Source organism: Anser anser (genome assembly GCF_964211835.1).
Source record: "Anser anser genome assembly, chromosome: Z".
Lineage (NCBI taxonomy): Eukaryota > Metazoa > Chordata > Aves > Anseriformes > Anatidae > Anser > Anser anser.
In genome coordinates, this window is record NC_139723.1 from 33,593,945 (window position 1) to 33,882,302 (window position 288,358).

The 288,358-nt window shown below is 41.5% G+C and overlaps 5 protein-coding genes and 1 long non-coding RNA gene across 22 annotated transcripts; 3 read left to right on the forward strand and 3 right to left on the reverse strand.

Moving 5' to 3' along the window:
- Nucleotides 1–15,637: 15,637 nt before the first annotated feature.
- Nucleotides 15,638–36,679, reverse strand: RNF170 (ring finger protein 170). Of its 11 annotated transcripts, none has more exons than XM_083817616.1 (9): nucleotides 36,566–36,636; nucleotides 35,592–35,648; nucleotides 30,068–30,138; nucleotides 28,052–28,133; nucleotides 23,447–23,522; nucleotides 22,216–22,324; nucleotides 21,121–21,194; nucleotides 18,701–18,805; nucleotides 15,638–17,028 (listed from the first exon to the last, which is right to left on the reverse strand). In XM_083817616.1, exons 6-9 carry the CDS (start codon nucleotides 22,283–22,285, stop codon nucleotides 16,759–16,761), a joined length of 519 nt encoding a protein of 172 aa, XP_083673742.1. In that variant the 5' UTR covers nucleotides 22,286–22,324; nucleotides 23,447–23,522; nucleotides 28,052–28,133; nucleotides 30,068–30,138; nucleotides 35,592–35,648; nucleotides 36,566–36,636; the 3' UTR covers nucleotides 15,638–16,758. The 11 variants fall into 11 exon arrangements, with proteins under 11 accessions (XP_083673742.1, XP_083673743.1, XP_083673741.1 ...); XM_083817617.1 differs by having other exon boundaries at nucleotides 22,216–22,327; XM_083817615.1 differs by having other exon boundaries at nucleotides 27,990–28,133.
- Nucleotides 36,680–36,781: 102 nt separating this feature from the next.
- HOOK3 (hook microtubule tethering protein 3) lies at nucleotides 36,782–124,078 on the forward strand. 2 transcript variants are annotated; one of them, XM_083817600.1, is made up of 23 exons: nucleotides 36,782–36,934; nucleotides 51,528–51,613; nucleotides 60,903–60,975; nucleotides 69,582–69,632; nucleotides 73,289–73,421; nucleotides 75,576–75,643; nucleotides 82,612–82,674; nucleotides 83,747–83,830; nucleotides 85,086–85,249; nucleotides 85,853–85,993; nucleotides 89,184–89,385; nucleotides 92,791–92,901; nucleotides 95,768–95,855; nucleotides 96,441–96,510; nucleotides 98,241–98,381; nucleotides 100,371–100,458; nucleotides 105,101–105,135; nucleotides 105,970–106,052; nucleotides 108,081–108,181; nucleotides 111,021–111,125; nucleotides 111,237–111,308; nucleotides 112,576–112,712; nucleotides 121,364–124,078. In XM_083817600.1, exons 1-23 carry the CDS (start codon nucleotides 36,878–36,880, stop codon nucleotides 121,377–121,379), a joined length of 2,169 nt encoding a protein of 722 aa, XP_083673726.1. In that variant the 5' UTR covers nucleotides 36,782–36,877; the 3' UTR covers nucleotides 121,380–124,078. The 2 variants fall into 2 exon arrangements, with proteins under 2 accessions (XP_083673726.1, XP_083673727.1); XM_083817601.1 differs by having other exon boundaries at nucleotides 112,576–124,078.
- Nucleotides 124,079–127,096: 3,018 nt separating this feature from the next.
- LOC310889713 (E3 ubiquitin-protein ligase KCMF1) lies at nucleotides 127,097–181,734 on the reverse strand. Of its 4 annotated transcripts, none has more exons than XM_083817602.1 (7): nucleotides 180,815–181,292; nucleotides 156,327–156,494; nucleotides 141,097–141,236; nucleotides 138,546–138,647; nucleotides 134,979–135,153; nucleotides 131,813–132,095; nucleotides 127,097–129,269 (listed from the first exon to the last, which is right to left on the reverse strand). In XM_083817602.1, exons 1-7 carry the CDS (start codon nucleotides 180,828–180,830, stop codon nucleotides 129,008–129,010), a joined length of 1,146 nt encoding a protein of 381 aa, XP_083673728.1. In that variant the 5' UTR covers nucleotides 180,831–181,292; the 3' UTR covers nucleotides 127,097–129,007. The 4 variants fall into 4 exon arrangements, with proteins under 4 accessions (XP_083673728.1, XP_083673729.1, XP_083673731.1 ...); XM_083817603.1 differs by lacking the exon at nucleotides 180,815–181,292 and adding an exon at nucleotides 180,194–180,350; XM_083817605.1 differs by lacking the exon at nucleotides 180,815–181,292 and adding an exon at nucleotides 169,101–169,229.
- On the forward strand, nucleotides 181,531–192,066 carry LOC310889716. Of its 2 annotated transcripts, XR_014576725.1 has the most exons (4): nucleotides 181,531–181,669; nucleotides 181,760–183,277; nucleotides 184,568–184,751; nucleotides 185,257–192,066. It is a non-coding gene; the product is annotated as an uncharacterized lncRNA (long non-coding RNA). The 2 variants fall into 2 exon arrangements; XR_014576724.1 differs by having other exon boundaries at nucleotides 181,760–184,751.
- Nucleotides 192,067–193,961: 1,895 nt separating this feature from the next.
- Nucleotides 193,962–204,764, reverse strand: FNTA (farnesyltransferase, CAAX box, subunit alpha). The gene is made up of 9 exons (XM_083817606.1): nucleotides 204,581–204,764; nucleotides 204,176–204,261; nucleotides 203,450–203,564; nucleotides 202,510–202,614; nucleotides 199,047–199,173; nucleotides 198,483–198,631; nucleotides 196,808–196,870; nucleotides 196,107–196,278; nucleotides 193,962–194,620 (listed from the first exon to the last, which is right to left on the reverse strand). Exons 1-9 carry the CDS (start codon nucleotides 204,709–204,711, stop codon nucleotides 194,492–194,494), a joined length of 1,077 nt encoding a protein of 358 aa, XP_083673732.1. The 5' UTR covers nucleotides 204,712–204,764; the 3' UTR covers nucleotides 193,962–194,491.
- A 4,870-nt stretch (nucleotides 204,765–209,634) lies between these two features.
- Nucleotides 209,635–221,687, forward strand: FUT10 (fucosyltransferase 10). 2 transcript variants are annotated; one of them, XM_083818120.1, is made up of 5 exons: nucleotides 209,635–210,220; nucleotides 212,014–212,226; nucleotides 214,711–214,993; nucleotides 218,769–219,604; nucleotides 221,441–221,687. In XM_083818120.1, the coding sequence occupies exons 2-5, from the start codon at nucleotides 212,146–212,148 to the stop codon at nucleotides 221,663–221,665; spliced, it is 1,425 nt and encodes a 474-aa protein (XP_083674246.1). In that variant the 5' UTR covers nucleotides 209,635–210,220; nucleotides 212,014–212,145; the 3' UTR covers nucleotides 221,666–221,687. The 2 variants fall into 2 exon arrangements, with proteins under 2 accessions (XP_083674246.1, XP_083674247.1); XM_083818121.1 differs by having other exon boundaries at nucleotides 212,017–212,226.
- Nucleotides 221,688–288,358: the final 66,671 nt, after the last annotated feature.

Sequence of the window (288,358 nt, forward strand, 5' to 3'; positions counted from 1 at the left end):
TCTAAATGGGAACCACGCCTCCTTTGGAGTTATTTAATGTGTTTTAATCTTCATGTTGTGCATGGCTGCAGACTGTATTTCACACGTGCTAGCCAGACCACTCTGTACAGATTTCCACTCCACTTCAGTACAGATTTCTTCCTCACTTCAATACAGATTTCTTCCTGAGAGAGTCCGTAGTACTCTTGTGATATACTTGATGCTTTCCAAATTAAGTACTTGAGTGCTTTGAAAGATGCTTCAGGGTATTGTTTCTAATTCTGGATGTCAATTTGAGCTACAGAGCCCACTTACATAAAGATATGTTTTTAAGTGTAGTATAGGAACCAAGCTACTTGTTCGCTCTAAGTGCTCAGTTTGGGCCTTGGGTGTCTCACAGAGGTGCCCTCAGAATCAGAAGAGCTCAGCGAGGAGAGAGCTTCGTCTGGTTGCACTCTGTTATCTGACAGGCATGGAGTAAAAGCTGGGTGCTTTGCATTACTTGCATGCTAACCTGCAGCATCATGTTAAACTTTATTATGCCTCTGATGGCCCTTTTCCCTTCACCTTCTGTCACCAGAGGCCTTGCAAGAGTGGAGCAGAGGTGGCTCTTGCAAGGCTTCCAAAAGCAATGTCCCATGGTAGTAACTCAACCCGCTACCAGATTTAGTGCCACTGCCTGTGTCCTAGACCAAGCGTCTTCTTCAGTCAGAGCTACTCAGGTTCTGATGTACGCCCTTCAGGTGGATCTGGCAATTGCATCAGTTGCCAGAAATCAAATGGCAGGTGACGCACAAAAGCTGGGGACCTCTCTCATTGGTCCTGGTGTGGGCTGATTGCTCCCTGCTTCACCTTCAGATGTGTGAGATACCCGCTCCTCGGCTGAATTACGATCATTTTCCAAAGTTTCCCCTTCTTTGGTGTGACGTAGTGAAGTGCAAGATATGACACACAAGTTGTGTTGGGTTTCCCCCCACCAACAGTAAATGAGATCAGGAAGTGCAAATGGCAAACCCTCAGCACATTTGGGCAGATATCTCATCATCCGAGCCACCCTGACACGTCTGAAATTCCTGCTTCCCTCACTTTTGCTCTCAGATGTCAGCTCAGTGTGGCCCTGGGAGGGTTTTGGCAAAGGGAGGTGTTTGGGTGGTTTCTTCCTGCCCCCCCCCCCCCCCAACATCGACCTGCAAGTCAGGCAGGCATGAGGGCCAGATTCCTGAGGGTACAGGTTACAGGGGCCAGCTGCAGCTCTTGGGGTGCCTCTCGTGTCCTGTGGTTTGGCTGTGGGGGCTAATGCACACACTCTTCCAACGGTTCAGTTTCGGAAGGTATCCAAAAGCTGGGGTCAGCTGTCCCCAGAGCTGCGCTGCGGTGCCAAGCGACTCCTCCTCCACTCCAGCCTGGCGTCTCCTCTGCGAAACCATCGGCACTCTCGCTCTGAAGGAGCTGCACTGCACAGCCTGAGCTGCGCCAGCCTGGGAGCAAACCTCCAGCCTTTGCTTTTCCTCGGCTTACTGGTTGTTCTTTTGTACCGAGCAAGTCATTTCCCTCTGGTGCCCAGCAGAGCAGTCTGTCTGCTAGTAAATTTCCAGTATCTGCAGTAAACACCTGACACGAGTCCACCTGATGCTCTGCAAGCCTTGAGGCTTTACACACAAACAGAAACTCTTTGCCTCCCTCTCCACCCTTTCTCCATGCCACATCTCCCCTTGGGGCACCTGTGTTTCTCTTACCCCAGTGCTTCTCCTGCCACCCCTCAGCCCTGCAGCACCCTGAGCACACCTGCAAGGATGGGAGCGCTCACCTCCACATTTTTCATAGAGTCGTAGAATGGTTTGCATTGGAAAGAACCTTAAAGACTAATTCTGGCCCCTGCCATGGGCGGGGACACCTGTCATTAGACCAGGTTGCGCAAAACCCCATCCAGCCTGGCCTTGAACAATTCCGACTTTCACCTGTCATTTTGCAACAAAAAGAGGAAAATTTCCATTCAGTGAGTTAGTAAATGGATTGACAGCTGCATTTGCAAAGGAGAGACATAGCGCATCATGCCAGCACTGTGAGCATGCAGGGTCAGTGCTGCCTTGCTGCCCCATGCTGGGTAAGACCTGGGTACATCCACAGCAAGAACGTTGCCCTAGAAGCTGGGAGGGCTTTGCAGGTTTGGCTTTCAGCTCCAAGTTGCTCCTAGATAGAATTTCAGGCAAGGGTTATGCTCAGCATGATTCAAATAGGGAAAAAATTAAGGAAGATCCTGGAGAGAGAATTACACAAAACAGAGAGCAATATAAATGCTTAAGGGTTAAAAAATAAAATAAATAAAATAAAATAAAATAAAATAAAATAAAATAAAATAAAATAAAATAAAATAAAATAAAATAAAATAAATAAAATAAAATAAAATAAAATAATAAAATCAGCGTTAGGAAACTTGTAACTATTCCCTGAAACATACATTAGAAAATTGGCAACCTCCAGACAAATAATAATGCATAACAAAGGTGCCAGATTACCTCTACTGCCTTTCCCTGTGCCCTTGCTCTCCAGTTTACAGTTGGAGATTAAACACAAGTTGCTGTGGCGAGGAGGTCTTCCAGTTTGTTTGCCTCCTCACTGAAGGTTTTTGGGGAGAGCAGGGTCTCTCCATGTGCTGGCCAGCTGGGCTGATCTCAGGACATTGAGAGCTCTCCCTCTTTACCTTCACCTTCTCTCCGTCACAGTGCAGTTATTTGTAGTGTCGGGTCAGCAAAATAGTTCCTCGTTTCCAGACGGTCTGAGAGCATGCCCTGTGGGTTAGGTCACTTGAACACCTTTAACCCCAGCATCCCCTGAGGATCACCGCGTGCTGTCAAATGTCACTGAGGCCCCACTGATCGCTCATTCTAGGGGTGTCAAGGGACACTCTCACCTGTGGGTCATGGGCTAGGAGGAGCCAGGTGAGCTCCCCGGTGGTGAGGCTCCTGTGGATGACTCGCGGGGAGAACTTCCCCAGCGCTTGCCCTTTGCTCCTTTCAGTTTCTTCGGAGGAGGCACAGGGGCGGCTGTGACTCATTGCTGCTTTCGGGAAGTGGCAGGGGCTCACGGCTGTGCTGCTCATCGTCAGCGTCCTCCCCGGTAAGGCTGCACTGGCTGCAAGACTCCAGGTGGGCTTGGCAGGCTGGGCATCTCCAGGCTGTCTCTTCTTCCTCCTCGCTTGCCAGCAAGGCACACGTGAGGTTGGGATATGGAAGCCTGTGCCCCCGCAATGTCATGAATGTTCGAGCACCTCAGGGTATATGGATGGGGCAAGCGCGATGTTGAAGGCACTGAATAAAGAACCTGGGCAAACAGGAGTGAGGTAGCGTCTGGGACCGCAGAGCAAATATTTGCCTGCAAAGCACTTTGGCAGATAACTGAGAGGCAGCCAGCATGGGGCGGAGAAGTCCGGAGGAGACAAGGCACTGCTTGTTTGCTCAGCAGTGCAGAGGATGGGAATGCATAGCCCGGGTGACCCAGGCCTCTCAGGCTGTTGCAGAAGGTGAAAGACAGGAGTCGGGAGGGCACATGTGCCCAAATGCCCTCCCAGCACAGTTTGGGGGTGAAAATCTACTAATGTGCAGCAACACACCTGGCAGGGGGCTTACAGGCCACTCTGGAGGCGAGGAGGGGCAGGATCATGCACCCCAGCACCTCAATGGCTGAAGAAACACTTGTCCGTGTCCCTGAAGGACGTTTCACCCACCACTTCCCAATGTCGCCTCCGTGCAGCAGCTGCTGGAGGTAGGAAGGGACCCAAGACCTGCCCTGCTCCATGCCCTTCTCCCCACAGAGAGGACCTGCTCCTGCCAGCCAAGCCGCAGGAGTCCCCAGGACAGGTGGGTTCCCCCTGCAGACCTCCACCAGACACCAGGCACACCGCTGCAAGTGATGCCTGCTGCCCCCGGGACGTGGTGGGCCTGGTCTCCAGCCATACCCTGCCCTTGGTCGCAGGCCCTGTGTATAAATATCTCTGGCAGATAGCAGCAGTCACTTCAGAAGAGAATGAGGTGGGATAAAAGATCTTCCTCCTGCACCCCCTCCCAGCTGCTGTCAATGACCATTAGGAACTTCTGGAGGGAGAGATCGCTCTGGCACCTTACCTCCTCATTTAATATTTCTCACATAAATGCCACAGATTTGTTTAGAAGCTTTTGGAAACTGCACAAACTCCTGACTTCTTCAACAAGAGGTTAATTGTGCACCACGCGGAACAGTCTGTCCTTGGGCTGACTTTAAGGCCTATCCACGGCCAACATCATGAGGCACCCTCAGGCCTTGTGCTGCGGGGGCGGGGAGTGGTGTTTCCCTGCGCACATTTCCCGTTCTAGTCCTGGTTTCACAGAATCACAGAATCATTAAGGTTGGAAAAGACCTCCAAGATCACCTGGTCCAACCACCCCCCTACCACCAAAGTCACCCACTAACCCATGTCCCTAAGCACCACGTCCAACCTTTCCTTGAACACCCCCAGGGACGGTGACTCCACCACCTCCCTGGGCAACCCGTCCCAGTACCTAACTAAATGATGAAGTTTCTTAGACCTCTGCTATTTCTCCTCTGCTCTGCAGGTTAAGAGCCCTACTGTCTTTGCTGTGTCCTCATACACAGCTCTTCCAGTCATCCTGCTCCTCAGGGTCCTTCCTGGTTCCCCTACAGCCATTTGCAGGTGGGGAGACCAGAGCTACACGGAGGGCTCATGGTGCAGACGAACCAGGGACTTATATTAACAGCTCTGTTTTTTGTTCTTTATTTCATTCCTTGTACTTCTTGACCTTTGATTTCCTCTCCTGACCCCTCCTGAGAACACCAAGCCATTCTTGGCACCTCCCAGGTCTCTTCATGAGTGGTGACAGCTGGCATGGGATCAGTCATTATGCCACCACAGCAAGGGTTGCTTGAGCCCTGTGCACACTATTTTGCATTCACCAAAGCTGGGTTTCATCTCCCACTTGATTGCCCAGTTACTTTGACTTTGAGAGAGACTTGTGCTGTCATCAAGTAAAAAGATAGCTTGCTAGGAACCTGGCTGCCAAGTAAACCTTGGAAGTGTAAGCAAGGGAGCAAGGCCCATGAGTTTTTGGAGTCTGAAACAAGAGGGTAAAAACCTTACCCCATCCCCACCATTGCCACTTGTCAAAAAAGCAGAGAGGAAGGATTGACATGCAGAGATCTACCCCATCCAATCTTGCCTGAGTTGTTTTCGTTTTGAGGCAGCCTTTGGAGCAGGTTATGCCTTTGGAAAGCCAAAGGCTGCTCCAAACCCTGGATTGCAGTTCAGCACCCGATGCTGTTTCTGGGGAATGCTGACTTTCCCCACGGCAGATGGAGCACTCATGTGACACTCTGTACACTATGTATCATCTATTTACATCTTTTTTTACATTAGCAACAGATGGCTTGGCATAATTATTTTTTTTTAAATTAAGGGTAAAATACATCTAAAACTTAACACATTTTCTGGAGCCTATGTTTTTTACTTTTACAGCACCAATGCTAAGGTCTTCATCAAAAGGACTTCCCTTACCCTTCCATTAACTTCCTTGAAGAAGTGTCACACTAAAGATGAAGACAGAGGGCACAACAGTAAGTAAGCAGAAACTCTCTCAGTTGTGCAAGGGAGACAGGAAAAGGCAGCACCAAAGCAAGAAAGATGAAAGTGAGAAGAAACAGACTTAAGGGCAGTAATAAGAGAGCAGGGGAAGAAGAGAAGCAATAGTGCTGACAAACACTATCCTCAAAAGCTGATCTGACTCAGGTCCTTCAAAAGCATGAGACTACTTTATAAATACAAAACTTACCAGAGCATGAGTTCAACAGTTGGATTTTCTCTTCTTCCTCTTTTGGCATACAGGGCTGTAGGCACTGGTTCCTTGCTATCAAATTTTCACTGGAAAAATGAGGTTTGAAGAGGGGGAGGAGGGTTAATGTAAACCAGGACTTCCACACGCTCACATGACTCCCAAAGTTGGGGGTGTAAGTGAGCTGCTAGCTTGGTTTGACCTAGCAGTGCTGATGGTGTCAGAAGAAAAGAGGAGCTATACATGATAGACCAAGAGCAGCCAAGGTACTGAAATATCTTTATCAGGCTACATTTGCCTTGAAATCTAAAGGCCTTTGAACAGTTAGGGAGGAAAAAATTCGCCAAAGTTGCCATGTGGAAGCATCATCCTTTCGCATGAAGTCAAGCCTTGCACATGGACAATATGAAAAGCTGCTGCCATCTGTTGGGAGGTGACTGGGGCATGGTGGGAGAGGTCTGCCAGAGCAGGACCTGAGAATCCTGTTGGGACACAAAGGATTTAACTTCCATCCTCACTGCTAAGGACCACATCCGAGGAAAGGAGCTCTCCATGGGGTATCATACCTGCCCACAATCTCAGCAGGGCTGTAGTACTATGACTAGGCAAGGATCTGGTATGCCTGGTGTCGATGGGCTAATAGGAATGAGTACAGAGCAGTTTGGGATGGAAGGTCTTTTTGATTGTATGAAACATGTCTCAAGGGAAGGGCCATGCAGGGAACACCAGGATCTGCAGACAGAGTTCAGGGCAAAGGCTGCAGGACCTTTCAGTGACCAATAGGCCAATAGTGCACTGCATTTATGAATAGGTCTGTCCCAGTTTGGGCACGTACATCTTCTGGCTGTTATACCACTCTTCTGCTAGATTATTTTGACCCATGAACCTTCAATGCAGTAAATCAGATGATGCGCCTACTGTTTCTTGCTTGATGTTTCTTAGCAAGCAAACATGGTATGGTGGGTTGATGCAAAGCTAGTTTACATTTTTATGCTAGTTTTACTCCTCTGTAAATCCTACTCAGTAATGACTAATCCCCAAGTTGATTCCCCTTTCCCATTCGGATTATTTTATTTTCACTAGATTTTGATACTTAATACAGTTTAACCATTTAGAGCCTACCTGTTAAGATTTATCAAATGCTATAAGACTGGCTCTAGGGTAGGACCCCATTATTGCTTGTATGTAGTAGTGAATACCAGGATTGTGATAAAACCAAAGGCAATGGAAATAATAAGACACCAACCCTCTAGAAAAAGCAGAAATACTTGAAGGAAAATGCACAGAAAAAGCAGATTGCAAAAGAAACTGTGGCAAATGCCTACGAGAAGTTGAGCAAGTAACCGAGGCCAGGGAAGCCCACCCATCCTGGGTTTATTCATGAATCTTCCCATAGTGGCAGGGGCAGCTTGGGCCCTGCAGCCTCTGCTTAGCAGCTCTCATTTTTTCCAGGAACAGTGCTACCCAGGATTCATCGCACTGCACTGAAGCCAGGAGGATGCCAGCAAGGCAAAAAGCTATGCTACTTTGTGAAGAGTTGTGCAACTAATTCCTGCTGGGCTTAGGTCAGTCTGCAGAAGCTCAAAAATGGCAGTAAGTCCCCTGGGTACTGTGGGGTACACTCACCAACGCTGGGACATGTTGCCCCGGCTGCGTCTGTACCCTGGCTTTGCTTTTTGGCTGTCTCACAGTCCGCATGGGATCACCACAGGCCCCTGCTAGGATCTGATCTCACCACCCTTTGCAAGGAAGCATACCTGAGTCAGGGCTGTTCTTTCGGGCATTTTCTGGTGGGTTGGTGCTCCCCTGCCTCCCTTTCTCCTCCAAAGGGTAAGGATCTGCCCACTTCCTTCTCCCTTTCCTTGGCAACGAAACCTCTGTAGTGCAATCTCCTGGCTCGTGAGGAAGTGTTTCAGCTATTCCCGATGTCCTTCTGCCCTCAGATCTACCACAGCATCTGCAATGACCCCAGCAAGTCGATGAGGGGCTCAGCAGGGTACAGCAGCCCAGACCAGAGCACAAGGTAGAACAGAAGGTCTGCGCTTTGGGGCCTGTGTGGCTACTTCTGCTGGTGAGCTAACATCTAGGCTTACTGCAATCAATCACCTCATTCTCCTGAGCAAGATGAAATAAATCAATAGCAAAGATCTGAATCCAGGAAAGGGTTTGCCTAGCAGGAGAGAAGGGGAAGTTCATGGGATTTCCAGAGAAGCAGCTTTGGTGACACCATGTTGACAGTCCTTGTGGTTTTAATCATGTGACTTATATGCTGATTTTATTTATTTATTTATTCTGGAGCTCTTGTAGTTGTAACATGATTACTGAGTTCTCCTTCTTTCCTTTTCTTATAGAGAAATTTCTGTATTTATTTATTTATTTGTTGGAGGGAGCTGTGAAAAAAATGATGAGAACAAAAACCCCAGGGGCTCAAACTACCCGTATGCAGATAAAGGGTAACACCACAGAGATTATTTTCAAAGCAATGTCTTGCTTTTCTTCAATAAAAGAAAGTTGCACCCAGCAGCCTCAGAGACAGAGAAAACCGATCTTTCCAGACACGACCAAAACTTTTTGCAATAGCTCCTCAGTGTGTGGGCTCTACTTCAGCCTCCCAGGTGCAAACAGAGCCCGGCTAACAGCAGGTCCACTTCAGTGCCGTGCTTCTGGTCTTTTCTTTGGTTTCAGTCATCAGACAAAGGGCATTGCTGAGAAATCTAAACCAAAACTCTGCTGGGCTTCAGGTCCTTCATCCTTCATGGGGAAAGGCAGCAGATGAAGGGTGCCCAGGTCCGTGAGCAGGGAGGAGACAGAAGGATGGGGCTGCCCAGAACTGTCTTCTCCAAGCTGCTGCATTTGACCTTTTAACGACACACATTTCTCACCTTCCTTGCTGATGCATCACATGTTGAGGGGTAGGCAGGAAGGTACGTCTGGGGATAAGGCGCTGAGTATTGTGAGATAGGAGCAAGTGATTCATCAAAATTTGCTTTGTGATATTTACTGTGCACCACAGTAAGAAAGTGGGAGGGGAGAGGTACAAAAATGTGCAAAAGAAGAGAGAAATGACCCTAAAGCAAATTCCGGTTGTTTTGTTGGATTCTGAAGACTTTAGAGGGGATGAAAACATTAGCTTGACCTAAATCAGCTCACTCATGAGGCATATTTTAATAGCTGGTTGGAGTCAGCTTGCATTAGACAGAATCCCATGAACTTCTGTGATGAGCCCAGGCACGAAGGCAACAGCAGCAGCAGATAACACAGCCCCTGGCACCCAGGGACCGAGATGGTGGAGAAGGCAAGGAAGACCGAAGTGTGACCCTGTGCTTTAGAGAGCAGGAACACATCCCGGGGGAGGATGGGAAAAGCATCTCTTTCAAAAAGGTGATTTAATCATAGGTGCTTACACTGCATACAATGTGGTACAGGTTGTTTTCAGGTTCTGCTAGCTCCCTGTTTTGATATTAGAAGAAGTAAGTTTCCAGAGTGAAGGCAGAAATAGGGGGTACAGGGAAAAATATTCTTGACTGTGAAGTACAACATATGCTAGTGTGAAGCTGAACAGCTTTCCATGTAACATATTCTAGCCAACTCATTCGTAGCACCTGATATACCCATGGCTCCTCATTAGTTACCTGCCAACAATGAGCAATTGACTTAATATTATCAATTGTGTTCCTTTCCCCTCTCCTTCCCTCCCACCAATTAAGCATCTGTTAGTCATGAGAACTAATCCTCTTCTTGGAAAATACGGGACAAACAATGAGTTTTTTGTAATAAAATTGAATATTATTGTAAGTAGTCATTAAGGTGTCCTGAAATAAGGTGGAGCCACATTGTTACCTCAGGGATTTTAAGCACTGCAATTTTGCAAAGCTCCTAGGTAAAGGTATGCTGGTCAGGCCTGCTGGCTGTTGTGTACAGATGAGGTTTCTTAGAAACCCAAGACAGACTTGGTCGGATCAGGACTTCTCTTGTCCCATGTCTATTAAGGCCCAGAGCCAGCTGCCTTGAAAAAAAAAGCCTTTTTTTCATTCATCTACTTCTTCCTGAGGCAGGGCTAGCTGTACAGATGCCAGTCTCATCCAATGTGAATCTGTCTTTAGAAGCCTCACAGCAGACTTCCCACCATTGTCCCAGACAATATCCTCTGCTGGTTCACTGAAGCAAGTTTGGTTTTTTTTCTAACCTAAGCCTCATTTGGTACAATTCAAGCTCACTGCCACTTCCTCTAGTCATGCCAGATGTATAGAATAGCATTTCCTTTTAACATATTTAAAGACAGTTCCCTGGTCGTCCTCAGTCTACCTTACAGACAAAATAACAGTCTCTTCAATCTGTCTTCACTGTTGCATTTTCTAGACTTTTTGTAATTAATGTCCTTTTTACCTAGTCTTACATAATGAAAGAATTACAAGATATTTACTTGTCACCATAGAGGGCTATAAAGTAAAAATAACAGTAGATCACAAAACTACTTTTTTTTTTTTTTGAGGCTCTTTTCCTCTTCACCCCAACCTTTGCCATCTCACTGTCCTTTGATTTCATCCACCCAACAGTGAGGCCCTGACGCTTGTCATAAGAGTTGCAGTGGAAGTTCCCAAGGCAAAGTCTGAGATTAGCTAGACATGAAGAAAACCTAACTGTGATTGATAGACTCTTTGTGTGGATGCTGAAGAGACAGACATCTTACGTAGCACATAAGCATGCTAGATCTCAAAGAAACAGGGATGGGAGTGTGACTTTGTGCTCTGTCCCCTCGGAGCGAATGCCCACGTGGCTTCTGGGGCTGGTGACTAACAGGCACTTGTCTGTTTGGCTGGTGAAAACCAAGTAGCAGAAAACCTACAGAAAGGCAGAAAGCAGTTTTCTGTAGCAGAAAACCTGCCTACAACTGTAACTGTATTATAGGCCTTCGACAAAAGGCTCTAAAAGAGCCATCTACCGTGACAGCCTCGTCTGGGGAACACGCGTCTTCAGCCGAGTCTCCCACAAGCAATCATAAATGCAACAGACAAAAGGACAAGTGTGTACCATCACAATTTCAAGGTTATTTAATAGCTTTTTACCAGATACATAATTAAATGTGTTTCCATAAACATAGAACCGTGTACCAAAACAAGCTAAAAAGTCTACCACAGAGTGTACCCTCAGCAAGTTTGCAGATGACACAAAACTGGGGGGGAGTGCCAGATACACCAGAGGGCTGTGCTGCCATCCGGAGGAACCTCAAGGGGCTTGAAAAGTGGGATGGCAGGAACCTCGTGAAGTTCAACAAGAAGTGCGAAGTCCTGCACTTGGAGAAGAACAACTCCAGGGAACAGTGTATGAGGTGATCCTTCCCCTTCTCTTCTGCACCACTTAAGTCACACCTGGAGCGCTGTGCCCAGTTCTGGGCTCCCCAGTACAAGAGAGACGTGGGCACACTGGCGAGAGTCCAACACAGGGGCACAAAGGTGGTGAAGGGACCAGAACACCTCTCCTCTGAGGAAAGGCTGAGAGAGATGGGACTGTTCAGCTGGAAGAGAAGGCTCAGGGGGATCTCTCTGTCTGTAATGCCTGGAGGGAGAGTGCAGAGCCAGGCTTTTTTTCAGTGGTACTCAGTGCCAGGACAAAAGCAACAGGAACAGACTTGAACACAGGAGGTTCCCTCTGAACATCAGGAAGCACTTCTGTGCTGCGTGGGCGACTGAGCACTGGCACAGGTTGCCCGAAGGGGTAGTGGAGTTTCCCTCCTTTGAGATCTTCAAAACCCAGCTGGACATGGTTCTGGGTAACCTGCTCTGGGTGTCCCTGCTTGAGCAGGGGGTTGGACCAGATGGTCTCCTGTATTGGGTTTATGTGGCAAGGTTTTGGTAGCAGAGGGCTGAAGGGGGTGGTTTCTGCGAAAAGAATCCAGCAGCTGCCCCATGTTAGATAAGGGCCAGTTTCAGCCAGCTCCGAAAGGGACATGCTGCTGGCCAAAGCCAAGCCAAAAAGTGAGGTTGTTTGTGCCTCTGGGAGAGTACATTTAAGAAAGGGGAAAAAAAAAAAAAAAAAAGAAAAAAAAAAAACCTGCTGTGCAACAGCAGCTGGTAGAGCGAGGAGTGAGCAGCAGCCCTGCAGCTCCCCAGGTGAGTGCAGCAGGAGGGCAGGAGGTGCTCCAGGCAGGCAGCAGCAGTTCCCCTGCGGCCTGTGCAGGGAGAGGCCCCTGGTGGAGCAGGCTGTCCCCCTGCAGCCCATGGGTCCCACATGGAGCAGATCTCCACGCTGCAGCCCCCCCGTGGAGGAGCCCCGTGGAGGAGCCCCCGGTGGAGCAGGTGGATGTGGCCTGGAGGAGGCTGCGGCCCATGGAGAGCCCCCGCAGGAGCAGGCCCCGGGCCGGAGCTGCAGCCCGTGGACAGGAGCCCACGCAGGATCAAGGGGTCTGGGGGGAGCTGCCACCCACCCGTGGGGGACCCGTGCTGGAGCAGTTTGCTCCTGGGGGATGGATGGACCCCGTGGTACGGAGCCGTGTGGGAGCTGTTCTTGAAGAGCTGCTGCCTGCGGGCAGCCCCCACAGGCTCAGTTCGGGAAGGACGGCATCCCGTGGGAGGGACCCCACGGGGAGCAGGGGCAGAGAGTGACCGAGAGGGAGCGGCAGAGACAAAGCGTCAGGGACTGACCGCAGCCACCGTTTCCCATTCCCCTGTGCTGCTTGGGGGCAGGAGGTGGAAGAGGGTGGATGGGGGGAAGGTGTTTTTGGTTTGCTTTTCCTTTGTTTCTCACTGCTCTAGCTTGTTAGTAATAGTCAATAAATTGTACTAATCTCCCTACTCTGAGTCTGTTTTGCCTGTCATGGTAATCGGTGAGCAATCTCCCTATCTTTATCTCAACCCTTGAGCCCTCTGCATTGTATTTTCGTCCCCTTTCCCTTTGAGGGGGAGTGTTTCGTTGTGGTGGAGCCCAGCTGCCCACCTGAGTAAAACCACCGCACCTCCGGAAGTCCCTTCCACCCTCAACTGTTCTTTGATTCTGCAAGTCTTGTAGGTAATTTCTTAGCAGAACAGATCTCATCTTCCCAATAGCCAGGGGCCATTCGTGACATGAATCGTGAAAAGCACAGGACTGCAGCACATGCTGTTCACATTCAATTTTTGTTTGTCCCACATTGGCCTTCACCATTCCCTTAAACCTATGGAGATTATTTTCTATTTTCTTCAGTTTAGCTTACCATCTAGATTCTATCTGCCCACTTTATGCTTCTGTTTGCCTGGAGCATTGACGTACGAATGTGCTTAATAATCGTCTGTACTGGTTTGGCATCCCGAAAGCTCAGTGCCTATGGATCTGAAGGCACTAGTTGGACTGTTCAGGGAAAAGACATTTAATGTACCAATATAATTTTGGGACTAAAATCTGAGATTGTAATTCTCATAATGGAAATTAAATAAAGATGAAAAGCACTGAGTTACTGCCTGTGGACAGGATGCGCAGACATAAGAATCACTCAGCATTGGAGCAGAGCTACCACTAACTTTAGACTGGTGGAGGGGGAAAAAGAAGAATAAAAAAGTTCCCATCCAGAAAGCCAACAAAGTAAATCAAAAGAATCTCTCACTTTAATAGCAATTTATTATCATTAAAAGTAACAACAAGTAGGTTTAAATCCTTTTGTTTTAAAAATCTAGTGTAACACACAGGTCACTGTTACAGTTCTATGAAATCTATGGCAAAATTGCATCCCCAAATTACACCATTTTGCCTCATCTTCATAGGCATCCATGGTGTGTGTCACAAACAACATAGAAACAGACTGCTTTATACAGCGCTTGTGATAAGGATTATCATTAGGCCTCAAGATGCTACAAGTTATTCTGTAAAAACACTATGAAGTATAACTTTACTTTTCCTCTTTGTTAATATTGCTGAAACTATCAAATATTTCACAGGTTTTGGTGAAGCCATAAGAATCTTTTAAGAACTGTCTTTCCCCCTCCCCACCCCCTCCCCCAGTATTGCTTCTTTTCTTCTAAAGGCTTCCTCTTCCCCTCCTTTAGTGATACGGCTGCCCCATTCCACGCAGCAAAACCGCAGCAATGTTGGCAGTTGCTCCCCAGACAGCATTTCTTTCGCATTCTGAAGCTAGTGCTCAGGTCTAGCACTTACCTTGAACATTGCTAACAGAATAACTTGGCAGTATGTCGTTAAGGAATACTAAATACTCACGTATTTATCTCCAGCTTCGTGGGAGCTCTGCAGCTTCAGTTAAGCTCAGGATATTAGCATTACTCAAGATAGCTAACTTAGAGCTAATTCAGATTTGCCTGAAGGAGCAGCAGCCAGACACTGCTGGGCAGCTGCACCTGCACATTACAGCTGCTCAAAAGAAAAGCCTGAACAACTCATAATACTGTTCATCAGTCCCTTGAAGGAGCAAAAAGAAAGCCAAAAAAGTCTCCACATGCAAGCACACATGTTGGTGAAAAGGCAGGATGGTCTTTATTCTGTCAAGCATTTTCTGTGCTTAATTAAAGCTTACAGTCTTACTCAATATTCAGAAGTAAGCTGAGGCCTCTGAGTGAAATCCTGCTGGCTAGCAGCAGAAACGTGGTGAACAGGACACAGGTAAACTTTACGTAGTTACTCAAATGTGGCTTGTACATGATTTCGGAGACAAAGGAAGATCTGTTCTTTGGGAACAGACTCCTTGGAAGGGCTTTTCTGCGTTAACTTCTTCACAGTATCATGTGGAATTTGGGAGCTCAATGAAAAATCACTAGGCAGTTTCTATACCAACTTGATCTAGAGAGTCGTGGGAAAAAGTATAACCACAATCACAGGATAAACGCATGTAGGAGGTACCAGATCACCAGATTCTATGAACAGAGTCCAGTTATCCTACAACAGCAGTACACACTGTTCTCTAAGCAGACCCACAAGCTAAACTCTAGGAGAAAAAGGAGGTGTTACATTTACTTGATTATAAATACTTTTTTGGAGTTTGCTCTCAGCTGGATCTCTTGGAAAAACAAACAAACAAACCATGCTTAAAGCAAAACTGCAAAATTCTGTTTATTCTAAATTACTATCTTGCTTTGTAAATATGTCTAACAGCTTATGAATATCCCATACTTACTCAATAATACCTTAAAGACTTAACTGAGGTAGCCACCACACCATCACCGTACATTAACAATACCAAAACAGAGAGTTAAGCTCAGCTAATATGCTCAAGAATGGCTGGTTTGCTAAAAACAACAGGATTTGCTAATCAAAACATCATGTTCTGTTCTGCTCTTCTCCCCGTCACCCTTGTTTCACTTCCTGTTTCTCTCCTTGCCCATCTTTAACACACATAGCAACAAGGAAAAATTTAGCCTCCCAGTTCATTTGGAAAACATCACTGGACTTTCAATAGCAAATTTCCAAATGAAGAATCGGTCAATCTACCTGTAAATGAATGTAATTTAAAACACTGAGGGACAGTCTCCAGCACCAACCATGGAATGACACATCAGGTGCCAGTTATATCATCTTCCTGAACATGCCTAGGTACTAGAAGCTGTGGAAAGATGCCGACATGGGCAAAACACAGAAGTGGTGGAAAGGTCCCTTTCATTTTAAGTCTCATCCAATACAATGTAAACATGCAAAGAATCACCTGTCTAATCGCTGTCTTTCAAGTACTCAGGAAGTTAAAGTAAAATGGCAATTACCTTTCCTCAAACTAAGAAGTACATAGATATGGAATATTCTTGAGCTTTCTAGTGGCATTCCCTTACATAAAATGAAAGTACTTCCAAATGAATTCTGTAGTTATGATAGCCTATATTGAAATTCATCAGAAAAAGAATCAACTTTAAGGATAATTAATACTCTGGTAGGTTTGAAAACATTTCCAGATTTTTATTTTTTTTTTGGTGGTCCCTATTCACAGATCTTTTTCAAGTTAATTCAGAATACTCTCTGCCCACATCCAAGTCAACCAGCCAATCAAACAAGAAATCCTCAAGTGCAAATCAAACACCCCCATATCTAAGTTGTTTAATATTAGTGTTGCAAATATACAATCAGGTAAAGTTCTGTAAACATCCAGTTCTGAGTTCTTTTATTTGATCACTGCCTAAAATCTGAGGGTTCTTTCTATTGGCCAGATTCTTGAATGCAGTTACAGGGATGCAAACGTCCAATACAGATATACTGCATTGACCTAAAGCGGCACAAAAACGCCACTTTCAAGGTACATAACCCACCAAATAAACAAGCTGAAGATAAAAAACATGCTCCCATTGAAACACAGAGCACTAGCCAGTTTGGTGTGCATAATACTGGTTTCTCCATGTAGATCATCTGGTGTGTGCATATTACGAAATATAAAAATAAAATTGTACGAATTGCATGCAACCGTACATAGTGCAGCTTAAGCAATACTGAGGTGTTCTCCTTGTTTTTGTGAAGCAAGTGGACAGCAGCAAACTGCAGGTTGATACCTGTAATGCGGTCCTTGGGTTTCTTCTTCCACAGAGATACAACAAGCTACTTTGATTTTAAAAAACTCTAGCCCACAGCAGTGAGACATTAAACAATTTAGTCATGGTAACTGTCCTCCAAAGAGCTTCTGAAATTTCTTTATACATGTCTAAGTACCCAAATGTATTTTTTCTTGGAAGTTCTTTACCAGAGCTCCCTTTTCACAAATCACACCCCAAAAGAGGTGTTTTCTGCTTTGATTACATACAATTGTTCATTAGATATAAGCAGATGAAGGTAGCTTATTACATTATAAAACTAACCTCATCATTATGAAGCTTTTGTAATACACAAAGATTCCAGTTAAGCATCACCACATACTAATTGTTCATACTTGTATAAGATGATCAACTAGAAGCCATGAAATTGCAGTTACTGAAGCTGTGCACAGGCACCTTACTACTCCATACTTATAGTTCTCTTTTTAAAACCTTCCACAAACACCTGTGCATCTCGGAGATTTTCACCCATTTCATCTATTCAGCCGCTGTGTTACCACTTCTCGGTACATGATGGAGATGTATATCAGCAGGAGAAAAATGACAAAGAAATCATCCAAGAACCCCAGGATTCCAAAGAGGGCTTCAGGAAGAAAATCCAGAGGTGATGCCAGGTAGAGCAAAGCTCCAAGCAAGCAGAGGAATATTCTGATGCGAAACATCCAGAAGAGGCCCCCAACAGAAAACATCTCCCTGAACGCATGCCGCAGTAAAGTGGGCAGATCCATAATTCTTTCCATAATCTATCAAGAAACAAACCAAAGATTAATATTTTGCTTCAGCTACAGGTCCACGCTAAATGGGTCTTTTTTTCAGTATGAAGTTTCTATTACTACATTACAGCTTTGGTATCTCTTCATTTATAAGAATGAAAATAAAAAACAGTAAGATAAAACTCTCTGGATTTAATTTTACTAGGTAAGAAGTTAGTTTTAGAATATATATGTTTACAAGCAACAGTCAAACTGTATAACTCTATACAGTAAAATGTACATTTGCCTTACCACAAAATACATCATTATCTATTAAGAAGGGAAAGGAGTGACTATTAGAGGAAAACAAAATATGGAGAAATTATGAAACAGCAAACAGGGTAATTGGAATGATATATTGATCAGAAGGAAAGACAACTAGGGATTCTTGGAAATAAAAGAAACAATAGCTAAATTAGAATACATGGAATTTCTTCAGAAACACAACACCCTCTCCTATGGCATACAACCAGTGATTCTTATAAATCACCAAGGATCAAACTTTAAAGTAAACTAAAGAACCTTTAAATGAATCCATCCCTGGCTCCTTCCTTTTTTTCTTTTCTTTTTTTTTTGAGTATGATTCTGTCATCTTAAGTGAGAGACTGCTCAGTAGAAGATATTCAAGTGTTTGTTGTGAGGCTTGGGGAGGGATGACCTTTGAATTTTACTTTATTTTTTTAGGTACTGATTCCATTTCTACTGTACACAGAGCCATGACATTAAAAGGACTTATCACCAAGGCTGAAAAAATCCCCTATAAAAGAATGTTGTACGTGGTTAAGGCAAAATACTGTGTATAAATCAAAAACAAATTATCTAATTCAGGTTAGGACTTTAGTGCAGACTTCTGGGATGACCTTGGACAGTTACTGAGGACCAGACGCAGAGCCCAGAAAGGTCCACTGGAGCCTAAAATGTACTTTCAATCTATTCTGGATAAAAACCATTCCTGTTTTGTGCTTTAGAACATGAAAAACAACAAAAATCCCTTCTGACAATTTTTTTCTTTTTGGACTGTAAATTTTCTTAGTAATGTTTTGTTACTATATCTAAATCCAATGAACAGGTGAAGACGAACAGTGTATCAGAGTTACTGGTATTCGTGTGCATGCATTTCACTTTCCAAATCAGGCCGTGCACACAGAATAAAGGGGTACAAGGTTGATTTTCTAAAGTTCATAGAACTTCAACCATCTCTTAGTTATTCATCAAAAAATCCTGTGTTCTTCACTCAGAGGGCAGAATAAAGACTGTAATATACTCTAGCAGGAAAAAATACCAAAACAGCATACAGCTTGAAATCTGAAGAAGAAAGGCAGTAGAACTTCAGATTTTTCTATTCGATTTAAACAGATAAATCAAGTGAGTATTCTTTCCTACAACTCACTTGTTTCATTAAGTATTAAGAAAAGGGAACTCAAGATTATTAGCAGTTCTCACTCACAACAAAAATAGTAGTTTCAATATAGCAACTACAAATATATGTTAAGCTTGTGGGCTTGTCTTAACCACAGAAGCACGAGTTTCCTAAGGAAAACCTGCATAGTCCCTATACATCACGAATAGAAAATTCACATTCCATGGGAAAAAGAAGTCACCAAAAATGCTGTTAATCTCCCCTGAAATCACTGATGTCCACCCAAATTTACCGCAAACTTACAGATCTGGGTTGTCCTGAGAATCTCCGATTGTAATCATTAACATCTTGCAATACTTGGGCTGCATCCTGCTGATCTTCACCGAAGAGTGGTAAAAACAATGTTACCTAGGCACAGCAGAGATTTTAGAACATGTGCAATTAAACACAGATATTGTCAATTACAAATGAGACAACAGTGACGTTCAGTTAACTATACAGGACAAACTTTGTTTTAGTTCAATACTTAGTAGCAGAATAAAATGAAAAATATTAATATTTAATACACGGATACTGCTTCTAAGTTTCAACAAATTTATTGCTTAAAACTATTTAAAGAATATCAATGCATTTTTTTTTAAAGTTTGCGAAAAGCAAGCAACAACAAACAACCCTCCTTCTAAGAGTAGCTTGCCACAAATTTTTCTCAACACCCAAATCTTTCATGTTTTAGAAGTGATTTGGATAATAAAGTTAGTTTCACAAATTAATCTAGTTTTGTTTCTTAAACTCAAAATCAAGTAAAGCATGCACTGAGGCCATTCTCTGCCACCTTTAGAAGGACGCTGCATTTCAGCAAACAAGCAACAAAATTCATGCTTCATGTTACAGACAGTTATAAGAAGACCAAAGAGAGTAACAGAAGACAGTGGAAAAAGATAATAGCCTTCAGCTCTCTGGTAAGTACAGAGAATTCGCTTATGTTCTTGGGTTAATTATCACGCAAACATAAACATATGTGAAGTCATATTCAAATATATTTTATTTTTCTGCATAAGAGTTTCTGGAAACCTAAGCCTTGCATTTGGAAGTATGTTTAGGTATAAAATGCGTATTATCAGAGCAAGCAGAAAAAGTCTTTATTTCAATTATAACTACTTTTGGAAGTTTCCTCTGTACCTGCCCAGTAAATATACATCTTCTAAGCTTCCAAAACCAGTGTATAGCTCCAATGGCTGTTACTACCCAACCCCATTTTGAATCAAAAAGAAAAAAAAAAAAAAAAAAACAGAAAAAGCAACGTTCAGAAGGAATGTCCCCTCCTTTCTCCCAAGCACAAAACCATTACTCTGTAAGTTGTATGTTGAGCAATATTTATTTCTGAGCTAATACTAGATTTAAAATGAAGCATTTATTACATTTTGTGTCTAGATGTAGAAGCTTAAAAAACAAAGCTTCTTTAAGCTTTCTCATATTAACTCATCCGTATCTGTGGAATGCTTCAGGAGACTGGACTTTGAAAAGCTTTTCAGAGCATAAGGCAAGGGAGGATCCTGTAGGAGTTTTTACAGCAGTCACACTTGGCAAATAACAGCACAAGCAGATGTATATTCAACTTCTAGCCCTGCCACAAACCTTCTGCGTGACTCATGTCGTTCATGTATATACACTTCCATTCCCTGTTCAAGTGAGACCTCACTTTTCTTACCTCACAGGGGGTGAGAATGAATGCATAATCATGCAAGCAGTTCCACCCAATGTACTTATTACTCAGAGAAAGATAGAAGACCATCTATCTCCAGAGAAACATTGAAAAGCACTTAAAAGTATCTTATTTTCCTTTTTTCCATCTTTCTCACCCTTATTGTCTCTCTCTCTCTCTCCCCTCACTTGGTGTTGTCTAAACCCATTAATTCTCCCTCTAGCCATACATATTTTTCTTTCCTTCATCTCTCTTATGGTCACTTGACATGCTGATACACAGAATCAAAACAGGATATAATGTATGGGCAAGGGGGTGAAGCATGTTAGTAGCTTCCAATGAATTATATAACTCTGTAATTTTACTACTGTTAAAACACAGATGTACTTTTGCTAAAACAGACTGTGAGGCTCAGATTGAATGTTAATGAATTGCAAGGACATACTTCAAAATAACAATGTAAGTAAATTGTGTAGGAAGGAAGTAATATGCTTGCTCTATAAAGCTCAAATTAATAAAAACCAAAAATAGGAACAGAATAAGAAATTGACATGGATAGTTTTTGTTTTGGTTTGTTTTTCTGGCAAGGAGAACAGATGTACTTCTTAGAAACCAGTCATATTTTGACTACTGGCAGTCTTCCAGAACAGCCAGGTCTTTCAGATACAAGTTCTAGTTAAGAAGTTGTGTAACATCACAACTAGGAAGCAGAGAAGAACCATAGTTAAGGTCTCATGATTTTCTGTTTTCATATACTCCTTTACAGAAAAATGGCTGAGTTACCAGTGCTGTTCACTTAAATTTGAGTTGCAGGAACAGTCTTTATTTTTTTGATTTATCTGACAAAGCAAAATGTTTAAGAAACAATGTCCACCACCTATGTCTCACATATCCATATTCTTTCAGCTTCTCAGATTCCCTCTTCTGTCACTCTTAATACAGCAGTTCACATGTAATGCTTTTTTTGGTGAACTGTACAAGACGGCCAAACCATCGGGTCCGCAATTACTTGAATTATTACCGTTTGTCTGCAGATTGGACAACGGATTGCACCAAGCCACGATCCATACCTCCAGTATGCAATAATGCAGGAACCTGACAAAAATAAGTTACAGTTGTTGACATTTCTGAGCTGAAACTATTATTGTATGAAATGACAAGCTAAGCACCAAGCAAAACAACGAAGATGTGTATTTTTGTATACAGCACTCACTGAAGATACCAAGGACCATATTCAGCATGATTAATGAGAAAAATCCTGAACAGGTTCACATGCATTATTAATTTTAAGAAATTATTTCCTGAAATGACAGAAAACTTCTTAATCATTAACTGAAGAAACAAATAATAAAAAAAATTTCCAGTTTAAAATTCAGAAGTGACAAAAATATCAAGAGATGTAAAATTCATCCTGAAAACCTGGCTTTATCATCAGAGTTTTAATGGGTGAATCAATGTATGAAAATCTGGGTCCCCTTACTGTTTTCCACATTTATAACTTTTGTCTTTTAAATGACCAGGCATGGTAAGCATGATACATTCTGTAACAGTAGACAACCGCAGTGAAAGAATCCTACTGGGAAAGTGAAGGAGGGGAAGCAAAATGCTACATAGAACACTGATATATATTTATAAATTTCAACAGCTGGGCCTCAAAGAAAAGAAAATATTTTAATCATTGTAAGCTAGTAGCAACTCTTTAGGACTTGTAAGAAAAACAAACAAACACAAAAAACCACCTCTGTAATAATGAAAACACCAAGCAGATATTTTTTGTTCTTTCTAAACCAGCTTTTTTAATGGTACATTTCGAAGTGTACTTCAGCCTCTTCTGTTTTTCACTATCAGGAAGTAAATGATACTCTCTGTTCATAATATATTTAAATTAAATGCATTTCAAGCCTGATACCATAGAAAAAAATCCAGCACATTCTGAGAATGACTATTTATTAATATGCATTTTTTCAACACGTTATATAAAAAATTATTTCTAATGGACTTGCAGATAAGCAGTTAAAATCTAGCAAAGCTTTGCATTAGGGTAACAGTACCATTGCCAGAAGTTTGTATTTCTGTTCTGGTTTTATCAATGGGGTTTGGGGTTTTTCTTTCTTACCACAGAAGAGATGTCCACAGTTTGTTTCTATAGGAAATGTAGCTTGTTGCAAACAGACTGGACAAGACATATCTGTATAGAAGCGATGTCTGTCACCAGCAGAGGCATCCTGCTGGGACAAAAGAGAAATGGAAAATGTTAGAGATCCTATTTCTTATGAGAGAAGTCTGCTGAACTTCAAGTACATAAATAAATATATATGTTACCAGAAGTCAAATACTCAAATGCAAAACTATGTGAAATAAAATAAATTTCAATTCAAAAACAAAACATACTTAAATGCAAAAGCTGTTTCACCAAGAAACCTTTTTTTTTTTTTCTGGTGACGAACACATTATTTTCCCCTCATATAAGTATGTGCTTCCATCCAATTAAAGACCACAAAAGAAGAACCTCCCCAATCCTTCACATTAAGTAGACCCCTTAGATTAGACACACTGAAGCATGAATAACAACTTAAATTCTAGACTTTTACTTTATTATTCTAAATAGCTCTGGTACCTGAACTGTATTGCTTACCAACTGCACTATCTAGGGTTCCCAAGGCCAAACAGGGACATCAGTTTGTTTATTTCACTGTGGTGAAATGTGTTTTCCTCCCCATTTTGCCATATTTTTCCTCCTCATAAATAAGCATTCTGGTCAAAAATCTGTCATTATTTCAAGTACTACTATCATTAAAGACTCTTCTGAACAGTCTCCAAAAAGTATGGGTTCTCTCATTTGAGGGCTGGGAATCAAAAATTACTGCTAACATGGCCTAGGCATTAGATTCTCTCCTACATGTCAGAATTGGGTGCAATTCCTGTTGCCCAGCTCCAGCTGTTGTGCCATTGTTCTGCTACACAGTTTATCAGTTTAAACATCTAACCCCTGTCCTGTGGCAGCAAGCTGTTCTCCAGATTCCTTTTCCTTAACACTAAGTTTCCAGGAACACTGCAGGAAGCACACAACACAATCTAACATACTCCACCTTGTGGCAAAAGCTGGTTTGAAAAAAGAACCAGTCAAATCTTCAATTGTAGACTTGATTTATCCATTAAAAAAAAAAAAAAAACCAACCAAACAAAAAAACCTACATAACCTCATTCCTAGATAAATTTTAAGGATGCCTCTGAACAGTAAGTAAGGTCCTGAAACTTTCAACACTAGCTTCTTCCAGACCTTCAGAAGAGAGGTCTACGCTACCCCAAACCAGATAGGTGAACGATTTCAACACTTAGTAAAGTACCTGTTCAGTTTGAAGCTGCTGTCGAAGAGCTCTTACTAGCTCTTGATTTTCTGGGTGTATGTTCTGATGTTCGTTTCTGTGAGAGGAAATATAAGCAATAAGAAAAAACTGAACACTGTGAACCAACACTAAAAAATAATTGATTGGAAAACAATGAAACTTGAAAAAAGGGGGAAAAAACATTCTTTCCTGCTATAAGGGATTTTAAAGGAAGTACACAAATAATTAAGGAAACAGTACATTTAGTGTAGATCCTAAAATTACTCTGGCCACTTAAAGCTCTACAGCAGCAAAGTTTTTCAAATAGAGGCTCCATAATCAATCACTAAACCATATTAAAACTCAATTTTGTCATGAAAAAAAAAAATCAAGCCATTAACCTGCAAAAAAGCCAAGCTGCTTTAAAGATATTATATTCATCACTTAGAAAAAGTTTTATTTTTTCTCTCCATTCCAGTTTTTATGTTGTTGCTTTACTTATTTTTTTTCCCCACTCACTACAGAAGCTATCATCGAGTTGAAAAATCCTCACTATTTCAGATTTATCTGCTATATGAAAGATTAATCCACAAGATTTACATAAGAAGGGGTAGGCAAACTCTTAGCTTTAGAATGTTGACTTTATGTAACTATCAGCAGCTTGGATATAAAAAGAAATCACTGCAGACTCTACTGGCAAGAAAACTACAGGTTAGAAACACCAAGATAAAAAGGATTCAAAGGGAAGGGACTCACTGAAGAAAGGAGGCTGGATATATTAAGAATTCAAAAACACAATGGGAACAGGATTGGAATTAGAAATTATGCTGACAACATTAAGAGATGTTGAGTTACAATAAATATGAGTCAACAACATGTTCAGAACTGCAAATTTCTGTGTTTTATTTATTCATATGGATTTAACTGGTGATAAATTCTGCTCAGCACTGTTGAAGTCTCAGCTGGATTGTGTCTTCCATTTTGAGCTAAATGCATAAAAACATGTAGAGAAATTGGAGGAATTCAGAAGAGAATTATAAGAACTACTGCCCACATAGTTCAAGCGTTAGAAAAAGACTGAAGAAATGGGAGCTTGTTTAGAAGACTGCTTATGGAGAGAAGAGGGGACAGGATAAGTCTTTTAATCTATAAATATGAGCAATTATTTTCCATAGTTATCCAAGGTTGGTGGAAAAACATTTGTAACTACTAAATGTACAAGGCCAGAAAACTTTACCTCAGGGTAAAGTGACTTATCTTTGACTAAAAGTTAAATTGAAGAACAGGTTACTCTGATTCTAGGGATGATCTAGGCAGGCTGATCCTGTGTCAGAATTAAATGGCTGAATTTTTAAGACCTTTTCGGGCTGCAGATCTATTTATGTAACTTCCTCAGTGGCTCCAGGCACATCTGCAATATTTTCCTTCATTTGATGTGAGCAATCACAATACTGCATACTGCTATCTTTAATGTTTTGCCTTCTTCATTCTTTTTTCAATGAGGAACAGACGAAACCCATATTTTCATGCTAGTAACAACCTGATTATCTGCAAAAGGTATATTTATTTAGCAGTTAAGTGGCTGACATACGAAGCTTATATGATGAGAAGCTTACATTAAAAACTTTCTTGTTCTCCCTGGTTCTCCACAAATCACATCTTGTGGAAGTTGTCTGTTGTGCAAGTTATATGTTTAACAGTATTTTCCTGTTTAGACTCTACAAATTAGCATGCTTTGCACCTTCAGTTTGCCAGAACTTTGATATATATTGAAATTCAATGCAAATCACACACAAGTGGAAGGTGTGAATTATAAGCCAGTTTATCCTGAGTCCTTTATAAACAACTAATTGCAAATTTCTTACCAGATTGTTATCTAAAAAAAGTAGACAAAGTTACCAGGGCAATACTGGCATATCATCCTTATGCAAATATTACACATACGTGACTTTAGTCTGGTACCACACGCTGTGCTCAACATATGAGAGTGTTTGTAGAGGTACAGTGTCTGTCACCAATGCATAAGATGGTTCAGAAGCAGAATACTACACAACGTCCAGGAAGAGACGGGCATAGTTCAAGACATATCCCATTCAGAGCTTCTGTTGTGCAGTTAGTGTGAGAAAGTAAGTTGGAATAAACGAGAAACAGTATGGTGCTTTGTCAATTAAAGGCTTTTTTTTTTTTTCTGGCCAAACTCAAGCCAGAAAAAAAATAAGTTTAGTAAGCACTTTTCCTCATTTCTGAAGTGTTAGCACTCCATAACTTGAGGAAAGAAATGCCATGAGGTGGCAAGATTTTGCTACGCCTCATGAAGGACCACACCAAACTATCATTACCAGGAGAGGAAGGCTGCCTACTCATTCAGTATGTGCTCTCATGTAGGCAAAGTGAAGGCTAGCACCTATGCAGACTGATTTATCACTGCACAATGATTGCCATTGTTCTTTTTCCACGGACTAAAATCTGACTTCTGCTGACAATACTGACAGTTTTATAAACAAACCTTAAGTTGGAATAGAAAAAAATAGACCAAAAAAAATCAAAAACTACAGATTCATAAACATGGGTTTGCTAATTCCTGTAGGACATGCTGGGAGTCTCTGATACAAAACACTGGAGGGTCAGACTCTCTTTAACATGTTTCATAAAATAAATGTTCACAATCTCATTTGCAAAGTGGTAATCTACTTATTTTTGAAAGATGATGGAAAAAAATTGACTGCATTTTATCAAAATGTACAACTCAGAGACATTAAACAAAGTATCTTAAAGAAATACTGAACTGGTATCTCACTGAACTAAACACCTGCAACTTGATACATATGTTAGTTATTGTTAATAGATTTCAACACCAAAAGTTCAGAGACCTTCAGCTCATGCCCTGATATGATGCCTCATTGCATTTTCCCTGCTACAAAGAAGTAGAGCAACCGTATCCTTCAGCAGTTCTTTTCATATTCCATTTTTCTCCCCTCCATATTTATCTGCGTTTTCTCCCCTGCCTCTAGTTCAGTGCTAAATAAGTATTACTGTTATTTTGTACTGTACAGATTTTCCATCGTACTGTACAGATATTGATGGTGACAATACAAAAGAGGTATGGGGAAAATGCTGCTTAACACAGACAATTTTCAAAGGTTCCAGAAGGCACAGTGGGTATCTAAGAAGATGCTGGTAAGACCTTCAGTAGTCAGTCGTACTGTGTGGAAATAAGCTCGTTTCTAGACTTCTAAACTATTAAAACTTTGTGTTCAAGTTTGTTTGCCATTCCAAATAAACTGTCAAGGTGTGTAACAGGATCCACAGATCTTGTTACAGCTCATTCCACTGCACAGGTAAGATCTAACTAGCCATTTTCTCCTCCCTCAAGTAACTCTTCATCATCAATGTATCATCTCCCTGAATGCCCATCCTGAGTAAGCTCCCACTGCTCTTGCTCACTCCTGACCGTCCTTGCTTTACTCACTTTTTTTTTTTTATGTTAACCTACTTTCCATTATGAAGTTCAAAAACAAAATGTTTAGTATTTAACTAAATGCTTCAAATTCAAGTCACATGTGCTATAAAAAGTCAACATAAGCACAAGAGGACAGAGAAAAGGCAGCTGAGGGAAGAGAGGAATCCTGAAGTCATCAGAATAACTGAAACAGGCTTGGCAAGAAAAGCACTTTGATGTGCATTCAATCCTCTGAGGTTTCCGTGCTATCTCCTGGTCATGAACAGTAGCACTGCCTTGTACTTCAACCAGGCTTTTCCAGTCCTGGTATCTTTCATGGCCTGCTCTCAAACACACCTTGCCCCACTAATACTTCTCACAAGGACACGTTCTCCTCGGTGAGCTTCATAATGCTGATGCATCATTAAAATTTAGTTATCTCAGATATTAAAACCGCTTCTGTATTCAGAAGTCCACAGAAGTGTTAAAAAAAGACATACAACAACAACAAAAAAACAAAGTAACAACAAAAAAGCCAATGTGAAGCTCAGATTTATTCTCCCAAAAACACACAGGCTAAGGTATTTGTTAGGTTGCAAGGAAAAACATTGGAACTACAAATAAGCTTTTATTAATTGACCTTTAAAATTCTTTATGGAAATGGAAAGCATGGAAAAGCATATTAAAGTCCATTGTTTTTCAAATACACACATTCATAAATAAATCAGTCTGTTCTTTTCTTTTTTTTTTTTCCTTTGAGACTTCAACTAGCATGTACATTGGAGGATTCCATTTAATCTTATTTGTGGAGTCATTATTGATAAATCTCTGCTCAGCAACCAAGTATGACACAACAGCCATACAGACTGTGAACTCAGTCATTTTCAGTCTTAGGAAATGATGAACGTATGAAAATTTTACTTCACTTTTGAGCAACGCATCATTTAACTCTAACTGTGAATTAAATTACGAACTCAGACAGGCAGTTAGCTAAATAGAGTAAGTGATCAAACAATCATTTCCTTAACGTCACAAAGTAAGTTTTGTATATGCAACAGTCGGTTGAGAAAGTTAGAATTTGACAAACTCAAGTACGTTGATTAATTCCCATCAACATATTCTCACCTTAAAAGCGTATATACCAGAGCAGCAATGAAAGTGAAACTGAGCACAACTGCCACCAGTACCTGGTCACTTATTCCTTCTATGACTGAATCATTATCTAGCTTCAAACTCTGAACTTCTGCCTGGTGACTGGCCATCACAGCTCTAAAATGTAAAAAGAAATATATATGTATACATGTATAGAGAGAGACATACACACACTTACAGACATACATTTTTAAACAGTTACAAATAATACGTATACGTATCTTTTCATATGAACAATAAATTCTTGAAGCAAAAGATTACTCATTGCTGGGAGAAAAATGGTAAACGAAGAGGAAACAGATGCACTTTACCAAACGGCTTGCTGCAGAGGACTACAAAACATTTGTCTTGCACAGTAGCAATAACTGCATTGTGATATAAGGTCTTCTTTTTTAAAAAAACAACAAAATCAGTCACATACTTTACCTGAAAAACTTTATCAGATATCTTGCTTAGGGACAGGATACCCTGCTGCATTTGCAATATTCTAAGGATAGTCCATTTATAAAAAGCATGACTCAACATTATCAAGATTTTTTGTTATTATATAACACATCATTGCTGCTAGGCTAAAACAATGTACATTTTAGAAACCTAATTTATTCCCCTTACCTACATGAATAAAGAAAGAGTAATATTTGCATCACAGGTAGTTTTAGAGTGTTAAATGGCCATTTGTATGCACAAAAACTATCTGATGAATTTCGTATTTTATCTGCTTTTTCTATGGTTTCAGCTGGAAATATGGGAAAAGCTTGAAAGAAAAATAGTACTTTCAGGCTTCCCTATTTAAACTTATTTGTTTTATACTCATTTCACATATACAAAAATCAGAATGACTTGCCAGCACTAATGTTCATTAATCTGCAGCTGAAGGCAAGGAAAATAAAATAGTCTGCAACATGCTGCTGAATCACTCCTGTTGCAATCAGGAAGTGAAATGAACTACAGCTGTGAATATTACAAAACCAGGAAAGTGAAACTAAGTCTAGGAAAAGGCTAAAAAAAATGCCATATTAAAGATGTGTCCATACACACTGGAACTATTTTTCATACAGATTTGACATTTTTGGGCCCCTCGCTACAGGAAGGACATGGATGTGCTCGAGCGAGTCCAGAGAAGGGCGACCAAGCTTGTGAGGGGTCTGGAGAACAAGTCTTACGAGGAGCGGCTGAGGGAGCTGGGCTTGTTCAGCCTGGAGAAGAGGAGGCTCAGGGGCGACCTCATCGCTCTCTACAGTTACCTGAAAGGAGGCTGTAGAGAGGTGGGGGTTGGTCTATTCTCCCACGTGCCTAGTGACAGGACGAGGGGGAATGGGCTAAAGTTGCGACAGGGGAGTTTTAGGTTGGATGTTAGGAAGTACTTCTTTACCGAAAGGGTTATTAAGCATTGGAACGGGCTGCCCAGGGAGGTGGTGGAGTCACCATCCCTGGAGGTCTTTAAAAGACGTTTAGATGTAGAGCTTAGGGATATGGTTTAGTGGAGTACTTAGTGTTAGGTCGGAGGTTGGACTCGATGATCTTGAGGTCTCTTCCAACCTAGAGAAATCTGTGAATCTGTGAATCTGTGACATAAAAGCTCAGCAGCATTTTACAAGGTCAGGGAAGACTGGTGTCATTTACTTTACTTCCTACTCCAGTGTGGGTGCTTTAAGCCTGCGAACTTTCATCAGTGTCTCTTCCTAGTTCACAGCTTGTACGTGACTTTTGAATTTGAACCCTGCAGTCTAGCAAACATCACTACAAAAGACATTGTCTGGTCCTGAATTAATTGCAAAAATGAAAGGGAACACAAGCCATGGGGATTTTAGAACCTAGCTGTAATGCACTACCCTGGCAAGATTTCAACACACCAGTCTACTGCTAACAGAAAAATGTCATCTTTTCCATAAGATGACTACTCTCACTCTCCAGATCTGTTCTTGTAGGAGTTGTAGAGCTTTTTCCAAGCTTTGTTACATTTGTGGGAGCCACCTCTGCAGCAGCAAGGCAAGAGAAGCTAGTATATTCTAACATTACTATAAAAGGGGTAAGTGGGTATAATTAAGTACCATAATAGCAGAGAAAACATGGAGCATGAAGGGTAGATTCCTTTCATTGTTCTTATGTTTTTGGACTTCCACTGCGAAAAAACAAAATGAAATAATGAAGCATATATGAAGTTGAACATAAACTAAGTTACCTAACCTGCATCTCAACATGAACTGAGACTATTATTCCTGTAACCATAGTCATAATTTTTGCTAATGACAGCTTTTCACCCGCAGCTGTGTCATAATCTAACTACTGAAATGTTGATTAATATTTAGAAAGAATAAGTTTTCCTAAAGGTAGAACACCTATGACTCATCAAGAACCATGTTTGAAATAGGTCAATATTGACCCAGATTTCATACATACTAATGAATAAAAGGCTGTATCTTTGTGGAAAGGTCTTACACAGGATCATTACCCTACACACAAGGAGCTACAGCATTTCTCTGTGTAGCTAGTTACACAATTAGATTGCTATAGCTAAAGCTGTGCGGCTAAGGTATTGTGAAAGTCTTCTGATCATCAATTCCTTGGCGCTGAGGGTCTGGATTTCTAGGCGTACTGTCATGCCTCAGCTCAACATGCCCAAACTGAACACTTGATTTCTTTTAAATATTCACTCCTGAAGAAGCATCTCTCTCTTACAATACATCATTCTGGGACGCCCATTTTCCACAGCTGTGTCTCAGGCAGAGTGCTGTTATTTTCATGTTTTCTCTCCTTAAGTACCATCATCACTGCACTAACCTTTACTGTCACACTGTCATTTCTGGGTTGACCACTCCATATACTTACAGACGTAAATGGCAAGGAACTGGTATGTGATGATTTCTCCACAGTCCTACAACAGCTCTGTCAGAACAGACCAACACACTAGTAACACCTACATTTTGTTAAGCATTAATCATTTTTTCAGAAATATATATTGTGTTTGAGAGACATACAGATGCTCTGATTGCCCAGCACCTTTAGAAGGTGTTTCTCTCTCTGACACCTGAAAGGCTTCCTGTATCAGTGCTTGCTTGGTGTACTCTGAATCCAACACACGAATTGTCAGTATCACACAAAATGAAAGGAATTTTCCTGAACAGCCTCCAAGGCTTCCACTCTAGAGCTCCCTCTCCTTCTCTTCACGCTCCTTGCAACAACATCCTTAATTCTTATCTGTTTATCGTTACACTGACTACATCTTCATTTCTGCTCATGTACTTTTACTGAAATACCCAACTGTGGTGCCAAGGTTAGCAGGAGAAAATGAATATGGAACAGAGATTCTCACTTTCTCTTCCTCACCACACACAATCCCAATTATTTTTCTCTGCTTCAGATGTTCACTTACCACATATGACTTTCCCAATGCCCATTTTAACACCAACTTACTGCCCAACAGGAATTCCTGCACAGTTTTGCTTTTCTACATAAAAGGCCGCTCCTCAAAATACTTTGTCTTCACTAATGTATCACTACTGTCAAGATATATAGGGGGAAGTGGAACCTCTGCCTCCTAAGTCTCTCTCCCTGCCGCTTCTATTACTAAATTCTAGAGAAGATGGGCTATTAATGTTTAGGACTCATGTTCATGTTTTAACTTTAACATGTTTTACTTTCTGCCTCTGGACAGCAAATGAGTGCTGTGCACATTCCCCTCATTACCTCTAGCACTTCTTCTGAATCAAACCATTGCACAAGAGGGCTGGCACAAATTGTGTAGACTAAGAAATATAAAGAAAAGCTTTTCAGTTCAAAAGATCAATACAGGCTTTCTCTGATGAGTCATTTAAGCCTCAGTAGACACAGCAACGATCTCCTCCTACTTTATCTCTGTGTGAGCATGTAAAAAAATGAACAACAATGGCTCCAAGGAGAACACTGCTGAAATATACAATGTGGAAACTGTCTGGTTGAAGGAGGAAGGAATTTTCTGATCTCAAGCCTGTTTACAACATTTTCCAACAAAATGCACAGAACTGCAAGCTTGCAGTTCACGTTTCTTCAAGTGCAACCACAACAGCCCATGAACACATCTGTAGTGGTTTGTATGCATAACAGACTAGCCAAGGCCTCACATAGCTTCTAAAGAATCTTGCCTTCCAGTGAGTGAGTAGGTCTAGCAGCAGTGGTCTTTCAGTCAGCACAATTAATAAGCAAGCTATAGGAGACTTAGTCTTAAATGATATAATGAAGTTATCTTTTGTGACAACCAGTGCTGATGAGGACTAAGGACTGAAGTTCACAGGGAAGACTTCTACAAGAAAAAACTCTACCTATCTCTCCCAAAATAATATGCACTAGTAAGTTGATGCCATATAATAGCAACTTGATGTAATTTGCATTGAATTATTTTCTTCAACCCGTTTACTTTGATCCATTACATTTGTCTGGTTGTGCAAAAATAACTGTATTTCCTCAGCCTGTTCAGATCAGTCTTCGAGACCACAGGCTCTTCAGGCATTAAATAAAGTTGTTCATTCTTCTCTATATATGTATACTACTTTTTTTTTCGTTTTAATAATTACATAGGTTTGAAAATTTTCATGCTGTGTCTCTGTTCTTTTATACAATAAATTAGTTCTTGTCTATTCTAGCTTTTTATGAAAACTGTCACGTTAATAGAATGACTTCAGTTAAAACAGGCAGTAATAAGAAATAAATTAAATTTTAAGAATTGACTTTTGCTTACACTTGGAATTATTTTCCTCTTTTTAACCACTTAGCAGTGAGGTAGCTTTTGTACAAGAGAGCATAACCCCACCTTGTCTTCCAATTAAAGGAAGAAAAACAAACATCTAACATCTAAAATCATCTAACAATTTCAATCCCATTAAAATTGGATGGTATACAATCAATTTCAGAATGACAAAAGTACAGGTTGCAAAGTTTAAAAATCCAACAAAAACACTTGGCCTTTTTCCTACATTCAATGTAACAACAGTAACAAAACAAACAACAAAATTTCCAGTTTAACTTTAAACTAGTGGCACTTATTTGAAGTAAAATAGTAGGACTGCCTAGTAAGGAAAGAAAGACAAGTAGTTATTCCTCTCTTCCACTTGGCTTAGCTAAATTACAACTGGACTTTGCAGCACAGTGCTTAGATGGGGATCAGATTTATCTGCATCAGGATTCTTTATGGTTACAGGATGTAAACAACCTGAAATAGACTCATCTGACCACAGAATGCTTCAAAGTAGAACGGAATGAAACTTTGTAAAATCATGCTGTTTTGTTTGCAAAACAACATTTCAGACTACCCACCTGCACATAAAATCACCTTGCTTGTCCTGTGTTTTGATGACTGATTACAGACAGAAAGCAATACTAATTTACAAACATTTCATATAAGAACCTGCAGGGCTTGAAAGGTACATTTCCTCCCACCTGATGGTTATGTATGAACAATACATGCAATTTTATGCAAAAGAAGCAAAATCATGAAGAGCAACATTGCAATTACGGTGGTAGCTTTTATTCCTGGAAACACATACAGATAATACTGAAATGTGGGGGCACAAAGACCCATAATAATGTGGATGCATTACCTCTTTTTTTTTTAAGATTTGAAAAATATTTTGAAGGCTTTCGTGTACTATATACAGCACAGTTAGAGCAATACCTACACTATGGTCTGCAAACAAATGAAAAACATGTTCTCTTATGTTGGCCACAATACATTACGTACTTTTTGTGAGCTAACCAAAATCAGAATATCCCCATAGATTTTCTACAGGAATTGTATTTTCCAAGTTCAACACGGAAGTACTACATGCTCATATACTCCCCATAAGACAGAGGACCCACTACCAAAGGAATATGCTATCTTAGAGAACTAAGAGGCTCTCTTCATCTTGGAGAAGTAAACAATGAGATAACACACAAGCAATACTGCTGTGAAATGCTGATTAGTAATCACGAGCAACGTTGACTTTGAGAGCAGGGTACAATTTGCTCACCATCTGAAAAATATGTTGGGTAACAACATGCCCCTTCAGGGATGGGCTGGGAGTGAACTGAGTAAGAACAACCATTCTACTTCATTTCTATTTCTGCTACTTTATTCTTGTTGCAGTACTGACAACCACCCTCGCTGCTTGAAAAAAAAATTATAAAATGAAGACGTCGGTGGTGCCCACCACCATTGGAACCTACAATACCGCTTGCCTGTTGTCTTTTAGTAGTAGAACCATTATTCCCTTTTTCCTTGCAAATGCTTCTTGTTTTAGAGAGAATAAGTGTTCTCCAGGATATGCTAATTCCTAACTAGTAAAATACTACTGAGAAACACAGGCTTATAAAATGGAACTCTTGGAAAGTACAGGTTATTCCTGTGATTCTGATTTTTGTTAAGTCTCCAGAATTTTATTCCATGGTAAAAGGAACTAAAACCAAATAAATTGATTTCATTTGTATCACCAGGTTTCCAATAAGTGACCTGCTTTAAATAACAAAATCAATGTTTAATAGTTTGAAAGTAGTAAAATGGAGCATATTTATCCTGTAAAACCCTCCCCCATGCGTATCAGCTTATATTGAAATCTTTAAGGCATGAATTTAGCTCTTTTGGTTTCACTGAAGAGAAAAACAGACACAAGGTCCCCCAAATAAAGACAAATTAACAATTGCTAAGTAACAATTGAGACCTTTCTTGTCAGAAGTTATCCAAATACTTCCAACTTCATGGTAGTAGTAGCTCCTGGACATTGTCTGTAGTTGAGAATAGGACTTTGCTAATGGATTTGATCCACCAAGCTGGATCCTACAGTTATTTTCACTCTCTTTCACGCAGGATTGAAGGGCATGCCTACATTGCATTCAGGAAGCGTAATGACAGCAAGTGTTACGGATGTCCAACGAACATCAGTGAACATACAAATAGTATTGAAAGTACTTTAAAGTTAGTATACTGAAGCCGGACTTTGAAATAGCAGTGGACATATGAAATGTTTTAAAAGAGAAATTTGGTAATGACGGTGGGTGTACTCAGAAAAAGTCGTTTTGATGACGCAGGATTTATTAGCTTTCCATTTTTGTGAACGCACACTTACTAGTAAAAAGCACAGAATAATCTCTAGTACTAAGTATTTCCGTAAGTTTCAAAAATCAGGAGGAGACAAACCAAAAGGCACAATTAGTGAGGCAAATAAAAAATAAAAGTGACGTACAAATTGACAAGATATATTCTGAGAAGGTTAAAACAAACTCGGGAATATTAGAGTAGAACTTCATGCAGTCTGTTAATACAGCACTATTATGAGTTAGTGGCTACTTTGGAGTCATGAATCTGCTTAGCTGGTACAGCAAACTTATAGCCCAACTCAACCGTATTGTGTTCAATTATGCTTTCGTCGTCGACCACCAGTACTTACAGGGTTATGCTGAATACATTTGTGTGCGAACGTAGTCATTGCAAAAGAGAAAGAAAAAAGCTTAAACAGTCTTGGTAGATTTAGTATAAAGCCAAAATAGTGGACAGAGTAATTTTAGTAGGGGAATAACACACATTTCTTCATTATATGTTAAGAACTGCCCAACCAAGGCACTTGCCTGATAAAGCAGGTCTCTGCAAGGTCAGAGGTCAGCAGCGCCTGTGGCACATCTTCCCTAAACAACAACAACAAAAAGTAGATATTTTGCTTTTCCTGCTGGAATCCCACCTTGCAAGTTAAAGATGCAAACTCCAGATGCAAATTCCGTACAGGAATCTACTCCCAACAGAGCCTCCAAACATTTTCCTATGAGCCTGAAACCGTGAAGCATTCCTATTTGGAGTATCTGGATGACGCACGATCTGTGTCAAACAGCCCCAAACCATGTCTGGAACTGCTGCATAAGGCTAAAAGAGACGGAAAGGTATGGAGCTCTAAGAAACACAGAGGGTAGAATGGGGTTGACATGAAGATGGGAATTTGAGGAAAGGCCTGTCAGTGCCTTCAGTTGGACAACTAACTTCTCTGGGCAGACAGGAAGAGAAACGAAGTAACGTTGCTTAATTATAATAGTTTACTGGAATATGGTAGTGTTTCAGCTAAGGCTGGAAAGGCTTTTTTTTTTTTTTTTCTTAATTTAAATAGTTTGAAAGTGCCCAAGAATTGTTCATGGTGGAAAGCAGTGCTTCTGTACGCAACCTCACATCCCCAACAGCACGACAGAAAGCATGACCCTGCCTGCTTGCGTCAGCGCCACACAAAACTGAAGTTGCATGTCGCGACAGCTGACGAACCGGGGCGGGGCACCGGCACACCACGGGGGATCACAGCCGTGAAACACTGCTCGCCCCCCGCTCCAACGAGAGGAAAAAACCCCGAGAATAAACCCCGAGGGGAATAAAAACCCGTCACGCGGATGCTGCTGCGGGCCGTGCCGAGCCGCGGGCCCGCTACCGAGCGCTGGGCCGTGCCCCTCAGCCCGGCCCGCCGCCACCAAGCCCCCTCTCCCGGCGTCTCTCCCTCCCTTTCCCCCCCCTCGGGGACCGGCGCCCTCCGCCCCCACCGTCCCGCCCCGTCCCCTCACGGCGCTACCTCAACTCCCGCCGCTCGCCAACGGCCGTCAACGGCCGCCAACGGCTGCCCCGCCCCGCCCCGCCCCCTCGCGTCGCGTCTGGGCCCGGGTCCGTGTGGGCTCGGGGCGGCGCAGGGCGCATGCGCGGGCGGGCAGCTCTCCCCCCTCCCCCCCCCCCCCCCCCTTCCTCCCGTCAGGCGGCTCTGACGTGTCTGCGCCGCGGCGCGGCCTGGCCCGGCCCGGGACAGGAGCGGACAGGGCGGGGCGGGAGGGCTGAGGGAGGGAGGGGGCCGCCGCCGCCGTCGTTGAAACCGACCGGGCCGCGCCCCGCCATGTTCAACGTGGAGAGCCTGGAGCGGGCGGAGCTGGGCGAGAGCCTCCTCACCTGGGTGAGTGCCCCCGCAACGCCGCCGCGCAGCACCGAGCCCCGGCGGAGCCGCCCGGGTGCTGCCTCCCCCCCACCCTCCCCACCCCTGCCTCCTCCGCTGCCGTCCCCGCCGGGGCGCTGCAGGGAACAAAGGGCCCAGCGCGGCCTCCTGCCCCGCAGCCCTGCCTCACCCCCACAGCCCCCCCCCCCGGGAACCGTGGGTGCCCGGGATTCGCCCCGGTGTGGTGCGGGCGCAGCGGGTGGCGGCTCGGAGCCATTGTGCGGGGCTCCTCCTTCCCCTTCCGCCGGCAGAGCCGCCGGGTGAAATGCCCGCGGCGTGAAGCCGGGCTGCTGAAACGTGTCCGCCTCCTCCCGAGGCTTTTAAATCGTGCGAGGTCGCGGCTGGGCAAAGCTGCGGCGGTGAAGTTACCGAGAAGCGGCAGGGTACGCTCCTCTCCGAAATCCCAAGGGAGAGGAGCAAGGGAGATATACGGTGGTTAGAGGTGAGCAGGTGGCCCAGAAAGTACAGCAGCCTGAGGTCGTGGGCAACAGTACAAATATATACATATTTATATACATATATATGTACACACACAGATCCCAGGCCGCCCCGCTGCGTTACGCGGGTCGGAAGAAATAACTAACTCCTTCTCTGTTTCCTTCCTTCACGTCCCTGCCAGCCTTTGTGTTTCCACCGTGGCTGGCCCCCTCATCCTGCTGCAGGCTTCCCATGCTTTGCTCTCTCAGGCGCTGGGAACGAAAAGTCCTCTTAGTGGTAGAATTTACGAGGAAGTGGCTGTCTGTGAGTCCTGGCAAAGGAGGGCTCAGAGCAAGGAGAAAGAGGTTGGCATACCGGGGGCGATGGAGGAAGGTCCGTCGATGTGTGCTGCTAGTTTATCTGTGTTTTTGTTTTAGCCATTCTAGATACACTCCACTGGTGCGCTCTGGCAGTAAAGCAGCCATGCTCCTGGGAGAAGCGTAAGCTTAAATGCGTGCCTAGCAAATGGTCACGTTCCCAACGCCTTCTGAACTCCCCAGATTCCCGAGTCGCCAACAGACCAGATCTTTCCTTTGAGCATGAGGCTACTGTGCCAGAAACACGTGAGCTGCTGCAGAATTTTCAGTCAAAGAGAATGAATTTTCTCTTGTAGGGTATTGGTCAGTGGTGATTTGAACTGTTGATCCTACCCGTTATCCAGTCGAAGACTAGACAAAATAATTAGACTTCAGAATGTTTTTGAAGCGTAGCATCTCTTTAGAAATCCGTGTCAAGTCTGAGAAGATTTTAAAACAAAAAATATTCCGATTTGCAGTTACGTAAGTGTGCCGTTCAAATTTCATCTTTAGGTGTTAATATTTCGGTGGAATTACTTCTAAAATCTCGTAATGCTAAGGTATTGGCTAGCTGGCAAGGGAGAGCACAAAATGCAGAGACACAAGGCAGCGGCTGCTTCCCTCCTCCCCAAAAGAATTCTTTGTACAACCAAATATGGTACCAAACAGCGGCTCGTGTGTGTTTTGAAAGCCTGTCTTGTCAACTTCTGCACGTGTTCAGATCTGGTGGGAGCTGGATTATTTACTTTGGTAGAAAGTAAAGTAAGAGCCACCAGCTCTTGTCCGTGGAGACCAGGAGGACAAGTATATTGATACAAAGTCTGTTCCACATTAGTAAAAGTTAATATTGATTTTTTTCTTGCATTATGGTAAAAAACAGTGAAAACAGCTAGCAATTTCTTTTTCCATGCTATATTTGATAATGCCACTTAACAAATCAATTGTCTCAATTACAAAACTTCATTGTTACCCTTGAAAATAATTTGCACTTCCTTTAAAATCTAAGCCATTGAAAACAAAATTACCTTGGGACAGAAAACTGCCCTGAAAATGTAGACATTTCTCTCTAAGCTTTCCATTTTTACCACAACAGTGGTAAAAATAAAGGTCTTGTGGGGTTGACCATCTATAGGAGTTATTACTCAGCCATATGGCCATATGACATATTTGGGCAGTAGTTAGCGTTTATTGTCTTTGGCCCTGAAACTGCATCTATCCAGTGAAGTCTGTGGTAATGGTCCATGCAGATCCCTTTACATTTCCACCCTTTCTACCCCATTAAATACTGGGATGTTCAAGAAACTAACTGCTGGCTTTTTGGTGAACAGAAACATTAGTAAATACTTCTTAAAAAGCATTGGAATTAGTAAGCGCATTTCTTAAAGGAGCGTATGGGATTGTGTTATTTTTTGCAATTTCAGGATTTTCGTATGAATGTGACATTTTAATTGGCTCTGTTTTAAAAAAAAAACCATATATATATATATAGTTTCACTTTCTTCCAAGACAGGCAAAACTTGCAAAAAGGAAGAAAAACCGACGAAATGTTTAGCCCTCAGTGAAACTAGCTGTATAAACAATGACTTTTTTGCCTGGCCTTTCTCCCAAGTCCCATAATGATGCTTGGGAAACCACTCATTTAGATGGGAAAATAGATCTGTCTTAATTACCATTTACGCGTACCTCAGATGGCCGGTCTTTTCCATTGTGCCAGGGAAGTCGTCTGTTCTTAAGAACTGGTTTAACCTCCCAGATTGCTTGCTTCACATTCACACAGAAGTACTTGAACTGGTTTGTCTGTGTTTTAAGTAGAGCAGATAAGGCTTTCCACAGGTCTGAGAACCTGTTCAGCTTAAACTGGATGTTTGCTGGCACGGACACAGGTGAGATGAAACTGCTCCTCCCGCTGCCAACCTATGATTTTAAAGACTGGGGATGTCCTTCACGTCTTTCACCTTGTGTGGCTGAGATTCCTGTTGTGGTTTCTTTAAGCTAGACCAAACTGCTTACCTGTAAATATGTTCTGGTTTATTCTTTAATATTTCACTCCCACCCCCTTTTTGTGTTGCAGTCTAGCTTGGCATGTAATTTTCAGACTTCTAGCTCTTTGAGAGCTTTGCCAAGTGTGTTCCTGAATCGCTTTTGTTCAGAATTTTAAGCCAGGAGAGTTTTTGCTTCCTTCCATTTCAGCAGGTGACCATGATGATCCTTCAATGCAGCCAGGGTAGCAGCAACTAGGGTGAAGCCGAGTGAAGGACTGGGACCCAACTACTGGTGTCTCAAAGTTGGTATTTATACTTCAGCAGTTTTTGCAGCCTGCTGTAATTGCAGAACTGTTACCCTACCAAAAATCTCCCAGAAGCCTCTTCTGAGACTATTCTAGGCGCTGTGGTGTAGTTATCCAGGCAGTGCTGCAGCCAAAGCAGTCTAGAAAAATGTGGCTGTGAGGTAAAGCTGCAGTGATTTTTAAAATTGCTTCAGCGTATCTAATACAGATTCACACCACCTTTTCTAGTCAAAACTTGTGACAGGTCCATGTGAGAACACCTGGATTGTTTTGCGTTCTTTGTGGTCCTGGGAGTGCTTTTCACTCCGATGCATCACTGAGTCATGTCTTAAAACACAAAGAGCTGTCAGACATGCATGTGGCAGTTGCACTGTAACATGCCTGTAGCTGAAATCAGTGTGATGGGTACAGGCTTTTTGCTGCGGAATCTGGTAAGTTTTCTTAAACGCAGAACTGAGGTCCGATACTGAAAAGATTACTTAGCATTGGTATATAAACAGCACGACTCCCCAGAGAGGTCGTTGTTGGGTGGTTACAGGTAGCAGGTTGCTGTAAAGGTATCGTGAACTTTCTTTCCTTCATGATGGTAAGTAACTATTATTTTGCCATACGCTGCCTCCACCAAGCTGCCAGCTTGCCTGCTTTCTTTCTCTTCTCAAGGCCAAATAGATATGCTATCTATGTGCTGGTAGACATGTTAAAGCCTTATAAGTGTGAGTTTTGTAAATACTGTACAAGGCCACTGTTTTCGTTTCCTGCATTTTAAAAACACATCTGGCCCCTTATGTGGTATCACTTCTTTGACCTTTCTCCTTTTTGGCTGAACTATCTTCGCAGTACAGTGTATCTCTGTCTTCTGCCTGTTGCCTTTTCCCCAGCTGGAAGGATTTGCCTGTGCTGGTTGGAAATCTAGACACCATGTAAACAAGTGCAGAAACAGAGATTTTGATTCTTCAGGAAGGCTGCTGGTAAACGCTGTTTAGGCCTTCTTTTCAGAGAGGATCAAAGCTGCCAGAATTTGCTAGTGAAACTCTGTTTTCCCTTCCTGTTCAATTATCCCTTTTTTATACTATGATGTCCTTGATCCTTGTGCATCCATGCTTTTAAGTACTCATCTGATTTCTTATGGATACAAAGATCGTTGGAAACAAGTTCAGCCTGTTTAAACTCTCTTTCAACCCTTGGTGATTGACCACAAAGCTGTAGGGTTTAATTTTCTTCTGATGATATCATTGCATCAGCATCTCTTACCTGCTGAAGAAAAACCATCATAGTTCAGGGGCGGTTGGTTATTCTGGTGGTGACAGCAGATCAGAAAATAGTTGGTTTTGAAGATGTTACTGTTCGGGCAGAGGAAGAAAACATTGAGCTTGCCTTGTCAGCATTTGTGGAACACAGGCTGATCGCAGCCCCTCTATCTGCTGCAGTAGACCAGTAGGTTGGGCTGCCTTTCTTTCTTTTGATGACCTCTCACTAAGATGTCAAAGAGTTTGTTGTTGCACTCTTTTAGGTGTGGTTGTCTGAGGGGCCAGTGTTCTGAGCATATCGTTTACTGTGTTTGAAGGAGCTGGGGTATCTAGCACTGTTGCTGGGTGATAGGGATTTTTTGACCTGTCATCGAGAGGTCAAGGAGGGGCAGAACAACTTCCCTTAGAGACTGCGAACAACTGATACAAGGCTGATAATGCGTGAATATCGTAATTAAAGATGATAAAACACATTCTCTATGTTATTTTTTTCGTCTCAGTCTCAGATGTGTCAACAACAGGAAGACAGGGTAAACGCAGAATTTGGTAACTGCAGACATTATTCTTCATGTGTGCGTTTTTATCAGTGTTAGGTTCTGGTTCTTCATGGCCTTGTCACAAATTCTGCCTTTTTTTTCAATTCACTCCTTTCTGAAGAGCCATTGTATAGTGGTGGCACATTCATAACAATCAGTGGTTCTCTGGAAGTAAAAAAAAAAAGTTAAAAAAAAAAAAGGGTAAAAAAAAAAACCAAAACGAAAAAAAACAGCATTTTGATGTGATTCAGCATGTGCTCAGTTTCAGTTCTGCCCCCTCACTTTTCCAGGGGGATTGTGAGATGCTGCCAGGAGAAGAAGCAGGTTTTTCTGCAGAGAACCGTGAACCTTAATCAGTACAAAGGAAACAACTGCTAGCTTGTTAATCTTGAAGTGGGAGGTGAGGAGAGGAGCTTGTTTCCATCTTTTTGAAATAGTTAAACAGTCAATCGGTGAATATTTAAATTGGGAATTTGGCACAATTGTCATTGTCTTTATTCTGAGACTGTTTTAAGGCATTTGAACTGGAATATGAATATTCTGATGCTGTGTTCTTCCTGGACCGTCAAAAGTCTTTGCTGTGATGTGTTCGATGTTGGTAGAGCAATTGCAGACAGAAATTGTGGAGCAGGGGAGAGAGAAGAAAAAGGACCCAAGACTCAATTGCACTTATTGCTGTCTGTGTTTTTGAGTGAGCTGAGGTACTGTGACAGTTCAGAGAGACTTAACCAGCTTTGGTTTTCCTCCAGCTTCAGAGAGACTTAAACAACTTTGGTTTTCTTCCAACTTCAAAGTTCAGGGTTGCTTGAGCAATTTAATTTGCAAGTCCAATTCACGAATTAAAAACAACCAAAAAAAAGTTTGGCCATACAACAGCTTACGCTAGTGCAAGGTTAAGGCAAGAATGCGTGGCTGGAAGTGAGGGGAAGAGGATAGTAGTGTCCTTTTTGTGGCTTTTGTTGCCAACAGCCTGGTGGGTCCTGCCGCACAGGGAAGGGGATTAACTCCTTTCCAACCTGCTGGTGATGGTTTTCTGCCATGCAGAGCATGCACGTGCTGTTCTCCTGGCTGCCTCGCTTTGCCATATGTGACTTATGCATTCCCGTGAGTTCCCTGGTGCTTCTCGTTCATGCCAATGAACACAAGATAACATGGAAAGGAAGAAGAGGGCTTTGATGGGGAGAGAAGCTCTCTAAGTTCGGAGGAGCTAGCGTTACACTCCTGCAAGTGGCAGGCAAAAGCTTTTGAATGGACACAGAGCTGGAGTTTGAATGAGCTAGCTTGGGCTGTAAAGCAATGGCAGCTCTTCAGTGGAGGCGTGCAGGAAATGGTTCTGGGGTGCTGCGTGTAGTGGAGCAAGTATTGCACAAGTGGATGCAGTATAAAGCTGATGATAATGTGCTTCAGCCCTGAAATTGGTAGGGCTTTTCCACATCATTTAGCTGCAAGATTATTTGCAGTGCTTTGTGTCCTGTAGAAGTCCTGTTGACTGTTCAGAGCTACATCTCTCGGGATGGCTAAGTTTAGACACCTCAGCTAGATACTAGCTGTGCATCCATACCATGCATGAGAGGCATTAGAAGATCTGGGAAAATAATTTAATTGATTCCAGAGCTGCAAAGTATTAAATAGGCCTTTCTTCTGTTCTGGGGTTGCATAAGACAATCCTTTGAATGACCTTATTTGCCACGGTGTCAAGGTATCCATAGTTTCATTTCAGGGTAGAAACGAGTACCAATATGTTTACGTTTAACTGCAACAGATTATGGTTGTTTTATGAATTTTAGTGCCCCTTTGGTGCTCAAGGGAAAACAAACAAACAAGCAATGGGACTTCCACACTGCAAAGTGTTTTAGCTGATTTTATTGTATGGACAACACCGAAGGATGGCAGCTTGTTCCACAGTGACTCTGGTCTTTCTTGAGGGATCATGGAACTGGCGCAACCTCTGACAGTACTTGTTCTGCATACCTAAACAATCTCCATGAAGTCCAGGAAAAAGTTTGCTGAAATAAAAATCCTAGAAATGGAAGAGGCTTGAACTGTAAGATATGCCAATTTTAGTGGTGTGCTATACATCTGTGTTACCAGCTGTAGAATCTGTTAAGTCTGAAATGTTAGCTTTATGAAAACTTACAGCAATCTCTTTCCGAATCCCATCTTTTAGGTGCTAAGTCACTCTTGTGATCCTGTGAAGACTGTGTGTTTCCACACTGATCAGAAAGCCTGTGCAGATGATATTTCAGTCCAGCTTGGTACTGTTGAATTCATCCTCTGTGCCTTTGGAGGAGAGCTCTTTATTCCACTTGTCAACAGAGACAGCACTTCTCATTTAAATTATAGCTGCAAGAAGGTGGAGTTGTAGGCTTTAAATAGGTATTCTTCTTTCCCTGTATCTTGCAAAGGGAAAGCTGTCATCTATGTTCATCTTTTTTTTTTAAATAATACTAGAAATGTGTATAAATCTGGACTACTGGTATGCTAAGTTCTTTTGTCTAACCATTGTCCAAGAAGCTAAAGGACTTTGCCTTGCTGCTTGTGCTTTATCTTAGTAGGGGTCAATTTGAGCATTTTCGCCTGATGTTATTCAGGTCTCTAGTAGTCTAGCAGTCTTCATTTAGAAAACAGGAATTTTCTCTTTTGTTCACAGAGCATTCTGCTTTTAGAGAACAGTTTCATTTTCCTTCTTTCACTAAACTTAACACACCACTGTTCTATGGCTTGCATCATCATACAGGCTTCTGTAAATCAGAGTGCTAACGACAGAAGATATTCTGTGCTTCCTGTGTTTGCTTGTTAATGCTGTATCACTTATCAACTAAAGGTGGTACAGATGTGAGTCTTTACACTGGCAGAAGAAACTGGTGGCTGGACTCCTATAAACCTTGCCATTTGTGTTTTTCCATGAGAAGGTGTTTCTAGTCTTAAGAGGCACTTTTTTTTTTGAGTTTATAAGGTTCATTGGTGCTTGGTGGAGTGTGAATGTGTGTATCCTATAAATCTGTGTGTTACGGTCATGTTCTGGCAGTTCCGCACTTACTGATAGCTTGTATTTTGAGGAAAATAGTAAAAAGCATAAATGGGTAAATATTACTTTTAAATAAAATATGATTAAGTTGGTGAAAGCTCAAAAAAATGTTGATTTAGTGTACAACGTTAGGCCTTTGTGTTAGGTCTTATATTTTAGTTTTATCATCACAAATGCTCTCTAGTATTCTTTTTTATCTGCTAGCATATCTGGCTTTCAGCTGAAAACAGGGATATGTTCCTTTTCTCCCTGGGAGTTCATAGATTAGTTTTTCTTCTCGTGCATGTTTCTGAAATGGTTAAACCAAACATCATTCAGACTTGAGTTTCTGTTCATTGTGTCTTAATAATGTGTCAGACTTGAACATTTGAGTTCACAGTATTTTAATGTCAGTGTCAATATAGTGCAGTAAGAACTGTTTTGTGATATCATGGCTCTCCCATCTCACAGTGCTTTAATAAGTTAGCTTTAGCCACCAGGGTATCTCACCTACTTTCTGCACTGTTTCCCCCTGCCCCCCAAAAAAACAGTTTCTGTGTAAAATGTAAGCTGTGAAGGGAGTATTTTGAGTGAGTTCTTTCAAAGCTTTGATATCTGACTTGCTCAAGTATTAGGCATCCAAAACCGTACATATAAAATAAGTGAATTAATAAAAATAATATCCATCTCCCTGGAAGAATCATCATTTTGGCCAGTGTACTCGGTTTACCTGACAAGGTTTTGCTAGCAGGGGGCTGCAGGGGTGGCTTCTGTGAGCAGAGCCCAGCAGCTGCCCCGTGTCAGCTCCAAAAGGGACCTGCTGCTGGCCAGAGCTGAGCCAGGGTGAGACGCTGGTTGGGCCTTTGTGAGAGCAGATTTAAGGAAGGGGAAAAAATGCTGTGCAACAGCAGCTTGGAGAGAGGACTGTGAAAGTGTGGGAGAAGCAGCCCTGCAGCCCCCCAGGTGAGTGCAGCAGGAGGGCACGAGGTGCTCCAGGCAGGCAGCAGCAGTTCCCCTGCGGCCTGTGCAGGGAGAGGCCCCTGGTGGAGCAGGCTGTCCCCCTGCAGCCCATGGGTCCCACACGGAGCAGATCTCCACGCTGCAGCCCCCCCGTGGAGGAGCCCCCGGTGGAGCAGGTGGATGTGGCCTGGAGGAGGCTGCAGCCCATGGAGAGCCCCCGCAGGAGCAGGCCCCGGGCCAGAGCTGCAGCCCGTGGAGGGGAGCCCATGCAGGAGCAGGGGGTCTGGGGGGAGCTGCCGCCCACCCGTGGGGGACCCGTGCTGGAGCAGTTTGCTCCTGGGGGATGGATGGACCCCGTGGTACGGAGCCATGTGGGAGCTGTTCTTGAAGAGCTGCTGCCTGCGGGCAGCCCCCGCAGGCTCAGTTCGGGAAGGACGGCATCCCGTGGGAGGGACCCCACGGGGAGCAGGGGCAGGGAGTGACCGTGAGGGAGCGGCGGAGACAAAGTGTCAGGGACTGACCGCAGCCCCCATTTCCCAGGGAAGGAGGTGGAGGAGGGTGGGATGGAGGGAAGGTGTTTTTTGGTTTGCTTTTAGTTCTCACTGTTCTAATCTGCTAGTGATAGGCAATAAATTATATTAACCTCCCCATGCTGAGTCTGATTTTCCTCTGGTAGTGATTAGTGAAGAATCTCCCTGTCTTTATCTCAAGCCATGAGCTTCTTTTCATCATGGTTTCTCCCCCTGTTCATCTGAGGTAGGGAAGTCAGAGAGCTGTGTCGTGGAGCTTGCCATCAGTGTGAAATCACAACAGCCAGTACTGTAAAGACCTTGTCATTTCATTGTTTAGCTATTTGAGTGCCTAACGTAAAGTTGGTTTGCAATTAAATCTTTGAGATTTTAGTAAGGAGAGTCCAACAACCTCATAATCACTAAAAACATCCCAAGATCTAAATCTGTGAATAAAACTGCTGCTTGTCTGAGAGCCTTGTCTGCTTTATGCAGTCTGCTGCTATCTTGGAAAGCAAGAAAAGATAGTAGTGTATGGCAGAAGATAGCAGTGCTGCCAAATGGCTGGAGAAAAATGGACGAATGAAAGAAACCTTGCTGAAGTGCTTCTGAAGCACTGTATCAAGTTACAGGATAGGAATCCAGTTCCCATTCTGACAGGTATGGGTCAGTACAAGAATTTGGAATTTGAGGAACAGCTTCCTGTATCAGGTAGTTAGCTTACCATCCCGAGAAGTATTAATGGTCTGTTTTTCTCCAGGCATTGAGGCTGAGTGAAATGTGTTTTAGTGGGGTACTTGCAGATCTCACTGACAGTACTAGGTGAATGTGTGAGGAGAGAAATATCCAGCCCTCTTACAAGTACTCTTGGTACTGGCTTGTAGGGATTTGCATCCATGCCACTGAGATGGGTTCTTGTCTTCCTCTTGCTCATTTAAGTCACTTTTTCCATCTTAACTGTGCTTTGTTTCATTTGTGGTGACAGAGCACTGATGTATGCTCTATAGGGCAGCTAGTTGTAATCTTGCACAGGTAGTTCCAAAAACGTAGTTTTTAGTGGATAAATGATTCTAAAGCAGTGTTGGAGAGTACTCTGCTCTGAAAAATAACTATCTGGAAGCTGGGGATTACCTTTTGTTGCCTTTATATATAAGGTAACCAGCGTTTCTATGAGCTAAGAACCTCTGATACAGATTTCAGGTATTATTACAAAAGAATACATGACAGATTTATTGTGCAGCTGTACCAGCAATAAAAAAACAAGCTATGGACAGACTGTGCAAAGAACAGGTCTTTCATTAACTCTAGCCTTGAGAAGTGAAGGGTGGTAGAGAGCTTTTTTGTCTTTCTATTTGGTTTGTTTTTCTGGTGTTCATCTTCTTCCGGCTTCATGAGGTGCTGGATATCCCATCACAAATTTTATTCTGGTCTTCAGCTAGGGTGTTTGAGAATAGAGTGTTTGTTCAGTTCTCTGACCTTCGTATAAGATTATTTTTTCATGAAACATGTTTCTCCCTCCTATCCCTAGTAGCTAACAAATCCTCACTAGCTGTGTGTGTAATGTGGAACTGTAATTCAGATCGTCCAATGTCCTGAGTTCCTGCAGCAATTACTCCCCAGTTACAGACCCCTTTGCATTGAAACATTCACCTGCTACTCTTTTTCAGTTTTGTATAAAAATTGACAGCACATGCTCATGGCCTAGTGAATTGGTGCCCTGGATTAATATTTTAACAAATGAAATAAAACAACTACCATGTAACAAGAGAAAAGGGTTATGGAAAATGTGAAGGCCTTGCTGGGGCAGCAGCTGTGATACAAGTGGTGGTTTTTTGTTTGGTTGGTTTTGTTCATTTGGTTTTTGGAGGTTGTTGTTGTTTTTTTCCCCTCAGTGTTTTCCCCCATCTGTCTTGCCAGTTAGTTCATCTAGTTTGTCAAGGTTCCTCATAGTGGTACAAGATTTGGGGGGGGGGGGGGGGGGGGAAGGATCGTAATAGGGAGTGGGAATGAATTTACAGCTTTGGGGAATAGGAAATAAGGGCAGTATTGCAAACACTTGAGAAGAAGGAACAGTTCCAGCAGGGTGAGAGAGAAGCCTTCCAGGGGAAGCACGTTACAATGCACAGGAAGGGCAGTGCGTCAACAGCCATTGCTGAATAGCTCTTCAGAGGCACACAAAAAATTACTTGCTACTCTCTCTCTCTGCAGTTGGACTCCGCTTCAGCATTGCCGCATTCTTGTCATTCTTCTCCCTTCTGGAAAATGGATTCTGCTGTTTCTTAAGAGATCCTTAGCTTTTTGTAGAACGATCTGAGAATGGACTAGGAGTTTAAATTTGACACAAGTGTTTAAAATTTGTGTAGTTTTGGAGGGAAGAAATTGTTCCTTTCATGTATCTGAAGGATATGAAAAAGTCACATGGCTTTTTAGAGCCAAATAAAGGTTTTGTAGTATGGAATGCAAGCAAAGACATTTCTTACAAAATTAAAATGTATGTGAAGAACTAAGTTGGGAAATTATTTTAAAATTTTCTTTCTGTTCTGTGTCATCTAATAAAAAGCATTATTGTCCTCAGTTCCAGTCATGCATGTGTGAGTGTGAAATCAAGAGTTCAGACTGGTAGCCTGAGCCGTTCTGCTCCTTGCTGACAGTTTTGACCTTTTTTTACTTATAAAGTATGATGATAAAAATTAGTTACAAAACTGCAGAGATTATGCACCTTGTTGTTCTGTGTCTTAGAAATAGGCTTGGCAACCTCCCTTCTTGGCTCAGTGTAGTACTGTCTCTTAACTACACTCCTTATTTAGTCAAGGAGATATTTCATATGTCAAGATGCAAAATAAATTTCAAGAAACTGAATTCGTTTGCAGTACATGTGAAGACCACCTTAATGTCAGTATTTCTTTATTTGAAAATAGCATTTTACTTTGTTTTTGAAAAAACAGAGTAAAGTTCTTAGGTTAATTTTTCATTTGGCTATTGTTCAGCAGACTAAGTGATTGAAATTATGGTAATTTAAAGGAATAGTATAGAAAACTTGAAGTAAGTTTTCATGTTTATGCTTGAAATTTTTACCCTTATAGCATCTTGAACTTCTTCAAGCATAAGCATCCACACTGTCATTACAACCTCTTTCACTGGAGAGAAAGTATTGTTTCCTGTTTTAAAGTATTTGTGGATTTGGCACAGAATTGGCTCTGTATTCCTTTGACAGTATTGACATAATTCAGAGACTATAGGTAAGTTGAAGTTTCTGGCAAAAGAGCAATTTGATTTTACATCCTGTTCTGTGGTGTTTTTCATGTTTTTATTTTGTTGTTGTTGTTTTTGTTTTCCAGCCCACCCACCATGATTTTTGCCTCGTGTCTAGTTAATCTATTAGGGCTTCTAGATTCTCTGGAGGGCAAGTGACAAAATGTTTCCTTAGTGAACCTCAAACCAAGCTACACATAAATTGACTTGATCTGGTTACTTTGTCTGTTCTGGATGCCACACAGTAGATTTTGTTCTTGTACTCTTGGATCGTGTGCATCATTCATGACTTCATAGGTAGCTGCTTTGCCTGGTCACTGAACATGTTTCAAGAGTTCACTGGTTTTGGCCATTCATGGACATCATTGCTGCTTTTTCCTAATGAAATGCTAGGGTTTTTTCCTTCCTGAGTAAAGGGAAGAAAGGAACACACGCTGAGGGGCTCCTTCTCCAAATTAATTTTAAATGGCAATGTTGCTGAAGTGCTTATTTGATGTTATGAGAATCTGGATATTGTGCTTTTGATTTTTGAGAGCTTTCTCCACAAAAAAAAAAAAGGTCATACACAATTTCTTATAAGGTGAATTGCAGTGTATAGTAAGATATGTATTCAGAGGGCATTTATTGGGAAATGGCTTGTACCAACATTAATATTTCAAGTACCACTGAAGTGGGAATGTTGTACAATGTGTTCACAAAAAATGGTTGGTATATCTAATGTTTATGTAGCCTGAAGTTGCAAGCTGTCTTGTAGGCTTTCTGATCTCTGACACATGCAAGTAGTGCTTCCTACTAAGAAGCCCAAGCTTCCCTGGAAGGAGAATAACAGCAGAGAGCACTAAGCAGATATTCTCCAAATGTCATGTCATCAAAACTACCTCCAGAAAACTCATCTGCATCCCTAAAAATTATTGTTCGTTTAAAGTAAGTGATCAGGTAACTTAGACCAGTTGAAAAGACTGTGCTGAAGCAGTGTCTTTTCCACATCATTGGAGAAAGAGAGAAAAGAGCTTTCCCTGGCATTTTTGTACATTTTCTGCTGCTGTGGTGGGGGGGAGGGTTGCAGATAGCTTGTAGGCTGTATGCATGTAAATGGAGCAGAAGAATAGAAACCATACAGAAATTAAGTGTATCGATGAGTGGGTTTTTTTGTTAAGAGATTGCTCTTGCTCCTGCATAATTCCTTACTTCTAGAATAATACACAGCATCCTTACAAAATTAGATTTGTCTCAGTAAGTGTGTTCAGTGCACAGTCTGTAGGGGCTATTTGTTATAAACTAGCTCATCTTTAGGCATAAGTAATTCTGTCATCAAACAGCTCAGTCATAATGGCCTTGCCATTCCCCTTTTATGCATCTGAATAACAGCACTTCTGTATCATTGCTTCCATCTGAAGATCAGAGGCTTCTCATGATATGGACTATAATGCCTGTCACTGTGTTAATTAAATGCACTGAAATAATTAGAATGCTAGTACTCTATGGACCTGCCAGGGCTTAGCAGCATTGTGCTTTGCTCCTTTATCTGAATATTTGGGAGCAGTTAAGTTTGGAGTATGTGTGTCTCTCTGAATTTGGTCTTGTGGTTGTGGAGAACCTGTGAGAATTTTGTGTAATTGGTGTTACTTTTAAAATATGAGTTTCTTACATATGTTCGTTGGGAGGAAGTACTTGAATATATGCTCCAGAAGTACTTAAAGGGGAGAAAGTCCAAGTAAAATGCTGTGGGAAAAATGCCTTTTGGGGAATGTCCTGTTGTCAAGCGAAGTTTACAGCATTTGTGCTTACAAAAACAAAGATGATAAGCCATGTCAGTAGTTCATTTCTTTAATTGTGATTAAACCTAAAGTTTCATACTTCTTAATATATACACCAAATGTGTTGAGTTTACTCTGTTTGCTCTTTGGTAGCTTTTTTTTTTTTAGTTTTAAAAATTTCTTGACATTGAAGTGAAAGAACGTAACTTTTTTTGTTCTCCCTCAGATCCAGACATTTAATGTCGAGGCACCATGCCAGACTGTGGAAGATTTAACGAGTGGGGTTGTGATGGCCCAGGTTCTTCAAAAAATGTAAGAAATAATTTATCTAATTATTTAAATACACACAGATTTATTTTCTGTATAAATTTGACTGATATTAATGTATTTTAGTTCAAACGTGGCTGGTATTTCATTAGGAGCTGTCTATTCCTTTGTTTAGATAGTAATTTAACCTGGAACATGACTAATACGCTTCTTCTCCAAAGTTTTCAAATAACTATCTTAAGGGCAAAAGAAAATATATTAAGTTTTCTTTTAGGAAGGTATTTATTCAATTCTAATCTTACTGGAAAGTAAATTGGGTTAAAAATAAGCTTGCAAGTTCAAAATACTTTTTTGGGGGGGTAAAAGTTGGAACCAGTGCAAGGTAACGTATCGACTATGATCATTGCTTGAAAAGCAGTGTACTGGTAATGTTAGAGTCAGTTTCAAGCAATAAAACTGGTGGTAAACTGAATAAAACTGTCGATTTGGTTGTTTGCAAAGATACTGCATTCTTGAGAGTAAGTGGAAAAAATAATAGTTGTTGCACTAGATAATGGTTTTGTTTTCTTGAACTGTAAGGGTCACAGGATAAAACGCATTAGTTCAGCATCTCACTGTAATGTAGGATGTGTTGGGGGAGTACAGGTAAGCATCTAAAGCGTAGCAGTCTATATCCAGATTTACTTACTTTCACAGAAACACAACTTCTTATTGTTCATCAGAAGCTTTAGCAGCACTTACCAAAGACAATAGTGCAAATTGAGTATGTCAGTCCTACAGACTTTTTGTTCATTTGTTTTTTAAAAAGATACGCTTTATTTCCTTCAAATGTTAAGATGCTATGGTGGTTTCAGTCTAATGGACAACTGAACTCCACCACAACCATTCTCTCACTCCCCCATCCTCAAAGAGAGAGGGTGGGAGAAAATATGGTGGAGAAAAAAGGGCTCATGAGTTAAGGATAATTTAATTATGGAGAAAAGAAAAAAAAAAAAAGCGAAGGCTTTGTGGGAGCAAAAAGAGAAAACAATTATTCTCTACTTCCAGTCAGCAAGTGAGGTTTGGCTATGTCTTGGGAAACAGGGTCTCAATCTGCGTAGCGGTTGTTCAGGAGGACAGACATTGTCATAATGAGAGCCTCCCTTGGGTTACATCAAAGAGTCTGGAACAGGCAAAGTTGGAAGTCATCTCTGCAGTGCCTAGACCGACCCTGCTTCTCAATGCAGAATCTGCTAGAGGAGGCTGCCCAGGACTGTGTCCAGTTAGGGTTTTGAATGTGTTGAAGGATGGAGACTCCAGAGGTTCGCTGTGCAACCTGTGTAAGTATTCGGTTGTCCTCACAGTGAGAATGGTAGCAATAGCAACAAAATGAAATAAAAATTCCTTACTTTTAGATAGAAGTTACTGTGTTTCACTGCCTCTTGTCTGTTCGCTGATGCCACTGAGAGGGTTCAGGTTCCTTCTTCTTTAAATACGTCAAGTATTTATATACAGGATTGATAAGATTCCATTGACCGTTTTCTTCTTGAGGCTAAACAGATCCAGCTCACTCAGCCTCACCTCCTATGACAGATGCTTCAGTCCTTTAATCATCTTAATTGCTCTTTGCTGAGCTTCCTTCTATGTCTCTGTCTCTCTTACTGGTGAGCCCAGAAACAGTGCTTCGGATGTGGCCTCACGTTGTGGTTTAGCCTGGCAGGCAGCTAAACGCCACAGAGCTGTTTGCTCACCCCTCCACCCTCACCCAGTGTGAATGGGGGAGAGAATTGAAACGTGCAAGAACTTATGGGTTGACATAAGGACAGTTTATTAAGAAAAAGAACAAAAAAGGAGAGAAGGAAAAGGTGGGAAAGGAAAAGCAATAACAACAAAAAGAAGAAACAAATGCACAACGTAGTTGCTTGCCACTGGCTGACCAATGTCCTAGCTAGTCACCAAGCAAAGGCAGATCCTTGGGCCAAATCCCCCCACTTGTTCAGCATGACACCACATGGTGTGGGACATCGCTTTGCCCATTCTGGGCCAGCTGTCCTGGCTGTGTCCCCTCCCAGCTCCTGGTGCACCCCCAGCCTCCTTGCAGGCCAGCACCAGGAGCTGAGCAGTCTTTGGCTTTGTGTAAGCACTGCTCTGCAATAACTAGAACACTGCTGTTATCAAAGTAATTTTCATCCTAAATCCCAAACAGAGCACCATACCAACTAGTAGGGAGAAAATTAATTCTATCCCAGCTGAAACCAAGATGTCTCACCAGAGCTGACTAGCACTTCCCTTAACCTGCTGGCAGTGCTCCTCCTACTGCTGCTTAGGATGCCATTTGGTCTTTTTTGCCACAAGTGCACACTGCTGTTATGTGTTCAGGTCGGTTTCTTCCAAGCTCCCTTTCTGCAAAGCTGTTTTCCATCCAGTTGGCCTCCAGCAAATACTAGTGCATGGGGTTGGTTGTTCCTCCCCAGGTGCAGGACTTCACGTTCAGTTTTGCTGAACTGCATAAGGTTCCTGTCTGCCCATTTCTCCAGTTTGTCAAGTTCCCTCTGAACAGCAGCACAACTCCCCAGGTCTGTCAAATGCTCCTTCCAGTCTTGTGTTATCTGAAAACTTGCACGCTGTTCTGTCATCTAGGTCACTATTAAAGAAGTTAAACAGGGCTGACCCTTGGGTGTGCTGCTAGTGGACTGGCCTCCATCAGGGGTTCATGCTCATTCGAGGCTGGCAGTTCAGCCACTTTTCAGCCCACCTTATTTCCCACTTACCCATCCCATGCTTCATTAGCTTGTCTATGATCTAAGTATCCTGATCAGGTGGCCTGTAACAAGCATGTATAGCAACATCACCTGTGGTGGTCTGCCTGGTCATGTTAACCCATAACCTTTCAGCTGGCTCATCGTCCATCCCAAAGCAGAGCACATGCATTCCTGCTGCTCTGTCGCATTAAAGGCATCTCCCCCTCATTGCCTTCCAAACCTGTTCTTCCTAAAGAGCCTGAATCTATCCATGGCAGCAGTCTGGTCGTGTGAGCTATCCTACTGTGTCCCCATGATGCCAATGAGACTGTGGCCTTATAATTTTCCTGTTTCTTCCTATTTGTTTTCAGTGCTGCATGTATTAGGCACTTCACATTGACATGCAGTCATGCTGATTCCCAAGAACGAGTTTGAGAGCTTTCACTGTAATTATTTTCTGTAGACACTTTATTATTCATGTGATTGGAGTGACCCCACCTCAGCCCTGTTTTGTTGACCACGAGGTCTCTCCTGTTCATGTTGCCCTGCAGCCTTTGCTTGCCACCAGATGTTCGATCATCCTTTACCTCCTACATTGTTTCTTGTTTAAAACTGTTACCAGTTGCTAGCCCATCAGCAAAGATGCTTCTTCCCAGCACAGACAGGTGGATCCCATCTCTTCCAAGCAGTTCTTGATCCCTCAGAGAGGGTTCCATGGTCACAGAAACCAAAACCCTGCTGCCAACACCAGTTACACAACTGGTTGTAGGCCTGCAGAATCTGTCGACTTCTGAAGCTCTTCCCTTTAACTGGCATGACAGAGAGAAAGAACACTGCTTGGGTCTTGACCATTGCTTCCAGAGCCGTGTAGTCACGCTTGGTATGCTCCAGGTCTTCCTCGCTGTAGAGTTGGTGCCCAGGTGGAAGAGTAGAAGGAGTAACAGTCTGAGGGCAGGATGAGAATGGGCAGGTTTTTATGCCCTGGATTCAGGCCCACAGCAAGCAGCGCAACCTTCATTAGATGACAGGTCAGTCAGGAGATGGGGAGGGCCTCTATCTATTGCAGCAGGGGATTGCACCTGCTAATTAATGCTTATCACATCCCTCTGCTGCTGCTTTGTGGGCCATGTGTACTGGACACTCTCAAGTAGTTAATTGTCAAAAGACAAATTTACTGCCTAGACTGGAGAGACAAAATTTCTTAAACTATGTTATCCTTATTCCATTGGGAAGAGTAAACTCGTGTTTCTGTGCAGCATGATCCTTGAAATTCAGGTGTTTTTCAGCATAGCTGCTCCCCACCTTCCCCCACCTTTAGGGTTCTCCTGTAATGTGTGTACATAAAGGGGAGAGGAGAGAATTTTGGCAAGTTTTATAGGAAATGTCCTGATGCACCCAAAAATCAGTGTGTGAAAAGTGACTGAAATACTGGATTAATGCACCCGTTGAGAATTCCTCCCTAAAGTTCTCAGGGAATGAAGAAGATGCAGTTGGTGAAAAACACAAACTGAATGAGGCAGAGCATTGACAAAAACTGAGGGATGTTGTTCTTGTCCAGTCATATGGATATACTTCCATCGGAGAGTAAGGATAGCTTTTCATCTAAAAAATCTAAAAAAAAATTCTAAAGTTTGAGGGTCTAAACTCACTGTTCTATTTTTCAACCTCTACCTTCACGGAAAGTTTCCATTGGTACTTGTGAGGGCAGGCAGTAGTGGAAACATGACAAAGTCACTAGTTTATGATGAGGAAGAGTTTCAGGGAATAATAATAAAAAAACTACCCATACCTTGTGTCATCTGTTCAGAAGAAGCCAGCAGTTCCTTCCATTTTGAAGTATGTTTTTCTTAATGTTTTTATGCTAAAGGTAGTGTCCCATGTTTGTAAGTAGGGACCATTGAGCAGAAATGCCAACTTACATGGCAGATTTTTTTTTGTAATAAAACTTCTGGAAGACACTGTGAGAAGAAAAGGATACAGAAAGACAATTACACCTTCAAAAGCTTTTCAGGAATGTAGTGTGTGATAACATATGGCAGACATTTGAATTATGTAAGCAAGCACAAGCATTTTACTTACAGATTCAGGTGTTAATAAACAGGTTGTGATTTAAAAAAACACAACAAACACTGAAAGACATCATTCTTTTTATCATAAAGCCCTTATTGTTGAATTTCAGGTTAAAGTGTCATTGAATGGAGTTCTCCAGTGCTAATAATTTTCTTCTAAGAAATACATTCAGCCTATGTTTTAGCCTATATTTATTGTATTATTCCTTAATATTTACTGTTCATTTGAGTTCAGATAGGAAAGTTGCTGTTCCCTCTGATTAAAATTGTACAGTAAGATAAGTAAAGATTGGAAGCAGAAGCGGGTGTTCAAGTTGTCTGAGTAGGCTGTCTGGCTAAAATCATGTTGCTTATGCTGTTCCAAGCAGATAGAAGTGCCATAGCTAGCTTCCAGATTGCATCATCTTTTTCTGTGTGGATTTTTGCATTTACCACTAATATTGTTCATCTGTTTCTTACTGTCCACTGGTATCCCCATAAAAGCATATTACTCTGTTTTATACTATAGTTTTAAATTTTTCTTTCATCTCTCTCTGGAGACTGTTTAGTACCCGGTGTTCCTCTTCTTTTAGTTCTTTCTTTTTTCAGTCATTTGGGCCTTGGTAGATATGGAAGATGGTATTTGTTTTCATTTGTCATCTGAGCATTTTGCCCCCCTTAATGAATTATTCATTTATAATATTATACATTGCAGCATGCTGTGTATGTTTTGACACATGCAGAAAGCAAAAGCCATGCTTTTATGTGTCCCTAGTGGAGAGATCTCTTTGTAAACAGACATCTCTTAAAGCAGCTTACTGTACCACTGTTAAAATGAGTAATAATCATGTGTTATACTCCATGTTCAGTGGGTTGGTTTTCTTTTCTTCAGAAGAATATTTCTGTCTCTTGGCATCTATGATTTGGAGAGATGATTGCTTAAATAAAGGAAAATTTGCATACAAAATAAGATGGATGTGGTATAAATGAGAACTGCTGAAAGCAACATCACATGAAGTGATACACCATTGACAACAGGATAAGTGTCTTGTGCTCTGAAGAAAAGTTCCAATTACCTGCAGTGCTATTCAGAGACTAGGCAGCAATCAACTGATATACAGATGCTTTTATAACCTTGAAAGTTACCAAGTGCAAGAGATTCCCCAACTTTGAATATAGGCTGAGGAACTTCATCACTTCAGAATGCTGAGTTCAAGCAAGCCATCTCAAAGTATTGATTATGCTCCAGTCAGTTTTCTGCTGACCTTGTTTCGTGCAGTACTTCTTCAAAATGAAGTGGAAGGTTCTGTAACCACAGCTGTTCAGTTCTCAACCACACATTTTCATATTTGCTTGGGTGATGCTTTTTCAAGCATTACTCCAAGAGATGACAGCATCTTTCGTAGTGACGTGGACAAAGGGAGTTCAAGAGCTCTGAGAATGTGGTTGAGTCATGATTCCCAAAGGTTTAGTAGAGGGAAACTTGTTTGCAGCAAGGGCTGTGAATGAACTAGTGCAGCTTTTGGAGGAGGGTCTGGAAGCTCTTTTAAAATGTATTTCTAGAAATTCTGGTGGAAAGCTTCTGGTTTGAGATGATTCATTCCATTGGTTCAATACGGAGAGAAACTGTTGCAGTTAATATAAATTCTGAACCTTAATAGGGCTTTTGAGAACAGGAATTAAATTAATCCAGTGCTCTAGGAATGATTCTGAGGTGACTTTTACATGAGGAAAGGGTGGTCATTCTAGATTTGCTTGGTGTTGATGCCCACCTTGTTGCTTTTCTGCTTATATTACTGACAAAATATTCTTTGCAGTATTCTACTAGTTATTGTGTAAACACACTGAGATGCCCTAAAGAGAACTGTTGGTATTATTCTGATCACTGCTGTGTGTTAATGGTGTAGAGTGGCTTGCTTACCGGGTGCTGAACCCTGGATACTTCTGTGAGATTTGTATACTTAAAAAGAAAAAAAACTGTGAAATCTGTGGAAAAAGGCCGCCATACTTAGTTTAGGTTTAATTCTCAGCAATCTTCTTTGTCTGATGATCTGTATAAAGGTGCAGATAGCCCAGGACTTCTATCAAGAAAGTGAGGGGCATTTTCTTTTCCATGTGTTACAGTAATTGCAGTAGTACCTGAGAAAAGCTTTTTATGTGCTATCAAAGTACAAGCATCCAGAGTGGAATTATTTGGAGCTAAACCTGAAATCTGTTTCTTCTTCAGTTGATGCCCTTATTATTGAAATGGGGTATGCAGCATTAGCCTGCCAGTTGGTCCAGAGTTCTGCCTGTGGACAGTTCCTCATGCTTAGTTATTTACAATCAAAATAGTAAATCGGGAGTTGTTACATTGATGGCACTGCAGCCTTGAAGTAGCTGAAGATGTTCATGACCAACTGCAATCTTTAAAATAAGATATGGTCCTTAAGAAAGTCCCCATGGTCTTTTTTGCTGGGGAGGCACAGATAACTAGTTATACCTGCTTTCTCACTGAGCTGGGTAGACACTTGGTGAGCAAGTCTGTGAGACACCAGCCTTGGTGACGTGAGTCTGTGAGCAAGGCTCGCTTGTGTTTGGCAGAGTGCCCATCCAGAATATACCAGGCTGCTTTGTGAACTCCAGACTTCAAACAGAAGCAGTTCAAGTGGGTCTCCTTGTTTTCAGCTAACAGGTGTTTTTTTTCCACTGTTCTCCGGATGATTTTGTTCAGATTGGTTGGAAGTTAGGCATAAGTAAGACCTTTTGCAAGGAGAGACAGTATTTAATGTAAAAACTGAATGCGAACTTTTTTTTCATCTGTAGTTGATCTTGTATGTACTGGAATCAATTTCTTGCTCAGATTTACCTGCCTCTGAGAGCAGAAGCTATTTGACAGCTATTTAAAAAAAAGTCCATTTCAAAACCAGTTAAAACTGTGGATAATATGTTGCTTTTTCTGTTTCATGCTTCAAGATTTTGTCATCTGTGCTAGAACTGCACTGTTTTTGAATGGGAGCAATTTGGAGTCATCAGCTTAACTAGTAATTAAAGCTGTTCTTCCAGCTATATGTTTGCGGATGCCATGTCAGAGGAAAAGAAATATGCCATAATCTTCACCAGTGTCTGTAACAGAATGTGTAAAAATAACAGTTAAAATGTTTCAGTAGAGAAATGTTGGTGTTTATGATCCTTCTCCCCTCCTGTGTATTGTATCATGGGCTGCTTGCAGGCATTGGAACATTGTGGAGAAGATATTGTGGGGAAAATGGAATACAGGAGGGATAATGCATCAGGAAAAAATGTGGGTACAAAGAATATGCCCTACTATAATTGCTGATACAGTTGCTGGCTTGCAACATATATGACTGCAGAGATGTCACTTTAATCTCCAGACATATTCATAATTTTTTTGAGCTTTTCCCATAAGATTTCATACAATCTTACCTTTTTTTTATTATATTTCAAAAAGGAAGGGTTCAGTTCACAACTCTATCTTCAAAGGATACAGCAGTAAATCTAATAGTACTTGGCAGTGAATGCAGCAGTATACTTCTAGAAATTAGAGTACTTCCTGTGAAACTCTAACCGGGCCTACCATGTTGACTCAAAAGCCTTATGTTTATAAAAAGTTTTTCTTCCCTGACAGTATGGGCCTTTCCTTATATTGTGTTGTCATTCTCCTTAAAACCAACTAGTTATAGTGCATTCTCTCTCTAGTTCTGAGAATAACGTTGTTGAAATTCTGTATGGTAGAGGAGAGATTTTACCTGAGTGTACAGTAGAAAATGTTAGTCTTTAGGTGATAAAGGAACTGAGGGCAAGAGAGTCTTAGGAGTTGTGTTTAACCAACAACCAAAGGAAGGTGCTTGTGAGAAAAAGGAAGAGAGGGAAGAAGTTTAGAGAAATAAAGGTATACTCTACAAAAAGTTGGTGTTTTTATTCTGTCGTTATCTTGATTGCCTTGTCGATAGTGCAGAAGATACAAAAAAATGTTAAGGAAGGGTGTTCGCAAAAAGATTTGTCAAAGATTACTGTGAAAAAATATTTGCAAAACCTGATAGTGTTTGGTAGATTGTTTTCTCAGTAGAAAACACTTAGCTGCACTTACGCTTTTTGATCATTCTCATTATATAGAGAGAATATATATTTTTTCAGTCTCAAGCTTCTCATTTAGCAGGGGAATGTTTGTAATCAGTGTATAGCAGTATGATTCCATAACATGTGAAAAAGTAATAAATTTTTGTAACACTTTCAAGTTATGCAAACATACTGCTCCAGCAACAGCTGATAAATTACAGGAAGAATTTATAGAGAGGGGAAAACTGACAAAATACATTCCAGCAGCTTCTTCATAATTATTAGCTACTCATGGCACACAAATGAAGCTGTGCTGTGAACAGGGTGCAAGGACTTAAAGAAGTGGGTACTAATGGGATTCTGAACTACTGTGTACTGGCCGTATATAGAACAAAGATGTAGTCATTTAAGCAGCCTCAGCTTGAGATAGGGTCTTAATCACACTAAAGTATCTTCTTAGTTTCTGGAATCAGTTTTTAACAAATACTCTTTTTTTTTCTCTTTCAGAGATCCAGCTTACTTTGATGAAAACTGGCTAAACAGGATCAAAACAGAAGTAGGAGATAATTGGAGACTAAAGGTATTTGACTTATCTGCTTCTCTGCAGATCTGTAGTTCTGTCCTTAATACAATATTGTGTTTAAATATTAGCGTATTTCTAGATTAAGACCTTGCTTTATAGTACAGTAAGTTAAATTTAAGACAGTTTTTAATTACACTTGCTTATTTTTTGTTATTATAGTCCTGCATAGTTTAGCGAAGAAAACACATTTTGAGTTTTAAATGGGTTTCAACAATTTAAAAGAAAAATATTAAAATAAACATCATGCTTAAACTACCATCTGAAAAACAAAGAAATGTGAATGAAACATCTTTTGTTTTTAATGCAAAGTGTGAAAGTATGCTTCCATATAGAGGAAAAAAAGCTCCAACAAACAATTGTGTAATAATAGCAGACTAATAGACAATTTATTTAAATAAAAATGGTAAAATGTTATTTCATTTTACTTTGCCAGCTCTGCACAGCTAGTGAGTTTTAGGAGAGGAAGTGATGCTTTTTCTGTGTTGTTTGTACTCAGCATGTTTTTTAACCACAGCGTATTTGCTGGGTCATTTATGTCACTTGGTATTCTAGTACTTTCTCTGCAGATCTTAAAGGCAACAGGATTTACGCTGGTACAGCCATGGAGCATTTTGGTGTATAAAACCTGAAGAACACAATTTCATATGCAGATACTAGTGTAGTTTCCGACCAGAGAATGATATATGTACCTTTCTGAATTGCTGTTTCCAGCCTGGTTTCTTCCTGATGATTTTCATTAGATAATATTGCATAAACACATTTTGTTCTGGCTCCCAAAAGCTTTTCTAAACATCTGTGAAAGGGCTACAACTGTGGGAAAAACTCAATGTTGCTGACTGGAGCGGGGGGAGACACGGTTAAGTGCTACCTGAGGAAAGGACGGAGGGTGTTGTTGTTGCCTATGTTGTTAGCAGATCTGTCAGCACGTTTTCTGCTGCCTGGCCAGTATGTACGAGTCTGGACTGTCTAGAACAGCTTGTCTAATAGCCTTACCAGCAAAATGTGGGAACATTGTTGAGAATATATTGATAGGCTGGTAAAGAAAAGACATGGCTCCTAAAAATAAAAAATAAAAATCTGCTGGTAGTAGAGCAGTTAATTTAAATTATTTTTTTTCAAAGAAGCTTATGAAATTGCAAATGAACAGCTAGATGCAAGGTTTCATTTTTCCCTAAAACAATACTGTGGCTTTTTTTCCTAAGGAATATTGAAGTCTTGGTTGTTAAACTAGGAGAACAACAGTCTGACAACTGTTTGTTATAATAGTATTTCAATCGATTAAAAATGGAGCAGCAACTTCTGTAAATCTTACAGAGCTTGAGGAAGAATTATTTTTTTCCTTTCTCTCCTGCCAGTGTGGCAAAGTCTAAGGCTTAACAGGTGTGAATAAAACAGAAAGACTGAGCAATCTAGTAACTTCATTATGTGATTGAAGTCTGGAAAAACATCAGCTCAAATTTCAATTTCTTGCTGATGTCGTTCCTTTTTACTTTTCATGCTTCCGTGTAAATAAGAACTGAAGACTGATATTTTTTTCTTGTTTAAAACAAATGCATGTTACAGCTTTTTGTATATGTTCTTGTATGCCCCTTCCTTTAAAAGTCACAAATGTGGTATTTCTACTCCCATTCTTTAACCGTGAAAGTAATCTTCTACTATGCCAGCCGTTCTTCTTCTTTTTGTGTAAATAAACACCATTACTAGTTTAGTTGTTCAACTGTTCATCCATCAATCAGTTATTCATAGTCTTGCTCATAGGAGCATTTTCAATCCGTGCACTTACGTTGGTTTGTCACTAGATTATAAATGTAGGCAACATAGTCATGTGTGTCTCCTCAATATGATTTCCCTTAATATTTTAAAAACCACCATGAGAAACTATAATTAGGTTAGTTCAGTACTTCACAAGTCATGATAATGAGCTGAAGAACGTTCTTGTTGCTAAACATGGTTGCTCCTTGCCTCCAATATTGTGTGGTATAATAGTCACCACTTGTGCAAGCTCTCAGTATTATGAAGCGCATAAAGGAACAAGTCTAGTAGGGGAAGTAGGTTTAAAACAAAGAAAACATAATGTGCCTGTAATTCTTTGTGAAGCAGTGGTTAGGAGAGCTGTATCAGGCCCTCCTAACCACTGTTGAGAGAGATACTCAGAAAATGATGCACTGCATCATTGGATGCTGTCCTCTGTGGTATATAAACAAGAATATATGGTTGAGCTTTCATTAATTTTCTTGTTTAGCAGTTCATGAAACTTAGTTTACTTTTGATAACTGCAGGAATGCTGTCCTGTTAAAAATATTTTTCCCATTGCTTTACCAGTTCAAAACAAAAGTAAAAATTCACAGGGGGGGTGTTATACTCTTGGTTTTGGGGCAGGTTGTCTGACATTAGAGATTGAGCAATGAACAGGATAGAGAAAAGGAAATGTTAGAGCTCTAGGGACTTGCAGAGTAGGAAGTGGTCAACTAGCATTCTGTTTATTAAAACAGACCAGATCTGTTTGCCTACTGTGTTTAATACAGAAACATTTTGTTACTTATTTGGGGTTAAAATTTCTGGGGCACAGCATATATCAGCATGCTTCACAGTCTATTTTTTCTGTTGTGCAACAAAACCCACTATTTCTCACTCCTGGCCTAACAGCAATTATATGTTGTGGTTTAAGAAAAATACATAAAAGCACAGACTTCTATTTCCTGATATAAAAATGAACACTTTAAAATGGTTGGGGTTTAAACTGTGTACGCACTAGTGCTTCATGCTGAAGAAGATGACATTTTGAAGACAAAACAGCCTTCACTGAAACTGGAAAATGGTGTGGAAAATAAGTTTATAGCCAAAATTTTGCAGGAATGAAATTCCCTAATCAAGAAACAAGAATAGTTCCATATTGAGTAGTCCAGTAATATCAGTACCGAAAGTTTAAGCAGTTAATCACTTGCTACACACATCATTTATTTTATCCATGTTTGTAGTAGCAAGCTGTGTTTGTTCCATTCCTGAATAGCACATTTAAACAGCATGTGCCACTAGATTTTCTCCAACAAGTACAGTTTGAGTGCTTTCTGTTTGATGGAATATTGCAAAGTGGAATAATCAGTGAAATCAGAGTACAGGCTATTTAGTGTTGTAATCCAAGTGAACAAACCTTCTTTGTGAGGATTAATTTTGACTCCAGCAGTAGTGCAGTTATGCTCACACTGATTTATTCCAGTGCAGGCTGGGTTGACTTGTATAGTAATGGAACCTAGTTTTCTGTGTATGGTATCATCCTTCTGCTACTTTTATATTCTCTGTAGAGAAGGGAACACTTATTCATGAAAAGCCATTTAGAGTTTGAGGGTTTGGTTGTTAATTTTTTTTTTCCTGATAAAGATAGAAGCCTATCTTGTGAATGTTCTTCTACAAGCAAGAAGTGGAGATCAGGCATTCTTAATAGTCAGCATGTATTTCTGTCAAAAAAAGATACTTAGCAGCTGATACATTTAATTCTTTTTTGTATATACTTAGTTCCTAAGTCAGCAATGTCTCTGAATATAAGTTTAATGTGGGAATACTGTTTGTTCACAGCCACCTTTTAATGATTTTTTTTTCCATTTAAGTCAAGGATGTGTCTCTGTCTGTTTTTCCTGGTATTTCTTTTTGCAGAAGACAAGTTGGAGGGGGATAACTCCAAAGCTAATAGTACAGCCTCTCTCTAGGCCCCATTTATAATAGTGAAGAGACAGAATGCAGTTCAGAGCAGAAACCTAATGTAATGGGAACTACGCATACACACAGTCTCTCTTTTTTTTCCAATTTATGTACTCTTCTTGGCTGCACTTAGTCATATACCTGAAGCTGAATGATTAAGAGTTCTCTCATCACTGCAAGCCTGCCCTAGCAACACTTCCAGAGGTTATAAGGTTGTTAATTATAACCTGTAGGAAGAGAAATAGGTCTATGCATAATTACCCAGGGAAGATACTGTAGAATAACATTTCAACATTGGGGTTCCCATTTAGACACCTGAGTACCTGAAATGTACAAGGATAAATTAATTTACACAGGGTATTCTGTACAAGCAGGATTTCAGTCACGCATGTGATAAAAGGATAAATGGAAGAATGAGAACTGTCTGTTTGACAGCCATTTGACTGGTTGTCAAAATGTTAAATGAACAAGTGGTTATATAACCCTTGGTCCCTTTTTGTCAATCATCACAAGCTGAAGAGCATTTCTGCTGTCCATTACATTAGGCTTTCCTTTTGTTGCTCAGGTATATTCCTAAAGAGAGAAATGTAGACAAACTGTTCATACAGACCCTCAATATAGAATTGGTGTTTGAGCTGCAATTAAATAAAAATAGAGATTTCATATGACGGGTGAGGAAAAAAATTTAGAGCAGCCCCAGCCTCCCCAGCATTAAGGTTTACTGTGCCAGATCGTGTGTTGACTTCAATAAATCGTATCTCCTTTCATTCTAGTCCGTTTATCAGGTTAATGCTGTAGAGTACGGGTCAGTCTAATCAAATAGCAAGTGCTAAATATGTAGAATCTTAGAATCATTATAGAAATATAGAGTCATTATATCAATATAGAAAAGACTTCTGGTAATATCAATATAGAAAAGACTTTTAATATCATCTAGACGAACATTTAACCTTGTACTGTCAAGTCCACCACAAAACCATGCTGCGAAGTTCTACATCTATATGTTTCCTGAAGACCTCCAGGGATGGTCACTCAACCACACCCTGGGCAGCCCATTCCAATGCCACACAGCCCTTTCAGTGAAGAAATTTCTCCTAATATCCAACCTCAACCTCCCCTGGTGCAACTTGAGGCCGTTTCTCCCCATCTTATCACTTGGTGCTTGGGAGAGGAGCCTGATCCCAACCTCGCTACAACCTCCTTTAAGGTAATTGTAGAGAGCAATAAGGTCTCCCCGAGCCTTCTTTTCTCCAAGTGAAACAACCCCAGCTCCCTCAGCCACTCCTCGTAAGACTTGTTCTCTGGACCCTTCACCAGCTTTGTAGCCCTTCTCTGGAGACACTCCAGGGCCTCGATGTCCTTCTTGTAGTGAGGGGCCCGAAACTGAACACAGTACTCGAGGTGCGGCCTCACCAGAGCTGAGTACAGGGGGACAATCACCTCCCTGGTCCTGCTGACCACACTTTTCCTGATACAAGCAAGAATGCACTTGGCCTTGGCCACCTGAGTACACTGCTGGCTCATGTTCAGCCATCTATTGACCAATAACCCCAGGTCCCTGTCTGCCAGGCAGCTTTCCAGCCACTCTTCCCCCAGCCTGTAGCACTGCTTGGGGTTGTTGTGCCCCAGGTGCAGAACCCAGCACTTGGCCTTATTGGACCTCATGCAATTGGCCTCAGCCCATCAGTCCAGCCTATCCAGATCCCTCTGCAGAGCCTTCCTATCCTAGAGCATATCAACACTCATGTCTAACTTGGTGCAAACTTACCGAGGGTGCACTCAATCCCCTCATCCAGATCATTGATAAAGATATTAAAGAGAACTGGCCCTAATAGTGAGCCCTGGGGGACTCCACTAGTGACTGGCCTCCAACTGGATTTAACTCCATTCACCATGACTCTGAAGGGGAATGATGGATGGAAAAGGTACTGAAAATGAATTGAGATGATGTTGAAAATTAATAGAGATTCATCTAGAAACAATCAATTGTGAGTTGTAAGGGCTTTAGCAGTGCAATAGAGTATAGTTGTTACTATTTTTTCAGTAGGTTTCATGTCTTTTCCAAGTGGGTATGGATGTGCAGAACGGATTATGAAAGGGGTTGGGAGGGTAGTATATGTGCTATGTATAGAAAAGGAAGAGGTCAAGTTGCTGATGCAACCAAATAGGGATCCCATGTGCTGATCTCCAAAGGATTATGGAGCACTCTATAGTCATGATCCATATTGGAAATTATATCTGTTGTGTTCTGCCATTGCACGACTTAATGGTCTTTGTTAACTGTTTGTAGTTATTTTTTTCCATGTGCTTAAGAAAAAGACAAAAACATCCGATAAACCATCACCTGCTGTGTTTTAGAATTCTATATGTAATCAGTTGTCTTTAACAATTTCCTGTGCTTTTCTCTGTTACATCTGTTGTTCGTTTTCATTCATCTCTGTTTGAAGTCTTCCTTGTAAGAATTTATGCTATGACCTGGGAAATGCTAATGGATCCTCTGAGCTGAATCTGAAAACAGACAACGTTTGTGGTAGTTTCCCAGGATGATTCTCTGCCACTGGCAGTAGAACCATCTAAGTGTATTCACTGCACACTAGTGAAAGAGAACTCCCCTAGTAATACTGAAGGTTGTTGTTAAGTTTAAGCCAGTCTATAAAGATGCTGCTTTGGCTTTATAATTGTCTGATTGTGCTCTCAGTACAAAGATGGTGCAGTTAATTCCTGAAGGCAAGTTATCCCAACACTGCTGATTGGCAGTGGTTGACAAAAAAAAAAATTGGACCTCAAAGACAAGATTATTTCAGTTTATTCGCTGTTATCTTTTTCTGAAGATGCTGTCCTATATGGTGTTTTTCTTGACAGATTCTGATCAATGCTGATATTGTTCCAGCATCTCAGCTCTAAGTTCTATGAAAGTTATATGGAGGAAGATAACTCTTTGTTTTTAAGGGATTTTAATTCAAAAAATGCTCACAAGAAAAGGGGAAAACAAGTATTTTCTAGCCTAGTACATCCTATTTTGTTTCTCATTTCTGGGATTGTGTTCAAGTTCAAGGTTCCTCACAATGTTCTCATCGGTAAACTGGACTTAAATTCTACAGCATGGCCCTTGGGTTTCTGTGAAACTTTCTGCAGCAGACGCAGGTAAATTACAGACTGGAAGATTTTAATGAATCAAGTAAGAAAATTATATTCCAATCAGTGCAGTATTTGTTATGGTGATTTGATATAAAAATCAAATGATTTATATTTCTTTAAAATCTTAAATCCGTTGCAGACTTTGGTTATGATCGTTCATAGCCCTTGAAAGATGGTGGTGATTGCTTTGGGGCAGACAGCTAGAATGTTATTGTAGATTTTAGAGATGTATTAAGTGGTGTAGCCAGTTCCTTTGTAGAGTTTCCTCCAGAAAAGGAACTGTATTTTTCTTTCCTCACTTCATTTTGTCTGTTGGCTGTTGGAGTGTTGAGTCTGTCGTTGGGCTTCAATCATGCCTCCAAACTGTTTTCTGCAGTGTTTTCTTAGGTCTTTTGGAAGGTAGATAGATTCTGTCTGCTGCCAGAAGTTCCTTATTGGATATTTTCAGAATAATAAAAAGTATATACGTAATTGGAAGTTTTAAGGCAGCTGGGATTTGAGAGTTTTGTTTTGATTTGTTTTTTTCCCTCTCTCCATTATAGTGTCATGGTTTGCAACTGTGGCTACTATTGTCAGCAACATCAGTTCACAAATCCTAGTCTGAATCCTAATTCTTACACTACCTGTGTCTAAGATAAGATGAATAGAATTGGGAAGTGATTACTTAGTTCTCTAACCATCCTCTCATTTCTGCTCAGTCTTTATAGAACCCGCTTATAGACTTGCTGTCATAGGGGACAAGTGCACTGCTTCTGTTATCTAAATTTCTTGCACATATACATTGTTGGGAATCTATACCATTTGGTGGGAATCCATCGCAGTTATTTTCAAAAAAGATATCTTTTTTTCTAAGCATCACCTATAAGATCCACTGGCCTTTTTTTTTTTTCTTTTTCACAGTTTCTTAGAGACTTGTCCTAAGTCGTGGCTTCTGTGGTGGTTTGTTTTTTTTTTGTTTGTTTTTTTGCCAGAAGGGGAGCTGAAGAACTGTGACATAGACTCTATACAGCAGGAGACGTGTAACTGATGTCATTGATTATGCAGGAGGAACAAAAACTATCTTTGTATGGCATTGAAGAAATGTGAATTTTGCCTTGACACTATAAGACAAGCATTTGATTGTGAAAAACTGGGTTAGGGGGTATCAAACAAAAATGAAAGAACCAGGAGGATTAATTAGTGAGAATGTTAATAAGTTAGCCTTACGTAGGCTTGGTATAAAAGATGATACCAAGCAGTAGCTGGTTTCAGTTTGGAACAAAAGGTTTGCTTCTACAAACAGTAGATCACTAGCATATTTTATGACAAGAAGGAAGAAAAAGAATGTTTCAACTTACAGATAAAAATATATATATATATGTATATATGTGAAAATATATATATATATGTATATGTATATATGTGTGTGTGTTTGTGTGCGTGTGTGTGTGTATATATATATATACATAACCAAGTATTCCAAAGAAGCTTGGTGCTTTAGAGTCTGATCTAGAGGCCATCTGAGAACATGTGTTGATCTTCATAAACTTAAATGGGTTATGTGAATTCATAAAGATTTGTGACCAGGTCTAGCAGTCTGATCACAATGGACTATTGCATAATTTCCATAATTCTACTTCAAACTGTTTAAACAGAAATTCTCATCATGCGAATTGATGTGATTGTATGATTCTTTTATGTGATTCTTCTGTGATTGCCTACTTTATGATCGTGTTTCTGCAATTTATTCTTTGCATTTATTTTATTTCCTTCCTCTTCTTGTCAAATAGGTAAGCAACCTGAAGAAAATTTTAAAAGGGATACTGGATTACAACCATGAGGTAAGAATATTTTAAAGTAATCTACATTTATGTTCTTTTTGTAAATATTTTAGTTAACCTATTTAATGTAAATTATGTTCTACTGATTCATTGACTTCGGACTTTTTCTTCAAAAATGTTTGACTCAGGGTGTTTCATGACCTGTTCTCAGTCTTTAGCCTGCTCTAAAACTTCTTACCTGCATTACCAAACACTCTAAGCTTTTAGAGGAATATGACCTGCAAATCCTGTCATACAAACTGTAGATATCTTTGTTGACTATGTTCTGATGATGGCCTTAAACAGTACCTCTGTTCAATATTTCTCTTCTGCTCCAGCTAAAAACTACATCTTTTTTTCCCCCTTTTCTTTGAAGAGAGAAAGAGAATTTCTATCATCTCCTTACATTACTGTTTTTAATCAATTGCTTTAATCCTGGGATAATAGAGTCTGCACATGTTCTCTGTTATGAAACTCGGAAATTAACCACTCTGGAGAAGAAACAAAACAGTATTTTTCAGTGGTGAATTTTCTGTTGAAATTTGCTTTTAGCTTCAGTGATGTTTTGAAGCAAATTGACCAGTACAGACTGCAGCACAAAATCCATAACTTGTACATTCTGGACATTGCTTGTCCCTCAAAAAAAAACAAAAAACAAAACAAAAAAACCCCACAGTATTAGCTTCTTGGAAGTACTTCTGTGAGGAAGGTATTTGTTAATAAATGTAAGTATTTAAAAAGAAACAGATTTTCAGAACGAAAATGTTATACTCAGAAGTTCAGATTCAGTAAATGGCCAGCTGTCCGAGCTGAAATTAATTTTGAAAATTGATGGTGTGGTGGGTTGACATTGGTTGGCCACCAGGCTGCTCGCTCACTCTGTCTTCTCAGCAGGACAGGGGGAGAAAATACAATCAAAAAAATATCGTAGATTGAGATAAGGAAAGAGAGATCATTCACCAATTATAATCACAATCAAAACAGGCTCCATTTAGCTAAGATTAATCTAATTTATTACCAATAATAACAGAGTAGAGCAGTGAGAATTAAACTAAACAACCTCCTTACACCTCCCCTCTTCATGGGCTCAACTTCAGTCTCAGCTCGTCTACCTTCTTCCCCAAGTGGCACAGGGGCATAGGGAGCGGATGGAGGTTGTGGTCAGTCCATGAGGATTTGTTTCTGCTGCTCCTTACTCCTCCTTCCTCTGCTTCAGCCTGGGACTGGTCCTTCCTGCAGCATGTAGTCTCACAAGCTGCTCCAGCACATGCTTCCCATGAGCTGCAATTCTTCAAGAAGTGCTACAGCACAGGCCCATACGGTCCTTCAGAAAGAAAGCTGGTTCATAGCAGCCCGTTTTAGAAATAAATAAATAAATTGTTATAGAAAATTAATATCACTATGGCAAAAGTGATGCCAGCTTCATTTTGGATAGTTGGAATTTATGATGATTAAGTTTCTAGTGTGAAAACTTTACTGCTTCGATAAGCCAGCAGGTTTTGACCTGATTTAAGCTGATTAAGTACGCAAATTTATAAGTTTAACTCTATTTGGTTTGGTTTCTTTTTTTTTTCTGCTGATGCAATGCTTGTAGTGATATTGGGGATTATCTGGATTCTGCTACGAATCCTGGTTATGTTTTTCTTGAGCCTGATTTCCCCCTCCTAGCAGTCATCTTCTTTGCAATATAGATGTGAATATAGAAGAATTTTACCTAGTTAGCTGAAAATCTTTGAAATATCAATATGCTAATTTTTATGATTTTAAAAATTTTAAATATTCATACCACATCCAGTAGGACAGTCTTTCAATAGCTATCATACATTGCTGTCTTTATCAGTTACAGTAAGGAAGAACAAGAAGCTAAAGGTACCTATTTATAGCTTGCATGCTTTCTGATGCCCCAGTAATTTTGCTGCAGAACTCTGCTGCTTTAGAATAGAAGCTTCTATTCTTTTTGTAAAAGAATTTTTACAGTATTTTTAAAGTATTTTTGTATTTATTTGGAAAAAAAAGGAAAAATGCCTATTTTCATCTCATGATATTTATTCCAGAATTAATTTTTATATTTATTTTGTTGTTTTTCTTATTGCGTTATAATTGTATCTCATGGTTATTGCAAAATCTTCCTCTGTTTTCACCTTTACTTTGCTTGGTTCCTTTATAGTGTCCGCTGATACGCCTCTTCTCTTCAGCTTTTTCTCAACAGAAATTATATTGTCCTTAACTATAAAGCAGTTATGTTATTATTAATGTTAATCTGGCACTGCATTTGAAAGAAATTCCAGAAATACAGGTCCATACGTAAACACGTTATCAGACTTGTATCAAAGAATATTGTGTTTTACTGTGTTATCACAGTCCATATACAACGGTAATATTTTCTGTTGTGCTTAATGCATTCATAGAATTATTTTCTCACTAGAAAGACCTAAAGGAAGTCTTTTCATATAAGATTATATCAAGAGTTCTTTACAGTATACAAAGGTTTTAGTTGTGTTGGTTCTCATTCTTTGAGAAGGTTGTTAATAATAAACAACCATATACACAAAGAAACACAGACCCCCAAAAATACAAAATAAGAACAAACTCAACCACAACTCCCTAGCCCTGGGAAACTTTTTAATGGCTTGATTTCTGTGTGTTCTTCATATATATATCTGTTGAATGTTTTTCATAAATACCTTTACTTGCTTTTCTGTTTTTCTCGAGTATTAAATCAAAAGGAGCATTCGGCAAACAAATGACTGATTCCCTCAGTAGTCATTGTTTCTTTATTGCACCCTGCTTAAGAAATGACAGTTTCTTTTTATCTGCAATTAATGTGTCAGAGATGTGTTTAATTCCACATTTCATATTCATATTTTCAGCCCCCTGAAAGTTCTTGGAGAACAATCTAAGGGAATTGTTTAATTCCTTCTACTGACAATCATTAATGTAAATCCTTCTTAATTATAAATCAGATTACATTAATTATAAGTCACATGTTTTCTTTTTTCTGTTTTTCAGTATTTTTTTTTATTTCTGTGTGTGGGCTGTTTAATTATATATTGTACTACTACCTTAAATTCTTTTCCATTAAGCTATTTTTTTTAGCTCTGGGAATTGCTAAATATGCTTGAATTTTCTGGAAGTGCGAGGTCAAGTGATCAAGTGTTTTACAGTCTTACGTTTGTCATCCATCAATGCTAGACACATGTTTTGTAAAAGTGAAATATCTTAATTTCTACCTTTACAGTGGTATGAAATATGAGACTTGTACATAGTATTTTATGCTAGCTAAAATGTTTTTAGGTATTAGACTTTTTTAATGGAAAGCTTTGTTTAAAAAAAAAAAGTTATCCATATGCTGTTGATCATCTTTTGAGCCTGCCTTTGTTACCTTTCTTATCTGGAAAAATATCATACTAAGTTTGAAATGACTAGCTTCTTGTTAATTGGGACAGGTTTGTGTTTCACCAAATATTAGTTGTACCAAAGAATATGGGTGACTTACTACTCGGAGGTCTGTATATAAAATGGTGTTAGGCATTTTTGTTTGTTTTAAAGTTGGAATGAAAACTGTACTAAGGCGAAAAGTGAACACTTGTTGATTTCAGATCATGTTTGTCTGCTGAAATTTGTGGATCTGTGTATGTGTAGTGATACAGACATGTATGTACTGGCTTTTTATGCAGATTTTGGGGCAACAGATTAATGACTTCACGCTTCCTGATGTTAACCTGATTGGAGAGCATGCTGATGCGGCGGAACTTGGAAGAATGCTCCAGCTTATTTTGGGATGTGCTGTCAATTGTGAACAGAAGCAAGGTATTTAATTTTGAAAGAATGTTTGCTTCAAGACATTGAATGAAAATCCAGCTTATTGTGTAATCACTTAGGGGAAAATGATATTTCTCAGGTTGCCATTAGAGACAAGTAAGTATCGTTTTTATAAGTAATAACGTTATTTTGTCCTACAGATAAGAACTACTGTTTTGTTATGAGTTTCAGTAGTTTTGCACTCTCAAACTGTGGAATTGGTTTTGCTATCAACATATGTAGTTTCAATTTTTGTTTGCTGAGCTAAAAAGGAATTCCAAAAAGGAAAATTCTGGAGCCCTTGCTCTCACCATTTATGAGGTAGCTCTGGGTAGTTAGGGATCCAAAAATATGATTGGTTTTAGGAATGCATTCCGATCACCTTCTTATTGCATGGCAGAGAGCCACCACTATGACTGGAAGCTGTTTTGAGATATGTTTGGTGTGATCTTGGAGACTGTAGTTTCTGAGAGTTTTTCATGAGACTGGCAAATAGGAATAATGACTGCTGGTGACCATGGCCTTCTCAGCAGATGCTGAAGACTAAGCATCAAAGACATCCAAAATGGCACTTAGGGCCCCTGTTAGGCAATTGAATCCCACATCAGCAGTCACTGAAAGACAATTCTGATTCTCTTGACTCCTGTGGTATCAACTGTCTATCTGACATGCACAGTTAAAATAGGGACCCTTTCATTTTTCCTGCAGATGCTGCAGAGGGTGTATTGGACAGTGGATACACTAGTTAGTGTCCCAGATCTCTTGCTCTAAACTAGCTATATCCTTGGGTGCTGCTGTGTGTCTTATTGTTAGACAATTACCTTAAATTACACTTATTTCAAGCCGTGTTACGATAACAAAGCAACCAGTTTATTCTTAATACTTAAAGCAGGGAGCATAGAAACATAGTTACTAAATACACAGGTGGATAAATAAAATGATGTTTATTTATTTACATTAAAGTTGCATTGAAGATCTGTCTCTTTGTGATTTAACTTGTTGCAGTTCCCTTTCTGTCAAAATGGCAGCTAGGCTTTCAGACCTTTTGTCTTCCTCTTGCATAGTGCATCTTAGCTTTTTAAACTAATTTACTTGTTCTAGTTTTCTCAGGTGTCTAAATTACTTTTATCTCTCACTACGAAATTGCTTTTATACTTTCCTTGATCAGGAGACAGTCTGGATACCCTATTAATTAAAGTAGAGGTGATTTTCTTCCACAAGTGCAGAAATAACTCCTTTATTAGACCGTCTGTCTTTTCTGTCTTATGTAAGATTCTTTCTTCCTTTTGGTGATAATTTGGCATCTTCAAGTGAGAAGTATATCTTATTCCTGTATTTCTTTTAACGTTCAAACTGACAGAGTAAGAGCATAAATAATCAAAATATCTGAGCAGTCTAGTTATGTGTTTTGAATGAGACTTGGCATTACATAATTAATCACTTTGAGGTGACTGATCCCCAGCATCTTCCTCTTTGGCAAAGAATGTAGGTGGCATGTAAAGGTGATCATCTCTGACTGGAAACCATACGATACTGGGCAAATTATAAATCCCTGACTTGGTCTAAACATCAGGATTTGTCATTCTAACTTGTCTCTTTTTGCAAAAATACTTAACGAGTAGCTCAAATGGACTTACAGGTGAGCGAGGATAAAGTGGAGGGAATTCAGTTGTGATATAGCACAAAAATTAAAACAGAAACTAAGAACAGATATGGAAATGACTTGAAATGAGGATGTTGTAGAAAGGACATGAACCTTAAACTCACAGAAAAGGACAGTCTGTCCTTGGACTGTGTACTTGTGTAGCCTGAATAGTTCGGGAACAAAGTAAAAAAAAAAAAATTAAGAAAAAAAATGAGTATAGGTAGAATTTAGACGTAAATTTCAGAATTTACATCTTTAAAGAGTGACATGCAAGAAGGAAAAAACAAAGGATGATAATCGTGTACTTTTTTCATTGTTGTGGTGTTCCAGTGCGCCTGGATTTACATCTGATCAGATTTTGTGATAAAGTCTTGTGTATCTTTTGGGGGTGGGACTTAATTGGTGGTTATGCATTTCTGTATCATCTGTGACACCTAGTCAGTTTGTAGGAAGGATACAGCTTCTGACCTCATGTTTTGTGTGTAACATTCCAGAATGCTCTTTTTTTTTTTTTTCAGAGTACATCCAGACCATAATGATGATGGAAGAATCGGTTCAACATGTTGTCATGACAGCCATTCAGGAGGTATGCCAGAGTACCCACAGTGTGCAGAAGTTCAGCTTTTCAGTGTATTACAAACATACACCTTTTTTTTTAACTTGGAAAAAAAAACAGTTAAAAGTAAATAAAATAAGGGGAATAGGTTTTGCCATTTTGCATTGAAAAATATTAAATTTTAGAGACACAAAGCACTAAAGTTTGCTTTATGTCATGGAACTCTACTTGAATGTCCCACTTTTCTTTAAATCTAGAAGATTGCAACTTCTAGATGTTTTTGATACTGGGTTCCCTTTCCTATACCTTTCCTACCCTGTGTGTCCTGAAGTACACTAGACTGCTTCTGTATGAGTGACAAATATGGTAGAATTTCATCAAAATTTGTACCTTGTAATCACAGAACTCCATGAACTAAAGGAATTAATGTTTTCTTTACTGGACAAGAAAGAGAACTGTATAGCAGAGTATTCTTTTGTCAGCTGTAGTGTTATGAATAAGGTAGTGAAGGTATTTGTGATATACGTTTTTACATGTTGGCAAGTATACTACTGTGTATTTTGTAAAAGTGCTGTTCAGTAGTAGGAAACTTGATTTGCTTCTGAGACTGCGATGGTTATGGTGGTTAGCCTGAAGAGTTCCTATATGCAATGAAGGATTTCATGCTCATCTGTCAGTGTTGAATCACATCAAAAATACAGATGGGCACATCAGAGAAGTAAAGTAAACCAGAGTGTTGATCACTACTGCCAAGAAGCTGCTCAGTGACTTCTAACGTGCCCAAAGTGCCTAGAAGAGATGTGCCTATTAGTCTTTACAGATGCACATTTACTGCCTGGAAGGCAAGTCAGGTAAGCAGGAAATCATTGGTAATAACCTTTCATCTGAGCCTGAATGAGAGAAACTACATTCTACATTGAAAACCAGGGTAGTTTCACTTTAATGCCTAAATACAGAAAGAGGTATCATTGAGCTTATGGGAACTCCAACCTCAATTATTACTTCGATTAATGCTGCATCCATGCAATTCTAGATCTTGCTGGCTGTTTATGGACTCATGTATGTAATTTTGCAGACAGGATTTTTGAAATGGGCGTTAAAAGAATCCTTATGCTAAATCATCTTCCAGTCACTGCTGCCAAGAGCAGGCAAGCACCAATTTGACTGAAATTTGAGATATTTTACTTTAGCTTTTTTTTTTTTTTCAAACTATGAGATAATGTTTTGGTGGATTTTCTTACCTCATCTTTTATTAAACTTAGCTTTTAGGAGCACTTTATCCCTTATTGTCTTAAGATAGAAAAGCCTCTCTTATCCTTCCTCCTGGAGAGGAGGTTAAAAATCTCCTGGATGTTAACTTAATTTGATAAAATAGCTGGATCTGAAGTAGCCTATAAGTCTTGGCATTTGACGAATAGGCATTGAACTTGTTTGGTGTTTGTGCTCTGTCTCAGAGATTGGGAGTAGAATTGGGGAGAAATCACAGAATGATTATCTCGTCTGGAACACATTTTGAAACTCAGTGAATCAGAAGGTTTACTATTCATGGACTGGTCAGATTCTGAGTGATCTTAATGCTGCCTTCCAAGCTGTGATTAGAAATGTAAGGTATTTAGACCCAAATGAGGAGGACCTGAGGTGCTTAACCAAAGAGGTCAGAAAGTATCCTCAAAAACAAGATTAGGTCTGAGGAGACTTTTCAGAGCTGCACCTTCAGTCTTTGACTTTGGAGGGGTGAAACTTCATTGTATTTAAGGAGTTCTTCTGTTTCTTGGACTTGGAGCAGATCTCAGAATCCAAGTGACTTGGACTAAGCAGTGTGTAGGAGACACCAAAATAAAGTGCTTAGGAAAGTAGCTATATATGCATATTTGAAAAGTTGATATGTCACCTAATCCAAACATTTCAAAGCACTTGACATGCAGTTACACTTTCTTCAAAATTAGGTGTTTAAAAAGACCTCTATAGGCTTTACTGATGTATTATGTAATTCATTTTTCTGTTTCAGTAAAGCATATATAAATGCCTTGATACTTTATGGGTTTTCATAGATCATCTTAGTCAAGAAAATAATTTTGAAAAGAATCATCTGCCTTTTTTCTCTTTTCTCTTTTTTTCATGAAAAAGCTGTTTTTAGATGGAAAAATGAGCATTTTGTTTTAAATTTTATTTGGTAAATTTATTTCATTTTTTAATTACTAGTGATTTTTCAGCACTTCTTTTCTTTGCTTTCTTATGTTTAAAATAAAAACATTTATAATAAAACATGGCTAGCACTCCATAAAGGTTTTATGAATTTAAGAATGCTTTGTTGGCACTTTATCAGTGAGGTCAAATTGATTTGGTTTATTACCACCGCCTAGTTCCTTAGATTCCAATCTAGAGATGTGCATTTCTAAATGCAGACAGTGTACGAGGTAGAGGAAGAGCAAGAATTATATATCTATCAAAAATATTGGCAAAAAAGTATTATATACAATTATATATTATGTGCTATGTATTATGCAATATATTCACATATATTCCATTTGTAGTGTATTTTATTTTATTATTACTTGCAATTAGTATGTTATATTGTGTATAATATGAAATGTATTTTTAATTTCATAATTGGCAGATTTTTTTCTGAAGGCAAAAAATCTTTCCATACAGAAATGATTTTGGCTATTCTGTATTTTACTTTCCGTGACATCTTTGCAGAAAATAACAGGAGAATTTCCAAAGTCTTCTGCTTGGACTAAAGCAAGTGTGTTTTCCCTTTTCTGTGCAGGTCAAGTTGAAAGTCAGAATAGGCTCTTTACAGCAATATACTAGAGATTGTCAAAACTTGTATGGGTGCATAGCAAAAAGCCCTGCCTGTCTGGATTAATAGTGACTGTGTTGCTTCCACAAAACAGAAACTTTTGTCCTTTAAATGTGCAAAGGTATCAGGGGATTTTGAATAGATAGAAAAACATGTCATTGGGTCTGTTAGCAGGAAGGGAAAAGTCATGCTGCATTAAGGAGTACACACTATATCATTCATAGTGTTATATCTTTAAAAAGTAAATAAACAAGAAAGGAAAGCAATCCCCTGAATATAGAAGTTTGTGTGAATTGTGCAGATTTCACAAGCAATAAACTATCAGTTCTACAAGTATTTTTTTAAGACATTTTGCAAAGCTATGAGCTTGGAATTGTATAGATATAAAGGATTAACATGAACAGAATAGGAAATAACAACTGCTTCTCATAAAAACCAGACTAAGAGTTGTAAAAATTGTCACAGTGCCCAGGTTAGTGTGCCACATAAAATCCAGAATAACCTCTTTACCACAGAATAAGCTCTTTTGTATCTAAGTAACATTTTGATTGTTTGAGCTTGTGCTACTTTGTCTTTATTCTAACATCATAAAATAAACCAGAGAAAAGCGGGGAAATAAATGTTAGATGCTTGCTTTTTTACCATGCACAGTGCTTAAGAAGACTGTTCTTTTACTGTAGAGGCCTAATGCCTGTTGCTGGGTTTTGCAGGCAGTTTATTCATTTGCCTTTTTAAAACCTTTAAAATCTCTGCACATCATTGTTCATTAAAGGTAAATATTAAAACAGATGAAAATACTGTATTTAAGCTAAATTATGAGGTGAGAGCTGAAAGCCAGTTCTGGAGCTGCAAAATTGAAGACCTTTGTGCCTATCTGTAGTTTGCTTGTCAAGAAAATAAGACTTGCAGCTGTGGAGGGAGAATGAGAAGGCCACTTTCCACTGCATTTTGTTCTCTTGGGTCAGCCAGTTCAAATACTTGAAACAAATAAAATATTAATGGTTTCCACACTAAACTCAAAGTATTGGTGCTGACTCATACATAATAAGACCGTGTGTTCTAATACCACACTTAAGGCTGGATGTGAAGCAGTAAAACTACAACAGTATTTCAGGAGTTAGACTGAATGTGAGCATGAAAGTAAGGGAGGTATGGCAGAACACAGTAAGGATGTTTGCTTTTAAAATTAATAACAGTGTATTAGTAATAATGAATCCAGAAATGTTTAATATGCCATCAAGCAGTTAACTGTTAAAATGACCATTTAGGAGCACTGAACTTCTGTACTATCAGAGATTGATTGGCTAGAAACAATGTGGAGAACAGGGAAAATTAGGCAAACCTGTTATCTTATATTTCTTTAGATGGACAGAAAGTGTAGTATGCATTTTGAGTTGACATATGTAACTGCATGAAGTCCTAAAAATACAGCATTCAGTAAAACCTATCCTGAATTTTTCAGGAAGTCTTGTAGTAGTTTGTATAGGTGGGTAGAATGGTACTGTGCAAGATGTGCTGCTTATAGTAAAATGTTTGCTTTTAAGGGGGGAGAAAATAGGAAGAGGCAGTCCAGAAGCAGAACATAGCGAGGACATCTGCTTATATATACTGTTGTCCTCTCCTCTGTGTGGGAAAATGTGTTGGGAAAAGGTAGAAAAGCTCCTTCCTCATCCCTATTTACTTTCCCTTTTCATTCCACTTTTCCACCCACTTCTTAACATGAGTGTATTGTTAACTAATGATAAGTCAGATTTGTATATTATTTGTGAGTAATCTGTTGGTCTCATTCCCATTTCTTGTCTGGACACAATCCAGCTGCATAATTCCTTAGATTTCATCTTTAGAACACCCACCATGTCACAGGTCAGAATATTGCAAGAATGCTTCCTGTCTTTCTGTTGTGTTTGTTCAGTCTCCTGTTGCGTTTGCGTGTCTCCTATGGCCCTTGACTTCGGGGCCTCATGTGCACTTCCCATGACATTTTTGTGCCCCAGATCCATGATGCACTCCATGGAATTCACTTCACAAATTTAGTTTAACATTCATCTACACACATACCATGTACCTCCAGTACCTAATTCTTCTCTGATCTGTCAGCTAATGTAGTTAACGTCACCCCTAATTCTCCCTAATTTTCCCCCTGATTCTCCCTCCTTGTAAAGCCGTCTGGACGTGGCCGTGAGCAGGGAGGTTGGACCAGGTGACTTCCAGAGGTCCTCCCAACCTCAGCCATTCTTTGATTCTGCCCTTTTTTTTCTGGATGTTTCTGCAAGGGCTTCTCAAGTGTCGGAAGTTCTTGGAGAAGTGGCAAAATGTGCTGAAGAATAAAGGGATTGCATTTATTGGCCTCAGCTTGTTTCCTTTACAGTAATCTACAGAAGGGAGCAACATCACAGTGGCCACTAGTAGGTTGTACAGCCTCTTGTATTGCTCCTGCATAAGTCTAGAGCAGGGCTGTAAGCTGGGTTTCTGAAGTGGTAGTTGTACTGCATCCAGAAGGGGTATGTTGAATGTCAGGGGCATGTTACAGGCTGCGTGCAGCCTGGGACTTGCCAGCTGGAAAGTAGTTAAGGGCTTAAAGGGTAGTACTGACACAGTGTCTGGAGCACGGAGGGCGCGTGGTTGTCAACAGTGTTGTTGGGTATGCAACAGGGTGAATAGTTCAGCACATGGTTAGTCTTCACATCCCTATTAGTCATCTGGAAAAGCATTTAAACAATAGCTAGTGAAATGGAGCAATTAAAACAGGCATAACAACGCTAAGAAGAGAAGGATTGGAAATTTTTGTTTTGGATGGCAAAACAGCTTCAAAAACATGGCCTTGAATTAAATAGAAATTTGTAAAGCCACTATACATATGGTAATGAAAAAAGCATGTGATTTCATTTTTCAGGACAGCTCTGAGGCAAGAGACTTTCTAATTACTATTCCAGAGAATCTGGGCTTCATGGAAAGCTTCATTTCAGGATAGTTTGTCATTGTAAAGATAGAGATAAAATGGAAGGAATTCAGCAGTTAGCAACAAACATGGTCAAGGTCTGAGGAGGACTTCTGATGACAGATAGATGAGTTTAAACACACAGTATACAGCTAAATCCCAACTAAGGAGATGGGGAAAGGGAAAGAAATGTAAGTGTATAAATATTTGAGGAGTGTAAATGTCAAACAGAGATTTGCTCTCGCATACAGTGGTATAAACAGAAAGGATGCGGAGGTAACACAAGCCCTATGCTATATACCAGAAGAACTTTGCCAGTGGAAAGTTATGCAAAAGGCACTGGTTTCTGTAAGGAATAAAGGAAGCCCCGTCTTTGGCAAGAGCAACCAGTCTGGACAGGAGGCCTTGAGAAAATAGGGGGGAGGGAGAGGATGAAGGGGAGGTGGGGGGAGGTAAGAAATCTTGTGATTTTGTTTAGGTTCAGCTTCTTTTGTTTGTAACTTCTGTGAGTTGTGCCATAGGAGAAACGATAAAACATTTCATGTTTGGATAGAATCGCAGAAATGACAGTTATGTTTCTGTAATGCCTCCTTTTGAGATAGTTATGTAGTATTTCTTATTTTTTAACTTTATGTCATAAGTCACAGCTAAAAACAATGTATTCCAGACTAAAATTACTATCAACCATTGATCACTCAGTATACCAAGAATTTTATTACTCGTTCTCAAGAATACCATTTGTAGATTTATTTATTTACGTATTTATTTTGCAAATTGCATGTGACTCCAGAAAATGAAGTTTGATTGTTTTGCACAATTAACTGAAATAGGTATATCCCCAACTTTTGTCAGATAAATAAATAAATTGATACAAACTTCTAAATGATCAGAAAATGAAAACTAGTGGCAGAGAACAATTTATGGCAAGTCTTTCAAATGGTGATAGCTTCCATCATTCAATGGCACTTTGGTAAAATGTTCTGCATGATATACTGCAGGTTTCATTGTAGATAAGAATGCGCTTTTGCAGAAGAAAATGAGATGATGTAAGAATTTATATTGCTTTAAATATAATAAATTTCAAAGATTACTTTCAGTAGTTTTTTCTGAATGTCATATAAAAATGAAGTGGAAAACTTCATTGTTGTCAGAACGAAGCTCACAAAAGTTGAAATCAATCTGGTATTTCATTGAAGCTTAGGTTTTAATGTAAAAGTAAATCTTTACTTTTTCTAATCCACTGTAATCTAATTGCAGTTGATGAGTAAAGAGTCTCCCGTCTCTGTTGGAAATGATGCTTACGTTGACCTTGATCGGCAGGTATCTAAGACTAGATGTTTCTTTTCCTTCAATCATAGCATATCATTGCCCAATCATTTTGCTTTATTAAGAAACCTGTTTTTTTTATAAGAGTCATGAAAGAATTTTGAGGGAAATTCATGTAAGGAGCAGAAAATTAAATTTCTGTATTTTAAGTCATTTTGCTTTATAAATTGAGTTTCCCATTTTGAGTATTTAACAGAAAAAAGTCATTTTGGAAAAAAAAAAGAGCTATATGGCATAGTACAGCAAAACTGCAGAACTGCAGATTGGTGTAAATTTCTGGGTAATGAGAAAGAAGAATAAGAATGTTTGTAATATTCATCAAAACTTTTTTTTGCCATCTCCCACTTCTAAAATTGGCTAAAACAATATATAGATTTGGTTCAAAATCCTTAAAGCAGTCCTGAGAACTGTTACAACTTGTAAGAGAGTTAACTTTACAGCATTTGTATAAAAACATGCAAGGTATACATCTTTGAACATAAAGCCCTTTATGGGGATTACCTGAATACTTCCTACTACTTATAAGATTCAATGTCTTTTTTTTTTTTCAGAAGGGAGTAGGGCTCTCCATCACCATGTTAATTGTATTCCTGTTGTGCAGTTTGAAGTGACTAGAGAGGTTTTACCCTAATTGTCCATTCCCTGTATTCCGCCTTCCAATCCTTTGTGTATTTAAAAAGTAGATTCAAAACTGAAATTACCCACTCTTCACATCCGTAAAGAAAAGTGGTATTGACAATTTTTTCAGTGTGTGCAGAATTGACAAGGTTTTCAGACACAAGTTCTTCAGGATTTTTACAGTCTGTTCATAGAATAAATGTGGTAATTGTAATGCTTTTTTGTAAGACCAAATACTCTTAAATATGTTTACTTCTGTCACACAAATTAAACAGTGCTCATATCTGCTTCTTTGCTTCTTCTTAAGAGCAGAATTGCCTCACTTTCAAAAAAAAAAATTCAATATATTACCTACATGTAGAAATAATTGTGCAGTCATGTAGTTCAGAATTTTTCTACCTGCTTTACAGTGAGTGATTAAGCTAAAAATATTTGTTGTTTATGGTAGCTGAAGAAAACTACGGAAGAATTAAACGAAGCACTGGCAACAAAAGAAGAAATTGCCCAAAGATGTCACGAGTTAGATATGCAGGTAGGTTGTCTATATTGTATCTATTAGTAATTACTGAGGAGGAGACTTATTAATTTTTAGGTAACTGAAGACAAGATGTATAGTATGGAAATCTAATTTGTAAATTGGAGAAGAAAATTGCACAGTAATTCTTTTGCTTTACCTGTGCTAGCAGAGTGAAGTTTATGTTCTCTCATTTTGATGCAATGTTGCCAGTACTAAGATGATTCATTCTAACAAAACTTTTATTCAGATAGGAAGGAGTTGAGCTCTGTGGCTCAGTGCTTGAGTTAGAGAACTCCTAGGAGCAGTGCAGCTATAACAATTACAGTTTCAACCCCAGTCAGAAGTTACTCTTGTCTACCAGCTCTGTATGGGTTTAGATTGAGCCTTACTGTAAAATTGAGCATACGTAATCTGGAAGACACGAAGAGGGTAATGAGGGAGCCCAAGAAGGCATTGTCAGTGAAACTTCTTGGTGCTGTAATTCAGCCTTTTGCCAAGCTGTTCACTAACTGTTAGAATTAATGAAGTTGTTTGCCTTGATTTGTGTTTCATGGTGGATTTTATTTGATGATGCAAGCTCTTAATGAAGCATTTCCTTCTGTTGAGATCTTCATATTTCTTCTCTTGCCCTCCTCCTCCTCCATATTTAATAATAGCTTCTATGCTGCTTACTAATATATGAACTCATGCTTCAGCTGCTGTTTGCGGCACTTCTGGTTCTCTCTGCACCAGTGCTTGTTTTCACAAAACTGTTGTAAACTGAGCCATCTTGGGATTTTGTTCCTGTTTCAGATCTGCTTACAGTTGGCTGCTGGATGAAAAAAAAAAATCAGAAGGGCACAGCCATCGCTTGGATATCCAGACTTGGATATTCTATGGGACTGATAGGCATTGTTTCATTTGGAAGTCAATTTTAAAAGCTTTCATACAAAGTGCTAATTTTACGTGTTTGGAAAGTATGCAGACATCAATATACTGAACTCATTTTCTGTGATAGCTAAGACTTTTTTGCCTGGATGCTTCTGAGAAGTACAGTTAAAATTACATTTTATGGGTGGTAAATTCTACCCCTAATGTTGCCGTATGTTGGTTACATCACATAGCAATTGAATACCTATTAAAATTACAGTTTGTCCTTTGTGAAATGTGATTATTGAAACCTGTGCATTTCCATTTGTGAGTTGTGTTTCTACTTTATTATGCACACAAGAAAATTACTTTTTAGAGCTGGATAGCTCTGTTATTCCAGTTCGTGTATCTGTTAAAACAGGTTGCAGCCCTTCAGGAGGAGAAGAGCAGCTTGCTTGCCGAGAACCAGATTTTGATGGAACGTTTGAATCAATCTGATTCTATTGAAGATCCAAACAGCCCTGCAGGTCGTAGGCACTTGCAGCTGCAGACACAGCTAGAACAACTCCAAGAGGAAACATTCAGGTAGAAGAGTTGCATGTGGGTAGATGGTTTGTTTGTAGCTGGCAGCAGACATGACTATATGTTTGCTAGTTGAAATTCAGGTAACTACATGAATGACTTGGTAACTAAATGAATGTACTGGACAGGCTTTAAGAATAAATAAATAAAAACCACCTCATTAGGAGCTCCACAGCATTTTGTTGGACAATTAGGTTAGTATTATTGAACGTAAATAGCTGAAAAAAATCGTAGGATAAAGATGTCACCTTCAAACCCTGTACAACCCAAGATGAAAAAAGGTGGAAATTTCTGCTTGAACATTGATTTTTTTGGATTATTATAACAGAAAAAAGTCAGGTTATCTTTCCATTAAAACATCACAACATTTTGACGTTCCAAATAGAAACACTGACATCAAATTGAAGGCATCAAAAAACTTGATCTGCTTCTATATTTTTCAGTAATCAAGGCATTTGGGAGTGTCTGCAATGTTGCACATTGGGCTTCTGTTTTCCTTTCCTGCATAAGAAGTCTGTTTCTAGCATTCTTAGAGAGGATGATGGTGAAGAAAGGTAACTGTTGCTCAAGCTGAGAAATCTTTTCTGTTTCACTTCATTTCTACAGATTAGAAGCTGCCAAAGATGACTACAGAATACGCTGTGAAGAACTAGAAAAGGAGATTGCTGAATTGAGACAACAGACAGAAGAGCTTACTACATTAGCAGAAGAGGCTCAGTCTCTGAAGGATGAGATAGATGTACTCAGGTACACACCACAAAATTCTGCTTAAATAAATCAATTACTTATATGCCTAATCAGTAAATATTAGCAAATTTAGCAATTTTATACCATCTTATGGCCATAACAAGTCATGTACTGGTCTCTGAGTGTAGACTATTCTATGATCATCATCACCTTCAGGATGTGGGTGTCCGTTTCTGTTGGGGAACCAGACCTTTTCCTTTCATGGGATTGTTCAGACTTGTGCTTTGGTTCATAATCATATAATATGAACATCATCTGTTACAGCTGTCTTTCCCACTGAATTTTTAGCACCCATAGCTGTAATGACTGACAATGGTAGGGGTTTATAAGGTGGGACAGCCTCTTTTACAACAGCATAGTCCTTCAATGGTGGTATCTTGCTGCCATGGATTATTCAGAACTAGTTATCTGTCACTCAGCTGTATCTTTTTTTCTACCAATTCTAACATGACTTATTTTAATACTGACTTTTCTAATTCACTAGCTTTCTACCAAAGACATTCATCTTTACCTTCTTTGTCATTAATATACAGAACGAACCCATTGTGCTGCCCAATTTTATAAATTATCTGTGTTTGAAGTTTGGGTTCAAAGAGTAATTCCTTGCCCCAGAGAGAGTCTCTGTGCTTTATTGGGGATTAGGGAGATTTGGGTTGCCCCAGGATCTCATAAATTGACCACCAGTAGGGGATTTTCCAGACTACATAGGAAATTGAGTATGTAAATAAGTTCTAAAATGAAGCTGAGGAAACAGTAATAGTTGGGAATAGGGAGGAGAGAGGGCAGGGCCAGTGCCATCCTGGCAGTGTACCAGGTTGTTCTAATTTCATTATGGGTGCTACTATGTGAACTTTGTCATTCTTTGAATCAGAGGGGTTTATTATATGGTGTTCATTTGATGGGGGTTCAGCACTCTGGATTGTGCCATGTATCTCTGTCCCTATCATCATCATACATAGCAGTCGTAACTTAGGGTCTGTTCTGTCAATTTGTAGCAGTTGTTGCCATTGCTACTAAGCTTCAGCAATGAGTTGGGGTTGTAATTTATTTTGTAGGTATTTACTCTGTGCTTACACTTTTTTCTGGTTATGTGTGTCATACTGCTTTTGGAAAGATTTTCTGTCTCAGCTTCTAACAAATAATTTTTGGCTTGTTTGTCTCTTATCATGTCTACCATAACCATCAAGCAACTTCAAAGAAACCATCATGATCCTGACTTGCTCTTTCCTTTATATGACTTTTTTTTTCTCTCTCTCAAACCCTGATCAAATTGCCATATGTTCAGTGCAGTTTTTCCCCCACCTATTGAGTAATTCAGTGCAGGTTATCATATCCTAACTTCATAAGCTTTTGCCTTCCATCTTTCTATCCAGCACATACTCCACACTTAAACTCCATGTTAGTGGTCCCAGTAGTACTGGTCTTATGGCTCCCCAGCGTTACTTCACCTTGTGAGTCACACTAAGCACTTTTATTGCTGAAGTTATGTTGGTCTGCCAGAAGGAGCATATTGTGAATGCCACTTCAATGTCACAGTCCTTTTCAGATCCTTCAAATGAGTGCACAGACCACCACTCAATTCTGCTTCAGTAAATTAGTTACTAATTACATATCTAATCAGTAAATGTTAGGCAACTTAGCAGTATTATGCTATCTGATGGCTGTAATAAGTCACTCAGCGGTATCTTGAGTACTTTCCACTCACCTACGCCACAACATGAGTGTCTACTGTCATCAGGGAGTTTGTATACTTGTAGCCTGGTTACACGTAATACAGATTCTCCAAATGCCCACTAATGGTTTTGTTTATATTTTCTAGTTAAGTGAGGGTGGCTTGGACCATAAACTCTTATCAGATCCCTTGCTGTCCACGTGAACAGTATGCAGTATGTGCAATTTTATGCTCCAGTTGTTGTCCTGGAGTTTCCATCCTCTGTGTTCTGGAACACCAGGATTTCTGTATTTATCTGTACCAGATAGTGGAGGGACTGAGACTCCATTATTTCTACTAATCACAGAATCATAGAATGGTTTGGGTTGGAAGGGACCTTAAAGATCATATAATTTCAACCCCCTGCCATGGGCAGGGACACCTCCCACCAGACCAGGTTGCCCAGAGCCCCATCCAGCCTGGCCTTGAACACTTCCAGGGATGGGGCATCCACAGCTTCTCTGGGCAGCCTGTGCCAGTGCCTCACCACCCTCTGAGGGAAGAATTTTCTCCTTATATCTAATCTAAGCCTACCCTCTTTCAGTTTAAAATCATTGCTCCTTGTCCTGTCACTACATGCCATTGTAGTAAGGTCATGGAGCATATATTGCAGTAAATACAGAGGGAACAAATGTGGAATGTGAAGAGGACTGCTGTGGGATACGGTTGCTCTACTTCTTTACATCAGGGAAAATGCAATGAGGCATCACATCAGGGCATGAGCTGAAGGTCTCTGAGCTTTTGGTGATGAAACTTATGATAACTAACATGTATACCAAGTTGCAGGTGTTTAGTTCGGTGAGATACGAGTTCTGTATTTCTTTAAGATACTTTTGTTTAATGTCTCTGAGTTGTACATTTTGATAAAAATGCATGTCAGTTTTTTTCGTCATCTTTAAAAAATAAGTAGATTACCACATTAAAAATGAGATTTAAACCTTAGTTTATACAACATGTTAAAGAGAGCCTGACCCTCCAGTGTTTTGTATCAGAGACTCCCTGCATGTCCTACAGGAATTAGCAAACCCATGTTTATGAACCTGTAGTTTTTGATTTTTTTGTCTATTTTTTTCTATTCCAATTTAAGGTTTGTTTATAAAACTAAGTCAGTATTGTCAGCAGAAGTCAGATCTTGAATCCAGCAATTGGTACAGCTTGCACGTTTGACCTTGATGGAGAACAGTTGACCACACTGAACAAATGTGAAATGGGTGCCATGGCCTTCAAAATAATACAGACCTGTGTTCAAACAGTACTCTTTAAATGTGCTTCAGCAGCTTTTTGAGTTAACAAATGGTGGAAGGGAAGCAGACAACTTAGAAGTGAAAACATCTCGTAATGTGAGAATATGGTCATTTTCTCATGTTCCTCATGATGTCTCATAATGTCTTCTGCGTGAATTCAAAATAAAGGAAGCTTCAGGACATTTGATTTTGTTAGCTTTCAGAATATAAATCTGATACAAATCTGTCCCTCCAGGCATTCTTCTGATAAAGTAGCCAAGTTAGAAAGCCAGGTGGAGTCATACAAAAAGAAATTAGAAGACTTGGGTGATTTGCGGCGGCAAGTGAAACTCTTAGAAGAGAAGAATACGATGTACATGCAAAATACTGTGAGCCTGGAAGAAGAACTAAGGAAGGCCAATGCAGCACGCAGTCAGTTGGAGACGTACAAGAGACAGGTAAGAAAAGAAATCATCAGTGCAGCAGTTTTCTGCATTGTTTAATAATTCCTTGTTGTAACACAGCTAATATCTCAAAGTAAAAAAGAAAAGATGGACAGACAGCTCCATGCGTTTAGGAGAGTTGCTTGTTTTGTAGGCACTACCTTTTTTCTTCTTTTCTGCAATTCTTATCATTGTTTGAATTTTACCTTTGTTTGCCAGTATACAGTATTTTTTTCTTTTCAAAAAACCAACAGATGTTAACATTTTTTCTCAAATTATTCCTAAATCATAGTCAGTATTGAGGCTTGAGTTACAGCCTCTTCTTTAAGAAGTGTCCACTTTTCACTTAGAAATTTCCAGCAGTGAGGAACATAACATAGCTGAGGTAAGTTATTCCATTGGTTCATCAACATTTTTATCTGAGGTTCTAGTTGTGCGTAGATGTAAAGAGAAAAGGATGTATACCATCCTTGTTGTTTATATGCACTCAGCAGAGTACAAAATTAATCACCATCACTCTCTCTGAAGTGAAAGGCATTTATCTTGCTTAACAAGGCACCATGTGATCATGTTTCTGTAATGGTGGAAGATGTGCTCAGTCTTCTCTCTGCTTCTGCACTACACTGATATGACATCATTCTTGGATTCTTGTTACAGGATCAGACAGAGCTGGGTTTGTTAAAGCAGTAGTGCCCACTCAGTATTCCTATCTGATTGTGAACTCCAAGTGGTAGTCATGGTACAAGGGTCCCTATACATCAGCTTACAGCAGATTAAGAATGCAAAAGCCACCACCAACTACAGTGCAAGCCCTGATGCAAAGTGTGGCCCTGAGACTTGAGAACTTTTTGCATGCATATGGCCATCTTGGTTATTAGGAGAGTGAGCTTCAGCCTCTGTGGGCTAATTGTTAATACAGTCCAAGTGATTCCACTAGTAAAGAACGTGGGCAAGAAAAACACTGAAATAACAGACAATCAAAGGGAAAAGTAAATGCAGAAAGCAATGACCTTTCATATGCAAGTAGTGTTATGTTTACTAGCAAGAAATATTCCTTGCCTTTGAACAGTTCAGCATGTGATATAATTGTGTAACTTTGACAATCTGCATTGATTGTTCTCATTTTACCAATGGTAAGGATTTTAGAAGGGGCAGTCCTGTCATTTGTTCTGCAAGAAGTACTCCTCCTTTTTGCCATCATTCCCCATGCTTTATAGCCGGGATTTCACATCTAAGGAGCTGTTGATTTGTACAAAGGTGGTCTGCTTTGTGAGACTGAAATGAACCTCAAGTTTCTCATGTGACGGGTGTGAGTTTGTTTCATCTAACCACAGTGCCTCAGAATGAACACAGAGTGTATGTACCTTAATTGTCTGTTTGTTTGGGCTCCTTTAGAGATCTGCCTTTGAATCATGAACTGTCATTAAATTAATTCCTGTGAATCCCAAGTTTTGCTATAAAAATTAAGCCAGATATAAAAATTCAGATGCTGTACCCTTGTTGAGCAGTAGCATGCCACTGTAGTGCAATGTGTCTGGTCTGGTGTGTGGAGGGATCCAATCTGATTTAGAAGGATGTCATCAGAGGAGTTATTTCTTTGATTTAGAAGCTCTGTGCTGTGCAGATGTTGTGCAGAAATACAGTGGTATATAGTGATCTGCAAGGAAATTCCATCTTCATCTTACCTACTGGTTTCTGTGAGATGAGGTTGGTGATGGTATATTGTGCTGGGAGATGCAATAGCATTTACTTAGGAATTTTTGTTCACTTTTCTGGAAGTAAACACAAACATTTTCTAAGAAACCTTTTATTGCAGCATGAAGAATTAAAATGTGCAGATTCCAGAATTGTTTTCTGTGATTTTAATTCAGTCCCTTTGTGCATGTGCATTCTGGTATATTTTTAACAGTATGTCCTTCTTTTCTTTGCTGCAAGATGCCTGCTTTACTCATTCCACATGTCAAATAATGCTCAGTAAATGTGTTGGCAGTTCTTTTTTTTTTATTTTATTTTAGTTTTCTGCATTACCATGTAGCTGTGTATCTGTCTATACACTCCCAAAATCTGATTCCAAATAATTTCCTGCTGTATTTTTCTACATAATTATGGCATGAGTGATTACAGACATTAATGCATTTATTCCATGTGAGGTGGGAATATACCTACTTTACAAGAGGGGACAATCAGCAGGTGAAGGTGAAGGCCTTCATTTTTTAATATCCTGAGTGATGGAAGTCAAATCTGAGAAATTCAATATTTTCAAGTCTAGCATTTTGATTTATTTTTCTGATAATCTCAGAAATAGCAGGCCTGTGTTTTTTTCACAGCCTTTATTTTAAGTACGACAACAGCAGTGTCCTTCATTCTAAAATTTAAGACTGTGCAGTTTTTCTGGCCTGGTAGTTTTTTTGTTATAGCTATACGCATTGAAAATAAAAGGCAATTGGAACCACTAGATAGTCTTATGTAGGTACGGCTGCTGTTTTTTCTTCAACAATTTGTTAGTCACTCTCCCTGTAATCTGAAAGTCATGAAAAAGCCTTCGTATGCTTCAGAAGAAGCTGTATGTCTTCAGCTGAGTCATCATTCAGCTTACATATTTTCAGGTCAGTCTTTTTGTATCATCTTAAATCTTTTTGGATTAGTTGCTTCCATGCTCTCTGCATTATGAGTGTTATTAATGTCTGGGGATGAGCTTTTGCTAGTAAAGGTTGAGAGCTTTGAAATGGCAGAACTTCACTGATTTGCCTTCTGCTCACTGATTTTTTCTGCTCAGCTTTCAGATTTCTACTCATTTCATTAATTCCGTACTAATTTGTAGTTGAAAGTATATATATGACACTGTTAGCAATGTATTTCCTTCCGAAGTAAAGAAAACTAGTTATGAGCCTATGGGTGAATCTTTATATTAGTGTATTAAAAAAAGATGAGGAAAATCTCAGGTCAAGAGACATTGCCTGACTACATAAACTGGTGTTTGAGTTCTGAGCAAGACTTGTGAAACAGAGTTAACAAAAGGTTAAAGTTAAAGTGGATTTCTTCAGAGATTTTTCTTTTTTCTACACTTCTCAGATAGCAGGAGGATTTTTCTACTTTTCCTAAGCTCCTTGATCCATAGAAATATATAGCTTCTTTTTTTTCCCTGTAAGTCATGCTTGGGCATAAATTCCTGGTTTTAAATATACTGAACATACTTTACAATTTTTGCTCCTTTTGTTTATGGTGAAACCTAATATTTGAATGCTGTTAGTTTTGCTGAAGCTCAGAACAACTGATGAAAGGTTTTAGTATGTCCTATAGGTAAATATTTCACTTGTTTTACAAAATGACTTGTGGTGCATGGTAATTGGCTACTTTGTCTTGTGCATTTTGTTTTAATATTAATATTTGCAGACAAATTATTAATTCTTGTTCTCACAGGCAGTTGAACTACAAAACAGGTTATCTGAAGAATCCAAGAAAGCTGATAAATTAGATTATGAATGCAAACGGCTGAAAGAAAAAGTAGACAGCCTCCAAAAAGAAAAAGATGTAAGTGCCAAGGTGTTACTTTTTTGGTAGTAGTAAAAGCTGCTTTGTGACTTTTATAACACAGGGATATGATAATGAAAACTAGACATTTACAGAAAGCTTTTTAAATTAGGAACTCTTTTTTCACATAACATTTCCTCATGTCTGATTCTTTTTAAATCTTAGAACTGTACAGCATGGAATAAAGTGACTGTACAAAAACATCTGCAACACATTTCTAAGAGGAAAAGCCTTCACAGTTGTGATCTGAAGTTGTTGCTTGCCCATTCACCATGGGAACGTTAATAAACACCCAAAGTAATTGTAATGTTTTCTGAATGACTATTTAAAACAGGATTTTTTGCAGTATTGTCCTAGTACTGAACTCCTGTTACTTTTTTTCAAGAGCTTTCTTTGAGGTACTGTCTGCATGCTTCTCTTTGTGCAGTCACAAACACTGCAGCAAGTCTTTTAGCAATCTTATAGGACATGTCCTTTTTCTTGCATTCTTACCTTTTATGACAGTTCCTCATTGATCTGTCTTGTAGTGTCAACATGGAAGACAGAGGATGGATACCAGTCCATTCTATTCCTCTCTGTCATTTGCTACTAGTGATTCTGAGATCAGTTGCTCTGCCCTCTTTTACTAAGACCAATCCTTCAGATTTTTCTTATTCTTGCATACTCTTGTTTATCAGCAGTTTGTTTCTTAGGAATGCATTTGCAGGTGCTTTAAAGTACCTGAAAGCATGGCTGGCACTTTTGAGTTACAGATTTCTCAGGCTTCTTCAAAGTATAAATCCATCTGTCCATCAGCCAGAATCTTTGTAGGCATTTTCTTCAATATGTCATATTTCCTATTAAATCGTGTCCAAATTTTCCAGCCCCTGCACTTGAATAGCACTTGAACTGAAAAATCTCAGTTATTTTCTGTTCACAGGTCCTTGTTTTCCATATTTTGTTAAATTTTCTAACTACTGTGAACATTTGACCTTGATATCACTTCCATGTGCTCTTCAGCTGAGATTGGAATGCTCATAGTAATCATTTTCATATTGTGCTTTGGCTTTCATCCCCGCTCCTTATTTAAAATTTGCTTTTCTAGTTTTGTTATGTTTTACAATGGTAAGATTGTGTTTGTGGCTTACCTGTTGCTTGATGGACCATTTTTTCTTGCACAAAGGATCTGAATTGCAGGTCATTGTCATACAGTTTTCTGTTTTACTGCCTGGCAAATAGCTTATTTTTTTTGGTGGATGTTGGTTTCCAGTACGTTATTCTGAATTGACATGCACCTGTGAGAACTAGTGTGCAGTTGAAGAAGAATCTCAACATTTGGTTTAGTGATTCGCCGCCTGTGTTACGTACTCTTTCTTTTCCCTGTTGTCACATACATATCACTAACATTGCCCATCACAGGTCACAAGCTAAGTAATGAATGGTATTTTGTCAGTAATATTTTGGAGGTAGCTACAGAAATCAGTTTTGGCTTTGTCTTTATATTCTGGCAAAGTGTGGTAGTGCATTTGATATCTTCTGTAGCTTGGAATTTCACTTCTGTGGTCTGTTGTTTGATAAGTGCTAATACAATTTGTTGAGTTGGCTTTGTCTTCAGTGTACAAATGCAGACCTAGAGCTTCTTCTATTCATTAAAATATTCTGGCATTTAATTAATCAACTTGATGTTTTCTGACTGACAGTAACAGACTGCTGAATCCTTGCTTTCAGCATCCGAGTTTGAGCACTCCTCTCTGTGGCTATTTTTCTGTGGTATTCGTAGTAAAAACAGTTTTTAACCTGTGCGGTTTGTGAAATGGCTTTCTGTGCTAATAGAATGCATATTTTACCCAGGTTGTAATAGTTGCACCAGAGTTCACCATGCAGGATTCAGAAATACAGCAGAAGCCTCTGTCACACCTCAACAAAACATTCTTTGTCAAAGTTATTCGAAGTTATGAATCTATTTAGGCTGAAATATAAAATATATTTGAATCAAACTGTAAATGGAATCAAATTCAAGGAGCTTGATAGCTGATGCCAACACAACTGTACCTACACAGAGCTGAGGTCTGTCTCAGACCTTTTAGTGGCACTGGACATTTCTGATATTGGAGCAAATTACAGTTTGGATCTTTACATAATTGCTGTTCTCTACTTTCATATTTGACTCTTGGGAACCCTCTGGACTAAGACTTGATGTTACCTGTAGATTCCCGTTTTTTGCCAAAAGGAGACTTCTGCAAAATGGGAGAGTATTTACCTGATGGTACTGCGGAGCCCATCTGTATAGATCCCCCAGGATGGGTCTGTCCTGTTCTTCAGTTCTCTTTGGACTAAGCCTCAAGCAAATAGTTTTCTTAAATATCTGAGATGCTGGTGACTGGCAAGGCCAGTTAACACATGTCAGGAAGAGGTTGTAGATCTGCTGCTCACCCTTGCACTGTTGACAGAGAAACAAAACAAAGTTAATGCAGTTTGTCTGTTGTATTGACTGTGTATCCACCTGCCTTTTATTTCACTCTTGGCTAAATCTTGATTTCTTGTTGAGAGAAACATCTACACTCTCCTATCTCACTTCACTTTCCCTTGCAACCAACCCATGGTGAGGGGAAAAGGAGGGTGACTTAGTGGTCCCAGTACCTGCAGTTTACTACCTGGTACCAGAATTTTGTGTCAATAACATATCAATTGTGTAAGCTTATACCCTGGTATTTTTGCCTCTTTAAGTATATTGACAGAGCAGCAACCCTTCACAAAAATAATACTGTTGGTGTGGGATATTTGAAAATTATTTTTATTCTGTTATAAAATAGACTGAAGATGCCTTAATTTGAAAAATAATAAGGTGGTGTCAAGATTCATATTTATTCTCTTTCCAATTATTCAGAGATTAAGAACAGAAAGAGATTCTTTGAAAGAAACTATTGAAGAGCTCAGGTGTGTACAAGCACAGGAGGGTCAACTCACCACTACAGGTAAAGGACAAATAAGGAGATTAAATGCATCTTTTCTAAAGTTCACAGGACTTCTCTAAAGAGTGCTGAATGTGCTTTTGTGTAGCAGGGAATAAATTTAAGATCTTCTGAGAACAGCAATGAAAAGCTGCTTCTGCTACTCATAACTTTGCAAGTATTTGAGAACTTTAAACATGATCTCAGTCGATCATAAATTTTAGTCTCCTCCCCTGTGTGGTAGTTTTAGAATGTATTTCTAATGTCTATGTAGTTGATCTCTGAAGAAAGTTATGTAAGTTTTCTCATGTGTATATGATATTTCATGTGTTGCAATTTATTTTTGTTGCATTGCACAGCTTTTTAGATAAGCTAATGAGTAGAAAATACACCATAAAATCACTTTCACCAGAATGGATGAAGACAGAAATAACGATTATTCGCCAAATGAAACTGCTGTTGCCTGTCTTGCTGTAGCCTGACTTTGTGTAATTTTCCATTTACTAGCATTACTCTAAAATTACAAGCTTGTAGAACAAAGTTTATTTCTGATCTTTTAAAATAAAGTAACTGGTCTGCTTGTTAAATTCTTTACTTTTCCTGACCCAGGATTGATGCCCCTAGGAACACAAGAACCTTCAGACAGTTTAGCAGCAGAAATTGTTACTCCTGAAATAAAGTAAGCTAATGTGTGCCTTGTTTTACTCATCCTTACAATGTACCCATAAATAATTGGTTCATTTCTTAATCAGTGCTATAAAGTTTCTACAATTAATATATACATATTTTCTCTTTTTTTTGGATTTCTGCACAGTAGGAGTTTAGAACAAAATTAATTTGACCTCTTAATTTTTGTACGGTACTCCAAGACAACAATAACAAGAAACTCTTCATGCTCATACTGTGCCTCTTCTTTTCCTGCAGAGAGTTCATGTAACTGCACTTTATATCAGATTTAAGACAAAATTCCAATGGAACTTGCAGTTGTACGAGGAGAAAATGAATAAAAATGACATAGAAACAGTTGATTTTATAATTCAGTCTGTATTGTTGCAAATGATTACAGTCTATGAAAGGGAAGAACAGCCACGGCAGAGCTGAAAATCGTAGTTTAAAAGGTTGCAGGTGGTGCTTATCCTTGCCAGTATGCTCAGTATCACTGCAACTTGAAATTAAAGTTACTTAAAGGCAGTCACATCTCAGAAATCTATTGACCCTTTAGGAATTTTATTCTTTCACATTTCTACAAAAATTGACACAGTTTTTTAACAATTGGAAAGATCCTTTTGGGGTCAGAACATAATTTAAGTGAAGAAAGCTAACAGTAGAAAAGAGTTCTTTTCTTCCAGTTCTGTTGCTGCACCTTACTACAAGAGCAATTCTTCTAGATTTGTTCGGGAACAACAAAAGAATGCTTTGACGTAGTATTAGTGAATTATGGAATTATTACATAAACCTTTGACATGACTGCATGAGAGAGGACAGGAAGCATAAATACTGTAGATACCCAAGGTTAGACATGTGGTTTCATTATCTCTTCCATCTTCAGCTCCTGAAGATGAAATCTGGATTTTATGCAAGCATGCATCTATGCAGTCTGTTTGCAGCTGCTAAATTTGGCCTTCGTGCCTACCTCACAAAGATGGACTGTAGCAGTGGCTGCTGTAAGAGTACAGCTTCCTGATCTGAAGGTCTGGGCTGCTGCTCCTGCTGATGACAGGGGGAGACTGTAAGAAGCAGCTTACCCACTGGAGTAGCTGCTGCTGCTCTCTAGTTCCCTGTGAGGTGACAGAGCGTGGGTCTGTGCTCGAGCACCTTTCTCGATGTCTAGTCACATGGATGTGACTAGATGGGGGATTTTCATCAGGCAGGTCTGGGCTGCGACCTGTCATTTGCACCTGAGTAAATCAACAAGTTCAGTGACATGAGGGAAAACAGACCAACAGGGTAGAAGTGGCTTCCCCAGATTCATGCAGTAGTTCCATGACAGCTGAGATTACAGCCTCCCTTGAAACTTGTCACCAAGCTTTGTGTTCTCCACATTCTACCTATAAACCTGTCCTTCTGTACTCTGAGATCTAGTAGGGGCATTCAGGCAATTTTTTTCTGTTGTGCTTTCTACAATTACAGCTCCTTTAATTGCGTTTCTACCTATAAACCTGTCCTTCTGTACTCTGAGATCTAGTAGGGGCATTCAGGCAATTTTTTTCTGTTGTGCTTTCTACAATTACAGCTCCTTTAATTGCGTTTGAATTTGCGGGTTTGAAGACTTAATTGTTGTTTCATCTGTCTCTCTTAAATAGGTAAAGATGATCTTTATATTATCTTTACACCTTCTGTTTTAAACTGCTTTTTTCTTTAAAGAGATTAGTATACTATTTTCTATAAAACCGTGTTTCATGTCTTTAGGGAGAAACTCATTCGCCTTCAGCATGAGAACAAGATTTTAAAATTGAACCAAGAAGGTTCTGACAATGAAAAGATTGCCTTGTTGCAGAGCCTTCTTGATGATGCAAACTTACGGAAGAATGAATTGGAGACAGAGAACAGGTAAGAAGTATTGTCTTCTAACTCCTCTGTCCTCTGCTCCATTGACTTTTCTGACAATGCCATACACTTTTGACAGTACTGTGCCAATACCAGGTTCCCCAGCACAAAACAGACATAGACTTAATGCAGTGAGCTGACTGAAGGGCCACAAGGATGTGATTACAGAACTGCAGCGTCTTTCAGAGATTCTTTGTAGGCAGGAAGACAGGAGACTTGGGGGGAATGCTATCAATGTTTGTAAATATCTGATGGGAATATCTAAGGGAAATGGTCTCAGTGGTGGGAAGAGGCAACAGGCGCAAACTGTAGCACATGAAATTCCATCTAAATGTATAAGAAAATACTTTTTTACTGTGAGAGTTTCTAAGCACTGGAATAGGTTGCCCAGAGAGGTTGTGTCCATCCTTGGAGATATTCAAAACCCAACAGCACGTGTTCCTGAATATAGACATACATGGCACCAGACTGCATCTGAGGGTGCTAAGGTAGCTGGCAGATACTGCTGTGTAGCTGCTTTCTATCTAAATCTTGGACAGGTAATGTTGATTGGTGAAGGTTTCTGAAGCCTGGGAAAATGTAAATGCCACACTCACCTTCAAAAAGGGCAAGAAAGAGGATCCAGGCCTCTACAGACTGGTCAGCCACAGCTCATTTCCTAGGAAGCTCATGAAGGAAATCCATCTGGAATGAATTTCCAGTTGCAAGAGGGACAAGAAAGTAGTTGGGAAAGGCTGATATTAATTTATTCAGAGCAAAGCATGCCTGACTAAACGGATTGTCTTCAGTGAGATGGTTACCTGTGTGGAAGAGGTTGAAATACCTTAGATTACCTCAGATTTGGCAAAGCCTTTGGCACAGTCTCCTTTGTTATCCTTACGTTCAAAATGGTTACTTATAGGCTAAATAAGTGGACAGTAAAGTGAGTGAAAAATTCAGTCACAGTGAATAGTAGTGCTGTCAACAGTGTAGAGAAATGAGCAGATGGGGCCCTGTCCGTGTCTGGGAGGAGACCAGCAATGCAGGCTGGTGTTAGACTGGGGAGCAGCTCTGCTGCAAAAGCCCTGGGTATCCTGGCTGGGCAGTAAAGAGGGTGTCTCAGCTGGGAACCCTGCAGCCCAGGAGGCTGACTGTGATCTGGGCTGTCCTCACGAGGCTGTGAAGCAGCCATTTGAGGAATCCCATAATAGCATGTCTGGATATAGCATTCAGTTTTGGACATACAGGAGTGCTGAGATGAGGGACACTGGAGCACATGATATGTGGGGTAATACTGAGGACTAGGTTTGCTCAGCTTGCAGAGAAGATGGCATGTGGGAGATGGTTCTGCGATGTACATCTGCATAATGTGAATCTGTCAAGAAGACAGCTGGACTCTTCTCAGAGATTGACAGTAGAAGGAAAAGAGGCAGTGGAAACTGGAGTATGGGAGATTCTGACTCAATACAAAGGAAAAAAAAAAAGCTAAGAAACTTCCAACCTCTAGAAGAGAGGCTCAGAGAAATTGTCAGACTTTATCCTTGGAGGTATCTAAACCTCAACTGAACACGGTTCTGTGTTACACAGCTGCTCTAAGTGGATCTGTTTAATGGATCTGCTTCACAAAGGAAGTTGGATTAAGATGATCTCTGGAGATTCCTTCCAGCCTATGGGTTTTTAGGGTTCTGTGGCTGTGTAAAGGCAGTAAGCTAGTAGCTGTCTCATAGTGAGTCAGAACAAGTTAGAAACTCTTGTTGTACCTATATGGAAATAGTTTCTTATGACTTGCATCTATGCTGTCTTGGAAAAGTATCAGACTGTTATGGGAGACTACAAACTTTGATCTCTGGAGCTGTGGTACCCTCTCAGTTCCGTTGAAAATTTTTAGTGAATAAAATACAGCATTGCATCTCCTGTGTAGATGACCTGAAAACATTGGACACTAAAAGTCTCAGGCATTGTCTTGCAGTTTTTTATTGTTTTCTGAAAAACAAAATATTATCTATTTCCTAGATTGGTAAATCAAAGACTCCTAGAAGTGCAATCCCAGGTTGAAGAACTACAAAAATCTTTGCAGGATCAAGGTTCAAAAGCTGAAGATGTAAGTAGAAATGTGTATCAAGCTCACATTCAAGTAGTTTTATTTCTTGGATCATCCACTTTTTGATAAAAGTTTCTGCTTGTTATGTAGGGAAGAAATATGCAAATGGAGGTTTCTGGTTGTTTTGCATATTCACTGTTATGGTCTTAATACTAAATTATGCTTCTCTAAATAGAGTATAAGACATAATAAGACATTTGTGTAGAAAAAATATAAAAATCCTATGCAGAGAAAGTGTCAAATTTTGCTTAATTAAATGTGTCTATTCTAATAGTAAAGACAGCATTGTTTAAAATTATTTAATTAGAATAGAGACTTTTGAAAGGCATTAAGAACATGTTAATTCTCCACATTTTAGTAAAATATCTGAAGCTATTTTTGTTTTGCTTAGTCGAAGGTAGGCCCTTTCCCGACAGTGGAAACCCTGTAATTCCTAGAGTAAGTGTATCTTGTAATGCCAGGCAGGCCAAAACTAAAAAAGGCAAATGAATAGTTGATTAACATATGCAGCAGTTTCTTTTTCCATTCACAGAGTTAGCTTTATTTTTAATAGGAGAATACCCATCGTGGCAGTTAGTGTGGAGAACAACTTTCAGTCTTCCACTCAAAAATTACTTTTGCTATCTCTTGTGTTTGAGACAAGAAGCTCTATAACTTTATTGAAAGCAGTGATTTGCAGGAGGGTACGTGCACAGTGTACACTCACAATACCAGTGTATTTCCCTGCTAATTGGCAACAAGTTGTAATGCGTTGCTTTCTATTTTTGTGTTTTTGTTTTAACTAATTCATATAAAAAATGAAAACTATTACTAGCTGCTTGTTTTCATTTAAGAGTGTATTTAATTTAGCTTGTCCACTTAATTTTCAGAATAAACTGTATAAAACTAAAGCAACATAGTCAGGTTCAGTTAAGATTATTTTCCTAAGTAACTTAGAATGTGTTACAGAATGCATTATAAAATCATTTCATACTATTATGTGATTCTGAGGTGTTTCTAGGTTATTGACCAAAATCAGATCTTCAGGGTGAACAAGAATATGAAAAAATATATATTCTCAGGCATTAAGTATTGTAAATGGTCTCTATCTAATTGCATTCAGTTTTATTTACTGAAATTGTAATTCTGTCCCTTTTTATGGCTCTGGCTTGGGCTGTAATTTAGGATATGTCTGTAGCTCACTTATAAGAGCGGTTGCAGCCTGTGTAGGCATCATCTGGGGTGGTTCTGCTAACAGCAAAATACCACCGTCACAACACCGTGGTATAGCCTCTTGTGTGTACCAGGCAGGCGTTGTCAAGCACAGCTGAAGTTCATGATGAAGTAGCTGCTTTCTGGGCTTCTGTGTAGGTCTGACAGTGCCAGTGGTGATTTATATGCACAAACCCCATGGCCTGTTTTGCTGAGCTTAGTGTGTAGGCCTTGATTTACTCTTAATGAAGCAAGTTAAGTGTAGAATCAGAGATTAATTGAGGTTTCAAGAACCTCTGAATGGATGGGACACCTCATCCAAAATCTCACACAAATCAGAGCAAAACTCAAAGTTAAACCCGACCTCAGAGGTAGATCAAGTTGTGCAGGGACATCCTGAAGTTATCTTCGATCTATCCTTAAAAAGGGTGATTCTTCAGAGGCACGATAAAAAGGATAAGGAAGCACATGGCATACAGTTCATTTCATCATTTTGACCACGTTTTTTTCACTACTTTTCTGTAACAATGCACTTTTTCATATTTACAATGTAAAAGTGAGCCACTCTGAAAATTGAAAGTCCTGTTTGTATTTTGATGACTTTTTTGTTTTGTTTTGTTTTTGTTTTCAAAGTTGAAGGGATTTTTAGACTTGCTCAAAAAGCAGTAAAAACATTATTGTAGCCCAGACAAATGTCCTTACCAAGATCTAAATGAGGAATGGATCAGTTTCATTTTGCAGTGAAGTTGCAGTGGGAGGAGGATGTTAGGAAGATGTCGGTGCCATTAGCCCTGTAACATGCACTGACGCATCATGTTGGGATGCATGATTGATTAGTCAGTCCATCTCGGTGTTGCGTTGCTAGACGGGGAATGGCCTCCTACCCTTATTTTCCAGACTACAGTATCAGGTCAGACATGAATGGTGTGGTCAGAACAGTAGGTTTGATTTGTTGTCCTTCAGAATGTGTTCATGTGTATCAGCAATCAACAGGTACCCCAAACAGCTATGATTGTCTTTTGCATGCCTTATTATCACTTCCTTTCTTCATGCTTTTCTCCCTTTCTCCACCCTAATGTACAAGTATTCCTAAACAAAAAAAAAAAAACTGCCTTTCGTTACTTCTGCCCCACTGGACATAATCCTGATAAATCTGTAGAAAATCTGGAGTTTCTCGTACCATTACATAGGCAATCTTGGCCTTATATGCTATTCTTGGTACAGCTAGTATGTCCCTCTGACTTGGCGTCTCCCTAAAAAGTCCCCAGAACTCTGTTACGTGTTCTGTTTCTTGTGAAGTTCAGCTGCTTTGCTCATTACTCTTAATGTGTCTGTGAAATCTGGCCATCTCTTATGGTGCTGTTTATAAGTTTTGTTAGCTACTCACATCAAGAAATTTTCTCAAGACATGTGCTATAGTTGCCCTCATCCTGTTAAGTTAGCTTAACCACAAGCCAGAGTATAGCCATCTGTCTGCAGCTTTAACATGTAGAACAAAACCAAGCTTTGATCCCCAAAGGGGGAAAAAATATTCCTTTTATCTCCTTTAAGTATACGAGAAATTTTCAATAAAAAGACTATTTTTGTAAGTTTTTTTGATGCAAAGGAAAAATAGCAATTAAATACTGAAAAGGATATCTATTTTCTAAAGCCATCAGTGGTTTTGCTGGAGTTTTGTAAATTGAACTTGTTAGCACTGGGGGGAAAAAAAAAGGCAAAATAGCCAGTATGCATTTGCTGATATTTATAGTTTTATTATAGAAGTACTTGTCTATTATGAACACATGAAAGATTTGAATGAATCTCAGTGTGAAGCTATCTCAAAATTAGATAAAACCTGCAGACCTGCAGGTCAAAACCTGCAGATACTTAGCTGCTCTAAATTTCTGACTTTGAAATCAGTGGAGTCATGTTGGATTATTTTACCTACTTCCCCCATTTATTCTACTGCAATAGGGAAATCCAATTTTGAAGTTGGTTTTCAGACTTGAATTTGGAAATCAAAAAAAAAAAAAAAAGTGACCCAGGAATGTGGTCAAAGACAATATTTTGAAGTCTTTACGCCATGACAAAGCTAAAAAAAAAAAAATGGGGTGCACAGTGAAATTGTCCCTATTGGCTAGGTGTCTAAACCTGTGTTGAAAGACCACTGGAGGAAAGGCAATGAAGTCATTTTGTTAGTGATATTATATTTTCATGGTGTTCTGGAACATTAGTCACATGCTAGAGCTCCACCATGATTCGTATTGGATAAATACAAAACAAAAAGGCAGGTTCTGTTTTAAGTACTTTACATTTGTCTTGTATTTGATCTATGTGAAAATAAGACAGTTCAGAATCACTCCACAAAAACACATGCATCTCTTTATTATGGTTGTAGCCCAATAGACTGCACACTTTCTCCTGTTTGTTACTTGTATCATTTTTGTCTTAAATGACTTTCCAAAACAGCAGTTGTTCTCCTTTGAAATTCTGGTTTAAATACGGTGACTTACAAATGTGCTTCTTTACCATTTTTATATTTTTTTTAGTGATGAGTTTTAGAAAATGTTACAGGATGAAACTGCTGATGAGAACAGAGGAGAAAAATACGCATGTCTGAAAATATGCATAGCTTTAACTTTTTCTGTTCGTGACTTTCTAAAAAGTTTCTTCTGTTGGCTGCTGTTTTGCTTTATACTAATGTCATCTCTGTTTCTTGGCATGGGCTTCTGCTCAAGGCTATTGTGAGTATGGCTTTCTATTTACTTAACACTACTTTCAGTTTAAAGACATTATTGGTATTGTTTTCTGAAAGATACTCACTGTGTATCAAGTGAGTTTAAGATTAAAATAAAATTTACTTTGAAGCTTTTATTTAAAGAGCTTATCTAAATGTGATTTAACCAGAAAGTGGAACACTGTAAGTTGTATGATATTTTTTACATGTCTGTAGTCAGTAAAGAAGAGAAACAGAAAAGTGGTAAATGTTCTGCTATACTCCAGTCTAAAACACTCTATTCCCTCTAGTTTCTATGGGGACAGGAATTTGCTTCAACTAATTTATTACACATCTTGATACAAATTGTTTTGCAATATTGGTAAGATAGCTCTTCTAGCAAATTTTGCTGCATTTTCTAATTTCATATTAATTTATTAAGACTAATTACAAAAGTACTGAATCATGAAGAAATTAAAACTACCATAGAGCATTATAATTTATGGATCTTGCCTATATTGGTCCAGTTCCTGGGGAAATATTTGTGAAGTTACAAAGCATTCTAATTTCAGGATAGTCACATGGCTATGAAGGAAAGGATTGCTACCACAGAGGATGGATTTACAATCTAAAACTGAGCGAAGTAAAAATGTGGATTTGGGTTTGAATGTCAAAATTGTCTTAAAAATAATTTTGAAATTATATTAAAGCACCCCAATATGTTAAAATAACACATTTAACTTTTTGTTTTAGTCAATTCTTCTGAAAAAGAAACTTGAAGAACATCTGTAAGTATTTTTTCCAATATTGCTTGCAGTTTGAAATTACATGTTTTCCTTATCATACGGAAGGCAGACACTCATTAATAATGTACCTAGAAGATACACAACTAAGAGAAATGATTTAGCACAGAAATGTTAGGGAGTCTGCTATTCGGATCTTATTTTCATTTCATAGAAAACCTTTGCCAAGTAATAAGAGCTGTGAATAAAACATCATTTTGTGTTAGTTAGAATACCTTGCCTAGCATTGTATAAGAGTTGAGAGGAGTAAGTCATTTTGTTCTGGGGAAAACACTTGAATTTAAATAAAAATAATCTGTTTACTTTTTAGGTAACTTAGGGCATAATACATAACATTTTAGGGAGTGTTACCATTTTTTTCTATTATTCTCTTCTACTTCCTAAAATGCAAAAGACTTCGCTTTTCAACTGTCTTACAATAAAAAGTGTAGTTTTTGTTGCTTGTGGGTTTAGCAATTCTTTTGTTATGTAATCTCAGTTAAAAGTATTCATTTTAGGCATGCATTGTATAATTTACTGTAAGTTCTAAAGTAAATTTGTCATTTTGGACTGAGAATGAGGCTGTTTGCCGTTACAGTTCTCCATGTACTGTAATTCTTTGCTGTAGTATGTTACAAATATTTCCACAGTGACATTAATAACACTTGTCTTTTGTCCTCATCCCACAAAGGAAAAATCAGTAATGCTATTAGAAATATATTGCTATTTGAGTTGTTTTGTTGTTGTTGTTGTTTGTTTTTTTTTAATATCGCTTAATGTTCATTCAAACTCAGTAAGAATATTTGGAAAACAATATGTGCCTTTTATGATTTGTAACAGTGAGAAACTCCATGAAGCTAATAACGAGTTACAGAAGAAACGAGCTATTATTGAGGATTTGGAACCAAGATGCAATAACAGTTGTGAGTTTACTGCTGTGCACTCCATTTCTTTTCTTTGTAAAGCATTTCATGTGTGAAGTCTTTAATTATAATAGCTATAGAAGGTGCAAGATAAACAAAATGCACATTTTAAATGTCAGTGATAGGTGTTAATTTCTCTGAAACTATGGTGACCAGAAAGATTGTTCTAATGCTTGAAAAGCAGGAGATTGCATTTTAGAGACCACCATAGTAAGAAAAGACAATGGCCATAGAAATACCTAGTCATTATCATACCTATCATTGAACCTCAGCTGTTCAGAACTGTCATGTCTCCTACCACCTTAGTTTAGAAGATCCTTGCTGCCATCACCGGGTTATCTTTTACTAACAATATATATTCCTTCAGTATGTTTTCAGGTAACAGAGTAGAACTGTGTTGTAATTTGAGAATATTTTTGGGCGATGGTCAACACAGATGTAGGAGTTGTGTTGTATAGTTATAGGTCAGATGGTTTCTAGAGCCCAGCATCTAGCTGTTAATGATTGATTTTTAGCATGGTAATACTACTTATTTCTTGAGAAATACTGCAGGAGCCTGATTGTTGGTTTTGAAGCTTACTCATAATAGAACAAGGCAAAAGCTTGCAGCCGATGTCAGCTTCTCTGGTTTGTGCCAGAACAATTTCAACCATAAGAGATCCAGGAAGACTAAAATGTAGTTTTACTATTCATTACATAAATTCTGTATCCAAAAGGGATTTTAGTTACGCTGAGCTAAAACTGCAGGGTATGCAATAAAGTTCTATGTCTTAGAAAATGTTTGTACACCTGGAAATGAAGGTTAGGGACTTAATAAGCAGCTAATAAACACATGATCCTGACAGTTTAGATAAGCCTCAGTGTGAGTGTAAGAACGTTTTTCTGACTCTCAGACTTATTAAAAAAAAATAGTCATGTTAAAGCTTCTGTAGTTGTCTTACTGAAATTACAACTTGCTTTTTACAACCTAGGTCTGAGTTTTGTCTTGATAAAATAAAAATGCTTGTACTTCTTCCTTTATTCTCATAGTCAGCATAAAAGGTGTGCGAATTATTTCTTCAGATTCTTTTAGCTGTCCTGAGAATGGCCAAAAGGATTTGGTATTTTACAAGAATCACAGAACATTTTGAAAAATTGATTCTTGTATTCTTGGAGACAATCTGCTATTGACTCCATCACTGATCAGTGAAGACTTTCGGCAGGTCTTACTTTGTTGTGTTGAGTAATGATCAAGATGACTTGATCCTGTTTACTAGCTTAGTGTTTTTGAAGAGCTTAGAGAGAAAAGTGTAGGATAAACATGAAAGAACATTTTAAAACAAAGTTGCAAAACAAATGGACTGAGGGTTTCCAACTGTCTCATGCTGTATGAGAAATAGACACAACTGTTACGTGTTATTTGATCCGGAATGATGGAATTGACCTTCTTCGAAGATGTATAGTTTGTGCTTTAAGTGATAGTGGCTCAACATATTTTTGTATCAACACAGGAAAAGCCTGTGTGAAACTGTCCTGCTGATCTGCATTGCTGCTTGAGAAAACGTGGAAAAAATGAAATTGACTATATTCATGTTACAATTCTGATAAATTATGTCCAGTGTTAAAATTGAGCCAGTCTAAGTAAGAATTGTACCTCATGAATCATTCCTCTAACACAGAATAAGTAAACTCATTTTTATCTGAGTTGCAATATGAATGTAATTTGAAATTTGTAATGCATTAAGAAACTAGTTTTCTGAGTCTCTTCAGTAATGGCAATGATTTATGATTCCATTTCTCTTTATTTCTCCATAATTTTAAAAGCAAAATTTGTGCACAAAAACCAATCTCTTGATATTACATGAGTACATGTTTTTTTTATGTTTCTGAGCTGTTGAGCAATTAAAACTGTGGTATCTGCTATATCACATTCCTTATGTGATAAGAAGTGCGGTATGTTCTACCTGTGCCTTAAGTGTCTGTTTAAACACACAAAAATAAACATAATATAATTGTTATTTCCCAATGTGTGCACCTCCTGACATAAAGCACTCAAAATTGAAGAGTTACAAGAAGCCTTACGGAAAAAAGAGGAGGAAATGAAGCAAATGGAAGAGCGTTACAAAAAGTATTTGGAAAAGGCCAAAAGCGTAAGTATATATGTTCCATGATAATTATCATAGAATCAACGAATGGTTTGAGTTGGAAGGAACCTTAAAGCCCACCCTGTTCCAACCCCTCTGCCATGGGCAGGGACACCTCCCACCAGACCAGGTTGCCCAAAGCCCTGGCCTTGAACACCTCCAGGGATGGGGCATCCACAGCTTCTCTGGGCAGCCCGTGCCAGTGCCTCACCACCCTCTGAGGGAAGAATTTCTTCTTACCATTTAATCCAAATCTTCCCTTTTTTTTGTTTAAAGCCATTACCCCTTGTCCTATCACTACACCCCCGACAAGGAGTCCCTCCCCAGCTTTCCCGTAGGCCCCCTTTAGGCACTGGAAGGCTGCTGTAAGGTCTGCCTGGAGCCTTCTCTTCTCCAGGCTGAACAACCCCAACTCCCTCAGCCTGCCTTCATAGGAGTAGGTGCTCCAGTCCTCTGAGCATCCATACTAGGATTGGTAATGGAGAAATTACCGAAACAGCTGTGCTGCTCTGTTTCAGAATCAGAGAACCACTTATGTAAACCAAGTCAAGGGAGGGAAGCTCGATAAACAAAAGTACTCCTTAATTGGCATTTTTGCTGAGGCTTCTGGGGACTTCCAGCACATCTTCCCTGAAGAGTTATGCCTCTTTGTACATGCAGATGTGGCTTAGTGCCACCAAGTGCAGGCACAATTGGACCAACAAACAACAAACCAACAAAAAGCTTTTATCAGCTTTTCTTCTTTTTGTTGAAGAATAAGAGGCAGAGAGGGAAGAGGAAATTTGGGGTTCCCTGCCTCACGGGAGGCTGGATCTATTTGTGTGTGCTTTCGGATGGTGTAGGCTTCTCACAGTGCTCAGTCAGTAATGTCTCCCTTACCTGAAGCAGATAATTTTGATACACCTTTTTATCAATGTAGCTTTTAGCTGCTTCAGATTTCACTGAATTCTTATTGCTCACATAAATTGCTCATCTTTTTTTTCTTTTATGGGGCTTCTGACAAGTTCTCTCAGTTGTAGCCCTTAGAGTTTACAGCCAGAGGTAATTACACATGTGGCAGAGTCATTCTCACCAATTTAAATTGGACTTTGCTTTCTTTGTTCATCTTTTGCCCCTGGTTTCTTTCTGTTCATGTCTTGGTTTAGCTAACTGGTTTAGAAACCATTTTAATGTGAACTCTTTTAACAGATGCTTTTTCTACGTAAAGTAATATTTTTGACTGAACTACTTACACAAGCTGTTAGATTCTCCTACTGATGTTTAGTATTGCTTTTCACCTTTACTATTTAATGTATGCTTCGGGCTAGAAGGTGGCAAATATTTGAATATGGTATTGAGGGTGTGGGTATACTACCAGCTTTAAAATGGCAGTATTGTGGTCTCAACCATAACCCCATTTCTTCTATACTTTCTATATTTTATTTGAGTTTCTTAAAAGCATGCTAGCATTTTCATTCATCTGTTTCATGTGTTCATGATAACATCAAAATCCCTGCTGTGTCTGGATTGAGTTAAATGGGAATCTGTAAATGGGTTCCTAATCTGTCAGAACTCTAGGCTTCCTTCCTTTATTTCTATGTAGTTTTCTCGGTGACTACTTCGAAGATGTTTTAAAGGCCTTCTGGAGAACTAAACAAATCTTTTTTTTTTCCTTTTTTCTGTTTTCTGTTCTGCATCTTATATTCTTAGAGTATTCTGGTGAAAGACAGAATCCTGATTTCCCCCTTCAATAAGATTTGTTTGTATGTACTGTGTTACTTTATAGGGTGCTTTATATAACAGTAACATTAATTTTTCTTCTTAGGTTAGTTTTTTGTGATCTCATCAACTTTCACTTTTTTTTTTGTGAAGACTAGTACAATCATTACAGCCTTCCACTATAGAAAGTATATCTAAGTCTAGAGTATGTTTTCTTAGAAACTTAGGATACTTCTATGAGCCTTCTTCCATGAATACTATTCCGTAAAAGCAACTTAGTAAAACTGAAAGCATTGTTTTATTTCAGCATTTATATATCATTCTGAAATGGTTAGGAAGACAAATGAGAAGTCTCTTCCTATATATCCCCAGCATGTTAAAAACTTGTCTGCCATTTTCTATTACAGAGAGCTTAGGTATCTAAGCATTTTGCTGGATTTGTTCTTAGCTGAGCTCTGTGGTTGATAGCACTCAAATGCTGCCTGTGATGGATGCCACACATGGACATAACTAGGTGTCTGTTCATCGTATTAGTAACATAGTGATCGTGCATGTGCCACAGGATGCTTTTTGGTGTAAGTCTTCTAGAAATAGCAGCACCTGATACCGCAATGGTACCCCATGGCACCAGGTGTAGTCTTTCCAGATTGAAGTGGTCCATAAATTGAAGGGGAGGAATTAACAGGGAACATGTAAGTAAACCTGAGCTTTTGGAACCTCGTAAAAAGTATTTGAGAAAAGATTTCCACCACTGTGGCCCCAAGGTAGTGTAACCAGAGAAAGGACCTGCATATGTGAGTCTGGGATAGTGAATTTCTTAAGTTCTACTTTTCCTATTAGTAGTTTTGTTTCATGGTCACATAGAAGAGAACCAGTTCAGATTCTCCAACATACCATGGCTGATGTTCAGAGGCAGAGCCTCTGTCATGCTGTTCAGCAAGATTGTTTCACGGGAGTCAGCCTCTTAAGACTGCACATCCCTCTACTCCACATCTTGGAGTATCTTTTCTTACCATTGATATGTTTTAAGTCACTTTTTGTTTTTTAATCAGCTTTGCATGGTGATAATTCTTTGATTTTTTTTTTTTCACTTAATTAGATTGCTTTTGCAGTGTTTAATTTAAAACAATCTGTTTTTCTCTTACAGGTCATCCGCACCTTAGACCCTAAGCAAAACCAGGGTGCAGCTCCTGAGATTCAGGCTCTGAAAAATCAGTTGCAAGAACGGGATAGAATGTTTCATTCATTGGAGGTAGTAATCTTCATGTTTCCTGGTAGATGTGTGTTATTCTTGTGGTTTTTTAGGTATAGACTAACACTTGTTGTACTTTGTTTTTAAATGTATGCTTTTTTTTTTTTATAGAAAGAATATGAAAAAACAAAAAGTCAAAGAGAAATGGAGGAGAAATTTATTGTTAGTGCCTGGTATAATATGGTAAGAAAATCCCAAACTTTCAAACAAACAAAGAAAAAAAAAACAAAGGGATTAATATTAGTTATTTCAAGGTTGTTCATGGAATTCTTCATTTATTTACTTTTTTTTTTTTTAAATCATTTTCCAACACACAAGACAGAAACAAATGCTTTTTAATCATTCGAAGTTATTGTTACATAAGACTATATTCCTATGTTAACCTTGGGGTAAGTGAGAAAGAACATTTTTGTTATTTTTCAAATTTTAAGACCAGAAATGGCATTTTATAGAGGGAAGGAAGCTTCAGATTGAAGGACTAGAATTTCAAGATAGCAATTATGCTGACTTACAGTGCTCAGATGTACTTTGATTCTGCAACCGTCTCAGTGTTTCAAATGAAGGGGCACAAAGCTTACTGCTGCAGTAAGCACTCTGAGAAGCAACCTCTTTAACCTAGGTACAGGTTTAGCCCCAAGTGAAGGGCAAACACAGGTGTGTGGCCCTCCCATAAAATATTCAGAGTATAAAAAAGCAGCCACACAGCTTTTGCTGGGCATGTGTGCAAGGAGATTTTTCACCTTCAGCTTCAGCAAATGTGTTCAAGACTTCTCTTTGGTAGAGTGTGGCTGCATTGAGTCTGCTGTCCTGATAGAAGGAATCCATGACCCGTGTAACGTTCATGTTTCCTTCTCCTTCACCATAGAGTTCAAATTCCTCCTCACTGTCTTCCCTGGGCAGGGTCTTTCTTGTAATTAGCCTCTGCTTTTGTACACAACTATACAACCCATCACAGCTTTTTTTTATTTCTTCAAACTCTCATTTCCTCCTTGCATTCATTCCTGCTGAAAACATACTTTCTCTCAAGGTGTGATCCTGCCATATGAGCTAGCGTAGAGATGGAAAGAATTTGGTTTCAGAAGAGAAGTACTCTTCTCACTCAGCATGCTAAAGGGATCTGGGGTGACAAGGGGAGGCAATTTTGAAAAGGTTTGTACAGTCGCTGTGTTTATGTGGGGAAGCATTTTGTCAGATGTGGGAAACCGGGGGACATGCTGCTCAACAATGTATTCCAAACTGGACAATGACTGGGGGAAAAAAAAAAAAAAGCACATGGTAAAAGATCTTGAAGGATGTTTTTGCCTTAGCCTTGAAAATGTGATGCTTTGTGTTTGAAATTCAAAACAACCTAGTAAGTGTTGGTGAAGAAGAGGCAATAAAATGTAAATGAATGAAGTTGTTGAATGTTAAATGTTCTATTTTTTTTCTAAGAAGTTTCTCTTTTCCATAGGGAATGACTCTGCATAAAAAAGCAGCAGAAGACAGACTAGCTAGCACAGGCTCAGGACAGTCCTTCCTGGCTAGACAAAGGCAAGCCACGAGCACAAGGAGATCGTACCCTGGTCATGTCCAGCCAGCAACTGCAAGGTAGAGAAGCCTTGCCCTTAGAAAGAAAATTGCCCTATGATCAAGGCCACTTCTGTTGCAAGTAACACCGTTCAACAAAAAGCAACCAGCATCCTTTCTCTTTCTCCCTTGTTACCACCATTATTTTACAGTTCAGGAAAGGGTTTTATTATGGTTTCCTCATCGTTTTGTAATGCCCTTTGTTTGTGTTTTTTGAAGTCCATCTGTCCCTTTTTCTCTCTGCATTTTTCTGAATGTGCCAAAGTTTTGAAAAAATCTAGAGGAGTGTTGTACAATAATGGAATCTTTTAAATTTGTGTAAAGCCTGGTCCCTTACAAAAAACCTGGTATGGGCTGTGTAACAATGTGAATTTCCTGTCACAGTTGATACATTTGTGCCTGTAAGGGTTGTGATGCTTTACAAGACTGCCTTTGTTAAAAGGAATTAGGCTTTTGATTTTTGTGCCAACCAGTTGCTTCAAGGAAAGGCTGAAAACTCATCACAAAAATGCAAAATTAGTATATAATATTATTGTAAAATATATTTGCAGCTAAAACACGTATCGGCAACAAGAAATATCTTTTAAAAAAAGAAAAATCTATGTATAAAGTTTGCTCTTATTCTTGGCATTTAGTAGGGAAGCAGGATGATTTTTAAGGCTTTTGTTTGTCTGCTGGTTTTACGTGTTGCTGACAGAACTGAATATTTTCAAATGGTTTGTCCCACTCTTCTAGATCAAGTGTGTGGTTAATATATAGTATAAAAAGATGGAGAAATATTTGAAATGCTACTATTTGAAATGCTAATATTTGATATGCTACTGCATCATCCATTTAAAAAGAAAAAGCGTTTGTATTAATTTTTTATAATTATGGACTAACAGTAGATAATGGATCGAGGCCTAAATTAACGTTGTTGATGTTAACATGCTTCAGTTGTCATCCCCTACTAAGCAACTTGCTTTTAATATATTGATTCAGGGTATATTTGTATCAGTTGCCTTACTAATGGTACCAGTGCCTTCAGGTGAGCATGTTGCTGACTGTTGAAAACTGGCTGTAATTTGTTGTACTACCTTCTTAGCATGTAGCTAGTTGATCATATGTCACTCTCTGTAGCACCTTCATGTTGATCAGTGGGGTGACAGATGGTCCCTAGTATTAATTTAGGCCCTGGTCCTATAAAATTCTGCTTTTTCCCTGATCGATTCTATGTTCTGGCTATTGTTTTTGTCAAAGAATTGATGGACACAGGGGACCTGAGTATAGGTTGAAGGCTTCAATCTATTTTGTGGTGATTCAGTTTTAAACATTTTTCATTTAGAGACTCTTTGGTCCCCTAAATGCACGTGCAGTCTGGTTTCTGCGTTTATTCTTTTACCTTATTTTGATGCCCTTCCCAGTGAAGACATTTCTTCATAAATAGCTTCAGAGAAAAGGCATATTAGCATTTAGTAAGCATCTGAAGACCTGTATTAATTCACAACTTCAGTGGGTTGAACAAAGGATAGTTAAAGTGATTACATCTAGATTAAAGGGTAAGGAATAGGTGGATGGCACTTGTAGGTACTCCTTTATCCTCAAGTACATCATCTGTTTTAATCTAGGCTAAGAATGCTTTCAATATGTGTCTGAAAAATGTAGTTGTTTTTTTTTTTTTCCCAGTAATACAAAAACATACGAAGTTCATTAACATCATATAAGTTTGTCTTTTACGCCCCACATTTGGAAGAAAAACAATTTTCTAAAAATTCTGCTCTTTAATTCATGATGTGAGAAGTCTGGGCTATACTTGCAAGATAAAACTGAGACAGCAGAAGTATCTTTTTGTGTGGAGAAAAGTTAACAATGGCAGTTAGGCAACAAAGGCAGTTTAGGACAATTTCTGTAGTTCAGTGAGCTGATCCTCGTTTTGCTGTCTCTTACTGAGATACCAAATGCTAACAGATCAAAGAAGTTTTATATATTACGTAGCAAGATGACCACAGTTTTTCTGTGAAATCCTTTACTGATCTTTTTGTGCAATCCATTCAAGTAATTTGAAGAACTCTTTACTGTATGCCATGTGTGAACAGGAGCACATAACCAAATTTGATGTTCTTGCTTGAGAGTAGAGCATTATGTGTCACCCAGAGAACACTGAAAACTCCATTTTTATTCTAATCTCACAGCCTTTGTCTGTTATCAAACTGCCAAAGCCTACTTGTGAAAGAAAGGAACACCACGACCTTAATGGGAGGGTTTCTCTCTTAAATTTATTTAATAATTTCATTTACTGTTGCTATTAGTTGCATGTCTAAAATCACTTGAATGCAATCTGCACACTAGAATAAAACTACTTGCTTTAATTATTGTAACATATATTTTACTATTTTGCCTCCAAAGTTCTGATGACAGACAAATGCCCCTGATGGCTGGGAGATGTACAAATGCTGATTAGAAGCTTTGTCTTTAAGTTTTCTCTGTCATGGCTTCTCTCCCTCCCCTCTTTCTGGTTGTTGATTTTTATTTTCTGTTCTGTAGTTTCTCCTCTTTCTGTTTGGACTTTCCATTTTCCCGTAAGACACTGAAGCGTGTATTCAACAGAAGCTCAGAGCTTGTGTTGAATACAAAAATCTAAAAATGTATTGCAGTCTTATACCTATACATCTAAAGAGCATCTCTCTCTGTCCAGTTCCAATAAGTCATTTCTTTGGATTTCTAATGGTAGTCAACGAAATTTAATTCTGCGTTATTTAGCATTTTCCTTTGATTATCTGTTGCATACAGCAGTTCTTAATTGTTTAGTGTGGGTGGCTCTGAAGAAATCTTGCTTGTTTTGTAGTTTTGGAAGTAGCGTGTTATTACAAAACAAGGGCTGAGAGAGTGACATGAGGTAATAAGCACCTGTACAGAGCTAGCCGTGAATGCTGTCTATTCTTTGTATCTTCAGTAAAAGAATATAGCAAAAAAGCCCTGTAAAACAGAATTCTCTTAGTACAATACATACTTCAAAGAAACTTCTAGGAAGACTTTTTTGGAGGCAACAAAGACTATTGACATCAAAACTGTAGTGACAATTGTTAAATTATAGGCTGTCTTGATACACTACAGAAAAAAACACAAAAAGCCTGCAGACTGGTCTTAAAAAAAAAAAAAAAAAAAAGCTCTTCGGGGCAGTGATAAAACAGCTAAGAAATTCATGAGAATACGTTCCTTAAGTACTGTGCTGAGGATATGCCCAGAATAGTCCTTCTGGGAGATTTAAATTAAATGCCAACAACATGTAACAGTTAAATGCACGTGCATCTTCATTGTTTAGAGCTGAAACCTAGTTTCTGGTCTTACAGGATGTGTGTGCAGTCCAGTTTAAGTATTTCCATGTTAAGTTGTTAGCATGTGTGATCAGACATTACAGAAAAGAGTATTCACGTTCCCCCAATTTCCTTACAGCAACACTTAACCAATTGGATCCTAACATACATTTTCCAAGCGTCGTAATCTAATTTAAGGGTTATGTGTCCCATCCACAGTGCAGAGGAAAACAAACTGTAGCACGCAGCTGTATATATTGTAAAATGAAGTACATACACATTGGCTACAAGGTGTTTTTCATTATCTCTTTGGAAATGACCAACTGGTAATCCTGTGCTGTTCTGATGATGTCCCTTGAGGTGGTAGTATTAACTCTGCAAGTTCTTTGTGGCCTTCTATTCATGTAGACAGCACTGTCAATTTTATATTCAATGTGTATGAAAGAATTAATATTGACCGATCCTATTGCTGCTTTATGATATCTTGATAGTAAGTGGTATGTGCAAGCTGTCAAGAAAATTTAAGGGGATTTGTAGATTTTAAAGCCCTTGGTATTTTGACTTACGCACGTAGCCTTTGTTTTCTCAGTTCTCTAGTGTATGAGGCTGTCCATAGCTTCCTGGATGAGCTGTAGTGGGTTTGATTATCTTGATATGTTGACGTTTTCTGTAGATATGATAATTGGAAAATATCTTAACTTCAGAACTTGATTTTCTTCTAGTTAGTGATTGGAGGAAGACCGTATTGAATGTGGCTAGTTTTTCTTTTTCTTACAAAACAAAACAGTTCCTGAATTTTATTCATTTTATAGTGTTTTTTTCCCCCCCCCCGGACATTTTGACATTTTGCAAGGATTGATGAGGGAGCTATTTTTGCACTCAAAGTCAGATATGTAATACTGACTTCTTGTGTTTTTTTGCACGTGTTTTAGGTAGAACGTGGACTCTGTTTTTTGCAGTAATACTATGTTGATAAGCTTTGACATCTCCCAACCAAGTTTAGCAAATTTTGGAGGCATTTTCTCACCAGTATTGTGCAAATAAATAGCTAAAAGAGGCTTCCTTTACAAGAAATAGTTTCAAGCGATGTTTTTTCCACTTGGAAAAAGTAGTTGTACTTCAGGTGTCACCTGCAGAATAGATTGAAAGCTGGATTATGACTGAAATGTGATCTCAGGTGATATGCTTAGAAGGAAACCTCATCAGAAGCCCTTCCTTAGAACAGCTGTGTTAGCTGACGCTGGCAGTGTGATACATGTAGTGTTCTGTTAAAATGAAAAGGTGAATCATAAACGTAAGAATTTAAATGCGAAGATCGGGTAAGCATGGAATTTGATGAATGAGCTCTTGAACCACACAAGCTGCACACAGCCCAGGCATGTCCTCTCTCAAATCTGAGCAGTCCAGCTCTCCTCTGCATTGGCAAGGCTTTCCTACTTTGTGCCTTTCATCAGGAGAGAGAAGTGTACTCTTACATTATTGCATATGCTGATAGAGGAGCCAGGAGTGGCAAGGAATGAGTCTCATTTGCGCTCAGAACATCTTCACAAACCAGATCCTGTTCTCTGGGGTCAGGCAAAGGCAGCTCTCAAATTCTGTGTCAAATCCTAGCCACATCTCCAGTTAGTCACTTCCAAGGAATCCAGAAAACTTCCTGACATCACTGATTCTGTAGCTTTGCTCCTGTGATGCTTCTTCCCTCTGGAAGACCAAAAAGGGAGCAGAAGCCTGTCAGTAGTTTGCAGCATGTAAGTAAAAATAAGGGTTGATTTCTTCAGTTTGAAGGTGGAGAAGACAGATAAAAGCAACCATTAAATACAGAAATCTGAAGAGCAGTGCGTCTTTCACTGTTCTGCCTTCTGGTGGTAGTTTAAAAGTAGTAAAATGAAATCTGAGCCTTTGAAGCTGTTTGTTTTTCTAATTAACTTTGAATTGTAGTTGATAAAATATTGGAGGCTTTTCCAATGTCAGTAAAACAGAAACTGTCACTATCAGCATCCTCAGACTTTCTTTCATCTTCTATAGCAAATCCCTGGAGATTTTGTCTCCATTGACAATCTCACTGCAGTATTTGGAGATGCTGAGGATTTCCCTAGTCCCGTTCTCTCTTTTTGCTTGATTTTTATTTTAGTGGATTCACTGAAATACTGGGATTACAAAGGTCATTTTTTAAATATATCATCAGCTTATTGAATTGATACCTAGACCAACTAATGAATGTAGATTGAAAATGAATGAATGTAGATAGAGAAGTCCTAGAAAACTTGACAAATCATACAGTCCTACAGGACATTGTACCAACTCGTGGCACTGTAGCCAAGGCGGCTTCCCAAACAAATCGTTCTGGTGTCATAAAATACTTGCAATATTATAACATAGTTGCAATAAAACCATTAGGTTATTTCTTATTGTCATTATTTGAATGAAACATTCCTTATGTAGTACAAATTTTATAAAGCAGAGACTTTAGTCCTCAGTCACCAAAGGTTGGTAACCAGGAGAATAAACCTGTTTCTTGAGGGTGTCAGTGGTTTTGAGGGATTTTTATGTTTGTATTTAGCAGTATCAGTAAAATATTGAAATAGTAATAAACGTGACATTAAAAGGCCGTGCTTCTTATAATTTATAATCCACTTTGTATTCTGTGATTGTAAGAATTACAAAAATTTGAAGTGGTGTTAACACAGTTCTGAAAAGACGCTATGTTAATAGGTTCTTTTAGGCCTAAAATCTAAAGGAAACGCCATGAAGAAAGGAAGAATAGATGCAGGAAAGAAAACAAACGTTAGCAGTAGAAGCCATTAAGTAATTTTAGAAAATCTGCAGGAAGAGAAATCTGGAGACAGTTAACTTAAAGCAGAAGCTCGGCAGGAATATTTGGGACGAGTGTAGTGTTAGACTTTAAAGTAAGAATAGTACTAAGTAAGTACTACCCATACTTTCAGGTAAGTACTATCCTTGTTTGCAAGTAAAGATGCATTGCCCTGATGACTTTGGTGATTCTGTTACAAAATACTAGTTATAGACAGCGGATAGCTACAGAAAGCCTTGTCTCTCTTAGGACTGAACATACACTGAATATAAAAGTAGTTCCTTAGAAAGAACATGGGGTTGGGTTGGGTTGTTTGTGGTTTTTTTTTTTTTTTTTTTTTCATCAGGTTTGGCTTGTGTGAGCACTGTCCTGAAGTAAGTGTGCTGATAGGTGCCTCCAGAGCTGGTCCTGTGAGTGAGAAGGAGAGGTTCCCATCCCTTCTGAGGCTGTGACGTGCAGGAGTCGTCTGTCATGTCTGCATGTGGAAAAAACACAGGATGACAGAGAGAAGTTAAGGAGGTTTTAAGTCACTAATTAACCACTTACAGTGAAGTGGAGCTAATGAGATCTGGTGCTGAATATTGAAGGGAGATGTCTCACCAAGAAATAATCCCCCAGGCTAACACCAAGCCATCAGTTACATATAGCTGAAATATTTTGTACTGGTAAGAAAAGGAAAAGTCACTCCTCTACAGGCAAGTCATATGCTGAATAAACTATCTCATTCTGAAGGTGCCACAGGAATAATGACAGGTTATGCTGAGTGAATTTACGCTCACATTTCTGTCATGTTCTGGAGAGCTGCTGCAACAGGTAGCTTCTGAAAGCATTGATTCATTTTGAGAAGTTCCTCAAGAGAAAGAAATTAACAGACAGTTATTTTAGAACAAGATAAGAATTTCAGGTTTGATAAGGGCACTCTCAGATGAACCGAGGTATTTGTACGTCCTCAGAAGAGAAGAGAATACACTGTCCAGAATTTACAAGTCCTCTTTAAAAGTACTAATGTCCTGAAGAGAAACCTGTAATGTCATTTCTGTTTATGTGCATCAGGTCACTCAGAGCATTACAAAACAGTAAGTCTGAGCTGTGTAATAGCCAGGTGAGATTAAAGGAGTAGCCTGTATTCATTTATGCATAATAGAATAGGTAAATTCTTATGTAGCTTGAACTTTTATTTTTTACTGACTAACTACAGTAATCTTCATATAATTAATCCTGAACTCTGTAACTTTCTGCATCCAGGCAGTGCAAAGCAAGTATAACAGCACATCTCAAACAGACAGTAATTACTCCACATACTCTCCCAAGGTCTGCTTTGAATGTGTTCTTTTTAAGCATTTTCTGTTTTTATTCCATTTGATTTATGTATGTATCTTTCTGTTTGTTTTTTCAACTGTTAGTTGATCAGTATTCTGAGAAGGAAAAAAGAGGGACATACAAGCTGCAGGACTTGCAGCAGAAAGACCTTTTTTCACTCTAAGACCTTGAGTTTAGTTATAAGTATTTTTTCTTGTGTATGTAACCTGGGTTTTCCTGTCACAGGAGCTGTTCTTAGAACTGTGCTTGACTAGTGCAATACTACGGAGTTGGAAATGGGGAGAGAAACGGTTTGCACAGTGCAATTTCAGTTGGGTGAAGCTACTCTACTCTTTGCGTCATCACAGTGAGAAGTGACAAGTGAAAGTGAGAACGAGCAGTTAGTGCTCTACCAAGCTGTGTAAGGGTATTTGTGCTGCCTGGGGAACCTGAAAGCACCGTAGCTGTGTTAGTAAAGCATTCGACCTGTCAGTCCACTGGCCACAAGGGAGAGTGTATCAGCAAGGATGGAGCAGTGTGCAGCCTGTCCAGTTGTCCTCCAGACTTAGATTCACTTAAGCAATATTCTGATGTGGTCTTAGGGCTCCTACTTGGTGTGTTTTTACAAGGATATGTGTAACTTCCTTGTGATTAAAACCTGCATGCAACGAATGAGTAGCGCTTGCCAGTGTAGTATGACAGTGATGTCATTTTAGTGTCATGCACAGAATGATCTTTGATGAAATATAAATGCTTGAAGTTTATTTGCGGTGCTCAGAGCTTGAAGTCTCAGGCAGAGTCATTTTGACCTTGATGATTGTCTTTTAGTTTATAACCATGCACAGTATTGGACAGGCACCTTTCACTTTATATTGAGTTTGATTTTTATTTTTTTTTTCCACTAGTTGTCCTCACAGACAGCAGGAACGCCAGAGATTTTCATAGCTGTGTAAACTTAGTTTCCATAGCTATGTTAGCAGAGAATGGTGGCCTGCAGGACTTCACTCAGAAGTGTTTAAATTTGTCCGAACTGTGTCTAAATTTTGATATTGTTTGAAGCTATTTTGTTGCTGTTCCCAATTTTTGGCATACAATCTTCCTGTTAGTTTGAAGAGCTGCTCTGGCAAAGATGTTTTTCCCATGAATTTGCACAACTCTAAGTAGAGACGGCCTTACTGAACTGCTTTGAAAATACTTGTTCTGTTTTCTGTTTTTTAAATGGTGATGTTATCTGCTTTTTAACTTTCTCTTTATTCTTTTATTTGCAGTGATGTGGTTGCATGACCTGCAGCATTGTTATAACAGGGACTGTTCAGTGCATGACTTGCTTTTCTGTCCAGACTGCATAACCAAAACTTAACCAGTTCTACACTTAAGACTCATGGGCATCTGATTTCAAAGGGAGATCTACTTGCAGAGAAGCCTACCATCTTGGGAAGTGGCTTTCCCACTTCCTGCTTCCATTTACTCTTTCTCTTCACAATAAGTCTCCTATGAGGCTAAAAGAGAGGAAATCCAGTATTCAGAGCTCTACAGGAGGCGTTCTGCAAACTGACAGAGCACTGTCAGCTCTCCATTTTACTTCTGTCTGTCCACTCCATTTAATTCTGATTAACAGCATTAACACACAGACCTCCTGCAACATTTTCATATACTGAACTATAAAAAACTAGTCTTAATGAGTTCCTAAAAATGCCTTTTGGTTACTGTTAAAATTTTAAAGCACCTGCACCCTTAAAGGATATACTTTGAATCTTTAAATAATTAAAAGTAAAGCCAAGGAGGTGTTTTACCGGGAGAAATGACTCATGAATTGCTGCTTGGCCAGCCCATCTTCCTTAGAAAACCAGGCAAGGTTCATCAGATAATCTCTGAGACAGGCAAACTACTGTGCAGTCCTTTGCTCACAGACACTGCCTGCTTCCTTACTATGTATATATGCAGTAGTTTGTGGCTGTTGTATTTTTCTCTCTATGTTTTAGCTGTGTTGTCTGTTTCTTTCGGAAACATTTTTTTTTCCAATCTGTGTACAATTGTTAAACAATCTGAGGAAAGAACGTGAATGGAGATAAGTATGAAAGCTGTCTACACCTTCAGTATTATGCAGATTGTCCTTGCCAGTTTATAATTTGGGTTGTTTATATTTTACCTGTACTATTTCTTTTCTCATTATTGCAGTCTTAGCTATTTCATTTCCAGTTGCACTAGCTTGGCTGTTTCTTTGTATTATGAAGTTTAGCTATAAGATTTGCAATATTTAGACAGTATAACTCAAAATGCTTTGTGCTGACTATATTAATTTAAAGAGCTGCTTATTTAATATTCTTAAAAATCTGCACATTTGTACTACTGTATCTTTGTTTTGTATTGGACATCCAGTACTGGCAAGATCCAGAAGACAAGGGGGTACTGTAGTGGTCTAAGTTAAGACGTTCGTTGTACAGGGGTTGGTGTGTGAGAGGTGGGAAAAGAGGGCTGCCCAGCCACAGGCCGTGCCGCAAACACCCAACAGAACCTGGAAGCAGAGTACCCCGAGCCGTGCGGTTTAAGCCCAGTTTTAGGGAAACCCCGTTCTCGCTCGCCCGGATCCTAATCCTGCAAAAACATCCGCACGCACGCTCTCCGGGAGCGGCACTCGTCTCGGGGCAGCGGCGCTGGGGAGCGGCACCCCGGGGCCCCGCAGCACTCGGGCACAGGGCGCCCAGTCCTGCTGCTTGCAGCTGTGGGCACGGCTGTGTCCGTGTGTCTGTGTCCGTGTGTCTGCGTGTGCCTGGGGCCCTCGGGGTGCACGGTGCCCTCGATGCCCCTGCCTCAGCGCGTTGTGCCAAACCAAGCCGCTCGGAGAAAGGCAGAGCGAGACCCACCGGTCTGTGCAGCGGGCGGGTGCCCCTGCAACAGGGGACGGGACCGGGGGGTTCCCGGGGCTGGGCTGCCCGTGCTGGCGGTGCTGCTCTGCCTGACAGCGCCTGGTGGGTGAGGACCTGTCCTCCGGGCCCAGCAGCGCCTGTGGCAGCGCAGCCCGAGGTGGGCTGCAGGAGGGTCTGGGCAGCGGCACTCCTGCCGGCCCGAGTCCAGCAGAGCTGAGAGGTTTGCGTCTTTCCAGGTCCCAGCCATCGATCCCTTTGTTCTGTGTCAGGGCAAGCTTTATTAGAAAAAAAAAAACTTACTTTCCGTTGTGTGTCCCAGGCATAGTTCGTCTCCCATTTGCTAGTGCCGCTTCTGTCAGGAGCGCGCCCTTCTCCAGGCCACGCTGGGCGCGGGACCGCCGAGGACAGCGGTTCCGCGCGGGGTGTGAGGGGATAGCTGCTTTTGTCACACCTGCCTGCAAGGGCGCCCCGAGCCGAAGCTTTGCTGTACCTCATTTATCCAAGTGGTCTGTGCAGTTTAGAAACTATGTATCGGTTGTTCTTGAGCCTAAGACATTTATATGTAACTGTGTTTAGCTTGACAAAACTTGAGTTCACTAATGCAACAGAGAAACTTAAGGTAGCTTTCAGCAAATGAGCTGGCTACTTTAATTAGATTAGCGTAGCATCTCTGTCACGAGGTGATTGCGAGCTCACAATGCAGAGGTGATCTCCAGCATGTCTCTGATATACTAACTTCATTTATGCTGCATAGAAAACTCTTTTACTTTCTTAATAGCAGCTTGTTTGACAGTCCAAAATTAAGTGTTGACCAATTATCAAAGTAACTGTTTGTGAAGTTGACAGTGATATATTTTCTGTAAGAGAATGGATTCCTAGAGTGTCAAAACATCAATTTCCCATTTCGGTTCATCTATGAAATGTGTAACTACCAGATTGTCATGGTAGCAGTATTTATATACATATCTGTATATAGACAAAAAAAAAATACCCGGTGATGACCATTAGAATCAAAAGGTTTAATATTTTTTCCCAGTCAAATACACTAATGCTTCCAAGGTTACAGAAGAGTGTACAGTTGTTAAACAAGTTGTAAATAAAGGCTTATATAAAACACGAGTGCTTGCTTTGCCTTTGTTCGGTGCTCGGTTTTAAACTGAAGCCAATGCACAGTTGGCGTTGAAGCTTCTGGTTTGTGTACATGAGAACACTTTTGGTGTCAGCTGGTCTGCCCGATTCTGAGATATACCAGTGGCATCGTGCCTCGTTTCCCAAGGGCTGTGTGAAGTAGAACGAAGGGAAGGTAGGCAGCAGCAGGAATTCAGCAGAAAATGTGAACCTCCTCCCTTCTCTTGGAAAGCATCCACTGTGGCTGGCCCATCACTGCAAGGGTTACCTGCATGCTTTGCCTCTGGAAAGACCAAGGCTGCTGAAGTAATGAGACTTCCTCTCGCCGGTGGAAGTTTAGCTATAGAGGTAGCTGTATGGGTATGGACAGGAGCAACTGTCCTTCCCTTCTGCATTGCTGAACAGCTTTGCTGTTTGGGGAGGGGATGCAGGGGGAAGGAGCAGGCAGGCAGCATTAACACGGGTAAATTTTGTTAGTTGCGAAAGAGAGGTCAACAGTCAGCAAGAGATACTGAGCCTGCAACTATCCTGTGCGAGGCTGGGGGTAAAGGGATGCGCAGAGGCCCTGTAGGAGCCTTTCAGGGCTGCTTTGTACAAGGTTTAGAGGGAGTGCAGCAAGAGAAGGGCAGCATGCCTTGTCTGCATCCTCTGTCAGCGAGGTGCAGCCCTGCTGTGGCAGTAAGGAGTCCTTCTTGCACTGCAGGCACTGAGAAGACACCCCTGGGCAAGGGCAAGGGGAGGGGGCATGGAGGGGAGGGGGTGGGTGACTGGGAAGGGGAGGAATGGGGCACAGAAACCCAGTGAGTATTCAAGGATCACCTCCTCTAAGAGCACTGCATTGCACACGGTGAATAGGAAGTCAGGCAAAAATGCGAAGGCCTGCATGGTTGACCAAAGGGAGGGAATTGAGGCCTGTCCCACACGAGGAGCTTCTATAAAGCCACGGCCAGAACCATGGGTGAGGGAGGAGCAGTGGGTGTTTGTCTTCCTGGACTTGCGTAAGGCCTTTGACACCATCCTGCTTATGAGAGCCACAAAGACAGGCTGCTGAAGTACGGACTGGATGAGCAGTGGGGTGGATCAAAAACTGCCTGAACTACTGGAGCCAGAAAGGGGAACAGCCCCAGGCTCCAGGACACGTTGGGGATGCCCAGGTGGAAAGCAGCTCCGCAGAAAAGGCCCGGGGGGGTGGTCCTCATGGACACCAAGTTGAACGTGAGCCAGCAATGTGTCCTAGCTGCAGAGGAGGCTAACGGTGTCTTGGGCTGCATCAGGCAAAGTGCTGCCTGCAGGTGGTGGGAGGTGATCCTGCCTTCCTCCTCAGCACTGCTGAGGCCACACCTGGAGTAACATAACGAAGTGCCTGCTGTTCTTCTCAGTCCCACCCCAGTCCCTCCCATTCCCCTGATCACTATTTCCACCTCTCTCCTGCCTCAGGCCATCGCGCCCCCCCGCTACCCTGTTGTTTCCCCCACTGCCCATCACTCTTTTTTCACCTCCTCCCTACCCCTGCCCTGTGACCCAGGCTTCTTCCTGCCTCACCCCCTCCCGTCACTTCACTGCCCTGGGGCCCTGCTTGGCCTGCAGCACCCCCCAGGTGGGCATCGGCCCTGTTCTCCAGCCCCCGACACTCTGGTAAGCACGGAGCATCCTTCTTAGGAGCCAAGAGAATGAAGTGCCCTCAGAACAGCAGTGTGTCCTATTTATTTGGCAAACAGCGCAAATCAAGACGTTAAACTCAAGTGTGCCAGGGTAAAGTACAGGAAGAGTAAAGTGATGGATGTGGAGGCTTCACCCATGGATCCATGGCTTCCAGTTCAGGTCTTCTGAGGCCCAGCAGGCAGCAGAGCATTTCTGCCTCCTAGGATTTCTGGGTGGTGGCAGAGAATTACCTTTTATTCTTCCCAAACAGGCAAACAACTCAGAACTGCAAACACATACATCTGAACACTCGGTTTCCGGACCACACGAGTGCCCACAAGTTCCCTGAGACCACACCTCCATGCCTACCACGAAGGCCTTACAAACCACTCCTGTGGTAAAGGAGGGCGGAAGAAAAACAAAACAAACTCCCCCCCCCAAAAAACAGCCCACACAAACACCCACCCCAAACATCCCCAAGTGAAGGCAGTCAGAACACTGGCAAATGACAGGAGGTGGATGGAAGCTAAAATGCACTTTCGTTGTGTTTGTCATACTGAACTCACAGAATTTTGCGAATACAGAGTACTAAGGCTTGCTTTTATGAAAGGGTAGATCGCCCACTTCCACCCCCTCGGGGGGAGGGGGGGGGAGGAGGGAAATAAAAATCTCCTATCAGATGCTTCTGGAAAGTTTCTGAATGCTATTTTCACTGTAGCATGTATTTTCCAGATTCTATGGACAAGTGTTTGGGAAACACCCAAGAATACAATCCTGAGAAAGCCCACACTGTGAAGGAAAAATGCTGCCCTGCAAATACAAAGCTGTAGCCTACTAAAGTAAACACTTTCCTAGTAGCCATTTTGTATTATTTCTAAACTTAAAAAAGAAAAACAAAACAACACAACCCCCCCCCCCAAAAAAAAACACGTGCAGACTTCTAATCTCTGAAGGAATTAGTCTGATGCCTAAGCATACCTGTACATGCAAGTCAGCACTTACTCAGTCTAAACACAGATAGCACTGGTTTGCACCCTTCCCCAAGTACGCGGAGTGTGGGAATGATGTGATGCAAACGTCCTCGACAGACCAACCACGCAGACCCCGAAGTCCCAACATGTGCTGAGAAGAACCTGTTTAAAATTTATTTTTTCCTATAGAAAGCTGAATTCACCTACCTGCGAAGAGGCCTGGATTACTTACTTCATCTCCTGCCAAAGTGTGCAAGTCATCAAGCGCATTTACATCAATTACCCAGGATTTTTACATGAACTAACTTTCTATACAGCCGGAATTAAAGACAGCTACAGAAAACTCTGGAACAAAACTGTCTGCGTAAATACATCAACAACAAAGAAAATCAACTGAACAACAGTCTTGAAAATGCTTTATTGAACCGTGTGTCTTATTGTAATGTGCAGAAGATGTGTTTGAAAAGACTACAACTTGAAAAACTTTTGAAAATCCTCAACAATCAATAAAAAAAAGTCCCTACTTGGGGTAATCTAAGGATAACCAGAGGCCTCATGTAAATTTTCCCTTAGAACATTTTCTGTTGCAGAGACCAAAAGAAAACAAAGCTAGTACTGCTCTATGTGGAAACAATCAGGATTTGAGGATTTTATTATTATTATTAAAAAAAAAAAAAAAAAAAAAGGATGGAACTTAAAACCTCAGTCTATAGGGTTGCTTCTTTTGCTGCTGTTATTTTGGATTAGCATACACGTCACAGTTCTGCTGAGAACACCACCTGGTGTTCAAGTCTGTAAATTTACTCTAAAATGCTAGCAATGCTGCAGAGATGGAAGGATACAGAGAAAGAGAGAGGGGCTGAGGTGAGAAAGATCTGGAAAGACACCATTATGTTATAAGCCTAGTTTAATAATAATAATTATTATTATTTTTAAATCAGAAGCTGTGTGCACTTTTGTTTTTATAATCTAACTTTACATTCAAAACAAAACAACAAAAAAAAACACAAAACAAAAAAGTAAAGAAAGCCAAAACCAAACACACCCCTTCTGTCCTTGTCTTGGGGTTATTATGAACATATATGCACAAGAACGCTGCACTTTTTTTTTTAAAAAAACCAGTAGGGCTAGTATAGGCATGTAGGTGTCAACGATTCAACTAAAAGGCTTTTAGAACTTTTTGGTTTTTATACCAGCAAAAATAACCAAAAGAAACAATAAATAAAAGGTGCTAAAGTTAGCATTAAGAATTCAGTTGTAATATAATGACAATCTGGGGATCCAAATCCTCAAGCTCTCCTGATACTAACATGTCTCTGCAAACTATTAAGCAAATACATAAATAACTCAAAATATGATTGAGGCTGTGAAAGGCTTTTTAAACTATGACAACATGATCCAGGTTAACTTTTTTTTTTTTTAAACACAGTGAATATATGAATCATCTACACCTGAATAAAACATGTTTAACAATTAAAAAAAAAATTAACAACCACAAAAAAGAAAAACTTTAAACAAAAGTGAACATCATTTGATTTCAGGGCACACAAAAGCCCTTTGCAGTAGCTTCCAGCAGTGGTCTTATTGTTGTGTCTCCTACAGATGCATAAAATGAAGTTCAACTCCACATTGACGTGATGAATAACAGGGCAACATAACGATCACATATAGCAAAATGCCACACCCTGGTCACGACAATATAACCCACTGCAGAGTTTCCATCGTGTGCAGGAACAGCACATACAGGTGTCATTCTGTCACATATTATTCAAAAGCTACTTTGTGGCCACAAACTGCACTAACCTTTTTGTTACGTAACCTTTGAATAATGGGAAAGCTTTGGGTTTTATAGTTTTGCTCCTTGTATTTAAATTTTTAAATGACAAGGTCACTAAAACTCATGCACGCTGCAAAAAACGTCATGCAGTAGTTAAGGTAAACCATCCAAGCAGTTTTTATTCATTAATATTCATAAATACACACAGCAGCTTCATTAGAGATTTTTCATTTTTTTCCTCTTCAGTTTGAATGTGGAGTATTAGGAGAGCCTTTTGCATGTCAAGGTACAGGACACAGAGCTTTTTGCTCTGCACTGCAACCTACATTTACCTGCTAGAAGTAAAAATTAGTTAAGTGGAAATGATTATCATATATATCTTTTTTTCTCTCTTTCTTTTGAATGTACACAATGTAACAAGAGTGACAGACCTGAAATTACAATCACCAAAACAAACCCAAGATAGTTGTTGTCCACTTTCATTGGCAAATACAGCACAGAGGACATTGTCTGCAAAGTGGGATGTCATCAAAGAGGAGGTGGAGGAGGCTCGTTTCCTTTATTACTCTCTTTTAAATTTAGGTTTTCTAAAGCAACATCTAGAGGCATAATATCTACACAGCCCATAGCACCAAAATCGGCAATTTCCCCCCGCTCATCCTCGTCTGAGGAGGAACTTTCTTCCTGTATCAAAGTGGACAGTAGGAGCTCTTGAACAAACAGGCTGCAGTCTGCCCGTTCGCTTTCCATTGACTGACGCTCTGCTTCTGACATCTTCGGATCATTCAATCTGTACAGCAGCAGGGGAGAAGAAGGGACAGGCAGTTGGTGAAAATACATTTCGCTGGTGGCACTTCTGGCACGTGCTGGAAGGCACACAAAGACCTCTGCCCTGCCTCGGGACACTCCTGCCTGCTCTTCGACATGCACGGCTCCGAAAACCTCTGGCTCCTAACAAACCACCTGCTCCTTACCTGCTCCTGTTCCTACAGCAGCCGTAACCACGACTTAAGGAAAACACGAGCTACTTGTGAGTTTCCTGATACTCAGAGGAGCCTTTCGGGGAGGGTTGACGGGACTTCATAGACACCCACTAGGTGCCTGGTTTTTGTTTCTAGGTCAACTTCTAAGTTTACACGTGCCACAAAATACATTACTGCACATGTAGTGCCTACGAATTCCCAAAGCATGATAAAAAATTCTTTCTACCACTTCTCTTAGGTGACAGCGCATGCCCTGATAGGAAAGGAAATCGCTCACTCACACTCTGGAAGTAAGTCTGGGACATTTGCACGTACTTTGATTAAGTTTCTCAAATAATAACGAGCTGCTGATTGAAAGACATCACATAGTATTACTTTGAACTTAGATAAAAATCAGCAAGGCGTAACAGCTTGACTCAAATCCAAGTTTCTTCGCACAGGAAATGCAAAGAAATGTTAAAATGCCCATAGCTCTTTCACACTATCAAACAGAAAAACAGGAGTATGTCAGGGGGACTGTGGGGGAGAAGGTGGGGGAGCAGGAGAGATGTGGAAAACATTGATTTCAGGTCAATATCAAACTTGTAAAAGAATTGTAATGACGCAGTGGGCAACTCCTCTTTAAAACAGCCCTGGGATCTAACTATAGTTTCTAAAGCAGTTGTGTGTCCTGTTAATTAATGGCACCCTTTACTTGCTTTGTGATTAAGTCTCTAAAACACTTTATATATAAACTCCTACTCAATCTTCAGCTTTTAATACAGATTAATTTCCTGTTAAACAATACTATCTTCTGACCTCTCCCTCTCTCTCTCACTCTCTCTCTCCCCCCATTATAGCTTAAATCTACATGCTTGAATCACTGGAAATGCTCCTTTCATTGGACATAGTCAGAAAAACAATCACAATTTAGTCATGTAATATTTTTGTTCCTCTTGAAATTGAGATGCAGCAATTAATGTTTACCCATTGCTTAGGAGCAGACAGAAGGTTTGAAAAGATGCTACAAGTACAAACAAAAGCGCGGTATGTTAACTACAGACTCGATGAGGGATCTGGCAGAAGTCTCCTGCCTGGAGTCACAAGTAGCTTATAAAGCCAAAACTCAAAAGTAGCTTCCTTTCAGGGTTTGCAGAAAGCCATATTCAAGCCTAATCCTTTAAAGACATTTGTAGTTGTGGGAAAAAAAAACAAAGAAACAAACACCACAGTGCACTTGTGAGATTGTCTCTCTTTTTTGCAAACGTTAGACCACTACAGAACATATCCAAAAGCAGATAAAGTCCCTTCAGGCCACCTATAAACTGCTACTCTTGGATATTAAATTACTGCTAAAAGTTTGGATCAGGCAAGTTTTTGATGAACATTTTATACCTTTAAATATGAACATCTAATTGCAGATAAAAACAAATGGAAAATTTCCAAGCACCACATTTCTTGTGATTATAATATACAAAGAAATGTGACATTTAATACTCTTCTGGTATTTTGAGTATTTGAGATAGAGTAGTCTACAACCACACTTTTAAGTACATTTGACAGAGTAAGCAGATGATTCAGTGGACAAAAATCTTTCTTTTAAGGGTGGCACATTAATTCATTGAGGGTAGTGGTCTCCTTTCAGGCTTCAGTTTATTGTGACCACTGTTGAGATCTATCACTGCACCACTGGGGGTGCAGTGCAGTGACTCCAGAGATTGCACTGGCACCACTGGGGATGCAGTGCAGTGAGTCCAGAGAGTGCACTGGCACCACTGGGGATGCAGTGCAGTGACTCCAGAGAGTGCACTGGCACCAGTGGGGATGCAGTGCAGTGACTCCAGAGAGTGCACTGGCACCACTGGGGATGCAGTGCAGTGAGTCCAGAGAGTGCACTGGCACCACTGGGGATGCAGTGCAGTGACTCCAGAGAGTGCACTGGCACCAGTGGGGATGCAGTGCAGTGAGTCCAGAGAGTGCACTGGCACCACTGGGGATGCAGTGCAGTGACTCCAGAGAGTGCACTGGCACCAGTGGGGATGCAGTGCAGTGAGTCCAGAGAGTGCACTGGCACCAATGGAGATGCAGTGCATCTCAACAGTAGATCACAATAGTATCTGATCTCAACATAGATCACATGTATGATTAATCTCCATGGATATCATGTGGAGTCACAACATAGATCACATGTATGATTAATTAGCCTGTTAATTCTGGGATAAATATGATCACAATTAAAGACCCTGCTTTACTAGGGCATGTGTCTAATTCCAAACACGTAACAGTTTAATTGAGCTCCGCCTCCAGAAAAACCAAGGAAAACTGAAGTGGTAAGAGGTAAGTATTGAAGTAAACATGCAGAACAAGTTACCTTGTAAGAAGAAACTGGGAATTCTGGATAGTCTGCTGACTGTTTTCTGTGTTAGATGTGTTGGTGGTTGTTGTAGATTGTGTAATAGTGGTGTTGACATTGATCGTGTTGGTACGCCTAGTTGCATTGCGCGCAGTCTCCAGTTGTTGTCTCGCTGCCTGTGCATGTTGTCGTTCCAACTGCAGTTGCATCTGCAGCTGCTGTAACTGAGAAGCGGAAGGGCCAGGGGAATTGAGCTGTCCTCCTGCAGAACGCCTCACGCCTGATAACTGAGATAAAAGCTCTGCCAGAGAAGAGAAAGGTATCTATGATGAAATACGTTAAGTGACTATTACACAACAGAATGAATACACCCTGAATTCCAGTGCATCAATTAATTTTTTTTCAATCAACAAAAATAAAGTACTAATAATGTTGGAGAGCCCATGAAACTCTTCAAAAAATTCCAAACACTCAATATCTCAAAGGGTAAGGAAGATCAAGACTAATTCTATGAAATTTTATTTCAAAGAAAAAGTCAAAGTTTAAAGCCTTCTAAATAACAAGAGAGACAATCCATAGACAATACCCAGTGAAGGATGGTACCCTCTGCAGCAGTTCTCTGAAACTTCAAGACAAAATACCAAATGACTAGGAAAATACTTCATTTTGGCTTTGGTTACTGATTGTATTTTAGCTTCAACAAACATGCCCCCAAAACATAGGTTTTGCCATCCTGGTATCATAGAAGGAGGCTGTATTGAGTAAGAGAGAAATATGTGCTGTCACTTCAAACATTTAACAACATGTATTTAGTTAAGCAAACTTGTTCAAAAATTGCTTCACAAAACTGTTGACAAGCATGTTTGCTGTTAAAGCTTTTACTCCGCGATCTTCTAGAAATTAAGAAGTCCATCCTTAAGTCCTCCCTTCTGAATGGTGCAATGTTTTTAGCTAATTTTGTCTGAAGATTATTTTTTGAAACAAATACTAGCAGTAAATTACTGTTTGATGTCTTACTGCAGGATCTCTTGTACACCCCAAAGTTGTGTACTCCTTAGCTGTAGTTAGTGCAAGGGCAGAGGAAGTAGGGTACGAAATTGTGGCATGGAGGAGAGGGCAAAATTATTATAGGTCATGATAATTTTCCTTCCATTGCAGTAATAAAATACAATCCTTTTAAATAAGTCTTTCAATGGGGGAATAAAGCAAAATGGAATTCTTTTCTATGTCAGGAACTCAGAATGGTCAAGTTTTTTTTTGTTGTTTTGTTCTACCAGCACTGATAATCCCAACCATCCTAACTTCTAATTCCATTTTAATTACTAGAAAAGGCCACAGAGGGAAAAATATAAGAATGTAACAGATACTACAAACTCCATCATTTTTAAAACAGAAAACTTCTAGACATCTTTCCTATTCATCGTTTTACTAAAAGGGAAGAAAAATCAAACTGTCAGACAAGATTTAGATTCATTTATCCTCACTTTAAGTTAAGCCTAAACTAAGGCTTAGAGAATAAGCCTATAGCTGAACAGTACTTTGGAAGCAGATGTGAGCTTGAGATAGAGGCTTGATATGAGGAGACCCAGGCAGACTGCACTGAACTCTAAATGCTTTTGCAAAAATGGCTTACTTAAAAAAAAAAAAAAAAACACCAAAAAAATGAAGTTGAGAAGAGTGCTGTTTTATCCAGTATTTAACTCCCTTAAGAGGGAAGGCCTTGTGAGGCTGAAAACAAACCTCAGCACCTTGAAAACCTCCAGTGACGGGGTATTCCACCATGTCCCTGGGGAGGTTTTTCCAGGGATTGACTGTCCTCACTCTAACAGATTTCTTTCCTACATCAAAACGAAACCTCTCGTGGTGCAGCTTGTTCCCACTGCCCCTAGTTCTTTCCATGTGACTCCTTGTGAAGAGAAAGCCTTCGTCCCCTCTGAAGCCATCCTTTAAGTACTGGAATACTGTGATGATGCCTGCTCTTAGCCGTCACTTCTCCAGGGAGAAAAGACCAAACTTCTGCAGTCTGAACCCTGGGAACCGCTGCTTGTGATAGGATGTGGCCTAAGGAAAAACCACTGATCGCCACCCTTTGAGTGTGACCCCATTTAAGCTGTTTTCTACTTTTACTGGGTTACATTAAATCAGCTGGGGAAAAAGTGTTAAAGCAGGTCACAGAGGGTCAGCAGAGCACCAGAGCCAGCAGAAGGAAGGAAAGGAGACTCATTTAAGGAAGGCAGCTTCCCCTTCAAGGGCAATGGTTAATTAAGCTGGCTGGTTGGCTACCTCTGTGGAATTAATAACCTAGAAGAAGGAAGTTCCAGTTTAAGCATTTATGCCTACTCAGCATCTGAAACAAAGGTGGATTACAGCAGGAAGTTCTGATGTTTCCCTAACACATTGGCATGGTCAAAAAACACAGCATAAAAATGTATTTCCAACCAGGAAAAAGTTACATTTTAGAATTGTCTCCATTCCATTTTTTTTTTCTTGTAAAGATGTTATTTTCAAATCAAAGCTAAACATACACTAAACAAATTGTTCTGGAAATCCTAGAAATATCTTCACATTTTTCTGGCGTTAAAAATGAGACAACCTTCCTTCATTCACAGGTTTTCTAAACTTGACCAAAATATGCTACAAATGCTTGCTTGCAACAGTACATTTATGTAAGAACTTACAAGTACACCTAAAAAAACCCTCCGATATTAGCAAGTCTGCCATTCACACAGCCTGAATGCAAGCTGAACATATTTTCAACGTCTGTTAATAACATTCACGTTGATCTGATTTCATTGTCACCAGCTCTAGAGTATATGGTTTGTGCTAAAACAAACTGAGAAAGTCTCCTCCATAAACACCTTCATACTCATAACAAATTAAAACTAGAGGTACTGAAGTAGGCGATGAAAGCAGGACACAATCATGTGTAAAAATAAACAGCACCTGTGAATAACAGGCTTTGGGAACCAGCCTTGCACTCTCTGGAATGAAAGGTGCAGGCTACAAGTGGCAGTGGTTTCAGCTTCAGAAGACCCAGGCATAGGCCCTGGGATAACCCAGCACAGCACAACATTCATCGACAAGCAGCCACCAGTCGAAAGCAAAGCAACCATTTATCATCTTGAACTTTTCTCCATCTGTATAAGAAGGACACTGGGGTGAAATCGGTGGTTACAGCTCTTACCAGCTATAGGATCCATGGCTTCTCTATTGCTTGGAGAATATGAACTCTGAGAAGATGAAAGCCCACCAGTGGAACTGCTAGTAAAGTGCATGTTTGATCTACGCGCACGGGGTCCCCCCAAACCCCGGCCTGGGTGAAACATTCGACGTACATGCCGAACACCACTGGATTCATCGTAAGAAACGAGTTAAGAAAACAGAACTGTTTTGTATCGACTACTAAATAACAAGAGCATTTGCTGGGTGAACCACTCAGGTACACATATTCCTAAAATAATCATTCAACCTCCAAAGCAACGCTAAGGTGCAGTGTAGCTATGGTGCAAGTCGGACATACAGATCTGAACTTGAGACTGTGTACGCCAAACTCCTATTTCTTCAGCTTTTTACTATGTCTTAGAAACATCTTGAAGGATTTTTTCCTAAGATCAAAGTCTTCTGCTAAGTAATCTCAATTGACATCACATGTTCAGCCAAAGTTATCAGAGACATGGACTTATTCCCCCTCCCCAATTCCTATATTAAATACTGAAAATAAAAAGCTTATTGCCTAATAAAAGTACATAGCAATTAGTGTATTCCTTTTGACTTTTGTACTTCATGCCAGAAACTTCATCCAAGAAATTTCAACACTTCAGTCCTTAAAACTTTGCACGAATTCAGCACATTCATCACACTCCTTTGTTTTACCTTCCCTCTTTTAACCAAACAAATACCACGAATTCCAATTATGAGAATGACTTCTTTCATTTTCCTTATTCCCCCTCACTTCCCATCTGATGCTTAAATTTCAACTCATGTGTTTTTACAGGCTCTCAAATTAAGACACCATCAACAAATAATATAGACTTTGTTACAGAACATTTATATATATTGTATGATAACATACTATGTAATATAAAAACATATATTACTATATATATTAATGTACATTACATTGTTAATGTACATTCTTCCAAGACAGTCCAGTTAAGATTTCATATTATCTTAAAAATCACTAGTACAAGTAACTAGAGCAAAATGAAATAATTACCTAAACTTTTAGCTCAAATCCTTGTTTCCCATTTTCCTTGTTTCTAAAACAGCATGCTCACCACTTGTACGTAATCTACTACAGCGTAAGATTATTGCCCAATGTACTTTTTACAAAACATACAGGTACAGTGCAGAACGTCAGGACATTGCAGAGGTCAATAAATTAAGACTGAAAAAAATGTCTAGACTTCTTATGGCAAGAAAGAACGTACGGTTATTAAAAGAAAGTTTACAGAATGCTTGCCTTTCAAACCTACGCTGCTACAGTATAAAATACAACATATATGGTGCAGGAGGAAAATCTTCCTCGGAAGAAAATACAGTTTTTCCAGTACAGAGTGCCTTCCACCTCTAAGTGTGCTAATACTGGGTGCTACTGGATGCATTTCCCTAGCTTTCTCCATAACCAGACCTGATAGAAAAGACCAGTTTCTGGAGATTTTTCAAGCTACTGTGGGGTAGGTTTGCTAACTGCAGCTTTTAAAGTGCTTTAAGATAAAAAGTAAAGTCTTACCAGCTACGCTAGGGTAAGAAAAATCTTTGTAAACCCTAACTTGTGACAAACAGATAAGCTGAACAGCCATGCAAGAGCTACATGGATTACTAAGGCTGAAAAGATACATTTAATAAATTTTCAAACATTTTCCTGCTGAAGTAAGAATCTATTTGTCCAAGAAAGATCCCTTCTGGGATGACTGACAATGAAGCATTACCCTGTACATGAAAAGACTGATTTTTATGTTTCTTTTTTTTTTTAACCTATATAGCTAGCAATAAACAAACACTCAAATTGCACATTATCTGGCAGCATCACCAATATGGAAGGGGAGCAAAAGGTGCAGAAACATGAATTCCAGTCGAACATCACATCATGAATGTCAGCAGGAAATTCTTTTCACTGTATAACTGGTAAAATTTAGATTTCGTGGCCTATATTAATGTTGGAGGCCCAAAATTTAACCTTTGGTATATCGCTATGCAGTTGTTAGGGATGCACATTTTGTTAGATAAAGCACAATTAGGCAGGTGTTACAAAAAACACTTAACTGGTAGAAACCACAGAACTGAACTGATATATGCGCTCAATGACTTGTTATGCCAATCAACGAGCAACAGCTCAGAGCAGTCCACAGGCCAGGAAAGACCCAATGGTCTGGAAGTTGGACTATAAATGCTGGACTACATATATCTCCAAGAAAGATCCATTTTGGAAAGGCTGCCACTGAAGCCTTACTCTGCATTTGAAAAGGCTGATCGATGATGCCTTCCTCATCAGTCTCATCCCACCTCTACCAAAAGGGAGGATGGCACAACTGCCTTAGAGGACGGACCGCAGACTGTTGAGGACCTCCAGGGACACCAGGGACCAAGCCCACATGGCCAGAGCCCCCACACTCAGCACCAGCTCCTCCCTAATGCTTAAGAGTCCTGCTTCCACCCACAACGAAAGGGGAAGCAGGCATGATTGCTTTCCTGTAAATTTTAGTGTCCTTTGCATTACACATTACTCCTTCACAGAGGCCATGAACACCCAAATTCCTTTACACTAATCCAATTAATGTGTAGTAATTAACATGTGTGTTTAGCCTGTCCTGACCCTTAAACTGTGATAAACATTAACAAGCTTAAATGCAAACACAGTCATAACTGAAATGGAGCCATCTCCTTAAGTGGTGTCTTCCTTCTGCTAGCATAATGAACTTCAGTTGCAATGTGTTTTTTTCCCCCTTTCTAAATCTTTGAACAAAAAAGGCATTAGCAAAGTAGTAATGTAGTCTTTTTGTCTATTTGTTTATATGAGATGCGCAAAGAAATAATTCAGACTACTTAGTTTAAGTACTCTATATAACCTGGAGATACTCTATATAACCTCATCTAATAATAAAAAAAATTAAAAGCATCAATTAACCCTAGAAAAAAATAGAGAAAAAAAAATATACCTAGAACAAGGAAAAAAAAATTCTTTCAGCTCCCCAGCCATCAAATGTAGTTAAATGTGCATAATCTGCAGCTAAGGTAACTGAAAGACAGCCACTTATTTCCCAGGAATTCTGAAAGTTTTCCTTGTCATACTACAAAAATATCAGCAGGTAACACTAGGAAACTACCTTCTTAAAGCATGGTGATAGAACATTTGTCAAAAACAGCTAAGCTCAAATCATCCTCAGATCACTGTCTTCATGTCACAAATAGTTAAAAGCCACTATTGAACCTGGATGCATAAAATCAAGACTAATGACCAGGCAGGATAAACCACAATGTAAGTAGGGAAAAAAAAATTTAATCAAAACACACTGTGAAACATACCTATAGGCTATTCACCATCTAATATTTATGGTTTTGCTTTGTTTTGTTTTTAATAGAAAGCAAGCAAGTTTTTGACATACAAATCTCCACCAACTTTTAAGTTCCAAGAAAACCAGAGGTATAACCCCTTGATTAAAAAAGGAAAAAAAAAGTATCAAAACAAGTAGTCATGTCTACTAGATGAAGAAGTCTAACTTCTTCTGTCTGTCATCTTAGGAAAGGATATTAAATCTCTAGGAGCTCTGTGTTCCAGTGTAAGATGAGCTGCAAAGTCATCTGTGACATGATTGGGATCCCCTCCAGGTAATGCTGCACATATTGGACAAATCTGAAATGACAAACAGAGAAAAAACAAATTTATAAGTTTTACACAAAGTAGAACTCATATCACTTAGTCAGTCACTACACATTAATTCTTAAACTTTAAAAATCACATTTCAGGCACCCACAAAATGAATAGTCACATATTTAAGAAAAAAACACACAGAAAATATTTTCTCTGCTCGGCTCTTGTGAGACCCCACCTGGAGCACCGCGTTCAGCTCTAGGGCCCCCAGCACAAGAAGGACAGGGACCTGTTGGACTGAGTCCAGAGGAGGGCCCTATTTCCTTACGGGGCATAAAGCTACACTGATCTTACAGAAATCCCGTTACTTAATGGAAGAGACAATTTTCTCCATTTTATTCTTGAAGAATACAATCTGAATAGCTCCTGTTTCGTTATTGTGAGAAAAGCTCTCATCAACTTTATCAACAACATATCAACAACCCTGACCTTGCAGCTCATTCACAAGGAGCCTAGTTACTTGCCTCCTGAAATGGGATTCAAACATGACATACAATGAAGTTTTTAATTTTCTATTTATTTATTTTTATTTACAACACTAACAGACTTCTAGCTGAATGCTGTATTGTGTTCAGTACGTTGGACTGAAATGAAACCCAACACCAATGGTATCATCACACCAATATCCAGATTCTTTCGCAAAGTTGCCCTATAATGCCTATTGTTACCCTTGGGCATTTACTGGTGAAGAAATACTGGCAGTTACTGAGGTTTTGGTTCTCTACAAAAATCATAATTTATTCCTTTTACAGTGTGTAACCTTACAAACCCTAATCACAAAATTTCCAATCTCTACCGTAGATGCCAGTGTAATTTTTTGATTAAAGTACTCACATTAAATTATCTTTTAAGAAAATATTGTCAAACTCTTCCTGTCCACAAGTACCTAATATTGTTACATGTACCAATGCCAAATACACGAGAAAATAAGCAGAAAATCATCATCTTATCTGTACCACTCTGAATACAAAAGTGGCAAAATTAAATCTTCACTTTTCGAAATTATTAACAGTACAATATTTTATTTTTATTTTGTTAGATTTCTTCCCTCTGGTGGACCAGAATTCTTTGTGCTTATTCATTTAAAAAGATGAGTGGGAAGGGAAGAGTGACCATAAACAAAATAAAAGTTGCTCCATCCCTGGAAACCTTCCTAAGGATCTCAGGTAAAAAACAGCTTTTACACTCAGATCTACTACTAGGACTAAAAGGTCACTACCTAAACAAAAATAGTTGCTTGGAAATCCAGGATCACAGAAGTTTAGAACCCACAAGATTTCCTTCTCAGTTAGGTGATGGTTTTTCACCATCTGCAGTAAGTCTCCAGTACCCAAGCAGTCTTACATCTTTTGCGCACTAAACATTTACCAGAAAAGCTAGTCAATACTTAACACAAACATATGCAATTATATTCAAGGATTAAAATATTGTCCTTTATCATTATTTGAAACAGAGATGATAATTTTGCAGGCTGACTCCAGAAAACTAATGACTAATTTAACACTTACAACTCTTTCAGAAATCAGTAGGGTAGCAGGTGTTTAAGATCACAAATTTGGACTTTGTATATGGAATTCTAGAAGTTGCAGCCACAAACAAGGACATGCCACATTTATAAACCTAGAATCTTATAAACCTAGAATCTGAATATTCTGTGTCATGAACATACCACTGACATCCAGTGGTGCAAATCAGAACTACAACACCAAACCACAAAAGAAAAGTCATCCAAATGTGGAATTTTCAATTAGTGACACTATGTCTGAAAGGTGCAAAGTTAAAGAGAAAATCAAGGAGATGATAAAAGTTTCAGAGTGTCACTACGATAACTCATGATCCTACAGCGTCACTGCTAAAAGTAAACTGTTTCAGTTCATAAGTTGTCAGGAAAGATCAGAGCCTCAAAACAGCTGAGGAGTTGCCTCCCCCCCAGCATTCCTTCTCGCAAGAATAGGTTTCAATAGGCTTGAAGATAAAAGGCTTATCTTCTTCCACAGAATTCCTTGAAAGTCAGACATCTGCTGCTGCTGCACACCTTCCTCTGCCTTAAGAGTTACAACAGACTGGTATAGGTCTTACAGGACACTGTCAACTCATTTGGCAATTACATGCAGGCTGTAAAAAGGGAGACACTGCTATACAGAACAACCAGGAGAACACTTTAAATATCGTCTTACAGCATAATAAGCTCCCAAACATGGTAGCCTTTACATTACAGCAACCAAACAGCTATTACAAAAGAAAAGCAAGCTTATTATCCAAGGATACCCTTAAAACACAGAAGAATTTAGATGTCACCACCAAATGTAGGTACATCTTAAAAAGCATTTAAATGAATTCATGCTTCACGAGAGATATTGTACCAGTTTCCCAGAAGACTCCTTTTCATGTTTTTCCACCACAATTAAAAACCAATTCTGAAGCTTCTTACCACTTCTGTTGATGTTTCTGCATGCTCAGAAGTAACATGTTCTTGAAGAGATGTTTCCGTATAACCCATTTTTCCACAATAAGGACAAGTAAAAGACTGTGGCTGCTCTACAGAAAAGGCTTCTCCACCATAGTACAAATCTGGAACAAAAATTATTTAAGTAGAAGTTACTTCACAGCAATAGAGTCAATTACTTTGTTCATGTAAACCTCTGTTTATGAATGTACTTGAATGCAATAACTGCCAAATTAATCTGGTATTTAACTAAAATGGCTATTTTAATATTCTGTAAAGGCCATATGCTGATAGTCAAAAAGTGTTCAATTACTGATGACAAAACACAGACAGACTACATTTCACTTTCATTAGCAAACATAATATAATCTTCTAATATTCAGTAGAAGCAAAGACTCCTCTGTTGCTGCCAGATCTTCACTTTTCTACCACCCTTGTTATCCCTGGTACGAGGTCGGTCACCTTTTCAATCATGAGATTAGCTCTCAAAAGCTTAACTCTGAACACTACTCTCTGCAAGTTTAGATTAAAATTTAAAAGTCCTCTGTGACTCCATACATCAATACTTATGCCATAGCTGAACCACTGTTTAGTAATAAGAACTTTTAGAAATGTCTTAAATAAAAGTTATACAAGAAAGAGAAATCTGATTATGTTACATGCTAGTTTCAAAACTGTGTTGAATTCAAGCACTTTTGCACTACCTATGAAAAGCATGCACTTTTGAGTTCAAACTTAACAGTTCTCCATACTTATCATGAAAATTTAACTAACCATGAAAAAAACGTGGGTTTTTTTGTTTTTTTTTTTTCTCACTCTTCCTCTGCAGGGGTTATGTATTCTACAGGAAACATGAATAAACTTCAAATTCACATCAAAATAATAAAGAAGTGACTTTTGAGGAACTGATTTAAAATCTTTTTACTGAATTTTTTTCTATGACTCAATCAAAAATAAAAATTTTCAGAGAATCGTGAGTAGTCTGCTGTAAATTAAGAATTGGATTAACCTGAATAGATATAAGAACTTATGTTCTACACCCCAAGGCAATATCCATCTAATGTGCTAGGAATGTGTACTTCTGCCAGAATAAGTCACCTCTTACCAAGGTTTATTGCATCTTCTGCTATTGATCTGACTTTAGGACACAGCTAGGAAGAAAAGCATTTTTGTTTCTGTAGCCATACAAAAGACAATGCTGAAGTTAAAAATGTACATATCCATAGTCTGTTATATTAACAGGTAGGTAACTAAAGTTTTGAGGGCTAACACTGCAAGACTGCTTTTACGGAGAAAATCACCTTCAGTAACACGCTAATACACACAGTTAAAGATACATGCAGCTCCACAAATGGAACACGCTGCAGACCAGAGTTTATGTTCAGTAGGTCCCTGTTCCCTTGTTCTGAAAACTGCTTCCAGAAAATTTCCAATATGGGATGACAAGAGAAAGATGCCCCTTTAACACACATGGTAAGAAATGCCCAAGTAGACAGCAAGTGTTGCCCAAAAGGAAACAGTACCTGACAAACTGAGCATTTTAACTGGTTCATCCAATTAATTATCATGCTCAGCTTGAAAACCATCCTGAATCTAGGTTCATTTATTTAACGCATGCACACGCACTAGAAACTTATGTCCACCAATCCAAAGCAGAAAATTTCCATCCTATAGGATGAATCAAACAGAATTTATTTACATGCATAACTATCTTCTGGCTTGAATTGGTTCTCTTAAAATCACAGTATACGTATTTTCCACGTGCAGACCAGTCTTGTTTTGCTAGTCTTCTGTACTCCTCTTATACATGATATGCAATATAAAGTTTATGACAATCAACCTGTTCCAAGACTGTCTTGAGGCGGTACAAAGGCTGTTTCAGATACAACACACAGATGATGCACATAATTCACAAGACTTCAAGATACTGGAGTTTCCAGACAGTGCCACTTCAGTGCACATATTTCATTGCGCACTCTTCTGAAAGTTTTTTCAAAATTCACAGATTCCTACTCTGATGTTGCTAAAAACATGAGTGGGGGTATAAAAATTGCCAATATGCTGCAGCATACCCAAATATGAAGAATCTAAGTATGTTGTTGTTTCAAATGAGTAAAGCAGGAAAAAGGGTTTACACAGGACAAAGTTTTAAGGAGTCACTAAAACGGTCTCTGAATAGGTCAATCGTACACAAAGTGGAACGAATACTCTTTCAGAAAAATATTTTGAAAGGCAAAGGATTCAAAAATGATAGTTGAATAAAACAGATAAATGCAAAATGCTCTAGTGAAGACTGATGAAAGAATCCTCCTTAGCATTGTATGAAGACAAATTTTAAGTAACAAAGCTCATTACACAACTCACTACAGCATGTATCAAAAAGGAGAAGCATGTACATCAAAAGTAAAAACATTTTTTCCACTGTTTCATTGCACAGAGGAGAATTGAACTTCAGTTCTCATGTTATTTCATGTCCTGAAGATACAAAAAAAGTTGGGACGTATATAAAAATTCTGGGAACAAAATCAGTGAGAGGGCCAAGCTTTTGAACTGAATAGTAATAAGGAATTCCAAATTAACTGTATTTAATCTGCCCAAAATAGCACAAGTAAACACTATCCTGTTCGGTTAAAGTAATGCAGGAAGAACTTCTGCAAAAAAGGCTGCATACTTGTAGGAACAACAAAAAAGCCAGTCAAACACACATGACAGAAGCCACTCGCCGAGGCCATCGGCTCTGGGGGGAGCGGGGGGTCGAGGCGGGCAGGGCGGGGCGCGGCAGGGCGAGCAGGGAGGGCCCCTCGCCGCTCTCTTGCAGCGGTCTTTCCCTTCGGTACTTGTAACCTGCCTGCGAGGAACCTGGCCATGGTATCAACCAGGCAGAAAACCATGGCCTCCGCATCTCTTGCGGCCTCTCCAGCCACAGTCACCGATGTGGCTACTCAGAGGGAGGGCTCGGGGAAACACGCAGCCGTCCAGGTCTTGGGCTGCAGGGTGTGCCCGAGTCTTCTGTCAGTGTCTGACAGCAGCGGCGAGGGGTATGCCTGTGGGAGGTGTGCCCAGGTTGAAGAGCTGCTCAGCCAGGTAAGCGGAGCTTCGGGAGGAGGTAAGCAGGCTCAGGAGCATCAGGGAGTCAGAGAGGGAAATTGACTGGTGGAAGGGTACTCTACCCTCTCTGAGACAGACTCAGGAGCCAGCCACAGCACAAATGTCTCCTGCTACACCAAAGACAGAAGTTCCCTCATCCTGCCAGGCAGCAGGAGGGGACATAGGCCAAGGAGGGGAATGGAGTCAGGTTCCTGCTCAGGGTGGTAGGTGAGCCCTGTCCCTGCCCCCCTCACCTTCCCATCTAACCTCATATAACAGGTATGAGGGTCTAGAACACGACAGTCAGAACAACAATGTAGACAAAAGCCCGTCCCAGTTGGAGAGGGTGCCTAAGGCAAGGCAGCCTATCCCCTGCATCGCTACATCATCTGTCAAAAAAGAAAGAAGGGTTATGGTCATGGGGGTCTCCCTTCTGAAAGGGACAGAGGACCCGATATGCCGACCAGACCCAACCCACAGGGAAGTCTGTTGCTTCCCTGTGAGAGAGAGAGTTAGGAGAATCTTACCAAGTAGAGATAGAGCGCTGATGGCATTAAACTAGGATGCTACTTAGTGTCTTTGCTAACTATGGTGCATTGTGCAAATTAACTAAAGCAAGAAGCAGCCTTGGGCCCCTTACCAAGGTCAGTCTCCTAATAAGAGTGTGAGCCCATCTTAAACTAGCAGAAACTGGTCCTGCGGATGGACAAGAGCCAAGGAGCAACTGAGTCTGCGCAAAGACAAGAGGTCAACTAGCAGCGATGAGGAAGAGTCATCAACCTTCATCCCCATGACCCCTGATGACCACCACCAGGAGACACTGTGCAAGCGCAGATGGGAGGAGTTTATGGAAATGACTCCTTGGAACTGATTTTAATACGAAGCAGGGACAGGTTATGAATGTGTATAGGCATACTGTGAAACTTCATGCATATGTAACTCTTTGTTGCATATAACCATGGCAAGTTGCCATGTCAGGTGCACACGACTTTGGCGGGACTACTCCCCGTGCTGCCCAGCGCTGAATAAACATAACTACTTCACTATCTTACTGATTGTGGAGTCCGTTTTCGGCAAGTCACCTGGGGCTCGCGTGAGAGACTTTGCTAAGAAAGTCAAGGGCCTGGTACGGCCCAGCGACTATTACCTGCTACTGGTCTTTTAGGCCGGTAATGACGAGGTAGCAACTAGAAGTACGAGAGTGATCAAAAGGGACTTTAGGGCTTTGGGGCGACTACTTGAAGGATCAGGGGCACAAGTTGTGTTTGCCTCTGTCCTTCTGATAGGGGGGATCGATGCTGACAAGCAGACTCATTAACACGTGGCTTCCAGACTGGTGCAACCGGCAGAATTTCAGGTTTTTTGATCACGGGAAGGTCTACGCGACACTGGGCCTGCTGGCACCAGATGGGATGCGCCTCTCTCAGAAAGGGATAAGGATTTTTGCCCAGGAGTTGGCAGGGCTGATAGATAGGGCTTTAAACTAGAGTCAAAGGGGGAAGGGGATAAAACCAGGCACGCCGGTAATGAGCTAATGGATGGTGCGCTAGAATCAGAGGGACTGTGTGTTAGTGAGGTCCTTCAGTCAGCTCTACAAGGTGCTGTGCGTAGGGAGGTGCATTTGAAGTGCTTCTACACAAACACACGCAGTGTGAGGAATAAAATGGATGAGCTAGAAGTCTTGGCCCAGTCCTGCAGCTACGACATCATCGGCGTAAGCGAAACCTGGTGGGATGAGTCCTGTGGCTGGTGTGTTGCAATAGGTGGTTACAGGCTCTTCAGGAGGGACAAGAAGGGTAGGCGAGGTGGAGGGGTGGCGATCTATGTGAAGCATGGGCTGGATTGTGTGGAACTTCAAGTTGGCGATGGCAAAGTTGAGAGCCTCTGCGTAAGGATTAAGGGATGAACAAATAAAGGGGATGTCATTGTGGGAGTCTGTTACAGAACACCTGGCCAGGACAACAATGCAGATGAATTATTCTTTGCAGAACTAAGAGATGCCTCATGATCAACTCCCCTTGTCCTTATGGGGGATTTCAACTTGCCAGATGTCAACTGGGATCACCACACGGCTGACACGAGCAAGTCCAGCAGGCTCATAAAGCACCTAGATGATAGCTTCTTGGTGCAGGTGCTAAGGGAGCCACCTGGGAAAGGTGCCCTCCTAGATCTGTTGCTGGAGAACAGAGAGGGTCTTGTGCGAGACATGGCAATTGGAGGCCGTCTCGGTCATAGTGACCATGAAGTGGTTGAGTTTAGAATTTATGGTGACAGAAGGAAAACTGTCACCAAAACTTCAGCCCTAGATATGGGGAAAGCAGACTTCAGGCTGCTCAGGGAACTAGTCAGCAAGGTCCCCTGGGAAACTGCTTTTGAAGGCATTGGCTTCCATCAGGGCTGGTCAGTCTTTAAGCACTGCCTCCTAAAAGCACAAGATCAGGTGATTCCAAAATATTGGAAGGCAGGCAGGCGGGGCAGAAGGCCGGCCTGGCTGACCAGGGATCTTCTACTGGAGCTTAGGCGAAAAACAAAGTGTACGGCTGCTGGAAGGAGGGTCATGCGATGAGGAAGGAATACAGGGATGCTGTTCGTGTTTGTAGGGAGAAAATTCGTGTGGCCAAAGCCCAACTAGAGTTGAAGCTGGCCATGTCTGTGGGAGACAATAAAAAGGATTTTTTTAGATATGTGAACAGAAAAAGGAGAACCAAAGAAAACATAGGTCTGCTACTAGATGGGGAAGGTCTCCTCACAGACAATGACACAGGCAAAGCAGAGACGTTTAACGCCTTCTTTGCCTCTGTCTTCAACACGTATGATGGGCTTCGGGACCCAGGGTGCCCTGAGCTGGAGGACCGTGATGGTGGGAATGACAAACTCCCAACTGACCCTGAAAGTGTGTGGGATTTGCTGCTTCATCTGGATCCATACAAGTCCATGGGTCCAGATGGGATTCATCCCAGCGTGCTTAAAGAGCTGGCTGACATCATCGCGGGGCCTCTCTCAATTATTTTTCAACGATCTTGGGAATCTGGAGAGGTCCCATTGGACTGGAAGCTGGCAAATGTTGCGCCAATTTTCAAGAAGGGTAAGAAAGAAGACTCTAGCAATTACAGGCCTGTCAGTTTCATGTCAGTGCCTGGTAAAATTATGGAGAGAATGATCCTTGAAGTTATTGAAGTGCACCTGGGGGACAATGCAGTCATTGGTCCCAGCCAACATGAGTTCATGAGGGGTAGGTCCTGCCTAACAAATTTGATCTCCTTTTATGAGAAGATCACCCATCTAGTCGATCAAGGGAAACCAGCTGATCTGATCTTTTTGGATTTCAGTAAAGCTTTTGACACAGTTTCCCATGGGATCCTACTGGACAAAATGTCCAGCATACAGCTAAACAAAAACATCATATGATGGGTGAGCAATTGGCTGACGGGCAGGGCTCAAAGTGTTTGTGGTAAATGGGGCCACATCTGGCTGGCGGATGGTCACTAGTGTGGTCCCTCAAGGCTCCATTTTAGGGCCAGTCCTCTTCAATGTTTTTATAAACGATTTGGATGTAGGACTAGAAGGTGTTTTGAGCAAATTTGCCAATGGCACCAAACTTGGAGTTGTGGACTCGGCTGAGGGTGGAAAGGCCTTGCAGAGAGATCTGGACAGATTGGAGAGCTGGGCGATCACCAACCACAAGAAGTTTAACAAAAGCAAGTGCCGGGTCCTGCACCTGGGACGGGGCAACCCTGGCTATATGTACAGACCGGGCGATGAGATGCTGGAGAGCAGCCCCGCACAGAGAGATCTGGGGGTTGTGGTTGTCAGCAAGTTGGATATGAGCCAGCAGTGTGCCCTGGCAGCCAGGAGGGCCAACCATACCCTGGGATGCATCAAGCACGGCACTGCTAGTCGGTCGAGGGAAGTGACTGTCCCGCTCTACTCTGCGCTGGTGCGGCCTCACCTCGAGTACTGTGTGTAGTTCTGGGCACCACAGTACAAAAAGGACATTAAACTGTTGGAGAGTGGCCAGAGGAAGGCGACGAAGATGGCGAAGGGCCTAGAGGGGAAGACATATGAGGAGCGGCTGAGGTCACTGGGCCTGTTCAGCCTGGAGAAGAGGAGGCTGAGGGGGGACCTCATCGCAGTCTACAGCTTCCTCGTGAGGGGGAGTGGAGAGGCAGGTGACCTATTCTCTGTTATCACCAGTGACAGGACCCACGGGAACGGTGTTAAGCTGAGGCAGGGGAAGTTTAGGCTGGACATCAGGAAGAGGTTCTTCACCAAAATGGTGGTTGCACACTGGAACGGGCTCCCCAGTGAAGCGGTCACTGCACCAAGCCTGTCTGAATTTAAGAAGCGATTGGACTGTGCACTTAGTCACATGGTCTAAACTTTTGGGTAGACCTGTGCGGTGCCAGTAATTGGACTTGATGATTCTTATGGGTCCCTTCCAACTCGGGATATTCTATGATTCTAGTGATAACTCATTTAGTTAATCATCCAATTTCCCTCGTGCATTGGTATGATTTGTATCATGATGATTAAATACCTATTTAATGGTTGTAAAACTGGGATTTTCCACTGCTGCAGACATACACACGTTAGAACTTCCAAGTCAATTTTTCTCAAAGTACTCCTAGCTGAGCAGTCTCATTTTCGTAGATTTTCAAGTTCTGACACCTTATATGCTAATCTGGGTGAAACAAGAAGATGACGCAAAGTGGCAAGCTAACACAAAAAGGGGCAAATCATCTTATTCTTTAGAGGGTTTGCATATAAAAGTAACATCTACTACCTAAAAAAAAAAAAAAGTCTCTTAAAATTATTAAGTGGTCTAAAAGCCTCTACCTACAAACCTCACCATTTCATGAATGGAAGTATTTTGAAGTAAGGGACCAAAGGGCACCAGGCCATTACCAATCTGAAGAGAGTGGTAAATAGGATAACATGCAGATAAAAATCTCTCTCCCAAGGATACGCTGTTAGCTCAGTCCAGATGTCAACAATTCCAGTAGTACTGTTCTGTCACAGAGGAGAGAGGTTCGACAAGTGCTGTCAAATCCTGTGATTCTGGTCCTTGCTTTTACAGAATCTGAAACAAGCCATTTATTAATTAAAAAAAAAATCCAAGTTCCTTCCAACCTCTTGATTATGCTCCCACATGTTCTCCCACTTACACTTCATTTCACATCTTTCTTGTAACTCAAAGCAAACATACATGCAAATGGCAATTACGTATGCCTTCATCTGAAATAAAAGATATATTTAAAAAGGCACCTTTAAGAAGTGAAATCAGTTACTGGCATATATGAGTATTTTTTTCCTCTGGAAGTTCATATCTTCCTTCTTATTCCTCAACTTTAATCTCCCTCCACCTCTTACAATCAAGCTTCTGAGCTTTTATAACCTGATATGTTTTATTTTAAACAGGCTGTCCTAAAAAAAAAAAAAAAAAAAAGTTGGTAATTGTGGTATCATCCACCTTTTTTTCTCTCTACCTGTTTTTATAGTACATGAACAGTCCTAAAAATTATTACCATAGTCATATTACTGATGACCGAAGGCTCATGTGCTAAGGAAGGCCCGAATGATTGGAAGCAGTGTGGGGAAAATGAAAAGGCCATGGCTCCATTTATTACTGCTCTGATGCAACTATCTCATGACCAAAGAATTATCCCTTGTAGTGACAAAGAAATCTTTCAGATAATGAATTCTGATTCTTTTCAAATGCCCTCCTACACAAAATTTTGAGGCCATAACTCTTCAAACTCCTCTGGACCTCTGCAGCCCTCTTCTCAGAAGAGCTAGGAAGGCAGATAAGGTTGCTCAGTAAAAAGAAGACAAAACCACCAGACCAGATCACATTCCTCTAGGAGAAGATTCATTACCCACATGGCTGATCAGTTGCAGGAAGAACGCAAAGGAATAGAAGAATCAAAATACTGTCTAAAAAGGAGTCAACAATAGCTTATGAAGTTAGATTTCAAACTTGGTGTTTATAGACTATAGCTTTTCTTGAAGGAAATGAATTTAATGTGAAAACTCAAGCAAAAATATGAGCAGTTTTGCTTTATCATCCATCCAGACTACTTGTATTTAACATTTACATCCTCAGCGAACACATTCTGAAACTTGGCAGAAGGTTAGAAATGACGCAGAAGCACAGTAAGATTCCTTAGATAAAAATCAGTCTTTGAAAGGAATGATTCAGGACTACATTTTACAACAGCTTGTACTTGTTTACTGTTTAGACATATTTCTTTTACAAGGGTACACGAAAGTCAGGAATTTTAGGTTTGTTTTTTTTCCATGCAAAATTTAATTTTAACTCCATACTCACATACAAATAAAAATGCTGGTATTAAACAAACTGTAGTGTAATTATTTGAAGTATTTTTTTTATTGGTGTTTTAAGAAAACAAATGGTGACAACACAACACACCAAAAAAGGGCCTGTCTGGACCCTTCTGGTAGTGGGGAGCCATCAACAAACTGAAGTGAGCTCAGCAGAAGGCCTTTGAGGTGGTGGGGCTGGAGCACTGCTGTGAGGGGAGGCTCCAGGGCAGGGCTGGTTCAGCCCAGAGCAGAGGTGGCTTTGAGGCACCTGCTACCACCACACCTACAAGATGTGAGGAAGGAGACTAAGCCAGGCTCTTCACAGCGGTGCATTACAGGGGTATAAGGAAAAATGTTTTCCACCATGTAGATCAGCAGTGGACCAGATACCCAAAATACAGGATGAATAGGTTCAGTTATCAGTGGCCTACGAAGAGCATTAAGTCCAATTGTCAGACTATTTCAGGGCTGACCCAGAGTTAAAACATACCATCACGAACATTGTCCAAATGCATCAGAGATGGGTAAGGAGCAACTGCCTCTCCAGGAAGCCTGTTCCAGTGTCTACCTATCTTCTCCAGAGAGAAGTTTTTCCTCATGTCTAGTTTGAATCTCACCTGACACAGCTTTAAGCCATCTCCATCCTTGGAGGTTTTCAAGACTGGGTAAAGCCCTGATTAATGCTGGCCCTGCCTAGGGTTGGACCAGAGACCCCAGAGGTCCCTTCCAACCAGAACTACCTTCTGACTGATCCTATGACATAACGATACACAGCCATACAGCTGTGTTAGTCATCTAGATTTCAGCATTTTGTCTATCACAAATACTGTCCTGCATTACAGACTGGAGGGACATATTCCCAAGCGGCAGGATCTCTCCTCACCTACTTGGAACCCTCTTTTCACCACCAATGCAGTGCGATCGCCATGTTTGCTAGAATAAAATGCCAACTCAAGTCAGAGCTGAAAGCAACTGCTAATTCCTTCCAGCCAGAGCATCACTGCCTCAACCAACCAGCAGGTTTTCAGTACAGCCGTGTCCAGTATGAAAAAACAGCACATCCTCCACTTTTCTTCACATAGTTTCACCAGTTGCCAATCTCAGTATATTGAGCGCAACTAGACAGTGCTGGGCTAACTGCTTCAGTGTGAGAGACACTGCGATGATAGTATGACAGCGATTACAGAGCACATTCTCAGTTGTTTGTCCAGCAGCAGCTGTACATTTTGTTTCCCCAGCAGGTGTTGGGCTCTGAGCAGACATACAAGCCTTAATTGCCTTGACCAGCCTCAAAGCAGACCTCCACACACACTCCCTCTCTGCCTGTGGGCTACATGTAAGGTCCAGCCATCTGGCCATAAACCCTGTTGTAGCTGTGCCCAGACCTCCTGCTGCCTTAGATGGATTTTCCCCATGGACCCCCGACCTGAAATGTTATACTTCCTTTCTCTGAGACAGTCAGCAGGACCTGATCCTCTCACCAAACCTGCCCTCCACACCTTGGTTGAGTAGTACGGGAGGATTGCACCCTCCAAGCGAGGAGGCTGACACTTCTTGTGCTGTGGTCACTCAGCTCTCGACTTGCTCTTCGTTGCGGAGCAGCCCTGGTTTTGCTGCTTCCCAACAGTAAGCACCACATTCTGAAGTCATGAACAAGCACTGATACTAAGGAAGGTTAGAGATGATTTGAAGTCCATCTGCCAATACTGAGTAGTGCCAAAATAGCAGCTGCTGCTTAGAGACAGTGTACGCTGGGGAGCAGCTCTGCTGAACAGGACTGAAGTGTCTTGGTGGACAGCAAACCAGCAGTGCGCCCCTGCATCAGTGAAGGGAAACCATGACCTGGGTTGCATCACAAAAGAAAGTAACGATCAAATTAAGGGTTGTGATTATCCCATGTTACCAGGCATTTGTTAGGCCACAACAGGAATAGAGGGTTCAGTATTGGTCTCTCCAGTTTAAGACAAACACACGCAAAAATGGAGCGGTTTGGGGCAGGAGGTGGGGAAGACACACACGTGCATATGCAGATGTGTCCACCAAGATAGGTAGAGGGTTGGCGAACTTGACATAAGATGACAGGTTGCAGGAACAGCAGCTCATTTTGCCTAAGTGTTAGGCGACTAAAGGTATCAAGACCTTCTGTTACGTGAACGTCAGAGCTGGAAACCGAATGTACACTTTTACAGTCCCTCTATTAAAGTAATACAATAGGACTCTGGTAGAGAATTCTATCAACAACTTGCATTACTTTGCCAGTATTACCCCTTTGCAACAGTGGTATTCATGTAGAAGTTATAGGATTAAAATCATAAAGCATCCTAATTGTTTAAAATTCTTCTTCAGAAAAAAGGAAACGATGAAAAGTGCTCTGAACTTCTACATTGTCCTGGCCAGTACCAACAGACTACCTGGTAAGTATATCCCTGTTTTTACACAGACCTATTACAGTTCTGCTCTTTGACTCCTCAGAAATAAACCAATTGGTTTTATGCTTTAGAGGTCACCTATCTTCATATATCAAACTTCATACTGTATTTTAATCTCTGTCACTGTTACGGCAGTCTATCACCCTTTCTGTGTAAAACCATTTTCTTCCAGCGTCTCTGTGGGGACTAAAGAACACCATCACTATGGCTGTTTTGAATCCCATCTACCTTCCAAAGTAATACGAGCTCATGCAATGATTTCCAAAAGACAGATACTCCAATAAGATGGTTCAAAACTGAACACTGGTGTCACCACAAATCACCAGGGCTTTTCATTCATTTTCAGTGTTCTTGTAAGGGCTCCTATACCAGTCCAAGTCTCTGGGAAAAAAGCGCCTTCAAGGCACCTGAAGGAGCCCATCTTCTGCCATATGCTTTGCAACTTTATTACTGTGCCTAGGAACCCTACAAATTTACTAGAATTTTCATGGAGGTAAACAATACATTTTTTTTCTATGCTGAAACTATCCCAGATACATAGGATTGGTCCATGTGATTAGCTATCCCCTGCAAACCCAAGCTTGGTCACAGCTTTAAGAACAGAGTACTGAGGTGAATCCAGTTGTCTGCACACAGACAGTGCTGGTCAGACGGGAACTATGGATACCAGGGTCCTCATCATCACCTGCAGCTGGATCTCCAGCAAGTGGCTCACTGATCCCTTTTCTCACTTTTAAAATCAGTAAAGTAACACTGACTTTGTCTGAAGTGCTTGCTTCAGTTTTGCAACAGAAGGATCCCCCTTGCTGCTTCCTTCTCCTTGGCACAATACTCATATTTAACCACCTGTCCTCTCTCCAACCCAACATAAGCAATACCTCTAAGTTCACTCTTATAAAAAACAGTTTTCATACCTTTGAGTCAAACCCGATCAAAGACAACAGTACTGAAGTTTGCTGACCACCTAATCTAGAATTCATCTAACTACCTATACTATGAGACTTTCAGTCCACATTTCTACTGAAGTTTTCCTTACTCAGATATTCCCTACCCATCACACATTAGAAGACATTTTCCTTTTCTTTCTTTCAAGTTCAACTTACCATGTTACCAAGAAGAAACTGAAGAATTGACTACCTCTTTGCTGTTTAGTTTAACATTTCCAATCTTCCCTAAGAGATTATTTTCTTTTAACCTGTTAATGTATTTCCTTTACGATTTTTAAATTCACTGGCATAACTATCCTAATAACCTTGGAAGAGGCCATTTTAGACTAGTTCTACCATTCATTATAGATTTTTAATTTAAAACTTAGAATTTCTTAGCTCCTAAATTTTTGGATGTTCTTCAAAGTCATATGATCTTGCCTATAGAGGTCTCTTTGAAAAGTTACCACAGTTTCTCTTAATAACTGTAACATACTGTAAAGCCATGCTCCTTTATGACTGACGTTCTACAAGGAATTGTAGAATAAGAACATTTTAAGAAAGACATTACAGACCTTCCTGACTCCTAAGAAAATGTTATCTATAAACATTCCGTAGTCCATGCAATGGTGTATGTTTCCAAGCTCAGTAGTACTCAGGTGCCCTCTTGCATCAACCACTGCTGTGACTCGGAATCTAGCAACGTGCTCTTTCCTATTATTGTCCTACGGTGTTAATCCAGCAAGTAGTCTTGCTGTAGTGCTGAGATGCAGTAACAATCCTTCCTGACACTGATTCTGTGGGAGCAATGCTCAGATACCAAGCCAAATGAAATTTCCAGAAGTCGTTTTGTCATCTTTAACTTAAAGAAGCCACAGTAGCACGCACACCAAACAATGCAGGAGTAGCCCTCAGAACCCTATTACCCGCCTGCCTCAGTACTTCACTGCAACCTTCCACCTCTCTGTTTCCTCCTACAGGCTCAAATGACAAAAAATAACCTCTCCCTCCCCACCACAACATAGACAAATGAAGTATGTTAAATCAAAAGACATGCTCGTTTACCAAGGACTTCCAAGAGAGAAATATTCAAGTTGCAAGAAACAAAATATATTTTCTAGACATTCCTACATTCTAATGACAACTATTTTTAAGAGGTACGTGTCTAGGAGAAATTTCCCCATTGCATGACATTCAAAGTTTTGGCATTTAACATCAACTTCAGGCTCCACAGCAAGCATGTTTCAGTCCTCTTTTCCCTGTGAATTATGACCATTTAATGTTTATGGCAATGCTGTCATTTTAGCCTGTGAGAAAAATCCTAGAATAGCCACTGCTAGGGGACAAATCAGTTTGAATTGTGCATCTCCAATTCTGACCCAAACTCTGAACTGTTATGTGGAGATTTTTAACTCGTAAGTAAGACTTAAAAAAGAAGCATATGCAAATGAAAATGATTGTATGCATTTTTGATAATGAAATGAATGCTTTCCTTCCAAACCCTAGATTCCCAGGGCTTGGATTTTAGAAGTCATGACCAGGCATTCTCAGGGGGAAGCAGAGTTCTGAGAATTGAGAGAAAGTGAAAGATATCCAACAGCCATTTTGAAAGAGAAACAGTACGTTTCTATATCCGGCTGTTCTCTGATGTTTAAATCAATAAAGAAGTAGACTATTTCTGTTTTCATCAAGAACAAAGAAATTACCACCTCTCAAGTGCTCAAAATGTGAAGAACAATACAGCTGGAATCACTAAAAAATAATAAAATGTGAGCCCTGTGGGCTTGGAATATATATATTTTTTTAAATGTCCAGTGACAGCAACATCTTACGGTAGAGGTTTGATGCAGAAGTGTTTCCTCAGTTACAACCCCACTGTTACAATGATGCAATAGAAACAACAAATGGGATAGGAGAAATAAGAACTTATTTTTAAGTATTGATGTGGTTTGACAGTAAGAAATAATTTTGAAATTAGTGAAACTTCAAAGGAGTCCCAAGAAGACTACATGCTAGTCCTTGCCACATTCAGTACAGCCAGACTATCATTACCCTGCTGTACCAACATTCCCACATAAACCACCAGAGAACAATTCTCCTCCACAATCTCATCATTTTTCTGCTTCTTCAGTTTCACTTAGTTACAACATATTGAACAGGAAAGCTCGCCCCATTTTTTGAATTGGAAGTTAATTAGAAGTAGTCATTGTTATCCAATATACTTAATAGTCTGATAACCTGCTGTGCACTAAATTAAGAAATATGTAAGAGTTTTTATATGCCAGAACCAAAGAAAACATGCCTGTTCTTTAGAAGACGGGAATGTGCCCTTATTTTCAGTGTGCTAATGGAAGAAAAAGCGCTTAGTAAGTAGAAATATGAAAAATCCATATTCTGTTTACTAACACAACACAGCACCAAATGACTGGAGTCTCAAATTACCACTTACCAAAATCTACTCTTGTTAGTATGCACTGCATTGGATGGTCAGTCGTATGCCTTGTTGTTGTTGCACCACTTTCATAACAAGTTGCACACAGATCGTAATCGTAGCAAATTAAACACTTGTATCGTCGACCTCGGAAATTTCCTTTTAAACATGCATCGCAGCTGACACCTGTAAACAAAAAAAATTGTTTTAAAACAACAATAAAAGCTTTTTTTTTTTTGATGAAACTGATTTGTTCCTGTTCCCTCTCAACAACCAAAAGAAATCAGCCATCTCTGACACCTACAGCTTACATACACGACTCAATTTCTAAACACATTTACGTCTCTAATTAAATACTGTTCTTGAAAATTAAGCTCTTGAATTCTAGAAGTAAAGTAAGGGCAAACTCAAGCATCTGAAATGATAACAAATTGTTATAAAATACCTTTAGACACACCTTCCTGCAGATATCTTTATTTGGTAGTAGGACTAGTATTTGACTATTCAGCGAGAGTTTTGGGTCAAATACTCTTAATAGCTAAACAGCATACTGGTTGATCAAGGAAGAAAAAAAAAGACAACAAACACCACTTACAAAAGTCTACAAGCTTTTCTGCCTTTACTTTCACATTTTTCTTTACACCCTAATTTTCAAGAACACCACAATCATTCCTGGTATTACTATGTGGGGTATAAAGTAGGACTTTTTTTTTTTCTATTTTAAAGAATGGGGAAAAATTAAAGCTTTTTTTGAGGGGGAGAGAGGGGGGAAGGGTAGTTAGGCTGCATCGGTGCTCTCTACCTTACTTCTTTCTGGAGCTCAGTATCTGCGCTTGAGGGTAGTCATACTGTGTGTGTCAGGAAAAGACTTAATAGATTCCAGAGACTTTCATTTTTTTCTGTGTGGTTTCAGATCTCTCTTGGTTACTTGGTTAATTGCAGAAGTATCACCATTTTGTAATCTGTCACGCCCAACAAACTTCCTTCAATTGCAGTGGCAAATTAAGGGCCTCCAGGAAAGAAACCACTGTATACACTGCAGGCAAAATTTTCATCAACATCCTCTTTCACCATCAGCTAATGCTTGTTCTTCACTGCTCCCTTCAAGCACAGCCTTTAGAGAAACAACATTACCAGAACAAAATAGTTACACCATAACCCATGGCCTATTTACCTTTTTTTTTAAGCCTACTTGCCAGAGGAGGGCTGGTGTTAATTACAAAAAAATTCTTGCATTTCTTTTTGTTGTGCTACTCCACTCTGTAGCACCTGAACAGAAGCCTTAACACGGGAGTACAGAAATGCAACAATCAGTTATTTCTTTTAAATCTCTGCTACTTGTTCAAACAATTAGACAACTAGTGGACAAAATTTTCTCTCTTTTTTCTTTTTTTTTTTTTTTATTAAAGTTTCTCCACCTACAGGACTACCTTAAGGCATTATCTCATCATTTCTCAGGTCGAAGTGCTGTGCACTGGTATGAATACTGAAGCTAATTCTTTAGTTGTCTTGCTTGGTATGTAGCTTGGGTGTAACCGTACATGGAAGTTTATTCAGAAGAAACTGCTTCAAGAATACCCTTGTTAATAGCCTAAAAGAACTAAATTTTTTAGGACTACAAACTTTTTAATCTTACCCCCTTAGCATGCTTTTCTCTGATTTTTCTTCTATTAACTCTGAAGAATCTGGAACAATGTTTAATAATTTGCATACTGTGAGCAACCTGATTTCTGAGGACATCTGCTCATTAACCATGTAAAATTTCAATGTTTCAGTCCATTTGCTTGCTGTTTTCATACTGAGATGTACGAAGTTTTATACATGCAGCATTCAAATTTCCCCAACAATGCATGTTATACAGAAAACACTTATCAGCTACTGGCAGCACTGCAAGCCTTTTTGTTGCCTACTAAGCCTTCTAGAAAGCGCTCGATCAGCAAGTTAGGCATCGTACTGAAATAAGCAGACTAGTTTAACATACAGCCTGTGTCAGACACCAACAGCTTTCCAAACCAAGTATTAAGCCATGGTTCCCCAAAAAGCGGGGAAGGTACAGCTTATTTCTTTAAACTCGAAGCAGTTGATTTACTGCAGATGTATGCTTCTTTGCGACTGCCAAACTCCTCCTGTCACATGCTTTCTCAAACATCTAGACAGTTCCTATTTGAGGAAAGACATGTTTTTAAAGTTTTCCTTTACAAACTTTCCTCCTGCCAATACATTCTGAAGTGCAATGCCCCTCCTCCCATGTATTTTGTGATTATTAATTTTTCTCTGGAAAAATTCAACCACGAACACAAATCACAATGTAATGTTTGTTCTTAAAAATAAATGCAACAAGGTCTTCAGACAGCAGATGTATTTTGCTTCCTACAATCAATTCTCTACTGGAAAGTACACGATCTGAACTTAACAACAACAACAGAATTCAGGTTAAAAGAATAATGAAGTCATGCTTTCTACATCTCTCATAGTCAGTATTTTACCATGACCCCAAACTACCACTTCCTTCCCTTGCAGAAACAGGCTGACAGCACTGGATGGATGTACCAAGCTACTTTTGTATGGTGATTTTTTTTTTTTTTATGTAGCAGAGAAAGAAAGCCCCTAAAGGAAACTGGTTAAAAAAAATAATAATTAAAATAAAGGACTTAGATTGGGAAATAAACCCATATTTAAATTTGCTATATCCCACTGAATCCTTTTTTTCTAGTCACTTATTCTTATTCTTCCCTTTTAAAAGCAGTCCCACCAAAACTGAGGTCTATTGCAGTTTTTCCTGTTCTTCTCTAAGGTGATTACCTGGCTGCCAAAACCTCACTCACCTATCTAAACTGGGATCTGGAAACTGAAATACCCAGCCCAGTAATCTCCTCTGACCCTACCCCTTCTATTATAGTAAACACTTTCACTTCCTTATGGAAGCTTTGTTTTTCATTTTTCTCTACTTTAATTTTTATGTCAACTGAAATTCCCTACAAAACCCCCAAGCACTTGAAGATAACATATTCCCGTTAGCATGGTATCTTTCACCAGCTGCCAATCTTCCAACATTTCACTGCATTTACCTTATATTGCAAATACAGCATGCATATTACAGATTCAAGAAAGTCAGATTATACTGGATGCATCCATATTAATCACAGGTTTAGAGAAAAAAACAGGCTCTGGAAGGATTCACTTTGAAGTGAGGAACAAAAGCAAACAACCAACCGAAAGAAAAGACTGAACAACATGTGACAAAGATTTAGATAGTCAGCATCCAATTCTGACTGGCGCAAAATGCTAATTAATGACTTTTCAGAAAACGCTTGAGTGAAATCCTCTTAGCCCAGAAGGAATTGCTATTCAAGGAGAACTTTTGAACACAGAGTAAGAAATAAACATTTTAGTTACATTTTAAGTTTTCAATTCATTACCATAGATTATCCCATTTCTTCCTCAAATTCTCTTCTACGTTGTTGCTGCTACGCAAGTACTCACATACACTGCCTAACATATTAAGTAAAAATTTCCTGCTCACTGACAAAGGCTGGGTTTTTTGTTCTGCCCTTTAAATGTAACTCTGTTCCACTAGAGGGTAGCATTGTGCTAAAAGCTAAAAAGGTTCAGTTCATTCTACCTTTAACTACCAAACTCCAAATTCTGAAGGCTTCTTCAACAGCATTCCTTTGCAATGTCAACAGTCACAACTTTGCATTTTGAGTGAAATGAATCAGGAGATACTTGACAGTCTCATTAATATTTTTTTTTTCTCCTTTAATACAAAATTCTTACTTATATATCAAATCATTCCACATCTTCACCTAATCAAGGCCAACAACTTCAGGAAGATATTGTCACACCAGCATTTTATACAAAGGATACTGGATACTAATATATTTTTAAAAAAGCAATCCTCCCCCACACCCAAACTCCTTTGTCACTTTGATCCTGACAATCAAAAATTCTTTGCTCTTATGACAAACAAAAAAAATAGTTTTGCTAGGAATTATCATCAAATCAACCTCTGCTGGGTTTAACGGAGTGACCAAAGAAGGCATATGATCTAATTTCATAACGGGAAAAAAATGCTGGACAGACATGGTTCCAATGTTACGTATGTTGGGACTAATTTGCTTTTACAATTGCAAACAAAGCTAAGGTGTAAAATCAAGTAAGATGTTCTGCATGTCAAAAACCAAAATTACTGCCCTGGATAGATATAGATTTGTAACAGAGCAAAGGGGTTATTCTGCCCCACACACACACTCTTGGCTGCCCAAGACACTATGGATTTTTAATATTATTTTGATTGCTCAATAATCTGTTCCAGATAATTTTTATCTGAGAAAATGTTTATACAGCACACACAAGACTGTTCAGACCTACCAAGAGACCTCAGAAGGAACATTACACAAAATTTACGGCCTAAATGCGGCAAAATCTTGAATACGTTTGTAAGACTGACAAATGAAGCAAGACAGGCATTACTTTTTTCAGTATTTCACATAGGAAAGCACAGAGGCTGAACTCTACTCACTACTGGACAGAGAAAGACCACAACTTTGACGTTTTTCCCAATGAAAAGCAACAGCATTTGCCAACAGCACTCAAGAAGTAATTTAAAACCTAGTTTAGATACCTGAAGCTGGAGACATATGATCTGGGAACAAATATAACACGTGTACAGCATGAGAACATAACATGTGTACCTCAGAGAACGTATGCACAGCATGCAACTGGTTCCCTTCCTTTCATAAAGCTGACTGGCTTCCTGCTCAGGATGGACAAGATTTTAATGAGGAGAAGGTAATGGTTGTCAAGTAGAGCATGTAAGTCATCCCTTAAAAAAGCAAGCTAAAAGAGTTTCAATAGATGTACTTTGCAAAGCAACAGTATGAAGGGCATACCCACACAATGCAACAGATTTCTTAAGTATTAATTCTCTTCAAGAGCTATGCCGCCAGATGCAGCATTTCTTGCATGTCACCAGGAATCTGTCTTTGAGAAGGAAAATCTGAAGTCATTAGTAAGACTCCTCAGAACTTCACCAGGGCAAGAGATCTATGCAGCATGAGACAAAGAACACAGGAGAACCTGGCAGGGTTTTTTGTTTGTTTCTGCTTATAAAGAACATATAACCGTACGTATGCCATACAGAGGTACTAGAACACGTTCCTATCTCAAACAACAAACTTCTAAACTTTTAGCAATACTCTGGATCTATCACATCCTTTAACTTTTAGAAATTAAGTGGACAAAATTCAAGGCTCCTGCCTTTCACAACTACCTTTCAGAAATCCCAACTTCAGCATGCAAATGAAAAATAAAACATAGCTGACCCATCTTTTACGGTATAAAAGTCTTCAATCTGTATAGTGCATTTCATTTTTATATTCTGAAGGTCGTAAGTAACACTCCTTTTAATATGTACCTGATAATTTTCAGTGTAAGATGTTCTTTCAGTGGGTTTGTTTTTTAATAAATTTGCTTGACATTAACCATCTCATCTGTAGTCTACATGTCAACCTCTGACCTTAAAGCAATAAATTCTGCCCAATTTTTCAGTTCCTTCTGGGACTGAAGCTAGGAAAATATATGCCATTTGATACCATTAAAAGAATATTAAGCCAAACATTTCTTACTTTAGTATCCCCATCTCTCAACGCAGTCACTACTGCCAAATTTGAGAGGTTAACTTATAGAAACAGCAATTTTTGTTGTTCGTGTGAAAAATTCACCAGAAGTTCAGCAAAGCCAGCAAAGTCTGATTTTAAACATCTTAAATGTTTTCCAAATCAGACTACAAACACAAGCATCAAGGAGATGTACTACACTGAGCATACTCCATCATTCTTGCAGCTCCAAGTGCGGAACAGAAAATCCACACACCGTGTCCTATAGCTACTCGAAATAACTAAAAATGCTCCATCCCCTCACGCATCCTGTGAGTAACAGGACTGAACATGCAGCATCTTCCTACAGCAGTGTGTAAGAGGAAGCAGCCAGACTAGCACATCTTCAAAAAGAACTAATAGGACTGAAGTTGCTGACAGAGATGATGTAGACTTGCATTTGGGAAGAAATGGGGGAGAAAAGGAAGAAGTCATGGCTGCATCAGCCCAGAAGGGCAAAAAGGCTTTTGTTTCCTGAACTGCACCCTTCCTCCCTCTCCATAGGCTAGAGCCTATGGGAGCCCCCAAGTTTTGTCATCTCCCTGACACTGACAAGTTTCACAAAGTGCCTGGTACTCGTCTAGAGCTGGCCTACGGAGGGAGATCACGCAGTACTGCTGACCGACCCTCCAAGTTTCACCTTGATCCTAACACACGAGTGCCAGCAGGCTGCCCAAGGAAGTTTTTCCATTTATGCTTTCATATCCCACATTGCGGAACCTACACACAGAAAGGTTTAAGTCATCTAGTGCATTAGTAATAACAGACAATTAGTAAGTGCCCCAAAACACACTCAACTCTATACAGAAACCACGTGGCAGAGAGAGCAGAATGGCTCCCCACAGCAACAATCACCTATTTGCCTCTACCTTTTCCCCTCTGCAATTACCCAGTTCTTTGATCACGCCTTCCAACTGTTACACCACAAGAGCCTTACACAGCTGATTGCCTACATACTGAGCTCTGCTTCAGCTTCAGAAGACCACATCCCGTGCAGTCAGGGAGGACTGTCCCAGACACAAACTTGTACCTGGCCAGGTAATTAAGCAGATTACCTTGAGGCCTGTGTGCAAGGCATGATGCAGTTGTACTACTTGGCCTCATTCTGCTTTCTCCTAACTAGAGTTTGCGAATGTTATAAGTCATTCATTTCTATTTGATTACACAAATGGTTTTAATAATGCTGTACTAGAATTAGCCAAAGAACAAAATAACCATTACAATAATATACGTTCCCCTTAAACACCACAAAAAACGCACCGAATACTGACAGAAAGTCACTCAATGTTTCACTCCCCCAGATCCAACTTTGAGAGGGAGGCTGTAATATCTAAATGCAACAATTCAGGCTGTTTTTATTCCTCCCAGAAACGTCCTTGAAAACTACCAAATTACTTGTACTTCAAGATCTTAATAAAAAAAAAAATCAGAAGCAGTTCTGATACCAATCACGCTGCCCAGCAGATGGCATCACATCACACCAGTGACATTTACGCGGCAGGTCCAAGAACAATTTTGCCAACATTAAAGCAAAAATAAATGCGAAGTGCAACATTTTTTAAAAATAGATCCCAGAAACAGCAGTGGTTTCACTACTACAGCAGTAGCTGAAACCGATCAAAAGAGGGAAGTTATTTTCTTACAACCCCAGGCAGATGACATAACAGCTATCTCATAAACCTTGACCGTGAAACTTTTTCTTTTAAATATCACCTTTTCCAAAAGGAAAAACAAAGAACAGCAAAATCAATATAAATTTACTGAACACTGTCCAAAAAAAAAAAAAAGTGATAAATTACTCACATCGTAATGTACATTTGCCCAACTACCAATTCACCAGAAAAGGTGATACGACACAAATACTTCTGTAAGATGAGCTTTAACTATTATTCATTCTGTCTTGGAGTAGACGAAAACAGGTTCTGCACACACACCCATAACCTTGATCAGTTCCCAACAATACTAATCATATATTTTCTCTGCACAAGAAGAGCAACCACATCCTTTCTAAACATTTCTCATACAATCCTGATATTCTTTCATCTCTTCAAATACACCTGTGGGACATCATGAAAAAAAAAAAAACAGGAATTGCTCTAGGAGCTGCTGGAGACCTTTAACTTGCAATGTAGACATCATTTTACTGAGAATCACTGTATAGTCTACGCTCCAAAACAACTACTTTAATGACAAGCAAGGAGGAATACTTTTGCACCCTCCCTAACCAGAGAATGACAAACTTATCAATACTGTGGAGGAAAGGCAGACAAAACACTGCATATCCCTGTGCCAAAATACAGAAAGCAAGCATGGATTAAAAGGAGGATTTTAACAGGCTTGTAGGAGTCCTGGGCAACCCTCCCAGGTAAGAGGAGAACGCAGCTGCAGGAGACCAATTCTAAAAACATTTTTTTTTTTTTTAACTAGCCTACCCTGTTTCTGTCTAAGGAATTATTTATATTGTTTAGCAAAAACCACTTTGAAACCTCCTACAATAATATTTCCTATGCCTTCTGTTTTATTATTTTTACAAGTTACTGCAAATACCACAAAAGACAAACCATTTTCTCCCAGATACCTTAGAAAATAAAAACAAAACACCTTAAACGACAAAAAAAAGTGTATTAAATACCGTCCTAAATAGTGAGTTGTGTGCTTCCTACCCTGATCAGGCTTTTCGCCAATTGTTCCTTGAATTCACTGAGAAAACTAGTTTATAGCTTTAAGCCCTGGCCTCTTAAAGCACACAGATGTCGTCACTGAGAGTCCCACGGACTTCTGTATTTTTAACAAAAAATGTTAAATGTCTTCTCAGATGAAAATATTACAATTAACATATCTAAATATTTAAAACGCAGCAAAATTCTTAACATGTCATGAGAACTGATTCACAGTCAAAGGCGTGCTAGACATACCTAACAGACCTTTGAAGTAGAACCAAGAACAGCCTACCCTGCAATGACATATGATTGAGCAAATTTGGGTTTCTAACTGAATATTTGATTTAAAAAAAATGACAAAAATAATTTGATTTTCGATTTGATAATTTGATACAAACTTTGGTAACGTTTTATACGAATCTTATCCTTCAATTAATATAATTTAATTTGACCTTCAAAACCATCACAACGTGAAAGCCTGCTAAAATACTGTAAACACATTAAAATTAAACAAATTTCAACACATTTATTAGGGCACAGAAAGTTTTTAATGTGGCAGCAAAGGAACTGGCACCAGACACAATCTTATTTAACAACGCTGTTAATCTGGAAAATGGCACACAGCATGTGAATTCTATTAACAGAAAAATACTTAAACTGAGGAAAGCTGTAAACAGTGCCAGGGCTAGAAAATAACAGCAACAGCACTGGGCTGTTACTACTTATCCTGTATCTAGTAAAATCAATAGCAAAGTTTCTTATTTAAGAGACAGAAACAAGTTCCTGAGTTTCTTTCAGGCTAAAAAACAGAAATATGTAAACACCAACTGAAAGGGAACTGGGATGGGAGGAAGAGTATCACACAAGAGTTAGTTTTATCAGTGTTAAAACCGTGAATAAACACTGAGCAAGTTCTGAAGAGAAGTTAAACAGAAGAACTGGTACTTCTCTGTTGGGCCCTGCAAGAATTAGATGCAGTCTTCTCAGAAAACACCCTGCATATTTTGATTAAGAGTGTTATTTAAGAAGAGTAACAACGAAATAAATAAACCACAACAGGTAGAACAGGACATGTCCAATCAGGCACTGGAGGGCACCAATTAGCATGGCTCAGCTGAGCAGATGAGTAGAAATACTTTATGGCTTGACAGCCTCAACTCCTTTTTCTATGAGCCACTGTTATAGACAGGTAAGAGAAAAATATCAATATTCAGAACACCTGGAAGAGTCAAAGTTCATCAGCTTTCCCTGCAAAATTTTGCAAAAGGCTTAGCAGAAATTAAATACTTAATCAAGGTACACCCTGAGCGTAGCTGTTGTGTCCAAATGATATACTCAGCTTGATTTATTTTTTTATCTATCAGACTCACTCCCAGCCCTCTTATACTTAAAACATTTACAAAATAAGAAAAGCATGGCAACCTTTTCTCCCATCCAGCATAGAGAAGAGGTAAGATTTAGCACAAGCAGCAGTGCAGCAAGCACGTAGCACTGTCTGGGCAACCACAGGGCTAGAAGGAGAAGACAGAGGTTTTCAAAAACTCTCCCAGTAAATGCCTTGTGAGAACACGACCCATGATAGCCAAGACTTACAGGAGAAATTTGCACAAAGTGGTTTGGAAATGCGCAGGCTTTTCATGTCAGGAAAACAAAACCTGAAAGCAGCTGGAAGAGGGATGGAAAGAAGAACAAGTGGTTCTCCTCCTCACTGAAGTGTATCGGCAACATCCAATACACGGCAGGCAGCTGTAGCTAGATTCCTCCCTGTTAACCCACCAGGTTTATAGCGACAAACACAGTAACACTTTCTAATTTACAGCCTACTTTCAACATCACCATGGCGCAGAAGAAATTTACCTTTCCTTAACACCACAAGAGGTCTCAGAGCTTATAAAAATAATCCATTTTTTCCAAACACAAAAGAGAATGCTAACATGAACGTGTTTTTAAAATGGCAATAGGAGGTTAAAATCCTACAGCGTATTCATTTCAGTAGTGGCAGTGTTTTACTCTGGGCTCTTCCTCAGGCATTTTTCTTACTATGAACATAAACCAACTGCCTTGCCAACCACTGCTACTCCAACTCTCTGTCACAGGGAACAGCTTCTCAGGCAGATAACATGCCTGCAGAAGCTACAGTTGATCGTGATGAAAAAGCTGAAAAGTGCTGTGGGAAATGTAGTCTCCCAAAGCAAAAAAAGGTTTCACACCTCCTTCAGTCAAGCTTTGAATCTGCTCCATTACTTTCTCCCCTTCTTTCCACTTCTTTGCTGATTGTTCATACGTTCCCTGGATTGACAACCCAGACATACCAAGTGCCTACCTTGCTCTTTCTTCCTCTCAGCAGCCAAAGCTCCTTTTGCTTTATTACATGATTTTTTTTCCTTCTCCTGTTATATCACATACACATAAAGAACCAAAGGTTATCAGAGTATCATCTTCTAAACACTTCCCTTACAGACCCATCCATTTTTTTTATACATACAACCAACTTATTTTTCAGAATAATTTACTAACAACCCTAACAGGGTTGTGTCAGAATATGTGGAATCAGACCATTTTCCTAAATAGCTACCTATTACTAAACACTCTAAAAGCCATTACTGACCTACAAATCACAGTTCATGAATCTTCAGTAATTATTGCTTTTACTGTAATAAGCTCTTTTTTTTAAAAAAAAGAAAAAACATTTTTTATTTTTAATACTTACATTCAAACCCATCCTTAAATGTGATTCTCAGGAAAAACACCACACAATTGGATTTTTAATCTAACACACTAAAAAAAAATAATCACTTGGCACATATGAAAAAAATTCCCATGTCTGCCAAACCAGATACAAAGGGATCAATTTACTGCAGAAGGTACAAAATAAGCTCATCAACTTCACTATGATTGTGCCATAAAAGTCCCAATCATATTAAGAAATTTAAGGATAGGAAAGGAGAGTTCATTACTATTCCTAGAACAGAAAATAACCACCCACCATTTCAAAGGAAAAAAAAAAAAAAACAATCTGTCTAGAAACTGAAGATACACTTAGATCAGTATTTAAGGAACCTATTTTCAGCTGAGGTAGGAAGGGACAACAGCTGTGAAGGAGGACCCTTAAAACAATTACTGTGGTTTCAATATAGCTGTTCTGTTTAGAAATATATACTATATATAGAAACACTAAAAGATACACTAAAATCAAGACAAAAACAAAAAATAACAAAACCCCACAAATCTATTATTCTGTCCTGCCATAAGCCAATCTCTCAAATCCCCATGATAAATTTCAATGAAGAAACTTCCTAAGCTCTCTCTTCAACCTACACCACAAGAGTCAGACAGGTACCACAGTTTCACCACCTTCCTTCAGAAAAAAAAAAATAAAAAAAACTTTCTGCAGCCTTGTGTCCTTCCTCTGAATAGGAGAGAATCAGTCACTCAGCCTTGCTATAGAACATAACATTCAGGATTCAACGACATCAAAAACATATACAAAATTGCATTCCCACAAAGCATCAATAACCAGATGAAAGAAGTCTGAAATTTACAGTTGCAAAGCAATACTTACTAAGGGAACCTAGTGTAATGACTGTACAACAATTATAATAAACCACCAAACTTAATTCCCACAGAGATCTAAAAATGTGGAAACTAAGTTTTAACAAAAAAGACAATTTTTGAAGATTAGGCAATTTTTTAAAAATTAGAATAGGCAGTAATTTATAGACGTTTCACATTATTTGCTGACCTGAATACAAGAATAAAACACATACTTAGCGATACAGCATTTTACCAGAGCAGACAGATATGCTGCATCATAATTTGAAGAAAAAAGGAGAGGTAGTATCAAAACCGACTAGGTCTCACTACGTGTTACTGCAGGCTCATGTGCCACACTGCAGTTACAAAATGCAAAAAATAGTATGTTAATGATTAGGAAAAATCAGCTGTACAAACAAGTCTGACAGATCTTCATTGAGAGAGTTTTATAAATGATCTATTAGGAAAAAAAAAAGAACTGAACACTATAATATAAATATAGTACTGAAGAAAAACCTAGATATAAAGCTGGGGAAGGCAGAAAGACAAGAGATTTTCACTGTGTTACCTCACTGCTTCTTCTGCACCTCAGAAACAGATATAGTTCAGTAACGACACAAACACACAGCTTTCTTTACATTTTCTAACTAACTTAAAGTTCTGTTCTCCATTTCCTACCAGACTCTGCTTGACCACTAAACTGCTGAGCTATCTTGAGTTCTCAGGTGCTTGTGAGAAAATCACTCACCCTCACGTGCACTTCTTCAAACACAAATATTTTTAAGACTGCCTCACTACACAATGCGTTGGATTCTTAAGTCTGGCTTACGAATGGATGTCAGAAACACGCAGCTAGTTTTACCAGGAAGACAGCACAGCCTCCTAGCCTGCAGACACCCAGGACAGAGGTTGGGTATGAGCTTGAAACTCTATCCGTTTACCTTAGCAGTTCTCAAGGTGGTGTCACCGGGGCGCAAGGATGAAGAGAGACCTTCAGCCCATCCAGTCAGAGCCATCTGCAGTATGGCGTGTCTGCGCTCCTAGGACAACTTTAAGCCAACTGTTATTTTAACAAGTTTTCTGAGCTCTCCGTAGATGGTTACACCACAGCAGCTCCTACAGGAAACAGTAAGCATTAGCTGCTTTCCTTCCAGGGTCTTCTGCATGCACTAGAGCTGGCACCTACCTTACTCCTCTGATATACCTCTCGGCTGACCAAGTCAGCACTTCATACCTTCCTACAGTTTACAGACCCTACATTAACTTTGTATGACACTGTCATACGTATATTATACATACATATATTATACATACATGCATTTTATGTGGACCTTAATGTCCACATAAAATGTATTTTACAGGCAGAGGCTTGAAACATTTTTGTTTGTTTGCAAGCATCTTTCAGTACCCACAAATACCAACTTAGAGTCAACGGTCCAGCCAATAGAGTCAATTTTCCTTGGGTACAACTGGAAGACACTTTAGGATCGGTACAGGAGGAAAACAAAAGGATTCACAATCCTATTAATGCACATGCACATTCTTTAGCCTTCTTGTGCCCTAAGGTCTGCTTTGTTTTGAATATAGTTTATTGGATCATTCAAAATACTTCCTCTGTAGTTTCTCACTTATGAGACATTCCTCAGGTTCCCAGCAGCTTCGCTAGAGTTCCTGGATCAACAGGAAGAAACTACAGTATGGACCTTTACAACTGCTATACACTGTCAAGACCTCCAAATGCTCAGCACCATGAAAAAGCATGCAGGCAGCACCTTCTTCCATATTAGTGATGTTTAATGCAATGACACATCCAGTTAAGAAAGTACCTGCTTCTTCAAAAGTAATGATTTATGAATTAAAGAGAAGGAAAGATATGTTTTGAAGAAGCTCGACACAAAACAGTGCAAGGACTATGAACAGTATTCATCATTTGCTGACCTGAAATATTAGCGCTGAAACAATACATCATGGCATTCCTCAAAGCCAGAGTCAGGAGTCTTCGACCAATTAACAGCCTGGAGTACTTTATTCTTGACTAGACAACTGTACTCTGGCACGTAATTCTCAACAACACACTTCTTCAGCTCTGTGGTCACCCTCCTTGCATTCTTAATGCTTCCAGGAACAAAATATTAACTGAGCTAGTTACAGTAACTAGCTCCAACACTTCAAGGCTGAATAGTACCACAATAGACTACAAACTCCACCCCCTCCAAAAAAAATATAAAAAAATATACATATGAGTGGAGGATTTTAAATGTGACATCATCAGTTAAACCTGAAAATTTGCTTCCTGCAGATCCTCTGCTTCTAAATAAACGTCAGGCAGCAGTTTGGGATGCAAACCACTGCAAGTCTGACCAGTAAGAGTCAATTAATCTAAAGACATCCTTCACTTACAAAGCCACTCTTCTACAGCAAAATCTCAGGCTATTTTCTCAGCCCCCCATGAGAATCTTCCAGAATAGGACAAACTTGCTGTTCTCTAGATCCTCCCCTGGCAATTTGCAGGCCTTATGCCAAAACAACTGGAGAGAAGATCACAGCATCCCTTCTTTCTGCAGCCAACAGGGCAAATTAACTTTTCATCTTTACATGTAAATAGACAATAACCAAGGCAGAAAAGTGTTAGAAAATGTTATTTGACATAATTGTGTACCGAGACACTCTGCATAGTTTTCACTCTGTCTTCTTAAATTTGTAAGGTATCTTATTAATGTAAGTAACAAATGCAAGTCTATACAAAACAACAAATAATCCTGGTCGTTGTTTACAGCAGGAGTAACACACTCTTCCACCTGTATAGTCAGAGATCAAACCACGCCTGCTGGCATTCTCATCTTATGGGGGACAAGTATGAAATTAATTTCATGTGAGCAATCTTATGCACATCTAGGTTGGAAAAACAAGAATGTTATGTGCACAACATCAGAAGCAGTGCAGTCTCTACAGTTTACTTTTGCCAAGTTCAGTCGTCTTTCTTCGAGGGCATCCTGAATGTTCCTTCTCCATCTTACTTCATTTCCACAGCCAGGTTTAGGGAGAAAGACGACTCTGGACATATGAAAAAAATAATACTAACAATAATTCAGGTGCTAACGGACTCACATTTAGTTTTGGAATGTATGGTGACGAAGTCCAAAGAAACTGCAAATCGCAGTGGTAAAGCCATGCTTGTGTAGTCGTGACCTACGTTCCACCATCGTTACTCCTGGCAAAGCTGTTCTCATCAACCTGATTTCACCAGTGAACTACAGGCTGCCTCTCACTACGTACATTTTCCACTTGCAGTGACAATCCACAATTCAGCTTGCAATTTTGCATACACATAACAACTGTGCACTTAACACCATTTGTGTTAAGCACATCTCCTCATTACCACCCATTTGAAAAGCACATGCAAATAGTTTCAATAATGGAAGCATTTGCTTTGTTGAAGTGAAAGCGAAGTGATAGGACCCTAAGCACAGACAAGCCCTTGTGTCTAAACCCCAGATTTCTTCAGAGCCTATTTCATTCTAACTATCGTAAAAAAAGAGTCCAACCAAGAAAGTTATTTATTCAGACTTCGGCAATTTCAAATTAAATGAACATTAATTTCTAAGCATGCAGCTAATACACAAAAAAAACGAGTTTTTTTTTTTTTAAGTTACAAAAAAATACACTGCCATAGATTTGAACACTATTCCTTGTCAGAATTATTTGTATGGAAGCAAAGACAAGCTGACAATCACAGAAGTCATTATACGATTATAACCTAATAAATTCCTGACCTTGAAAATCTTGCACGATCTATTGCTGCTGGGGCAGGACACTTGAGGTAGGTATCCAGAGAATATCACAACTTCAACAGCTCACAGCACTGCTATCCAAACAGCCACATGCAGGACACCTCCAAATAACCCTACTGCCATTCCAGGCATGTACCTGGATATTTGCTTCCAGGAGCTGATGTTGGGTTCCTGCTATATTATTAAGCATCTGAAGAACAACTCAGTTGGTATGTGGAAGTGCAGAACTTTAGAAACTGGTTTAAAATTACAATTCTGATATGAATACTGATATTCTCAAAGAACTTCATCCCATCTGTCCAATTAATCCATGCTAATTTCCAGACCGTTTGTACATAAAGACTTCACCTTGCCCTTTCAATTTTCGATGGTAAATACAATCAAGAGAGCTGGCCAACAGCAACACCCCTCAGACAAGAACACTGGCTGCTTTAGTATCAATAAGTTAACACAAGTGAGTCCATATATGCCACCCACACTTGCAATCCACTGTTAATGAAAAGTTTTTAAACAACGGCCCTCCTCAACAAATACTGTAAGAATGGTTTGGTGTTACCTGGCAAGGAAACACTTTCTTTTTTTTACTCCTGAAGCTGTCTCATCTCATCTGAAAACAACAAAATACGTTCATGTCTACAACAGCCAGAGAACCCACTGTCTAGAAACATTTTGGAAATAGTTATTTTCTTAAACAGACCAGAGTTCGTTGTGTTACCAAGAAATAACTAGAGCTCTGTTTTTCAAAGAGGCTCACAGAGGCAGGCATTAAACTTCTGTTGCATTCAACTCCGACAGGGGCCTACGGCATCCACAGACCTTTGTGAAAATCGTCCTCTTTAGGAACAAAAGTAGGAGAGAGACAGCACAGCAAAGGGAAAAAAAGAACAATGACAAAGAAATAAGAAGGTGACAGATAAAAGTTCAAAGCCAAAAGGAAGGAAAACAAAGAAGAGAATTCATCCTACCAGAGACAGCACCTCTTGTCAGTCAAGACAAGAAACATTGCCTCCCAAAAAGAATCTGGCACCAGGACATGGCAGAAGTGATGGGGGAAGACCAAATCTGACCTGAGATAAGAAAGAAAATGGAGTTATGATCCAGATTTATATTTTTGAAACTTCACCTGTTACTTCATCCATATCTTGCAGGATGTTTTAAAAAAAATCTATGTTTTTTTTTAAACTGATGTCTTTCTTCAGCTGCATTTTGTCAGTGATTGCACTGGGATGCCTCAAATCAAATCTGGAGCAATACTTTGATAAAAATGTGAAATTCTATGTGAATACTGAATTAAAAACAAATCAGGGGGAAACCATAGGAAGTAATAGCTGGAAACAGTGTATGCCACTGAAATGTTCCAGTGAGTCACGAGCTCGTAAGAATGGATTTGGACCTATAAATCTCACTGAAATGGAGTACAGAAACACTAATCCTCATTTTAGTAGAACCTCCTTGGTGTCTTCAGGAAAGGGAACTCTCTACCTGGATCCTGCATGTGCAAACAGAAGAAAACATCACTGGTTCCCGTGTCCAGGCTTCCTGTTTAATCATAATAAAGATTAAGAAGATTTACCCAGGTCTCCAGCTGCAAATGGGAGCAACTTTAAAAGCAAGTCTCCTAGAAGCTCCATATAAAGCAATCACGATGAAGAGAGTTAATACATTCATGAAACTCATTGCAGGGTGACAAATGGATAGTAAAAATGAGAATTCTGGTACTTGGCCAGATCATATACTAGGACTAAAAAAAAAAAAATTATTTAAATATCTTAACATTAAAAAAATACAAGTTTCATGAAACAAATCCAACCTCCCCCTAACACCCAAACTACACTCTCAAAACAGGTAACATGTATATTTTTCTCCAAGTACTTTGGAGGCTCCAGTGAGTTCTACCCGTACTTAAAAATGAATCCCAACTGAGAACCCATGACTTCCAGTGCTAGAAACCAAGTGATCACCTGTATGCACCTTTGAAATATTATTCTGAGACCTATGGATAAAGAGAAATCACAAGTGATCGGAAAATTGTACTGAAGCTGAAGACATTTATATGATAATTCCCCACAACTTTAACTTGGGACAGACCACACTCATCAATTTTGTAAATGTCAGTAACCTAAGACAAATAAAACTTTTTAAACTGCTCTAACCTGAAGCCTTGATTTACACACTGTCAGCCAGTAAAGCTACTGAGCTTTTCTCTGTGCTCTTCACTGAATTCAAAAAAGACCTATTTCACAGTGTCAAAGTTTATTGTAATGTTGTGCAGGGATGAAGATGTGAATAACCACAAAGACCATAAAAACAAAAGATGATAGGAATAAGTTCAAACCAGATGTTCAGGTGTTGCTTCAGGGACAGGTAAAGGAACCAAATGGGACATCAGACTTGAGATATTCCACAGCCACATTTAAGTCTGAAATAGTCACAAGGCCTGATGCGTGAAGTTTAAGATAAAAACCAAAGCTTTAGCTGCTTAATCTGGATACTTGTTATCCAGACTCAAGAACCTTCACTGAAAAAAGTTCCACAATCTCTTTACATACTATATGAAAAAGCACTTATATTCAGTTTTCATCACTTTCTTGAATATATTAAGTATCTCCTTCTCATATTAGGAAATAAGAATTACAGACTCTTATACAGAAAGGAGTCGAGTCATCTGAGGTAAACACGTTGCAATTTCTATCCATGCAGTAATTCTTCCTCACACATGTCCCGAGTTGCTAACATTACTCTGAGTTCTCTGAACTCGGTATACCCAAGCCGCATAGTGCCTTACAATGCCATTTCTGTATGGGGGACTGACATTTCTGCCTCTAGTTAAGCTTGTAAATCTCTTCTCCATTACGACTTCATTTTCAGAACACAGCACTACCAAATCTGCCCATCTAGTCTAAATCTGGCAGAGGCAAGAACGCGTCCTGCATGGAGGATTTAGCCTCCTAAGTGATTCCAAGAACAAAAAACATGGAAACTCAAACCCTTGCTGGTATTAAAATACAGGCATCTGAGTATCAATCCGTGATCCAAATCCACAGGAGATGCAGTCTTACACAATTACACGTCTTCCTAGAAAAACAGCACCTCGCTCAGTGCACCAGGGCCAACGGTGTTCAGCGAACAACCAGATACCCGTTTTATCATCACGGGGTCAGCCTGAGCCTTTATTTACCACACACTTTTAAAAATTTGCATCGACAATGGGTTTTCTGATACAGAAGTGCTTACAGGGAAAAGGCAGCAAGATTTCCATGTAGCATAAATATCAGCGAATTAACTTTCACAGCACTTCTAAGCCACTTTTTTCCCCATTGAAACTGATGGAAAACAAGACACAGATTAAAACCACAAACCTACCAAATCTACTTGCTCAATCTGGGATGCCAAAGGATCATTTTTTCGGAGCATTTGATTTTCTCAGGTCAGGCATATTTTCAAAGCTGATCACTTAGCTACTACAACTGCAGGTGTAAAAGCTCAGATCCCCCGAAGCCCAAGTCAGGCCTTCCTAAAATAAGGAACAAACATCGAGCAGCCACCTCTGTATTCTCTCTTTGGTGATTTGCCTAGCCCTCCATGTGAGCTCTGCAGCGGAGGAAGGAGGTGGGGTTGATCCAACTTTCCACAACAAAACTCTGCTGTCACCACCTCGACCACCCTTCCTTTCGGCAGCACCCCTACCTGCTCGCTCCCCGTACGGTCCCAAACGGGGCCATGCTCTGACACACGGCAGCCCCCCAGGCACCCCAATGGGGGCTGGGGTAGCACAGAGCAGATTATACACAGCTGTGTAATTGCACAATGCGGATACTCACAGAAGCCTGGATTAGAACCATCCGCAGCCAAATTCTGACATATCCCAGCTCCCGGGGGGCTCAGCGGAGCGCTCTTCTTCAAAGGTGCTGCTGTGTCCAGCAGCTTCTTAAACATATTAACACTTTCTGTATTAGTCATTGCGCTTAACAAACATAAAAACGGAGTAACTGAAGCAACAACAACGACACAACTGTGAATAGTGACATGAAAAACTCTCTCTCAAATGGTATCAGCACTGTAAATAGGCAAAGTACCTGAAAAATTACTTAAATAAAATCTTTTAATTTAAGATGTATCAATTTCATTTGCCCAGTACTGCTCACAGAACTTGCGTCTCTCTCTGCACACCTCCCCAGAGCCCCTGCTAGTCACCATTAGCTCAAACAAGCATTTGTAACCAAGAGTTATTTAACCACTCTTCTCCCCACACGCACACCCAGTGATGTTAGACATATCATAGTTCTATACCCATTTTTCTGCTTAAGGTGTTGACCACCAACCTTTCAACACTGACCATTTAAATTTAATTTTTTTTTTTCGCTGTCTCCCATAGAATGATCCATGACACTAATTCTTACCACAAGCCTGAGAGAAAAAGTGGTCTCTCTCTACACCTATTTTTGGAGGACCTTGTTCACATACGCTGCAGGGACATCATCATACTGGTTCACATGCAATATGCTTCATAAGCCATCATCCATAAACCTTTTTTCTTCTTAAATGAAAGTGTAGCTTCCTCAAAACCCGAAAATACTGTGGCTGTTAAATATCACTGAGGTACCCAGATCTTTTTTATTATTATTATTAAATGATGACTCAGTTCCTTGCTGAAAACAAACAATAGTTCAATAATAAAGCAAATTACTGTGATCCAATATTTTGAATCACATTTGCAGCTGTTCAGGTTTAACATTAACATATTGTGTGTCCTAGACATACTCTTACTAGATAAATTATCACGCCAGTGCACATTCAGGTATTGTACCAAGTTATAACTGGTCTCACAGATACGTTTCTTCATTATTAAATGCAATACTCCATCAACGCAGTGCCTAGAGTACTTTATATGAAAATTGTGCAGTTCCATTACCTGAATTAAGAGTTTTGCATGCAAAAGTACATTAATTTTGCATTTGGTGGCAACTGTATAACTGACACTACATGAAATATTCACAGTTATATATCAGCTGCCACACGTTATTTGGCTTGACAGAAATTTGTAGTTTCACTCTACAGCTCAAGTACGATACACATATGGTATAATTTGGAGGATCAGGTGTTACTCTAGTCTTCAAAACCTTTATTATGGATAACATTTTATGTATGTTTTTTATCCTGACCATACAGAAAATGTTATTGGCCCAGACTCCCAGTCTTTCCATGGTACAGCTAAAAGACTGGAGCTAATGCTGCCCTGACATTAACCATTCTCAAATGGTTAGCACATGTAGTTCTCGAGACTTCTAGGATGCATTTATTTACCCTCCCATTACAAATAAAGAACTGACTTAAGGTTCGTACCTTATTACCACCCACTTGTAACTTTTCTTCACTTGGAACTGAGATTACTTGCCTTGCAAAGCTCTGCTGATCCGTAAGAAGTGCTGACAAACGGGCACCAGTAAAAAATAAACAAGCAAAAACACACACAGAAAAAAAAAACACACTACAAGCCACTTGCACTGCTACTAGCTTTTTGAAGCTTAAAGAATACATCCCTAAATGCATATAAGAAACAAACTATGGAAGAGAGTCGGGGAGGAGGGGTACAGAGTGTGCAGGAGATAGAATCGAGTGTTGCCGGGAGCCCTCTGGAACTGCTGGGACAGGAGAACAGAATCCAGCCCCTTGTACGACCAGTAATGCTGCAGCAACCCAGTTTTACAAAAGATGTGCAAAAGAGGTCTTCTAATGATATTTATGGGAGTTATAATTCTGTTTTATGCTGTCCTGTGTGCTGTGCACTGTTGTACGAAACAGTCATGACTCGACGCACAGCCATAGAAAGAAGATTTACAATATGCAAAATACCTTCTGCTATACTTTCCAGAATATAAAAATTCACCTGTCTGTTCCTTGTAGGCTGCCAAGGATTGCACCACCACTCACTCCCAAACATAGGGACTAACGCAGAGAAACACAGTGGATCACTCCTGTAAAGGGAATGACAAGAAAACCAAGAGCAGGGGGTGACCTCACCTTGTGTTCTACCAAACCAAAGGCAGGGAATAACCAGTTTCCTAACACCAAGTCATAGAACAGGGATGGTTTTAAAAAATTAGAAATAAGTAGTATTAGCAAAAGGTGGATAAACACTAACAACTACTCTTGACAGTATTACCACAAAGCCTCTGAAACACAGAATGAACATTTCAAGGAAGAGGAACAACAAATCATGTTATACTTGTGCCTATTTTCCTGAAGTGGGGAGAAATGTGAGCCCAGAGCTCACCTGCGAGAAGCAAACACAGTGGAAAGGGAGACTGCAGTTCCATTTTTTCTAAAGGGTACAAAAATAGTTAAAAAAGATGCAAGAAAATCTTGCACTTTTCTAAGTAAAACTGCAGTTCTTGTAAAAACTGCATTTTTATAGACAATTACACCGAAGAAGACAGTCAAGAAATCCTAATGGAGTGTCAGCTTAAATCTCCATCTGATGCTTTTATGGCCTATTTAGGGTCCCAAGACTTTGGGGTACCAACTTCTCTAGCATTTACCCTACCAGAGACATCCCTTCCCATCACGCAACTGGTACAGCGTTCCAGATTCTGTCAGGAGCAATCAATAAACCTTGTTTGTAACTCAGAGGAGGGGTCATTTTTAAAGGGAACACACAGAAAAGGTGTCAATTCTAAAAACTTGCTTTTCTCCCTTGCACCATATTCTACCAAGACACATCCTCCCGACTAAGTCGCATTGGATCAAAATTGTCAGCTGTGAATGACATTATACAGACCTGCAGCAAGAAGTAATTTTTTGTGAATATTTCACTTCTAATGATTTCTGTATATGTAACAAAATCAGGTTTCTAAGCCTCTTTTCCAGAAAGTTGGAAAAGCACGCCTCCTACATTAAGAGGAATTATTCTAACCCCATAAGTAAAGTTGACTAAAACAAAAGATCCGAAATATGAAGTAAAAGGACTAGCAACGAGAAATTAAGCTAGATTTTTATAAAAATCTATCACAAAGATGCAGCAATACATGTCCTATTTAATTTCATGGTACTCTCATGGTTTCAGTCATGCACATGCACACACACACGCACACTCAAAGAGTCTACATCCACAATGTGAAATTACCAGAATTCACGCTCGCCAACCGATTTTCTTTCCTTGTAAGTGAAGTATTTCAGTTTTTCAAAGTAAGCACAGCTAGAAAGAACAAACACTGAAGAATCTGGTTCAGAAAGAAAATACTAAGCTTGGTTTTGTTAAAAATCACTCCTAAATACCAACAAAGCCAGTATCCAAGCACAGGGATATAACTCTCACTGCTACAAACAAAAATTGCTGCCCACTAGGGAAATTTATGATGTTGCCTCCATCAGAAACGTACTTGGAAGGAAACCTCTTACTTTCAGATTTTCCCTGTCTTAACAGAAAGGCTGGTCAGGACTTTCTATATTTCTAACTTATTTTATCAGGACTTCTTAAAAAAGACACTAAAATACCACAGCAAATACCACAAACTTCGAAAAAACAATGCCCATGCACTTATCTCTGAAAAGCATGAAAACAACACACGATATTGCTTCCATAATTTTTACCTGTTCAGTCTAGAAAAGTTTGCTTCCTACTACTGTACTTTAGAGAGTATCGTTGCTACAAACACTATCAACAGACTTACAGAGCTCATCATCACGCAACGTCACTAACGAAAACTCTGTGATCAACCCTCATTACACTCATTATTTTTCAGCAACTGCATCTTTAGTCACGCACAAATCCAGCATCTTCATCTCTGCCCTCTTGAGAAAAGAGGTATTTCATAAGGAAAGGAGGTGGGTGGGAGGAGAGAAAAGGGAGAGCTGGTTTGGTACCCATACTAAATTTTAACTTCACCAAATAAAAGATGGCTTGTGGATTCTGGCAAGACAATTGTTTGATAAACAAGCGTGCTTACTCGCGTGAAGAAGAAGCCTGCAAGCTATGTGCAGGCCGTACACCGAAAATCTCCTGCGCGCTGTTGTCCAGCAGCGAGCCACCGGCTAGAGGCCAGCCACACTACCCACCAACACCGAATTCTCCTGTAGCGTTTCTGCCGAAACATTCCAAGACTGGGTAAAACAGCCGAACGAGATAAGGGAGAAAATGGAGACAGGTGCTGGGCTAAGTTCCTAACATGGCAGAAAGTTGTATTTTTCAGGTGACCGGCCGCGGCTTCGCGGCGTGTTTCCACGCTACGCTCGAAGCGCCTTACCTGCTGCGAGACAGGCTGGGGGAAAAAAAATAAATAAAAATAATAAAAAAATAAAGAAACGGAGGGGTTTTTCTCCTGATACCACGTAACCGTCCTTTTTCTGCTCGAGTCCCCCCGTTGGCTTTCGGTCCTCCCCACCCATCCCCTTTCCCCCCCACAAGCTCCCCCGCAGCACCCGGCAGCCCGGCGGCCTCTCTCCGGCCGCCACCGCCGCGGGCACCACCGGGCGGCCCCGGGGGCTACTCCCCGCCCGCACCGCCCCTCTCTCTCCCTCTCCTCCCCGGACACGTCGGCACCGCGGGCCGGGCCGGGCCGGGCCGGGCCGGGCCGGGCCGTGCCGAGCCCCCGGCGGGCCCGCAGGAGCGGCGGGGCCCCGGTCAGGCCGCGCGGGGCCCGCTCCCTGCCGGCGGCCGCCTGCCGCCCCCCCCCCCCCGCCGCCCATGACACTGCAGAGCGCGGCCGGGCCGCCGCCCTCCGCCGCAGCCGGGGCCTCTCTTCCGCCGCCGCCGGCTCCGCGGGCCCCCTCCCGGCGGCGGCGGTGGCGGCGCCATGATGGTCCGCCCGGCGGGGCGTAGCGCCAGGCCGAGCCCCGGGCCCCGCCGCCCCCGCCGCGCCGCTCACCTTCATGTCGGGACATCCTAGTCCGGAGGCGGCGGCCCAGGCCCGTCCCGGGGCTCCCGCGGGCTGCTCGGGCGCCGCTGCGGCCTGGCCCCCCCCCGCCGAAGCCGCCGCCGCCGCCGCCGCCGCTGCACGCACGGAGCCCCGGTGCGAGAGGAGAGGGGCCGAGGGCAGGGCCGAAAGGGGGCCAAAATATGAGAGGCGGCGAGCAGCCGGCCTCCTCCTCCTCCTCCTCCTCTTCCTCCCTCCCTCGCTCGCCCTGCGGGGGGCGGATCCGGCGGCGGCGGCTTCCCGGGCGCCGTGACACGGTGACTCCGGGCCCCGCCGGCCCCTGGCGCCGCCTCCCTCCGTCCCTCCTTCCCTTCCCTTCGCTTCCCGTCCCTTCCCTTCCTTTCCTTTCCCTTCCCTTCCCTCCCGCTCCGCCCGCTGCCGCAGCAACGGCGGCGGCGGGGCTGCCGGAGCGCCGCCGGCCCCTTCCTCTCCTGCTCTGGGAGGAAGAGGAAATGCAGGCTCCAGCGGGGCGCTCGGCGCCGCCCAGGCCCTCCCGGCGCGGATCACGGGGGGAAAAAAAGAGGAAAAAAAAAAAAAAGAAAAAAAAAAAAGGGGTCCTGCCGGGACGGGACGGGACACGGGGAGCCCGGCCCGCGGGCGGTGAGGGATCGGGGCCCGGCGGTGGAGGGGCCTGGCGGCTGAGGGGCTCGGTGCGGCCCCGGGGGTGAGGCTGCCAGACCCGGCCTGGCTTGGGGAAGAGCATCCATCGGCTTTTTATTAAAAGAAACGTTAAAAAAGGGAGAACCAAGACCACCACATGTTCTCCAAGTCGCTTATTGTTGCTCATTCTGGACGTTTTGTGGAATGGTTTGTTGTGGACTGTGTGTCAGGCACTGCATCCTCCTCTTCCCCGTTATTGTTATATTTTATTTTATTTTCATCTTCTCTCTTTCTCAGGCCAGCAGAGTATTCCAGTATTCCTGCCAGAAGCATCCTCCTGTCACTCCCCAGCCCAGCGAAGGACACGGAGGCCCCACATGCCATCCATCACCAAAGTCCGGACAAGGCTCGGTTTCTCCGCGCAGAGAGAACTTTCTGTCCCGTCACGCTTGCTTTCTGTCCTGCCGTGAAAGCGGTCGGTCTTCAAACAAGTAAAAACTCGTGACGTGGCTGTGCTCCTTCCTGGTTCAGATGTACATTGGGTATATCAAGTATCCTGCTGCCATGCTGCCTGTCTCACCAATTTCCTGTTCTTCCCCCAAATTTCTTTCTGAACAGCACAGTCTCTCCTTCTCAATCCGTGCTACTTCCACCTGCTTTCATTTTACTCTGCATTTTCATCTCCTACCCTGCTCCTAACCCCACTCTATCTTTTAACTCTACAACCCCAACACCTCCATATTTTTCACTACCTTCCCTTCTTCCTGCTAAAGGCTTTAAGTTCAATTCCCTCTTTGCTCTCTCCTCCCCAGTCACCATTCCGTGAATAAATTTACAATCTACCCCCAGTTTCCCCGCTGCACCCCACATTGTGCCACAGGCCCTGTGTACCTGCCCTGATCCTGCAATCCCTGTACATTCCTGGTGGTGAAGTACCTCTATAGTCTGTTTTGAAGGCCAGGAGGGCCTACAATCCAGAAAGCCAAGCACCGAGCTGCAAAGAAAGGCTGAAGCGAACAGTAAGTGCTGAAAGGAGAAAATGCCAGCCTCATTCCCTGCATCACCCCCATGCCAATTGTGTGATGCCTCCACTTCTCCCCCTGACGTGTTTGTACACACTTCTCCCCCTGTACTCTGCCTACTTGCTTCACTTCTATTACTCCCTTGCCTGAGTGCAGCTTGATAACCACAGTGCCTACTGAGAGTGTAACCCAGATCCATCCTGCCTGAAAAGATGTGGGCATCTTCATGAGAAGCGAACAATACCTTTGTATGGAGAAACCGAGTGACATTTTGGCTGAAGAGAGTCAATGGCTTCACAGCTTCTGCAAGCAGGGCAAGAGTCAACGGCCTTGCAATGTTTGCAAGAAACACCACAGATGAAACAAAGCTGACGAGAAATCTGCAAATGTCATAGAACTCCCTACAAAAGAGTGAAAGGGGCACCTCCAAGGCCGTGCAGGGGCGAAGCTGTCCCTGTCTGTCCACCTTTTCACAGCAGCCGTGCACAGAGTGGGGCAATGGGTCACGTGTCCCACTACTGTATTTTAGCACCAGCATTTTTAAATGCAAGCAGCAATTGTCTCACCACGGTGGAAAGTGCAGACCATCAGCTGCTCTTAGCTGATGCTACCCTTCAGTTTCTAGAAGAGCTCTGGAGCAAGTTGTCATGCAAGATGCTAACTCTGCTGGCTGGCAATATCTTGTCCCCTTGCCCCACCCTGAGCACTCTGCTGCCGTTTTGACCCATGTTCAGCTTTATCCTTTTACTGGTAGACTCACCTTCAAGATGAGGAGCTCCTTTCCACGCATCTGGTAAAACACAAACTGCAAATAAGGCTTTTTGGGGCACCCAGAAGATTCGGACTCAGTTCTTGGTCTTGCAAGACCTTGGGCTACTCACCTCATCTCTCCACGCTTCAGTTACAAATTGGCTTAATAACCCTTCCTGTCCCTGTTAAGCGTTATTCACATGAAAGTCCCCTGAATGCCCATGTTAGTCCTACACATGTTGGGGAGCTCCCCAGCAAACAACTTCTCTGAAACAATCCTGGAGCCTGTGGCAGACAAGCAGAATTATTTATTCTATATAACAGTAATTATATACTGCTTTCTTGCCTTAATGCCAGTATCTATACTAAATGAGGCAGGATGGGTAAAAGCCTTGACACTCTTGGAATCACATTATAATATGCTAGCATGTGCAACAGTACTTAAAAAAGGTACCTGCTTATATCCTTCGGTGGGGATTTTGCTGATTATCTGCCCTGCAAAAGTAGCAAATACGGTAAAGGTTAAGGCACCCATGCTTCCACAGATGAGCATGTGACAACTCCAGCCGGGTAAGGACAGAGGCACCTATCAGACAATCTGAAGGTCCTTTACAAGGTCATGGCCACCAGTCAAAAATATTCTTACCACCTCTGCATTAACTCGGTAGTTAATAACCTATACTGCCCTTGTTTTGAGCAGCATTTTTCTTCAAATCCGTGCATTGTTACTCCACAGGTAGAGTAAGAAAGAGAGATTTTATTGAGGTTTACAAAGTTCTCATGGAGATGGATCCCTCTGTCCCTGAGGGAAGAGCCTACCATAATCAGGTTTCTCATTCTTTCTCTCCCATGTGGCAGAATAATCTATAGGTGAGGCTCGGTGTAGGGCCGCAAGGAAAAAAATGTCGACATGAGCGTTTTCCTTTTGGGTAAATGCAAGCTGAGAGATGAAAATTTACTTACCCAAGGTCACTCAAGGTCAGAGGCAGGCAAGGGATTAGAGACCCAGATCTCAGAACTAATTAGGCCACTGTATAAGCCACAGTGAGAACAAGGAAGAAAAAACATGACTTTTCCCAACATGATACCGTAATACGACAAAATTTGTACCCGAAAGCAGCAGAACCCTGTGAAATAGGGAGGAGGTGCTTTTGTAGCCGTGTGCGTTTCCTCTCCCTGCCACAGCAGGAGAGCTCAGTACCTGGAGAGGAGCAGGACAAGCGCAGATAATGAACTGAGTTCAGTCATCCTAGAGGTGACGTAAGTGATAAAACCATTAGGTTAGGAGCCGCTTTGTCCATTAATCTACGTGAAATCTTTCACCCCTTTGCAGGCTACTTGAAGTGATGGTTTTGCTCGTATCAGTGCTATTCCCACCAGACTACAGCCACGTGAATATGTGGTCTCCTCAACACTTTGCTTGGGCTTATTAGCGAGGCTGAGCATCCTACTGCATGAAACACTGAAACCTCGTTGTCTTCATTAATCTGCTCGATGATTCCGCTTCACGTCCGGAGGTAAGATGCGCTGTCATCAGAGCAGTCTGTAACTTACATAAATCTGTTGGCTGGATGAGTCCAGTCGTCGTAAGACAAATATGGCACTGTGACTGCTCACACACTCAAGTGAACCTTATACACGGGTGCACACCAGGGTCTCCCACTACACTTTCCCTTCTAACTGCTGCTGTCCTGCCTCCTCTCGCTCAGTCGTCGTTCGATGTGATGTAGAGCTGCTTGCTGGCTGTGTTCAGCAAGCTCCGTGAGGAAAGCTTTTAAACCGAAACAGAGGAAAGCAGCCTTGCTATTTTCTGATTTATAAGGAAAAACCTGAAAGAAGTTTGCCTACCAACCTTACTCTGTTTTGTTTTGGATCCTGTGCCAAGGACAGCTGTTCTGCCATCATAACGGACCAGAAGACACAACGATTCTGGGATTCCTGTGGATGGATGCTAGACAGGAAATGGTATTTCCACATAAATACTGCTTGTAAACGTAATCCTCTTTCCTTCCAAATACCCAGGCCTACTGATGGTGTCGTGCAGTCCAGCCTGAAGCACCCAAAGCACTGAGGATCAGCACAAACAAACTTGGAGTCACCAGGAAAATCAGACGGCTTTGCTTGTTGGTGTCCTTTGGAGTACAAGCATTCCGCTGAAAGAGATATCCCACTGGGCTTGACGTGTCACCAGAGTCATCCCTCCTCTGGGGAGTTTATTGGGTGTTGGGGCTAAACTGAACTGAGCACAACCACGTGTGCCATAAGATGCTCATCACCAGTTTAAACTTCTATTAGAAATCCTCTTTTCTGAAGGTTGGACACTGCTGGGATGCGCAGTGTCATCTGGCGGCACCCCTGTGTTTGCATACATGTACCCTGAAATCACTGCCTTCTCCCCAGCCCGTCTGTAACAGATGTTGCATGCTCCCAAAACCTCTTTGGAAGCCAGACAGATGTCGTGGGGAATTTAAGCTGATCAGCACTCGCACACAGTCAGACATAAGCAAGCAGGCATTGCACAGAGTGCTAGAACTGTGTTGCTCTTTTCCTTACACCAGCAAATGTACCCAGACTCCAGGAAAAAAAAAAAAAAAAAAAAAAAAAAAGCAGGAACTCTTTTGCTGTTCTCCTCACTGTTCCAGAACGTTCTAATTTGGAGTCACCTTTCAGAGGTTATTCCAGATCTGTCCTTCACTAACGAGAGCTTTCTTCGTTTCTTCAGTTTCTGACGCTGGTTAAGACACCAGGTGTTGATACAAAGGTTACGGTGACCCTACTACCTCATTTTCTTCTGCTTTTCTGGCCAACGCTTCATGAAGAGTTTGAGCCAAAGCAAACACTGAAAATTCATCAAGTCATTCTGTCCTCTTACAGAACTATTTCTCACTGATTGCATACCAGCACCAGTGCCTTGTCATGGCATGGTTCCAGCAGGCACACTGTTCTTACAGGACCTGAAGTCGCATGGTATGAAGAAATAGAAACAGCTCTTAAAAATTCTCCGAATTCCAGCTCTGCTCCCTGTCCGAAGAGGACAAAGAAAAAAAATAATTTACCATTTCTCAGAGTTATAATGACTGTTCCTTTGGAGGTTACCACTGAACCAACCAGTATTCATCCACTTGATAACCACATATGTTGCTGTTTTGACTCCATTCCATGGGAATGAATCAGAAGCAGAGAATCTCAAGCGCTGTTCCAGCAAGGAGGAGATACCCGGGTGTATCCTGTTTACTTACAAAGCCCTGTTTCAATGAGCAGGAGGAAGCAAACAAAACAATATCTGCTCATCATTACAAACAGTTCTTCCTCTCATTCTCAGCTATATTGTATGCACATGTTTCTCAGAGCCTTGCTACAACACTGCTGCTGGCTATGAGCTCGGCTTTTGTGGCTCTCTGATCTTCTTCTCAACGTTTCTTCCCTGCTGTCCCCCACCTCTTTCAAAATGACATCCACTCTTGGGCGGGTTCCCTGGGAGTTCAAAGCACCGAGTGGCCCTATCTGGCCTTTTTGAGTCATGCTCTGTGCCTGTTCTTGTGGTTGGATGCCGTTTGATACCAGAGACAAGCTGCTCCTTGCGAAGGATAGTGGTTAATCTCAGATCTATGTTTCTTTTCAGTAAAATTTAAGCCAACTGCTACCTTATGCAGTGCACTGAATTTGCTGGGGCGGGGGGTGTTCTGAGTACGCCAGGGGGTTTAAAACATGGAAAAACATATTGTTCCTGCTGGAAAGAGCCCATACTATAAGGTGATATCAGAAAGCTGGCAGCATGGGGTATAAAACCCAGGGTAAGGGGGTCATGTCCTGGCCATGGATACGGTATAGCAATCCTGCAACACAAGGGGCTATATCTCATCTTTCCCTTCCTCATCTCTCCCTATAAATTTTAGCCTGAATACCTCAGTCATGTGCAGGGCCATCAATGCGTTAGCAATTAGAAAAATAAATGAGAAAGTCAGTACAGCCTGACCTGGAGGGAAAGCACTGCTCTTACTGAAAATGCACAGAACTGCTGGGTGTGCTAGGCAGCTTTGTCTGGCTCTGCAGCAGGCGCCTCTGCTGAAACCATTTGCTGTAATATTTTTAGCCGTTATTAGTGATGCATGAGTAGTAATTTCAGATTGCCCCAGACCCAATCATCCCTCATCTTCTTCTTTCTTCTGCAAGGACACAAGAGAAAATGTCAGCAGAGGGACTTAGGTGTGCCTGGGAGACCACTAATGACAATTAGAACTCACACACTTTTGGGGGTTTTGTCCAGACATCTCCTTCTAATAAAAACTGAGGTCTTATTTAAAACAGATCTCTCTCATTCAGTTGCACTCTCAATATCAGAAGCCAATCAGTTTTCTATTCTCAATTTACAAGTTTTTGTTTTTCAGTTAAAGAATGATCAACATTACATTTGAAAATGTGCTTTTAAAAATGCATGTTTCGGGTTCTTCTTTGCCCATTTAAAATACTGAACACTCAATTTAATGAAGCTTTCAGCAGAGCTCAGCCTTTGTGGACTAGACCTGCATAAAGGACTGAGCAAGGTGGTTGGCACTGCCTCTAACCAGCAGCAGAGAGCTGGCAAGGTGCTGCAAAGGGTTACTGTGACTGAGAGCCCTTCGCACCTGCTGTGCACATGGGCTACAGGTTGGCACCCGAAAGTGGTCATTTTGGCTCAATTTGCAGTAGAGAAACTGCCAATGCAAGAGGCAGTTAGTAGAGCCAGAGAACACCTCACACGATGATGTACAGAGGCAGTGTATTTTCATTATCGTTTAGTAAGGCCATGAGCAAACTCACATTCAAGGTGTAGCTGTAAGCTGTAGCGGGAACAGGTGTATGTAATCACCTTGAGTCTGAAAAGAGAAGAAGGTTTTCTATCTGCCATCTTGTTCTGTGACTGGCTTTGCCAGAAGGGATAGGAAAGGGCTTGTGCATCAACAGTGTGAGTACAGACCCCTTTTCCTTTTCTATTCCACCTCCTAAAGCTTCTTGGTAGCGGCCCAAGTACTTTTTTGAGCTTTTTTATTGAATCTGCTGGAGAGACGACTTACACAACAGACAGGACAGATTAGGAAGACAACAAACTACTTGGAAAAAAAAAAAAAAAAAGAACAAGAATTCGAGAAGTCTAGACACTGCAAGACCTCTTCTGTAATAGCAAGATCCTTGCTCACAAGCAGTACAGATGTAGCAGCATTTCACTTGCAGAAGCACCAGAGCCAGCTTTACAGGTGGGCGTGGGTGAGAGTAGCGTGTCCTGGCAGATCAGTGCCTACACACATAGGAAGCAGTCGCACCTGAGCAGCCCGGCATTCTCCAGCTGGCTAGGTGGCAGTCATGCACGGCATCCCCTCATCCATGTAAAACCCCTCACTGTGGTGGTGGCAGCTCACAAGACTCAGTTTTGACAAACATATGGGTAAGGAACGAGGGTGTGTCTTTGCCCTGCTTCACTGAGGTCCTTGGTTGTGCTTCCTGACAAGCAGGGACCCACAACAGCACCCTCAGTTTCTTCAGCAGCCCCAAGATGTCCCTTGACTTGCAAGAAGCAGGGGCAGACCCTCTGCCTTCAACCACCGTTAACAAAAACAGCTGGCAATGCCCATCCTTCTGTTGCAGAGGGACTAAAGAAACTTGCCATAATAAGGACAATAAGACAAAACTTCCCAGCTTTTGAAGGTGCTTGAAAATGTGACTCTGACTGTAGGCATGTGTACAGAAGTTGCCAACTGACCACAAAACCCACCCTCCAAGCAGAGGGGCTTAGTCACCCAGTTATTTTGGAACACCAGGAGTCAACAGAGTCCAAATCCGGCATCAGCTCTCCGCTGTCAGGGGCAGCAAGGAAATCCTCTGCATCACTTCAGTTAATTAAAAATTGGTCTCCAATTAACACCGCCGCTTTTTACCGAAGATGACCACAGGGCCTTTGCCAGAGTACTCGTGCTTAAGCCCTCTGCGGTACCGTGCATTCACTGGCCGAGCAGCTGCTCTCCCGTGCTTAACGAGCAGGTGTGCAATCCGATCCGCCGCACGGAGAAACAGGGGGGTCCCTGTCACACCTCTTCCTGCCTGCACGCAGCCGGCGACCGTAAGCTCAGGGTGAATTTCACACTGCCACCTAGCGACTAAGGCCGCCTTTCCCCGCTGCACACCCAGCAGAAAAAGGAAGCGGCAAGGATTTTGACTTCCCAAAGCTAAAATATTACAAGCGCTCATGCCCCATGGCTTCCTGAGGAACAGTGATGGGTGACTTGTGATGGAGCACAAAGCATCTCAGCTGAACGGATTTTGCATAGGACAGTCTACATAGACACCTAGGCATCCTAAAGTGCTATTACCATCTAAATCTAGTAAAACTTTTTCCTTTCCTTTCCTTTCCTTTCCTTTCCTTTCCTTTCCTTTCCTTTCCTTTCCTTTCCTTTCCTTTCCTTTCCTTTCCTTTCCTTTCCTTTCCTTTCCTTTCCTTTCCTTTCCTTTCCTTTCCTTTCCTTTCCTTTCCTTTCTTCCTTCTTCTTCCTTCCTTTCCTTTTCTTCCTTCCTTCCTTCTTCTTTCTTTCTTTTTCTTTTTCTTTTTCTTTTTCTTTTTCTTTTTCTTTTTCTTTTTCTTTTTCTTTTTCTTTTTCTTTTTCTTTTTCTTTTTCTTTTTCTTTTTCTTTTTCTTTTTTCCTTTTCCTTTCTCTTTCCTTCTTCTTCTTCTTCTTCTTCTTTCTTTCTTTCTTTCTTTCTTCTCAAGAGCAGGCACAAGGAGGCACAGAATCTGTAGAACTGTCCCTCTCACAGCAGTGTCAACATCATCATTTCTTGTCCAGAAATAGACTCCTTATTTTCAAAACGTCTTGTGTCTGAAGGACTTTATGTTTTTAAGCCAACTGATGCACTGAAATGAAAAGATACTAAGCAGAGAAGAAACAAATAGAGAATATGAGCGTATCACTTTTACAGTGTGACTTCTGCTGGGTACAGACCATCCTTATTTGAACATTCCACCATTTGATAACCTATTGTGGAAACAAACAGCTGGTTGTCTACAGATTTCCATTCTCTACTTCAGAGATTTCATCTGCTGTTCATCTGCCTTGAATGGACACCTATATAGACTGTACTTATCTAAACGTACACAGAGTCCTTTAAGATAGCAATGTTATTCATGACCTGCATCATACAGACCAGTACAAACTGCCCAGGATTCTGGGAAAGACCTGTTATGGAACAGAAGTGATATAGATGTTAGGTTCAAATGCAATTTTGTACCCTTTGCTGTTAGAATGTGTTGTACCCAAAGCCTGCCAGTACAGCCTTGCAGGGAGACGAAGTATTTTCAAACTGAGGTTCTTAAGAGATATGGTCATTTACAATAAAAACTAAGCACTGCGGGATATTTAATATGTCTGGAATAAAAGTAAAAAGCTGTACTGCCACATTTGCAGGATTGCCAAAACTCAGCCAAACATTGGCTTACTCAAGTTTTCCAAAACAACCTATGCTAAGCAGAAGATATACTAGGGAAACCTGCTGCCACCCAGACAGATGCAGGGGAATCACCAACAAAACCAGAGACTTAAATGGAAACTGCAAAGCCTTATCCCAGAATGCCAACGATTGCACGAGACACAGATGTTCAGGAAAGGCCATGGGCTCAGCTGAGGAACATTCTTCACTGAGCTGCACCCACCAGGCTGTATCTGTGACAACATCTGCGACATGTGGCTCAAGGCGTTAATAAAGATATTCTCTCTTCATTCACATGCACGAGGCAGAAAAACTGCAGCTGCAGTGTCTCCACTGCCTATTTGAATCTGCACATAGTCAAGTCACACCAGCATTTGCAAAGCCTTTGTGTGATCCCACACCATCACATCACATTGTTTCTTTACCCCTTTGTTCTAAAAGCCGCAGCAGCTTTAAACCTTTTTGCACCCTCGTAGGGGCACAGCTCTCCACAAGCCCATTGTCTTCACTGCGCTCTATGAATCGCCCGCTAGTGCTTGGACAGAAGTGTTTCGCATGGCTGGACTGATTAGAAACCTTACTGCTTCCCTGCTGGAGAAGAATATTGCTCCCACAGAAGATCCAGCAGAACAGAGTGCTCCTAATCTGTCTCAGCACAGCTAGACAGCAACTGATAAAAGTGTTTTGTGCTAGTTGAGGTGGCTTTGTGCTGAATAGATTAGGAAGGAATTGCACACTGTTTTGTCAGCCAAATTGCACAGACAATAAGATGCAAGTCTGTGAGAGATTCGACAGATAGGCACAGCTAGACCTAGGCAATAATAACATCAGCCTCTGACAAAAGCAGGCATAGGAAATTATTTCACGTGCTTTAATAGTTCTCCGTATTTCACTTGAGGTTCCAATAACACAGACTTACAAGGGATAGTTGTACCAATAATTTTTTTCCATTGACACAGCTCTTCAGTAGTAAAATTCAGTACGCAAGAGTCACACTGCTACATACAATCAGTTACAACGGTAAGTTTTCTTGTACAGGATAAAGCGGTTTTGTTTTTCCTGATCACAGCAGTCAGTAGCAACGCCGATTGGTTAGTCGTCTAACACTTCCTACTGTAAGATCCTGCTCTGTATAGCTTATATACTTTGTCAAGCACTCACTTCTATGACAAAGATCCTGCCTCAGACATTTTAAAGGCTTGGTAGCTGCAGTTGCAAGCTGGCTGGGCAGCCTGTCATTTTCACAGCTTTGACAGCTCAGTATTTCTGAATGTGGTTGGCTACAATAGGACCAAGGTGTCTTTTGAAAAGAATTTTAGAGCTGCCTTACACTTGGAATGAGAATAAACACAAACATTAGAATGAAAAAAAAAAAAACACACCAAACATTTCTGCTAAATGCACTGCCTTGTTACTTTTTTTCTTTTTTTTTTTAACTGGACTCTCGCCTGGTCTCTTAGCACTTGCATGATTTGTTTAATCATGTGCTTTTTACTTGAGCCAAGATTTTTTTTCTGTTACAGTACATTTTTGGAGTGCATATCTGTTTATTCCTCTTTTGGTAAAATTAGCTATTGGAGAAGAGGATACTTGCTTGTATAACTACTATAAAACCCTGTTAACGTTGTCACCAGATAATGACAGCTCACTGAGTACTTCTAGAAATCATCTTCGTGAATGAGAAGGCCAGAAGTTGACCACATCATAAGATTAAACAATCTGAGAGACCTGCCAGAGCACCCCACTGTACTGACAGAGAAGCACAATAATGGCTGTATCTAAGCTCTTTTGTCAGACACAAGAGGTCACGTGTGGAAACACTGTCCCAGCAGACACAGTTCATCATCCTACATTAGATTAATTATTCTGTCTGAACCTCATGCTGGTGTCTAAAAAGAATCCTCTGCCTTACTCATTATCAAACTGTGTTTATAAAAACTGTGGGAACTTAGTAACATCATATACAGAGACAAAACTAATTCTCTGTTCCCTCTTGATTGATGATGTTTATTTTAATGGTTGCATTTGTGTTGCACCTCTGTGAGCTTTCTTGACTGTTAATGGCAAATACATTACTTTGCCGTGAAGTCATTGAACATACTTCTGCCTAAGTAGTATTACAAACTTAGCGTAGTTTCTGTTAGGAACAATTTATCTGAGTAGAAACATACATTTTTTGTTTTATGCTCGAACTTCAACTGTGGTAAAAAAAATATATACACAGTAGATAAATCTCCAGAAGTCTGAAGCTCATGTTCACTTTTAACATTCATGTGTCATGATAAAAATGCTTTCTCTACTTCTGGAAAAGTGGCAAGACATTAGAAGTAGTATATGGATTGTATGTACTAACTCAGTTCCCTGTGAATAGTTTTAAATCTGAAGAATACATAGAATCAACATATTTCAAGCTTCTGAAATAATCTCCGCTATTGTTTAATTATGGCAGCAGCTCTTAACAGTTAGTATCACAAAGACTGTTCATATCATGGAATAAATACTATTACTTGTTCCTTGTATGATAATTTGCAAGAAAATACTGGGTATCAGACAAGCACATTATGCTAAGAACAAAGTTTACAACAGTCATTTACTGAAAACAGGGTAGGTAGGTATAGCTTCTGTACAGGTATACACCTCCTTTGCAGTTCTGTATTTCAGGTATCTTGCATCTTTCACAACTGCAAGGAAAAGTATTTTTTGTCTGAATGGAAAAGACATGAAAAAACTACAGAAACAACAAGGTCACGGCATTTAATGCAGAGGTCTGCAATAAGTGTTCCTTCCCTTCCAGCCGAGTAAAGATACATAGCATAACCATTTAGCTACAACCACTTCTGATGCATGACTTCAGACTTCTCTGATTACAAAGGATGAAAACAAAAACCACCTACCGCCACCACATACACACACCCAAAAAAAACAAAAAACAACAAAACAACAAATCACCCACCCACAACCAACCAAAAACAAAAAACACAAAAATTTCAGATTTTCACTTGTCTGCACAGAACTTCATGAAAAACTAAGCAAATCTTTGGGTCCCCAAACCATTCTACACGACTGTGCAGACAAGAATTCAAGGATACCTTGAATATATCTAGCATATTTAAAAGTATTGTAGTAAGAATACACCAGAGCAAAAGACACATAGAAGCAACAGAGTCCAGTGTACCTAAAGGGGATATTCTATTTTTATCTCTGCTAGCATCTGAGAAGAACAATAACATCCAAAGATAAAAAAAAAATCACTAAAAATTTCAGACGAACGCTTTAAGTTATCTTTTTTTATTCAAAATGACGGTGTTAGTTGCATGCAATAGCACATGCTGCCAATGCTGCACAGCTGCACCCACAAGAGGCAACTAGAGCACCTACCTGCACTGATCTGAAGCAGGTTACTTTATACCATCTACACCTAGTGTTACTTGCAGTCATTGCTGCAGCACCTGATATGGCTGTTAGGAACACCATGTGGATAAGCCTAGATGTGAGAAATTGGTTTAGTGCTTTATAAATAGCACATATAGCTTTATATATTTCCTATTATGAAATAAATCCTCTATTTGGTACCTTTAAATAATTAAGCCTTAATTACATTTCTCTGCTGCACCCAGAGCTATCTATCACCAGTAGCAGCGGTGGCCCAAGAGACTATACTGCGCTCTGCACTTCTCCTTCATTGCAGCAATACATCTTTGGCCAGGGAAATACTACGCTGGCTTTTACACTAGTCGATGTCCTCTACTTAGTACTCTTTTACAACAGGTTGAGAGCTTAACACTGCTTCTTCCAAGTTCAGTTACTGCTGCTTGTCTGTCAGCGTGCTCTGTTCAGTGCCGGAGCTGTGCTTGTTCTTAAGGGACCTTCCAATGTATCTCCAGTACTCCTTTCGGATGGTGTCTTTTTCTTTAGCCAGAATTTCACAGAGCTAAGAAAGAAAATTGAGAGACTGCAGTGTTATACCAAAAGCTTAATTATCTTTATAAAATACAATCAAAGGATGGGTCAGCCAGTGTTACAGATACTTTTTAGCAATACTGTTTTATTCACAAGGGTTTTTTGTTTGTTTTTGCAGAAGTACAATGACTTCAAATTGATGCCAGCTCCAAAGAGCAGTTAATCAGCCTGGCGGTGAACAAAAATCTCCAGTCCTATTTCGGTTGCTACTGCTTCCTGTCACTCCTTTCTGTGCCTATGGCTTGCATCTATAATAGTATTCAGCCTACCGCATGATACAGTGTCCCTTGACAAAACTGTAGGCTATAGATCACTTGATTCAAACAAAAGAAGGAACACTGTACTTTTGATTCTCCAGTACTCCAGATGAGCTGACAGGAGATATTTCGTTGGTTTTCCTCTCAGCAGACTCTCCTGAAAGGGTTCTCAATTCAAGTCAGTGACCCCCTCCCACAACTTGTTAGAGCTGGTGCTATACAGGTACATGTTCTGACTTTTGTTTTATTCTCATCTGGGTGAACAGCTGGGTCAACCCCACTCACAGGACATGATGTATAAAATATATATGGTGTGAACACTACCCACAAACACTCTGGTCAATTCCCTTACTGTGCAGATGACATTGTCTTTTTTAGTGAAAGAAAGTGCAGAAATAGCAGCTTCAATGCCTGAATATATGAAGAAACCAAACTTAGTGAAATAGTATTAAGGGACATGAATCTGGGAGGTACAGCTACATTTATTTAGACTCCGGTCTTGGAACACAACAACGGAAAATTGTTGAGATAGAACGATGTTGGAACACAGAGACTCCAGGCAAGAACTGCAGCTCTAATCACAATGAGTTCCAATCTGTCCCAAAGTGAGTGAAAAAAGTGAGTGAAAAAATTTTTCATATAAAAAACTACACTGCGAGCCACTGGATTCCCCAAATATGAAGCAAGGGAGATAAACAACATTGCTAGAAGTCATTTATTCCCTGTGAGGAATGGTGCCCAACACTCCTTACCGACATTCCTAGCATCTGCTGTTTTAAGCTAATTCCATCATTTGTCTTAGAAATAACTAAGAAGTGAAAAGGGAGCTTGAGCATCCAATCAAATACAGACAGTATGAGAACAAAATTCCCTAACCTACAGATTAAAAAGAAAGAGTTTATGCTACAAAGCTAGCATTGGAAACTCCTCTTATTCAAACATTTATCTTCTTCAGCAGGTGGTATTAGAAACCTTCCTTTACTACCTGGTGAAGAAAAATTACAGTGATTTAGTAACTGGTGTGTTACTATTTATAGATAAATAAACAAGACCCTTGTGATTATTTCATGTCCAATTCTTTGCAGTGCTGCTGTGATTAACAAGTGACCCGTTTGATTTACAAAAACTAATTTTGTCTGAATATAAAATGAGAGCAATAGACAGCAACCCCGAAAGCAAACCCAAGCTCTCCAAATGTACCTCTAATGCCTTGTTTAGCGTTTCTTCCTTGTTATCACACTGGTTTTCAAGCATATCTTCATAGATGTCCACGAGAAAGGCAATCAGATAGGGCGAGCTGTGGCTGGGCTGTAAACTCAACAGTTGTTCTAGCAGATTTGGATACTGAGAAAGACCACGATCCTGCAGAATCCTGGAACAGAGGCCAACACACTTCAAACATAATGCAAGGATGCAAGGATATCTGCTGTGAAGAATTATGGTTTAGTTACAACTCCTTTACTTGAAGATCAGTTTTGAAATAAAGGAACAAATACGAGCAAGGCAGTAAGTAGGCAGTGTAATTATAATGCAGCAATAATATAGCTTAATGTTGTAGTAAGCTAGTATACTTATGCCCAGCTCAACAGAAAGTACACTGAAAGCATGCTTGTTACTTTCTACTCTATGCTCTGGAGCCAGTAAAAGTACAGGTCTACTCTTCAGAAGTCCTTGCAATCCTCCTACAGGAACTAGAGGACCAGAAACTTAATAGAAAGATAGAGAGAAATTATGTATCACACCCTTGCAGAGGTTTTGCCTGTGGGTTTAAGCACAGAATCCTAGAATGAATAGCAACAAGCTTTTTCCGGTGAAGACCTAGGCACAAGGCATGAGGAGTCATACAGTTTATGGCACCTTCCTTTCATAGAAACTCTCTTTCCAACACAAAGGATGCTCACCCTTTTAAATAGTTCCAAGCACTCTCATTATGTGGTACTGCTGTGATCATCTCAAGAGTGTATCTGTGAGAAAAAGAAAACAGGTCATGTATGCAGACACTAACAATTCTGTTAGAAATTGCCTGAATGTGCTCAGATACTCCTAAGCACATCCCTCCAGTCTGTATTTCAGAATCTTTTCGCAGATCACCTCAGCTAGTTTACAGATCAAAAATGTCTCGCAATATAATCACCACAGGCCTCAAAGAGGCAGATATTACTGGAACTGTTTTAAATTCTGAAGTGTTTCCATTTGTTGTATTTTATACATTAACAAAACAGCTCTCAAAATAATGAGTGTTAATGCTAAGAAACAACATGATATACTCTCCTGGTATGCTAAATGACTAACTTGTGTCTTTATGTTCATCAAGTCTGAATTCAAATGACAAGGGGCTGAAGAAACCCACAGTGAGATATTTTAATATCACTGGATATTGGTTCTGTACCTATTTGCACAACTTCCGTTAAGAGGCTAGGTCTAAGCAAGCCCCACAGAAAGGGGCAGCCTGAGCCCTCAGCTCAGAGCCTTCTGGTGCAGGTTCTGTTAGAATAGCAGTTAGGTAACTCCGCTACAAACAAAGCAAGAATAGGCACTGGCCATACAGTGGAAAAGCCATGTTTCGTCTTCACAAAACAGCCTCTACCTACTGCCTTTTCCACAGCACTGCCAGGTGTTCAGCTGACTTCTAGAGACAGCAGACATTGATAAACAGTTCTATAAGCACTACTGAAAAAAAAACCAACAACAACATATATTTTGTATATATATATATATATTTATCTATATATACAAACATTTTCTTTTTTCTTTTTTTTTTTTAAACACTTCTGCAGTCACTACCACAAGGACTGAGTTTATCAAGCAACAAGCAGCCCAACTACTGTTCTATAAAGACACTTGGGAAGTCTTAATCTTAGATAGTCTGATTCTTAAGATGATATCCAATTAAGATTATCTTGGTCATAATATCACCTTGTTATACCATCATGTTATGTATCAAAGGAGGAGGGCAGCTCTAACTTTCACAGAGAAAAGGTTAGGTCTGGAAACATCCAAACCTAAGTTATGGAAAGGGTTCAGACTCATTAATTTGCAAGAATGTCATAAACTGGAAAAGAAGTAAAATTTACATTGGTTTTCTAAGACAACCATGAAAGGTGGTGGAAGGTGGGATCCTCTATCAATGACATACCAATTGACCTATTCACAGCCTCAGTACTTCTTCTAAAGAATAACTCAAAAAAAAACCAAAAAACACTACTTGTTCTCATTGCTTCCTCACTTTGTCACCTGCCAGTGTCACAGGTTTTCTGCAGGTTGATCCACTATAGCGAGTTGACTATAAAAAGCTAAGTTTTGCGCTCACAGTGAAGAGCAAGGTAGGAAGACACATTCACGAGAATAGCCTGTCAAGGTTAAGGACAGCCTGCCACCTGACAAGTCAGTGGCACTAAACACGTCTACATGTGCACTAACAATTGATCTACCGTCTGTGAGAGGAAGCCCAAATGCTACTTTAAAACAAAACAAAAAAAAAAAATCCATGCCCACAACTGTCAAGGCCTGTCAAGGTATTCATTCACTTGCATATAATGGAGAATGCTTAATGTGGGAATGAACAGTATTACTAACTGGACTTCTCTGTCTAGGACTGCTGGATCATCATAGCCAGTGGTGTTGAAAATTACAAAGTATCTTTGGTTCCAAACAGAGTTGTTTCTGACATCCTCCCTCAGAAGTTGGTCTACATATTCCAGTTCGTTGTCCCATAACTTGAACTCCTACAAAAAGGGAAGGAAGAGAGAAAACCACAATGAAAAGGTTTTATTTTTTAAAACACATTCTACTTCATACTAAGCTCTCTGAACGTTAGATACAAGGACTTTTTAAAAGAAATCAACACAAAATTCAAAGAAAAGTAAGGAAGAGTGTACAAAGAACTTGCTATGTTATTCAGTTACACACAATGCTATTAGCTCATCATTGAATTCACACAAATAAAAGGAAGCAGCTGGTAGCAGATATTTTTGAGCTTGTTTGCTAAAAGCTAGGTGATATCTGAACTCTACCACCTACTAAAATGCAATTGTTTTTTCCTTCAGCTTTAAGAAACAAAGTGCAGAATGCATTTAAGATGTAAAACTGCACAAGGTGAGCAGGTTATTTAGAGAATAAGCAATTCAATGTATACAATACCTGAATAACCCATTGTCTGTGTTGCCAAGCATGGTAATTTTTGGCATCCTGGTTAAGAATGTCAGCTATGAACTCAAGCTCTTGGGATGGATCCTGCAGCCACTCTACCAGCACTCGTCTATGATGCCTGATGACAAGAATAGGAAGCTATTTTTAGGATAGTCAAGAATTTGTGTGAATGTGTGGTCTGGATTAAAGCGGCATTTAACATCTGTACTACATACATCAAGAAGTGCTAGGTAAAAGAAATACACCAAAACATTTCACTTGTCTCTGAGAAATACACAATGCAAACTTACACCATCACAAATTCTATATAATTAATACTTTAACTACACATACTCACGGGTCAATCACATCCTTTTAGACAAGTTGTGTTTATCTGAAGTACCATGTTCACACTTTAATACTCATTCATGGACAAAATCTTCAGCAAAATTAATTTTTCTCACGCTACATCATTTTTCCAGTAATAACAACATGGTAGGATGGCTCCCATGACCGGAGTGTTGAAATGGGAGGAGACTAGGAGGAGAGGGCTCTCTACATCAACAACCAGCTGGACTGCATGGAGCTCTGTTGGGGGACAGGTGAGGAGCCGACGGAGTATATGGGTTAGGATTAAAGGGAGGACAGGGCTAGGTGACATCGGGGTCTGCTGCAACCTACCTGGCCAGAAAGAGCAAGCGGATGAGGCCCTCTACAGAGGGATAGGTGCAGCCTTATGCTCACAAGCCCTGGTTCTCACTGGGGTACTTTAACCAACCCAGTAGCTGTCGGAAGGACACCACAGCAGGACAAAAACAGTTGAGAAGGTTTTGGAATACTTTGATGATTATTTCCACCTCCAAGTGGTAGAGGAGCCTATGAAAAGAGGTGCTGTGATGGACTTCTTTCTCATCAACGAGGAAGGGCTTGTTTGGAATGCAAAGGTCAAAGGCAGCCTTGGCTGCAGTGACCAGGAAACAGTGGAATTCAAGATCCTTAGGGCAGCAAGGAGAGCGCGCTCACAAACACGGACTTCAGGAGAGCAGACTTTGGCCTTTTCAAGAATCTACTTAGTAGAGTGCCAAGGGATAAGGCCCTGGAGGGAAGAGGGGCACAAGAAACCTGGTGAGTACTGAAGGATCGCCTCCTCCAACCTCAGGAGCGATGCATCCCAACAAAGGAGAAGTAGAGCAAAAATGCCAGGAGGCCTGCACGGATAAATAAGCAAGGAACTCCTGACCAACCTCAAACACACAAACACAGCCTACAGAGGATGGAGGTAAAGACAGGTATCCTGGGGGGAAAACAGAAACACTGTCCAAGGTTCCAGGGGCAGAGGTAAGAAAGCTAAAGCCCAACTGGAATTGAGTCTGGTTAGGGATGTCAAAGGCAACAAGAAAGGATTCTGCAAGTCCACCAGTGACAAACAGAAGAGGAGGGAAGCACAGGCCCTCAGATGAACGAAAGGAGAGACCTGGTTATGGGGCAGTGAAAAGGCTGAGGTACTGAATGTTGCCTTTGCCTCAGCCTTTACCAGCAGGGCTGGCATTTGGCAATTGCTGGTCCCAGAGGCCAGGCTGGAAGCAAGGAGGACGTACCTCTGGTGGGAGACGATCCGGTTGGGGAACACGTGAGCAAACTAGGGGCACATAAGTCTGCGTGCCCTGATGGGATACACCCACGGGTGCTGAGGGAGCTGGCAGATGTCACTGTGAGGCCACTTTCCAAAATCTTTGCTCACTTGTGGCAAGTGGGAGAAGTGCCTGGAGACTGGAGGAGAGCAAGCGTCACTCCTGTCTTGCAGGAGGACCTGGGGAACTACAGGCTGGTTGGTCAGCCTCAGAGTCACCTCTGGGAAGGGGACTGAATTCTGGAAAGCATTCTCAGACACGTGAAGGAGAAGAAAATCACCAGCAGTCATCAGCATGGATTTGCCAAGGGGAAGTCAGGCCTGTCCCACATGACAAGCTTCTATAACGCCACAACCAACCCCATGAATGAGGGAGGAGCAGTGGGTGTTGCCTTCCTGGACTTGCATAAGGCCTTTTGACACCGCCCTGCTCGTAAGATCCTCAAAGACAAGCTGCTGAAGTATGGACTGGGTGAGCAAACAGTGGGGTGGGTTGAAAACTGCCTGAATGATTAGAGCCAGAGGGTGGCAAGCAGTGGTGCAAGGGCTGGTTGGAGGCCAGTGATGAGTGGAGAACCCCAGGGGTCACTGCTGGGTCCAGCCCTGATTAACATCTCCAGGAATGATCTGGATGATGGGGCAGCGTACCCACAGCACGGCTGCAGATGACACAGAACTAGGGGAGTGGTTGACTCACCAGAAGGCTTTGCTGCCATCCAGACCTTGACAGGCTGGAGAGGTGGGCTGCCAGGAACCCCATGAAATTCAGCAAGGGGAAGTGAAAAGTCCTGCACCTGGGGGAGAACAGCCCCAGGCACCAGGACACATTGGGGCTGCCCAGCAGGAAAGCAGCTCTGCAGAAAGGCCCTGGGGGTCCCAGTGGACACCAAGTTGAACGTGAGCCAGCAATGTGTCCTAGCTGCAGAGAAGGCTAACGGTGTCTTGGGCTGCATCAGGCAAAGTACTGCCTGCAGGTGGTGGGAGGTGATCCTGCCTTCCTCCTCAGCACTGGTGAGGCCACACCTGGAGCGCTGTGTCCAGCTGTGGGCTCCCCCATACAAGAGAGGCCAGTGGAGGGCCACCAGGATGATCAAGGCACTGTAGCACCTCTCCCCTCCTATGAGGAAAGACTGAGAGCTGGGGCTCTTCAGTCTAGGGAAGGGGAAGCTCAGAGGGGGTCTTGCCAATACCTGAAGGGAGGGCAGAAAGAGGACGGAGCCAGGCTGCTTTCAGTGGTGCCCAGCGCCAGGACAAGAGGCAATGGGCACAAACTGGAGCACAGGAGGTTCCATCCGAACATCAGGAAGCACTTCTGTGCTATACAGATGACTGACACAGGCTGCCCAGGGAGGTTGTGAAGTCTCCCTCTTTGGGCATGGTCCTAAGCAACGTGCTGATGACCTCCAGAGGGCCCTTCCAACCTTAACCATTCAGTAGTCCTGTAACACTGCTCTTTTCTTTATTTCCCCTCACTTGAGAAAAACCCTATGATAGGTAAGTGAATTCCAAGAGCCACTAAAAGAAAAAAAAATATTTTTCTCATGTATTTTGCCTTTTCATCAGTCATTATTGTTCTGTCACTTATTTTGACAGCTTAAAAATTTAAGTTAAAAGAAAACGACCTTTTTATCATATAATAATAATTGAGATTAGAACAAAGTGCTAAAGAGGACTTTGGCTGTGACAGTGATGCAACTCCATCTTACTCCTCTGCTTCTGGCACTGTATTACACACAGGGAACAACTCTTAAGAACCTTTAGTATCAATTAGCACAATTTATTCTACAGAATTAAAAAAAAGATCTGTAGAAACTTTAAGAACTGAAAAGAAAATGTGGTTTTTACCAGACTTGGTAGTTCTTTGGTTGGTCTTCAATAATAGCTGTAATGTACTTAAGTTCCTCATAAAGATCCTTTCCTAAGGACTGCAGGAGGACCCTCCGGAAATGCCTGTACAAAAATCAAGCATTCAGACACTGCAGCAGACTTTCCTAGAATTCATAAAAGAGCGTTTCTTTGCAGTTCTTCAGACAGATACTGAGCCTAAAAGAAGTGCAAAGAACTAAGCCACATATCCAGTCCTACTAAAGGTCATTCAATTACTGAACAGCAGACAGCTGGAATATGACTGGTTATAACAACATGTTATCTAAAATCACAGCAATCCTAGGTTTCAGGTCAACCTCTGTCTACCCACACTAATTTCATCACTGCAGAATCCATGGCTTTGTACTTGAAATAATGTAAGCTTTCTGATTCTATGCAAGATAGTGGGCGTAACAGGGGTATTTACTGGCATTCATGAGTTAAAAAGCCCTGCTTTGAGTATTAGAAATTCACTGCTTATTCACCATATACGTATTAACCAGAGAGATTTTTTAAAATGCACTATTTAGTATTATACAGCTATCCAGCACTGAAGCAGTAACTACCATACTTCCATGCCTCTTCTTGAAGTTACCTGAAGGAATCTTCACCATTTTGCCAAGGTCACGTTGTTTAAAATTAAATCACTTACCTAGTGAAATTCTTTTTATAGCTAATCCTGACTTTGCTCGGTAACATCCTCAAAACACAATGAATGAATACCAGTGAATCAAAACTAGACACGGAAAATAGTGAACATGGGCTTTCTTTAGAAGCTCAGTGGGAGTGTACAGTATTCCCCCGCATAAACTCAGCTAGTTGTGCCCCAATTATACTAACAAATTGTTTGAGATGTAAGAGGCTGGCAATCAACTGACAACAGAAATAATCTTGGGTAATAATCTTAGTGATCACTTACCATACCGTGTAGTTTGCAGCATTTAACTCAATGGCATCTGCTGTTAGCTTGAAAGCTCTTTCACTTCTCTCATCCCGCTGCAGAACAGCCCGGAAGTAATCATAGACATCTCGAACTAGATAGATAAGAGCATCTTACCCAACAGTACGAGAAAATGGCCTGACTAAGGGGTAAGGTTAATGACCCCCATAGAGTTACTTCCTACAACTCCTTAAAATGATAGCTACATACTGATACGATATGCCTGTTGATTGAAGCCTCTAATGACACTGGTATACTGAAAAGCTGCGAGAGTATCTTAAAACACACTATCTGAAAAATACCCAAAACAATCTGCTTTATGGTGCTTAGTCACACTATTCCCCCAGATGCAGTAATTTCATGCATGTCTCTTCTATATGTGGGTTAGAAATGCCTTACTGTGTGAACCACACTGTCTGCTACAGTCCTTGAGCTGCACGATTTTAAAATAAAATTTTGCCTATTGACACCTGATGTAAAGACTCAACTTCAGAGATGCCCGTTGAAAACATCACGTGCAGCTGCCTTCACATGTGAGATACTAACCACTTTCTTTTTACCTGGACAGGTCCTCTAGCAAATATATTATCTGAAACATGGAAACGTGTTACCTGGAACTAGTGTTGCTTTAACAGTGCTAAGGACAGATAAAAATTTAATCCCCTTATGTTTTCCCTGAAGAAAATACATACATTTACAACTTACACTTTTCACTGTAGATGATCTGAACCACGGGATTCGGCCCGTCGTTCTGAGGAACCGGTTCAACGTCTGCCCACTCCTTCCTGTCCCTGTAAACAAACTTAATTTACTTCCCTGTCCCTTTTGAGCCACACAGGGCCCCAGGCGGGCTGCAGGCGCAGCGGCGGCTCCCAGGGACCCTCTTTCGGGTTTGTTTCGGTGCCGGCACGTTGGGCGCCGGCCGGGAGCACCCGCTTCCCTCCGGGCCTCGCCTTCCTCCCCCCTCACCCCCCCCCCCCCCTCCTCCTCCTCAGCATCTTCCTCATCCTCCTCCTCCCCCCCCCAGCGCCCCACAGGTGAGGCACCGCCGCCAACCGTCACGGAGCGGAGAGGGGCGCCCCATCCCGTCCCGTCCCGTCCCTGCCGCACCTGTAGAGCACGTAACCGGCATCTTCGCCCTCCTCGTCCTCCAGCAGCTGCCCGAAGCCGCCGCCCTCCGCCTCGCCGCCGGGCTCCCCCTCGGCCTGCAGCTCGGCTGCCGCCATCCCCTCGGCCGCCATGGCGCCGCCGCCGGAAGGGGAGGGAAGGGGGGAGCGGGGACGGCGCCACAGCGCCCCCTGGCGCCGCGGGGAGGGGGCACATGCGCCGTGCGGCTGGGCGGGAGGATGGAGTCATCCCGTCAGGCGCATCCCGCTGGGGGCGCCGGGAGGCTGGGTGTTAAAGCACTGGCACGGCTGTAATCGACAGTGTTCACCAAGGGTCTGCGTTCCTATTACCTACGCAATGCTTTGTTTGGGCTGATATAAATATAAATCTGAACGACAAGAAGTGAAGGAAAAAGAGGCACTTCACAATCCAGCAGTAGTTCTTATTCCTACGGGGTCCTGCCCTAACACCAGTATAACTAGCGATAAAACCAGAGGCAGTGGCCCCAAGTTGCGCCAGGGGAGGTTCAGTTTGGAAATGAGGAGACATTTCTTCTCAGAAAGAGCAGCCAGGCACTGGGACGGGCTGCCCAGGGAGGTGGTGGAGTCACCATCCCTGGGGGTGTTCAAGGACAGGCTGGACGTGGTGCTTAGGGACATGGTTTAGTGGGTAACACTGGTGGTAAAGGGATGGAGCAGATGATCTTGGAGGTCTCTTCCAACCCTAATGATTCTGTGATTCTATGATTTTATGATCGGGGTTTGCAGGTGCAAGGCGTGAGACCAAAATCACCGGAATAACCCCACAGTATTACACGGGAAAACTGCCACAGGGGCTCTGGAAAACACTGCTACAGCAGCTGGTGTGAAAAGTTACAGAGCTGCAGGTAGCAGATCCCTAGCATCACTGATGCTAAGGCATTTAGGTGCACCTCTACCAGCAATATTCCCCCCACCATGGAAACTCACAAAACGAAACCATTTTCGAGTTGGCCTTGTGACAGTTCAAGGTTGAGAAATTTGGTCTCTGTAAAAGGTGGTGTTGGAAGGAGGCCTTGAAACAGCCAGTTGTGACCAGTGGGTGAAACTGGGGAAGTCAGCAGATCCACTGAAGTGACGTTGGTCAGTGGGACAAAGCAGCTGGGGGAGATAGTCCTTAGGAAAAGCAGCTGACACGGTGTTACAGGTTTGCAATCCATGCCATGCTGAGATGCTTCAAAGAGGGGAGGGTTAAAAATCAGCAGAGCACAAGTGTAGCAAGGGCTGTGCATGTGTCTGCACCTCAGCAGTGCTGACAGGATGGTAGGAAATGATTCCACGTGTGGTGAAAAGGATTATAGTCTCAAAGTCTGAGGTGCCCAAGTTAAAAAGAGCTGTAGGTGTGTCCCTGGTTTTACAAAGATTTTACAGAAAGAAGAGTGGTGTCAGAACAACAAGAAAGGAATATAAAGACAGGGCTGGAAATCAAAACACAAGATCCAGGACAATGAAGAATTGGGCCCTCAGGTTCTTTTTGTGGCACTGAGCAGCTTTGTCTCCTTTAGGAAGTCACTTGACCTCTTGCCTTGCCTTGCCTTGCCTTGCCTTGCCTTGCCTTGCCTTGCCTTGCCTTGCCTTGCCTTGCCTTGCCTTGCCTTGCCTTGCCTTGCCTTGCCTTGCCTTGCCTTGCCTTGCCTTGCCTTGCCTTGCCTTGCCTTGCCTTCCCTTCCCTTCCCTTCCCTTCCCTTCCCTTCCCTTCCCTTCCCTTCCCTTCCCTTCCCTTCCCTTCCCTTCCCTTCCCTTCCCTTCCCTTCCCTTCCCTTCCCTTCCCTTCCCTTCCCTTCCCTTCCCTTCCCTTCCCTTCCCTTCCCTTCCCTTCCCTTCCCTTCCCTTCCCTTCCCTTCCCTTCCCTTCCCTTCCCTTCCCTCTCTGCCTTTTTCCTGCCTTATCTATTTTAATGATACACTTGGGGACATGATCTGTTTCTGCCTGTATGTTAATTCAATGACTGGAGTGCAGATTTTTTTTGGTGCATCTGAGTACTACAGTAACATAGAACGTAATAATAACATAGTGGAGGGAAAAAACAAAAACAAAACAGCAATCTATTGAAAGGTTGCTTCAGATTACAGAGATATGAATCAAACAGAACAGGAATGGAGAAAGACATACACAGAAACTGAGAAGATACCCAGCAGTACCTAGGTGAAAGAAAAGAAGCTATAAAATGCAAAACATTATTATTACAAAAAAAAAAAAAAAAAAGAGCCAAGACTAATTCTTCTAAAAAGAAATAAGGAATATTGAAAATATAAACAAATCAGAGAAAATGCTACAAGAGTGATCACGCTGCAGCAAAGTTACTGGGTGACCTATTTCATGGTGGAAGATCACAAGATGATAAAAATGGTTGAAATGAAGAAAATCCCAGATTGCCAGTGTAAAAGAAGGGCAGAAAAACTACAAAGCGGTATGTCTGTTATGTAACCAGACTAATTAAAGAGTAATGAGACTTACAGGATAACCAGGCTCTATCATTGCTGGTCCTTTTCAGAAGACAGCCTTAGGCACAAAGGTTTTCTTTGCTTACTGAGGAGAGCAGGAACTCATTCATCATATTACTGTCTTTTACATGGTACTGTAAGTAAATTGCCCTTTTCCCGCTTTTGCTAAGGTTTTTTAAATATCCAAGTGCAGCGTTCAGCCTAAATGTGCCATTGAAAACTGCTGCTGTGAATGAGGATTGGAGATTTGTTAGTCTTTGTGGTCTAGTAAGACCATTCAGCTTGACCTATGTTTCTCCTCTAAAAACTTGCGAATATATGTCTGAATGAAAGAGAGAAACATCAAAGGCAGCAGATCTCCTTGTTAGCGTGCAGAAGGGAAAGGCACGTGCTGACCTGTGGAGGGACAGGTTGCCTTGTGATTTCATTAGATAGCAGTGACTCTCCATGGGCACAAAACACTCGAGACACAGATCTTTAGGAAGTCTGGTTTATTAGCTCTGCTTGTTGGAGCAACAATTCGGTTTTCGATTGTGCTTCCTCCATGACCGCCTGCCCCAACACCCATGCCTTCGCTTATGCTGGCCCAGCTCGTTAACACCGATAACAGGCCAGATCCTGCAATAGGCGCTTGTTTCCTCAGAGTGGCATTTCAGGACAAGAAATGAAATTGATTTTTTTTTCTGATACCAGCCGCTGGATGGAGCTGATCCAAGAATATCTTGCTGATAGCATAGGGTCGACAGTGTCTGACAGCCATCCCACCGCCCTCAGGACTAAATTCTCTATTTTCAGTTTGAATCTGTGGATTGTTGGGGTCTATGGACAGCGTCTGAGGACTGGATGGGTGGTAACTGGGAAAAGCAAGCCTGTTGCCAGGAGGCTAAAATGCATTACAAAGAAATTCTGCCCTTATGAGAGCAATTTAGGAGTCTGCAGACTGAGGGAGCTTGAAAGCCATGAGTATAACTAAATTTTAAAGTGAGGGACAAAACCAAAACCTAATGGGATCAAAGCAAATCCTTCCATTAAGTTTAACAGGCTTCTGATCTATCTCCATCTGCTCAGTTTGATTTATGGGCTGCTTGTGGCATGCTAGCTTCAGTCCTGTCAGCCTCATGGTACCCTGCAACCATTAGTCAGGCCTCCAAAAGCAAGAGTCTGCCTTAGCATGGATCCACTTATACAAAATAATAGTTGGGAGTTTCTTGCTACATGCCTGCCGGCCCAGAGCCGGTGGAGCAGATCTGTGCTGCAGTTCTAATATCTGTAGCCATGCTTTGCAAAGCATATTTAAGCCCCACCTGATGCTTCTACTTACAAATGTGAGCCCAGCAGCTAGGATTTTGGGGAAGAAACAAGAGGTGTGATGAAACTCTGGACGAGGAGTGAGGGATAAATGAATCTGTCATGTCCTAGCACCACAGTGATGCTTACTAGTTTTTGTCTTAAGAGGAAGGTAGTAGCCCAGGGGAATCAGAGCTCTGTGGTGCAGTAAGAGCAGCAAGAGGTGGGCGCTGCTGCAGCAGGCTGCAGTCAGCCACAGCGATGGGGAGAGGGCGGGAGAGGAAAGGGGGCAAAGACAACACGGCAAGGATCACTTGCACTGCTGTTTGTATTGCTGGTTGTCTGCTGGGTGCTCTGTGAGCCTTTCAGAAAGGCTACAGGCACAACCCACAGTGTAGTAAGGAGATGAGCTGTGTGCTTAACGTTTGCATAACCTATATCACTCAGACATGTCAGCAGAAGTACGTCAAGCTTTCCCTCTGCCACCTCTGGGATGTTTCCACCCTCTGCTCCCCTGGTAGCTGCCCTCCTGCACCTCTGCTGCCCTTCACACCCAGGCTGTGCCCCTCTCATGAGCCCCTCCATTCCTGGATTGGGCACTTTTACTCTTGGGGGAGAGGAGATGGAGGAAGAGTTGTTTTGCATTTGTTTTCCCTTAATGTTTGAAGCATCAAATAATGGTGTTTTGCCCTGTTTGTGTATAAGTAGCGTATAAGTAGAATCATAGAATGGTTTGGGTTGGAAGTGACCTTAAAGATCCATCTCATTCACAAACACTTACGAACAAATATGTGCAGGTATCAGACATCTTGGTATTAAAACAAATGGGATATCATGTAGATCCACGTTATAAATACGGACATGTATGGTTATGCGTACGTACCAGACGGATAAATGTAATCTCTGCCCTGAGCCAGCACAACCAACATTTTAGAGCAAATATATTTCCTTACAAACATCAAATGCCAGAAACCGCACAAAGAGGGCCGCAACCTCTGGAAATCCCGAGCTGATCTGGATCGCTACTCGCAGCCTGGTAGGGATGCCCCGCGAGGCTGGCAGCACGTCGCAGCCGTAGCCCTTCTTGTGCTCGGGGTGCCTGCCTCAGCTCTGAGCCCGAGGGACGAGGGATGTGTTCCCTCCCTGTGAGACAGGGCCGGCCAGCAGGCACTTGAGTGCTTCCCAACTTCCATGACGCATTTGGTGTTTTGTTTTTTTTTTTCTGACAACCCTCTGGCTTGGCGCAGTGGAGCTAAGCCCTCTTGAAGAGAGCACCGGATAAAATAGTGGCACTGTTGTAAAGATGAAACAAAACAAAACGAGGGAAAAAAAAAATAGCCAGAAGAAGCACAGCTAGGCTAACAGTTATAGAAATCAGTGTCAGAAGCAGACTTTTTAATTATTATTATCATTTTATTTGTTTTTTTATTTCGGCGGGAGAAGCAGCCGGGAGCGGCAGCGCGCCCGCTGCCATCGGCCCGCCGCGATTCCCCTGCAGAGCCCTCGGGACCCCGAGGGGAGCCGACCCCCGCGGGCCCTCCCCGAGCCCCCCGGGTGGCCGCAGGGAGCTGGGGGGGGGGCTTTGGGAGCGGTGGAGGAGGAAGGAAGGAGGAAGGGGGAAGGCGCGGATCCGCGCCGCCCCTCCGCGGGGCCCCGCGCAGCGCCCGCCTCCCGCTTCCCTCCCCAAGTGGATGCTCGAACTGAAAGTGAAAAATAGCCAACAAACAAACAAACAAACAAACAAAAACCCCAAACACACACAAAACAGTCACCAAACAGCAGCAGCAGCAACAACAACAAGAAGAAGGAAAAAAAAAAACAGACCCAACAGCACGGGGACGGTGGCACATATCGGGCGGGATGGATTTTTGCGGGTAAGTAGGAAAGCAGCCCGCCTGGCTGGAGGATGCTGGAGCCCCAGGGATCGGGGGGGACACGGGGCTGCAGCCCCCGGGAGGGGTACGGGACGGGCTGAGAGCCGGGCAGGGAAAGCGGGGTGCACAGGGAAAGCGGGGAGAGCGGCCCCGGGGCACGGCTGGATGCGGGGGGAAGGCAGCGAGGCAGGGCCGGGAGGAGAGGGCGGCGGGGGGAGCCGGTGGGAAGTTTGGGAGGGTGTGCGGGGGGCCGCTCTGCTGCACGGGGTAGTGGGATGCGGTGAGGTGTCCTGCTCTTTCCCCAGGTCCTTAGGCCCTCTGCTCGGCAGGACCGAGGAGGGAAGGCTCTGCGAGGTCTGCTCTGCTGGCCAGGCTGGGGCAGGACGGAGCCCGGCGTGGCCCACCGTCAGCCCGCCGCTGGGTACGAGCACCGGGTTTGGGCACTGCAGGTGACAGAGAAAAGCCATGACCCCCCTGCCATGCCCCGGGCAATTGGTACAGCACACCCGTGCTGTGCAGTTCCCCCTCTGGAAGAATACCTACACCCAGGAAGATTCCTGCGTTTTTACCCAGGCAGAGGGTGAGGGGGGCTTCCAGTGTGTCATTAGAGCCTCACTTTTCCATGCATATTGTAAGATGTATCCTATTAAAGACACTGTTCTGCCCCCCAAGCGTGGCTGAGTAGATTTTCACTAATACACTTGCAATCAGAGTTCAGCCCCTTCCCCTCCTGATGCCCTACTTTGGCTGTAATGCAGGAAGGTACAGGGGATAGAAGACTTTGAAACCTGGTTTCAAAGGCACTGAACTGTCAGCAGCATGCTGCAGTACCCAGACAAAACCTTCAAAAGCAGCTGTCCCACGCAGAGCAGAACTCGCACAGCACCGTTTCATGTGAGGCTTTGGTGAAGAGGCTCCTCAGGTGGTTGATGCGAGGGGATGTGCTCATGCTGCAGCGGAAGCAGGAGCAGCCTTTCGACTCCATCTGCTAACTCCACAGAGGCAGGAGGCAGGCAGTAGCTGTGGGACCCATCCCGCTGAAAGATTTTTGGAGCTCCATGACTGGGATGCGGGAAGTAGCTGATGGGCACACACACACACACATAGGGAATGCGACCACATACGCCTTTTTGTAGAAAACCAGACTAAATTCTAAGAGGCACATCTCTGAAGGAGATGAGTTTTAAAATAGCAATTTGTTAAAAAAAAAAGGTATGTTTTTCCTCTTTCTCAAGTTTCAGAATACCCACATTTTCAAACTATAATCCTATGTCTTGAGAGAGAAAGTTTTGTTTTTCTCTCATCTTCTTCTTCCTCTTTTTTATTTTTTGAATCTGAAACTGGAATTTGTGCTGGTATTTTCACTCAGTAACATCCATCATGCAGCAAAATGGTCTGGGAAAACTAAAAAAAAAAGAGTGTCAGGGAAGGGGAAGAGTCATTTGAGGTTATTTGAGAGGCAGACCAGCATGGATACAGATTGCTAGAGAAGGGGAATTTGTTAAACCTAAACTGTTCTAGGTTTGGAGAGAAATATGTGGAGAGGTGATGTGTGGCCCAGCTTTGAAAGGAGTCCAAGTCCAGGCTGAGCAGAGGGAGACGGCAGTGTGTGTATGAGTGCTATTTTGTGCAGACCGCTTCCTGGTTTAGCTAAGGGTTAGCCTGGCTCAAAACATTGTTCCGGCACCTGCAGAAAGCTACAGGTAGACATCAAGTTAATCACCAAGCTCGAGGAGCGCTCTTTGTTGATGTTTTACCCTTTTATTTTTTTTTATTTTTTTTTTTTTTGGCAGCAGTCACCATGAAGAGGAGTAAGGATGGAGTGGGACAGCATTGTGGCAAGGGCTGAAAACTTTCAACAAGCTGGCCTACCTGACGCCTAGCTCTAACTGTCCGTGGGCGCCCTGCGGACCTAACAGTGCAGCATGATCAGGACGAGGAGGAAGAAACTGTGGGTGTCTTGTTTCTGCTTTGCAGCCGCCTTTTTCCTTCTGGTGACATTCCAGGTACAGGGGAAAAAGGGCAGGGGGCATGCGTGTAGTTGCACTCAACATGTGACAAAATTTGGCAAATTGAGAGAGATCATAAAAGGCAGAAGATGTTTTTCGTACAAGACTGCTGTGAGAGGAATATTTGAAGAAAGTCTGTCAGCTCTCTGTCAACTCTGTTAGGATAGCGGTAGCAGCTCCGTAAGTGACATTACACAGAGAATGCCCTTCTTGCACAGCTCCTCAGCTCCTGGAGGAGTTCCTCACAAGTCGTGTACCAGGCCACCCCATGTTGCATTGCCTCCATCCTGTACTGCTCTCCCAGTCTCCTCAAGGCCTGGAGTTTGAACTGATGAGGCTGGGAGGCAAGGCTGGGCCCATTCCAGGCAAATGTGGAAGCCTTACCAGGAAAACCTGAGCAGTCGTGACTCAAAGGCTGTGCTTAGCATTAGGAAGTCCAGTAGCTGGTCAATAAAAGAAAATGAATGAGAGGAAAATCAGTGTGGAGGCATATTAATTTACAGTAGGCGCAGTCCAGCCTAGCTTTTCATTAGAAGAAAGCAACTTTTACACAGATTGAACCAGCCTTAGCTGGCAGCTGTGGGACTTTCAGAAACTTCAGTCATGAGAAGTGCAGGATCTGCCCCAGGGATGTCTCCATTTGGGCTGTGCTCTGAACTGAAGCTCTTGTTCAGACTGGTACCTCAGGTGACTCCCTGTGGACCCAGCATATGGGTTTCTGAAGTTCTCCCAGGCCAGCTGCTTGCTCTGAATGGGAATGACTTTGTGGGGGCAGGTGTTGTCACTTTTGGTTCTGTGCCCCTAAGCTGGCCATCCAAAGTTTGATGTAGCTGCCCTAATGTGGGAACAATGCTAGCAAATCTTTAGGAGCTTTACTGGCAGGTTTTGTGACTGCACTGCACCTCCACAGCTAAGCAGGTTCGGATTTGGGATTTTCATCTGACGAGTTCACTGCACAGTGACACTCGGTGCCCTGCTGCTGGGACTGCAGCAGCATGTGTGCTGTGGGTATAAATGGTATATTATCAATCCTCAGGAGTTCAGAGAGAGCTGCTAGAAATTCAGAAAAAGCACACAGATTCCTTGAATTCTGCTAGGGCAAAATTTGGAAACAGAAAAGGAGTATGTTCCTGGAGAAACCTGGACATGAAGTAGCTATAGACTTATCAGAGTTATACTGCTGCACTTACATCTTACCGCACTGTTAGACAAATAATCCTTGTCCCCAGCTAGTATCTTGTCCACTTGCCAATGTGGGAGTGTTTTCTGTATTTTTCTGTGCAGCTGCACTTTGCACAGCCTCCTGTGTGTGCTGTCCCAGTGTCCTGTGTTGCACAGAGCCTATTTAGTTTAGTTACAATCAGTGTATTTTACTAGACAGTAAGAGTGAATGACATAGCTAACAGCAAAATGAATGCATGCGGTAATGCTATCAGGGAAGATAAATGTTTTCAACCAACTTAATGTAAACAACGCTCTCCTGCCTTCCAATATCCTCCTTCAGAGCCATCCAAAAAGTGGAAATGCTGTGAGCCAAAGCTGTCTGGTGGATATGAGTTCCTCCATCGCTCTTGCAGCTGTTCTTAGGGTGGCATTAGGCACTGCCTGTGGAGATGCACACAAAAAAAGCCGTTTGCATGGTGGCAGGAAGGTCTTTGCCCCACAGAAGCTAAGGGTGGTTCCTGTGTATCCCGCAGCACCACCTACCAGCATCATTACTGTCTCTTCACTGACTCTCCCTCAGCAGACTTCTCTGCCCCAGGACACTTTCATGAAAGGTACATCCTGTAGAAAAAGGTGGTGGTTTCATGGGCACCTGAATTAGTGAAGCCTGACTTTCTGAGGACTTCTGTCTCATGGCTGATGGCAAGCCCTGTTAGAGGTTCTCCTACCGTTGGGGAGCTTGTAAGGTTCCTCGCAGGGTTTCTGATCTGTACATGATGGTTTACGCAGTCAGGTCTTTTACTTCTCTGCCTACAGGTGGGATTTTTCTCCTCTGCCTGGCCAACAAGTTATAGTTAGGTTTTCTTTAAGACCTGTCTGCATCCAATATATCCAGTCATTGGTTTAAAAATTAATTAGGGTGGGCACAGGTGACCACACAGAGATGTGAAGACCTCATGACTTTTTTTTTTTTACAGCAGTTTTCCAGAATAAACCTTGCTACTGGAGGGCTGTCCTCTGTTTTATGCTATTTCCAGAGAGAAAGCAGAATTTGTCATCTTAACTTTTGTCTGACACAGCCATATCTCAGTACAGAAATTTAGTTTTTGCCTCCACCTTACCAATTCAAATTGAAGTACCCCCTATTCTGACGTAAATCACCTGGACAATGGCTGCAATGAGTGAAGTGCATTCACTTCCTTGACTGACAGTAACTTCATGGAGACTTACTTAGTGCTTGATGTTTGAACTCTAACATGCAAATGTCCTGGCTAATGGCAGTGATGTGCTGTGATACGTATGCTTTTTCCCCTGAAGGTTATCACTGAACTGAGCGATTCAGAGAATAAGGTGGCAGTAGACTCCAGTTTACACAGTGGTCCACTGAAGCCTGAGGAGAGACATGATTTCCAATTTAAGAACAAACTTGACGGCAACTTCAGGACAGAGTCTGATGCAAACCAATACCCCATCCTGCTCTGGTGGTCTCCCCTGACTGGAGATACAGGGAGACTGGGTCAATGTGGAGAGGATGTTTGCTTCTTTACTATCAACAAGACCTACCAGCACAATCAGATGACAAGAGCTTTTCTGTTCTATGGTAAGGAGCTCTTTCTTTCTAAAGGAGAAACTTTCCCTCCTGTCCAGTTATTTTCCTTTAGAGATTAAATATTCTAGGTGGAAATCAGGAGCAGGAAGCTTACACAGCTCACTTTGTTAAACTTTGCCTGATGCTGAATCTATCGTCACAGGTCCAGAGACCTCTGCAAAAGGACTCTGAGAAGTGACCATGCACATCTGTGGGATGACTGTTGTCTTGCCTCATGCTGCTTTCCTGTCACATGTGCTCCCTGTTTATGGGAGAAAAGATAATTTCCTGTAGCTGCCAAGTCATGAAAAGACAGTCTGAGATCAGGACATTTTTCTTCCCGGTCTTTTGGCTTATCACCCCCAGCAGAGGTTCTGCAAGGCCTTTGTCACGCTTGTGCAAGACTCTTGTCTTAAGATAATGCCCTCACTGGTAACTGTGCAACTGCCCTGCTGCATGTGCCAAGAGATTGCTAGCAGACTGTAAATGGAAAGCACTGAAAGAAGTGCATTGATTCTGCACAAGGAACAGCAGCTAGTGCAACATGCTGAGCTGCTCTGGCTCTGCTGCCTAAGAAACTTCTTACTACTTGTGCTGTAAAATCAAAACACAAGAGGCACCATTGTTAAATTTTTTCCCCACACCATTGCTTTGCAGATGAAAAAAAGAACTTTAGTTGGAAAAATAAAGACATAAATTTCTGTGATTGGTAGGTTCAGCCCCTTTGTCTGGAAACAAAACAAAACAAAACGGAGTACTGAATTTTCGTTCACTTGCTCAAGACACAGGTGAACTGGAAATAAGGGCTTTTAACGTGGTTGTTAACAGTAAACTAAAAACTTCTCATCAGTAATCTTTTCAGAGCGCCAAGTAGGTCAGCATTGTCTGTTGCTAACATAGTGGTCAAGCATGAAGGCAAAGGAATAACAGTGAGGGAATGAGAAGCTGACCTAATTAAAGACAAGGAAAGCTAGGTTTGCACCACGTGAAAGTTGTGAAGTCTGGTGCTTTTGGTCTCTGGCAGCAATTCTGCTTGCCTGTTTCAGCATTAAAAGAACTACTACTGTTCATTTTTAGCAGGTTTGTGGACATTATTACTTATTTTCAAAAGGTTATTTATACTGGGCAAAAGACCTTCCCCGTAGTTTTTCTTTTTCTAGTGGTGCTGTCTTTTCAGTGCATATAAAGGCAAGTGTCAAAATATGCAAAAATCTTACTTGTTTTTAAACCACGATAAATGATCTCACAATGCTAAAGTCTGCAGAGACAAAGGACATAGGTAGGGGTTGACATAGGTCATCTCTCCTCTGGAAGTGAGCCATGGCACCCACTTGCTCAATTTTGTCTCTACCTTTGGAGTAGAGTCTCCAAAGTAGTATCCAAAGTCTGCCTTTTCAATATCACATACTCCACAGAGTTTTGCTTGTAGCATGAGCTGCCAATGCTGTTGCTTCTGAGGAAAACTGTGTCAGCAAGAGCTGGATCTGATGTAGAGGGAGATGCTCAGCTTTTCTGCACCAGAGAGTTGAGTCCTTGGAGTATAAATCCCGAATGAAAGAAGTCTCCTAAGATACAGCACTTCTCCCGAGAGCATCTGTCATTTGTTCCTGCACTTTGCCACATATCTGAGATTTTCTAATTAGTAGTTTGCAAGTTGAAATTGCTTGTAATTACAGTCTTGCTGTGCTTTCCTTATCCCTTCGTAAGCTCATTAATTTCCTTCAGCTCACAGGGTGGGCAACATGGTGGTGGTATCTTCCCTTCAATGCTCAAAATTTTTTGTCTGCTTTCTGGATGGAGATTGATTAAGTGTTATATTAGAATCAGCCAATTTGGTGTGCTTTTATCTATTGTGCTGTTTATTTTTCTCTGTGCCTAATTCTCTCTTTGTTTAATAAGTTTTACACATTATGCTTCTATCCCTCTCTCACCCCTTTTCTTGTGTCATTCTTTCCTGCATTTACCTTCCCTCTCCCCTGCTCTGCTACGTCTTTGAGATAACTCTTGCAAGAGGCAACCCTGAACAGCTATGGTTTCAATCCACAGCATTTCGTTATTGTCTATATGCACTGCAGCTTCTCTTCCGGACATCTCTTAAAACAAGGTGTTTTCAAAACCAGATAGACTGCATGAGCTACTCTGTAAGAATTTGATTCATTCTCATTTTTCTTTGCCTTATTTCATCGCTACCACACAACAAAAACAAAGAAAGCAAACAGCTTTTTTGTTTGTTTGTGTGTTTTCAGTGAGTGGCACAGCCCTTCATCCTCTTAGTGTTTGGGGCCTGGGACCACCCCTCAGTGGAAAAAAGAATGTCAAATCCTTAATGGTCTTAAAAAACAAACAAACAAACAAAAAAACCCCACCTGATGCTCTTTGAAGGATCATTCTCTATAGGAGGTTTTTATACTCCTGGCAGATATCATCCATCTTCACTGCTGTAGTGAAGTCTTCTATTGGTTTTACAAGGTCACCCTTGGAGTCATCTTGGCAGGCTTATGCAGCTACAGAGATCATTGGGCATTTTTTTCATTCATTCTTTATATATTAGTTTTTAGATGAAAACTTTTTGTTACTTTCATTAACTCCCTCTTTTCCCCTTCCCCTCTCCCTGCCCCCAGTGGTTTGAGGTCAGGTGTAGAATATAGAATGAAAGGTCATGAGTAAGATGGAGATGGTAGAATAACTTGTCCAAAGAAAAGGGGTTTGTGTTGTTTTCAAAACCAGCTGTTCCTTTTATTTTTTGGTTTATGAACCTCACGTGCTTGGCAGAACAGGTTAAAAGTTTCATATGTTCAGTGCTGGTACACAAGTCAAAACCAAATATAGTTCTAAGACAGTGAGGAAGTGTCATGGCAGAGATTCGCCAGCTTTGCATTTAATCTGAAAAAAGGCTAGTCATATGAGTGTAGTACAGCACTACTGAAGGGAGAGAAAGGTTCTGATTCATGACTTGATATTTTGAACTCAGTTTTGCACAGACCAGTCTTTGAGAAGAGGTTTATAGGTTTGACCTGAAGCTTTGACCCTGGTTTTCCTAAATTGTTTGAGGAGCTTGCTGTCCTTCCAGAAAAGTGCAAGCAGCCGCAGTGGTCTGCTTTCTGCATTTAGATGTGGTTCTTTCTCTACTTTTGCCACTAGATTGAGGAGCCATCTTTTGCCAGAGGCCGTTTCCTTTATGTATCTGGTAGGCAGCTGTGATACATCATCTCTTAATTTTCTCTATGATAAACTAAATAGATTGGCTTCCAAAGTCTCTATAATATATTATCTTTCCAAGACTTCAAGTCATTCTTACAATGTTTCTCCTTAACTGCGTCCAATATTTTAGCAGCTTTTTTTTGTTGTTGTTTTGGTACTGGAACCAAATTCATCCCTGCAGTGACCATTTCCCTCTCATTATAGACAGAAGAAATGCCATCTGTTCCCCTATTTACATAGCCAGGGGATTATTAAGCATCTTATTAGTCTCCCTTCAGTGCAGTAAAATACAAAATAGGGAGGCTTTGAAATGAGGGGCCTTTAAACTAACATGACGTGAATGTAAACCGTTTTTAATGTTAACTACTGATCTCCCGTCTCTAGATTCTTCTGCTGCCAAATTTGCTTCTATCTGTCTTCACATTCCTTTGTCTTTGTATGAATTACTCTCTTTGTTGTGCTGCCTTGTAATGTCATAAACGCAGTGCTGTAGGGCTGATATTAAATTAAAATTGAATTTCTGTATATTGTACTTGTGTGACATGACAGGGGAAGGCCAGATTAAACACTATTTGCTTTTGTCTAGGTACTGACTTCAGTATAGACAGCCTGCCACTCCCTCGAAAAGACCACCATGACTGGGCCCTTTTCCATGAAGAGTCACCAAAAAACAACTACAAACTCTTCCACGAACCAACTATCACCTTATTCAACCACACTGCGACCTTCAGCCGCCATTCTCACCTACCACTGACCACTCAGTACCTTGAGGGTGTAGAGGTCCTCAAGTCCTTGAGGCACATGATCCCACTGCAGATGAAGAACAGCCTGAGGAAGCAGCTTGCTCCACTCGTGTACGTGCAGTCTGACTGCAACCCTCCTTCTGATCGGGACAGCTATGTGCGTGAGCTGATGTGCCACATCGAAGTAGACTCTTATGGGGAATGTCTGCACAACAGAGACCTTCCCCAGCATCTCAGAAATCCAGCTGCCATGGACAACGGGAACTTCTTTAAAATACTGGCACAGTACAAGTTCATTCTTGCATTTGAAAATGCTATCTGTGAAGATTACATCACTGAAAAGCTCTGGCGGCCACTGAAGCTGGGAGTGGTACCAGTGTACTTTGGGTCTCCCAGCATTGTAGACTGGCTTCCCAACAACAAGAGCGCAATCTTGGTATCTAATTTTTCACACCCTAGGGAGCTGGCCCACTATATCAAAACACTAGACAAAAATGATCAAGAATATGAGGCCTTCCTGGAATGGAAACTGAAAGGCAACATTTCCAACCCAAGGCTGCTTACAGCAATGAAGGAGCGCAAATGGGGAGTGCAAGATATCACCCAGGACAATTACATTGACACGTTTGAGTGCATGGTTTGTAACAGAGTGTGGGAAAACATCAGGAGGGAAGAAAAGGTACTTGTGACTTCGTGTCTTGTGAGGGCTTTAAAATGGCCATAGGTTCAGATTTGCCAGAGGAATTTTGATTATCAGATTTCTGGCCAGCCTACAATCACTGGTATTGCAGTGTAATTGGGTTATACATCCTCATGCCAAAAGGTGTTGCCAGAAGGTGTGAGTATGTGGCCAGGGCATGTGTTCTTCATACTGCTACAGTACTGGCACTCATGCACAGTGACTGTTGAGCTGGTGGTCATCTCAACAAAAAGCTTGAATTGTTCAGGGAGGAGGTTTTTGTCAGGCTACAGTGAAGACCCTGACTTGCTGACTTGCTTTAGAAGACCACCCTGAAGGCTACCAAACACTGGAACATGTTGCCCAGAGAGGCTGTGGGATCTCTGTCCTTAGAGGCTTTTAAGACTCACCTGGACATGACCATGGGCTTTAAGATCTGATTAGACGTGCTTGGAGTAGGGGACTGGACTAGATGATCCCTGGAGGTCCCTCCTGATTTAAATACTCTATGATTTTCTGAGTCTGTGTATATGTGGATGCATGCAAGCCTTTAGTGAAAAAATGTCATTTTCTCTGGCCACATTTAGTGACTAAACATTGAAATATTGATGTTTAAGACAGGTTGTGCATTTGTGAGAGGAACTGGACCTGTTTCTGCAGGTCTAAATCTTTCAGAAGTTACACTGATAGAGACCAGCTGGAAATGGCTCTGTTATCTGGAAGCCCGGCACTGAGGGCCCACCAGACTTGCAAGGTTGTTGGCTGTGATACCAGGAGGTCATTTCAGAGCCACCATGAGCTGTTCAGTCTCCTGAGGCTGCTGGTTGTGGTGGACTGGGCATTAAACAGAGCATAAACAAAGCATTACCTGTAACAGTTATTACAGAATGAAGTTAGAAACTCACACCATGTGCACCTCTGAGTTAGTGAATACTCATTTTAATTACCATATTCCTTTAAGGTTTCTAGGTTTATGTACCAAGAACCATTTTTTTAAAAGCTCTTCATGGGCTCAATTATCAGCATAGGTGGAAAAACAAACAAACAAACAAAAAACCACAACCTTATTGTGCCCAATAATGGAACTGACCAATGGTTATAGTACCCCAGAGTTGTCCTATACCTATTAGGTCCTATTTTTACAGGTGACAATCTGAGCAGTACACTAAGTAGTCAGCCAGTAGAAGGGAGATGAAGAAAGCATTAGAAACTATTAGGGTGAACTGAAGTGATGGGGAGTGCAAACTAGTAAGCATTTACATTACATTTAGCCAAGCTGTCCTAGATGAATCCAGTGGAAATCTAGACAGTTGTCCTCTCCTTAAATTGGGAATAAAACCATGGAAAGGTATAAAAGGGATGAGATACAGAGATTCTTTTTGCATGCTTTTGTGACTCTCCAGTCAAGCAGACTGTGAAGACCAGTCTGCTTTCCTCGTCAGATTCATAACTTGTCTTTTTCTCATTAAAATAATCTCATGAAATGTGTGCATATTTAACATGAAAATGGAATATAGTGATGAAAGTAGAACTTGTTTCCTTAGAATTTCAGATTGGCTTAGCTGATGCTGCTTGTTTGTAGCCAGATCTGATATGAGATTCTGGCTCTCGTCAGCATGATTGCCCATGGATTGTTCCTCCAAGCAACTCATGGAGAGCTTCCCCTTGGACATCCACAGGGACATGGCTAGAGCCTATGGTGGGAGGGTAAATTTGCTGAAATGCTTTAATAGTTTATTGATGGCATAGAGCCTTTTTTTTTCTTTCTTTTTTTTTTTTTTTCTGTCTGCCTGGGTCCCTGAATAACCTCTTCCTTTTATTTCTCTCCATTGCCAGGGATGGCTACCCCAGAGGTGGAGTGCTCAGGTTAACCATCTGAGCTGCCCCAAACCCGAGGCTTTCTCGTTCTCATCTTCAAATGCTGGCTGGAATTCCCTCCAAGAGATGTGGATAGCAAGTTTTGAGCAATCCAAGAAGGAAGCCTGGGCACTGAGGCAACTGGTGGAAAGGAACAGGAATTTTACAGCTCAAGAATTTTGGATGCTTGTATTCAAAGAATAAACGCAACAGCCTGTAAAACAAAGTGACCTTCTCAGAGGAATCTATGGATTTTTATTTTTTTTTAATTTTTATTTGTTTTGCAGGTGGCCTTACTGTACGTAGGATTGTAAACCACAGGAAGTAGACCTGTAAGACTGAATTTAGTATGCTTAGTGCTCAAGGGGTATAAGGAATGCTAAGCAGAAGAATCACCCTACTGGTTGATAGGAGTATGTGTGTGTATGCTAATTGTCATTAATTCATGTGTTTTAGCATCAGAGCACAAGTTTGTCAAGGTTCTCAGGGACAAGGGTCCAGCACAGATCTAGCCCTCGTGACGCAAGTGGATCTCCCTCCATCTTTAGGTATGTGCCTGTGCTCATAGCCTCAGGACCCCTTTCTTCCCCAGTCCAGGATCCTCTTTTGCTGCATTGGTATCCACGAGTTGGAGAGCAGATGATACCATTACACTGGTACAGCTTCTGTGCTGCTTTGGATGTAGAGAAAAGATTGGGACTGTGTCCCTGGCTAGTTGTTTGTTATCAATTTCCCTGGCATCAGCAGATTTAGCAGGGACTTGGCAAGCTTTGTGTCCTGACACTGAATGCCAATGTAAAGTGCATTAGTACTTGGCACAGGAAAGCACCATCTGTTAGTGTCCAGGGACAGATTGGATGAAAAACATGCTGGCTCAGATTTATCCACCATCTTCTGCTAAAAATAAGCAGAGCACATGAATATCTCCACTCCACAGAAATAGGGCTGGCCTCACTATCACTTACCTTCTTGCCTTTCTGATGATAGACTAATTTTTTATCATATATAAACATGGAATTGTGGTTTTGAGAAGTCAGGGATAAAACTGAGAACTGGTTCTGAAAAGTATTCAAAAAGCACAAGGAAAAGGTGGCAAACAGCCTACCTGTTTTAACACAGAGAACCCCAGATGTCTTTATCTGACAAAGAAAAAAAAAAAGGTGATATTGCTCATCACCTGCCAAAGGACATACCTTTGCATGATATACAAACTTCTGTTTTTCATCCCAACTTCTTCCAACTTCAGTCTGTGGAGGAGTGGAGGAGTCCAATTCCACAGGAGTTGCACACTGGCATTATCTGTGTGGAGCCATTCAGATGAGGGAGAATCATTCATATGATGACACGGAAAATAGAACTACTAATATGAAGTTCTCCACATCTTTGGAAAGGCAGATTTCCACCTGTCTGATCATTTCCATGCGATTGTTCCTTGTAGCAGGCTATGTTAAGACTGCTGCCAAGCATCTGGCTACTTTGTGAATGGGTAGCAATGAGAAAGGAAGTGAATAGCATTTACACCATGAAATTCAGGTGCAAAATTCACTTACCTTGGAAAAATTTCCTCACCTGAAATTTTCTCACCAAATAACTGGTGAATTCTTTATTAATTTTCAATCTAGCAGAAGAAAGCATTTTTGTGGCCATAAGCCATACAGCATTGGACTTTGTTTCTATGAGCACATACTTATTTTTGAATGAACAAAACAGTCTCACTGAAATTTTTCTTCTATTTTTTTGCCAGTGTGGCACACAGAACCTGTTGGACATGTCTTAAACTCTTTCCCCATTGATCTACAGTACAAATGATAGTAAGCTCTACAAATCAAGCAGGTGGTGTTAGCAATAGACTTGCAGGCTTTCCTCAATCAGTACCTAGAATTGAATATAAAGCCTACAGCATTCTCAGAGGGAACTGATGAATTCCAGCCCATCACCAAGAATTTCTGTTTCTCCTCTCCAGATGGCACAGAACATCTGCAGAATGAGGGACTAACTTCTTGTGTCATGTTCTGCTGTGCCAAAAATCTCAAGCCAGGTAGCTTAAAGACCTCAGGAACTGCACAAATTAAGATTTTTTTTTCCTTATTTCCCTGGTGGAATGTGAGACCCTGAGGTTCCTGAGCAATCTGCTAGGTATGATCTAAAATTGAGGCATATTTATCTCAAAGAGTCTATGATACATTATCCCTGATTTTACCTCGGTGGAGTGGGAGGAAAATTAATACTGAAGTAATTGGTTTACAACTCAAATTCTGAAATTCAAAGTGACTAGTAACAGATGTGTCAGAAGAGGTAATATCTTCATCCACTACTATATGGAGAAGGAAGACAAGTTCCAAGGAAGACGGTTGGCTCAGGGTACACTGTGGTATAATTGCCACTCATCCTCACAAGGTTCTCTCATGATGCAGCCTTTCTAAAGGGTCAGCATTAACTCTTGTCTTCCACAGCCTAGTTCAGAGCAACATACATTTGGCTTCTTGGTCTTAAATCACCCTCTGCAGCCTTTTCTCCTGTGCTAGGTGGAAGGAAGTTTTAGTGATCACCCTAGAATATGTGAATATATTATGGCAATGATTTTAGCAGGCTAATCAAGTGTAAGACAGACTTTCCACGAATTTTAAGTCAATCTATTTTCTCCCCCTACTGCCCTGAGAAAGAATAATCAGAAGCAGCTGACCAGTCTCTCTCTCCCTCTTGTATTTTTTTTTTTCCAGCTGATTTGCTAGCCTTCCTGTCATGCGCAGATTTGTAATTCTAGCCAGGACAGTACAGCAGCCTACAGCAGTCCTGGCATGGTTAGGAGAGCCTGGGTAATGAGGCAGCTTTGGATACCAGCTTTGGACATGCTCTTCCCTCTTCCTCTCCCCAAGGGAAATCAGAACTGGGGCATGGATGAATGGGAGCAGGGCTTGCTTTCACCCTTTCTGCTGCTCTCCCATGGCCTCTCTACTTGTGGCTTCCTCCTTTCACCAGCTCCTCCAGGTGTACCTGCATCCTCCTGACTCCTATTGTCCATGACATCCGGTTGTGCAGGGAGAGAATACACAGGGATTTGCTTTTCTGCTGCAAACTTTAATTGCATTTAATAATTTTCTTCCACTGTGCCAGAGGTCTGGGCCTCCTCCACTGTCCCCGTAGAGTTTGGCTGCCTGTGCTTGAGGCCAGGTCTGACTCAGTATGGTGATAACATGGTGTCAGGCTGCCGGGAAGCAGCTAAGGTAAGCGTGAGAAGGAGCTGGGAGAAGCCTCAGCTGGGACCTCCCCCCTTCCAGAGCTGTTTTTCATGTGGGGCCCTTGCCGAGGCACCTGCATGGGCTGTGCTGCACCATGCCCATGCCTGGCCACCTTGATGACCCTGACCCCTGCACTCAATTTCAGTCTCAGTCTTGACCTGTCTTATCTCTGTGGAGCTGCTGGACAATTACTGTGCTGTGGCCAACCCTCCCAGCATAACCACACCTGCCCCGCATGCTCTGCCGTGATGCAGCATCCCCTCTGTCTCCATGGGGAAGATGCTCTACCTGCAGTATGGTTGCCCTCTGCTCCCAGTGGATATTTTCTTCCAACAGCCAGGGACCTTTTCACCAACCTCTGTGAGTGGGAAAAATGCCCCTGGTCCTGCCATCACAAGGCTTCCTTCAACTGCCTAAGAGCTGCTTCACCTCCTCGGTGAGCTGGTCCTCAGCAGATGCCCCCACAGAAACACATGTGTTGGTCAATCCCCTGACTGCTACTCACAAACCCTTGGCAGCCCCATCCCCTGCCCACAGCAGTGCCAAGCAGTCAGGCCCATCCTTTGCCTGCTGTGCTTTGCTTCCTCCTTGCCTTCCTGGGCTGTCCTCCAAACCCTGCAGCACTCCAGGGTGCACCCACCACATCACTCTGATCCCAAGCATGAGCAGGCCTCAGACCCAGAATTTCCTCTCTCCTTTGAACTCTGACCACTCAGTAAGTTTTTCTCAGTTCTTTTTTTCTTTTTTTTTCCTGCCCTTCAAAAATGTCATTAGCGCTGACAGTAGCCAGCCTACTTGCTTTGTTTCATTTCCTTTACAGGGCTTGGTGGGGTGGGGGTGTTAACGCAGGTGGGAGCAGATCATATGAGATTGCTGCACTGAGCATACATTAGGGAAACAATGGAGTATTCACCTCAGAGAATGAGCAGCAAGCCAACAACTAGGAAAGTAATTGGAGAAATGAAACATAAGGAGCACTTTGACTGCGTTCATTTCAATGCAAGACAGGTCTTGATCCTATGCTGTGGGTGCACAACTATGCATTGTGATCTTCAGAGGTCAAACCCTAGCTTTCCTCCCTCATTCAGCATTTTGCTGAGAGACAAAGCCAAACACTTGCTTGTGGCAGGCACTAATGAAAGCCAAAGAACTTGACGCCAGTAAAGCACATTTGCAAGTGTGTGATAGTCTGTTTTGTCGGCAGCATGGTCTCAGCCTAACACAAAATACAACGTGGGTTGCAGTGTGCTTCTACAGGACAGCGTGCAATCAGTGCATGTGCAAGAGGTGAATGTAGGAAGCATAATACTGCCACATGCAGCACAGTTCTGCGGAGACTGTCCAGAAAAACAGACTGAGGAAAAAGTAAGCTCTCTCTGTGCAATTAATGCAAAGGGAGAGCACATCTGAATCACTCTTCACACAAGCATATTCTCCAGCAAGGAGTATGGAAGGCCAGATAATGGGGGGTGGTGTGAATGTATGCTGCTGTGTTGTGCTGGCTGGCAGTCCCAGTTAATTGTTTTTAAACAATTGTTTTATAGTATCATAGAATCATCCAGGTTGGAAAAGACCTCTAAGGTCATCCAGTCCAAACTTTGAGACCTTGTTTTTAGTTTCTCCTAAACTCAGTGTGAGTGAATTAATTATTAAAAACCTACAGCTATTTGCTGAGCTCTTGGCTTCCAGGCCTTGGATAATGATGGGGCACAGAGACAGCTGTTCTGCATGTAATCAATGAAAAATCTTGAAAGCAAGCTTATTTAATATAGGTACACCTATTCCACAGGGAAAACTCACCTGAAGACTATTAAGAGTGTAACTGGTATTTTTTAAAACTGTCTCTTTGCCCTAAAACATTGTGGGAAGTTGGGGCACCACAAAGCCCAAGAGACCCCATCCCTTTTATATCCCCAGTCCCATCCCAAAACCACACACAGAGACAAATACACTGACTGGTTACCTTCTTCTCACCCTTGCCTTCAGCTGCTGTCCATCCTGAACCTGGAGTGAAGTGAAAGTCCGCGGAACAGCACCACCAAAAGGGTCTGTGCCCTCCTGTCCAAGAGCAGCGGAAACATCTGGCACCTCTCAGCCATGGGGTGTCTGACTTGCCAGTCTGGAAGTCCTTTATACACAAAAAGCCATGATAAATAACGAGGGGCAGCATGTTGGCTGCCAGTATTTCTCTGTGTGGAAATACAGAGGAGAACAACCTGCTGGGTCTCCTGGAGAAGTAGATCTGTGGTCCCAAGGCTCCCCAGGCTGTGAGGAGTAAGGAGGTTCAGGGGACTGACACAGACTACAGATGCGTGTCGGGAAGCCCAAGCAAAGCCAGCTCTGTTTGATGCCGCCAGCCCTGGATTTGCTGCAGGCTCCAGGGCTGCTTGGCAGCTACATCGATCTCCCTTGCAATGCTGTGAGGTCCCTGCAGGGAAACCAGCTCTTTGTGACCCACCAGCATGTGTCTTGTGGGTGCTGGGGTGTCCTCAGGCCTCTGCTGGCTGCTGCAGGCCTCAGGACAGGCAGGTTTTGAGGCTTCCTGAGGTGCAGCAGCTATAACGTGGAGGTGGGACTCAAAGCTCCCTGTGATAATACAGGTTCATGACACTTGGAAGATAACTGCATTTTTTAGACTTTGCTGGCAACATATCTGAGTGTTTCGGTGTGCACACTTTGCAGTTTTGGGTATTTCTTTAGTATTGTTAGGCCTCAGAATACCTTTTTGTCTTTATGTGGGTAAAGAAATTATCTCACACTGCATACCTGTTCCAGCCATTGGAGCTTTGAGCGAGACATTGCACAAACTGTGCAGCAAGGCCTGTGATAAAACCAAGAGACTTGGCAGCCAGGGCTTGGCTCCCCGGGAGTCATAGCCTCTCTACGGATCCTTTATCCCCAGGATCATGTGTGCCTTTTGTAACTATGCTGCAGAACTCTCGCTTTAAATAAATTAAACTTTATGTGGAGTGTGAATTATTAATGTGCTAAAATGTGCTGCTAACAGTTGTTTGCATTTAAAGTGATTACTCACTGTTCCTGACTGATGCATTTGGTCATTTGCCATTTTCCCTGAGTCAGCAAAAACACATCCTTTCTCTCTATGCTGTGTATTTTGTGCAAAGACCACAGAAACCCAAGAAGATCCACTCCAGGAGATGGGAGCAGTATAAAGAAAAAATAGCTAATACTGGAAGTAATTGCAAACTCTGATTAGAAAAGACCCCTTCGTCACCTAATAAAATTTAACCATAAAACGTAAGCCCTTCTTCGTCTGTCTGAGAGGGTAAATTTGGACTGTCTGGTCTAATGGCTACAGCCAAAGCCCACCTGTCTGCTTTTAGGATGTCTCTGGGCAAGAAAAGTTAAGCCTTACTCGTTTCAGCATGGTTGGCCTGCCCCAGGAGGGGATGAGTCCTCTCAGACAGGCAGAGCAGCTTTGTGAGCTGGTTCCTGCTGGGCAAGCACACTCCCCAGGACTCCAAAGCACTCCTGAGAGTCACCCCCTGTGACTCTCAGCAGTGCTTTGGAAGGAAGTCATGACTGCTTTTTAGGGTTTATATCCTAGAGGCAGAGATTGTAGTGGCTAAGAAGTGTAAGGGTTGAGATAGGCATTCAGACAGATACCTGAAAACCTTTTCAAAACAACTTTGAGCTTGTTCTTAGGGTTGGGTTAGGTGTGTGGACATGAACCTGGCTTTGAGGAGGGACTCTCAGGTACATAAGTTATCAGCAGGAGGTAATCCTGCCCTAGACTCAACCCTGCCTATGTCTGCCACACATGTGACATTGTCTGACTACCAAGACCTGTTATGGGGCATGTACCAGTGCTCTAGGGGCCTGAAACTGAGGTTTCCACAGAGCTAGAGACGTGCAAGCGAAGGACAGCAAGACTAATGCATAGTTTAACCGAAGTCAGGGTTACCTGTTACATGCTTGCATATCCCACCTGATGGCACTTTGCTATATCATTCTTGACTGGCACAAGGGAAAATAGACCTCTGGCAACCTGTACAAGGAGGTCAGTGATAGTTATTAAAGTAGGAAATATACATCCAGGCTAAGAATGTGAAAGAAACAAACAGGTCCAAACGCTCTTGAACAAGAACTTGTCTTTTTGGGGGCCTGTCCAGTTCAGAGTTGAAGAAAGGTGATGTCCACAACATTTGCAATTATTACTATAGTATTACCTGACACTGGAAACATCTGAATACTCTGCCACTTTGAAAATCCGGCTCTAATTCTGTGACCTTAAATTCCTATGCAAGGGCACCAAATGGCAGATTTCTGGCATTTGATCTTTTTGCTGTTGTTTTGTACCTATACCTATACCTATACCTATACCTATACCTATACCTATACCTATACCTATACCTATACCGATACCGATACCGACACCGATACCTATACCTATACCTATACCTATACCTATACCTACACCTATATAATTCTTTTGCTTGACCCAAGTACACCCATCTATCGCAAAGTCAAAGGTGTTATGATGTTTCCTCAGGGAGAGCTGTTGGCAATGTTGTGACAAATCTCAGCCCTATGACATTGACTTCTCCTTTACCTATGTTGCTTCTGGCTTTGCACAGAATTGCCTAGGACTGTCACAGCACAGCATGGGATTTTGCAACATTTCCCCACAGGAACTTATGAGTTAGGTCTACTGTGGGAAGAGCAGGGGAATCAGGAGCAAGCTCCATGCTCGTAATAGACAGAAAAACAGAAATACCTAAATATGAGATATGGAGTTTATCCTTTGTTCTGCCACAAGTAGTGGGGGATACAAAGGGTATCCAAAACACAGTGCAGTGCATCAACATCCCCTTGTCCCAAACAGCAGCAAGGCTGCTGGAGTTGGCCCATATACTTGTTAGCAGATGGGACAACATAACCTTGAGAGATGACAGGACTGACTCAGCCCTGCGGATGCATTTCATGGTCAATACATCCTGTGTCGATTAGCCTGAATTCACATCCATGATGCCTCAGCCAACCGCATCCTCAGAACCATCATCAATATTTAACCCCGAGCAGAAAAGCAAAAAAAAAAAAAAAGAAAAATCTCAGCAAAAGCCCCTCCGGTAACTCCACACCGCCTGTTTCTGCGGAGGGCAGGGAGCGGGTGCTCGACCAAGCGCCAGGCAGCAGCTGCAATTTCCAGCAGGGCCACGAGGTGCCAGTGCAATGCAGAGCACCGCTGCCACACCGCAGCTGTCCCAGGCAAGGACTTCTTTCTCTTCGGCCTTTTTTTCTTGTGGTTTTTGGTCCTTCTGGTAGCTTGCATGCTTCTTGAAAACGGTGCACCTCTCCTAGAGCAGGGTGCGAACTTTGCGTCTTGCTCATGTGTAAACATGGAGGAACTCTCCTTTGGGCAGTATCATGGCTGAGTACTTAGTAGAAAAAGTAAAATATATTCATGTGAGAAACAGCTTATGACTTGGTCTCTTGCGGTCCCTGCCCTGTCAGCCCAGGGAATCCTTTAGCAAAGCCCTTCTGTGAAGCACAGGCACACTCTAGCATGCTTTGAAGGACTTTCTTGAAGCTCTGTTTAATTCCCCGTGGTACGCAGTCATGGGAACGATGATCCCAAATATTTGTGAGGATGAGAAGTGAATCAAATGTTCAGACTCCAGGACCAAATGGGCTAGATGTTAAGGACACCCTACTGGCAAGCAGCCTGGGCAAATGTGGGCAGGAGTGTTTGGCTTTTTGTGTGCTGCTCTCTCCTCGAGATTGTCTTTGTACAGCACAGGAGAAAGCTGTCATTATATCAGATTCAAAAAATCCTTGAACTGTTATCAATCAGCCATTTCAAATGGTTGTTTGCAAATTCACACCAAATATTGTGTTACCTTTATGTTACTACGGAAGAAGGATGCAAAGAATGTGACCGTTCCCCAACTCCTCTCCAGGACCTGGCCATAGTCAAGACAGGGCTTGTATGGCACGAGCCTTACATTGCAGTGGATGTCTCGTTGGTGCCAGGTGTGCTGCCTGTGATAGATGCGTGCACTCTGCACTGCCTGACACAACACGGGACAGAGTCCAATGGTGCTGATGGCACCCAAGGGCCTACAGGTACATCCCTCCCCTTATCACCCTAAAAAGCCCTAAGCTCCAAGAAACAGCAGCATACATTCAGTCCACTGCAGTTTCTTCTGGATGCCTGCACAGTAAGCTAACTGAAAAAACAACAGAATCTGTGACAGCAGAAAAGCATAAAAGGAGGAAAAGGAAATGGAAAACCCAGACAATGCTATTAACACAGCTGATTTTGAGAGGCTGTGTTTACAAGTGTCTGGGTTTCCTTCAGAGAGGTAGTTATCTGCAGCTTATTAACCAGTTTAACAATACTAAATCAGGAGATGAGGAGTTTTACACCGTAATGATGTAGTATCAAATTGATATTAATCAGTATATTAATGCTTTTTTTTTTTTTTTACACAAAGAAAACAGGTAAGTGTTGTTTTACAAGCATTTAACATTATGGGACTTCTCTTTTTATAAGAAGAATCTGCAGGTCATAGGTGATGTTATGATATTCATATTCATATCCCACCTAGGATCAAACTGACATGTGAATGATCCTTGTTCTGCATTCCTGGAGTTTAATTTGTGGTTAAAGTACTTTCTATGACAGCAGCGTGGATTGTGCCACTGAGTCAGTAAGGTCTGGCCCATCTTCCCTGGCTTATGTAGGGAGGGACAGCCCTGTTTCTGCATGGTGTGTTGGTCATTGACAAAACCCCCTCATTTGCCTTCCGATGCTCCATTCAATTGCTGGGTGCTGGTTTCTTGTCTGTCACTGTAATCTGCACAGTTCCCTGGAATGTGCTTTTCCATCTCCCCTGTGTGTTGGCACTCCATGCATGTGACAAAGCTGCATGCTATGTAACAGGGTTTCTTCATTCTGTTTTTCTTATTTTCTTTTTATTTATTTTAAAGCAGTAAAATCACAGTATAGTAGACCGTCAGCGAAAAGGAATAACACCAGAAGTTTCATCACAAAATGTGATTTAGAAGTCGACAAAGTTTACTAAAGGAGTAGGTGTATTGTTAGGAAGTTAGAGAGATTACCTTCTCGATCAGTTGCTGTCAGACATATACTAAATTATTCAGAAGAAACAGAAATTCAGAGAAAGCTGAAGCTTGCTTAAAAGTATTTATAAGCTCCTTAGAAGAACACTGTATTAGAAGCTACTAGGGCTAGGGGTGGGGAAGAGCTTTTACAAGGGCCCTCACGGACTGGGGCAATACTGCACTAGAGTAAAAGCTCCTGGAGATTTGGTACCCTGATGAGGGATGCTGAGGCAGCTGGAGCAGGAGTGCCTTGACAACCGCCTCTCTTCCACTGAAAGGCATCTTTTTTTTTTCAGTCCTGAGGTGCATCTGGGGCTGTGGCCCTGGGGTGAGCGAGCTCTGTTGGGCTGTAAGCTGGCTTTCCTTGCCTGGGTGTTGTGTTGCCCAAAATCAGGTAGAGAGAGTCGAGGCAAGTATGACAGCTCAAAGGGCTGCTGGAGAGCCCAAATCTGCCCCCTCTCCTCCCCTGCAAAAGGAACTGGCAGAGCATCTGCTAAAACAAAGATATGGGCATACAAAGGGGAAATGACACAAGTAAATATGCTGTTGTCCTCTCCTACCATGCCATGGGCCTCCTGGTTAAGGCTGGAAAGGAGGCCTCGAGGAGAATTTTAAGCCACAAGCCTCAGGGGAAGCTTGAGCAGGAATATTTGGTCTCTTTTGGTTTGAGAACCACAAAAGGCAATGCTGAGTGGGAGGGCGGCTTCACACAGACATAGATCTTAAAAAAAAAAAAAAAAAAAAAAGCAAAGTATGACCTTCCTCTGCTTTTTCTTAATATACATCTTTACTGTGTGCTCTGGGCAATCCCTGTTCTGCTCACTGTGATTTTAACTGTAGGTGACACATGCCTTACGACAAAGAAGCCGGGTGTCAGTGATAGAATCAATAGATGAAAATTAAATTAGATGAAAAAGAGGGGGATGGGGAAGCAGTATTAAACCTCTTTTTTCCTTCTTCCTTCAGGAGGCCCATGCTCACTAATAGCTGAGCCTTTCTGACTGAGAATCTGGATGTGTCAGTTTAATAAGGAGAGTCCTGACAAAGGGGAAAGTCATTTATTAGGATGATTTAAAACATCACATTTAATCATGATTTAAATAAAAATCAAGGAACTTCAATTTAAATCATTGGTTACATTTTTGCTATGTGTGGGCTTTCAGGATTTTTTTTCTCCTCCGAGAAAGTCTGATTCTCATTTGCTGATACAATCTAACACAGCTTTTGGCTGTGCTGGGAATGCACTCAGAACCCTCAGCTATTCTTCACTCAGCTGCATAGTTTAAAATGTTTATTCAGATTAATAATTTTTACTTTCGTTATGATGCTGGAGGATGACAAAGACCTATTTGCTATTCCAAGTTAATGGTTCTTTCTTGTGATTTTTGTTAAACAGCTTCTGGAAGAGAACTGGGATTCGGTTAGTCCCCAGTTGTAATTACATAAAAGTACTATATGCATACTGCAAAAGAGGAGGTTTATCAAAACATGTCCAGCATTTAAACTAAGTGATTCATTAAACAAAAGTAATATGATCCTTATCCAGTGATTTGAATTTAGCTTCTGGTCATAATGACCTTCAAGATTTTAAAAGAAATAAATCTAATTTTACATCTTGTTTATACTTACAGATTAGAAGAGGAAAATTAAACTTTTCTGCCCTTCCTTTTACCTCCCACTTTCAGCTCTGAGCAAGCCAAGTTACTGCTCCAGAACATGGAGATGGTCTCCCTGCACATCTGGAAGTGGCTGCTCTTGCAAACTGACTTCAGCTTTTCAAAACTCACCTTCTCCAGGGCTTAGATAAGGATTTACACTGTCTCAGAGGTTCCTTTTTCCTTCAGATAACAGCTCTACTTTTTACAATTAGACCTACCTCATTTGGCTTTAAATAATTTTCAAATTAACTTAGTTTTATAAATAAAAATTGGTCATATTTTACACATGCATAAGTGAAAAAAAAAGTAAGCAACCAATTTATTTTGTTACCTTCTGGTAAAAGAGAGGAAAGGCTGGCATTCCCTCTGACTTCCCATAGAGATGCTGAGGGAGGTTCCCAGCCAGCCATGTGGCAGCATGGAAGCAGACAAGGTGGCAGTGGAGGAGCACTTCCTTGGGGCACCAAGCACTGTCCAGCCCTGCAGAATCAGAGGGTGGTTGAGGTGGGAAGGGACCTCTGAAGGTCACCTCATCCAATACCCCTGCTCATCAGGGAGACCCAAAGCAGGTTGTCTAAAACACCTAGGTCAAGTACTGGTGGCTTTTGAGTATCTCCAGGATGAAGGCTCCATCACCTCTCTAGACAACCTGTTCCACGATGCCTCTGAAGATGTCTCGGGTGAAGCAAGCCTAATAAATGGCAAATTTATTTGGATCTGCTCCAAATCATCCAAAATCCTGGAGCTGTGTACTGCACTTGTGGGAATTGGTGTCAGGAGAGAGCTCCCCAGGGAGGGCGCAGCAGCGACAGCAGCAGTAGCTGCATGCAGCCCAGGACTCCAGTGTGCTGGCCACAAGTAATGTGCCTTCCTATGCCTTCCTGACAGAAGTTACACCTTCCTGGCCCAAGCCTTCCAGAATGGCAAGGTGACGATGACTGCCTACCATGGTCTATTTCTGGGGTGACTGCGGGGGGGAGTTGATATCCTAGCTCAGATCTGCCACAAGAAGATGTCAGTCAGTATTTCCTGTAGATGATAGGGTTACTCTTTCTTTTCTTCCTTCCTTCCTTCCTTTCCTTCCTTCCTTCCTTCCTTCCTTCCTTCCTTCCTTCCTTCCTTCCTTCCTTCCTTCCTTCCTTCCTTCCTTCCTTCCTTCCTTCCTTCCTTCCTTCCTTCCTTCCTTCCTTCCTTCCCTCCCTCCCTCCCTCCCTCCCTCCCTCCCTCCCTCCCTCCCTCCCTCCCTCCCTCCTTTCCTCCTTTCTGTCCTCCTTTCTTTCTGTCCTCCTTTCTTTCCTCCTTTCTTCCTTTCTCTTTCTTCCTTTTTTCCTTCCTTTCTTCCTTCCTTTTCTTTCTTTCCAGCCCTGCAGCTCCACAATCAGTATTGTATCAGCTTGTGTCTTCTGCAAGAGCATGCACATAGACCTCCAGCACACAAGGGACTCAGCTGGAAAACCTGCTCTCAGTTTAGCAAAAGAAAAGAGTCAAGTAAATTTCCCTTAAATAAGCTGGAAACAGCAAAGCAGACCAGAAATAAAGAACAGTTTTAGGTTATGCTGGACATGAAAGACTGTACTCCTTACTGGTGCCAATGCCATACCAAGGTGGAAGGGAAAGACTGACTAATTGATTCTCCTGCTGCAGTTGCCCTGCTGTCCTGGTGGCAGTCATCTTCCATGTTTCTTCAGGATTGCCTCTTCTTCTGTCTATGCAAGCTCTCGTGTGTCTCCATGTTACTACCCTGCTAAACAAGATTTTTCTCCGTAATGCCAGGGGTGCCTCAGCTACGCTGTGCAGCATGCACAGCTCACAGACAGCTTCATACAGACTCAGTTTCCTACTGTATCTTATTGTAAGAGTGTGAATAAAAACTTGGAGAAATAAATACAAGTGACAGACTTTTCATTTAGGTGTTCTTGTTTGTTTGTTTTGTTCTTTCTTTCTAATCATCTTCCTCCATACTTTTCATTAGCCTTGAGTATCCTGACACTGCCCCATTTCTTAAAAGAAACTGAGCTGAGCCCCACTCCACTGCCTGAGTCCATTCGGACCACAGCTCTCCTCCTGAGGTGTGCTAGCAATCCCATAAAAGAGATCCGCGGTGCTATGAGCTATGGAGCTGAAGAGGCTGGGAGCAGTCCTGGAAGCCTTCTGTACAGCATTGCTCTGGCCTGCTAAAAAACTGAAGGTGCCCTTCCAGCTGCTGTAACAAGAATCTCACACTTGCTTGGCTCACAGATGTCCTTGACGAAATCAAAGAACTCTGCAAGGAGATGCAAAGCACTCAACAGAGAGCATGATTGTGAGGGCCCACCTTCATCAGTAGGGCCAGGCCAAGAATTATCAGGACCCTTCTGGGTACCTGGGCTGTTGCTACATCCGTTCATTGTGAGGAAGACTCCTTTGCAGCATTGCAATGGGTCTTATTTTCAGGCCACTGTTTGTTTAAGCCACTCTTTTTTGGGGGAAATGAACATTGCTGTTTCAATGCCAAAACTTGAGACTTGATCTTCCCAGCAGCACCGTCTCAAGTCCAGTGTGAGGACTTATGTGTGAGGCTGAGGAGTCAAGGAGAAATTAGAGCCAGAAATTGTGGGTGAGGTGATGGTAGGAAGAAGTAGGCAGTAAGTAAGGATCTGGGAACCCTTTCAGGAAACAGGGAGGCTGTGTAGAAAGGACTGGCTGTCCACTTTCGTAACAGAGCTTGCCTGCTGGCACAGGAAAAGGGGACGGTCACAGAAGAGTACATCAGCTTGAAGCTAGGGAAAAACCGGCGGGAGTGGAAAAGCACCTTGCTCAGAATGGTGAGGCCTGCAGGGTAGACTTGACTTGTATTTGGTGTGTCTGAGCAAGGATGAGCAGAGAAACAGAGGGAACAATCACATGGAAAAGACAAGTTAGTTTACCTGAAATTCCAGCTCATGGGCATGTGCCAAGAGACAGAGTGACAGCAAAATTTATGAGAGCCTCTACACTAATGCTGGAGGCTTGAAAACATGAAAAGTAAAATGTTTGACCTCCAATGTCATTCCCACATTGACAGGCGTCTCAGAGCTTGTGGGAGGGAGGTAATTAGTGAAAAATGTTGACAGGTTACCAGCTTCATGCGGTAACAAACTTCAGTGCAGCAGGGTATACTGGTGGGGCATGGCACCACATGTTAAGGATTAAAAAAGTCTAGTGACATTACAACAGTTTGGGCAAAGGCAAGCATTGTAGGAGCCTTGTGGCTGGAAATACCAAGGAACAGCATGACAGGTAGGTAATATGGGGTTTATTCTGCTGGCCTCTGATCAGAAAGAGAAAATGCTGAGAGGGGTTAGGGAGGCTGCAAATTTAGGAAAAGTTAACAATGGTGGCAGACTGAACTACCTGCTGTGGTTGGATCAGTGTCTTCTCAGAATAAGGTGTGGAAATATTGCTTCTGGACTCAGTAAATGCCCACTCCAGGGAAAAAAACTAGCTTGGGAGCCTTCAAGAGGAATATGGTGGGTTGATTCTGACCAGCAGCTAAGCCCTCACCCAGCCAACTGCTTATTTTACTTTAAGTGGGATGAGGGAGAGAAGATGGGCTATAATGAGAAAATCTCCTGCTCTGAGATAAAGACAGGCTAATATGTGAGAAACCAAAAACAAACAGACACACAAACAAAAAAAACAGACAAAAAAGCAAGTGATGCAAAAGCAATCACTCACCACCAGCAGACTGGCGCCCAGCCAGCAGTGGATAATTTGGAAAAACTTTCTGAAGTTTTATTGCTGAGCACGGCATTACATAGCATGGGAGGTTTCTGTGGCCTCTTTGGGCCAGCTGTCCTGGCTGTATCCCCTCTCAGCCTCTTTGCTACTCTGCAGGGAGGGCTGGGGGAGAAATGAAGATATGTTCCTGCTCCCCCTCATTGTCCTACATGGTTCAGTGGGGAAGCTAAGCAGGAAGATGGCTAGCATATGAGAGATGGAAAACTGGCCCAAAAGAACCAGGGATGCCTGGCTTATAAAATGTTATCAGGAAATCAGGACTGCCAAAAAGAATTTGAAGATTCCTGTATGGAAGTTTGTCAGACATGTACAAAAAATGACAAAAACTGTTGCGAGTCTGCGTGATGAGTAAGGTGTCAAAAAGTACCTGGGGACAAAAGTATAACAAAGACAGTCCACCTATTCTTTGCCTTTGCATTTTTCTACTAAGTTACTGGGGGGGCTTTCCACAGCTGACATATTTCTTTGTAGCAGATTGACCAAAGGAACTAGATTAGCTTGAAGTAAATATACAGACAGTTTTAGACTAAAGAGATAATTTATAATCTGAGCATCCTAGAGTAATTCAGTTTAGAAGGAACTCTAGACGCCATCTACTCCAACATTTTCCTCATATCAGGGACAAGTCCATCCAGTTGCTTGGAGACTTGTGCAGCTGAGCTGGGGAGACCTCCAAGGATGGAGATCCCATGACATTGTAGGGTCCTTCTCACAATGGTGGAGCACCCGTCTGGGTTAAAAAAGGACTCTTCCAGCCTCCTGGCTATGTTCCAAACTGTAACTTGCATCTTTTGCTTTTTTTTCCTCTCTATATGCACCATTGAGAAGTGTCTGTCTCTGTGGTTAGTAAAATGTTAACAAGTTTCTATGTCAGGATGGTATTCACCCACAGGACTGAGCAGCAATTTGGAAGTGAACCTGCACATCTACTACCGAAGATACACAACCTGCCATTGCAAACAGAAAGGGCTGCTGGGCTGGCAAATTAACTCCCACCTGCAGGAAGACCTGCTGAGAAAATCCTGGGAACTACCAACCAGTGAGTCAATTCCATTTCCGAGAAGATGACAAGAGTCTGCAATCAGGACTAAGGTCACAGAGCAGATGGGTAAACAAAGGGTACTGCCACATAACCACTATGGCTTTTGTAAAGCTCGATACTGCTCCACTTGCCTGGTGGGGCTTCGTGGGAGATGCCCCAGAGATTAATCCATCAAAGAGCTGGAAAAGGGAGTGTGAATGGGGAAATCCTGAAGTTTATTAGTGGCATTAAACACTTTGTAGCAACCAAATGCCGTGCTCATGGTGACAGACTCCAGAGAGACCCAGCAAAATTGTGCTATTGGGAAATAAGTGAGAGATGCTTCTCTGAGTAGCTAAAAGCAAGGTCACATATTAAATGAAATACAATCTAATGCATACCTAAACAGCACTGAACTCAGAAATGGCAGTCATGGCTAGGAATGACATGGTGCTCTTAGTTCATTGACTTTTCTGGATGGTGCTGTATGCTGAGAAGACGCTGATTTCAGAGCTGCTGGCAGCGTGCTCTCTCTTCCTGCCCCTTTGGGAACCATATAATGGATGGTGTGAGATGGGATGGAAAAAGATCACATGGGGCATTTCTGTTGAGAGAGCATCCTGTCTGGTGCTTGGCTGGACAGCCTCTCTCCTGTCTGGCCCTGTAGACCTTCCAGAACTTGTAGATTCATGTGGTATGTGTGTCTCAGAGCACAGGCACCACGAAGAGATACAGCAATGGAGCAAGATTTGCAGGGCAGGGTGAATGAGCAGAAGCTGGCTGGCCCCACTGAGTCCACGAGGTAGGACTGGTCCACTTTACAACTTTTCCCAACTGAATTGTTTTGATTACAGGGCTAAAAGCTGACCCAACCAAGGGGTCAAATTATCAAAAAAGTAAGGGAGGATAAAAAAACAAACAAACAAACAGAGGAAAGAAAGCACCAGTCTCAAATGCTTGAGATGTCTGCCTCATAAATTCAGCATCAGCTTCCTTTGGTCCCCAAACCAAGTCTGCCCTAATGCTATTTGCAGATATAGATTGCTGTCTTTTTCATTACTGTTATCAAATGATGCATTTGTGGTGCAGCTCCAGAGCCCTCTCTGCCCTGGTAAGTGGATTATGCATCCTGGTGCCAGCACAGCTTGAGTTATACTTTTAATACTAAAAAAAAAAAAAAAAAAAATCTCCCAGCCTTCCAGATTTTTTTTCTCTCTCTTTTTCTCAAAGATCTAATTAAGATATTTATATCCCAACAGGCAGAAGAGGCCTGACCCCTGCTTTGTTAGCAAAATGTGACTAAAGGCACTTTGCTAAGCATTTGCCATCACCGCTAATGCCAGCTAAACTTCTGGGAAATGCTGTCCCTCTTCTCACTGCTCGAAGCCAAGCCAATCTTGACAAGATGAACATCCCCTCAGCAAGCCAGCTGGCTGCCTCATGTCACCGCAGCATTTTGCATCCCTCCATCAGCACCAGTGGAAGCACTTCTCAACTTTGAGGCTGCTGGAGTGGAAACAGAGAGGGTCCTTTGTCCCTCTCCCTGGTAGGTGTCCAGCTGCACCAGGTGCCCACAGACAGCACTTTCGAGCATGCCATTTATACTTGGGTTTGGCAGGCCCACTTTGCACGTTTCACTGCCCCAGGAAGTGAAGCATTGGTTGCAACACCCAAGAGCTATGTGATCTGTTTTGTTCGGTAGGAGCTGGCTTTAGTAAACTTGACCAAGGACCTGTAAATAAACATTTTTTCTCACTGTAAGTTTAATGCCATTGCCTAGCAGAGGGAAGATGTGAGCAGAGGTCCTGGTGCTCCTGAGCCTGTTGAGGAACAGGGCTTTTTTTGCAATGGAATGGGTACCAAAGGAACAGTAGATGTTGCTAAGACCCTTTGTCACTGCAGCGTCTCTCACTGATCTGCAGGTGACCATGAAATCATCATTTTATTTCCCTTCTTACTATTGTCCTGTTTAAGTATTCGGAGAAAACCGTTTTATTCTGAATTTATGTGGTATCATCTGGAATGAAAGATCACCTTTGGTCATAACATCAGAGGTAGTCAGAGTGCAAATAAAACAAAGCAAGCCATTGCAAGACTCTCTGGGTCCAAAGTAATTACTTTGACAGTATCTGTTTAGCCAGCAGAGGTGATCCTCAGCAAGTAGGACTATGGGGCCAGCAGGAAAAGAAATTATTTATTTCCCTTCCTTTCAGCTGAAGTTCTGATAACCTGATGGCTTTATACTCTAGTTTTACTTGTTTATCATCACTTGCTAATGATTCTGCCCAGTTTCAAGACCATGTCATTACAATTACAAACTCCACCTCAAGTTCTGAGCTCTGCCATGAGCTGTGACCTCTCCACCCTCAATTTCTCCACTTTTTTTCACACGGGCAGCATGTGCCTGAAGATATCCTGGCATCACATGCACTGAAGCCTCAGTTAAAATATTACTAAACACCAGTGGAACAAGAGTGAAAAGGTTTCCTGAGATCAAGAGCATAATATAAAGATAACACCAAAAAAGAAAAGCAGGCTTTGCAGTGTGCTCTTCAAATAACAGTGGTATTAATCTCAAGGAGTGACATAAGTGTAGAAACATGAGCTACAATCAATTGATTGCTTTTTTTTTTTTTTTTTTTTTTTTTAAACTTCAGAAAGGGAAAGGGAAGAAAAGGCTTGATAGATGCTGAGCCAGGACTATAACACCCAGCATATCAGATTCATATACATGAGATAGTACGTGAGCTGCTGTTTGGGTCTGTGCCCTTCAACAAGCTTGAAAATCTTGGCCTTCTAGATCCTCAAAGAGATTCTCAGGAAAAGGCAGAAAGAGGGAGAGAAAAAGGTACAGGACCAGATCTCTAACAGGTGGAAACCTGTGCTGCTTAACTGAAGGCAGTGGAGCTACACCATTCAAGTTTTGGTCCATAAAGGCTGCAGAGACTTCAAAAGCAATGAACAGCCTGACTGACCTCCGAAACTTCACAACCACTGCAAAGAGCCTAGGGGTCAGAAAATGCAGAGGACAAATAAGGGTGTGTCATTTCAACAGACCTGACCTGCTGCTGGGCTGTGTCACCTCAAGTTGTCTATTATTTAACACATTGATCAGTTGGCCAGGATGAATGTGGAAACATAAAATCAAACGCAACGCATTAAAAATCAATCAGAAACAACAACAAGCACAAATCTGCAGCCTTAAAAGACAGTGGGATCTAGCCCAGGGGGAATATGAATAGTTTACCTTTGATTTTAAGAGCTGGGAACTCTGCTTATTTGAGGGGAAGAATGACATCACGGTCTAGCTATGTCAGTGAGGAAGGTTTTATGCAGAGAGAGATGATCACAGCAAAAGCATGGAGTCAGCCACCTACCCTACAACAGCTAGAAAGACACAGTGTCAGCTTGTCTTTGCTTAGACCAGGAGTTAAGCACAAGTGGGGAGAAGACAAGTTTGATCTCCCAGGTGCAGGTTGACTCGTAGAGCTTAGTGTCCGTCAGACTGCCCACATACTAAAACCAAATGCTCCATACAGGGCCTGCAAGGATCATACTCAGCTCACCCCTTGGCGTACATCTTTCAAGGTCCAGTTAATGTTATGTGTTCCAGCTGCAAGCAAACCATGTCTGAGATGCAGAAGCCATTTGTCTCTTTGGTTTGGGAGGAACCTTACCACAATTTCAACCTTCTCCAGGGGTTTCTGCTTCTCTTTGTAAGGTTGTGTGGTAGAGCAGGTTCCTTCTACTGAAGAGGTTGAGTTTTTATGAATTCATGTCAGGCAACAGTCAACTGTAAGGTAGGCTGAGGTATTTGCACAGCAGGACGTGATAGCTTGTCTCTCCAGGTTTCTTCTGTGTCTAAAGACACTGGCTGTCCTTAATAGTAGTCACTCTTTGATGGGGCTTGTTAGCCTCACTGCCTCAGCTTGTTTCTTTCCCATACATTGACTGCATTTTTTTCTTGAGTAATTGCCTCTTGGTTTTGCTTTAGTTCTTGATTCTGAAAACACAAGGAGGGGCCTCAGCTCCCTAAAGTGACAGAAGATATATTTATTGCACGTTGGTGGCTACAAGTGATTCTGAAAAATTTTTAGTGGAGTACATGAAAAGAATAGAAAAGGAGGGGGTAGGGGGGAATGTGTGATCATGAAGATGCACTAAAGCACAGACTTTTAATGTTGGAGCCTTGAGCTAGACAGCTAGATCACTGTGTCTTTGTAAGAAGGCTTTTTACTCCTTTTTGTGTTCCTTCCCCTCAATAATTCAAAATCTGATGAGAACTGCTATGACAGTAGCTGCTCTGTCAATGTTGTTAATTCTTATACAGGATATTCACTGGGCTGCCAAGGCAGAGCAGCGCAGCTACACCAAAGTCATTCGAATGTCTCCGACTTACGACAGCTGAGAATCATTTTTACTAGTTGCAATAAATAACAACCCTGACAACCTGGCCTGAATCCAAAGTGCAGTGCAAAATTTTATGCAAGTTGTTGGAAGGAAATTATTCTGCAGGCTCCAGGCACTCCTCTGGGATGAAAAAATTAATGAGCAGCACTTAACTTTATCAGAATTTAAAAGAAAAATGTCTTCCAACAGCCTCTGGTGGTGCTTCTTTGTTGTATTAATCTTCAGAGATTGGTGCAGATTTCAAAGACTGGGAGAGAAAAAATATAATCAAAGGTTTGCCAGAAAATAACCATTGACTGCTGGTGCAAAGGGAAGAGGATACTGAAAAATACACATTTATCTATATAATTCTATATAAAAGAAATATACATATTTCTCTATCTACAAGTAAAGCAATTATGTATGATATATGTTATATGCATTATCTGCAATGCATCTTTCCATGCAAATATAAATATACTGGGGGAATGTTCTGAATGGACACATGGTAGCCCTTTCTCAAACACATGTGTTGAGCCTGGGAAATCCTCTATCCACAAGAACTCCTTGGGGCTGATGGCTGTGTGACTGAAACCTTGCCATTTCTAAGGCAGAGAAGAACAGCTATTTCAACAGCTAGTGCAAAGTAGGAGGAAGGAGAGGAAAATGGGGGGAACGCTGCTTACCTTCAGGTGTCCTATTGACCAAACTGCCTCAGGTACCTAAGATTAATGCTCATGAAATCCAGCAGACTTGAGTAAGGGCTGAAACCAGGCGGTAAAGATGCCAGGAAGTCTGCAAGGAAGGCACAGTGTTCCTGAGGAGTCATAAATATTGTCCTTACGCAACACCCTACAACACGTTGAGTCCTTTCCTTCAAAAGGAGAAGGATGGCTGGGAAAAGAAGGACATGGCATGGGAAGAAGGAGGGAGTCTGGGCACGGTATGCCCTTTTCAGTCCACTTTCTCAGAGTTTTGGACACTCCCCTCTACTTCTCACAGCATCACTCACTAGTTATGTCTACTTTGTGAAACTGAGCAGCCAGCATGGGTAAGACTGTGAGACTGTTTTGAAACAGGTTAGGAAAATAAGCTCCTTTGGACAAGGAGGGCACAAATTCATGTGTCTCCAGGTAAATGGGGGATTTGAATACAACACCTCAGCTCCTTGTGTGATGTTTGACAACTAAAGAGCACCCTTGCCAGTACGGGTTTGGATGTATCCAGAGCTAAGACCTGCTGCAGATAAACCAGACTTGGGCATATTCTGAGGCACTTAGACATACATGACTGCACTCCCTCTGGTCCAAAGGCTGCAATTTGAGCAGAATTTGAGCAGAAATTTGACCAGAAATTTGAGCACATACAGGAATTTAGCTGCTACTTTCCTGTGGTCTTGACTAGCTAGTAGCAGAAGCTGGAATGGTGAGGGAGGAGGAAAGAAACTGCTGAAAATACACCCTAAATCTTCACAGTTACCACCAACAGGTCAGCTCCTCACTAGAGGCAACCATGGGAGAACTTTGTAGGTAGCATAAGCCTGTTAGAGGGTTAAGTTTGCAAAGTGTGCTTGCAGCTTTTCATGAGGCCTGAGGTCCGCTCTTGGAAAAGCCATTGCTGAGCTGAGAAGAAGCGATCTTGCTGCACTAGCAAAATGATGGAAGAAAGATAAACCAGAGAAACTAGGCTTAATGCAACTTGAAGTTCAATGGAATTGACTTGGTAGAACACTGGGATACTACGTCCTGTGAGAGGGATAATTCCTCCTGCAGGATTGTTGTTTTTTGGAGATATATATCTAAAGCAATTACTGTTCTTGGGCTGATGCCTCTGCCTGTAAACCTGGCAGAAACTCACTTGAGATCAAATTTCTGAGCTGTCAGTTCAAACAAAGGGCACCTTTCCTCTTTGCTATTTATTGTGTCCCTCCTCTTCTCAGACATTCCAAGTACTGCAGCTGGCAGTGCCTTTTACAGTGGGAGGAAAACTCTTACATGAGAACCAGAGGTGGTACAGAGGAAAGCAGATACCTGGCAGGTTCCTGGAGAAGCATCAGAGGTGAGGGAGGAGTGGGGAAGTGATTGTCTTGAAAATGCAATGAATGTCCTTATAGCAGGACAACTACACGTTACAAACAATCTCTGTAATGAATGAGCTGCTTCTCCCAGACTGCTGCCTCAGACAATTACTGCCCATGTTCTAGAGAGGCTGAGGTTCAAAACACGTTACCAGGTCAATTCACATATGTAGATCATGGTTTTCCTTAGTCAGGATATTTCACAGATATGTAGACATCCATCCTGCCTCTTCTCAGATACCTAGGGGAAACTCCACATTTTAGTCTCTTAAGTTTTTTAAGCTCCAGACAAATCCTGGTGTTATCTTTCATCGACCTCCTTCCACCCAATGCAGCTGCCTCCTGCTGTCCCTGCAAATCTAAAAGCCAGACACGGTTGCTGAGTACATGCTGATCAGGCTGAAAAGCCATGTAAGGCCAAGATGATGGAGAAAGTTGATGGTGCAAAGACGCTAATGTAAGGCGCAGGGAGAAGGCCCTGAAGTCAGAGCTGGTTGTGCAAAACTCATTCTGTTGGATTAGAAAGTGCCTTGCTCAGTCTGGATGCTGTCGCAACTGTTTTATATCCATTAGGATATCCATTTTTGCCTTTGAATTAGCAAGCCTTGGAACTGGAATGAAAGCTAAATGAAGAGTGTTACCAGTCAATGTAAGACCGTGCCCTCTTTGGAGCTGTGCTCACCAGCGTAGCTGCTGGTCTGGATAGTCTCTTTGACAGCCAGCAGGAAAACAACATTTTTCTACATTTGCTCCATTGCATGCTGGGGCTCCCTGCTTGCAGAGGACACTGTGACATGTTCCACCAGTCACTGCTCTCTTACACAGATCTGTGCCAACCCTCCTCCCATTTCCTTTCTGGAAAGAGGATACGGTATTTCCATTCTCTGTCTTTCATCTCAAGACAAAATTGCAGACATTTTGCTGTAAGGGTGTTGCATGTAGAATTGCTGGATGATTAATGAGAATTTTATGAGAAGCTCTTGACGTAATTAAGCACAATATCTTTACTGGCTTTTATCTTCTCTTTTTTTCCTAGTCCTACTCAAGAGCTGCCAAGCTTCCACAAGGTGCAGGAAAAAACTTTACTGGGAACAGATAGGAAAGGAGTTATTTTAATTGTCCAGCCCTTATGTGGCTCAGTTCCTCTATGCAGCTTGTGTGCTTTGTGTATTTCCACAACTGTGGGACTGATCTTTGCGATGCGGTGTTGTAGCGTCCCTTCTGGACACCAAAACCAAACCCAAAGGCAAAATATAGCAAGGCTGTAACACTACTCTCTGTTGAGTCCTTGCTTCCCAGGCACTTTGAAGGATGGAAACATACCTTCCGGAGAAGGTATTTCTATTCTCTTGAACATTCCCAGGAGACAGAGACATTGCCATATCCCACAGCAATGTCGTTACCCTCCCTTTTGTGATGCTGCTTAACCCATTTTCATTCCTCAGAACCATGCCCACTCCTGGTCCCCACTGCTCTTATCTGCTGCATTGGTATGACCTGGTTTCATATATCTTTTCTCTTATGGCTTGGGCTGAGATTGCCTCTTAAATTCTCTTTGACAGGTTAAATGCATTGAGCTTCTCTGGTGTCCTGTGCATCCTCCAGATTTCAGTGTAGTCTTGTGAGTTCTTTCTCCTCTGGCAATGCTGTTCTTCAGTCATTTCCTCAAACCCATTTCCACTGAGGTGTCTGCAGGCACCAGAGAGCTGATAATTCATCATATTCAGTGATGAAACTATCACAAATTCAGACCTTTTAACTGTCAGGATCCAGAGACTGCACGTGCAATTGTACATCACTCAAGTCTTTTAGCTTGCTACACTCACTTATTTTTTTTCTTTCTTTTTTTTGAATTAGGTCATAGCTCATTTCTTCATCACTTATGAGACAAAGTGATCCCAGACTTACAGAGGAAATAACAGACAAGGAGAAAGAGGGTCTATTTATTCAGGAAACAGGAAGAAATTCCTGCTGGCTTTCCAAAGCCCTCCTGCTCTGTGTTACAGCTAAGGACACCATGCTCAAGGAAAGAACATTTTTATCAAAGACACTCATCCGAATTGGAGCGTCCCCTTACAGACCATGAAGAAAGAGGCTCTCTGTGTCAAGACTGTGCATCTGCCTGTCTGCCACGTGTGGGAAGCATCTCCATGTTGCACATGGCATAAACACTGCATTTTTCAGTGCAGTGTTTTTTAAGAAACAGAGGTTTGCTAGTAAAAGTAAAGTGTGATTTACAGAAAAGGATGCATCAATAAATCACTAAGATCTTCTCTGTGCAAAGCACCAGATTAGCTGTTCAACAGCAGAAAAGACTGCCTGAGACAAAAAAAGTTTGCTGATAACATTATGCCATGTATCAAGGGCAAAGACAACCCAACTGAGTTATTCTGAGTAGTCCTATGTGGCTGCAGGGTGCTGTAATGTCTGTACAAACAAAGGGGGCCACTGGCTCCATCTGGAGTGGTATCCATGGCATTTGGCACTGTACTGGGAGAAAGGGAGCAATGGATAACTTGTAGTAGGGGTGGGAGCTATAGGTCTGGCATGAAATCCTTATGAACTTTGGGAGTCAATGGGACTTTGATAGGCCACTGTAGAGGACGTCAGCATAGGACACTGAAGAAAAATGATCCAAATTAAACAAAAGGTGTACATTTTCCCTTGTAGTAATTAAACTGCTCAGAGCAGTGTGTGGGCATTCTCTTTCAGAGCTGAAAGGGTCATAATTCTTCTAAGTTTAATTGACTTAGGACAAGAATTGAGTTAAACGAATTAAGGCCCAATTAAACTAAACAGAGGTCACAGGGCTTTACTGCAATTTAACAAATCCCTTTTCAAAGTCATCCTGAATTAATTTTCTCAAATGTTCCTGTACCAACAAAGACCAAATATTTGTCTGCAAAGGGACATTAATTTTGTTAATGTTATGAGATTAATATAAAACAAAAGAATGATTTGTTATTCACTCCATTTGTGAAATCCATTCTCATGCTGGCATAAATATGTTAATTTAATCTAATCTGCTCTGGAGATGTCATGGAGTGGGCAATCAGGAATAGTTATTCCAGAACAAATCCTGGTGTACAAAAGTGCTGAATGCTGCAGAGAATCTGTTCCAAACTGCCAGTCCAAATTTAATTTCTTAATGTCCTGAATAGCAGTCCTTTTTTACCTTTGAAACTCAATAACACAGAAAAATGAAAAGTGCTTTTTTATTTTTTTTATTTTTTTTTTAATGTCCCAGATTTGGAACAGATAAGAAAAAAAAATAAGGCAGTGATTTAAATTCTAAAGCAGTATTAGGAAAGCTTTTCAGGCTAACTATGATATATGTAATTGAAAATCTATAAATACATCAAGCTGATGCTGCCTAAATCAAAGCCAGGTTTATTTCTATTACTAGTAATCTTTGGAGTGGTCTTGTTCTTTCTCTTTGCTCCAAACCTCCTTCCCATGTGAGAGAAAATTGCACATTCTTTTTAATGCAACTACAGCTGAAGATACCACTATGTGTATAATTTTAGTAACACTAATTTGTTAAATTTAATCCAGAGCAGTAAACTAAACAAACTGACTGAGAAATTGCACAGCCAGACATGCCCATGAAAGCAAGGAGAGAGGGAGATGGTGGCTTTCTACTTCTTTAGGAGGGCCAACGCACAGACATTTTCAGACTGACTACCTCAGAAAATGAAGGCTATACAGTAACCGTGTGTGTGTCCCAGCAGCCTCAACATGTTTTGGATCTGTTGGCAGTTCCAACCCAGTCTGAAGGAGGAGGAGAGATCTTAGTGATAAGTACATTCCTCCACCCTAGGAGGGTGATGGAGAAGTCTCCATGCTGTCTCTTGCTGAGGAGGGAGGTTGTGTTAGGTGTAACTGAACCCACACAGGAGACAGGCTGGAAAAAGTAGTTCATTATTTCCACTGCTCAAGGAGTGGCTCGGTTTTCCATGACCAGACATCCTGACATCTCAAGGTTTGTCCAGGTGGCGGGGCAACACAGAAGCAATGTTGTCCCTGACGGTTTCCAGTTGGCCTCCATCTCCCCTTGACCAGTGAGAACATTGGCTCTTCTCCTGATAAATTTTGCTGCTTCTTCCACCTTGGTAGATACAGGGTTGGCCAGGTACAAGGAACCAAAGCACTGCAGCATCTGCAGAACAAGCTCCATTTTACTGCCTTATGGGGGCAAATTCACCCTCTGCCCTCAAAGCCTCAAAATGCAGTGCTATGGTGGCAACAGGCATAGGATGGGACAGCAGGGTGGGAGATCTGCAGCACCATGCTGAGGCAAAAGGTGCTTGCAGAGAGCTGGCAGGGGTGCGGAGGGCACACTAAATTTTAGCAACAAATATCCCATGGCAAGGAGGTCTGCAGCCTGCCCCCCTTCAGGGCCAAGTCACTTATTTAGCTGCAGAAAACACCCTTCCCCGTGCCCCTCTGTGTATTGCCAAAGCAAGCCATTGAGCACACTGCACATTCTGCAGGCTCAGAGCAAAGCACGGGTGGCCTCCAGAAACTGGGGTGTGTGTGAGCAACACCATTTCTCATAGAAGTGCTGTTTCATCTTGGAGCTTTTCTGCCCCTTCTTGGCTTTTGTACAACTGATGAATTATTTAGTAAACAACTGACTGTCTTAAGAAAACTGCTTTGACTGTGTGTGTCCACTGAGATGCTCTGGTGACATTCAAGAACAAAAGCAATTTAGAGAGGGAGAAATACCAGAATGGGCTCTTAGTAAGTCTAGGAATATTCACAGTGCAGGCTGTGCGTTGAAATCTGAACATTGCACAATGAATAAATTGTGGCTGACATTTGATCAGTGACTCATTGCCCAAGTATTTGGAGAGGAAGTATTGATCCCAGTCTGCTGGAAAACCCCAAAAGTTTTGATAAAAATGCCTATTTTATTGTAGCCTTCTGAAAAAAAAATAAAGAAAAAGAAAACACTTAAGATCTTTTTATTATGGCTGCTGGGGGTTTCTTGACATTCATTCTGGACTCTCATTCCAAACTTGCAAATGTTTTACCCTTTTTCTTGTTTTCTCATTCCTTTCCTTTAGAAAAGCAAAATTGACAGATTACAGGGATATTCCATTTTTGGCTGACAGTGGCACTATTGCTTGAAATTTACTTGTATTTAAACAGATTTGGAGCAGATGACTGAAATTGCCCTTCAACTATCTTTTAAGTACATGAGAATAATAATGGGGTATGAAAACACAGAAATTATAATAAAAGTTTATTATAAGAAATACATTAAATTATTGGCTTTCTGAGAAACTGATGCCTGCAATAAAGGCAAGGTATCTTTGAAATTAAAAGGCAGCTTTGGAGCCTGCCAGATGCCTTTATTCGTAGTGTTCCCATGCAGACGGGTGCTTTTCTGGATGCACTGCAGTATTGATAAGTCAAGCATTGGGGTGACATTGTGAGTGATAAGCCATGTTCCTACTCATGGGTAAGGTCAGGTTTCCTTCTCTGCCTCCTCTACTTTGAGAGTCAAAAGCTGTCAGGTCACTCAGAAAGATGTGGAAAGTGATAAGCTCTACTTTAGATTTTTGGGGAGTCTGTTTTTTCTCTTCTGAGCACCCCACCACTGTCCCTGTGGAGGATAAAGTCCATTTTCCTGCTGTCTGCACTACAAGTGCTACTACAGGCAGCATGTTTCTGCATTGGTCACAGGGATTTATCTAACCAACAAGTTTTCTTCTACTTGCCATTTTAATACTAGCAAATAATTTAAAACCACCTCTTAGCTGGCGATCCTTTTTGTCATCTGGCAAGCAAGGGGAAACTTGGCATTTTGGAAAGTGAGCTGAGGAATGTGAATAGGTTGGAATTATACAACGGTGCTGTCTGCCAAAGAGAGGCAGGGCACTCAACCAGCCTAGAAGTATTGTGTGCTTTATTGGAAAAATTAATACAAGAAACTAATGAAGAAATTAAAGTTTTTTTTTTTTAAATTTTTTAACTCATGGGATTAAAAAAATTCCATGAAGAACTTAGCAGGAAGGTGGTGGGGTGGTTTGCACACTTGGCACCTGGTCTGCTTACATGGCTGGCAATTTTTGGTCTTCCTGGCTCAAGCGTTGCCTGCTCTGTGCCTTTCTATTTCAGTGGAGTACTTCAGCTAGACTGCTCTGTTCTTGGTTGGTTTCTGCCCCCAAAGCGGATTAAGGGACATCAGCATAGAGAAGCCAGGGGCTTATTGCCCCAGCCGGTTGCCCGTGTACCATTTACACACAGGTGGCTCTCACTGGGACACCATGGCAGTGGGGGGTAGTGGGGCAATAACTGGGAACACAAGATCCAGCCTTTCTGCCCTCTCCCAGGCTGGGCAGTGGAGGGGAGATGGGATAACAACCATTGTGTCAACTGTTTTGCCAGCTGCAGGGAGATTTTTGTAGGCCAGGCGGTGCCGAGGCGAGGGCAGAGCACAAAGGTGCCTCAGTGTGCAGGATGCATGGGCTGCGCGGGTGCAGGATCTCAAGGCCCCCTCTCCAGGCCGTGTAGGAAGACCATGCACGGATATCTCGCTGTGTAGGGAGGTCTGGCTCTCTGCCTAGCAATCGGCTCTCCTTTCAGGGAGACGGTCACACACCAGAGCAGAAATGCTGAGGCTTGAACTCGTATAGCCCTGAGGAAAGGAAGCGCTTTTGCGTGTGGGCAGTGAATTTTCACAGGCGACATCATTAGGATAAAGGCTTTGTGTGACGGTGCATTACCCAGCCCCCTTCCAGCAAGACAAAGGCTGGCATTTTAAAGCACAACCATTTTTCCTTGGCTCCTCTTCAATGCTTTTCAGACTGGGGAACACCATTCAGCAAGTTTAGAGTACTGCTGGGACAGTTTTAAAAAAAAATCTTTATGTTTCTGGAGGTGAGAAATAAGGAGGAAACAAGGAGTTAATCTAAAGTAAATCCAGCCCAAAACATCCAGCACAAAAACTAACAAAAAGGATGACCTACCTTAAGAACTCCTCTCTCTCATCCCCAATTCTGAAGAAGAAACAATTCACTTGGCCAGAACACCAGGACACCATCACCATCATTTCATGTTAGATGTGCTCTTCCACCCTTAGTGCACTCTTCACTCATGTTTCTTTCTCTCCTTTTGTTATAACTCAGCCCCAAAAATATATCTCATGCAAACCGACCAGTCTTCACATCTATCTCTGAACTAGCCACAGCTTTGGAAAGAGTTTGGCTCACATACTTTTTTTTTTTTTTTCCTCCCAAGAAACCAAACTTATGTTTTTCCTCCTATTTCATTTTGTGAAACCTAACTTTATTTTCCATGTTTGACATTCCCACTGGAGGCAGCCAGAGTGAGCTTTCTGACCCAATGGACAAATAGACACAGGTAGTTTAATGTAAAGTGGTGTGATTTGATAGGGGTGATATTCATTCAAGATGATGCCTTGCCTTTTCCTCCCGCTGCCACTTAGCTGCATAGGAACTCAGGGAACCACTTCACCTCTTTGTGCTTTTCCGTCTTGCCCAGTTATGCCATTTGTCTCTCCTGGAAATATCCATATCTAGCTGTCTGTAGAATGTGTGCCACAACAGGGCCCTGATGCCAGCTTGGACTCCGTGGCACCACTGCACTGCAATGAGTTGTCAGGTCTTGCAGGACTCTAATCAACAAGGCAGGGAATTCCCCCACTTCACATTAGCAACTAAAATATAAATCAGCCAGTCTGAGTGTTGTTTCCACGCATGCTGCACAGGTGAGGACATGTAAGTACCACCGGTAGGGTCCAAAATTCCTCTGAGCCATCTATCTCTTAGATGAATTGCAGGCTGGGGGTGATCTACCAAATAGACAGGAATTGGATGTCTTGGCTGTAGACATGAAGTTACAGGTTGTTAAAGTTAAGCATAACAACCCCTGTCCCAAGAAACAGATAGTTCTGAGTTCAGAGAGGGAGAGTGAACAGCAGACGTGCAGAGATGAAATTGACAAAATACAGCTCTAACTAGATAGAAACTTTAATTCGGTAAATGAAAATTTTGTTGCCAATTTTATGTTGTTTACTGTTGGTGGCGCATGTTTATGGAGCAACAGAACTTTCTCCTTGTTAATGAAATATAAGCACATTTTTAAGTCTTAGCCTTGCTTAGAAGAAACACTGAACATCGGAATACAATTCTTTGTGCCTGGGCTGCTTTGCTGGGAAACCTAATGTGGTAAATGAGCTTGCTGGTGTTGCGGTTAATTGCTACCTGAAGAGTACCAAATATCATATTGATGAAATTGTAGATGAGCAAATCTAGAAAAAGCACATTATACCAGAACTGAATATTACATGACATTATTCTTTTCTGGCTTTCACTTTTTCTTTTTGTTTTAGGAAGAGACATTTTAGATATGAAAAAGATATAAGAAAATTCTTCAGTAGTTCACCAATTCATGACACAGGACTTGCCAACACAAAAAAAATTTATCAAAATGGAGAAATCCTGCAATAATATCTTGATATACACGTGTCTGTGCAAACAGCCCCCAAGCTCTACGATCTTTACAGTTTCATCACAAGTTAATGCTTCTACATGTGGTTCTATTCTTCCACATCGTTCGTTTATGAATGGGCATTTTGGAGATGTTTCCACGAATGAAGTTTTTTCTTGAAATTCCATTTTGTTTTATTTCCATCATATGTATGTTGTGTTCAGCAGGCCTCATACTGATTTGCCAGAGCAAGCATTTTCAAATGAGTAGTGGCAATTGCAGCTGCTCATGCTGTATTTGCTGTTTGCTCAGAGTGTGGAGAGTAGTGAAAAAAAAAGCTTGCTGCAAATGCAGAAATCACATCCTATCTTGCTAAAGGAGTGCTTTGAGATACACAGCTCTGCCAATCTAGGTGATTTGATAAACTTTGCTGGAGAAATGACTTGATAGCATTCCAAAAGAGATGTTTCCGAGCAGCTCCATTTTCTCACAATCAAAAATAACATGCTTTTTTTTCTTGAAAAGACTTCTGATGTGGTGCTGCTCAGTAAGTACATAGCTATCGTGAGGCTGTGAAATATTCTTCTGATTCTGGCTTATGCAGGATGTAGATGAGAGTGGTAAAGCCCAAAATTAGAGGCTACTCAAGATAAAGGGGCAGCTGGTGCATTACACTCCCAGCCCTTGCTCTGGCTAGCTGCAGTAGGCAGGACTGCTCTGAGACATGCTCAGAGACCATGAACAGGATCAGTGCAGTTGTAAGCATTTGCTTGTAAGTGCTTCCTAGCCTCAGTGCCATCCAGTTAACCTCCTCAAAACACAGCTTGGTGTCAGAAAGTCAAAAACACGTACAAAAATCCAGCTAGCACAAGTGACAAAGTGTATGCAGTTTCCCTCTCTTGCCATCTGTTGAAGGATGTACTCCTTCCCTATAACGGAGTGTGGCCCAACATGGTTCCAAGGTTTCTGCGCCCCTACCTCCTTTGGGATGCTGGTTTGTAGGCTCTTCACCTTGGACCACAGTGGGATCCAGCCAGAGTCTGCTGTGGGCCCAGATGTGTGTTGAGCAGATGGGCATGGACTGGGAGAAAATTCTCCCACGCAGCATCCAAATACAGACATACCAAGGCAACACTACATCACCCTCACAGCAGCAACAGGACCAGAACCTGCAGAGCTTTTGTCATTTGGACTTCTCTGCAGTCCAGTTTTTTGGAACAGGGTGAGAGAAGCACAGAAACAGCCTCTGCCTGCTACTTTTCTCTCTGTGTTAGCATGTCACAGAGCCAACTCAGAAATAATTCACTTCATTGCATATGAGAAAAGGACCCACATGAATCACCAGCTAACTTATGTGCATTTCATTGGTTTTATTTCACAGATTGTATGCAGCATTTCAATTTTTCCCAGTGCTGCTGTCAGATGCATTCAGAGCAGCTGAACTGTTGGTGTGTTCTCACCATTACTTCTGAAATGAAGAGTGCTTTCCACTGCATTGAAGGAGCTTTGGCTTTAAAATATGTAAAGGTAGTTCAGGTGAGTTAGAGCCTTCTACAAATCTGTCTAGGAATCACTTGGACTCACAAGGTTGTGTGCTAGAGCTGAATTTAGCACAACTCAAGACCAAGCAGCTTGCTTTATCTAGCACTTTAAGATATGTTAATTAGCTTGAACAACTTCAAATCACATGTTTAAAACCTAGACTAGACGTGGCTGTAGCTTTATGTTGCTCATAAAAGGACTTGATCCCAGCTGGTGATTGTGGGCAGAACAATAGCAGCATCCAGCTTTATGGTAGCTGGGTTGAACATACAGCCCCTTTGTTCTGAGTACACAACCGAGCAGCAGTGCTGGTCCACTGGCAGTTTAGCTGGAACAATGTTGATGGCATGACACTAAAAGATAAAGATAATGGTATCTACGAGTTTAATAAGGGAAGTCTTGCAATATGTTCAAAAGAATGTGCATTTGTGCCACATGCTGTGGCCATGTTTCTGCACACGTGTTCTCACTCTGACCTCCATAAGCCAATCCAAAATATGGCTGAAGGTAATTGGATCATCACATACTCCAAGGATCTAGGCCCTTGGATTCTGCTCATACCGAAACAAAAAGTACAAAAGATAAAGCAGAGTTAGAACTGCTAAATCCAGGGCTGTCTGGACTTTTATGCTTCTAGCTTGTACGACTGCACATAATGGAATTGTGCAAGTCCTCCTGCCAATAGTACTGTGATGTTCAAAACTGCAGTCCCACAGGAGAAAGACTTGATCCCACTAAAAACTGATGTTCCAAGAGCATGACTTATAACAGAAGAAGAAAGACTAAGCTGGCTGCATATTACAAGGTATCAAATCAGATAATACATTGTGCGGGATCCTGTGGAAGTTTCTGTCTCTTGCACGTCTCTAATCTTTCTTTTCAAAATTTTGTCTCTTCTCCCTTTTTGTTGGAAATCAGCATGTGCTAACTTATTTCTGCAGAAAATCAGAGTCTTGGCTTTGAAGACTGCTCACTCTAAAACAGAAGAAAGATTTTTTTTTTCATTTTTCTTCTTAAAATCACATTCATGACTTCTAATTTGAAATACAATCATTGCAAACCAAAAAGCAGAAGATAGGGCAAAGAAAACCCCAGAGATTTTGTGTGTCCCTGTTCCTGGCTCTCACATGTGAAAAGATCTCCCCCCAGCCTTATGTCTTGGATCTTGCTGCAGAGGAAGGAATGAAAAGCTGCTCTGATCAGGTCTAGTTTGCTACATTTTTTTCACTCACAGGTGCAAAATTGATGTAAAGAAGAGAAGTGCCGCTTGACTGGTGTGATTGCAGTGTGCGAAAGAAGAGAGGAACCTGGCTGAGGGGCAGGAAGAAAAGCTTGTGGCACCTTCCAAAATGTTAAAAGCCTTGTTCTGATAGGAGAAGACTGGCCTGAACCTGTTCCTCCTGATCAGTCTGCTATGGCTTGAGCAATGGGCAGGCCATGGTAAGTGCAAACCAGCTCTTCAGCTGGTAATAGTATATCTCACCTGTTGGAATGTGTTGGTGCTTGTTTCCTCATCTGCTCCATAGCCACCCAGCCCAGACAGGGACTTAATTACCTCAGTTATTTTGTCACTCTATGTTTGAATCAGAGATGTTCAAGATGAGGTGGTTTGCACCGAACCAGCTCTGTTGAAGAAGTTTTTGGTCATTTCATTACAGATCCTGTCCCCCCCACAGTGTGAACAAATAGATATCCCATCTGGCCCAACTTGATATTTATGTGTCTGGACATGCACTGAAATGGCAACATGACTTGAAAAAGATATATGCACATACATATGCATATCATCTGTATATGCATGATGATTGCAGTCACAGACAAAATCCAGGCAGGAGAACACTTTAAGAAGCCTTTACTTTTGCACACTAAATTGACTCTTCATCCTTTCCAGAGTACTCAAGTTGTTGGAAAGTGCTTCATTTGGGATGCCTGACAGTGTCCTGCTTTTAGCAAAAGTGATATGCTCAGTGATCACCAGCAAGAACGCAGTGGGGAACGATAAAGAACAACATAAATTAGAAGTGGAAGACCAGCTCCTCAGAAGATCTCATTTCTAGCCAGGTGTTGCCTCTGAGAAGGGCAAAAGCTCAGTCATTTTGAAAATCTCTTCACCTGATTAGAAGTCCCAATGGGGACCAAAACACTGTCCTCCTTCTTCCCTCAATTTCTTCCAAGCAAGTCCCAAAATAAAATGAAAAAAAAAAAAAAGAAATCCAATGGTGAAAGACAATGGCATTTATTAACGTGATAGAGAAATATCTTGATTCACATTAGTTAATGAGCAGCAGACTTTTCAAAATGTACAAAACCATTATTGATCAGTGTTGAAAACTGACAGTACAAGTTATGATCCCAGCCCATAAGACACTGCTTTGTTGGTGCAAGTCATACTGAAAAAAAAAAAAAAAAGTGTAGAAAGAAACTTAGCTGACAGATGAGGTGAAGCACCACCCAGAGAGCTTATATAGCCATACCTTCGCACAGTAAATTTTCAGAAAGTAGAGCAGCCACTCTAGCCCACACAATGTGGATATGACAATAGTACAAGCCCAACCTTTACACAGGAGAAAGTTGTCACTAGGAAACCCCGGGGTGTTTTAAAAAGGACAATGATTTTCCTGGTTTTGCAGGTGAGGAAACTGAGACATAGAAAAGTGAACTAAATTGTTGAAGGTCAATAGTGGCAGAGGCTGAATCAGATATTGAGCTGGTTGGGTCAGCACCAGGTTAATAAATTATAAAGCCATATTATTTGCTAATCTAACTGTGTCCTCGCTAGAGGGTGCTGCACAGCTTTTCCAAAGTTATTTCCAGCATTTCATTTATTTAAACAAGTGCTGAACTCAAGTAAGGTTTGTCTGTGCTTGACAGAGTGACTGTAACGAGCAGGAGGTGTTCTTGGGTAACTGAATGTGAGCATGCACTTTTGCTTTGGTGGATTAAGCCCACCAGCAGGAAAATAAACTCTTGTTTAGATCTATGCATCTGCAAATGCATTTTCCCAGGAGAAACTGTACATGTACTTAGATATACACATGGCTAAGATGTTTATTTATTTATTTATTTAATTTATTTTTCCCTAAGACCAATTAAAAATACTAGAAAGAAAGATATAGAATTTTAAAATGTTATCGTCAAATATTTGGATGTGATAGATTGTTTCATCGAACAGAAATTTACAAGAAACAGTCTAATCAAATTTTAAATATTGTTAAATCTATATGTATAGATTTTTTTAAAAATAATTTTCCAGTAAATTTCAGAAAATTCAATTCAATTCAATTCAATTAACAAAGAAGTCTTAATCTAACAATGATGTGGGATGAATTTCTCTAGCACAGGGATTCTAAGCACTGGCTAGCTACGGCATCAAGAAAAATGACATTTCTAAACAATAGAAGGATTACGTGAGATTTTGCTCACGTTTAGAAGGGAGTACATTCAGAGAAATGTTGTCGAGTTTTATGGTGGCATTAATTCAAGATTATAGCAGCAGCATGGTGATGCCAGCGGCGTGAGCTTCTGTCCTTACCAAGAAGCACACATACACATATGTACACAGATGTGCACAGACACACATACAGAAAGCATGAGCATAAGCACATCTCAGCTACTTTCTTTGGAATGTTATTTTTTTTTGGCCTGAGAATGGGAAATCAATTTTGCTGTTGGGAATGTATAAGCCCAGAATAGATGTTATAGAAGGAGGTAAAGGATAGTTCTCTCAACGGACAACTCAACAAGTCCTAAATCAAAACCAGTGAGAGAATTCATACCATGTGGAATGGAAACGGATGTAAATTATATTGCTCCTTTTCCTAGGCTCTCTTCTGTACCAGAATAACCTTATGTGAGCTTTAGTCAAATTAGCATGCATTTATTATCTTTGTAGGTATCAGACTGCTGGTACTTGTGAGAATGTGGACATTTCTTGTACAAAGATCTGAGAAATGCATAATTTTGAGCTGCTTTCATCAAATAGTCTTCTGATTAAGCATCCTGGGTCCATTAGCTGCTCAGGCATATTCCCTAAAAATCTATAGTCAGGAATGTGATTTGCATAACCCTTTTCCTAAAGATTGTGGGAATACTGGATTACCCTGGTGAACAGTTCATGACCAAGATGACAAGAAAACTGTCAATAACTCAATTAAGCTGCTACTGGACTCTTTTCATTGCATTCCCCTGTAGCTGCTGTCATGTGCCTTTTTAAAATGCACATGCATGGCCGTGGAACCTGGCCTTGCCCTGAGAGACAGCATGGCTTGAGAAGTATGGTGCACAATGATTAATGGTGAAAGAAATGACTGTGTGTTTTCCCTCAGAAAGACAACTGCTAGAACTGCCACAGAGAGTCTTGTGAACCAAAAAGCTCTCTGCACAGCAGCCATCCACCATGCACGTGGCTACACCCAATTTGCTCTTTCCGACAGCTGCCCCCAGTTCCTGTGTTGAATCCCCACCTATCTGAGGCCTCAAACCTGCATGGCACCTCTGGTTTCCCTGGTGTCTGACTTTTGGGAAGAGTCCCACCACAGCTGCTCCATGGCACGCTTTTCTATGGCAAAAGCTCTCACGTCTGCTTATGGTGTTTTATGTCTGCCATAAAAATGATCAGTTTCGTGCTGTAATGGAAGCAGTAGGCAAACCAGTAATGGTAGAGGTGATGACTTTATCAAAAATTCTGGAGAGTTCCTCTGAAATTCAGAGCATGATGTTTGGATGGGTTGGATAACTCCAGGTGTACGTACAAGGTATGACCTGCTTTTGTCCTCCAACCTTGCCTGTCTGATGTATTGCTCCAGGTGGCCGCTTGACAGATCACAACAGTCCCCTACCTTGCTGAACTCACATTCTGCAGCACTTGCGTCAGAAAACATATTGTGAATGCTTTCCTCTAGTGTACGCTTCACACTGTGCAGTTCAGAGCAGGAGGCTGCAGCAAGAGCTGCTCTACAACGTAGTTCATCCTGTGTAGTACAGGTAAAGCCAGCTGTGGCCAAAATGCAGTGTATCCTTCTGTTCCAGCAGCACAAAATGCTCTGGATACCTGTTTATCATTGTACCCTCTTTCCCACTTCCCTCCAGCTCCTGAGCGGTACATTTCACTGATGTCAGAGGATATTGCAGTGCCTCTTTTCAAAAGCCAGACATGCGAACTGTCAGCCATGACCTATGTTCAAAGGATTGGTATTGGCCCAAAGGGGTGATACTGGCATTTCATTGCATTTGTGCCATCAGCTGGGCAACTCTGCCTTCGTGAGCCCTGTTAGAGTGAGATGCTCAGGTCCTGGGAGAGAATTGCTCCACGCTGGGGGGAACAGACTGGCAACACTCTTCTTGTTGCTTCACCTTCCACTGGCATTTGCGAGGTGATGTCTGAGGGGTAGCCTGAGATTCAGCCTACTAGCAGTCCAGCCAAGTGGTACCTGGCACTGAAGTGATGAGAAGATGGCTGCTTGTGTCCACTCTCCTTGAAATGTAGGACAAAAGTCAGCACCAGAGCCTCACTGCCTCCTCCAGCCTTATTGTTAAAACACCTTTGGGCATGGGAAGGAGAGTCTGGGAGTGTAAAGTCCAAGGGAAATGCCTTCTGTTTCATTCTGAGGAACCTTTAATCATCATTCAACAGCTGCAATTTCTTTGAAGGTCTCCAGTAACTGTTTTGGTTGAAGCTCAGCAGGAATTTCATCCTGGAGCCAAGGCAGCACTTATGTTCCTCTGTTGTATGCTGGCTCTTCAACTCACCTGATTTTCACGCTACTATGATGTTGCTTCATGTTTTTCTGTGGGACACAATAAGAAAAGGGCTTTTTCTCTTTTTTGATCATATATAATTTCTGTCTTCAGAGAAGGTGCTTTAACTGGCACCGAGGTAACCCTGCATTTACTGTTCCCATGGGAGGTGCTTTCTGTACGCCTTACCATATTATTTGTAGGGAGCAAATGATCAGCATCTTATCTAGAAGATGAGTCAGCTCCCATCTTTTATGAAAGAGGAGGAATAGGTTACAGGGGGAACAAGACACAAGGTGAGATCTCACTCATGCTTTCCCAGTCTAACTTTCAAGCCAAATCTCCTAAAACTACGTAGTCAGGCTAATGAGCATAAAATGGAGGTTTCCTCTTCCACACTGTTTTAATTACAGTTTGTTGTGGTGACTCTAATGCTTGTCCACAGAGCATCGCCACCCACCAGAGCAGCTAGCTGGTGACATTAGACCTTTAACCTGGGAAACAGCAGAGTCTGGTGGTGCTTATATTTCAAAACCTGATGGACCACATGGGTGGGCTGTTGCATTTGCACGTGGCACTATTTATATTTTCTTGTGTTAAAAACCTAGGAAACTGCATAGAAATATATATATAAATTGCACCACATGTTGCCAAGAGAATATTAGAGCTAAAAGTTTAGTGCTTGGGAGTTAGGTAATGCCAAAAACACTTGAACTCCCTTGTGTGTGCACATTATGAGACAGTCTCGACTTACAAGATCACATTACTCCTGTTTCCACAGGACTGACAATACTAGGTGCTGTACACTGGAGAACAGCTTGATTCTGTGTCATTCCTGCTACCGGAACAGAAACGAGGGGCCAAAATGCAAAGCAGCAAACTGTGAGGAAGAGGGTAGGGCTTGGGAACAGGTGTGAGGAGGAAGAGCAGCCTGTTCAGATGCAACACCTTCGAAGTTTTGTGAAAATGTCCTGACAGTGGGTTGCATCTGCCTATGTACTCTTTCTGCGTGCTATACTTTGCCCTGGGGCCTTTCCCATTTGTGCTGAAAAGTGCAGCTATGACAGACAATGAGATTCACTAGCACAGAAGAAATAGAAAGAGAGTTGTAGATAGAAGACACATTTTGCTTTCTGCTTCACATTGGTGTTCCAGAGGTGTGGGAAAGGGAAGGGATTTCATAATGCTAAGTTGTAGAGCTATGTAACAGGTCAGCAGTTCTGCTAGGTTTCTCCTCCACATTGGCGTGGAGTATTGAGCTCCATGCATCCAGGCACTTTGCAAGTTTTTATTGTGTATTCCAGGGAGCACAGTAAACTTACTGTCCCCAGACGTGTGTAGCGGGCTGCTACATAGTAACGCTTTGTTGTCATAGTGAAAGACAAAATCTTTATCCAAAAAACAATAAAAAGGAGAAAAAAAAAGAAAGAGTGTAAACACAGCCTGAAAGTATTCTTGCTTTGCCAAAACTTCATTCATAATAGTAAGAACGTGTTCATTAATATCGAGTTAACTTCACACAAACAACAGGGACTGAGGTAAAATGGGTGTCAACTAGAAAAATGGCATAGGAACAGAATAGATGAAAAGTGTCCTCAAGGTCAGCTTTAGGACATCTGTTGTTCATAACATGTGTCTATATATAAATATAAAATTACTTGGATGAGGGTGTTGAAAACCTAGGCAATATCCAGCTCTGGTTTCCATTTGTTCGCTCTGGAGTAATTCCACAGACTTTAGTGGAGAGGGTCCAGGTTTACACTGGTTAAAAAATGGAGAGCAGGATCTGGCTGGAAAGCTCCAAATTTACAGATGATGCAGAAATTGGAGGATGAGCAAATAACAAGAAACAGTATAACCAGATTCCAAGGGATTTGGATTATATTGAGATTTGGAACCAGCAGATGGCAAATGCAGTTCATTGTCAAAATGATAAAATAATGAGGCTGAATTCAAGGAGACAATCTAGGGAATAACTGTCCATACAGCAAGCGTTTCATCATGACTAGAAAAGAGATTATGGAAAAATGATTGAAGCGCTTAGCCTGTCACACAGCTACAGAAAATAAAAAGATCTGCAAGATGTTGCGGTTAGGTGTTTTAGGAGGGGGAGAGAGTATTAAACAAGACGCACAATAGCTGTACTACCTAAGGCACTTGCTTGGCAGTTGTCTCTGATTCTTTTCATCTGTGTACCTGAAAGCTATCCTATCATTTCCCTTGCCTCCAAGAAGGCTTAGCACAAATATATTACTGACCTGGGCAATATAAGTTAGGGGAAAGAACACCTTGTGGTGGCTTTGTCTCATTCTTTTCTTAAAGTACAACTGCTGGATCCCAGCAGATCATGGAGACATGGAGAACATCTCAATGACCTACAGGCACACTCATTGCAAACCCTGAGGGGCTTTAGGTAGGTAGGTATGTCAGTGTTTCAGAATATCTGGACAAAAATGCAACAGAAAGAACACTGGAATCTATGTATTCTCTCTCAGACCTTTCCAGCTTTCAATGGACATGGAAAAATCAGTGTGAATACAAAATGCCCTGCCAAGAGGAGACAGTCTACCTCTGTCCACACACTGATGTCCTTTGCCAGCACTGTCCTCAGCCCCAGACTGAGTGGGACCAAGAGAAAACTTGTCTGAAAGCCTGTGGGTGCAATTATGAAGAATAGTTTTGAGCATTCATGTTACTTATAAAGGGCCAATGTGTCATCTTCCCTGTTCACAAAAAATAATCACATAAATTAACATATTTTAAAGAACTCTATAAAAAATGGAGATAAAAATAACCTATTATTAGCTGTCTAGCAGTCTCTTCCCCAGGAGAATGATAGAATGTTATTTCCTATACTATACATTTCTAATCTTAGTGCAGTCTTAGTTCAACAATTTCCCTTTCTTAATTTCTTGATTCTACTCTTTATAGCTACTAGTCCTGCCAGGATCACTTGGAAGCCAAAATGCTGATGTGTTGAAATAACAGCTTTTGTAGTGACGCTGTTGATTTTGACAAACCTTTTGACAGAAAGCAGCCCAGGAGCTTAATTCCACCTGCATTTTGGTCTTCCTGGGACCTTCACAATTCCCCAGGCTGTGGGCCAACCTGGCAATGCAGCCAGCAGGTTGTTGTAGACTCAGGAGATGGGGACCAAGCAAGAGAGTGAGGCTGAAGATCCCATTTTAATTTCAGCTTTGTTCTTCCAAAATCAGTCTCCCTGGTAAAATAACTCCTGAGAAGTTTCAGATTTGTTCTCTCACCTCTGAAGTTCCCATGTGAGGGAAATTCCAGGTTGCAGTGCTAGTTACACCTTCTGCAGCCCTGTCCTAGCCAGCAATTGCCCGTCCCCATGTGACACACAGGCAAGTGGCACTGGGCACTGCACCACCTGCACAACCCTGTGGGAAGGGCACGGTGGTTTTGATTCCAGCAAAAGAGTAAGTGGGAACCGTGCATGAGAGAAGAGTGCACACTCACTGGGGCTCAGCTGGTGTGTACCAGCCACACGTCTAAGCCCTGGCATTTTATAGAGGTCTCTTTCCTCACACACCACTGACACTCTGGCTGGCAAAACTTTTCCTGCCAAGCCTTCACAAAAATCAGAGCAAGCATCCAGAAACGGCAAGAGGATCTTAAACTCAATCCAAACGAAAAAATCCCACTGAAAGGAGTTTTCAACTCTAAAAAAAGAGCAGGGTCAACAGGGGATAAGATCGAAGATGTTCTATGACCTTATTTAAGGATCTCTATTGCGGCTACTCCTGTGTGACAATGCATGGGTCCTAGGTTGTGGAGTAGTCTAAAACCAAACAGGAGAGATTTCTATCAGAGAAGTCCCTTATCAAGCAGTTTAACAGTCACTATTTCATAGATTTAAAGGTAGCTTGGGACCATTATCTCATTTAGGCTGACATCTGGTAAAGCACAGGCTGTAGGACTTCATCCAATTACATCTGCATCAAGCCTATAGCTTTTATATGCCTGTAGCACGTCTTACTCTGAAGAAGGGGGTTCCTGTGGTCAGCCACTTTCACCACCAAACGCATGTGCTTTCCTAGTCATTTGGATGCACAAATCCTGGAAACACAGCGGTTCACAGCTGGTCACACAGTGATACTGGAGCATAAAAGAGGGACGTGCAAATCATGCAGCTCTAGGATCTGCCTAAGTGTCTGCTTGGGGCTGAGGGAAGAGGGAAACTATGATAAGTGGAGGGAGGTGCCTGTGTTTTTCATGGATGATGCTGGGATTGTGCTCACCTGTGCACACAGCTGCGTCCCCAGGAAGACAAATAATTAAGGAACTTTTTGGTAGTTCACTGCTGGAATACTTACTTTGATAACATGACATTTCTTTGGTCTCTCTGCCCTGTCCTCAGGCAACGACCTCAAAGGAGAACCCCAACTTTTGGTGTCTGAGCTCAGCGGGAACACCGTCATTAGCAGAACCCACCAGCAAGCAGCATGTGACGAGAGTGGGTGTGACACGGGGGTTCAAGTTCATGGACCACGCAAAGATGCTAGTTCATTACATTTCTTCTGCAGAGTTGTTTAAAAAGAGCCACGGACTATGTGTGTCAACAGATGTGAAAGCAGTTGTCACACAGATTTACAATGACCTTAACGCTTATACAGGAGAAGTACAAAAAATGGATAGTCTTTTCTTGTGCTGACCTCTGGTACTGACAACATCTGAGTTATGAATTACAAGTGGTTATTTTGCCTTTATAGTGGTATTTTCAAATCTTTGACAAGTCTCATATATCTTTCTCTGTGTCAGACACAGAATGACTATTGGAGAGCAAATGGTTTTCTAAATGAAGGAAGCACTAACTAGTCTTTCAGTGACCTCTTTTTTCTATCAAGGTTTAGGAAGAGGTATGGTTGTACTTTCCAATTTAAAGGGCTATTATCATCATACAAATTAAACTAAGAAATATAAACTTGTTTAAAATAATCTTTTGAAACAGAGAAGGGCAGAGTTTGTTCCAAAGTTTGTCTTTTCTCTCTTTATAAGGTAGCCAAGACCAAATTCTATTTCACAAAAAAATTCCATTTACTGATGAATCATTATTAATGGTTAGTTCTTTCTGAGTGGGGTGGTGCTTTCATCTCCTATATGCATTTTTGGATTTTTTATTTTTAAAGAAGAACGAGTAGAAGAATTTACAAACACTTTCATATATGCAAAAATCTGTTTTGCTTCTATTGAAATACAACTCTTTGTACACAGAGGTGGTGATTCCTCAGATTATGTTAACAATGAAACCTTCTCAGTGTAAAATGAACAATTAGCAAAAATCAGGAATATGTTGAATATCCCATCCCATGGGAGTAGGACTGAGTGCATTATGTAAGCATTCATAACCAGCTCTAGAAAAAATGTGTTTGGTGCAGGGGTCACAGAAAGCAAGAATCACAAAAAGCTCTGAAGACTATTTACATAGCAAAAGGTATTATTCAATGTCAAAATGATGGGGGAAATTTCCCTGGTCTGAGTGCACACCTCCACCCCTACCCACAAACTCCCTACAAACATACCTGAGCACACTGCTCATCTCTGGCTGTACCTATGTGAAACCTGCCTGAGCCCTCTCACATGCAGCATGCCACCTTGCTGCCAAGGGCTTTCTTTTGCAGGAATTTGGGCCCTCCCAGACTGACAGTTTTCTGAAGTGTTTTGTGGCTAGGAAATCACTGGCCATTGCATACTCAAGCTCCTCAGGAAAGCTGCCAGGTTCTGTACCAGCTTCAGCAGCAGGGGCAGAAAAAAAGCAGTGGAAAAGGAGGTGACATGGGTGAGAAATCAGTAAGGGGTTTAGAGCAGGGTTTCAGTCTGCAGAATGGAGTAGAGAAATGCGAAATGAAGGAAAGGGGTGGCAAACGGTGTTGAACAGACAGATTTGCAGCTGTGCCAAAACCAACCCCTCCATGCCTGCTCTGTCCTGTGCACCGAGAGAACAGTCCCGAGACACCATCCTCAGTGCTCAGTGCTCATATGGGCTGTGTTTCCAGAAAGGCCATGAGAATGGAAGGTGAGAGAGATGTAACCTTGTCTCCCACCCCAGGCTAAGGCCAGCACTTCATGGAAAACCTTGCAAACCACATCCCATAGGCAACATAAAGCGCTGCTACTCGCTGCAGCATTTGCATTGCCCAGCAATTGCAGTTTGGTGCCTCTCTCCAGCAGCATGTACTGGAACAGCCATTTCCCAACGCATTCACGTTTTCCCACAACCCTTCTCCAGAGGCTGGAGGTCTTCTGTGGCCCTTGCTGACAGGATCTGTGAGTAGGACGAGATCGCGCCGCTCGTGCCTACAAAGCTCCCGCATCCAGCATTGCTCCTGCAGCCATTCAACACTCCCTGCACTTTCCTCTTGGAAGGCAAGCCTGGCTGCGCTACGCTCCCCTCTCCCAAGCCAGTCCTCTTGTTTACTTCAGAGCAGCAAGTCTACTGAGGAGGCCAATTAATTGAATTGTGCCTGTGGCCGGTTTGATACATTGAGCTAAAGTCTTAATAAAGAATAATAGGAGATTGTGTCAGCCACAGAGATTATTTGGTTTCCAGGAAACAGCCTGTGACTGGGAAACCAATATGTTCGGTGCCGGGTGCCAAATTGCCAACACAATCCTCCTGTTTTGTCCTGCAGGCAGCTAGCGATCGGCCTCTGGTGAGCTCGGCGGGCCTGAAAAGCAATGGGAGGAGCTGCTGTGAGCTCCCGTACCTTGTCAGATTTCCATTAATATGTCAGAGCGGTTGACCCCTGGATGACTCAGCCACATCTCAGAAGGGAAATGCCTGGCAAGAAGATCATGCTGGAGGAAAGGTTTTAACAGCTGGGAGAAGCAGCACTGTCATTGCAGCAGTGGAGAAAAGGAAGAAGGGGGAGGGCGAGTAAGGCAGCATAGTTTGGACTATTCAGAGACCAGCTTACAAAACGCAACAGATGATGGTGGACAAGGGTTTTTATAAGGCATAGCCATCACAACAGCTAGGGGGATCAAGCAGTGGATAAGCTCCACAGTAAGCTGAGAAGTGCTGTATCCTTACATGTTTTCTTACAAGACACAGACTGTGATTTCAGAAATCATCGCCCAGGTCCATCAGTATTCTCTGTCTACTTTGCTGCTACTCCAGGGACTGAAACGACATCAAGGTGCTTTGTCTGATGAGATCTTGTGTGTGCTGCTCTACACAGAGTAGCAACAAAGGAGATGAAACATGCCATAGACCCCAATCCCTTAATGTCTTCTCCAGGGTGGGACAAGTGCTCTATCAGGGATAAACAGCCAGCTAAGTGAGGAGAATTACTGCCATTACAGACAGGCTGGTCAGGGACCAGTGCAGCTCTGGAGCCTGTTTTCCCATGTCTTTGTGTCCCACTGCTAAAGAATAAAAAATCCCACTGATGTGTTCTGCACCACTCATTTGACGTAGTATCCCCAACACTTTCCTATCTCTTACGCAGACACCCTTTATCTTCAGCTGTCTCTGTAGCCCTTTTACGTACTTGAACATTTGGCTTGCGAAACCAACTTGAGAACTGAACAGACTGGAACAATGACTATCCCAGTCCTAAGCAGTGGGACACAGTCAGCAAAAACATGAGCTTTGCATTACACATATGTATCCCTTACCAACTAACTCATTCCTCTGGGCCATTTCCAGCATGCTTTGGGCACAGCATGACTTTCTGGAGTTCTTCTCATAGACAGAACAAAGATCTTAGCCAAAGATGTCACTAGCTCCAGGCTCCCTTAGAGACAAAAAAAAGTCCCAAACTCTTCTCTGAAATCACATATATCACATCAATGTCAGTGGTAGTCATTTTAATTCAGCCACGGTGGTTTAAATGTCTGTGATATCTATTGCTTATGCATACTGTGATATCTATTGCTGATGCATACTCTCTCTCTAATATCCCTTTTAAACTCCTCAGATGGGAGGAAATCCTGAAATCTAAACCTCTTAGATAAGAATACTGATACCAGGATGCTGCAAAGGCAACAAACATAACAAAAACTGTGTCTGAGTATTTGGGTGTCAGTAATCTGGGAAGATGTCCTATAATCTGCTTTGTGTGTCTGGAGTTGGTTGGCAGTTTTCTAATGACTCTGAGTACAAAAGCAAGACCCCTGAGGCATGGTTTAGGTGCACTACAAGTCAGGGGCTTCAAACCACACAGCTGGTGCTGAGTGAGCATTCATGACATGCCCATTTCTCTGTGTAGCTACTTGATTTGGGAAATCAACAGATAATCCATGTCTGACTTTTGGGGTGGGTGTTTGGTCTGACTGGGGCTTGAATCAAAGAAAAAACATTAGGAATGCAAGAAAGAATAAGGCATCTCCTAAATCATTTACTTCTTCAGGTATTAGTGAGAAAAAGTTATTCCAAAAAGATTTATACCCGTGTTTAATATTATAATCAGTAAAAACTGCACCAAGATCAATGGGAATATTCATAAGATTCTGCTTAAAAGTATATATAAATTCAAAGGATTAGTAGCACAAACTGCATAATCACCAGAGGTATAATACATCCTTGCTGTAAATCTGTGCATCTCTCTTCCTCATCTCAGTTTTACAAACCTGAGTTTCATTACGCAAGGAGACCTTGTATTTTTTGTGCAGAAGTAAGTTCAAACAAAATACAAGGCAGTCTTAATCTTCCTGATATTCCTCACAATTAATCCTGTGACTGACCCCATAGACTCCATACTTCCAAAGAGTTTGCAGTTCTGTCCCCAGTATTATTTCTGTCACTCTTCTGGAAAGAGACTTTTCCCTTCTTTCCCTTTCCCTTTCCCTTTCCCTTTCCCTTTCCCTTTCCCTTTCCCTTTCCCTTTCCCTTTCCCTTTCCCTTTCCCTTTCCCTTTCCCTTTCCCTTTCCCTTCAGTCATGCTTTACAGAGTGGTTATTCCATAAATGATGTTTCTCTCTGTGCAAAGTTTGAAGAAATTATTTTCTGTCAGAAATTGCTATTTTCTCCCACAGTTAAAAGAGAGAAACCACTATTACTTTGCAAGCATTTGAGCTTCCACTGCCACATCAGAAAGGTATGTTGCTCAGCACACGCAGCGATAAACTGGCACCCAGGAGGCTCATGTTCTCCAGATGTTCACCCACATGTCCCAAGCTCACGTGAGTATACATTGTGTGTGGTTCCCACTTGCTCAGTTTCTTCTGCTATGAGCAGATTTCCACCAGCAGAGCATTCAGCCCTGTGCATGCCTATTCTGCTTCATGATGAAGTTTTTAATTTGTATTTTAATCCATTGTTGCAGTCTGATAAGCTTAGTTATATCTCTTTTTTCGACTTACCAACAACAGACTAGGTAACAGAAAGCTACATTAATACTGAAGTGCTTCATCATGCTCTAACTTTGCTCTTTGCAGACCAGAACCACCTGTGTTAGCACAATAATGCAATATAATGCAGGGGCATTAGAAATACTACAGAGATACACACTGATCAACTGATACCAGCTACACTAGTGGCTGGCAACCAAATGTTTCGGAGAAAGCCATAAAATGTGCATAATATTTCTTTCATTAAAACACTCCTCAGCATAGGAACTCCTGCCCCAAACCTAGCTGCAGATTAGTTTATTCATGAAATGACAAGCCTAAGTACCCCACAGAAATGTTATCCCAAGCAGCATAATTACAAATGCAGATTGTCTCCATTTAAGGCATTTAATCCCTTTTTGGAAGTCTCACTGACAAGTTGCTTCTCTGCATGGCAGCCCAAATTTAATTAGGCCTTGTGCAAGGGGAATTCCCCACCAGCCTATGGTTGTTTGCCTTTTAATTTCATCAGCTACCCTCTTCTCTCAGGGCACACGGATTTGTACCTAGGACAGATTGGCTTGCCTTCTCCCTTGCAGCACGAGCCTCAGGGGCTTCAGCCCAAAGCCTGCGCACTCAGGGCCCGTTCTCCAGGGACCTGCATCCTGGCATGCTCTGCAACACCACCTTCAAGCTCTCTACCATGCCTTTCAGCAGAAATGGAGTTGTTCAGGGATTGCATGCCTTCTCACTTCCTTAGAGTGAACTCTGTCATTGATGCCTCTCCCTGAATTCACCCTCGAGAAAGCAGGCCTAGAATGGGTTGTTGTCATCTTTCCTTCATTGTGGTGGGGCAGAGGGGGACAAATGCAACAGGATGTTGCCCATGAGTTTAACAGGGAAATTTAAAAGGGAGGCTATCTGAATCCCATCTCTCCTCACTTGTCTCTGGCAGGATCTATCTATTCAGGTGGCAAAGCCTCCTGAGTGATGCCACCAGCCTGGCATAAAACTTCACTGGGAGTTGCAAGGAGAAACTGTTTAGCTGGCTGTCTTCCCTACAGCCAGCTGAACTGGAAATGAAACCTCAGGTGCCCTTGTTCATGCCTAGCAAGAGTTGAGGAGAGACATGTCACGCGACCAGTCTCAAGGAGAGGCTTTGCGCTGGAAGGAAGGGAGATTGCTCAGGGGGAATGGTGGGGAGCATGGCTGAGCTGGGGGGTCGATGGGGGAAGGCGGGTGGGAGGCTGTGTATAATATAATCAAAATAATTTTCTCAAAATGCAACTTCTCAAATAAAAGCCGTTTTTCTTTTTTTTTTTTTTGTTTTCTTCATTTTAGTTTGCCATTTAGTCCATCATAATGCCAGTTAAGTGTGCAAAAATCATCATACCAAAAGCTCTAGGTTGACAGAAATAAAACACTTCAATAATTTTGATCAAAACTGGCATGTTTCTGTGGAATGTTTCAATCTAATCAAAAGGGCATTTTCTGTCAGCCAGCTGTTCAGTCAGAACATTTTTGACCAGCTCTAATCAGAAATTAAGCCAGCAATTTCCAAATGCACCCAAGAGACTTAAGCACTCAAGGCCCAGTGCAAGGCTGAGGAGTTTCTTTCTCCTAAAACACTTGGTGCTGTTTGTTCTGTCGCTCTTCTTAATGTTCAGTAAGATGTGACAACAGAGAAGGAGAAATAAACCCAGAAAGAGGAGACAGGGACTGAAATATTGACAAGGACCAAAGCCGCGGTGAAACTCCATCTGGAACAGAGCTGGCTGCTGTAACAAATAGATTGGACTGCATGCACAGAAGGACACAAAAAAAGAAATGACATGCAGGAGAGAACAGAACATCAGAGGGACCATGTATATCGGTAGTTATACTGCCTAGGAAAGCCTCACCACCCTGTTTTACTGGCCAGAAAACTTTCCTAAATGGCTTTGGAAATAGAAAACCACACCCAGCTGCCTAAACTTTGCCAAAATGCTGTAATAATGAGCAATCTCCTCTAAACTGACATCCTTGGTGTAATGGACTCATAAGACATTGAAGAACATAAGCAAGGAACCAGCCACTCACTACTGAGACCATGCAGATATGGTGGTTTAAATCTTTTCTTCTCATTCCTTACTTCACATCTTCCCACTCCTGTACTACTGCTATTTTTTCCCCTACCTTGAATATTGTGCCTTATAGAACAGAGAATTAAATGCATTAAAAAATGGGTATGTAATTGCATATAAGACCTTTGACAGATTTAATCAACATATGGAATTTAAATACATACTGCTATTCCCCTGTGGATTAGTAACACTTTTAAATCTGCCTTGAAATCAATATTTTGCATCAGTGACTAAAGAAAATTAGCAGTGGGCTGGGACTGAAATTGAAACCTGCAGCTATTCTCATCACATCCGTACAGCTCCATCCCTCTAGGAGACCATGCCATCTGCTAGCTTGTGACTCGGACACTAGTCAGGCAATAAAATCGAGTGGAGGATCTTTGGGGTTCAAGTGTTCTTCAGTTCAGACTTCTACTGAGATTAGGAATAGACCTTGCACTTTAATCATCATGGCGAACTATAAGTACTAAAGCTCTCATGCATGCTCTCTCCCATATCAGATCTGCTCAGAATCAAAAATGTTTTTGCATGTTGTTTCTGAGCTCACTTCTCCAGAATGAAGATTTTCCACTGAGTGCCTCATCTATGGCAGCAGCTAGAGAAAACTGGAAGTAGTGGCTGAAATATATTTCTTCAATGTGAACTTTCTTCAGGACACAGGCCCCAGAAGCAACTTAATTTTCAGTTGGCAGGATGCTACACGTACCCTTGGCATACCTACATCCTCATTTGAACTGCAACAAATCATTGTGGCTTTTAAGTTAGTCAAATTTGCAGGAAGATGTTTAGCTTTCAGTGAAAAGAGAATCCACCACTTCCCTTACAGCAGTTACTCTATCCACCTAACATTTTTTTTTAATTTTTTTTCAGCTCCTGAATTTAGATTTAGATATATATATTTTTTAATCCTGTATAGCATCTTACCTTCCTTATCCCCCCTCCAGCATCCTCTCCATAAAAGTGACATCAAGCTGGACAAAGCATGCTAGGGATGGTGTCACCACAGCTAGAGCCAGCAGTCTTTAAATCCCAGTCGCTGCTCCTTGTTTAGAGCTCCAGTAAAGGAGGGCAGTGTTAACTCTTTCAGCCATAGCCTTTCACCCAAAATGCACATTATTTTACCCTACCAGAAGCATTGCTTTATAGAACCGTCCCCACATCATCACATACTGGTGCTTACTCCTATTTACTATTAGCCAAATACAAAGGCATATGCACACTGGGTAATACAGGTTAGCAATCCGGATTTCCCTGGGGAACCCTTCCTTTAACATTAATTATTCTATGCATTCCTCTTTTATCTACAAATTTTATCAGCAATGATTTTCATGTTTTCTTCCAGATTATTGATTAAAATATTGAACAGCCCTCGAACTGAAATCCGTCCTCAGGGATACAACTAAAATCATCTGCATTCACAGATTGGTCCACTTGAACAATTACCTTTTGAGATCTATTTTTTGGTCCATTTTTAATCCATTTAGCAGGCCCTATTGATTGCTAGAGCAGGCTTATTTTAAGGAAGGGGTACTTTAGAACATAGTGGAAAGCTTATTCATTTGGGAAAGTGCATTCAGTCTGGTCCTGGAAGCTTAGGGAGTTGGTGTTGACTCTAGTCCCCATAACACACCACTTATTCGTGTTTTTCTACTATTTCCTACCAAGGCTGGTTGCTGCCCAAGCATTAAGAAAAATAAAACATGCTACGATTATTTCAGGCGTGTTTTGCTTTATGCTACTCCTCACCATCTTTCACGAAAGTACTTGTCTTCTTATTGGTAGTATCTGTTCATTACCACTAGGGGCCAGCGTTTTATACCTGGTGTCCAGAATTACTGCCTGAAAGTTTCAGGACTACTCCCAAACACCACTTTGTTTTAAAAAGATGAAAAGAGAAAAAATTGTTAGCCTACAGTTTAATTTCTGCGAGATTATTCAGGCTTCCTTTGCTGGCAAAATCATTATGAGTGCAAAGCACAAAAGAAAAAATCCCCCTAGCTTTGACAATATTGAATCAGGCAGGCAGGTGGACTCCTTATGAACAAATAGTTTGTCTTTAGCAGCACCTAAGTCTGTGAATGCTGTTCATGCAGGCAGAGATTGCTTTTTGCTTTTTTTTTTTTTTTTTGTTATATGGCTATTAGAGCAAACACTTTCAAGTATGCTGAGGACCTAGGGAAGACTTTAAGTCAAGAATGAAATGAAAAAGTTCTAAAAATATATTATTTGAAGAGTCACTGCTTTTAAGGCTCCAAGCACAATGAGCGGGTGTGTGTAAGTTTTTGTAGCGTGCATAAGCATAGCAAACCCCAGCACAGAAATGGCTGTGTAACAGGGAGTCTATCCTGACTTCCACAGAGAAACCAACCCCATATGGCAGCCAAGTAGCTTGTCTATACTGAGGAATAAATTAATGCAGTCACCCCAAACAATAGTAGCAGAGGGAATTTCCTTCATTCTCCCATCCAGAAAAGCCTATGAGGCAAACCAGAGCTCAGGAGATGTTCCTGTTCACTGCACGTGTCATTGCTCACCAGGCAGGTTGATCACAGCCCAGCTCCCATGTACAGACCACTTACCCTAGAGACTGCTCTGGAAAAACTCAGTGAGAAAGATGGGTTCATCATGAGTTTTCTTGGAAATTGCAGAGTAGTCTCACTCAGCCTAGGCAGTGCAAAGCGGCTGAGAAAAAGATAATGAGCCCCAGAGTGGGCACATATACTGGCTTGCTTGAAGATAATAGGTACTCAAACAGAAAGGAAGGTGTTGGCCATTACAGTGACTGAATATAAATATTCTGCATATATGTAGCTGGGCTTAGGATGCCAGAGAAGATTATATGGAGACTTCCTTGGCAGATGATGCAAGGGTAGTAAATCCCTCAATGTGTCTAGACAGGCTCTTAGGGAGTGCTGGAAAGGAGGTGATAGTGATGGACAATCAGTTACAGTTGAAAACAGGGTGAGGAAGAAGGAAGTTTCTGTATGGAGAATTTATGGTTTTAGATAATATCATGTTTGGAAGTCCTTTGGAGCATTCAAGTCTAGTCAGATGTGCAGAAAATCAAAGTTTTAATATATAACTGAGTAAATGACACAAGGAGGCTTTAGGGGAAAATGTTCAGTTCCATCAAGAACTCCAAAGATCCAAAGAACTGTTTTCTGAAGACGAAGGGCTTCATCTACTTCAGAATGGAAGCAGGCTGAAGCTAAAATAGTTGAATGGCAAATTTGGGAAAACAAACAAATAAACAGACAAGCTACCCCCCCCCCTCCCCCCCCCAGTAACAACAACAACAAACAAAGGGGAAAGGTAATGGAGTAGAACACATATGTCTGATTGATGCACATGTAGGGTTGAAGTCAGAGAAACTGCACCCTCAGAAACACATAGAGTAGAATATCTCAGAAAAGGAAAAAAACATTTTGAAGATATAAGTGTCGTTTAATCAGAACACAGACAACAGGAAGTCAAATCATAACACAGATGTACATATATACATACATACATTCATAAATATATATATATATATACACATTTCTCTGCAAATACTAGAAGTCTTAGAAATAATATGAGGGACCGACATATTTCTAAAGGAAACTATTAATATACTGGCTGTAGCAGAAGCTTGGTGGAAGAGTGATAATTAATAGAGCATTATAATGTCACACCGGGTGACTACTTGGCCCTGAGCAATGTGCAAGGCCTGGTTGAAAAGAAGAAGGTTGACATGATTAAACAGCAGGATAAATATGCTACCAGGAGGAGGAAGACAAGCTCCAAATGAGACCACATGAGGACTACAGGAATCCTGGTTAATCAGAGTTAGGAACAGAAAGGTCAAAAACTGGAGGAAATACTTGCCAAAGGCATATCTTTCTTCCCTGTTCACCAGGAGCAGGATGCCCTTCAGAGGCTGTGTAAAAGATGTGGGTGGTTGCAGAGGTCAATGTGTAAAAGATAAGGACATAGCAAAAAAATAAATAAATTCTTCACATCTGTGTTCACTTGAAAGGAACCCTCTAAGGCTCACACTTCACTTTCTCTTGGGATGTGATGGAAGAACTCTGTCTACGTGAGCCTACAAAACAACTTCATGAAACAAAGACTGAAAAAGTTGCCATGAACAATGGCATTCATGCAAAACTGTAAAAGGAGCCAGAGTATGATATCCCCACATCAGTTATTGTGTCGCAGGAGCTATCACTTAAAACAGCCCCAGTACAGGAACAGTGGTTGGCCAATAACATATGAGTTTTAAAAGAGCTGCGGGAGGGGCAGTACAGACCAGTAATCCCGATATCCATATTAAACAACAGAAGACAGAATTTATAGATAGAACAAATATGATCAAGGAGAGTCCTCAGGCATTAGAGAGTGAAGGAATGTTTCACCAGTGTATAAAGGTCATTTTGAGGAGTCACTGAACATGTTTGTGAGCAAGATACAGTTGTTAGGCACTGCAGGAGTTCCTATAAAAAATCTGACAAGATGCTTCCCTACAGTTTTTTGAAGAAGATAATCTCCCACGGGCCAAAAGAGAAAGATATTGCATGTGTAAATAAAAGGTTGAAATACAGGAAGAATTAAGTGACTAAAAAGTGAGATTTTACAATGAAAACAGGTTTCTGATGAAATGGATCTGTACAGATGTGTGTGTTGCGCAGTCTGTTTGCAAATAACTGTGATAAAGGGTACTTGGATAATGAGGCAACAAACTTTGACAAGCACACTAAACTGGGATAGTAAAACAACAGGTACTGTTGTTGGAATTAGAGAAGAGTTGCAGAAGACCCTAAAGATGCAAAGTAACATGAGAAAAGACTGTAGATGAAACTCTGTGTTAATTTATACAAAGCAATCTCCATGTGGAAACAGCAGTGCCAGCACTGCACACAAAGTGGTGGATTCTGAAGTCCATTGGTTTGCTAAGAACAGATTTTTCAGTTACTGTGGATTCATGTGCAAAACCATTAGTTCAACTAACAGTACAAATTAAAAAAAAAAAACCAACAAAAAAAAACAGAAATCAAGTAATAGTAAAAATTAGTTCAATTGAAAGAAAACAGAACAGACTATATTGCTATGTTAATCCACACATGCCTAGGATATCCATGTCTTGAATACCAGTTCCAATTCATTCGTTACAGAACAGTTTTGTGCAGCCAGAGGAGACGCATGCAGATGATCGGGGTATGGAGAGGCTGCAGGACAAAGGTTGGTTGAAGATAAACTGGATACTTCTTTCTGAGAAGAGGCTGCTGAGGTGAAATTGTCTGAAGTTCAGGCTAAAAATTGATGGCTAAATCCATCACGGAACATGGGTTTGTAGTGTGGTACAACAGTGGGAATGGATTCCATGAGAGGGAAATGCATTTGGGATTTCTGAGCTCCCTGAACTTTTTGTATTATTATTGTTGCAACCATTTAAGCTATTTGGCTCTATAGGGAAAATAGTGCTAAGGACAAAGACAGTGTGAAAAGTGAAACAGTAAAAGAGATTTCTGAGGGACCTGCCTTTGGCCATTTAGGGCACACCATTCCTTGAAAGCCAACATGCGCTGTTGTAGGGACACACTCATTTCAAAGGAGACACACTTTTCAGACTGACACATTCTTCAGCGGAGTTTTGTTATACCTTTTTCCTTACTTCTAAGCAAGCACTTGGACTGGCATACAAAGGACTTGAACAAAGTGAGCTGAACAGGCAGATCTCACATTCATCATTACCCATGAAATGGATATGACCCCTCACTGTGCTAGATGCTGTACAAACAAGGAAGAGAAAGACAATCTCCTATTGCTCTACAGCAACTTTTTCTTCTTGTGGATATTAAGCATGCCAACAGGAGACCAAAATACTGTATTTGACATTAAATGAGGGAACATTGGACTGTGAAGGAGGCCATTCACTATATGAAAAGCACTATATGAAATTTTTAAGCCTAACAAATATTAAATAAAGATACTAATGCTTCCCAGGGTCTATTATTTTTGGATAGTCCAGGACAACTGAATGACCTTTTTCCTTTACAGCAGGGTGATCCTCATCCAACATTATCCTACCTCTTCCACACTGCCTGTCTTTGATATCTTTCCTCTCTGTTTCATGATGCTATATCTATGCTTCCAAGTTCCCTGGATTGCCGGGTATCCTAGCTGAAGGCTACTCTGTTTGGTGATTCCTGCAATTCTTGACTTGACCATTATTACCTCTAGATCTTCCACCTTGGTGCTTCCTCAGTTTCACAACTCCTTAACCAGCAGTCTTTACCTCTGCACTCCTTTCCCATCACTGGAGTGCCACACTGATTATGAATCAATCTGGCTTTTGAAAATAGAAGCAGCATTTCCATCTGTGATAACACTGTGTGTGGAAAATCAATCACATGAAATAGCAAGGAGTGTCTCTCCTGTGGTGTGAGCAAAAAGCAAAAGTGCAAAGGTCAACATGCAGATTTAGAGAATTCTTAAGAAATTTAAAACTCTAGAATAAAACCATCAAACATGAACACCCCCCCCCCCCCCCCCCCCCAAGTTGCTAAAAGCAGATTTATGCTAGCACTGGGTGTCACTAGTGATGTTTCTGCATTTGGTTCCATTGCAGAACATTGAAAAGACTGTTTTCAATGGGTTTTCCTGAACCTTATAAAACTTCAGGGTTGTCACTATGGCCAGAGCCAATCTAAATTTATAACGAATGTTAGTTTTCAGGAAATTGAGCATCATCACTTCAATAGCACCTTGGTTTGACTTTAAATAGCATCATACTTTGCTCATTCAGCAAAACAGTGTGAGGCAGTATACAAACTGTAGCAGGGAAGGTTTAATGTTCCAGATTATCTCAGTCAATTCACAGAATCATAGATCATAGCATGGTTTGGGTTGGGAGGGGCCTTAAAGATCACCTAATTCCAAACCCCCCTGCCATTGGCAGGGACACCTCCCACCAGACCATGTTGCTCAAAGCCCCATCCAACATGGCCTCAAACACTTCCAGGGATGGGGCATCCACAGCTTCTCTGGGCAGCCCGTGCCAGTGTTTTGTCACCCTCTGAATAAAGAGTTTCTTCCTTATATCTAATTTAAACCAACCCTCTTTTAGTTTGAAACTACTACTCCTTGTCCTATCACCAAACTCCCTGACAAAGAGTCCCTCCCCAGCTTTCCTGTAGGCCCCCTTTAGGTCCTGGAAGGCCACTGTAAGGTCTGCCTGGAGCCTTCTCTTTTCCAGGCTGAACAACCCCAACTCCCTCAGCCTGTCTTCATAGGACAGGTGCTCCAGCTCTTTGATCATCCTCATGACCCTCCTCTGGACTCAGTCCAACAGCTCCATGTCCTTCTTGTGCTGCAGGCCCCAGCGCAGAATGCAGCACTCCAGGTGTGGGTCTCATGAGAGCGGAGTGGAGGACAATCGCTTTCTTTGACCTGCTAGATACACTGCTTTTGATGCAGCCCAAGATGCGGTTGGCTTTCTGGGCTGCAAGCACACATTGCTGGCTCATGTTGAGCTTCTCATTAACCATGACCTCCAGGTCCTTCTCCTCAGAGCTGCTCTCAATCCATTCTCTGCCCAGCCTGTATTTGTGGGTGGGATTGCCCTGGACCAGGTGGAGGACCTTGCACTTGGTCTTGTTGAATCTCATGAGGTTCATGCAAGCCCCTCTCTCATGCCTGTCCAGGTCCCTCTGGATGGCATCCCTTCACTCCTGCATATTGACCACACCACACAGCTCGGTGTCATCAGCAAACTTGCTGAGCCTGCACTCAATGCTACTGTCCGTGTCACCGACAAAGATGTTAAACAGCACTGGTCCCAGTGCTGACCCCTGAGGAACACCAATCATTACTAATCTTCTCCTGGACATTGAGCCATTGACTGCAACACTTTGAGTGCAACCACCCAGCTAATTCCTTACCCACTGAGTGGTTTATTCATCATATCTATGTCTCTTCAATTTAGAGACAAGGATATCTTGTCAGGGTCAGAATTGGAGATGCTTTTCAGTTCAGACACATCCAAGGTACTATGTAAGGAAGCAGTACTTGCCTGTACAAAGAGATGATGGACAACTCCCACCCCGTGGTAGTTTTACTCGGGCGGGCAGCCGAGCTCCACCACAACCACCCTCTCACTCCCCCTCCTCAAAGGGAAAGAGGGAGAAACTATGATGCAAAGGGCTCAAGGGTTGAGATAAGGGCAGGGATATCACTCAACAATTATCATGATGGGCAAAACAGACTCAGAGTAGGGAGATGGTAAAATTTATTGCCTATTAATAACAAGCTAGAGAAGTGAGAAACAGAAGAAAGAAACTAAAAACGGCTTCCCCCCATCCACTTTCTTCTACCTCCTCACCCCCAAGCGGTGCAGGGCAATGGGGGAATGGGGGATGCAGTCAGTATATAGCACTTTGTCTCCGCCACCCCTTCATGGTCACTCTCTGTCCTAGCTCCAACGTGGGGTCTCTCCCAAGGTATACTGTCCTTCTCGAACTGAGCCTGAGGGGGCTGCCCACAGGCAGCAGCTCTTCAAGAACTGCTCCCACATGACTCCGTACCATAGGGTCCATCCAACCCCCAGCAGCAAACAGCTCAAGCATGGGTCCCCCACGGGCAGCAGACCCCCTGCTCCTGCGTGGGCTCCTCTCCACGGGCTGCAGCTCCGGCCCGGGGCCTGCTCCTGCGGGGGCTCTCCATGGCCCGCAGCCTCCTCCAGGCCACATCCACCTGCTCCACCGGGGGCTCCTCCACAGGGGGGCTGCAGCGTGGACATCTGCCCCATGTGGGACCCATGGGCTGCAGGGGGACAGCCTGCTCCACCAGGGGCCTCTCCCTGCACAGGCCGCAGGGGAACTGCTGCTGCCTGCCTGGAGCACCTCGTGCCCTCCTGCTGCACTGACCTGGGGGGCTGCAGGGCTGCTTCTCACTCCTCTCTCTCCCAGCTGCTGTTCTGCAGCACTATTTTTCCCCCCTTCTTAATTATACTCTCACAGAAGTGCAAATAACAGCACTTATTGGCTCAGCCCTGGCCGGCGGCAGGGCCCTTATCTAACATGGGGTAGCTTCTGGATTCTTCTCACAGAAGCCACTCCTATGCCCCCCCACTACCAAAACCTTGCCATGTAAACCCACTATACACCTCCAGACCAGCTCTGCAGAAGGGATCTGTAGATGAATGCAGCTTGTGTGGAAAAGACTGATGCCCCAGTAAGCAGTAGTTCTCACCTTCTTTCCACCACTGAATTTTCACTAACCAGTCTTACCACAATCTGTACTTTTCCTCCTCCCCTGGCTGCCTCCCCATCATGTTTGCTCAGTGGAGCTGTCATTCCTATGAGCACTTTACATAGGTGCAGCATCAGCTGTAGTGTTGCACTGTTCCTGACATGGCACTTTGAGAAAGAGGTTTCCAAGATACCACATCTTGAAGAGCCACTTAACACTGACATCTACCAGGTTACACAGGTCCACAGGCGCCCTTGCACAGAGATACTGGGTGACCTTGCTAGGTAGATCTACTGTATGACCACGGTCTCTGAGGGACCAGACTTACTGATAAGACACATCCCTAGAGCATGAACATAACTGCTAAGTCTCAGGACAAAAATGCCTAGAAAAATCCTCATCTGGAGCCTTGAGCTTGTATTATCTGAGTGTTTTCAGAAAGAAAATGGGATAGTGACAAAATACTGAGCTGGAATTAATATTGTTTCCCAAATGCCTTTTCTCCATTCATAAACAGACTGAAATAAAGAAGGTATCAGAGGAAACCCGGAGAGATAAGAGTTATTTTCCCTGGATTCTAGTTGTTTTCATCAAGCTACATAAAACTACCCATACAGTGTGGGTATTTTCCTCTTAGCTTTGGTCCTCTTATGGGCTGTGACCCCTGCAAACAGAAGACCTCTCTCCCTTAGGTGCCAAACTCCTCTCTTGGGACCACAACTCTCTAAATATCCCTTCTCCCCACATTCCAATTTTTATGGGCAGCACCTCATCCAGCCTGTGATCTCCCTTGCCATGTAGGGGGAAGGAGTCTAGGAGACAGAGATCTCCAAGAAAGAACAGGCAAAGCAAAATATGGGGTCAATTAGGCAATGTTCTGGAGAGGAGAAAAGGGAAGACAGACAGACAGTTTCTTTGCTGTGCCTTTCTCAGTCATTTTGTGTATGGGATTAGCCATGTCCCTTGTAAACACGATACACAAAGTGAGCTCAAGTTTCTTTGAAAGATCTACTTTCACATCTGACTTTTGGGTATTTTATATGGTAAGTCCCACCAAACTGAGGATGTTTGAATCTTCATCCTTTCAGACAGGATGATAAGATGGGAAAGTCAAAACAAAAATGTATTAGATGACTGACAAAAGCACAGCAAAATAAAACCATGAAACAAGAAAAGAAAGACTGATATATATAACCAGTGACACTCCAGTGATCTTGTGATGTAGTCTACATCACCAGAATGACAAAGACTAAATTCCCAACAGGTCATCTGGAAGTGCAAGTATAACACAAAAACCCATGGGCTGAAGCCTCTATAGTCTCTTCACACAAAACGTCTCATTTCATTTAGAGCAAGGACCAGACACCATGAATTAGAGGAATGAGAGGTAGTTCACACATACTAGTCTCAGAGTGAAGTTTGGGAAGGAAAAATAAGATTAGAAATCCACCATGTGTGGATTAAGTGGAGCAAACTGCGAACAAGTACTTGTCAAGGGCATCCTATATGCAGGCCATAGTTCTCCATCCTGACTGTTGAAGACGTCTGGGGCTGCAGCATCATTTTTTTCAGTCTGATCTGAAATGTACTGTGCCACTGCTGAGCAAACCCTAAGAAAGGAGTAGGGCAGCCTCTGCCTTTTCACATCAGATACAAGGGGCTTCAAGACTACCTCAATTTTCTCTCACTCTTTCATCCAATATATCCATAAGATGTTGGCACAACCAGTGTAACAGCAGAGCTAGTCCAGATATGCCTTGTCCGTTTTTGGCACATGAAGCACTGCCCACAGAAGCTGAGACTTTCTGTAGAGGTGTTATGTATTGTCTAAAGTCGCGCAATCTCTTACAAACCTTTTGGCAGGCTGTCTGATAAAACAAATGATCAACAGACACTTTAATCAAATCTGAATGGTGGATTGGCATTCTAGGACTTTAGCACCCTCACAAAGCCCTCTGGCACTCGTATAAGCAAACCTGAAATCAAATTCAAACTGCTTCTCCACATGGCATAAAGCCTTCTGACAGTTCCAAGCTGAATCACGTCACTAGAATGCTAAGTAAATCATATACCAAGGTCAGATTACTTTATTTCACAGCAAAACAGTGATTAAACAGTGGACATTCTTCCAGCTCTAGAGCACCTATTTAGCTGCTGCAGCCAGAGAAGTCTTTGCTCCCGAGGGATGTTATGGCACTCAAATAGGACTTCATACAACTGAAGGCAGGATGCGGGATGTGACTAGTCCTACAAAATCCAGAGACAGTCTTGTCCAGCCTAGCCTTTCCAAAACAAGACTTAGTACACATGAAGACTTGATACATGTAGGAGCTTTCATCTGTCTAGCTGGACCATATTCTCCTGACGCTAGCAGGAAACATTTTCTCCTGCTCCAGCTGCCAGGAACAGCTGCCCTTGAAAGGAACCCTTAAGTAACAAAACAGGCACAGGAGATCTTGTCTTTATATAGCATTTGCTATTGGCTCTTGGCATACAGGGCCAAGAATAAACATCTTTGTTTGCACAGGACCTAGCAAGGTGGATGTTACTGCTGCAGAAAGACTAGCACTGTAGGCACCATAGGATGCACTTGTGTAAATGCAGTTGGCCATCTGCTGTGGAATTACAAGTGAACCTTGAAAGGCCTGGCTGTGCCAAGCCATAAAGTCACTTTGGATATCAAACCTCAAAGAAAAACTTTGGGCAAGGTGCCTGATCTTGGGTTCGTGTTATTATGCAGAGTCCTGAAGTGCAGTAAGTCCCAGCCTGTTAGCATGGAGGCGGCATGAGGTTCACTGAGGGAAGTGTCACCAGAGAACGTCATCAGCAATTGAAAGTTTCCCTCACTGTCCCTCTGCAGTCACCTCAAAAACAACACATGCTTGCTTTATGTCACATCTTCGGCATAGGACAATGTCCTATGACTACTTTATGACTACTACCTTTGACTACTGTCCGCCTTGGCAACATTTGAACCCTCATTTTGAGCTTTGACTTGGCCATATTAACTGACTGATCTCCCAGTACTCTGGGTGGAGGGCTTAAGAACTGCATACTCTTCTTGTTGAACTGGCCACTGCCTTTGTGCTGCTCACTGCTCTTGGAAGACACAGCCCAGCCACAGACTGTGGAGGGAACGATCTGCCTGTAGCTCAGCTGCTGCCTCTGACAAGGCATCTCACTGGCACAGCGAGCAGGGCTGGGAACCAGGGTGGTCACTGCTGCTATGACAGCAGGGGAAACCAGGATCGAGGAGGTTCTTGTAAGTCCTCCAACTGCTGTAGCTGACTTACCATAATTCATCTGTCAGAGCCCTAAAAATGCGCTTTAAAGCTATGTCAGGGAAGGTGGCTTGTCTTGGGTTAACTTTCATTGATATGTTTAGATGTACAAACCACAACAGTTAGTTAAATTACTGAAAGTATTTTCACAGGACGGCTTGCACAAGGGCCCATTCTATTTAAATTGGTCTGAGTGTTGCATGTAGAAGAGATCAAAGAACCGAACAAGAAAAGTGTCAGAACTTACACACAGAGCAAGATATTTCTTTCAATCTTTTACACACACAAGCAATTTCACTGGACAGCTCTTGTGTTTATGGAGTCAGGGAAGAATCTAATTGCATCCATGAAAGAATGACTGTGTTCCATGAAAGCTGAAATCGGCAATTAAAATAGCCTTCCAATATTTGTCATTGGAAATCCAGCTATCTATAAAAGACGTTTTAAAACGAATCTCTAAGCTTTCTGATGACACTTGCAGCATGGCATGATCTGTCTTTATTTTCTAAAAACTCACAGCACTGATTTTGCAGATCACAGGATGGCTTAAGGAAACTCCCGAGAAGTGGTGATCTTCAGATTACCGCTAGCCAGGGACAAAGTCCATCAGAGAGTGATGAAACGGCATCACAGCTGGATAGTCAAAAGCAGCAAAACGTGATGGGATCAACTGGGGACCAACTTCAGATTTAATAGAGAGCAAGATTTCAATTTCACATAATTTGAACCTCATAGAAATCAGATGACTTAGTTACTCTTCCATCACATTCTGCCTATTGTCAGTGCAAAAAAAGTTGTCTGCCTTGAAGACTTTTGTCTTTAGCATGTTATCCCTCAAGTTCTCAAGGGGAAAATAATGCATAGGTATTGGATGATATTGGAAGGACCTTATAATCCCTCTCTGGGCTGAAACTAACTGGCTCTTGTCCCAGGTGCCCACTCCAAGGTTACAATTCCACTGCCCCTCAAAGAAAGATGCAATACTTCCTTGGCCTACGGACCATGAAGGTAATAGAAACAGTTAGATTTCTGCACTTGTTCAATCAGAGCAGTAATGAGCTAGAGGAAATGGCAATTTGTCCATATTCTGTTCTCATTCCAGAGCAGCGAATAAAGAGAGCTGGAATTTTTCTTACTTTTGAGAAGGTTTATCAAACTAGCAGAATCACTAACAAAGATGGTTTCCTCAAAAATTTGTACAAGCTTTCACTCTCAGTAGCACAGCTAGCATTCCCAAGCATGTCCCATCCACAGTTTCTCTGCTCCAGCTGATCCTTAATTACTGGCTGAACAAGGGACATTGGTTAATGGGGGAACTTGCAGGCCTGGTGAACTTAAGTCACAGTCCCTTTTACAACTGTTCTTCTACCCATATGTCAGCTTCCATAAAACTTGTGGAAATTTAATCCTCTGAGATATTGGCCAATACCTTCAACTACTCCTACAGAACAGAAAGACTGATGTCAAACAGACTGTATAATTATATAACCTGACTCGTAACAAAAATCAGACCTAACAAGAGTTTTCACTGAAAAGGAAATTCTTTCTTGAAAGATCGGTTTTCTTATATATTGGGATTTTGACAAGTGAAAATATTTAAGAAAAGGGAGGAAACAAAAAAAAAAGTAAATATTGGTCCCCTCAAAGAGCTCCTCTCCACATTCTAGCAAAAGCTGTAAGAATGGATAGTGAATGCAGATATTTCTGACTAAGGGTTTCTATTTTTATTCTCACCCACACTACTTTACAGTTGGAACAAATCAATTTTCCAACCCATTCTACAAATAACCTCTCCTGCCTGCTGTCATCTTCTTCTGCCCTCCAAGCTACAGAGCTAGCTAGAGGACTGCAGAGCTCCCAGGGGCAAGAAGGCATTATTTCTTAGTAGTACTTGATTATTGCAAAGGTAAGCTGAATAGAAACAGTTCTGCTCCAGGTGACATTTGTTGTTTATCACTGTCAGTTTATTTCAGGTGCAGAGCATTGGAAAGAGGACAATCACTCAGTTTCTGATAAGTACAGACCCCTGGATGTTCTGGAGGCCAGTCAAGATGTCGTTGTTCATGAATGATGGCTCCCTTATCACATCTTCCCTAGCACTTTAGAAAAGCTGATACTGAATGGGCAGACCAGTAAATGAGAAAACCACTGGCAATTGTAGACAATGGAGTTCCTTCCACCAGCAACCTGCAAGACTCATATCAGACTTCTTTTTACTTTGCAGATGGATCTATTCTACACACCCTTGCAATACTTGTGCCCTTGGAGCAGGGCAGGGAAGTCTGCCCGTTCAAGGAGCTGAGTTACTGCTAAGGGCCTTCCCCCCTCCTCTTTTCTTCCTGAGAAAGTCATAGGCCTGTGCCTATCCATGTGTTCAGCTATTAATAATATCTCACCTAGGGACTGAAATCTACTCCTGAAAAGAGCATGTAGACTGCCATTTGTGATAGCAAATGTCAAACTACTCAGTGTTCCTTTTCTAATATTCTCTAGAGTGGAAGTGTTTAACACTCGGTTTAACAGAGGTGGCAAACGCACCTTAATTTCAGGGCTGTCATTCAGAGAGACAAGCAATAGACAGGAAATGGGAAGAAAACTACCCTTTCATATTCCCCAGTGGGCACACTGGTCTGCACAACGTGTTTGTCTGTCAGCTGAAAGAGTGCTGCTAGCTAGTTTATGGTGCAGACTTGACCTATTATAGTGGAACAGCTTGGCCATTTTAGGTCTCTTTGCACAGGCCCTTGCTTTGGCATAAGAAAATCAATCATTCCATGGCACAATGCAGGTGAACATCACAATTTCAGACTAGAGAGCCATTAGTGGAGGACAGAACATGAGGAAGGTAATAGCAGGTCTTGTTTCCTTTAATGGAGTTGCAGCTAGGCAGTATATATCTCTGTCCTGTTACATGATTCCCACCTGATGTTCTGATTTTTTTTTTTTTTATGGAACCTTGACAAGTCAGAGGCTAGAGAACCTCCATTAACTTGACTTCCCTAAGGGCGCATTGTACCTGACAGTTATGGTGACATTCTAGGACAGGGTTACAGTACTGGTGGATAGTGGTAGAGCAACTGACATCATCTACTTGGACATTTTGCAAAGCATTTCACACTGTCCCCCACGATATCCTCTCTAAAAGGAAAAGACATGGATTCAATGGATGGACCTCTTGGTGGGTAAGGCTGGATGGTCACACTCAAAGAGTTACAGTCAATGGCTCAATGTCCAGGTGGAGATCAGTAACGAGTGGTGTTCCCCAAGGGTCGGTATTGGTACCGGTGCTGTTTAATATCTTTGTTGGTGACATGGGCAGTGGGATCGAGTGCAGCCTCAGCAAGTTTGCTGATGACACCGAGCTGTGTGGTGTAGTCAATACGCAGGAGAGAAGGCATGCCATCCAGAGGGACCTGGACAGGCTTGAGAAGTGGACCTGTATGAACCTCATGAGATTCAACAAGACCAAGTGCAAAGTCCTGCATCTGGGCCAGGGCAATCCCAAGCACAGATACGGACTGGGCAGAGAATGGATTGAGAGCAGCTCTAAGGAGAAGGACCTGGAGGTCATGGTTAATGAGAAGCTCAACATGAGCCAGCAATGTGTGCTTGCAGCCCAGAAAGCCAACCGTATCTTGGGCTGCATCAAAAGCAGTGTATCTAGCAGGTCAAAGAAAGCGATTCTCCTCTACTCTGCTCTCATGAGACCCACACCGGGAGTGCTGCATTCTGCGCTGGGGCCTGCAGCACAAGAAGGACATGGAGCTGTTGGACTGAGTCCAGAGGAGAGTCATGAGGATGATCAAAGAGCTGGAGCACCTGTCCTATGAAGACAGGCTGAGGGAGTTGGGGTTGTTCAGCCTGGAAAAGAGAAGACTCTGGAGACACCTTACAGCGGCCTTCCAGTGCCTAAAGGAGGCCTACAGGAAAGCTGGGGAGGGACTCTTTGTCAGGGGGTGTAGTGATAGTGTAAGGCGTAATTATTTTAAACTAAAAGAGGG

Excerpts from the sequence above, each read along its gene's own strand:
- RNF170 (XM_083817611.1), bottom strand. The coding sequence starts at position 28,660 with ATGCAAATATTACTCTTTCTTTATTCATGTAG. Across the intron at positions 23,523-27,989 it reads CTGGTATATACGCTTTTAAG|AAACGAACATCAGAACATAC; the intron begins GTGAGAATATGT and ends TTCCTCTCACAG. Across the intron at positions 17,029-18,700 it reads TCTCAGGACAACCCAGATCT|ATTATGGAAAGAATTATGGA; the intron begins GTAAGTTTGCGG and ends GTTTCTTGATAG.
- HOOK3 (XM_083817600.1), top strand. The coding sequence starts at position 36,878 with ATGTTCAACGTGGAGAGCCTGGAGCGGGCGGAGCTGGGCGAGAGCCTC. Across the intron at positions 75,644-82,611 it reads TCATGACAGCCATTCAGGAG|TTGATGAGTAAAGAGTCTCC; the intron begins GTATGCCAGAGT and ends ATCTAATTGCAG. Across the intron at positions 83,831-85,085 it reads GTCACGAGTTAGATATGCAG|GTTGCAGCCCTTCAGGAGGA; the intron begins GTAGGTTGTCTA and ends CTGTTAAAACAG.
- LOC310889713 (XM_083817603.1), bottom strand. The coding sequence starts at position 180,335 with ATGGGTGGGGAGGACCGAAAGCCAACGGGGGGACTCGAGCAGAAAAAG. Across the intron at positions 156,495-180,193 it reads CCCAGCCTGTCTCGCAGCAG|GTGTCAGCTGCGATGCATGT; the intron begins GTAAGGCGCTTC and ends TTTTGTTTACAG. Across the intron at positions 138,648-141,096 it reads CAGAAACATCAACAGAAGTG|ATTTGTCCAATATGTGCAGC; the intron begins GTAAGAAGCTTC and ends TTGTCATTTCAG.
- FNTA (XM_083817606.1), bottom strand. The coding sequence starts at position 204,711 with ATGGCGGCCGAGGGGATGGCGGCAGCCGAGCTGCAGGCCGAGGGGGAG. Across the intron at positions 198,632-199,046 it reads ACAGACAATGGGTTATTCAG|GAGTTCAAGTTATGGGACAA; the intron begins GTATTGTATACA and ends CCCTTTTTGTAG. Across the intron at positions 196,871-198,482 it reads GTCCTAGACAGAGAAGTCCA|ATACACTCTTGAGATGATCA; the intron begins GTTAGTAATACT and ends TTTTTCTCACAG.
- FUT10 (XM_083818120.1), top strand. The coding sequence starts at position 212,146 with ATGATCAGGACGAGGAGGAAGAAACTGTGGGTGTCTTGTTTCTGCTTT. Across the intron at positions 212,227-214,710 it reads TCCTTCTGGTGACATTCCAG|GTTATCACTGAACTGAGCGA; the intron begins GTACAGGGGAAA and ends TTTCCCCTGAAG. Across the intron at positions 219,605-221,440 it reads ACATCAGGAGGGAAGAAAAG|GGATGGCTACCCCAGAGGTG; the intron begins GTACTTGTGACT and ends CTCCATTGCCAG.